The sequence below is a fragment of the Lygodium microphyllum genome, chromosome 7 (assembly GCF_053477565.2).
Source record: "Lygodium microphyllum isolate KBCC chromosome 7, Lygodium_microphyllum_v1.1.10, whole genome shotgun sequence".
Lineage (NCBI taxonomy): Eukaryota > Viridiplantae > Streptophyta > Polypodiopsida > Schizaeales > Lygodiaceae > Lygodium > Lygodium microphyllum.
Genome location: NC_141141.1, coordinates 135,329,937 through 135,618,294, shown reverse-complemented (window position 1 = coordinate 135,618,294; position 288,358 = coordinate 135,329,937). Strand labels below are relative to the sequence as shown.

Genomic DNA, 288,358 nt, shown 5'->3' with positions numbered 1-288,358 from the left:
TTAGTTGTGGGTAAATTTAGGTCATGTACTTTAGTCCACTACCATCGTCAAACTTTCAAGAGCTCCTATTAAGTTTTAGGTCTGCACTTGGGTTATTTTATGATTTTTTTTCTAATATCTTCATTAGCTTCAATTTTCTTGCAACAAGTATATGGCAAGTCATGCAATTAGCTTTTTCTATACTTTTTTTCATCATATATTGTCTTTGTGTGCTTTTCCACATTGCTCACTTTATCAACTACTTGGTTGTAGTCATCCTAGACTTCTAAGAAGGGAAAGTCAATGCTAGCAAGAATATGTGTCCAATCTTGCTCATCATCTAGACAAAGGATGTATTTTGTGAGCAAGCCCTAATTTGGCATTATCTTAGTATCACCCTGTAGTAGAGCAGGCATGGCACCTAGATCGATTGGTGAGGTCTTTCACATATCCATCTCAATTCTACCTCCCTTTGTACAATTACCAAAGAATATTAGGCCATTATTCCAATTGTCAATTGCACATGTGTTTCTCATCCAAGGATTACTAAGCAAGATATCATAGTCTACTCCCTTCATGACAATGAAGTTTACAAGGAATTGGACTCCCATAATCTTGATTGGCCAATCTTTTAGTATCCTCAAAGGCCTAACTTTTGTTCCATTGGCCAATGTTACATTAAAGTACATAGTTTCTACAAGTGGATTACCCCAAGCCTATATAAAATTGTATGGCTAAGAATGCCAGCTCCTACCCCCATGTCAACAATACCTTTTTGGGTTGCGTCACCCAACAAAATGGTAGGAAAAACTATGTGGATTTCCATTCCCTCCCAAAAGGCATTGACTTGTAAAAATATGAAGTGGCTTAGGCATTTGATTTCCTTCTAACCCAATGTAAGTGGGAGAAGTGGGCAGGCTTACACTTGAGAAGTTTTGCAACTCCTCTTTCACTATTGGTTTAGTGTCATTGAGATGCATTTGTGCCTTCCTCACTTAGCTTCTGGCCTTATCTACTATTTCCATGTTTTCTTCAGATAAGGGTATTCTTCCTTTCTCTTTCAACTTGGGAGTGAGCATTTCTCTTATGCATCAGGCAATTGCTTTCCCTTAGTTAGCATTGTAGCACTATCCATCTAAAGTGAAAGTTTCGTATCAACTCTTTTCAACTCTTCTTTCAATCCTTTTTGCATATTAATGATGCATCTATGCTATTAGGCCCAAGCATTAAAATGCTTACGGGATTCACTATATGTATTATATCACGTGTGTTCAAGCTCTATTTATGAATATCCTTATTTGTGAATTTTCTCTGAATAAAATACATTGTAAATAAATATACAAGCTTGAACTCTAGTCATTAAGTTTAAGGGGATTGGGATGGTATCATCATCAAGTGTAATGACATTGAAAAGTCCAAGTGGTATTGATGGCACGATTGCAGTGCTAGTGAAAGGCTTATGTATAGGGAAATTGGCATACTGTGTGACTCCTCTAGACATCTCAAGTCAACTTCATCCTTGTTGGCTTATTCTCTTTTAGGAAAACCCAATTCATCTTTGTCCTTGTTAGTTTGTTCCTTTTCAAGACACCTCAATGACACAATTTATGTCTATCCTAGGAGCTACAAGTCTTTGTTCATTGGGTACTGGAAATGCTAGTGGAGCGCCTTTCTCATAGTCCAGCTATATGTTGATTGGATAGAACAGTTGATACGGTTAGAAATATGGTAGTCTCCTAGGCACTCAAAAGTGGCCTCATGACCAAATTTTCCATAGTTATCCAAGGAACAGGTTATGGATTGGGGCATTCAGACTAGAGTTGATTCCTACCACAATGGTCACACTGAACATGTCATATCATGGGCTATCTTAATGCATCTTGAGGTTTAGTGAGCTCAAGCTTAAGGCTTTCCATCTTCTATATCAAATCCACACCCTTTCCTTTGTCTTAAGTGTTAGAGGTAGGTGGCTCAATGTGGATTGTGGATCTCTCATTGTGAATGGTAATTATGTTTGTTGGTGGCTAAATAGATTTTATGTTCTTCTCCTTCAACAAGTCATCAGCACAAATTGCCTCTTTGTGTCTCCTTGTAAACTCAAATTACTTGCTAGCACTTTATAGAGTTCTCCATTCTTAAATATGTTAATAAACACTATGGAGAAACTAATTTTTTAGTGGGTCATTTGGCTATCAAGATGACCTTAAGATTGACATAGTTTATGGATCTTTGCATTGAAGTATTGCCTTGATGAGGCTTATCAAGTCAAGTAAGGAGACGATGGCTTCCGAGGAAGACATTTCTCTCTTTGTTACTTGGCTATTAGTCATTGCATTGCACACTAGGTTCTTCCAAGAAAGTTATTATTTAGCCCTCATCAACCAGTAAGGTGGCTCATTGACAACTAGGTCTCTATCATGTGTATCTCTACTAGAGTGTCTCTGATGGTTGGCTTTGTCTTTCTACAATGTTTCCTTTTCGCACTGTGGGGTGTGCCTTGGTTCCATTTCTCAACACTTCAAGGTTTCTTCCATTTTATGATTTCTTTTCAAATCTTTCAGTTATGTATTTTGTATTCTTTTTAGCAGCAAACAATATTTCTTACCACTTTGTGCAAATGAGAATGATAGTGCACAACCAAGCTTTTACTTTTTTAATAAGAAATGTGATTTAATGCTATAAAATTTCTATCATGACAATGGTGCTCAAATGGCCTTTTTTACTTAATTACAATGCAATGTATGAACAAGCACCAAGCCTCAAAAGTATAACACATTTCTCCACTCTACAAGAGCATGAAGGCATACCAACAGTCGTTTCCAATGTAAATTAGCAGCATCATTATTTGTGATGGTATATTGAGAAAAAAAATAGAAGTGAAAACTCAAGTGCAATATTTTTAGTGCAAAGAAATGAAAGTGAATGAGTAAGAAAGGGAGAGAGCTCGAAGCTCTCTGTGTGTGTGTGTGTGTGTGTGTGTGTGTGTGTGTGTGTGTGTGTGTGTGTGTGTGTGTGTGTGTGTGTGTGTGTGTGTGTGTGTGTGTGTGTGTGTGTGTGTGTGTGTGTGTGTGTGTGTGTGTGTGTGTGTGTGTGTGTGTGTGTGTGTGTGTGTGTGTGCACGCACGACTGCCACCACCATCCGCAAAGAAAGAGAAGAGGCCCTGTGAAGGAGAAAAGTGAGGGAAGCCTCAAAAGGAAAAGGTTTATTCTTCAAGCTCTTGAGATAGGTGCATTGTTTCTCCTCTCTTTGTTTTTGTATTTTCTTCTATTCTCTTTATCTTCATGTTTGTGAAGAGATGCATTGAGAGAGAGAGAGAGAGAGGGGGGGGGGGGGGGGGAAAGAGACAAAGAAAGAAAGAAGAAGGGGGAGAAGCAAAGAGGGGGGAGAGGGGGGAGAGAAATAGAGAAGGAGGGACGGAAAGAAAGAAACAGGAGAGAGAGAAAGAGAGAGAGAGCGAGAGAGGGAGGGAGGGAGGGAGGCAAGGAGGGAAACAGGAGAGAAAGAAACAGGAGGGAGGGAGGGAGGGAGGGAAACAAGAGAGGGAAAGAAACAGGAGAGAGAGAGAGAGAGAGAGGAAAATAGAGAAAGAAAGAAAGAAGAAGGGAGAGTGTTGGGGGTAAAGGCGCATCTGCCTAGCCGCTCGTGTATTACTACACTGACAGTCACTGCCACTGCACACTTTAGGTGACAAGCGCCCGTCACCGTCACTTTTTTCTTTACAAGAGTATGAAGGCATACCAACAGTCGTTTCCAATGTAAATTAACAGCATCATTATTTGTGACGGTATATTGAGAAAAAAAATAGAAGTGAAAACCCAAGTGCAATATTTTTAGTGCAAAGAAATGAAAGTGAATGAGTAAGAAAGGGAGAGAGCTCGAAGCTCTGTGTGTGTGTGTGTGTGTGTGTGCGTGCGTGTGCGCGCGCGACCACCACCACCATCCGCAAAGAAAGAGAAGAGGCCTTGTGAAGGAGAAAAGTGAGGGAAGCCTCAAAAGGAAAAGGTTTATTCTTCAAGCCCTTGAGATAGGTATATTGTTTCTCCTCTCTTTGTTTTTGTATTTTCTTCTATTCTCTTTATCTTCATGTTTGTGAAGAGATGCATTGAGAGAGAGAGAGAGAGAGAGAGAGAGAGAGAGAGAGAGAGAGAGAGAGAGAGAGAGAGAGAGGGGGGGGGGGGAAGAGACAAAGAAAGAAAGAAGAAGGGGGAGAAGCAAAGAGGGGGGAGAGGGGGGAGAGAAATAGAGGAGGGACGGAAAGAAAGAAACAGGAGAGAGAGAAAGAGAGAGAGAGCGAGAGAGGGAGGGAGGGAGGGAGGCAAGGAGGGAAACAGGAGAGAGAAAGAAACAGGAGGGAGGGAGGGAGGGAAATAGGAGAGAGAAAGAAACAGGAGAGAGAGAGAGAGAGAGAGAGGAAAATAGAGAAAGAAAGAAAGAAGAAGGGAGAGTGTTGGGGGTAAAGGCGCATCTGCCTAGCCGCTCGTATATTACTACACTGACAGTCACTGCCACTGCACACTGCAGGTGGCAAGTGCCCGTTACCGTCACTTTATTCTTTATTCTTTTAGTGACAGTTTGAATAAAGGAAGGCCCGGTCACACGTCGTGGCTGTTGGAGCTCCCATTTCTAGTCTCTCCATTTCTTGCTCTTGCTCTCCCGCCATAGCTCTCGAGTCCAACCTTCGATCCATCGCTCCCTTTCAACTGGTATCAGAGCTTTGCTTTCTGACTCTTGAGCTTGGTTCGTAGCATTCTCAGCATCCCATCGACTCCCTACTTGCATTGGGTCTCCTTCCCGACAGCCATATCTGACTCCTTCAAGCTCCCACCATCACTCCCCGGCTTCCCAAGCACATTCCCGGCATTGTTGGGCACCTTCAAGGCATTACATCAGATGTATTTGTTCATTTTCTTCAGGGTTTACTTCAATTCTCAAGTCTCACAGGCTGTAAACAAAGTTGTGGGCAGCCATAGCTCACACCTCTTGGAGCTTCCTTTACCTGGATCTTGCTTCCAGCCTATCAAGGCTTACTGAGGCTTGGTGTAGGCCTTCTTTGGCCCTCATTTGTGCCTCCTTTCGGCCCCATTGTTGACACATGGGATAGCAAACCCCCCTAGCCAGCTCACGTTTCTTTTGCTCATGTTTCAAAATCTGGCCCAAAAATCACTCTTTTTGTCATATCTCGAGCATTCGAAACGCGATTCAAGCAAGATAAGAGTCTAACTTGGGGTTTTGGCATGCTCCAAATGCGATGGTGATGTCGGATTTGCCAAATTCTGATGACAAAATCTTCTGCAATAGATTTCAGGTCTGAGACAGCATGTATTTGTTTGCCTATGCTTGTTTGGGCATGACTACATAGCCGATTTGATGCCTATTGCATCCCAATTGATTGGGGGATTGAAGCTACATGTAATGCTATGATTTTGGCCTGATTTTGGGGCTGTAAATACACAGTTTATAATAGTAAATACATGTTGAATACTCTTGGGCTGAAGCTATCTTTCATGTTTTGACATATGCTTATTGGTTCTCGATGTATGTCTTGGGTTATGCTATGATGTATTGATCATCGAGGGACAACTTTGAGCTTGTCATTGAATCCAGATGCTTTTGGAAGCTTGAGCTTATTTCAGCCTGCACTTATTGACATTGGTATATGCTTTGACAGTGATGCTTCTTGGGTTTATGCATACCCGTTGCCTATGGCTTGATGTTCATGTCACGGTTGATTACCCTATGCATACGTTGAGCTTGAGTGCTCATCGAGGCTCCACCTTGGATGCATTTTGGATTATCTGGAGTAGTCTTGGATGTTACTTGGCTTGTCAGAGTTTGGATTGGGATGTATTTGATGTCTTACATGCTTACGGATGCTACATACGGATACTCTACTGCCTACATGTTTGGGATGTACTATTGATGTATTGTCTTGGACTTATGTCATTGGCACTGTGTCTTGCCTTGGCTTGACCTCTTGAGTTTTTACATACGGCTTTTGTGCCAGTGGGAGCATTCTTGAATGCTTATCGGACATTGAGCAGGTGCTACTTTTATGCATTGAGCCGTTACATGCTATTGAGCAGTTTACAAACACTTGAGACTTTGGGACTTCTTACCTTTTGGGATGATACATCATATGTCTTGGTTCACTATATGGTTATGAGCTAAGTCTCAGTTTTGGATCTGTATCTTTGTGAATTGACGCCTACTTCTGTCAAGTTTTGGTAGTGGCAGGAACACTTTGCCCCGTTGATTGGGGGGTGTGCCTACTCACTGGGCAGATGTTTGTATGACATACTTGGGTGTTGGATTCATGCTTAACAACCATCATATGCTTATACTATGCCTGCATGATGCCGGCTTTGGTCTTGGCAGTATATGATTGCCTTGGGATCCGATTTTGGCACTGTTAGCTCTCTTTTACTAAAATCTGAAATTTATTACATCAAGAATATATGTATGGACTGACATGGATTTTTCATGCTAAAACACTCTGAAATGATGTACTTTCCACTAGTACTTGGTGGACAGCAGCTTTGGTTCCACTTTCTTCGCTATTTTTCCTCGATTTTGGTGATTTTTCTGTCATTTTCTACAGTAAACAGCAAGCAGTTTTAAACTATCTACAGTCTTCCAGCCTGCATTATGGTGAGTTCATCCAATGATCATGCTATTTTCAACATCACTAAGCTTGATCGTACGAATTACTCTTATTGGAAGAGCCAGATTTGGCAGGTGTTGGTACAGAAATCGTAGATCAAACCTTTGAGGTTAAGCGGACATCCACCTACAACTATGCTAGATAAGGAATGGCTTGAGCTTGATGAGTTATGCAAGTCCACTATTGTATTGTCTCTCATAGAACAGGTTCACTATAATGTCTTTGAGGAAGAACAGAGTGCATGGCAATTGTGGGAAAAGATCAAAAATCTCTATGACAAGAAAATTCCAACGAGTAAGATGTATTGGCTGAAGCAGCTTATGGATCTGCGCACGAAGGAGAATGTGACTATGTCTGCTCACTTGAGCCAGTTCCATGCTATAGTCAAGAACTTGACTTCACAAGACATCACTTTTGCAGAGGATGTCACTCCTCTTTTCTTGCTTGGTACTCTTAATGAGTCATGGGATGTATTCCACACTGCATTATGTGCCTCTATTGCTACCTTGAAATTATCTTATGTTGAGAGTGCTCTTCTCCAGGAAGAGGTTAACCGTAAGAATTTGGATGCCTCTCGTGTGTCGCATGCTATGACAGTTAGAGGCAGGAATGATGGATATGGAAAGCATGGCAATGGCAGTGGCCGTGGATGTGATTCTCAAAAAACTCAGTCCAAGTCTCGTGGGAAGTCACGTAGCAAATCTCGTGGCAGGAATGCAGATGTTACTTGTCACCATTGTGGGAAAAAGGTCCATATTAGGCCATAATGCCATGAATTGCGCAATGAAAGGTGCAAAGATAAGGGGAAAGACAAAGTGTAGGATAAGTCTTCTGATCGCAGAATAGTACCTGCAAAGTCCAGTGTTAAAATTGAAGAGATCAATGTTATGCAACCTGAGAATGTTGATGATGATAATTATATCCTCGCAGCTTCTTCTAGTGCTTCGCAGATGACAGAGATACACTCTATGTATGCACAGTGTTGGCTTTTGGACTCAGGTGTGTCCTTTCATGTGACACCTTGCCGAGAGTGGTTTCATTCATACCGTACTATTTCGGGTTCTGTGCACTTGGGTGATGACAGGTCTCTTGATATTGTGGGCATTGGTGATTTTAGACTGTAGTTTCCTTCTGGCAGCAGTTTTGTTATGCAGGATGTACGTCATGTACCTGCTTTGACACGCAGTCTCATGTCAGCTGGACAGCTTGATGACGCAGGATATCATGTATGTTTTGGAGACTGTGCATGGAAGATCACTCGTGGCAAACTTGTGATTTTGCGAGAGGTGCCAAGGCTGGCAGTCTCTAGCCCTTGATTGTATCAGCTTCTTCCCTTGATCATGTTTTTTCTGTGGGTTCTATCCCACATGTATCTCTTTGGCATGCCCGTTTGGGCCATATGTCTTTGAAGGGAATGAAAATGCTTTCTGGTTTGCAGTACTTACCGCCCCTTGATTATGCATGTTTTGATTCATGTGAGCATTGTCTTTATGGCAGGCAAACCAGGTCTACGCATAAGAAGTCCAGTAGGCCACGCATGACTGAGCCCTTGGCATTGGTACATTCGGATGTCTATGGGCCCATGCCTTGCCAATCTATGGGTGGTGCAAAGTATTTTGTTACGTTCATAGATGATTTTTCATGAAAAGTTTGGGCTTATCCCATTAAGCTGAAATTCGATGTCTTGGCTGTGTTTTAGAGATGGCTTGCATTGGTTGAGAACCAGTCTGGGTATAGGCTAAAATACCTAAGGGTAGATAATGGGGGTGAGTATGTCTCACGTGCTTTTGAGCAGTTATGTGATGAGAGGGGTATTAAGTGTCAGTTGACCGCCCCCTACACCCCCCTCCCAGAATGGTTTGGCTGAGCAGATGAAGAGAACCATCCAAGAGCGTGTACATAGTATGCTTAGCCATGCAGGCCTACCACAGAGCTTTTGGGCTGAGGCAGTTAGTACAGTTGTGCATGTCATAAACAGATCACTGTGGGAGCTTTCGCTCAACTGCCAAGACCCACGGACCGCTTATTGTTTCAAGCGTTCCAAGCCGAGCACTAATGGCTACCTCTCACATAACCGACGCCCCATCCATATCTACGAGTGTAGTGAGCTTACCTCCATGCTGTTCCAGTTACCTTCTGTCCCGTGCACTCCAATAGCTCCACGATCCAAGTGCAAGCTCGATCCTCCCGCTCCAAGCTCCAAGCTCCATTGCCGCGAGCAAGACAAGAGAAGAGAAGAGAAGATAAGAAGAGAGGAGAAGATGGAGAGCTTCTCCTCCTCGGTCCCTCACCCTCACACACTCACTCCCTCACACTCTCACACTCCCTCTCTCAAACACAAGCTCAAGCAAGCAAGAACAAGAAGAAGAAGAAGAAGAGGAGGAGAGCTACTTTTCGCCACACACAAGAATGAGCTTCTCATTCACTTTTCAACTTTATATACAAAACCCTAAATCCCTTTTGGGCGGTCATCCCCTTTTCCCCTTTTTTACATGGCTGGCCATAGCCTACGCCCTTTTTCCCATTGTCCTTCTATCTTCCTACCTTCCTTTCCACCGCCCGTCTACATTTATAAATTGCACGGGTGAGAGCCGGGCGCTCCTTGAATTAAACCATGATGCGCTTGTGCTCTTTTACAAAAGTTTTCACTTGCGCTTTTCCTTGTGCGCCTTTCTCACTTATTTAGGACTCTTCTCCTTGTGCATCTTTGTCTTCCGTTTCTCTTTGCCTTGGCCTTTGTCTTTGTCTTCTACTTTAGCTTTTCCGAATTTTCCACCTTCGTTCCTTTGAGACGCCCCTCCTAGAGGAGTGCCAGTCCTATGGCATTCACCGTCGTAGGTAGCAGGTTGTAGCATGCACCAAAGACGTGGGTGACAAGAACGCTTGTGGTTTCCGTGGAGGAGTGTTCGTGGTGGTGTGGCAGAAGGTCCTAGGGGCCTATTGGTGGCCAAGGTGGCTGGTGGAAGGTTGTTGGAGTTGGTGGTAGGGCTATTCTATCTTGGGGATTGCATTGATGGCCAGTACAAGTGTTGGTTTGTTGGGGATTCTGCATGGGATGATTCTTTTCGGGCTTGTCAAATGGTAAGGGATAAGCATTCAGAGTTGGGTGTTGATGAAGAGCGAACGACTCTTTCGTTGGATTCTTCAACACCTGCAATTGAAAACCTCTCATATTGTCTCTCCCTAAGGGTAGTGCTAGTCTTCTCTATTGAGCACAAGGCATAGTGCAACTAGTTTGGGAGACAGGTCGAACTCTAAGCAAGCTGAGAGTATTGTCTTGCACTTGAGGACCCAAACTGTGCATATACTTTGGTGCATGTACTATGTGAGTGCTTGTGCATACTTAGATATTACTTAATTAGAAGACTATCGGCCTGGTTCCTTGTATAGTAATGGGTCAATGAAGCAAGGGGCTAAGTTGATGGAAAATTTTGTCAATGAAGATGGGGAGTACACTTGAAGATTGGTGTTGAGGCATCATTATGGTCTTGTCCAAGTCATGTAGCATAATTGAGCTCCTTGCTGTCTAGCTCTTGTTAGCTAGTGACTACTTGTAGTGCTTGAAAATTATGGTGTACTTTTCCATTGTCTTTCATGCCTTGCTTACCACTCTTGATTGTAATGGCATTGAGATGGAGTGCAAAAGAAATGGCAAGTGGTTCAGGGTGACAAGTCTAACCATAAGCGAGGTGAGCTCCCTAGGTATGTCCTACCCTTGATGTGCCCTGAACAATTGTGGAGGATGTACAAAGGGCTAGGGAATTAGGGATGGAGCCAGCCGACCAAGGTCACTGGGTGTACCTAATTTGAGGACCCCTAGGTGTGGTGATGTGATCGTGTGCGTTTTTCTTTTTCTTTTTCTTTTTCTTTTTCTTTCTTTCTTTCTCTCTCTTTCTTTTTTCTTTTCTTTTCTTTTTTTTTTCCTTTTTTCCTTTTTTTGTGTGAAAAGTGAATACAATCAATGCCATACATTGAGACTGTTAGCCTTTCATTTGGATTGAGAAATGTTGGGATTCAAAGGCTATGAAGTATTGATATTATAGAGATGATTGTGTCACCAGCCTTGATGCTAGAGGAACTATTATTGAGATGAAGAGATACACTTGAGATTTTGCAAACCTCTTTGTAACACACGAGACATCGAACAGTTGAGGTAGCACTTGAAGTGAGCTGTGCATGGACAAGGACAGAGCATCTTGTGCATTGAATCCTGGATGATGAAGAGACGTTCGTCCTTGTTGAGAGCGTGGCTCCTGCTTGAACATAGAGTTTGGCCAAGAAGGAGGAGGTAATCGATGATTATGCTTTGGCCATGCTCAGTTGAAATATGTGATTTTTTCTGCAGAGGTGTCCTTGGGTTCTCATCTAGTGGTGTTTCCGTCATGGCTTTTGTTTCTTGGTATTCATGTCACTTTCTCCATAATGTTTCTTTGTGGGGTTGGTAGTCTTATGGTGACTTGGATATTAAACGCTTCTAGACATTGACATGTGTCATTCTGCATCCACCTATCACTTCGTGAGAGTATATGCTCGCTTGCGTTAAGTACATCAAACCAACGCAATCATGTTAAGACATAATTTTTCAAAATGCTATGATTCCTATCCCATTACTTGTTAAGGTCGCATACATTAATGGTAGGTGACGAAAGTGTGTACAAGTGGGGAGTCTGCCCCTTTAATCATCAAAAGGAAAAAAGTTATGGCATGATGACTTGTCAAGTTGTTTGTACATCATAGGGGCTACTCGATCTGCATAAGGCGGGGTGAGTCCGAGTGGTCCGGCGAGACTGAGGCTCTGCTAGTGCGGGGCTCCTGCGAGGTTGGGAAGGGAACACGTCGACCGAGACATGAATGGTGTAGTCCTGGGTCGCGACCGTTTCCAAAATGTCTTTAAACAATTCATTAAATTCTTCCCTGTTTCGACCTGCCTTTTCTGCCCTTGAGCATCTGGTCCCCGAGCGTACGTTGGGGGTTTGTGCCACTAGCGTTGCCACATGCTGCGCATTTCTTCGAGTCTGGACTTTCTTGGCCCGGGGGTTCTTTGGCCTTCGTCAGGGACGGTGTTGCTTAGGGCCTCGCTTCTTGGCATACCTCTTGAGGGTGGGCACGTAGCGCACTGGCGGGAGGGGGGAGAGAGTCTTTGCAAGCTAGCTGCCCTAGGATCTCCATATTTTCCTCATGGGGGAACCTGCAAGGTGCGAACCAAGGGTTAGACCTTGATACAGGATACAATTGTTCGCATGGAAGGGATTTTAGTGTGGTTTATCAAGCGCATATGACAAGAAGGGGAGGGGTGAGGCATGCAGTGTTTGTTGTAGAGGGATGGCCCCCATGATGATGTTCGTTTTTCCTCCAGTCATTAGCAGATATTGGCTTATACTAAGTTGTGTGGACTGGTTGTCATGGAGTAGGAGAGGGCACATCCTCGAAAGGATAGACCAAAAAGGGAAGAAGGTGTATAGAAAGGGACTGCACCCCGTCTACGCCATCAGGGTTGTTGGTCAAGGCTTCCTATGGTGGTAATGTGGGTTGGATGCCTCATGTTTTCTTGAATGTTTTGAGCTCTCTATATGTTATGTCACGGTGACACATGTTGGTGAGTCCCTTGCTTATGAGGAGACTATGCACAAAGGTGATAATCACTCTTGGAAGAGGTTATGTAGATGGATCTAGACTTGTTCTAGATGGATGTTAAAATAACTTTCTTACATGGAGACCTACATGAAGACATTTATATGTAGGAGCCCACCAAGCATTTTGAGGAAAAGGACAAGGAACACCAAGTGTGCAAGTTGAGGAAGAGTCTATATGGACTTAAGGATGAACCTAGGGAATTATATCATAAGTTTGATACCTTTACGCATTCACAAGGTTTCGCGTAGTGATATGGATATGTGTCCTTATAGAAGGAAGGCCCGTGATGGTAGCCTTATCATTTTAGTGCTATATGTTGATGACATGGTGATTACTAGGAGTACTCATGATAAGCTAGGTTCTTTGAAGATTCAACTCAAGAAGAGCTTTGAGAAAAAGGCATGGGACACGCCTCTTATATACTTTCTATGAGAATTATGCGCACTTGCTCTAAGGGGTAAGAAAATTATAAGTATCCTTTCTTGCAACCCTTTCCAACATGTGATATGTATATAATAGCCAATAATTATTGCATTGACCTTTTTGTAATTCATGCTCACTCTCATTTTTCCACTTTTTATCAACACCATGATGATAAGAAAACCCGAGGCTATATGCTCAATTTTGCAAATGAATCCTATGTTTAGGAGTTTGTCTATTTTCTCTTTGACCAAGTCTCCATGCATACTTAAGATTCATTGTATAAGAGTTTGGTTTCACTGGTACCACATCTTGCACCATGGGAATACTTGATAATAATGTTGAGACCTATCCCTTTGAGTTATTTTATGCTAGGTGAATGCATCTTAGAATTCCTTTGCAAGTCTCATTTCCTCGTCTTCAATAAGATTGTTAGCTATAAACATGGATTCAAATTTATTGCTCTCTTCAACTAGATTGACTTCCTTTACTTTGGCAGGTACTTCTATTGGCTTGCTAATTTGTCCTTAATGTTTTGCACTTAACAATACCGCTACTCAATCTCCCTTCTTAAACTTCATAAAATATTTAGGGAGATCTCTAGATTTTTTTCTATTGCTCAACATCTAGCTTCTTAGTAGTATTTTTCCTCTCCTCCTTCAACTTGTTACACCATAGACTATAAGATCTCTGCATGGGGTCTTCGGTAGCAAAGGTATTTCTAAGTCATTATTAGAGCAGTTGACTTCTAATTTCAGAGTTAAAGTTACAGCCCTCACTAGACGAGGATGTTTCCCATGACAAGCGTTGTAGATTGGATTCAACCCCAACTTGATATCGTGCCACTAGATCTACTTATCTTACTCCTACTCACTCATAATCTAGCACTTCAAGGTACTCTAACCAAGTTCTATTGCAATCTATTTTGACTATTCCATTAATGCACAATGCATGTCTCTCTTTAAGTTTGGAATCAATAATAATCTACTTCGTGTGTCCATTAGTGTCATGGTCACTTATCTCAAGCTCTATGGCTAATGCTTCTCCCTCAAATTGATAGTCAATATAATTGCTTTCCATGTCTACCACATGGAAAAATTCATCATTAGTCATTGCACCTTCCTTCAAAATAGTGCTTTTTTCTAGGAGGTCTTAGTTGTGGGTAAATTTAGGTCATGTACTTTAGTCCACTACCATCGTCAAACTTTCAAGAGCTCCTATTAAGTTTTAGGTCTGCACTTGGGTTATTTTATGATTTTTTTTCTAATATCTTCATTAGCTTCAATTTTCTTGCAACAAGTATATGGAAAGTCATGCAATTAGCTTTTTCTATACTTTTTTTCATCATATATTGTCTTTGTGTGCTTTTCCACATTGCTCACTTTATCAACTACTTGCTTGTAGTCATCCTAGACTTCTAAGAAGGGAAAGTCAATGCTAGCAAGAATATGTGTCCAATCTTGCTCATCATCTAGACAAAGGATGTATTTTGTGAGCAAGCCCTAATTTGGCATTATCTTAGTATCACCCTGTAGTAGAGCAGGCATGGCACCTAGATCGATTGGTGAGGTCTTTCACATATCCATCTCAATTCTACCTCCCTTTGTACAATTACCAAAGAATATTAGGCCATTATTCCAATTGTCAATTGCACATGTGTTTCTCATCCAAGGATTACTAAGCAAGATATCATAGTCTACTCCCTTCATGACAATGAAGTTTACAAGGAATTGGACTCCCATAATCTTGATTGGCCAATCTTTTAGTATCCTCAAAGGCCTAACTTTTGTTCCATTGGCCAATGTTACATTAAAGTACATAGTTTCTACAAGTGGATTACCCCAAGCCTATATAAAATTGTATGGCTAAGAATGCCAGCTCCTACCCCCATGTCAACAATACCTTTTTGGGTTGTGTCACCCAACAAAATGGTAGGAAAAACTATGTGCATTTCCATTCCCTCCCAAAAGGCATTGACTTGTGAAAATATGAAGTGGCTTAGGCATTTGATTTCCTTCTAACCCAATGTAAGTGGGAGAAGTGGGCAGGCTTACACTTGAGAAGTTTTGCAACTCCTCTTTCACTATTGGTTTAGTGTCATTGAGATGCATTTGTGCCTTCCTCACTTAGCTTCTAACCTTATCTACTATTTCCAAGTTTTCTTCAGATAAGGGTATTCTTCCTTTCTCTTTCAACTTGGGAGTGACCATTTCTCTTATGCATCAGGGACTTGCTTTCCCTTAGTTAGCATTGTAGCACTATCCATCTAAAGTGAAAGTTTCGTATCAACTCTTTTCAACTCTTCTTTCAATCCTTTTTGCATATTAATGATGCATCTATGCTATTAGGCCCAAGCATTAAAATGCTTAGGGGATTCACTATATGTATTATATCACGTGTGTTCAAGGTCTATTTATGAATATCCTTATTTGTGAATTTTCTCTGAATAAAATACATTGTAAATAAATATACAAGCTTGAACTCTAGTCATTAAGTTTAAGGGGATTGGGATGGTATCATCATCAAGTGTAATGACATTGAAAAGTCCAAGTGGTATTGATGGCACGATTGCAGTGCTAGTGAAAGGCTTATGTATAGGGAAATTGGCATATTGTGTGACTCCTCTAAACATCTCAAGTCAACTTCATCCTTGTTGGCTTATTCTCTTTTAGGAAAACCCAATTCATCTTTGTCCTTGTTAGTTTGTTCCTTTTCAAGACACCTCAATGACACAATTTATGTCTATCCTAGGAGCTACAAGTCTTTGTTCATTGGGTACTGGAAATGCTAGTGGAGCGCCTTTCTCATAGTCGAGCTATATGTTGATTGGATAGAACAGTTGATACGGTTAGAAATATGGTAGTCTCCTAGGCACTCAAAAGTGGCCTCATGACCAAATTTTCCATAGTTATCCAAGGAACAGGTTATGGATTGGGGCATTCAGACTAGAGTTGATTCCTACCACAATGGTCACACTGAACATGTCATATCATGGGCTATCTTAATGCATCTTGAGGCTTAGTGAGCTCAAGCTTAAGGCTTTCCATCTTCTATATCAAATCCACACCCTTTCCTTTGTCTTAAGTGTTAGAGGTAGGTGGCTCACTGTGGATTGTGGATCTCTCATTGTGAATGGTAATTATGTTTGTTGGTGGCTAAATAGATTTTATGTTCTTCTCCTTCAACAAGTCATCAGCACAAATTGCCTCTTTGTGTCTCCTTGTAAACTCAAATTACTTGCTAGCACTTTATAGAGTTCTCCATTCTTAAATATGTTAATAAACACTATGGAGAAACTAATTTTTTAGTGGGTCATTTGGCTATCAAGATGACCTTAAGATTGACATAGTTTATGGATCTTTGCATTGAAGTATTGCCTTGATGAGGCTTATCAAGTCAAGTAAGGAGACGATGGCTTCCGAGGAAGACATTTCTCTCTTTGTTACTTGGCTATTAGTCATTGCATTGCACACTAGGTTCTTCCAAGAAAGTTATTATTTAGCCCTCATCAACCAGTAAGGCGGCTCATTGACAACTAGGTCTCTATCATGTGTATCTCTACTAGAGTGTCTCTGATGGTTGGCTTTGTCTTTCTACAATGTTTCCTTTTCGCACTGTGGGGTGTGCCTTGGTTCCATTTCTCAACACTTCAAGGTTTCTTCCATTTTATGATTTCTTTTCAAATCTTTCAGTTATGTATTTTGTATTCTTTTTAGCAGCAAACAATATTTCTTACCACTTTGTGCAAATGAGAATGATAGTGCACAACCAAGCTTTTACTTTTTTAATAAGAAATGTGATTTAATGCTATAAAATTTCTATCATGACAATGGTGCTCAAATGGCCTTTTTTACTTAATTACAATGCAATGTATGAAGAAGCACCAAGCCTCAAAAGTATAACACGTTTCTCCACTCTACAAGAGCATGAAGGCATACCAACAGTCGTTTCCAATGTAAATTAGCAGCATCATTATTTGTGATGGTATATTGAGAAAAAAAATAGAAGTGAAAACTCAAGTGCAATATTTTTAGTGCAAAGAAATGAAAGTGAATGAGTAAGAAAGGGAGAGAGCTCGAAGCTCTGTGTGTGTGTGTGTGTGTGTGTGTGTGTGTGTGTGTGTGTGTGTGTGTGTGTGTGTGTGTGTGTGTGTGTGTGTGTGTGTGTGTGTGTGTGTGTGTGTGTGTGTGTGTGTGTGTGTGTGTGTGTGTGTGTGTGTGTGTGTGTGTGTGTGTGTGTGTGTGTGTGTGTGTGCGTGCTTGGGTGTGCACGCACGATCGCCACCACCATCCGCAAAGAAAGAGAAGAGGCCCTGTGAAGGAGAAAAGTGAGGGAAGCCTCAAAAGGAAAAAGTTTATTCTTCAAGCCCTTGAGATAGGTGCATTGTTTCTCCTCTCTTTGTTTTTGTATTTTCTTCTATTCTCTTTATCTTCATGTTTGTGAAGAGATGCATTGAGAGAGAGAGAGAGAGAGAGAGAGAGAGAGAGAGAGAGAGAGAGAGAGAGAGAGAGAGAGAGAGAGAGAGAGAGAGGGGGGGGGGGGGGAAGAGTCAAAGAAAGAAAGAAGAAGGGGGAGAAGCAAAGAGGGGGGAGAGGGGAGAGAGAAATAGAGAAGGAGGGACGGAAAGAAAGAAACAGGAGAGAGAGAAAGAGAGAGAGAGGGAGAGAGGGAGGGAGGGAGGGAGGCAAGGAGGGAAACAGGAGAGAAAGAAACAGGAGGGAGGGAGGGAGGGAGGGAAACAAGAGAGAGAAAGAAACAGGGAGAGAGAGAGAGAGGAAAATAGAGAAAGAAAGAAAGAAGAAGGGAGAGTGTTGGGGGTAAAGGCGCATCTGCCTAGCCGCTCGTGTATTACTACACTGACAGTCATTGCCACTGCACACTGTAGGTGACAAGCGCCCGTCACCGTCACTTTATTCTTTACAAGAGCATGAAGGCATACCAACAGTCGTTTCCAATGTAAATTAGCAGCATCATTATTTGTGACGGTATATTGAGAAATAAAATAGAAGTGAAAACTCAAGTGCAATATTTTTAGTGCAAAGAAATGAAAGTGAATGAGTAAGAAAGGGAGAGAGCTCGAAGCTCTGTGTGTGTGTGTGTGCGTGCGTGTGCGCGCACGACCACCACCACCATCCGCAAAGAAAGAGAAGAGGCCTTGTGAAGGAGAAAAGTGAGGGAAGCCTCAAAAGGAAAAGGTTTATTCTTCAAGCCCTTGAGATAGGTATATTGTTTCTCCTCTCTTTGTTTTTGTATTTTCTTCTATTCTCTTTATCTTCATGTTTGTGAAGAGATGCATTGAGAGAGAGAGAGAGAGAGAGAGAGAGAGAGAGAGAGAGGGGGGGGAAGAGACAAAGAAAGAAAGAAGAAGGGGGAGAAGCAAAGTGGGGGGAGAGGGGGAGAGAAATAGAGGAGGGACGGAAAGAAAGAAACAGGAGAGAGAGAAAGAGAGAGAGAGCGAGAGAGGAAGGGAGGGAGGGAGGCAAGGAGGGAAACATGAGAGAGAAAGAAACAGGAGGGAGGGAGGGAGGGAGGGAGGGAGGGAGGGAGGGAGGGAGAGAGAAAGAAACAGGAGAGAGAGAGAGAGAGAGAGAGAGGAAAATAGAGAAAGAAAGAAAGAAGAAGGGAGAGTGTTGGGGGTAAAGGCGTATCTGCCTAGCCGCTTGTATATTACTACACTGACAGTCACTGCCACTGCACATTGCAGGTGGCAAGTGCCCGTTACCGCCACTTTATTCTTTATTCTTTTAGTGACAGTTTGAATAAAGGAAGGCCCGGTCACACGTCGTGGCTGTTGGAGCTCCCATTTCTAGTCTCTCCATTTCTTTTTCTTGCTCTCCCGCCATAGCTCTCGAGTCCAACCTTCGATCCGTCGCTCCCTTTCAACTGGTATCAGAGCTTTGCTTTCTGACTCTTGAGCTTGGTTCGTAGCATTCTCAGCATCCCATCGACTCCCTACTTGCATTGGCTCTCCTTCCCGACAGCCATATCTGACTCCTTCAAGCTCCCACCATCACTCCCCGGCTTCCCAAGCACCTTCTCGGCATTGTTGGGCACCTTCAGGGCATTACATCAGATGTATTTGTTCATTTTCTTCAGGGTTTAATTCAATTCTCAAGTCTCACAGGCTATAAACAAAGTTGTGGGCAGCCATAGCTCACACCTCTTGGAGCTTCCTTTACCTGGATCTTGCTTCCAGCCTATCAAGGCTTACTGAGGCTTGGTGTAGGCCTTCTTTGGCCCTCATTTGTGCCTCCTTTTGGCCCCATTGTTGACACATGGGATAGCAAACCCCCCTAGCCAGCTCACGTTTCTTTTGCTCATGTTTCAAAATCTGGCCCAAAAATCACTCTTTTTGTCATATCTCGAGCATTCGAAACGTGATTCAAGCAAGATAAGAGTCTAACTTGGGGTTTTGGCATACTCCAAATGCGACGGTGATGTCGGATTTGCCAAATTATGATGACAAAATCTTCTGCAATAGATTTCAAGTCTGAGACAGCATGTATTTGTATGCCTATGCTTGTTGGGGCATGACTACATAGCCGATTTGATGCCTATTCAATCCCAATTGATTGGGGGATTGAAGCTACATGTAATGCTATGATTTTGGCCTGATTTTGGGGTTGGAAATACACAGTTTATAATAGTAAATACATGTTGAATACTCTTGGGCTGAAGCTATCTTTCATGTTTTGACATATGCTTATTGGTTCTCGATGTATGTCTTGGGTTATGCTATGATGTATTGATCATCGAGGGACAACTTTGAGCTTGTCCTTGAATCCGGATGCTTTTGGAAGCTTGAGCTTATTTCAGCCTACACTTATTGACATTGGTATATGCTTTGACAGTGATGCTTCTTGGGTTTATGCATACCCGTTGCCTATGGCTTGATGTTCATGTCACGGTTGATTACCCTATGCATACGTTGAGCTTGAGTGCTCATCGAGGCTCCACCTTGGATGCATTTTGGATTATCTGGAGTAGTCTTGGATGTTACTTGGCTTGTCAGAGTTTGGATTGGGATGTATTTGATGTCTTACATGCTTACGGATGCTACATACGGATGCTCTACTGCCTACATGTTTGGGATGTACTATTGATGTATTATCTTGGACTTATGTCATTGGCACTGTGTCTTCCCTTGGCTTGAGCTCTTGAGTTTTTACATACGGCTTTTGTGCCAGTGGGAGCATTCTTGAATGCTTATCGGACATTGAGTAGGTGCTACTTTTATGCATTGAGCCGTTACATGCTATTGAGCAGTTTACAAACACTTGAGACTTTGGGACTTCTTACCTTTTGGGATGATACATCATATGTCTTGGTTCACTATATGGTTATGAGCTAAGTCTCAGTTTTGGATTTGTATCTTTGTGAATTGACGCCTACTTCTGTCAAGTTTTGGTAGTGGCAAGAACACTTTGCCCCGTTGACTGGGGGGTGTGCCTACTCACTGGGCAGATGTTTGTATGACATACTTGGGTGTTGGATTCATGCTTAACAACCATCATATGCTTATACTATGCCCGCATGATGCCGGCTTTGGTCTTGGCAGTATATGATTGCCTTGGGATCCGATTTTGGCACTGTTAGCTCTCTTTTACTAAAATCTGAAATTTATTACATCAAGAATATATGTATGGACTGACATGGATTTTTCATGCTAAAACACTCTGAAATGATGTACTTTCCACTAGTACTTGGTGGACAGCAGCTTTGGTTCCACTTTCTTCGCTATTTTTCCTCAATTTTGGTGATTTTTCTGTCATTTTCTACAGTAAACAGCAAGCAGTTTTGAACTGTCTACAGTCTTCCAGCCTACATTATGGTGAGTTCATCCAATGATCATGCTATTTTCAACATCACTAAGCTTGATCGTACGAATTACTCTTATTGGAAGAGCCAGATTTGGCAGGTGTTGGTACAGAAATCATAGATCAAACCTTTGAGGTTAAGCGGACATCCACCTGCAACTATGCTAGATAAGGAATGGCTTGAGCTTGATGAGTTATGCAAGTCCACTATTGTATTGTCTCTCATAGAACAGGTTCACTATAATGTCTTTGAGGAAGAACAGAGTGCATGGCAATTGTGGGAAAAGATCAAAAATCTCTATGACAAGAAAAGTCCAACGAGTAAGATGTATTGGCTGAAGCAGCTTATGGATCTGCACACGAAGGAGAATGTGACTATGTCTGCTCACTTGAGCCAGTTCCATGCTATAGTCAAGAACTTGACTTCACAAGACATCACTTTTGCAGAGGATGTCACTCCTCTTTTCTTGCTTGGTACTCTTAATGAGTCATGGGATGTATTCCACACTGCATTATGTGCCTCTATTGCTACCTTGAAATTACCTTATGTTGAGAGTGCTCTTCTCCAGGAAGAGGTTAACCGTAAGAATTTGGATGCCTCTCGTGTGTCGCATGCTATGACAGTTAGAGGCAGGAATGATGGATATGGAAAGCATGGCAATGGCAGTGGCCGTGGATGTGATTCTCAAAAAACTCAGTCCAAGTCTCGTGGGAAGTCACGTAGCAAATCTCGTGGCAGGAATGCAGATGTTACTTGTCACCATTGTGGAAAAAAGGTCCATATTAGGCCATAATGCCATGAATTGCGCAATGAAAGGTGCAAAGATAAGGGGAAAGACAAAGTGTAGGATAAGTCTTCTGATCGCAGCATAGTACCTGCAAAGTCCAGTGTTAAAATTGAAGAGATCAATGTTATGCAACCTGAGAATGTTGATGATGATAATTATATCCTCGCAGCTTCTTCTAGTGCTTCGCAGATGACAGAGATACACTCTATGTATGCACAGTGTTGGCTTTTGGACTCAGGTGTGTCCTTTCATGTGACACCTTGCCGAGAGTGGTTTCATTCATACCGTACTATTTCGGGTTCTGTGCACTTGGGTGATGACAGGTCTCTTGATATTGTGGGCATTGGTGATTTTAGACTGTAGTTTCCTTCTGGCAGCAGTTTTGTTATGCAGGATGTACGTCATGTACCTGCTTTGACACGCAGTCTCATGTCAGCTGGACAGCTTGATGACGCAGGATATCATGTATGTTTTGGAGACTGTGCATGGAAGATCACTCGTGGCAAACTTGTGATTGCGAGAGGTGCCAAGGCTGGCAGTCTCTAGCCCTTGATTGTATCAGCTTCTTCCCTTGATCATGTTTTTTCTGTGGGTTCTATCCCACATGTATCTCTTTGGCATACCCGTTTGGGCCATATGTCTTTGAAGGGAATGAAAATGCTTTCTGGTTTGCAGTACTTACCGCCCCTTGATTATGCATGTTTTGATTCATGTGAGCATTGTCTTTATGGCAGGCAAACCAGGTCTACGCATAAGAAGTCCAGTAGGCCACGCATGACTGAGCCCTTGGCATTGGTACATTCGGATGTCTATGGGCCCATGCCTTGCCAATCTATGGGTGGTGCAAAGTATTTTGTTACGTTCATAGATGATTTTTCATGAAAAGTTTGGGCTTATCCCATTAAGCTGAAATTCGATGTCTTGGCTGTGTTTTAGAGATGGCTTGCATTGGTTGAGAACCAGTCTAGGTATAGGCTAAAATACCTAAGGGTAGATAATGGGGGTGAGTATGTCTCACGTGCTTTTGAGCAGTTATGTGATGAGAGGGGTATTAAGTGTCAGTTGACCGCCCCCTAAAACCCCCCCCAGAATGGTTTGGCTGAGCGGATGAATAGAACCATCCAAGAGCGTGTACACAGTATGCTTAGCCATGCAGGCCTACCACAGAGCTTTTGGGCTGAGGCAGTTAGTACAGTTGTGCATGTCATAAACAGATCACTGTGGGAGCATTCGCTCAACTGCCAAGACCCATGGACCGCTTATTGTTTCAAGCGTTCCAAGCCGAGCACTAATGGCTACCTCTCACATAACCGACGCGCCATCCATATCTACGAGTGTAGTGAGCTTACCTCCATGCCGTTCGAGTTACCTCCTGTCCCGTACACTCCAATAGCTCCACGATCCAAGTGCAAGCTCGATCCTCCCGCTCCAAGCTCCAGGCTCCATTGCCGCGAGCAAGACAAGAGAAGAGAAGAGAAGATAAGAAGAGAGGAGAAGATGGAGAGCTTCTCCTCCTCGGTCCCTCACCCTCACACACTCACTCCCTCACACTCTCACACTCCCTCTCTCAAACACAAGCTCAAGCAAGCAAGAACAAGAAGAAGAAGAAGAAGAAGAGGAGAGCTACTTTTCGCCACACACAAGAATGAGCTTCTCATTCACTTTTCAACTTTATATACAAAACCCTAAATCCCTTTTGGGCGGTCAGCCCCTTTTCCCCTTTTTTACATGGCCGGCCATATCCTATGCCCTTTTTCCCATTGTCCTTCTATCTTCCTACCTTCCTTTCCACCGCCCGTCTACATTTATAAATTGCACGGGTGAGAGCCCGGCGCTCCTTGAATTAAACCATGATGCGCGTGTGCTCTTTTACAAAAGTTTTCACTTGCGCTTTTCCTTGTGCGCCTTTCTCACTTATTTAGGACTCTTCTCCTTGTGCATCTTTGTCTTCCGTTTCTCTTTGCCTTGGCCTTTGTCTTTGTCTTCTACTTTAGCTTTTCCGGATTTTCCACCTTCGTTCCTTTGAGACGCCCCTCCTAGAGGAGTGCCAGTCCTATGGCACTCACCGTCGTAGGTAGCAGGCTGTAGCATGCACCAAAGACGTGGGTGACAAGAACGCTTGTGGTTTCCGTGTAGGAGTGTTGGTGGTGGTGTGGCAGAAGGTCCTAGGGGCCTATTGGTGGCCAAGGTAGCTGGTGGAAGGTTGTTGGAGTTGGTGGTAGGGCTATTCTATCTTGGGGATTGCATTGATGGCCAGTAAAAGTGTTGGTTTGTTGGGGATTCTGCATGGGACGATTCTTTTCGGGCTTGTCAAATGGTAAGGGATAAGCATTCAGAGTTGGGTGTTGATGAAGAGCGAACGACTCTTTCATTGGATTCTTCAACACCTGCAATTGAAAACCTCTCATATTGTCTCTCCCTAAGGGTAGTGCTAGTCTTCTCTATTGAGCACAAGACATAGTGCAACTAGTTTGGGAGACAGGTCGAACTCTAAGCAAGCTGAGAGTATTGTCCTGCACTTGAGGACCCAAACTGTGCATATACTTTGGTGCATGTATTATGTGAGTGCTTGTGCATACTTAGATATTACTTAATTAGAAGACTATCGGCCTAGTTCCTTGTATAGTAATGGGTCAATGAAGCAAGGGGCTAAGTTGATGGAAAATTTTGTCAATGAAGACAGGGAGTACACTTGAAGATTGCTTGAGGCATCATTATGGTCTTGTCCAAGTCATGTAGCATAATTGAGCTCCTTGCTGTCTAGCTCTTGGTAGCTAGTGACTACTTGTAGTGCTTGAAAATTATGGTGTACTTTTCCATTGTCTTTCATGCCTTGCTTACCACTCTTGATTGTAATGGCATTGAGATGGAGTGCAAAAGAAATGGCAAGTGGTTCAGGGTGACAGGTCTAACCATAAGCGAGGTGAGCTCCCTAGGTATGTCCTACCCTTGATGTGCCCTGAACAATTGTGGAGGATGTACAAAGGGCTAGGGAATTAGGGATGGAGCCAGCCGACCAAGGTCACTGGGTGTACCTAATTTGAGGACCCCTAGGTGTGGTGATGTGATCGTGTGCGTTTTTCTTTTTCTTTTTCTTTTTCTTTTTCTTTCTTTCTTTCTCTCTCTTTCTTTTTTCTTTTCTTTGTTTTTCTTTTTTTCCTTTTTTCCTTTTTTCGTGTGAAAAGTGAATACAATCAATGCCATACATTGAGACTGTTAGCCTTTCATTTGGATTGAGAAATGTTGGGATTCAAAGGCTATGAAGAATTGATATTATAGAGATGATTGTGTCACCAGCCTTGATGCTAGAGGAACTATTGTTGAGATGAAGAGATACACTTGAGATTTTGCAAACCTCTTTGTAACACGCGAGACATCGAATAGTTGAGGTAGCACTTGAAGTGAGCTGTGCATGGACAAGGACAGAGCATCTTGTGCATTGAATCCTGGATGATGAAGAGACGTTCGTCCTTGTTGAGAGCGTGGCTCCTGCTGGAACATAGAGTTTGGCCAAGAAGGAGGAGGTAATCGATGATTATGCTTTGGCCATGCTCAGTTGAAATATGTGATTTTTTCTGCAGAGGTGTCCTTGGGTTCTCATCTAGTGGCGTTTCCATCCTGGCTTTTGTTTCTTGGTATTCATGTCACTTTCTCCATAATGTTTCTTTGTGGGGTTGGTAGTCTTATGGTGACTTGGATATTAAACGCTTCTAGACATTGACATGTGTCATTCTGCATCCACCTATCACTTCGTGAGAGTATATGCTCGCTTGCGTTAAGTACATCAAACCAACGCAATCATGTTAAGACATAATTTTTCGAAATGCTATGATTCCTATCCCATTACTTGTTAAGGTCGCATACATTAATGGTAGGTGACGAAAGTGTGTACAAGTGGGGAGTCTGCCCCTTTAATCATCAAAAGGCAAAAAGTTATGGCATGATGACTTGTCAAGTTGCTTGTACATCATAGGGGCTACTCGATCTGCACAAGGCGGGGTGAGTCCGAGTGGTCCGGCGAGACTGAGGCTCTGCTAGTATGGGGCTCCTGCGAGGTTGGGAAGGGAACACGTCGACCGAGACATGAATGTTGTAGTCCCGGGTCGCGACCGTTTCCAAAATGTCTTTAAACAATTCATTAAATTCTTCCCTGTCCCGACCTGCCTTTTCTGCACTTGAGTATCTGGTCCCCCAGCGTACGTTGGGGGTTTGTGCCACTAGCGTTGCCACATGCTGCGCGTTTCTTCGAGTCTCGACTTTCTTTGCCCGGGGGTTCTTTGGCCTTCATCACGGACGGTGTTGCTTAGGGCCTCGCTTCTTGGCATACCTCTTGAGGGTGGGCACGTAGCGCACTGGCGGGAGGGGGGAGAGAGTCTTTGCAAGCTAGCTGCCCTAGGATCTCCATATTTTCCTCATGGGGGAACCTGCAAGGTGCGAACCAAGGGTTAGACCTTGATACAGGATACAATTGTTCGCCTGGAAGGGATTTTAGTGTGGTTTATCAAGCGCATATGACAAGAAGGGGAGGGGTGAGGCATGCAGTGTTTGTTGTAGAGGGATGGCCCCCATGATGATGTTCCTTTTGCCTCCAGCCATTAGCAGATATTGGCTTATACTAAGTTGTGTGGACTGGCTGTCATGGAGTAGGAGAGGGCACATCCTCGAAAGGATAGACCAAAAAGGGAAGAAGGTGTATAGAAAGGGACTGCACCCCGTCTACGCTATCAGGGTTGTTGTTCAAGGCTTCCTATGGTGGTAATGTGGGTTGGATGCCTCATGTTTTCTTGAATGTTTTGAGCTCTCTATATGTTATGTCACGGTGACACATGTTGGTGAGTCCCTTGCTTATGAGGAGGCTATGCACAAAGGTGATAATCACTCTTGGAAGAGGTTATGTAGATGGATCTAGACTTGTTCTAGATGGATGTTAAAATAACTTTCTTACATGGAGACCTACATGAAGACATTTATATGTAGGAGCCCACCAAGCATTTTGAGGAAAAGGACAAGGAACACCAAGTGTGCAAGTTGAGGAAGAGTCTATATGGACTTAAGGATGAACCTAGGGAATTATATCATAAGTTTGATACCTTTATGCATTCACAAGGTTTCGCGTAGTGATATGGATATGTGTCCTTATAGAAGGAAGGCCCGTGATGGTAGCCTTATCATGTTAGTGCTATATGTTGATGACATGGTGATTACTAGGAGTACTCATGATAAGCTAGGTTCTTTGAAGATTCAACTCAAGAAGAGCTTTGAGAAAAAGGCATGGGACACGCCTCTTATATACTTTCTATGAGAATTATGCGCACTTGCTCTAAGGGGTAAGAAAATTATAAGTATCCTTTCTTGCAACCCTTTCCAACATGTGATATGTATATAATAGCCAATAATTATTGCATTGACCTTTTTGTAATTCATGCTCACTCTCATTTTTCCACTTTTTATCAACACCATGATGATAAGAAAACCCGAGGCTATATGCTCAATTTTGCAAATGAATCCTATGTTTAGGAGTTTGTCTATTTTCTCTTTGACCAAGTCTCCATGCATACTTAAGATTCATTGTATAAGAGTTTGGTTTCACTGGTACCACATCTTGCACCATGGGAATACTTGATAATAATGTTGAGACCTATCCCTTTGAGTTATTTTATGCTAGGTGAATGCATCTTAGAATTCCTTTGCAAGTCTCATTTCCTCGTCTTCAATAAGATTGTTAGCTATAAACATGGATTCAGATTTATTGCTCTCTTCAACTAGATTGACTTCCTTTACTTTGGCAGGTACTTCTATTGGCTTGCTAATTTGTCCTTAATGTTTTGCACTTAACAATACCGCTACTTAATCTCCCTTCTTAAACTTCATAAAATATTTAGGGAGATCTCTAGATTTTTTTCTATTGCTCAACATCTAGCTTCTTAGTAGTATTTTTCCTCTCCTCCTTCAACTTGTTACACCATAGACTATAAGATCTCTGCATTGGGTCTTCGGTAGCAAAGGTATTTCTAAGTCATTATTAGAGCAGTTGACTTCTAATTTCAGAGTTAAAGTTACAGCCCTCACTAGACGAGGATGTTTCCCATGACAAACGTTGTAGATTGGATTCAACCCCAACTTGATATCGTGCCACTAGATCTACTTATCTTACTCCTACTCACTCATAATCTAGCACTTCAAGGTACTCTAACCAAGTTCTATTGCAATCTATTTTGACTATTCCATTAATGCACAATGCATGTCTCTCTTTAAGTTTGGAATCAATAATAATCTACTTCGTGTGTCCTTTAGTGTCGTGGTCACTTATCTCAAGCTCTATGGCTAATGCTTCTCCCTCAAATTGATAGTCAATATAATTGCTTTCCATGTCTACCACATGGAAAAATTCATCATTAGTCATTGCACCTTCCTTCAAAATAGTGCTTTTTTCTAGGAGGTCTTAGTTGTGGGTAAATTTAGGTCATGTACTTTAGTCCACTACCATCGTCAAACTTTCAAGAGCTCCTATTAAGTTTTAGGTCTGCACTTGGGTTATTTTATGATTTTTTTTCTAATATCTTCATTAGCTTCAATTTTCTTGCAACAAGTATATGGCAAGTCATGCAATTAGCTTTTTCTATACTTTTTTTCATCATATATTGTCTTTGTGTGCTTTTCCACATTGCTCACTTTATCAACTACTTGCTTGTAGTCATCCTAGACTTCTAAGAAGGGAAAGTCAATGCTAGCAAGAATATGTGTCCAGTCTTGCTCATCATCTAGACAAAGGATGCATTTTGTGAGCAAGCCCTAATTTGGCATTATCTTAGTATCACCCTGTAGTAGAGCAGGCATGGCACCTAGATCGATTGGTGAGGTCTTTCACATATCCATCTCAATTCTACCTCCCTTTGTACAATTACCAAAGAATATTAGGCCATTATTCCAATTGTCAATTGCACATGTGTTTCTCATCCAAGGATTACTAAGCAAGATATCATAGTCTACTCCCTTCATGACAATGAAGTTTACAAGGAATTGGACTCCCATAATCTTGATTGGCCAATCGTTTAGTATCCTCAAAGGCCTAACTTTTGTTCCATTGGCCAATGTTACATTAAAGTACATAGTTTCTACAAGTGGATTACCCCAAGCCTATATAAAATTGTATGGCTAAGAATGCCAGCTCCTACCCCCATGTCAACAATACCTTTTTGGGTTGTGTCACCCAACAAAATGGTAGGAAAAACTATGTGGATTTCCATTCCCTCCCAAAAGGCATTGACTTGTGAAAATATGAAGTGGCTTAGGCATTTGATTTCCTTCTAACCCAATGTAAGTGGGAGAAGTGGGCAGGCTTACACTTGAGAAGTTTTGCAACTCCTCTTTCACTATTGGTTTAGTGTCATTGAGATGCATTTGTGCCTTCCTCACTTAGCTTCTAACCTTATCTACTATTTCCAAGTTTTCTTCAGATAAGGGTATTCTTCCTTTCTCTTTCAACTTGGGAGTGACCATTTCTCTTATGCATCAGGGACTTGCTTTCCCTTAGTTAGCATTGTAGCACTATCCATCTAAAGTGAAAGTTTCGTATCAACTCTTTTCAACTCTTCTTTCAATCCTTTTTGCATATTAATGATGCATCTATGCTATTAGGCCCAAGCATTAAAATGCTTAGGGGATTCACTATATGTATTATATCACGTGTGTTCAAGGTCTATTTATGAATATCCTTATTTGTGAATTTTCTCTGAATAAAATACATTGTAAATAAATATACAAGCTTGAACTCTAGTCATTAAGTTTAAGGGGATTGGGATGGTATCATCATCAAGTGTAATGACATTGAAAAGTCCAAGTGGTATTGATGGCACGATTGCAGTGCTAGTGAAAGGCTTATGTATAGGGAAATTGGCATATTGTGTGACTCCTCTAAACATCTCAAGTCAACTTCATCCTTGTTGGCTTATTCTCTTTTAGGAAAACCCAATTCATCTTTGTCCTTGTTAGTTTGTTCCTTTTCAAGACACCTCAATGACACAATTTATGTCTATCCTAGGAGCTACAAGTCTTTGTTCATTGGGTACTGGAAATGCTAGTGGAGCGCCTTTCTCATAGTCGAGCTATATGTTGATTGGATAGAACAGTTGATACGGTTAGAAATATGGTAGTCTCCTAGGCACTCAAAAGTGGCCTCATGACCAAATTTTCCATAGTTATCCAAGGAACAGGTTATGGATTGGGGCATTCAGACTAGAGTTGATTCCTACCACAATGGTCACACTGAACATGTCATATCATGGGCTATCTTAATGCATCTTGAGGCTTAGTGAGCTCAAGCTTAAGGCTTTCCATCTTCTATATCAAATCCACACCCTTTCCTTTGTCTTAAGTGTTAGAGGTAGGTGGCTCACTGTGGATTGTGGATCTCTCATTGTGAATGGTAATTATGTTTGTTGGTGGCTAAATAGATTTTATGTTCTTCTCCTTCAACAAGTCATCAGCACAAATTGCCTCTTTGTGTCTCCTTGTAAACTCAAATTACTTGCTAGCACTTTATAGAGTTCTCCATTCTTAAATATGTTAATAAACACTATGGAGAAACTAATTTTTTAGTGGGTCATTTGGCTATCAAGATGACCTTAAGATTGACATAGTTTATGGATCTTTGCATTGAAGTATTGCCTTGATGAGGCTTATCAAGTCAAGTAAGGAGACGATGGCTTCCGAGGAAGACATTTCTCTCTTTGTTACTTGGCTATTAGTCATTGAATTGCACACTAGGTTCTTCCAAGAAAGTTATTATTTAGCCCTCATCAACCAATAAGGCGGCTCATTGACAACTAGGTCTCTATCATGTGTATCTCTACTAGAGTGTCTCTGATGGTTGGCTTTGTCTTTCTACAATGTTTCCTTTTCGCACTGTGGGGTGTGCCTTGGTTCCATTTCTCAACACTTCAAGGTTTCTTCCATTTTATGATTTCTTTTCAAATCTTTCAGTTATGTATTTTGTATTCTTTTTAGCAGCAAACAATATTTCTTACCACTTTGTGCGAATGAGAATGATAGTGCACAACCAAGCTTTTACTTTTTTAATAAGAAATGTGATTTAATGCTATAAAATTTCTATCATGACAATGGTGCTCAAATGGCCTTTTTTACTTAATTACAATGCAATGTATGAAGAAGCACCAAGCCTCAAAAGTATAACACATTTCTCCACTCTACAAGAGCATGAAGGCATACCAACAGTCGTTTCCAATGTAAATTAGCAGCATCATTATTTGTGATGGTATATTGAGAAAAAAAATAGAAGTGAAAACTCAAGTGCAATATTTTTAGTGCAAAGAAATGAAAGTGAATGAGTAAGAAAGGGAGAGAGCTCGAAGCTCTGTGTGTGTGTGTGTGTGTGTGTGTGTGTGTGTGTGTGCTTGGGTGTGCACGCACGACCGCCACCACCATCCGCAAAGAAAGAGAAGAGGCCCTGTGAAGGAGAAAAGTGAGGGAAGCCTCAAAAGGAAAAGGTTTATTCTTCAAGCCCTTGAGATAGGTGCATTGTTTCTCCTCTCTTTGTTTTTGTATTTTCTTCTATTCTCTTTATCTTCATGTTTGTGAAGAGATGCATTGAGAGAGAGAGAGAGAGAGGGGGGGGGGGGGGAAAGAGACAAAGAAAGAAAGAAGAAGGGGGAGAAGCAAAGAGGGGGGAGAGGGGGGAGAGAAATAGAGAAGGAGGGACGGAAAGAAAGAAACAGGAGAGAGAGAAAGAGAGAGAGAGCGAGAGAGGGAGGGAGGGAGGGAGGCAAGGAGGGAAACAGGAGAGAAAGAAACAGGAGGGAGGGAGGGAGGGAGGGAAACAAGAGAGAGAAAGAAACAGGAGAGAGAGAGAGAGAGGAAAATAGAGAAAGAAAGAAAGAAGAAGGGAGAGTGTTGGGGGTAAACGCGCATCTGCCTAGCCGCTCGTGTATTACTACACTGACAGTCACTGCCACTGCACACTGTAGGTGACAAGCACCTGTCACCGTCACTTTTTTCTTTATTCTTTATTCTTTTAGTGCCAGTTTGAATAAAGGGAGGCCCGGTCACACATTGTGGCTGTTGGAGTTCCCATTTCTAGTCTCTCCATTTCTTGCTCTTGCTCTCCTGCCATAGCTGTCGAGTCCAACCTTCAATTCGTCGCTCCCTTTCAACTGGTATCAGAGCTTTGCTTTTCGACTCTTGAGCTATATTCGTAGCATTCTCAGCATCCCATCGACTCCCTACTTGCATTGGGTCTCCTTCCCGACAGCCATATCCGAATCCTTCAAGCTCCCATCACTCCCCGGCTTCCCGAGCACCTTCCCGACATTGTTGGGAACCTTCAGGGCATTACATCAGAGGTATTTGATCATCTTCTTCAAGGTTTACTTCAATTCTCAGGTCTCACAGGCTGTAAACAAAGTTGTGGGCAGCCATAGCTCACACCTCTTGGAGCTTCCTTCACCTGGATCTTGCTTCCAGCCTATCAAGACTTACTCAGGCTTGGTGTAGGCCTTCTTTGGCCCTCATTTGTGCCTCCTTTGGACCCCATTGTTGACACGTGGGATAGCAAACCCCCTAGCCAGCTCACGTTTTTTTTGTGCCTGTTTCAAAATCTGGCCCAAAAATCACTCTTTTTGTCATATCTCGACCATTCGAAACGCGATTCAAGCAAGGTAAGAGTCTAACTTGGGGTTTTGGCAAGCTCCGAACGTGATGGTGATGTCGGATTTGCCAAATTCTGATGAAGAAATCTTCTACAACAGATTTCAGGTCTGAGACCGCATGTATTTGTATGCCTATGCTTGTTTGGGCATGACTACATAGCCGGTTTGATGCCTATTGCATCCCAATTGATTGGGGGATTGAAGCTACATGTAATGCTATGATTTTGGCCTGATTTTGCGGCTGGAAATACACAGTTTATAATAATAAATGCATGCTGAATACTCTTGGGCTGAAGCTATCTTTCATGCTTTGACATATGCCAATTGGTTCTCGATGTATGTCTTGGGTTATGCTATTATGTATTGATCATCGAGGGACAACTTTGAGCTTGTCATTGAATCCGGATGCTTTTGGAAGCTTGAGCTTATTTCAGCCTACACTTATTGACATTGGTATATGCTTTGACAGTGATGCTTCTTGGGTTTCTGCATACCCGTTGCCTACGGCTTGATGTTCATGTCACGATTGATTACCCTATGCATACGTTGAGCTTGAGTGCTCATCGAAGCTCCACCTTGGATGCATTTTGGATTATCTGGAGTAGTCTTGGACGTTACTTGGCTTGTCAGAGTTTGGATTGGGATGTATTTGATGTCTTACATGCTTACAGATGCTACATACGGATGCTCTATCGCCTACATGTTTGGGATGTACTATTGATGTATTGTCTTGGACTTATGTCATTGGCACTGTGTCTTGCCTTGGCTTGAGCTCTTGAGTTTTTACATATGGCTTTTGTGCCAGTGGGAGCATTCTTGAATGCTTATCGGACATTGAGCAGGTGCTACTTTTATGCATTGAGCCGTTACATGCTATTGAGCAGTTTACATACACTTGAGACTTTGGGACTTCTTACCTTTTGGGATGATACATCATATGTCTTGGTTCATTGTATGCTTATGAGCTAAGTCTCAGTTTTGGATCTGTATCTTTGTGAACTGACGCCTACTTCTATCAAGTTTTGGTAGTGGCAGGAACACTTTGCCCCGTTGACTGAGGGGTGTGCCTACTCACTGGGCAGATGTTTGTATGACATACCTGGGTGTTGGATTCATGCTTAACAACTGTCATATGCTTATACTATGCCCGCATGATGCCAGCTTTGGTCTTGGCAGTATATGATTGCCTTGGGATCCGATTTTGGCAGTGTTAGCTCTCTTTTACTAAAATCTGAAATTTATTACAGCAAGAATATATGTATGGACTGACATGGATTTTTCATGCTAAAACACTCTCAAATGATGTACTTTCACTAGTACTTGGTGGGCAGCAGCTTTGGTTCCACTTTCTTCTCCATTTTTCCTCGATTTTGGTGATTTTTTGGTCATTTTCTACAGTAAACAGCAAGCAATTTTGAACTGTCTACAGTCTTCCAGCCTACATTATGGTGAGTTCGTCCAATGATCATGCTATTTTCAACATCACTAAGCTTGATCGTACGAATTACTCTTATTCGAAGAGCCAGATTTGGCAAGTGTTGGTACAGAAATCGCAGATCAAACCTTTGAGGTTAAGCGGACATCCACCTACAACTATGCTAGATGAGGAATGGCTTGAGCTTGATGAGTTATGCAAGTCCACTATTTTATTATCTCTCATAGAACAAGTTCACTATAATGTCTTTGAGGAAGAACAGAGTACATGGCAGTTGTGGGAAAAGATCAAAAATCTCTATGACAAGAAAAGTCCAACAAGTAAGATGTATTGGCTGAAGCAGCTTATGGATCTGCACACGAAGGAGAATGTGACTATGTCTGCTCACTTGAGCCAGTTCCATGATATACTCAAGAACTCGACTTCACAAGACATCACTTTTGCAGAGGATGTCACTCCTCTTTTCCTACTTGGTACTCTTAATGAGTCATGGGATGTATTCCGCACTGCATTATGTGCCTCTATTGCTACCTTGAAATTATCTTATGTTGAGAGTGCTCTTTTGCAAGAAGAGGTTAACCGTAAGAATTTGGATGCCTCTCGTGTGTCCCATGCTATGACAGTTAGAGGCAGGAATGATGGATATGGAAAGCATGGCAATGGCAGTGGCCGTGGATGTGATTCTCAAAAATCTCAGTCCAAGTCTCGTGGGAAGTCACGTAGCAAATCCCGTGGCAGGAATGCAAATGTTACTTGTCACCATTGTGGAAAAAAGGGTCATATTAGGCCACAATGCCATGAATTGCGCAATAAAAGGCGCAAAGATAAGGGGAAAGACAAAGTGTAGGATAAGTCTCCTGATCGCAGCATAGTACCTGCAAAGTCCAGTGTTAAAATTGAAGAGATCAATGTTATGCAGCCTGAGAATGTTGATGATGATGATTATATCCTCGCAGCTTCTTCTAGTGCTTCGCAGATGACAGAGATACACTGTATGTATGCACAGTGTTGACTCTTGGACTCAAGTGTGTCCTTTCATGTGACACCTTGCCGAGAGTGGTTTCATTCATACCGTACTATTTCGGGTTCTGTGCGCTTGGGTGATGACAGCTCTCTTGATATTGTGGGCATTGGTGATTTTAGGCTGTAGTTTTCTTCTGGCAGCAGTTTTGTTATGCAGGATGTACGTCATGTACCTGCTTTGACACGCAGTCTCATGTCAGCTGGACAGCTTGATGACGCAGGATATCATGTATGTTTTGGAGACTCTACATGGAAGATCACTCGTGGCAAACTTGTGATTGCGAGAGGTGCCAAGGCTGGCAGTCTCTACCCCTTGATTGTATCAGCTTCTTCCCTTGATCATGTTTTTTCTGTGGGTTCTATCCCACATGTATCTCTTTGGCATGCCCATTTGGGCCATATGTCTTTGAAGGGAATGAAAATGCTTTCTGGTTTGTAGTACTTACCGCCCCTTGATTATGCATGTTTTGATTCATGTGAGCATTGTCTTTATGGTAGGCAGACCAGGTCTACGCATAAGAAGTCTGGTAAGCCACGCATGAGTGAGCCCTTGGCATTAGTACATTCGAATGTCTATGGGCCCATGCCTTGCCAATCTATGGGTGGTGCAAAGTATTTTGTTACGTTCATAGATGATTTTTCATGAAAAGTTTAGGCTTATCCCATTAAGCTGAAATTCGATGTCTTGGCTGTGCTTTAGAGATGGCTTGCATTGGTTGAGAACCAGTCTGGGTATAGGCTAAAATACCTAAGAGTAGATAATGGGGATGAGTATGTCTCACGTGCTTTTGAGCAGTTATGTGATGAGAGGGGTATTAAGCGTCAGTTGACCGCCCCCTACACCCCCCCCCAAAATGGTTTGGCTGAGCAGATGAATAGAACCATCCAAGAGCGTGTACAGAGTATGCTTAGCCATGCAGGCCTACCACAGAGCTTTTGGGTTGAGGCAGTTAGTACAGTTGTGCATGTCATAAACAGATCACTGTGGGAGCTTTCGCTCAATTGCCAAGACCCACGGACTGCTTATTGTTTCAAGCATTCCAAACCGAGCACTAATGGCTATCTCTCACATAACCGACGCACCATCCATATCTACGGGTGTAGTGAGCTTACCTCCATGCGTTCGAGTTACCTTCTCTCCCGCGCACGCCGGTAGCTCCACGATCCAAGTGCAAGCTCGATCCTCCCACTCCAAGCTCCAAGCTCCATTGCCGCGAGCAAGACAAGAGAAGATAAGATAAGATAAGAACAGAGGAGAAGATGGAGAGTTTCTCCTCCTCAGTCCCTCACCCTCACACACTCACTCCCTCACACTCTCACACTCCCTCTCTCAAACTCAAGCTCAAGCAACCAAGAACAAGAAGAAGAAGAAGAAGAAGAGGAGAGCTACTTTTGGCCACACACAAGAATGAGCTTCTCATTCACTTTTCAACTTTATATACAAAACCCTAAATCCCTTTTGGCGGTCTTCCCCTTTTCCCCTTTTTTACATGGCCGGCCGTAGCCTAAGCCCTTTTTCCCATTGTCCTTCTATCTTCCTAGCTTCCTTTCCACCGCTCGTCTACATTTACAAATTGCACGGGTGAGAGCTCGGCGCTCCTTGAATTAAACCATGATGCGCTTGCGCTCTTTTACAAAAGTTTTCACTTGCGCTTTTCCTTGTGCGCCTTTCTCCCTTATTTAGGACTCTTCTCCTTGTGCGTCTTTGTCTTCCGTTTCTCTTTGCCTTGGCCTTTGTCTTTGTCTTCTGCTTTAGTTTTTCTGGATTTTCCACCTTCATTACTTTGAGGGTTAACACTACGCCCCTCCTAGAGGAGTGCCAGTCCCATGGCACTCATCGTCATAGGTAGCAAGCTGTAGCATGCACCGAAGATGTGGGTGACAAGAACGCTTGTGGTTTCCGTGGAGGAGTGTTGGTGGTGGTGTGGCAGAATGTCCTGGGGACCTATTGGTGGCCAAGGTGGCTAGTGGAAGGTTGTTAGAGTTGGTGGTAGGGCTATTCTGTGTTGGGGATTGCATTGATGGCCAGCACAAGTGTTGGTTTGTTGGGGATTCTACACAGGACGATTCTTTGCGGGCTTGTCGGATGGTAAGGGATAAGCATTCAGAGTTGGATGTTGATGAAGAGCGAACGACACTTTCGTTGGAGTCTTCAACACCTGCAATTGAAAACCTCTCATGTGGTCTCTCCCTAAGGGTAGTGCTAGTCTTCTCTATTGTGCACAAGACATAGTGCAATTAGTTTGGGAGACAAGTCGAACTCTAAGCAAGCTTAGAGTATTGTCCTGCACTTGAGGACCCAAACTATGCATATACTTTGGTGTAGGTAATTATGTGAGTGCTTGTGCATACTTAGATATTACTTAGTTAGAAGACTGTCGACCTGGTTCCTTGTATAGCAATGGGTCAGTGAAGCAAGGGGCTAAGTTGATGGAAAATTTTGTCGATGAAGACGGGGAGTACACTTGAAGATTGCTTGAGACATCATTATGGTCTTGTCCAGGTCATGTAGCATAATTGAGCTCCTTGATGTCTAGCTCTTGGTAGCTAGTGACTACTTGTAGTGCTTGAAAAGTATGGTGTACTTTTCCATTGTCTTTCATGCCTTGCTTACCACTGTTGATTGTAATGGCATTGAGATGGAGTGCAAAAGAAATGGCAAGTGGTTCAAGGTGATAGGTCTAGCCATAGGCGAGGCGAGCTCCCTAGTTATGTCATGCCCTTGATGTGCCCTGAACATTTGTGGAGGATGTACAAAGGGCTAGGGAATTAGAGACGGAGCCAGCCGACCAAGGTCACCCTGAACCATGGCAAGTGGTTCAGGGTGACAGGTCTAACCATAGGCGAGGCGAGCTCCCTAGGTATGTCCTGCCCTTGATGTGCCCTGAACAATTGTGGAGGATGTAGAAAGGGCTAGGGAATTAGGGACGGAGCCAGCCGACCAAGGTCACTGGGCGTACCTAATTTGAGGACCCTAGATGTGGTGCTATGATCGAGTGCGTTTTTCTTTTTCTTTTTCTTTCTTTCTTTCTCTCTCTTTCTTTTTTCTTTTCTTTTCTTTTTTCTTTTCTTTTCTTTTTTTTTTATTTTTTTTCCTTTTTTCCTTTTTTTTGTGGGAAAAGTGAATACAATCAATGCCATACATTAAGACTGTTAGCCTTTCATTTGGATTGAGAAATGTTGGGATTCAAAGGCTATGAAGAATTGATATTACAGAGATGATTGTGTCACCAGCCTTGATGCTAGAGGAACTATTGTTGAGATGAAGAGATACACTTGAGATTTTGCAAACCTCTTTGTAACATGCGAGACATCGAACAGTTGAGGTAGCACTTGGAGTGAGCTGTGCATGGACAAGGACAGAGCATCTTGCGAATTGAATCCTGGATGATGAAGAGACGTTCGTCCTTGTTGAGAGTGTGGCTCCTGCTTGAACATAGAGTTTGGCCAAGAAGGAGGAGGTAATCGATGATTATGCTTTGGCCATGCTCAGTTGCAATATGTGCTTTTTTCTGCAGAGGTGTCCTTGGGTTCTCATCTAGTGGCGTTTCTGTCATGGCTTTTGTTTCTTGGTATTCCTGTCACTTCCTCCATAATGGTTCTTTGTGGGGTTGGTAGTCTTGTGTTGACTTGGATATTAAACGCTTCTAGACATTGACATGTGTCATTTTGCATCCACTTGTCACTTCGTGAGAGTATATGTTCACTTGTATTAAGTACATCAAACCAATGCAATCATGTTAAGACATAATTTTTTAGAATGCTATGATGCCTATCCCATTACTTGTTAAGGTCGCATACATTAACGGTAGGTGAAGGAAGTGTGTACAAGTGGGGAGTCTGCCCCTTTAATCATCAAAAGGCAAAAAGTTATGGCATGATGACTTGTCAAGTTGCTTGTACATCATAGGGGCTACTCGATCTGCACAAGGCGGGGTGAGTCCGAGTGGTCCTGCAAGACTGAGGCTCTACTAGTGCAGGGCTCCTGTGAGGTTGGGCAGGGAAGATGTCGGCCGGGACATGAATGGTGTAGTCGCGGGTCGCGACCGTTTCCAAAATGTCTTTAAACAGTTCATTAAATTCTTCCCTGTCCCGAGCTGCTTTTTCTGCCCTTGAGCATCTGGTTCCCGAGCGTACGTTGGGGGTTTGTGCCACTGGCGTTGCCACATGCTGTACGTTTCTTCGAGTCTCGACTTTCTTGGCCCGGGGGTTCTTTGGCCTTCATCTGGGACGGTGTTGCTTAGGGCCTCACTTCTTGGCATACCTCTTGAGGGTGGGCACGTAGCGCACTGGCAGGAGGGGTGTGTGCTGCATGTTCCCGTCGACAGCGGAGAGCGTTTTTCCAAGCCAGGTGCCCTAGGCTCTCCATGTTTTTCTCATGGGGGAACCTGCAAGGTGCGAACCAAGGGTTAGACCTTGATACAGGATACAACTATTCTCATGGAAGGGATTTTAGTGTGGTTTATCAAGCGCATATGACAAGAAGGGGAGGGGTGAGGCATGTAGTGTTTGTTGTAGAGGGATGGTCCCCATGATGATGTTCATTTTGTATCTAGCCATTAGCAGATATTGGCTTATATTAAGTTGTGTGGACTGGTTGTCATGGAGTAGGACAGGGCACATTCTCGAAAGGATAGACCAAAAAGGGAAGGTGTATAGAAAGGGACTGCACCCTGTCTACACCATCACGGTTGTTGGTCAAGGCTTCCTATGGCGGTAATGTGGGTTGCATGCCCTTCACTTGGAGGTGGGGATGGTCACACGGCTTTTAAATACGTGATGAGAAGAGGACTTGAGGAGCTTACTTTGTCAGACCCAACTCTTCTCCCTGCGCTTGACTATCATTGCTTGTGTGTGTTGACATTGTTTATACACGGTGACACAAAAATCAGTGTTTATTTATATACATATTTATGAATCCATGTCACGTCACGAGGATAAGAACCAAGTGTAGAACTCGGGGTTGTACTAGAGCGTGGCACGCGCATCCAGCACTTGTGGCAGCTTACTTAGTACTGATAGATATTTTGCCACATCGAGCAGCATGGACCCTTGTCCAAGTCTACTGGCAACATGTAACTCCTTCTCAATGAGAACCTTATCGAACAGAGAGTTTTCTTGGCTAGGTTCAGCCAAGTCCGTACCCCAAATGGCAGTCAGCACTCAAAGGGAAGTTGGTGCCACATAAGTTGGGTCCCTTTGGGATCGCCATTTGGCCAATCGCTCCTCAGAGACTATCATGATCTGAGCCCCTAGTTCGGCCATTACAACGCGGTGTTCGCACCAATGCTGCTCAAATTGACTCTGGCCTGCTGACAGTCGCTTTAGTTGCTCTATGACTACGAGATTCGGTCGGCAGAGCACTTCACTGAACGTGACGGTTAAGCACAGTTCGTCGGCTTTCTTTTCAAAAATGAGTCGCATGCATTCATGCAAGATCTTGTTATAGTGCTCTTCAAGATGTTCCTGCTCTTCCGAGGATAAGGGAAATGGCAAGTACTCTTCAAGCTACTCTTTAGGGAATGCGCCCATGTTTGCCAGGACATAGACACGTGCGAACACTGTGAGCTTAGCCTTTAACTCAGTTAAGCATTCTGTGGCACTTGTATGTTCCGCGAGGGCTTGCTCAGTTACCATCTCATGCAAGGTTCTAGGAGTTTGCCTAGGCCTTAGCATAGTTGAGGGCTCAGGCTTAGATGAGCAAGATTGGTCAACGCTAGGATTGCTTATGCTCTCGGGAATTGTGCATTTTTCCTGAGGTTTTGCTATTATTTTGTCAGGGTTATCCTCAGATGTGACTAGTAAAGATTTGTCACCCTGTTGTGACAGCGTTGTATCCACTCTTGAAAATTGATCGATGTGAGTTCTATTGTCGGTGGATTGAGTGTTGAAAACAATTGTTGATGACAACGGCTGCTTTGATTTTTCACAGCACACAAATGTGTTTGAGGATTCACCGTGATTAGAAAAGGCATTAATGGGTTCGTTGGTGGATGGACTCGATGCTTTATTCATCAGCTCTCCAGCACTCTTTGTCCCAATGTTCTTGGGGTCCACAACCACCTGCAACCGTTGTTGTTCTCGATGTTTCCTCCTCTTTTTCTTGGTCAATGAAGGTGCATCTCTCAACGACTCAGGACCCTGGACTAGGTCAACTGTTGATGTGCTTGGTTGGGCCTCAGCATTCTCTTTCTCTAGTGTGTCCTTACGGGACATGGCCGTGGCCTACTGAATAGCCTCCCTAGGTTGTGAGAGCACAACTTCCTCCCTTTTCGGAGAGTCTAGCTCTTCAGCCAACTCCCTTGTGTTTAACTCCTCCAACCTAGGCTTTAGGTACTCTAGAAGTGCTGGAGTTGTCGAGGAAGTTGGTTGTGACACCTCCTCCTCAGGTAAACTACTAAGGACACGTTCCACATGGGGCATTGTCACGGCCAAGGGCTGTGACTGCTGTGATCCCTGATTGGAAGTAGTAGCAGCTAGTTTAGTGGGCTGGCTACCCTTGGTGGATTGCGGTGTCAGTTCCCTAGGGCGATAGGAAGTGATCACATCCCTTGTTGCCCTTTGAGCATTCATCTATGTAGATCGAGTATGAGTTGATCTGGTCACATTGGGTTGCACAGGCATATCCTTGGGCCGAGAGCTACGACTAGTGTCATGTCCTCCCTCTTGGGTATTTGGAAGCCTCGATGGAGATAGAGATTGGGAGTGAGCAGCCGCCATGACGATTGCTATTGTGCTTCCTGTGTCCATTTGGAAAAAGAGAATGTAGGAGATCTAGGAATCTTGGGTGGAATTGGCACTGGCTGAATGATTTGCTCATGGCTGTTAGATGATTTTGCTATTTGCTCTGTTGAGTATTTACCCTTGCCATGAGCAATGTTGTGCCTATGATGCCTACTATCCTCTTGGGGAATCAAACGCTCCTTGGGCACTAGTGGCTTTTGCATATCCTCAACGATTACACCTAATGTCTGCTTGTCAAGCACTCTAGGCTGAGGATCTACCCTCCAATTGGTCCCGTTGGGTTTCTTGATTTCGACCACGAGGGGCTCGGTCACTCCACTGTTTTTGACTTGAGCCTTGGTTTTTCGTTTAGATCTCCTCCTATGCTTCTTTGCTCTTGATACAATCTGGCCTTCAATCGACAGAGGAGGTTTAACAGGGGGTTTTGGTACCCAAATCCATCAGTTATCTGCATAATACCCTTGAGCACGTAGCAACGCTTTGGATATCCATCGCGGCGTCGCATTGACTCTCCATCGATGCCTACGTCTATAAGGCTTGGGCTTCTTTTGGGGTCTTCTACGATATTTGTAAGTCCAAAGCCCGTCCTTGGCATTGTCTCTTGACCTTCTTTTTTCAGGCCTGGTCGCACTCACTGGTTCTCGTTGTTCAACCTATGCTTGTATCAGTTTTTCCAACAAGTCCTTGCTCTCGTTAGTAGGCTTGACTATTACATCAGCACCTTCCTTGCCTTTCCCTTGAGGTTTGATGAGGTCACCCTTGCTAAAGGCTATGACTATCCTCACACCCGGTAGTGTCAGGTGTATCCTCTGTGCTACATAGTCGGCCTCACACTTGGTCGCCCTTTTGAAGGGTCTTCCTAGGAGGTTTTCTTTCCCGCGGCTAGCACTATTTGGAGGAACATGAAATAGGATAGGCAAGCTTTCTGTTTCAATTGTCGCAAGGATTTTGCACTTCCCTATGAGTGCTTGTGGGTGTCCCCCATAAGGGCTAAGAGTTGCACTAGTCGGCGTGAGCTCTGGTTGGCCTAGTAGGGTCCATGATTCATAGGTCAAGATGTTAAAATTTGCTCCTTCATCAATCAGAGCATCGATAGTATGCTCTCTTTTCGCGGTGAGTTTGACCCTAAGATAAGCAGGTGGTACTATGTCTTCATCTTCCGGGTCCTGGCTTGTAAATTTAAGCCTTCTAACAGATGCCCTTGAGTCCCCACTTGCATGACCAGACGTGGATTCTCCACCAATGTCTTGGGTTGTCTGTGCAGTGTTGCTCAAGGTACATCTCTCGTCAAGAGTGTCATGTCTAGTCATCCTCGCATTGATAGCTTGATGATGTTGCATTCTACTTCGACTAGACGCAGTTTGAACACAATGTACATGTGTTCTTGTGGTGTGGCCTTTTTGTCATGGATGGCTAGATTGGCCCGTTGAGGTTCTAGGGTCTCTGTTTCTCTCTGTTTGGGTATGGGCTTTTGGTTGCTCTTTTACAAGTCAGGATCCATGCTCGTGTAGAGCCATTACTACACTAGGGTCTAATTTGGAGGACCTGTCACGATGCATGTTTTCCCTCCAACCTACTTGGGGGAGGTGCGGAGGGGGCCCCCTCTGCGAGGGTCCGGGGGGGCAGTCCCCCCCCCGGCCCATAGGGCCGTTATGGTAAACACCATGCGCAATTTGAAGGACCGTTTATAGCCAAATTTTGAACTACTTGCTCTAAGTTTCAGCCTAGTGATCGATATATGATATGGTTTTGGCGATGTATGGTTTCTCGGTTAATTTCACTGTCTTCAGGTTAAAATTTGAGGAAATCTAAATCCAGCCCAACAGGTCCGAATTACAAGGGCCAAATACCCGATTCGAACCGTCCGAGGGCCGAGTAGAAAGGGCCGAATGTGACTCGTCCAAATGTCAAATTCAGCCGGTCCAAGTTTGGATGTCCAAGAGCCGAGTCGCCCGGGCCGAATGGGTCGCTCGGACAGGCCGAATGAGTTTTTGGGCCGAGTCAAGTGGTCGAGTGGTAGTGGGCCGAGGGCCAATTCTGGGACTCGGCCCAGAATCGCCGTCACTCGGACATGCCGAGCACGGCGCGTTTTTTTGCCAGTGCTATGATAAATCACCCAAATCACATGATTCAAGTCACGGCCTGTCAAAAATATCTCCAGATCAAAGCTATGGATGGAGGCGAACAGTTGTATATACCTGGAATAGCCAATAAACTCCAAAATGCAAATCAACAAGCAAATCAAACCCTCTTCCATGTTTTGACAACAAAAACCCTAATGCTGATTTTCTTTGTTTTTCTTTGTTTTCTCCTACTCTAATGCATCCAAATCACAAAGTAAATGCCTACACTACTCCATCTCACAACATAAACCTCAAACAAAACAAAAAACCTACTTGCCAAGGAGATCAAATACCATCTTCAACCCCCTCACTTCCTACCTATCTCAAGCACCGGTTCGGGAAAACCCTTACTTTGATGCTTGATTTGAAGCATGCAAGCACTCAAGGCTTGAATCCGTTGGTCCCGGCAACGGAACCAAAATGTGGAAGCTTTTGCTCAACCACCAAGACCCACGGACCGCTTATTGTTTCAAGCATTCCAAGCTGAGCACTAATGGCTACCTCTCACATAACCGATGCGCCATCCATATCTACTGGTGTAGTGAGCTTACCTCCGTGCCGTTCGAGTTACCTCCTCTCCCGCGCACTCCGGTAGCTCCACGATCCAAGTGCAAGCTCAATCCTCCCGCTCCAAGCTCCAAGCTCCATTGCCACGAGCAAGACAAGAGAAGAGAAGAGAAGAGAAGAGAAGAAGAGAGGAGAAGATGGAGAGCTTCTCCTCCTCGGTCCCTCACCCTCACACACTCACTCCCTCACACTCTCACACTCCCTCTCTCAAACACAAGCTCAAGCAAGCAAGAACAAGAAGAAGAAGAAGAAGAGGAGAGCTACTTTTGGCCACACACAAGAATGAGCTTCTCATTCACTTTTCAACTTTATATACAAAACCCTAAATCCCTTTTGGGCGGTCATCCCCTTTTCCCCTTTTTTACATGGCCGGCCGTAGCCTAGGCCCTTTTTTCCATTGTCCTTCTATCTTCCTAGCTTCCTTTCCACCACCTGTCTACATTTACAAATTGCACAGGTGAGAGCCCAGCGCTCCTTGAATTAAACCATGATGCGCTTGCGCTCTTTTACAAAAATTTTGACTTGCGCTTTTTCTTGTGCGCCTTTCTCCCTTATTTAGGACTCTTCTCCTTGTGCGTCTTTGTCTTCCGTTTCTCTTTGCCTTGGCCTTTGGCCTTTGTCTTTGTCTTCTACTTTAGCTTTTTTGGATTTTCCACCTTCGTTTGTTTGAGGGTTAACAATCACCTTCTAGTGATTTGGATTTCTAGGTTGCAGAGGAGGTATGGACTGGAAAACCCCCCTCTTATGCGCATCTTCGTGTCTTTGGATGTGAGGCATTTTGCCATGTGCCCAGGGACAAGAGAAGTAAGTTGGATCCCAAGAGTGTCAAATGCATTTTCCTTGGTTATGGGGATGCAGGCGAGATGGGTTACCGTCTCTGGGATCTACAAGCGCAAAAAGTCATCCGTAGTCATGATGTAGTCTTCCATGAAGACAAGATGCATAGGCAGCCTGAGAGAGTTGTTGAGATCCGTAGGGTCATATTTCAGGACGAGCCGAGAGCTCCTGCACAGCCGGTTGAACAGCCTACAGCTGTAGTAGATGCTCATGGTCACGGCGTTGGACAGGCAGCTGGGCAGGCAGCAGAGCCTATTATGAGACGGTCTACTAGAGACAGATGTCCACCTAATAGATTTTAGCCCTCGATGCATTATGTCTTGGTTACATATGCAAGAGAGAATTTCACTTACGATGAGGCTATGCGCAGGGGTGATAGTCACTCCTGGGAGAGGGCTATGCAGCCTGAGATAGACTCCCTGCATAAGAATGACACTTGGGATTTGGTTTCCTTGCCTACGGGCAAGAAGGATTTGCCGTGCAAGTGGGTGTACAAGCTAAAAAGTATCCCTGGACACCCCAAGCCGGCATACAAGGCTAGATTGGTAGAAAAGGGTTTTAAGCAGAAGGATGGTGTGGACTTTGATGAGGTCTTTTCTCCTGTGGTTAAGATGACCACCTTGCGCTGAGTCTTGGCTTTGGTTGCTCAGCTTGACTTGGATTTATACCAAATGGATGTCAAGATGGCTTTCTTGCATGGGGACTTGCATGATGAGATTTATATGGAGCAGTCTAAGGGCTTTGCAGAACCTGGCAGGGAGCACCTAGTGTGTAAATTGAAGAAAAGTCTTTATGGCTTGAAACAGGCACCTAGGGAGTGGTATCATAAGTTTGACAGCCGAAGTGCTATGGATCCGTGTCTTTACACGAAGAAAGCCCATGATGGTTCTTTATTGATTTTGGTACTCTATGTGGATGATATGCTAATAGCAGGGAAAGCTCATGATGAGCTAGATGCTCTTAAGGCTCAGCTCAAGAAGAGCTTTGAGATGAAAGATCTGGGACAGGCCGCTCACATACTTGGTATGCGCATTAGATGCGACAGGCATCAAGGACTCCTCTACTTGTCATAGAGGGAGTACATTCATAAAGTCCTTGAGCGCTTCCACATGCAGGACCTAAAGCCTATTGGCTATCCATTGCCTTCTTATGTGAAGGTATCACAGACTGATTGTCCGCAGATAGAAGAGCAGAAGGCTGAGATGGCCAAGATTCCCTATGCATCCGCAATGGGCAGTCTTATGTATGCCATGATAGCCACTCGTCTAGATATTGCCTTTGCAGTTGGTGTTGTGGCACGCTATTATAAGGCTACACCTGGCAAGAAGCATTGGGATGCCGTGAAGGGTATCATGAGGTACCTGAAGAGCATTGCAGATATGTGCATATGCTATGGCAGCCAGCATACAAGAATCATGGGATATACTAACTCTGATTATGTAGGATATGTAGATAGTAGGAAGTCCACTTCCGGTTATGTATTCACCTATGCTGGAGGTGTTGTTTCTTGGATGTCCAGGGTGCAAAAATACACGGTCCTTTCTACTACAGAGGTCAAGTATGTTGCACCACTGAGGCTTGCAAGGAGGCCATTTGGTTGGGTCGTTTAGTTGCTGACCTTGGTATTGATGCTATCCCTACGTTGCATTCGGATTCTATGAGTGCTATTCAGTTAGCCAAGAATCTGGTCTTCCATGCGAAGATGAAACACATTGAGGTGAGGTATCACTTCATACGTGGGGTCGTTGAGGACAAGTCTGTTGATCTTGTCAAGATTTCGACTAACCAGAATCCTACAGATCTACTCACAAAAAGCCTCTCTACAGAGCGCTTTACCTTCCTCAAGAGGTTGATGGGCATGGGATGAGATGACGTCTTTCCTCATCCTGTTGTACATGTGTACATGTTGTACTGTCTTTTTCTTCTTCTTTTCACTCCTCACTAGGGCAGATTTGCCTTTATGTGGGAGGTTGTTGGGGGTAAAGGCGCCTCTGCCTAGCCACCCGTGTATTACTACACTGACAGTCACCGCCACTGCACACTGCAAGTGGCAGGCGCCCGTCACCCTCACTTTATTCTTTATTCTTTTAGTGACAGTTTGAATAAAGAAAGGCCCGGTCACACATTGTGACTATTGGAGTTCCCATTTCTAGTCTCTCCCTTTCTTGCTCTTACTCTCCCGCCATAGCTCTCGAGTCCAACCTTCAATGCATCGCTCCCTTTCAGAGAGAAGCAAAGAGGGGGTAGAGGGGGGGGAGAAATAGAGGAGGTACGAAAAGAAAGAAACAGGAGAGGGAGGGAGGGAGGGAGAGAAAGAACGTAGGAGAGATGCAAAGAGGGAGAGGAGAAAAAAATATAGAGGGAGAGAGAGAAAGACAGAGAGAGGGAGAGAGAAATGAAGAGGAGAGAGATGGGGGAGAGAGAAACAAAGAGAGGGAGAAGAGAGAATGAGATAAAGGAAGGGGGGAGGGAGACAAAGAGAGAGGAAGGGAGGGAGGGAGGGAGGGAGGGAGACAAAGAGGGGAAGAAATGGAATAGAAAGAGAGAGGGGAGACTGAGAAACAAAGAGAGGGATGGGGAGGTGTAGAAACAAAGAGGGAGAGAAATAAATAAAAACAAAGAGAGGGCGGGGAGAAAAACAAAGATGTGAAGGGAGAGAGGGGGGGAAAAGAAAAATAGAGAGAGTGAAAGAGACAGAGAGAGAGAGAGAGAGAGAAAGAGAGAGAGAGAGAGAGAGAGAGAGAGAGAGAGAGAGAGAGGGAGAGAGACAAAGAAACAGGGGAGAAGAAAGAGGGATGGGGGGAGGAAGAGAAAGAAGTAGAAACACACACAAAGAGAGAGAGAGAGAGAGAGAGAGAGGAGGGGAGAGAGAGGGAGAGAATCAAAGAAAGAGGGAAGAAGAGAGTGTGAGATAAAGGGAGGAAGGGAGAGGGGCAAAGAGGGGGAGAAATGGTATAGAGAAGAGGGACAAAGAAATAGAATAGAAAGAGAGAGGACAAAGGGAGATAAATAAAGAGGGAAGAGAGAGGAAGAGAAAAACAAAAAGGGGGACGGAGAGGTGTAGAAACAGAGAGAGAGAGAGAGAGAGAGAGAGAGAGAGAGAGAGAGAGAGAGAGAGAGAAATAGAAACAAAGAGAGAGGGGAGAGAAATAATGATGCAAAGGGAAAGAGATAAAGATGCAAATGAAGAGAGAAAGAGAGAGAAATAAAGATGCAAAGGGAGAGTGAGGGGGAGAGGGAGAAAAATAGAGAGGGAGGGAGAGAAAGAGACTGAGGAGGGAGAGGGAGAGGAAGAGGGAGAGAAACAAAGAGAGGAAGAAGGACAAAGAGGAAGAGAGACAAAGGAGGGGAGAAGAGAGAGAGAGAATGAGAGAGGGAATGAGAAACAAAGAGAAAAGGATGGGAGAGTAGAAAAACAAAAAGGTAGAGAGAGGGGGGAGAGAAACAAAGATGTGGAGGGGGAGGAGAGAGAGGGAGGGAGGGAGGGAGGGAGGGAGGGAGGGAGGAAAAGAGAGAGTGATGATTTGAGAGAGAGAGAGAGAGAGAGAGAGAGAGAGAGAGAGAGAGAAGTATATTGTTCACCGTGACATTTGACATTGAAAGAGATATCCCAATAAGCATATTCCATGTCCGTACACTCAATAAAAGCTTGCAATTTGATAAAAACATTGCTTGTCTATAGACCACGTGCAACACTTTGATGAGTTTCAATCGAAAATCATCGATCAAGCGGACTTAGAATTTAAGTTAATGTGATGAGTAAAGTGTGTATCAATCATGCTTTGTAATCAAACTCTAGTTGAAACAAAATTCAATAATATTAAATAATCCCTAGAAATATACATAGGGAGGTGCCAATCCATCTCAAGCAATGCACATATTATGGCCCGTAAGAAGAGTTTATAGCCTCAAGCTGATAAACCCATTAGAGAGTACTCCACTAATTGTGTCCCTTACACTAGAAGACATTGGGGACTGCCTTGACTTTCTTCAAATGTTGAAGCCTAAGATGGAGGCTATGATTGATGCATTACTACCCATGGATATGAGGTTATCCAATCCATTAAGAGAGAAGGCATCCATCCATACCATTATATGATGGGTGTTGTGTATCTCACTTAAGGATACTCCTTGCACTCCTAAGTATACATACAAAGTTTGGATGGAGCAATAAAAGTGTGACTGAGTTATTCAAATATATACTACACTCCTTTATCTTGATATATAAATTTAAAAAACTTTTTATTTCTTTAAAAGTTTTTGGATTTTTTTCAAGCTACTAAAATGTCACATATTGCCATGTGAAACTACGATCCGAGTCTCATGATGATGTACGACAAGTATTGTAGAAGCTTAGCATAGATTATAAAAGCATTCATACATGTGTCAATGATTGTGTGCTCTTTCAAGGAGAATGTGAGTCCATGAAAACGTGTCTGAAGTGTGGTACTCATAGGTATTGCCAAGACCTATAGAGGTAAACCATCTCTCAAAAGGTTCCCACATACTTTTCACTTATACCATGCATCTATCACATGTTTTCCATGTCAAGCATGGCATGTTTGATAATGTAGCATGTGTAATATAGGTCCATAGATGGAATCTAGTAAATACTAGTAGACTCGTAAGCATGGGGTCACATTGTCTCCACCTTTCTCAAGACTCAGTCTTGCTATGGATGGCATGAATCCATTTGGACTTCGCTCTTGAATTTTTACAATGTGTGGCCAATAGTCCTTGTGAACTACAATATCTCACCATGGATTTCTATGAAGAAGGGACACATGATCCTTAGCTTGCTCATTCTTGGGTGCTACAAAGTCAAGAATATGGATGTCTATCTCTTTCTATTAGTAGTTGATGAGCTCAAGACTTTGTGGAAGGAGAGGATTACTATGGAAGACATGAGAAAACATATTGAGAGGCAGTCCACTAACATACGAGTCATTTGTGTATGAGCCATGCATGACTTTCTAGGATTCGGGGAGTGCTCAGGTAAGTGAGCTTCCATTTTCATTGTTGGCATCTCACATGGCTCGTTTATGTTTGTGTTGATTAGATATAGATATTGTTATAGGCCAGTCACATCGGATTATCATGTGTATCCATTGTGTCGACTCCTACAGATCATAGTCCATGAAGAACATGGTCTATCAAGGGGATGGCATCTTCTTGCCAGAGATTTGAGAGCAAGATTCCTTGGATGATCTTTCATATGAATGAATGCGCAAAGCTAGTATGAGTGAAAGATGGTCCACAAGGAGTCATTCCCAAGTGGAATGCAATGGTTTTTAATTTTTTATGAGTTGCCATATTGAACCCATTTACAAAAATCCAATGACTGGCACTCAATTGGCACAAAATATGCCAGGTTTGTCCGACCTTAATAGTGAGTACATCAAGTATTTCATTACTTTGTGTCGAACTATAGATTCTAATGCATTAAATTTTTGCCAATTCATACTACCCATCATGATCATGGGATGTCTCACTCTAAAGATATGTTTGATAATTTACATGTTATCGAATTAGTGCAATGGATCTCCCAAAAGGAGATCAAGATACCATCCATTGAATCCACAATGCAAGTAGTGGAGACAATATATCTCTTTGAGAAGTACTTACCACAAATATGCTCACAATATAGAATCACCTCTTAGTACATCTCATGGACAAAGTGGAGATTGTCGAAAACTGGTGTGAAAATTGGCTCATTTAGAGGGCAACATGGCTAAAGGTTTGCTAGTGTCGAAGGCATTGGTGTATATTTTGAAGTGACTACCAATGATGGTGGATTCAGATAATAGGATGGTGTGGATGCTAAAGGGCAATCATAGACTAATAGGAGATGTGGTGGTCGAAAATGGAATAGAGAAGAGGGTGGATGGTGTCATGGAGGAGAAAGTGAATCATTTTTGTATGTTGCACCATGAATCCATGGAAATTTGGATCAGTAGGTATAAGCAAGCCAGAAGCAAATGCAAGACAATGCAATTAGAATTTTGGCATAGTACACTTAGCAACCAGTTCGATATCCTGAGGACATGGAGGAGATGCCACAGTTCATCCCTATGAGATGGTTGCATGATACCTTGACTGTAGCTTCATGTTATCATGCATTTTTGCAAAAACTCAATCTATCTCAAATAGGTTGAAAAGTACATCTAGGTGAAGTGGAGTAAGCACAAACTAGCATGTAGGTTGGACATAAGGATTTCGTTTTTCAAATATTTAGCAAGTTGAGAGTTATGACAGGTTGTATTTCCATGACTCAAAAGCTTTAGTGGCCATGAGATTAATTCCATAATGTTGTGGACTTTACTTGGACAACATAAGAATTTGACCTTCATACAGAATTTGAATATGTGTTTCAGATCAAGACAGGAAACTTAGTGTCTAACTTAGTGGATAGAATTTTGATTCTACAAAACATGAAAGTGTATAACATGCAACATTTCAACTTTGTGTATTTTCTCATGTTTTTGAGAATTATAAAGCTATACAAGTATATGTCATTTACTTATGAAGATACATGAACCCAAATCTTGTACTAGACATTGAATTGTGAATCCTTATGCTATAAGGGTAGAGGACTAAGGTGTTCTTGAAGGGAGATTGGGTGGTGGTATTGGGATAAGTGTAAGTCAATTTCTTTTATCTTTAACAACATGGAGATAATTACTCAGATTCTTCTAGCCAAATGTTAGGTTTTGAGAGTCTATCACTAAGCCACATACCTTAACTGGCACTCCTTTTCTCTTGTGTCTTCGAGTTGTGTGAGAGGTTTATCCTCATGAAACAATGCCAAGGGGTGGAAGTCTATAGGGAGGAGTGAGAGTTCTTGAGGGGATGCAAACTGAAGGTAACTACATGCTTTTTTTATTGTTGTATCTAGCAATCATATATAGTAGCTAACCTAGGCATGTCAATGTATAATGCAAAATCTACAGTGTAGCGTGGTCACATGGGCAACATTTCCAAGTTGAGTGCATTGACAAAATATGCTCTATGACCGACTGTGGTATCATGGCAAAGTTTGAGCAAGAAAGTTAACAACATGCCACATATTCAAACATTATAGCCGATAAGATGGAGTATTTTGGCAACCTACAAAGTATTATTTTAGTATATTACCATAGCTTCTCCATGATCATATTCGATGTACAATGGTTTAAAGTGGTATTGGAAGGATCAAGGCAACCATTCAGTGACATGACCCTTTGGCAAATTCTTGGAGGTAGACTCCAAGAAAAAATGGAACAATTTGAATGACACATTTGTCTTGTGGGTCACTGTGAATAGTTGCATGACCTTTTTTGTTAATTTTTCCACAACAAGAAATAGTCACAAATGTTTTTTCATTATTTGCAACATGCTCTTATTTGATATTATTGAATAGGTAATCTTCTATCCAAACCCACAACAACCTCATTGATGGTATGTTGTACCATCAATACCTCAAAGTTCTTGAGTGTATGATAAAAGCAATGTTCCTAGTCTACACGAGGAGAGTATGTAGATAGAGGAATCACTATTGTGGGGAGTGTGGGATGAGGAATGCTTTCAACATGCAAATGAGACAATCATGTGCAATCTAGACGAAGAGTCTGGAGTACAAGAATACTTCGAGAATGATATAGAATCTTCTTTCTATGGGGACCTATGCATAGGCCTTCCAGTGTATACCGAGATATGCCAAGAGCTTATCATGGAGCCATAGGACCAATCGTATTTGCATTCACTGGTCAAATTCATTGACTATTAACTGTTATTGATATTTTATTACATATTTTTTAACTAACATCCTCTTTTGCAAATATGTATTATCGTGCTTCACCTTCACCCTTATATTGATTATGCTAACATCAATAAATTGATTGTGCAAGTCACTGTAGACAATCCAGAGAGCAGGATAAGCCGAGGGATAACAGATGAGAAATTGTAGGGGATCTTTATGCGTACATCTCTGGATAAGATGGTGTGCTTTGGAGATATGGTAGACTCAATGATTGTCTAGGTACTCAATGCATTCTACCTCGACACACTCTGATCATTGATCTCCAATAGGTGGAGTTAATGCTCTATGATAGTTGTCGAGAGAGGCTCAAGGATACCTCACTTGACCACTAGAGGTGGTGGTTGTGGTGAATGTCTCAGAGAGCCAAAAACTTCCTCTTCTTCTCATTCTAGGGATGATTCTAGGGGGTATTGTGGAGATCGATACTCATTGCTTCTATACCAGTTCTAGAAAGTATGGCTCAAGTGCATGCTATGAAGACACTGATACAATGCCCCCATCATATCAATCAAGTGGATTCTTATTACCTCCAAGATTTGCTACATCTATAGGGACATCTACTCCCCTAAATCTAGGTTTTGCTCAGCCATCTATAGGTGGCACCCCTATGGGTGCTACTTTGAGAGATACCGCCCCTACAAGTATGCCAAATGGACAAGGGTCTCTAGGTATGCCTAGGAGCATGCTTTCACAGATAGGAGAGGGCACATGTTAGACATACCCCACCAAGGTTAGTACATGAGAAAATTGGTGCCATGATCATGAATGCTGAGGGGAGGAGGGTAATGACATGCATAAGGGAGTTGTGCCAATAGGTATTTAGGCACAATGTTCTAGACCACTAGAAAAACATATTGGAGAAAGGCAAGGAGTATGTGGTCATATCATTGCACAAGGAGTTCTCAGTACTTATAGTGATTGATCCATTTTCCATTGGATGAATGATGGATTGTATGCATGTATCTGTGTCAAATAAATGATTTTATGCACACAAGGCAATCAAGAGTGGTGCTCCAAATCTTGAGTGGTTGGACACAAAGGATTGGCATACACTTAAGGAGACACTGCAGACTCTCTAGGAAAATGGTGACAGTAGTAGCAGGAGGTGGCAAGGGCATGGCTAGAGATAGAGGTCATGCATCATCTTGGGGGTGGTGCACATATAACTTATTTAGAGAATTTTTTAAGTTTTCTTTTGGTTATATTCACTTTCTCACTTGCTATACTACTTATACTAATAATCTTATTTCTAACAATGTTATTTTTCTTTCTTGTAGCACTCGATCACAAACCACGATCCCATGAGTTTGGGAACTCGATATCTAGAGAGGCATGGTCTCACTTTTCTCATCGATACATTATATGCGCGTGACGGTCTGATAAGTTATGTATCTTTCATATTTCAATTTCTAGCTTTTTTATAATGCATTATGTTATGTAGATTAATCTTTGGTTGTTTTATATTGCAAAGTCTATTTATTGACGCTCCATTGCATAGAGACAAGCTCTCAAATAGTGAGAAGCTGTAGCAATCCCTTAGATTCGTAGAGCATGCATTCCTTCTTTTTTTGGCCCTATAGTCCATGTAGACTCTTTCTATATATGCTTCCTTTTGTATATTTCTCATATTTCATATGGACTCACATTTTGCGATATGTATTGATACATTTTTAGTTTTGGAATTGATTCCCTATCAATCCATGTAGTTTATGAGATATCATTATCAATATTATACTTATTTGGAAATTGAACCAACAAACCCTTTCCTTCTAGCATCTCATGATGTATGTGTTTCGATAACAAATGTATACTCAACTTATACATGATTTATGGAATGTTGTTCAACACATGTGGTACGAAGGGTGGTAGGGTTGTATGCCTTACCACCCAAAAAATTTTCCTCTACAACCATCACTATTAGCATCACAAATCAAACCTACATGTGTCATTATATGTGTTGCAATATACATCACAATGTGCACGGATGCACATTGTGATACATATAATAACAATTTTGTAGAGATGTATATACCAACAATTTTAGTAATAACAATAGTAATTTTTTGGATGAATAATTTCATCACTTTAAACATCCATATATGGCTCATATCTTATAGTGCTCAAACAATCAACATCCTTCTCAATTATTTAAGAACTTGGAAGTATTTGTGTGGTTCAAGGTTTTAGCTCTCTTGGGTCTACATGGTCAGATTTGCAAGTAAGATTATCACTTTCAACTCATCACATGAGGCAACACAACTTTCATTGTCTAGTTTCTCAACTCAAGATTTTCTCATAAACCCAATTACATGGACTTCCATATGTGAAGTGAGGACTTCAATTTTACACGGCCATATGCATCTCTCTCTCTCTCTCTCTCTCTCTCTCTCTCTCTCTCTCTCTCTCTCTCTCTCTCTCTCTCTCTCTCTCTCTCTCTCTCTCTCTCTCTCTCTCTCTCTCTCTCTCTCTCTCTCTCTCTCTCTCTCTCTCTCTCTCTATGTACAAAGTTAACATAAAGGCCATCCATGTGTGTGTGTGTGTGTGTGTGTGTGTGTGTGTGTGTGTGTGTGTGTGTGTGTGTGTGTGTGTGTGTGTGTGTGTGTGTGTGTGTGTGTGTGTGTGTGTGTGTGTGTGTGTGTGTGTGTGTGTGTGTGTGTGTGTGTGTGTGTGTGTGTGTGTGTGTGTGTGTGTGTGTGTGGGTGATGCATGAAGTTTGCATTGAAGGATCTTTGTGAATGCAATCCAATTGTTTCTCTAGCTCTCATGCATGCTAGCGCATCGTTGAACATCTTCTCCCATTTAGTTCCAACTCTCTTTCAACTACTATCTAAAAATGCAACTGAGCAACCAAGCAACAAAAGAGAGCCTTGTTGGTATGTCATCCTTAATGTTCTTCTCCCTTTGAATGCAACTAGATTAGTGCACATCAACCAATGAGGAGGTGGTACTCTTGATCAATGCAATGTTCCCTAGCAAACCTACTCAAAATCCTCTCCAATATGGGGTTGAGGGCCAATGACATCGAGATACTTTCTTATCAAACACTACAAACTCCCTGGCCATCCATTGTGCTTGCTTTCACATTGTTATTCAAGCTAGTGGGGATGAGTGGATGAAAGCCAAGAATCACTCCACTCCACCCATCCTATATGCCCAACCTGTGAAATACCTCCATCTCTGCCACAACTGCCATGTAGCCCCAATGAGTATAGCTCTCTCTCTCTCTCTCTCTCTCTCTCTCTCTCTCTCTCTCTCTCTCTCTCTCTCTCTCTCTCTCTCTCTCTCTCTCTCTCTCTCTCTCTCTCTCCAACAATGATGCCACAAAGGAGCTTTTCCACCAAGGCCAAGCTTCGCCTTGATGAGATCATGGAGGCCAACAAGCTAGAGGCCATCAGGAATATTTCAACATTCCCTTTTGCTGCAATGTTTGCTCATGGTATCACTTCCCTAATGTCAACATGTATACCTAGGAAATTCACTATACGTATACTCTCTATATCATGTGCGTTCAAGGCTTATTTATAAATATCCTTATATATGAATTTTTTTGTTAATAAAACATAACCCTTTATATAGGACCCTTCTATATGTAAAAAATGTGTAAAAATGGTATTTTAAAAATCCCTTATGTTGAACCCGCATGATACATACATATATTTATGACTAAACTCCCCGGGCATGTGTATCCATGTCTACCTAGTGGCCATAAGAGTCTATTTCGTCTAGCAAATCTTCAACATCGATGCCACCATTTGCTTTAAAAATATACCTCTTAAGTGACATCCTTCTATATGTACAAAAGGGCTTTTAAAATGGAATTGAAACATCCATTTTGTTGAATCCACGTGATAGACTTACATATTTCTAACTAGGCCCTCTAAGACACATATATACATACACATGATACATCTCTCTCTAAAAATACCTACTAACTCTTACACACATATCAACAACATCAAATAGAGCCCATTAACAATGGACCAATGCCCATCTATATAATGTAAGAAATCAGTTATAAGACTTGCCAATCAAACAATGCACAATCTTGCACACCTAGGGCATAAAGAATGACAATAAGACCTTTACCTAAAAGTACGAGAGTTGCTTCATGTAATCTCCTTTTATAGATTAAAACATTCATCTATCTATTTGGAGACCTACACATGTCCATTAGTTTAGCAACTTACATTATGGAGCAACACGAGTTCTTAAGAACACTTTTGATTTGATATATAGTTTCAAGATATCTACGCGAGAACCATAGAATCTTCTCCCACATTCATATATATATATATATATATATATAAACTTTTTTTCCACTAACACTTATAATTCAATGATGTTAGTATGTGTTAAAATTTTCATGCTTCTTTTTCCATTGTAGTGTTTTAGTTTTGATATTCTACTTTGTAATGTTTTAGTTTTCTACTTTGAATGATTTCAATTTGATTATGTTGCCCTCCTTACTTCTTTCACAAATATAAATCATGAATTCTTTGGAATGTGTAATCTTTTAACATTGAAAGAATTTCATTAATGATGATAAAGAATCAATTGGTCATGTTGACAGTATAACTTATTACCTCTTGACATTGGCACATTTTTACATAATATTATGTGGGAAGTGCATTGTTTGTTGCCCATGAAATGTGATGTATGTCCTTTTTTGCATGAAAATGTAAGTAACCATACAAAACATGAAGCATGAAAATGTAACCATATAAAACACAAAGCAAGTGAGGTGCAACCTTGTAAGGTACATAAACGCGCAATCTAAATACATGAGCCAAGCTAACTATTTACATTTTGTATAACCCACACTAGCGTTCCTTGCATGTGAAGTGGGTGGAATGCTATGCCGCTTTGTGGTGTTGCAAGGTAAGCAAACTTACCATGTGTCACTTCCCTCACAAAACTTCTATTTTCTCACTTAGTCATTTTTCCTTCTCTCTCCCCCTCCTCATTTTTCCTTTCTTTTCCTCCTATGTCCCTCTCCTCTTTTTCTTTTCTCCTCTCCTCTCTTTCTCTCTCTCTCTCTCTCTCATTTCTTCTCATTTTTCTTTCACCTCCTCTCTCTCCCTCTCATTCTCTCTTCCCTCTTTTTTCTCTCTCCTCTTCTCCCTTCCCCTATTCTCTCCTCTTTTTTCTTTTCTTCTCCTTTTCTCTCTCTCTTCTCACCTTCTCTCAATTTTTTAATTATCTTCACCTCTCTCTCTCTCCATTGTCATTCATCATCATGTTTGCCCTACCTCACGTCCCTATCCATTTCCTACACATTGCTATCCACTACCAATCGGTGATTCGTCATCTCCACCACTATTCAGTTGTCTATCGCCATCTACCATGAGAGAGAGGAAGAGAGAGAGAATTAGAGAGATGGTGAGAGAGAGGTTATTGCGATGCTGCCCTACCTATGCTCCTCCCTGGTGCGCCCAAACCTGCGGACCCACAACCTTTGCGACCCCATTTGTGCAGGTTGTTAGAGAGACGCAAACAATGATACCTACAAGCATTTGTGTAGGTATTGATGATGATGAGCAAATCATCCACACCGTTGATAGGCAGTAGCTACATCAATTGCCACCCGAAACTAGCGTTGTTGGAGGAGAAGTGCGGCACTTGGATGACAGAGCTCTTCTAGGCCTATGGCCTCTCACCTGTGGAGCTACAATGGCTCCTTGACATCCGCTATGAATGCCTCATTTGCATGATGTACCCCAACTATGCTTTCGAGGCCCACTCTTTCACCCTGGTGAAGCTCATGCGCTCCGTCATATGGCGTGCAACCTCTCTCTCTCTCTCATATATTAATTCAAGCATAATCAAAGCTCATCCATTGCAAACATTTGGAGACATCAAAAGTGACCTGATTTAACAAAATGTTAAATTCATTGAAGAATGTTGCATACAAGTATTTGATCGGACCTTGCTGAGATAAGAAGAGAAAACAAAAAGTAATGGGAGAAACCGATCATGATGATCACTGAGTGAGAAAATACTTAAGGATCCTATGATCACTTTGAACTCTGAAGCAACTGTCATGTAAATAATGGTGTCATTTCTTTATTGCATGCAAGATAGGCAACATCTCTTGGTCATAAACATCCATAGTCATTTCTTTATCTATAAGCTTACGGCTTTTAAAGGCAATCACTCCATGCTCCTATAACAAAACTGTCCCAATGCCTCAGCCACTAGCATCACACTGTATGGTAAACTCCTTCGAAAATCCAGGCATACTAGAATAGGAGCAAAAGTAAGGAGTTCCTTTAACTGGTTGAAGCTACTACCAACAAGAGCATCACAAAAGAAAGTTTCTTTCTTCAACCTATCAGTCAAAGGAGATTCAATAGCCATATAATGTTTGATGAATCACATAAAATAAAGATAAACTAAGAAATCCTCTAAGTGAAGTAGTGATAGTAGATGTTGGCCAATTTTTAACACACCGCACCTTCTTGGGGTTAGCTAGGATCCCTTTTTCAATGACAATATGTCCCAAATATTCCACTTTAGTGTGCATGAAAGAGTATTTCTTCTCCTTAGCAAAGAGTCTATGATGCCTCAATACATAAAAAACCTTCCTCGTGTGTGATAAATGGTCCTGAAGGGTCTTACTACAAATCATAATGTCATCAAAGAAGACCATGACAAATTGAAAGGGGACAAACTACAAAATCTTGTCCATCAAACTTTGGAAGGTACCTGGAGCATTTGTAAGCCCAAATGGCATCACTAGGAAATGGTAGAGCCCCCGACCAATCCTAAAAGTTCTCTTGATTTTATCACCCTCTCGCATACAGATTTGATGATACCCTAACCTCAAGTCAATCTTCGTAAAGAATCTAGCCCCATTGAGCTCATCAATGTTGAGATTAAGCAATCACACTCATAGACAGCCTCTTTCTATGGAGCTTCAAGGCCAAAGACATGCAGGCTTACCTATCCCATATGCACAGTGGTGCCTACTGCACTTTCCTACTTTCCTATAAAGCATTGTACTTGCTTCCTTTTCTTAATGCAATGATAGTACTCTTTTCTTTTCAGTGAAGTGTCAATGTCATTGTCCACATACACAAGATTGTGTTTATGAGTCCAAGTCTCAATCTTGGAACCTAATTCACTTGTGTAACAAACAGTGTCTTTGTCTTCTCCATCATGAGTCCACACTTCTCCTTCCATCCACCATAACTCACTGCCATGTCCTAGATCCCGCATATTTCACATGGTATCAGAGCACAAACGGGCATGGCACTGCTCCTCCAACTCCAGTTCAATCTCATCTAGCTCAATTTGAGCTCAGTCCAGCTCAAGCCAAGTCTAGGACCCCATCTCCTACTCTTTCTTCTCATTTCCCTGCTTGGCAGCCATAGCTACATAGCACATACCCTGCTTTGAACACTTATATCTCCTCATAGAGACCATATCTCTTCACGATTCCTTATGGGGGAATCTTCCCCAACACAAGGTCCTCCTCCCTAGCACCTCACACCTAAGCATTATACACCCTGGAGTTCAGCATTGTCAATCTTCTCTGCTTCTGCTTTGGGTGTCCTCCATAGCCAACAGGACCCAGCTCACTTGGAGCTTCTTGATCTCCCTCCACAGGCAGAATTTCAACACGATTTCTTCTGAAGAAATGTTCCTTGGCTCAGGGCGCTGCCTCCTGTCACTTTAAACACCAACATTGATGATCTACAGCTCCAGCATTGCAGAAATTCGACGTAAGCTTCCTAGACGTAAGTTTTGATAGCCCTTGACATAAGCTTCCTAGACATATAAAAATTTTTGAAAATGATCAACTACAAGTCCTGCAATCTAAAAAAAACCAGGGCCCTGTCCCAGAAACCCTAATTCCACCATAGCCAAAATCTCTCAAGCTCTTTTTTTTTTCCTCTCATTTTCTCACTCCTGACACTTTACCAAGCTAAAGCTCACTCTAATCCATTGTCCCAGCATCAAATCAAGGAGGGGAAGGACCTGAGAAGATTGAAGAACGATCGAACGATCCCGAACAAGAAGAATCAAGCTCAACATCAACACAGACATAGTGTGTTTTCACACTGTCATTACCTGTGTCTCTTGACACATTGTAATCAGCTCTTCCACTGATAAAATCTCAACAATCAAGCAAATCATCAATTCTAGGTATTGGGTACCTATTCTTTACTGTGATCTTGTTAAGATCCATGTAATCAATACACATCCTAAAAGATCCATCTTTCTTTTTAACTAACAAGACTAGAGATGCATAGGGTGAAAAACTAGCTTCAATGAATCCCGTTTCAAGAAGTTCCTTGATTTTCTTGGCTACTTAATCATGCTCACACTTAGAAAATCTGTAAGGTGGCTTATTAATTGACTTTGAGTTGGACCCGAAATCAATGGGATGATCTACTCATGTCTTGGGAGACAATAAAGTAGGCACTTCAAACAAATCCCTGCACTTCTCAAAAAGAGCTTTCGAAGCTGGATGACTTGCTAAATTTGTGGAGGACTGATCTTCAACCTCTTTATTCAGGTGCAAAACAAAGATCTGTGAATGCCTCTTGTGCTCCTTTTTGAGTTGTTGAATGTTGATAAGCTCAAAATCTGATTTACTAGGAATTCCATGTAGATGGATGAGCTGTCCATTAGAGATAAACTCCATATACAGCCATGAGAAATCCATAGTAATTTTGCCCAATGTTATTAACCAATTATAACCAAATACAATATCTATAGGCCCCATTTCCAAGGTTATCAGGTTTACTTTTGCTTCATAATTTTCATTCGAAACTTGTGGGCATATTTGAGTGTTGATTTCTTCTTCACCATTGGCTACCTGAACTCTTATGAGCTGCTATAAGTCAGTGGTGGGAAGACAATTCAACTTGTCCATAATGGACTTATTCACAAAACTGTGTATGCTGCCACTATCTATCAAGATGAACACGTCCTTTCCATGAATATTACCCGTCATACAAACTGTATTAGGGCTCTTAGAACATATACAAGTATCCATGGAAATGGAACAACCATTGGCAGCAAGTGTCTCATTATAAATCCCTCCCAAGTCAAAAGGAAAACTCCCACCTAGATCAAAAGGAAAAGAATCGGTGGGATCATAAAAATATTCTTGCCCAACTTCTTCCTCAAGATCATCATTTTCAAGCAGTAGGTACAAATGCATTGACCTCATCAATGTCACCTTGAGAATCCTCAAAGACTAACATACTGTGAACCTTGGCTTTTGCATTATTGTATACACACTTTCTGGCATGATCAATCGTACACTTTTCCCCACATTTGAAGCATAAGCCTTTTTCCTTTCTTTCTTTGTAGAGGTCCATAGGAATACACTTTGGATTCATATTGGTTGAAATAGATTTAGGCATTGTTGTTCCCTTGTTTGAAATCTACTTTTGGAATGTTTGCCTTCCTGAAATTGTTTTGAGGACTTGAAGCATTGAATGGTGGATAAGTCTCCACTCTTAAGTTGCCACTTGGTGCATGCTTGCTACCATAAACATTGCCAACTTATCCATGTTTTAAAATAGTCCTTGGATATCCAAACTAGGCTGAAATGGAGACTATCTTCTATATTTCCTTCAATAGTGCTCCGCAAGCTCAATAGCTTTGAAAAGAGTAGTAGTGTTTTACACCATAACATTAGCTGATAAAGATGGCTTTGAACCATACATGTACTTGTGGAGTTTAGCTTCATCACTAACGCTCTCTACATACATGGTAAGATTGAGGAATCGGTTGGTATACTCTCGTAAAATTAGGCCTCTTTGCTCTAATCCATACCATCTCCAAGCCAATTTCCCTTTTTCAAGAGGAGAGACAAAGACCTTAGCCATAAGTATCTTGAATGCGTCCCAATTCTCTACAAGTATATCCTCCTTCTGAATGTATCTCCACCAATTATGCACAAATCCCTCCAAATGTAAGGATGCAAAATGAATCTTCATATAATCAGTTGTGGGAATATATCAAAGTAAGATTCCAATTTGGAAATACATTCCTCTAGATTGGATGGTGAAAATGATTGATCATTGTACTTTGCCAAAATGATCTTATCTTTCAGATCTCTTTCATGAGAGGGTTGCTATCCCAAAATAGACTGCTCATGGATATTAGGCATGGAATCCCCAAAATAAGATGGGACTCTCCCAATAGGTGGTTGAGAACTAGTATGAAATCTTCCCATTGGTAGAAGACCTCTAGGAAGTTGGGTATTAAGCCCAAAGGCTTGGGAATTAGCACCATTCAAACTACCCAAATAGTCATCATGCCTTTGTGAAGTCTCACCTACTTCATATTGGCTATTTGGAATACCCTTTGTCCAATGATACCATGACCTTGACCATTTTGGTTAGGTGGCTGAAGTGGGACTGAGGGTTCACTATTTGAATGAGCTTTCTCCTTAGCTTCTTTGGTTTTCATTTGCATTTGCATCCAATGGGAGAATTGAGCTATTATTTAAGAATTAGATTCTACTAACTTGTCAATTGAAGCCTTTGTTTGGGTAGTAAAATCCACCAACTTGTCAATGAAAGACTTTGGTTGACTAGTAGACAATACCATCTGCTCCACTCCAGATAACAACTCCAAATGTCTTTGGGCATGCCTATTCTCATGTTCACACATGGTATTATTGAGTGCACTGATTTTCCCATGCACTTAAGACTCTTCACGACCCTCTTCAGGTGTATTATCCAGCATGGAATCTCTGATTTGCTGTGCATACTCATCCTAGGCCTTATTCTTGCCTTTATTACATCCCATAATAGTGCAGTCCTGTAGTACCCCCTATCGGAAAGTTGGCTATAACTTGAGCTAGTAAACTCTGATTCCCAAACTTTTTGATTCAAATCAAAGCCAACAATGCCCTCTTTAAGATGAGCTATGGTATATCATAACAAGTTTAGGATAGAAAATTTTACAATTCAAACTCTGAGTCTCAAATGTTTAGGTATGCACCCTGTTTCAACCTATAAATACTCTTTTTGCATCTATAAGGGTAAAATGGTGGTCCAAAATGGCTACCAAACCCTGTAGCAGGCTGAATAGGACCCGTGGATACCCTGTAGTACCTACATTTGTACTTTAGTAATAAAGTTGGTACCTGTAATGACATGTATATACCCTACAGTGTCCTATAAATGACCTATTTTGCTCTTGAAGGTACTTGAGTCTTTGAAAGCACTTCAATCTTCAATTATCCACTCATTGTACCTATGTGAGGGATAAAAGAGCAGGATAGGCTCCCTACACGGGCTCAAATCATCGAGAGGTGAGCAAAGTTTCTCTCGGGCCGATTGGTTGCACCCCTTCAAGATCTTTAATAGTGAGGGAGGGTCACCTCTCTTTTATCTCACTATCTCCCCTAGCATCCACCTTTTTTCTTGGTGGAAATATCAACATGGCAGTAGAAAACTACTCTAATCAATCAGCATGAGATGCATTACTAAAATATCCATTTAGCTCTTTTCATGAAATATAAGAGAATTGAAATTTTGAGAAAATGGATGGGAAGAGGGTCTTACCAAGCAGTGATCCACTACTGACTTACCCTTTTACAATGAGGTTATGATATATTTTTCCATAAATGAACAATCATTAGAAATCAATGGATTAGAGTAAGAAATCTTATCAATCAATCAGTGGGCTTAATCACTCAAATTAAATGCAATGCTAGAATTTTCAATTTAAAGCTTCTAATTTACTAATTAGATCCAATAGGCATCAAGCAAACAGTGCATTACATGAATGGACTAATTTAAGCAATGGTTGGCTAAGATTTTATGGAAATTATACAACTCTTTAATATCTCAATCAATTGGATAAAGCTCAGCAAATGGATGAATAAGAGAGATTAAGAATCGAAGAAGAATACCTTTGCTATGGTTTATGAAGACTTGATTAATCCCAAATTGCTTGATGAAGCCTTCGGTGGTCCAATGTTGTTGAAATAATCATCAAGGCTTATGTATTTAATGCTTGAAAGTGATCTTGAAGCTTCAGATGCTTAAGATTGAAGCATTAAACCCATTTTCCTCAAATTTTGACTCCATAGAAGCCGTTAAGCTTCAATCTTTGGCCATTCGTGCTCAATCCTTGCAATTTCTTCAAGAATCCTTATTATTATTGAAATAATTCCACGGGCTGAAATAATGGAGAATCTTCAAGAAATTGAAGAGAAATGAGAGCTTGAGTTGAAGCTTTCATGGCTGTCCATGGAGGACTGCACAATTAGGGTTTTCAATAAAGCTTGAGGATGAAGAATGGAGTGAAATCTTGATGATTACTAAAGGATTCCACTTGTTGAAGATTGAAGCCGCCAAGATTTGATGTAGATCAGTCAAGGAGGAGAGAGATTAAGCCAAAATCAACCTGAAAATTGCGTTGCAATTTTCGGAGCTTTTTTGACTTGTCTGGTGGTGGACAGCTAATCCTTCACAATGGTTATAGACTTGAAGCTTGAAAGTTGAAGCAATTGATTCTCAACTTGGATGAAGTTTGTAGGCTCATATTTGTGTGGTAGGAAGAGATCTTGGCTAGAAACTCCATGGAAGCTTGACCAAAGCTTGAAGAAAGAGGAAAGAGAAGCCTCTCTTGAAAAGTAACCATAACGTATTTCCCTTCTAAGCCCGATTGACCAAGTTACCTCAAAATTGCATGAAAATTTTATGTGGGCTTGCTATTTTTGCCTTCCACCGCCATATCTATCCCCAGACATCTCCAGATATAGTCTTCATCTAATTATAGATGTCCTACGAGCCACTGCTAGTCACTGTCCATGTCTCATACCTGTAGTAGTACTTGTCTGAAATCGGTTTTTATGGTGAAAAATTAGACTAACATAGAAGAAAAATGGATCAAAGACTAATGCTCTGATACCACTTGTCAAGAAGTGAATTGGAGAGAGAGAAAGAGGAGAGAGAAGATTCCATAAGAAACAGACAGAGTGTAGAAGTAAGAGAAAGAGTGACGAGGAAAGAGAAAGACTAGAATAGGAGAGAGAAAGAAAGAAGTAAAAAGCCATTGAAGTTGAGGAGCAACGTAATGAGGAGAAGGATGATAATGTATTAATGTGTTAAAAGATGAAAAAAATTACATGTCCCCTCCTTTTATACCTATGTCAGTGTGACATGCTATTACTATCATTTTCACACTAAATCGTTATTCTTTCCAATTTCTTACATATATTTTTTTAAGGATAGTTTAATTTTTTGACATGCAAGAATGATGATTTTTTTCTTCTTAATAGTAATTTTAATAAAATAAATAAATAAAATCAACAAATAATAACAATACTTCAAAAACTTTTAAAAAACTAAATAAAATGAGAAAATATGCTATATAGCATGCCAAAGAGTTGAAATAAATCTCTTCTTAAATAATTACGAGAGAAGATGCCATTCTTCCATCCATTCAAAATATCCAATTTGTTAAAGTTTTACGTTTTTTGTTTTTTCAGTATGTTTGAAAGTTCATTACGCTTTCGTTTTCGCCATATATTCAAAAGATCGTTTTCTTTCATTTTTATTTCACTACTATTTACTAATCCTAAAAACAATGAGTGACAAAGATTTGAATCTAACCTTAATCAACTAAAAAGATGAAGGACAAAATTGTTTGAACGAATCCTAAAAAGAACGAATGACGAAGATTTGAATCTAACATTTTAGCTTGCAAACGTGATGACCGAGGAACTAATGTACATGTCTCCACACACTTCTATGACCTTTCTCTCTCCTCAAATAAGAGATGAATTTCGTAATGAAGAGAATGGCTCATATTACTTAACTCTCCCCCCTTTATATAGGCTTAAGGCTTCCCAAAGTTCAAAGCTTTCCTTTAACCTTTTAAAAGCTTTTGTAGTTTACAAACTTGAAAAGCCTAAAAGCTTTCAAATGTTTAAACTTTTTTTAAAAATATTTTCTTCAATTTTGGGTGTACGCTTATGTTTTCCTTCTTTAACCCCAAAAAATAACAAAAAATATAATTACAAAACATCACATAGCTGCACCTGTAAAAATTAAGAGCAAGGCTCAAACTAGCTAGTTTTTTAATTCATCACATGGAAAAAATGTTCTATCATTTCTCACAATAAAATAGCCTGCAAGGGAAGCAAATTTGCTACACCATGTGAATTCACTTTCCTTGCCCAAACTACTTGTGTGGGCTATCACAAATTACATTTTAAGTATGCATTATCAAATACAAATTCTATGCTTCACTTTCCTTGCCCAAACTACTTGTGTGGGCTATCACAAATTATTTTTTAATTATACATTATCAAATACAAACTCTATGCTTCCCTAATGCTATTCGCACACTCTTTGATTCCTAGTACCAAAGGTGAAGCGACTTGATCACTTTGAAGAAGCAAGCTCTCATTGCAAGTCTCTCACATCAACCACATTGTGTAGATTATCACAAATTGCACATGCATGTGTGTGTGTGTGTGTGTGTGTGTGTGTGTGTGTGTGTGTGTGTGTGTGTGTGTGTGTGTGTGTGTGTGTGTGTGTGTGTGTGTGTGTGTGTGTGTGTGTGTGTGTGTGTGTGTGTGTGTGTGTGTGTGTGTGTGTGTGTGTGTGTGTCACCACAAAGCAAGCATAGACACACTCTATAGACATGCCTTCATGAGTATATCTATCAACACTTTTATTAGTGTGCTTATAACCACTTCCCCATCCAAAGCATTTTGATACGGATGCAAATGTGGATGTAGACACAAAGTTAATCATCAATATATGGGTAAATCTTGAGTAATATTATCTTGCCAAAGTATGTGCTTGAATTTTAATTCCAATGTTTAAAGCTACAAATAGATCAATATATACACATCATCACCAAAAATATACTACCAATTAATGTACATGTTCACAAATAGACTTGACATGAAGAAGTGCTCATAGCATTTTATTGGTTTTTTTAAATATAATGCCCATTAGGTGTTAACTTTTTTTCCATATATGTTGTCATTTATTTCGATTTTTTTAAGATAGATCTTTCAGCTAATACTTATACTACTGCTTAATGCTTGCTATCTCAAAATTTTGCATAAATATAATGGCATCTTACGAATTGTGTATCTCTTTTTGGTCCTCAGTAGCTCTAAAATCATGTCTACTTATCATAATAAATAGTATTTCTTAACACTAATGTTTTCATTAGATTTGCATAGTCTTCTCTGTTCTCTTATTGTGTAAGATAGTAAAGCTAACTTGATGCTTGTTTTCCTTTCTCACCTATCTAATGGCTCCTAGCATATGTGTTTTGCTAAGTTTAAGCATTAGATCTCTTTGAAAAATTGAGTATGATAGTTTAAGGCATATATACTCATATATATGTAGTGGAGGGTTGAATTGATGCATTTAAATTCATACAAATTCTACACCGATGGCCTTAAGAATGTATAAAGATTTTTGGGCTACAGTGTTTTTCATTACTATGATTTGTTGGTAATGGCTTGGATTTTTAGGGTCATATATTGCATCATTATTTTTTGCAAAAAAAATATAATTTAGAAATTGAAAATTAAGCATTCTAAGTGGAATTAATGTTAGAAATAGGTAGATTTATCTTTTTTCTTTGGGTTTAATTCTATTATCATCTTTGTAAGCATGATAGGGATGACAAAACCGAGTGTTGTGATGACACCTACATATGCATTAGAAGGCATTTGTATTCTTCTTTTGTATGGATGTAAGTAACAACTAGACTCTTCAGTTACTTAGGCCTAGAAATATTGGTCCTTGATACTACCTTTGATAAAATCAACCTACGATTTTTTCATTTTATTTTGTGTATTTCAAGAAATTTAGTTTGTATATGTTCTCAAAGTATATATTGTATTTCACTTTATTATTTTTTAATGTATGTAGAGTAGTAACCAAAAAATGATCCCAACAATCTAGGAAAAAACTCTTACTTACTTGTACTCGGTCACGCCAAATGCTTTCGAGATTCCCATAGTTAATGTTTCTTAATTAAGCGATGCTTCATCTAGGTATTGTTTATGTTGGCTACTTGATTCAGGGGTTTCTTTCTATATACTTATTTTGAGAGAAGAAGATTTCATCATGCTCTTACCAAAGACTTCAATCCCCAAACAATAGTGCAACAAGCCAAAGCCTATCATTTCAAACACAAAGCTCAAATCATTTCGAGTTTAATGGATCATATCTTCATAGTCACCTAAAAAAGAAGGTTGTCCATATATAAAACAATCACTATAGACTTTTTACCATCCTTGTAAATATACAAGTTAATATTTAAGGCACATCTATTGAAGTTTACGTTGTAAAAAAACTTATTTATCTATTGATACCATGCTCTAGGGGCTTGTTCAACCTATATAATGTATTTTTCACCTTAAAAGGTTTACGGACAAAATTAGGTCAGAATGGAGGACCTCAAACCCATTGGCTAAGCCACGTACGTCTCCTACTTGAGATCACCATTCAAGAACACTTATTAAGCACCCATTTGGTAAATTGGTCACTTCTTGTGAGTAGCCACTTCAACTAGTTTGCAAATAGTGGTCATTATGTAGTTAGAGTAAATGATTCTTGAAAATCGAACCCTTCAACCTATGCAACTAGCCCATCTTTGTACTTTTTTAAGCTGCCATCAGCCTTGTACTTTATTTTTCAGACCCACTTAGTGTCAATAACCTTTTCTTTTTCTGGTCAATCCACTAGCTTCCAAGTGTTATTCTTGTTATGTTGTTATACTTAGCTTACATAGATGCTCTCCTCATTAGATCAACAAGTGCTTCTTCCAAGTCTGTTACTCCTCTACCTATCTTATAATCTTGGCTATCAAGGCCATATTAACTATGTGAGAAAGGGTACCTACTTCCATGTTTCATTATCCATAAGCATAGGATTATTGCAACCATAGAGCTATTTTATCCATTGTGGCAATGACTTTTTGAAGACCTAATTATATCATGGCATTAATTATGATCATAGAGTTGCTTCACCCATTGTAGCAATGGCTTTTTTCGTAGCTCCATTATAGGTTGGTGAACTTTCTCCTCATCATTCGTCAAAGAAGATGCTTCCTTCTCCTTAAGGATAGGGATAGCTCTTGGGATAAGCTCATTATAGAGAACACCTTTGCTTGATGATAAAATGGAAGAACTTAATTTTTTATCCCTGTGCCTTGAATTCCACATCACAATCGCTATTATCTTCTTTGTCTCTTGGTCATAAATGTTGTAAGCCTCTTACTCATCATTATAGCCCAAGAAGATTCTTTTGGTGCTTTTTGGCTTAAACTTGTTCCTCTTATCCTTTGAAACATATGTATAACATTCACATCCAAAGGTTTGAAGTGTGAGATAACTAATGGTTTCTTACCAATCTAAACCTCATGAGGAGTTTTTCCTTTGAGAGTCTTTTTATAGCTTCAATTGAGAATATAGACTACATTATTAATAACTTTGTCCCAAAACTAGTTAGGTAATCCCTTATCTATCAATTAATGCTTTATTCATTTTCTCTTGCAAAAGTCTTCAAGATTTGAACTCACCACCACCATCTATTCTAAATTTCTTCATGTTTTTCCGTGTTTTATTCTTAACGAGCTTAGCTATTCTTTGAACTTACCAAAAGTTTAAGCCTTATCACAAAAGAAGTGTACCCACATCTTCCTATTATAGTCCTTGATGAATGATCAATATGGAATAAAAAGATTTCTCCCAAGGCTTATGTTGTTGAGAAACACGGATCCTTGAGCAAGGTTTAGCTACGGAGGACGAAAGTCAATGACAAGATGCATGATGATTAAGACTAGACACATTGACTATTACTCAAGTGAATTAGGTCCCAAGATAAATTAGCTTGGACTCATAAACACAATCTCGAGTAGAGAGAGACAAGACTAAAAGTACAAAGCACAATAGAATTCTCTTCAAATGATTGTCAAGTACATTTCTTTATAGTTGCAGAATGGCACCAAAGGTAGCTTCTCCTAAGCTATTGCATATCACTTGCCCTACTGGTCCATACAAAGAGGTTGTCTTAGGAGTGTGATTGCATAAATCTCAAGATCCCTCCTCAATCACAACCGTAAAAAGCACTGAGTATATAGAGCTTGTCATGAGTAGAACCTTACTAAGTGTAGACATGGAAAAACCAACCATATAAAGCTAGATGCTATCACAAGGCTTCCTCACTAAGTGTGCAAAGGATATAGTGTATAGGCTACATGAGGGTTACAAAGCTTATGATTGGAGCATTAATGCAAGTATATACAAGGCTTTAAAAAGTCAATTTGGATAGTGGGAATAGGTGGACTGATGAGTCTTGTCCTTTTGCTCTTGAGTGTCTTCTTCTTATGTCTCGTTCTTTTGCAGAAGTCATAGACAATGTCTTTCTTCCCTTTGTGCTCATTATTGACATAGAGAACATGTTCTTCCTTTGAAGTGTGTGCTTCTTCTTTTCCTTTGAGCTTTTTCTCTCCTTCGAGGAGTGATGCTCTGATGTCTACCAACTTTGGATTTGGCATATTAATTAGTGTGGTGGAGACATTACCGAATTCTGAAGGAAGACTCTTGAGCAAGACTCTAATGTATATGTCTTCTTCCATTCTTAAGTTAATCCATGCAAGTTGATCTAGCACACTTTCCATATAATTATGGTGAGTACCAAGGAATATATTAGCCTTCATATCCAACCTAAAAAACTCAATCACCAATCCATATTTTGAGGATTTAGATTGGGCACCAAACAATGTATCTAACTATTACCAAGTGGCATGAGATGTATCACATGTGTCTACATGGTGCATATAATTGTCATCAAGATCAAGCTTGATTATGGCTTGGGCATTGTCATCATTCTTTTGCTATACTGTCGCAAGAGCAGTATCTCTAGGTTCTTCTCTTGGCCACTGGTTATTGACCAAAGGCCCTTCAGAATCTTCATCAGGATCAACTTGATCCTTCTCTGCCAAGTGTGGAAGCTCGTTTCTTTGAAGCAGCATGGCGGTGAATCTTTCCCCAAACTAGATGGTAGGAGCAGTAGCAAATCAGCACTAAAAACCTCATATCAAACCAACAAAATTGAGTTACTTGGATGTATCAAGAGACACAAGTGCCAAGACGCACTAATGAGTATCAAAAAATGTTGTGCTTGTTGAGCTTACTGTTGAACTTTGATAGTTAAATCTTCCCCTCCTTGCTCATTTGATGTGGCAATATTGGTAGGCGAATCAGTGATGGCATCTCTGGCAACCTCTCTAGACCTCAAAGATTAAATCGCCCAAATCAGATTGCATCTTTAAAGCTTCTAGATTGTTGATTTGCCAAGATACCCCCCACAAAGAGCTCCTCTTCTAGGCCACAACCCTTCTTCTTCAATTGAACTATAAATACAAGGCATGAGGAGCCATTGAAAGGCGGCCTGAGCAAGAGAGGAGAGGCTCTTCTCAAGAGTATAGAGCAAGAGGGAGTGGGGCAAGAGAAGCACAAGGATGGGAATTCTCATCACAAAGACAAGGAGAACTCATATATGTTGTTCCTTCTTTCTTCCTTGCCAACAATTGTGCCAGCATTGTTAATAATTTGTGCACTTGTCTTGGTGAATGTCACTTTATGGAGACAAGATGTATGGAAGCAACTGATAAAATAAATGTATCTTAATCTCTAGATCATACAACACATTCGAAAGCATGTTGACCTCACCATTTGTAGCAACAAAGAAAATAATGCATGTGCCCTTAGTAGGGCATTTTTCATCATTCTTGACCATCACAATTATGGATTATTGCAAACACTGCATGGAAATATATAGGCATTTCTTATGGGCCACATGGTGGGAGGCACCACTATCCAATGCCCATGAGTAAGTGATAAATACTTATTACACTAAGAAACACTCTTCCTCAATGGTCACCATGAATAACTCCAGCTTTGTTTCAATCATATTAGATGTATCCTTCCCCTTACTTTCTAGGTACCATTCTTTTTATTTGCCTTCTTGACACAACAATCTACACTTGCATGTCCTTTATTCTTATAATAGAAGCAATCTCGTAGAAAATTTTTTTCTAATCACCCTTATTGTTTTTTCATCATTAGCAAAGGAATCACATGTGCCTTTTGCATTAGTAGAGAATGAAGCATCTCCACTTACTACTATTTTTTTCAACTTTAAATCGCCTCTCCTCCATTAGTAGTGCATAAAATTCCTCAAACATCAAAGCTTGGGGTCTCACATAAGTGTTTAACCAATCCAACAAACTTTAGTGAACAAATCTAAAGACATATATGAGCTAGCTCCTCACTAATCTTTTCTATCCCAACACCAACCATCTGGTCATGCAAATTCTTAATCAAAGTGATGAATGCTTCAACCATCTCTGCTTCAACAAAATTCTATGTTTTTTAGTTGATTAATCAAGTTTTGAATCCTAGTTTGGTTTTGGCATTTCATACTGACTCTTGAATGCATTCTAAGCCTCTGATGCCTTGGTCATATGCTAAATTTAAAACACTATTAGAGCAACTTGTAAACTAAGATACATAGTACATCTACATTCATTCATTTCCAATCATGTAGAAGTTTTTCACTTGGAGAAATTATAATACTTTGAATGGGTCAAGGTGAGCTATGGTTATGGGTTATTCCCCTATCACCACCTCTAGGAGCTCATAAGAATCAAGAACAAGTTTAACTTTAAACTTATGGGTTAGTCCCCTATCACCATCTCTAGGAGCTCATAAGAATCAAGAATAAGTTTAACTTCAAACTTGCACAAAGTATAGTTTGTATCATCTAACTTGCCTTTGCTAAAGGTTGGTGAGTGAATCCTTGAAGTTTGAATTACTGACAAAACATCACAATTATATGATGTGCTAGAGCTGCTTGTTGCAAATCTCGATAAGTGTCATTTGTCTTTGCTCTTAAATCCCTTATCTCTTGCACAATCTTCACTCCTTAGAGTGCCCTGGGCTCATGATGTTATGTAAAAACTATACAGAGCCGATTGACCATGGACCTCAATCCAGATCTAGAAAGAGGACAATTCGGAAACAAAGTTTCTGCGATAAAGGACCACTTCAGTCTGGTGAAAGGATCCTAGGAGAATTTGTCTAAAGAAGAAAATCCTACCAAGGACATCCAAGAATTTTGTGACCACAAGCGATAAAGCTCCGCATTGTCTTATTGCAGGGAGTTAGGTCATTTCAAAAGGAAATGCCCAAAGCACCCTAAACACCGATGCTTCGAGTGCCACAACATTGGACATAACTACGACAATTGTCCCAACAAGACTCAAGGAGAACTTGAACTTACAATGAATGAAAGCTCCAATGATCTAGAATATACCAGAAACTTAGGAGAAACCTAGAAGATATCCATGAGATGTAACTATAATAAACTCTTCTCTTGTAATCTAGACTCAGATAGACCTAATACAATAAGTTGTTGTTTCAAAAGACCGCATGCTTATGAGTGATCAGAGTAGCGTAGCGAGGGCATATGGTGGGTCCTACCCCACAGGTTCCATAACAAAATCCCCAGTTCTTTCGAGATGAGGACATGTCGGGTTCTCTAAGGGGGAGAGGATGTAACATTCCGCTGTCGCATAATGAACTCCCCCCCCCCCCCCCCAATTTTAATGAAAGGAGTTTAAATTTTTTTATCCCACTCCCCAACCGCCGTCAAACAGCAAATGGCAAGGGGAGGGAGGTTGATGATGATGCCGAGGCGAAAGGAAGGGAAGCTGGTGAAGACAACGATGTCGATGACAGAGAGGGAGAGGCCACGAGCCTACTATCCCTCCACAGTGCCATGCAGCTGACAGGTGGTGGGTGGGGGAGACCACCACTACTCCCCCCCCCCAATAATAAACCCCCCCTCTTATTATAAACCCCCCCACCATCGCAAGGGAACAAGGAGGGCCTTAGGAAGAGGCTTAACGGCTTGAGCACACTGGAGAGAGAGAGAGAGAGAGAGAGAAAGAGAGAGAGAGAGAGAGGGGGGGAGAAAGATATAGAGAGAGAGAGGGAGAGAGGGGGAGAGAGAGAGAGAGAGAGAGGGAGAGAAAGAAGAGAGGTGAGAAGAGAGAGAAGAAGAAGAAGAAGAAGAAGAGGGAGAGAGAAAGAGAGAAGAAGAAGAGGGAAAGAGAGAGGGAGAGAGACTCTTTCTCTTCCCCACCTAAGAGGGTGGCCACACGCATCTTTTTTTCCCATTGCCATGAACCCATACCCCTTGTTCCACTTGGATTATCCGTAGTGTATTTTGCTCCCCAATTGGTCCCACTGATCGAGCACAAGGTACAAAAGTCTTGCATGACTCACATCTAAAGCAGACGAAGTTCGAGAATGGCCCACAAGTGGAAATTGACGCACCCAGATGGAAACCCCACAACAAGCAATGAAGCCTCAGGCGAGGGCATCACTACCAATACAACTGTGGTATCGGTCGTAAGTAACATATTTCCAAATTAATGAATGATTACTTTGATTCCCACATGGGATGCATTAGACCCATAACATGCCACACGAGAATAGGACATTGAAAAGGATAAGCTACATCGCAAGTATTCGAAGGATTGAATTCCCCAAATGCATGTATCAAGTAAAGTTAATTGTATTTAGATGCTATGCAATGAATTCATAAACAACATATAGGGCTTCAAGCATTGTCAACTTCCCATCCTTGCAATAGAAGGTGTGATTTCATCACTTTGAAGGTATATGTTGCAACTTGCATACCTGAAGGATTGCTTGGCAAGCAACTTAGTCTAGAACAGAATCATTTTCAAAGCTCTAGACCTTTGCACAGGCTCTCGTTAATAGCTCATGTTTGATAGATTGGCAGTCTTGAAGTTGTGCTTTAGCTAGTACAAACAACAATCATTAGGATTAAAACTATGATACCTTGAGATCTGTTCAATAGTGACTATGTTTATCAATCCTATTCAAGGTTGGTGGGCTACATACAACAACAACTCTAGGGCAAGCAAAAAGCTCAAGGATTAGGAAACCCTAAGTCGAAGGAAAGACCGATGCTTTTGTACTTGTTGGGAAGAAGGCTGGGTTATCGAGACCAATGTAAGTGACTACTAGAACTTATGTCTTGTACAGTGTTTGAAACCTTAACATATGCCTTAGCCGAAAGAAGGATGTGTTAAGTAAATTTTACATAAAATCTCTCCTGATCCCAAGAGGGAGAGTAAATACGCGATGGAAAGGTTATCGCGACCATTCCTGCATTGTTTGGAAAAGGATACTATTGTTTTTGTTGATTGATCAAACAACATCCTAAATGCTTTTGCATTAAATTGATTGTTGGGATGTGATTTGGATGATTATTCAAAGTGCTTGTGTTTGATGGTAAATGCATGGTAGGGGGGTAAGTGATGACGAGTTGCCATGGGAAATAAAGAAATATTTTCTTGGAAGATGAGATTAGGCTGATTGTCTTGATTGTGCTTGATTCTTAATTGGATTAATTAAGGAATGATATTTTATGCGGGTGGATCATCTCCAAGGTCATGTCGTGTTTCAACTCGAGAGGGCACTGCTCGATTCACGGGTCAAAGATCGAGTGGTAAAAAGGCCAACCACGAAAATTGTATCTCACTCCTAGGTCGCTTGGGGTCAGTGGAGCTCTAGACACCCCTTGCCTAGTATGGAACAGAGTGGTAGACTGCTGTGAGCCCAATGTCTGGGGCGTTGGAAGATCCTATTCTAGATAATGGATGGAAATTATGGTGCCATGTGATTTGGACTGGGTACTTCTGTTGGACAAAAGGGGATATATAATTTCTCCTGTATGGGCAAGAGACAAAGATTAACGTGAAGATAAGTTAAGGAATTTGTTTGACTTGTTTGTCAAAGGACTGCTTGCTCTGTACTCATGTCTGTGCCATAAGTTACGTGAATGAACCCCGTTCCTTAAAAGGCCTAATTAAGGAAGCTGATTTTCAATGTCACACATAAATGTGATAGGACCTAATTAGAAAACTAAAGCTATCAAGGGAAGTGGGAGGGTGGAACTCCCAACGGGTCCCATCCTATGGCAAGGTGGTCCCAGAGAATTAGGAGGCTTCTCACAAGGTTTTATGGTCATTCGACCTTTAGGTGTTGTTAAGTTAGAACCCGATTCATGCCGTTCTAGGCGGACCGGAATGGGGATTTGCCCTACAGGCAAAGAGATTGAGCAATGCATCCCTCTCGTTGCCCATTCTCTTTAAACCAAGTGCGGCATCGATTTGCTTCAGATTGGGTATCATTGCGTAAAGTAGGATCTCTAGGACCCGATGCTAGAATCTTATCAAGAGACCTTGACCACTAGGAACCCAAATTTCAGGTCGATCCCAGTGGGTTCGGCTACGAACATTCTATTGCGAGGCAGACTCGGGAAACCCTAGGTGACAGACCCCAGAACATTCCATGGGAGTGCCAGGCAGCGACGCTTAGATTCGTTTCTTGATGGACCACTAAAACGTGCTTGGACAGGGCACATTACAGCACTAGAGTTGATATAACATTTGTAGTGGGAGTTGCGCCTCATTACATGGTGACACTTGGCTAGCAACATTAATTACCATGAAGGACATTAGGAGATATATTAAGAGCCAGGACATTAGAGGCATGGGCTACACTACTCAAATTATGTAGGACATACAAATACTAGGAAATCCACCTCTAACTATGTCTTCAGCTTTATTGAAGGTGTTATTCCTTGGATGTCTAGGGTGCAAAATTACATTATCTTGTGTACTACTAAGTATATTACAAACTACTAATGCTTACAAGAAGGCCATATGGTTAGGTCATCTGGTTGTAGACCTTGATATTGCTTTTGTGACTCATACCCTACATTCAAATTCTATGAATGCCACCCAATTGGCATGTAATCATGTCTTTCATGCAAAGTTTAAAGACGTTGAGGTGTGTTATCACTTCATTAGAGAGGTGATTGAGGAAAATTACATAGAACTTGTCAAGATCTCTACAGGTAAGAATCCGATTGATTTACTCACTAAAAGTCTCCTAATGGAGCATTATATCTTCCTTAGGAACATGATGGCCATATGATGAGATGATGTCTTTTCTCATCCAATTGTATTCATATGCACATATTGTGCTTTTCTCCTCATTGTAGGTACATGTGCCTTTAATAAGAGGTTGTTGTGCATTAAAGGTCACTTGTACCTAGCCCTCTTTATTTACCTTATAGTCGATTCCCCACATAGCTATAAACTATAGGTCGTGGCCACCCACCAATGTCATCTTTATTATTTATTCTTTATTGTGATAGAATAATAAAGGAAAGGCAGGTTACACATTGTGATTGTTAGAGTTCTCAACACCGGTTTTACTCTCTTCAATTTAAACCTCAATAAGTCTTGCTCTTGCTTCCGCTTAAGCTCTTCTCTTTCATTCCTAATCACCCCTTTTACCAAGTGTTCAAACTATTTTGGAAAGCATTACTTATTGTATTGCATTACATTAATTTAGGTAATGTAATCTACAATTGTGTAACAATTTTAATTATTTTTCAATTGCATTATTAGTTTATAATATTATGAGCCAAGCTCACTTCCCTGGAAATTGTAATATATCACTAAGTTAGATAGGAAGACCTACAACAACAAATGTGAGGTTGTGGACACAAATCTTCTATTTATCTTTAGTAGAGATTATTTAATTAATATAATGTATATGCATAAATTGAAAAGGACTAGTGAAGAGCCTAAAAAGTGGATAGATTGCCTAACCTACTTGGACAAAATCCTAACCCTAATCTTATGTGTAAAAACCAAAAAGTAAATAGAAGAGCTTATTATTGTGTATGCAACTTTGAGAACAACCCTTCTTCTTGATTCCATCTTATCCTCTTGTGCACCTTCTTGCAAATGAGGGAGAATGAGAGTGTAAAATGAGAATGTAAATGAGGGACTTAGAGATTAAAGCTCTTCTATCTTCTTCACACATGCCATCATAGGCTCAACATGAATAGAAATCTCCATTAAATATGATTCTTTGGAAAAGTTTGAGAAATGATCATGAGGGTTCTTTAGAGATATAGTTTAGCCTTAATCCTATTAATGTTGGTCTTCCATTCCCTATATATTAGTGGGTGCCACATCTCCATGTATTGCATTTGCATGCATTCAATATTGTATTAGTTTAAGTCACCAAAGCTTTCAAAGTTTGGATTGCATTTCATACATCAACCTTCCATAAACTCTCTTGCCATATGAAACATGCTTTTAAATCCCGATGCAAAGCACTAGGAGAACACCATGCAAAGCATCTAGAGAATCTAGATGCAAAGAACCTAATACTCTTTAATTTTCTTATTCACATTCTCTTCATTCACATGCATCTTAACGAAACACTTTCACACTCATGCTCGCTATTCACTTTTCAACTCTCATTTCAAGAGCATTACAACAAATTGTTCTATACATAGACTATCATTGCTCTATCACACCCCTACATTTTTTAACTCTACATTATGTATTGAAAGATCTACCCTATTTGGGTTGGTCTACCCATTTGACCTATCCAAGTGATGCACTTCTAAACAATTTATATATTTGGAAACAATCCCCTTATTCATGGAATCTAACAAGGTAATAATGTGTTGCTACACATGGATAGTAAACTGGAATAAGCCATTGATACTTGCAATGTAAGAATACCATTTCAGTTCTTACTAGTTGGTTTCTTACTTGGTTTTCCAGGTAATACACCTGCCCTTTCTAGCTTCTATATATTTGTCTTGTTAGGATTCTACATACTCTTATTCTTTTTATTGTATTATTTTTTTCACATGACATTGTAATCAACTTCATGTAAAGTTATCTAATGGACTATTTTTTGGTTCATAAAGCATATCTTTCATGTGCCATTCTTGAATCAGTTTTTGTTTTTTATTACTTTTTAGTAACACACACACATGATGGTGAAGTAGAGACTAGAGTGCCACAACCACTATAGGGGTAGCAACATCTCAAAGCATGCAAGGAATGCAGGAGTTGAGAGTTGGAAGAGGCATAGGTCTAAGCATATTTATGTTGTTGTTTTTTTCCCATTGACTCCCATGACTTTTGAGATAGCTAGGCATGGACACAAATTGCACGCATGCACATGTGTGTGCACATACATGTGTGCATGCACACATGTACATGCACACACACACACAAAAAAAAATATCTTTTCTCACACCACTTAGCCTTATAGAGCTACACACATGCACACACGCATCCTCACCCCCCACCCCCCCCCCCCCCCCAAACACACACATATAACTTCTTGTAATACATATTCCCTTGCAAATGACACATAGTTAATTTTTGGAGGGGTCACTCATGAATACATGTACGTATAATGTGAGTTCAAAATAAAAGGTTTTTAAAACACCGTTTTTATAAATTTTTTTACATACAGAAGGGTGTCATGTAAAGGGGTTACTTACAAATTGAATAAAAAATGGTTTTATTCAAGAAAAATTCATAGATTAGGATATTTATAAATAGGCCATTAACAGACATTATATAGAGGATATATATATATATATATATATATATATATATATATATATATATATATATATATATATATATATATATATATATATATAGTGAACCCTCCCCCCTAATGTTATTTTCAATAGTGCTATATAATAGCACACATACATATATGTTGCTAATCAAGGATGCCATTATTATTGCTTGTCGATGGGGCTAATGCTATATAAATATGGCTATGCTCCAATTAGGAAATAAATTAGAAGATTCCTTATTAATTGTAGAGTTCACCAAGGTGGAGCCCCAATTATCCACTTCTTTAAGTTGACACAAGATTAAAAAATTATTGGATCTCCATGGTAGTTTCATTTATGAAGTTGGGCTAAAAATATGGGCTTTGATAAGACTCATGTCTCAAATGGATGTTACTATCACAACATTGCAATACTTAACTCATGTTTTTTATTCCTTTGAAGAACTCCTATAGAGGTGGTTAATACAAAAGCTATTTTTCCCTATACATAAGATATTGATGCAATAATCTTGGTTTGATATGTCTCTAGACAAAACATCAATGTATGTAGATTTATGCATAAACTGTGGCTATTATGATGATAAGAGAATGAAATGCAAAGGGTTGCACAAAAGGCCTATTTAAGTTTCATGTTGATGCCCAAAAGGCTTATTCTAGTCTCCTTTGGGTTTCTTAAATCTTCTTTGACTAAGAATAGCTAATGATGTTGTGACCCACCTGTAAGTATGTTTAAGCCTATCTCACAAGCTAGCTAATAGTACGATTACTACATAAAAGATCGCAACAATGATGTTAGATACTAATAATTTCTTATTGATAGAGCATTCTCTAGCATCCTCAGCATGTAGCCAATAGCCCCACCTTCGATATACAATTATGATATGAGGTATTACAATTAAGAGGGAATGATTTGCATCTTTGGTACTATGGTGTATATGTGTATGCCATTACCTACGCATGGTGTAAGTTTACCCCAGGACTTGTGGTTAAAGTGGGATGAACTTGTGCTTAAGTGTGTCAATTACTTAAGAGTCTTGTGAGTGTGCATAACCCTAATGCTTGTGGGTGATTTTATGAAATAAGGGTTTATGTATACTAGTGTTGCACCAATGGTTAATGCATGTGCAATAGTATGGGGTGGATTTCAAGCCTTATCACACTATCTAAAAAGGTACTATGAAGTGATTAATAGTAAGGTGTTAATTTGATTACAAGTGGTGTGATTGGAATCAAATGAGCCTACTTCTTACAATGTTGCCTATTGTGGCCTTCCTATGATTACTAGTCTCCTCCATATGATTATGATAACCACCTTATTTGACAACGTGGATTTCTTCTTGACATTATGATTGCAATCCGTCTCCTCCTGATGGTGAATCCTCTTTAGCATGATGATGACTCCCTATTTTATGTGATCATGAATGCTACTACATTCCTGCAATCACAACAATCAATATGTTATGGTAATGTAGTTCCACTTTTGGAAACAAGGCTTGTGAAAAAGAATAAAAGAACAAAATTGCTTTTCAATAACGAGGGAAAATTAATATCCTTTCCTTATTTGTTTTTTGCAACACAACATGTTGCATCAATTTGGAGGTAGGGGGCTAGCCGATCAATGTAGCACCCCATGGTGGCTGCTATTATGGGGTCACTCACTACCTTTATGGGGCTTGCTAATAAGTAGAAGGTGGCCCAATAATGATTGCCAGATTGCGAGGGATGATATAGAACTACACTTCCTTCTTGAGAGGCACCAAAAAGAAAGAGTAACCCTAACACAAAAAGCAAAAATGTACTTGACTAGCCCAAGTCAACACTCAATAACAAACTAGTAGCCAAACTCAAATATAGGTTAAATAATCTTATTTTCTCATTTTCTTCTTGCTATTCCCCCCCTTCCCCCCTCCCCCATCTCCCTCCTTGATGGTCCTAACTACCCCCTCTTTCCTATTTGCACCCCTTTGTCTTGGATTCATACAAAGAGTCAAGCAAAAATGAGATAACATAGCTCATTTTTTTCCTCTTCTTGGTTTTTTTTATGCTTTCAAGTTTTGTATTTGGTTTTTTTGTTCTCCTAATCATGTCTTATTCGAATTTATCACCATGACATAATGCATAGAGAGCTCAAAATGATCATAAGGACATGAGGCTCTAATGGAGCATCTTAAGAGCTTTGGGGCATGTAGGGCATGTCCTCTCTTCCCAACATCATGATCTTACATAACAAACTAATCCTAGGCCGCTACATCATCATTAGCTATTGCAAGCCGTCTAACTAAGGCTAGATGTACTGTAATAACAAGAGCCTCTTCCTAAAAGATCACTCTATGTATCTAATATGAGGCAACACATCGTATTACGAAAGTGACGTCATATTCTATACAATATGGTTGTTGGCCAATGTATCCTAGTAAAATATTGTGAAAATTATAAGACTAAAGCAAATCAAAAGTAGATACAATAGTACTTTCCATATGTATTGTGTGAGGTTAAAGGTCTTCTATGACTTGGGATTAATATTGATCAAAGCTTTTTATAAGTATACTCATGATCATGGTTGGTCTAGAGAAGATATAGATACTTTGAGAGAATTTCTTGGTTCATGGAGGGTAAGTTCTAAAGAACTCTTGGGACCAAACACTCTAGTAAAGCATGTTGTATATATAAACCTGACTCTAGTAAAGCATGTTGTATATATAAACTCTTTTCAATTTTTCTTCTATATTTATATCTATCATATTTGCATTTCCCTTTAATAATTCATATTTTTGTATAATACTAACTTTAGATTTTGCTTCTTGGATGATATTCTTCATCATGATTACCATGATACTTTTCAATGCTATATATATGAGTGTATGGTATCAACATATATCAATATCAAAACAAAAAACAAAGATAATGAGACTTCTTATGTAAATTATCAAATATTTAAAAAGAATACATGGATATCCATGCATATCACAAAAGATCAACTTGATAAACTTGTGATGCATCAAAGGATGATAAGACAACAATTCCATAAAGCTCTCTTACCATTTGATGAATACTTACCAGATCATGACACATGTGATGAATATTCAAATCGGTAAGCATTAGATCTTATGCATGTATCATATATTAAGACAAAGCAAAAGAATTGCAAAGTTTTTTTACAAAAGCCAATGATTATGCATACAAAACAACTCCATGGGACCATACCATAGGAAAGAGAGTAAGAGCACGAATGGATTTGCAGGAGATAGAGAAGATGGAGATGCCTTGGCCACAACTAACCTTTGATGGTGATTGTGTGCAATTACCTCATGCTCCTTGGGTCCTATCCACTAAAGAGGAGTGCATGGTGAAGCACATTATCAAATCTATCTACATATCGAACGAGCATGATGTGTTCTCCCATGTCCGCATTTTCTAAAGATGACCAACTAAAAGGAAATGGCTATAGAACGAAATAAATTAAAATACAAGAATGCAACTATTTATAAAAAGAGATAGATTCATTAAACTTTCAACATGGAGGTAGAAAGAGTAACAAAATATAAAAAACTATTTCTCAAAGGAGAAATTTATAAAGTGGGAGATAGAGTGGTAGCATGATGTAATGAAGGTACCACAATGGCTATGGATGTTGGCCATTAGAAAGCATGCATATCATCACTCTTCTTATTCAACTACAATGGTGAAGTGAGACTCTTCTTTAGATCACATTACTATGAACAATGTATTATGGTTGAAGATGGCAATGAAAAATTGATTGTCACTTTCATCGGACTATAGTAAACCAATATAGTCATTGTTGCACAAATTTATTCCACTTCAACATATTAAAAATTCTACTACTACATGTGAGACAAAGGATCTAAAACTAAGGTCATGCTTAATCAACATTGGTTATATTGATTACATTCCTTTTTGGCTAGAGGAGAATGAAACCATCTATATGAAGGCTGATTATCAGTTCGATGTGTGCCAAATGACTTGAAATATGCTATTATAAGGTTAGTTAATTATGAAATAAAGCAAGTTAAAGTGGAATGGTTTACTATGATCCACATAAAAGAAAATACTTGGAAGGTGAGAGTAGAGGATCTTGAATAGAAAGATCAGTGGTTGTGTGTATCCACACAAAAGCAATGGCATGTCATTAAAAAACAAGTATAATTAATTTTTAAAAATAAGGTACATCTAATGTGGTGTTCGCATGAATATAAGACAATAATCTTATAACTATATGTTCATTAATGTTCTTTTCATGTTGCCTAAAATTTTAGCAACAAATGTAGTATAAATTTTATCATTATCACCATATTTGCATAGATTTGAGATGTCAACTTCTACTATAGATATGATGGCTCTTTTGAATAAAATGATCAATGATGATCACAAATTCCTTGGGCTTGTGGACTCCATGATGGTACACTTAGAAGGTACAATTTTTCTAGTGAAATTTTTAATAAACTTTTATGATTAATGCATGTTCTTTGATCTATAATAATAGAATGGGAAAAAACTCTTAATTGAATGCTTCAAAAGTCAACATGCTATGATGCTTGAAATTTATCGATAGTACTAAGAATATGATTCAACTCCTTGAAGCCAAATGGTCTACTCCATAAAGAGGCAAAAAATGAATGCATCAAGGTGATCACCTCTCAAAATCATCATGAAGTTTTACCATTAAAGTTTCATGGATGTGAATATATATGGAGAGAGCAGGAAGATACAAGGCAAGATGAGAGAAAGTATATGAAGAAAAAGAGCCTTCTAAAGAATGTAAGTTAATCAATTGTTTTTGAACTAATTGTTCTCATATTTGAGACATAGAAGTTTAGTTAGTGGATCCATTTATTTTATGGCATATAAAAAAAGTTATCATTATTTTTTATGTGGAAATTTTGTATAAGTTGGACCCAATATCAAAATATGTGAATTCTAATTCAATAATGTCATAAGTAAGAGCACATGTGACATCACATGTAATGGTTTTAAATTAATGTTTAGTCACTTCTTTTATTATATTTTTTAATAATTTTTTACATTCAAAGATTTAGAATAGATTTATGAAAGAATAAGAAAGCTTTCAAAAATTTGAGGATTATATATCCAATCACTACAAGATACAGGCCACATACCAACGTTCAAAGTGATACAAATATTCATAAAAAAATTTACCCCCGTTATCACTAAAAGCATTGGTATAGGCGTCCCTACAAATTTGTTGCAAATAGCATCACTATATGCATCGCTTTTTGCAACCCTAATAGCATTGCAGATAAAGGCTCGCCCTAATAGCAACGCAGATAATGACGCAAATAGCAATGCTTTGCAACACAAATAGCGACAGTTACAAAGGAAAAAATTTGGTAGTGGGGCATCAAACTGCCTACCACCCACAATACCATGTGCTGAATAATATTCTTCAAAGCAATTACATTTTGGATACACAGTCATCATCAAGACGGATGCAAAAACTACTTAAAACCACAAGATTGATAACTCATAAAATAAGTATAAGACTGGTGATGACAACTCATAAAATTACATGGAACCATAGAGAGGAGAGCCAAAACAAACATGAAAATCTATGTGTATATATCGCAAAGTGCGATTTTATACAAAGGATAATAAATATATCTAAGTAATGCTACATGGAAGAGACCTGCACGGATCACAAAACCAAAAATGAAAATGATGTACGCTCCACGAATCCTAGTGTGTGCTACAAATCCTCACCATCTAAAAGCTCATCTCGATGCCAAGGAGCATCAAACGAACTTTGCAAAATGAACAACCAAATATTAGTCCACCATACATAATGCATCACAAAAAAACTAATAACTATAGACAATAAAGAGGATTGACTTATTGGGTGGCCACACGCATATAATCTATCGATAAGTGCAGTGAGACCGTGCGTTTGATCATCTATGTGACATGTATGCACCCATACACTCCATCATCCACCTAGTGAAAAACCTCTCTACCGCTGTAGATACCAAAAACTCCTCATGCAAAGATGCCACTACATAGTCCTTGCTCCCCTCATATATATTCTTCTAATGGTCGAAAAGGTTGTGCATAAATACTTGTTGACACAACTCTCTCATGTGAGATATCACCCTCCTTCCCTCATCATTCATGATCACAACACATGTCTTGTCATCTACGATATTCATACCGTACTAGGGTATGTCTAGGGTGTGGCCTCTCCCACCTATAAATAACCACGCTCTTAGGTATAACTAGGAGACCAATGTACATCTACGATATTCATACCGTACTAGGGTATGTCTAAGGTGTGGCCTCTAAATAACCACGCTCTTAGGTATAACTAGGAAACCAATGTACATCTGGCTTACCTGCAAGCGTAATATCTCTGGGAGTAGTACCCCATAGGAGTGTGCCACCTACGGAGACGGCGGTTGAGTGAAACCGAGAGTCACGAGATTAGATGTCTCTATAGGTGTGATAAATCTTGGAGGTTATAATTTTCCACTAGACCAACAAGATGGAGACATTGCATCGATGCCTCCATGACACCCACCTGAGCCACCCACTCTAAAACTAGTATGAGAGTGAGAAGTAACAACCCTCTCTAGAACCGACTGTGGGCTCACAGCATCTATATCTCTGCAACACCTCTCCTAGAACCACTCCCTCCATCCGAGGCTAGTCTACAGCATCGACCTCGGCTACTGGAGATCGAAGCATTAGAGTGTGCTAAAGTAGACCTCATAGACTGGCCTGACGATGTCCGTGTGACAACTCCTAGTCAGTCATATCTCTAAAGTGGGCCAACTAATCCCTAGAGACATACATGTGAATATCTCCTATAGATCCTCATTGGTCATCCCTCGACTCATCATGCTCTCTGGGTATTGTCAAAGGTAACCTATACAGACATAAAATGATGTTAGCATAATCAATATAAGGATCTAGGTAAAGCATGATAACATAACTCTTCAAAAAAGAATGCTAATTAAAATGCATATAGTAAAGTACCATTAAAAGTAAATCATTAGCAAATTGAGCAAGCAGATACAAATATGACCTAGCCTATGGCTCCATGTCAAGCTCTTGGCATAGCTCAGCATACATTAAAAGGTCTATAGATAGGTCGCCATAGAAAGAGGAGTCCATTTCATTCTCAAAAAATTCCTAGCCTCTTGTCTCTTCATCTATGTTACTCGTGAATGTCTCCTCTGCAAGCTCCAAGCTCTCTTCGCCCTCCACCCTCCGCAACATCAACCCCTCCACCTTCATACTCTCCTCATCCATGCTAGGAACATTGCTTTCATCATACACTCGCCCACTCCAAGCTGTTGACAACACAATATCCCCTTGAGAATTTCCACTCCTTGGTAGAGACCTCTACTCCTTCACAAGAAGCTGCGATCAAAGCTTCATGCAAACACCACATAGACATAAACCATGGTATCTCCTCCATGCCCTCAGGATATCGAACTGGCCAATGTCATGTATTGCGTCAAAGTTCTTATCGTGCTTCCTCCTGCTCTTTTCTGGCCTACGTGTACCTAGTGAGCCACTTCTCCATGGATGCATGATCCAATATACAAAAACAATCCACTTTCTCCTCCAGGGCAGCATCCATCCTTTTTCTACCCCATTTCCAACCACCACATCTCTAGTTAGTCTATCATCGTCCTTCAACGACCATAGCATGCTGTTGTCTAAATCCACGGTTGGTAGCCACTCCAAAATATGCACTGATGCCTCTCTACAACATTTGGCCATGCTATCTTTTGGTTGAGCTCGTTGTTGCACAAAGTCCTTCACGGTTTTCATGAAGTACTCTTCTAAGAAGAACATCCATCGCATATGGACAGGTCTTGCAATCTCCACTTCATCTACAAGATATACTAAGAGGTGAGTTTATATCATGAGCATGCTCATGAGTAGATACTTCTCAAAGAGACAGACCGTCTCCACCGCTCTCCTTGCCTTGCGGATTCAATAGAGGATGTCTTGATCTCCTTCTGTGAGATCCATTGCACTAAATTAGACAAGCTATATATCGCCAAGCATATTTCTAGCATGAGGCACCCCATGATCGTGATCGGTAATATAAACTATCAAACATTTGAAGCATTACGAACATTGAATAGACTAAATAGAGAAATATTGAGGTTACTGGCTATCAAGATCAGGACAAACTTGATATATCTTATACCAATCATGGGATTACGGCCCTGATAGTTGGTTGTCTTTAGAAAAAGCAGACTTGAGAAAATGCATCATGCCCGTCGAGGTGAGAATATACCTGATAATTTACTTCATAATGCGCTATTCTTTAGTGGACAAGACCCAAGGAGCATGAGGTAGTTGCAAGTGACGTCAAGGCTTGATTGTGGCCAATGCGCCTCCATCTTGCCTATCTCCTTCAAATCCATTTATGCGCCTACAATCTCTCTCTTTCTTGTGATATGGTCCCATAATGAGATGCCCACATGCTTGAAAATATGCATGGGATCCAACAAATGGTTGATCTGTAAGTGGGTCCAATACAGTAACTTATAGAAAACTAAGAATTGTCGCATTCTGCTTGGATATGACTCCTTGTGGAGCATTTTCATCTCGTACCAGCTTTGGGCATTCATTCGTACTGGAGTTCATCAAAGAAAACCTTCCCTCAGTTCATTACCCTTCGGCAAGAAAGCGGTGTATCCCTAATATACCATCTTCTTTATAGTCTCTGACCTTCAAGAGTCTAATTGCGGCCTACACAATGGACATACATGATAACCTAAGGTAACCAAACCTATCACAATACCCCTATTTAGTCAACACAAACTTGAACGAGCCATGTTAGACATCAAAAACAAGAATGGAAGCCCACTTACCTGAGCACTCTTTGAATCTCAAAAAGTTATACATGGTCCACATGAGAATGGCTCATATATTAGTGGACCGTCAACCATCATTCTTGCTCATATCTTCCATAATAACCCCCTCCTCCCACAAAATCTTGAGCTCATCAACTAGTGGATAGAGGTAGACATCCATGTTCTTGACTTTGTAGCGCCCAGGAAGAACAAGCAAGCTAAGGACTAGGTGTCCTTTCTTTGTAGAAAGCCGTGGCGGTATGGTCTATATTATGACAAACAATATGTTTTTGCTTCCATCATTGATGATCTCCCTCCATTTCAATCTCTACTTATCTTTCTTGATCTCCATTATTATATTTACCACCATTCATTTTCTCTCTCCCCTCTATTTCTCTCCCCACCCCTCTTTCTCTCTTCCTTTCCCCTTTCTTTGTTTGCCTCATTTCATCTCTTTGTTTCTCTCTCTCCCCCCTCTCTTTCTCTTTCCCTTTTTTAATTTACCTCCCTTCATCTTTCTTTGTTTCTCTCTCCCCCCTCTCCCTCTCATTGTTTTTCTCTCTCCCCCCATCTTCCCTCCCCACTCTCACTTCCTTTACCTCCCTTTTCTCTATTTTTCTCTCTCTTTTTCCCTCCCCACTTTTACTCTTACTCAATGCATCTCGTTACAATCAAAATCAAAGATAGAAAATAAAAAAACTTATAAAGCAAGGACATTGAAAGACCTTCTCTCCCCACCTCTCTTTGTGTCTCTCTTCCCCTCTCCCTTTATTTTTCTATCTTTCTATTCTCTCTAATTCTTTCATTTTTTCCATCTCTCTCTCTCTCTCTCTCTCTCTCTCTCTCTCTCTCTCTCTCTCTCTCTCTCTCTCTCTCTCTCTCTCTCTCTCTCTCTCTCTCTATTTTGTTGTTCTCTCTATCTCTCTTTTTCTCCCCCTCTCTCTCTCTTTTCTTTTCACTCTCCTTCCTCTCTTTACCTCACCCTTCTTTTCTACCTCTTCCTTCTCTCTCCATCTCTCTTTCTCTTCCCCCTCTCTTTCTCTTTCTTTGTTTCATCTCTCTTTGTTTCTCTCCCCGCGTTGTTTCTCTTGCTCATTCTCCTCTCTGTTTTCCTTCATAACTCGTTTGTCTCTTCTTCTATCTCTTTGTTACCTTTCTCTGAAAGTTATACAAGCTTTTCAAAGCTATAGTTTCATGGTGTATCAAAAAAAGTATATTCAATTGAATATAAAGAAAGAAACCATGCAACAAAATTTGATAAACTAAGCAAAGTTAAGGTATATGGTTTACTTTCTTGTAGATATATATGTTTTCTCATTTGATTACTAAAGCTTATTGTTCACTACAAGTTCATACAAACGATGATAATTATTATGAGATCTTACGAAAAAGTCAAAGAAAATGAAATATGTTATTTGTATTTATGAGATAACAATATCTTTATAAATTATAAATCATGATTTGGTATATAATTAATTTATTAATATCTTTATTTTAGCCAAGTCAAAGAATAATGAGTCATTTGAAACAAACAAGTTACAAACGAGGTAACATCAAAGAAAAGAAATCATTGGTATTCTACATGAATTTTATGTTATTATTTCAAGTTTTAGATTAGCAAAAAAATCTTAGTTGCTGATTTATTTGAATTAGGAATATGAGGATCTTCTTAACATAGATATTGGAATTGACATATCCAATCATGTGCAAAGGGTAATCTTCTAATTAACTAATGTTTTCACTTTATATGGTTATTGTTTGAAAGTATATTTATATAATTTAATATGCAAATTTTTATACTATAATTTTTCAATTTAAAATCAAATTACATTAAGTAAATATTTCTTGATTCATTATTTAATGTAGGTTGATATGATGAAAGAGAATATATAGACAATATTGTTAAAATTCATTGGTATGTTTATGATTTGTTAAATGTACTTTCCTTTTAAAAATACTATTGGAGGTAAAGACACCTATATCTAATTGCCCATGTATTCATTACACTAATGTATCCACCCGCCTGTATGCTGCAAGTGGCGAGCGTCCATCACTATTACTTCATTCTTTATTTTTTTAGTGATATTTGAATATTAGAGTTCCCACATATTAGAGTTCCCACATTGTGACTATTAGAGTTCCCACATACAGTGTCTCCCTCTCTCTTGTTCTCTTAATGTGTCTCTACCATAGATCTTACTTTGCTCTTTCTTCCATATGTGTGCTTCCACTTGGGCTCTCCCTTTCAATTAGTATCAAGCCACCATTTGAGGAGCTTTTTCATCCTTTACTTTAGCTCGGATTCAAAGCTTCAACTCAAGGTTTCATGGTAATCATTGTTTCTTCCTCTTGAGGTATGTATTGTCTTTTCTTCTTCTTGCTTATTCTAGCTTGCTTCGCACTTGTTAATGAGCTTCCCAAGGCTTAGTTGGGTCTTATTGAGTGCTTATTGAGCTAAGGAGCAACCATTTTTACCCATTTTGAGTGGATATAGAGCATGTTGTTGTAGAAGTCGTGGATAGTTATGGCAGCTTGACAACACTGTCGTATTTTGGCCATAACTTTTGCATACCGTATCAGATTTAGGCATTCTATAGCTAGAAACAAAGATCCTGAGAAGAGCCATAAATCTAGGTACTCATAGAGTTGATCTGTGTAGTTTTCTATTCTCTATTTCACACAAAATATAAAATTTATGGTTTGATAGCAAACATAAATTGCATAGTGCATGTTGATGCTTTGGGGATGCTATTTTGGTGCCCAGATCATAGGGTTATGCTTATGGGACTAACTTGAGCTTAAAAAAGCTAAGATTTCACTATCATTTTAGTGTTGTAATAATAGGATAGAAAGCATTTATTATCAGTGAAAAGCTTATCCCTAATGCTCATTAATGCTTTATGGGATGCTCAATGGATATTCCACTACTTTAGTTGTTATGAATACTTATTGATATGCTATAGTATGCTTTTGAGTTGAGATTTTGGCTCCCTTATATTGATCTTGGCTATGGTTACATGCCTTGGTTACTTCAGTGGCTTATGTAGTTATAGGCTTGAAGAACCTATTGGGTTTTATGCTCTCGACTTATGCTTCATGCATCTTGTATACTTGGATGTCACGTATTTGATGTTTTGAGCTTGCATTGCTCACTTGGTATTCGATTTTGTTCCAATGAGATTTTCTTGAACTACTATGGATGTTACATAGAGCTTTGGATTTGTGCAATTGAGCTTGGGCTTACTTTCACCAAGACCATGGGATACTTACTTCATGTATATATTCCCTTGATATGTATTGGATGCAGCTACCCTATGATGGTCTAATCTTATGACTTACTTTGGACTTTTCACTTATGTCTATCAATGTGTTGTCAGTGATATTTATATACTTTTGGGTTATGCATTGAGCTTTGCTCAGTGGGTTATGCATTTGGAAGCTCTCCTCTCCTTACCATGAGATCTCTTAGGTGCATGATGTCTATGCATACTCCATGTATGATTATTGATATACTACAATTGTGATAACCTTTTGTGCCAATAGTTCCTGGTATTTTCTTCTTAGTTGCTCACACCTAGTTGTTGGCATATTGCTACAATTTATTATACCAACTTATCATTTCTATTTTATGCATTCTATCTGAGGACAGTCACTTGGATTTGATAGTTAGATTTTATGCAGCCTGTTTGTCTTAGATTGTGATTTTATCTCTTGCATTGTGTGGTTGGTGGATCAAATGACAGTGCTATCTTTAACATTGAGAAGTTGGATGGCACAAATTAATGGTATTAAAAGACACAAATCTAGTATAATCTAGTGCAAAAATTGCTTATTAAGTCATTGAGACATGAGGGTGTGAAGCTCGAACACTTTGAGGATTGGGTTAAGCTGGATGCGTTATATAAATCTACAATCATTTTATCACTCTCTAAGTAGGTCTACTATAATTTTGTCTCTAATGGACAAATCGTCTTGCAGTTATGGAATGAGATTCATAATGTCTCTGATAAGCATATTGGCTGAAGCAACTCATGGATATTCATATGAAAGAGGGGACCTTCATGTATATCCACTTAAATGAATTTTGTTCTATTTTTAGCTACTTGTCCTCACAAGGACTTGAATTTAAGGATAAATTTCCTCCCTTGTTCTTGCTGGTTATATTGCCTGAGTCGTGGGATACATTCCAACTGCTATGTATGTAAATATGCTTGTTGATGGACTGAAATTATAGGATGCAAAGGGTGCTCTCTTGAATGAAGAGATTAATAAAAAGAATGTAGATGCTTACTGCACCTCTTATGCTTTGATAGTTAGAGGCAATAATCGTAGAAGAGGTAATGACTACTGTGGGTGAGACTCTCAGAAGTCTCATTCTCAATCATGTGGACAGCCTCATAGTAAGTCATGTGGCCATAAGTCCACATTCACTTATCACTATTGTGGAAAGAAAGATCATATTCAATCATGGTGCCATAAAATGCATGATGATGACAAGTCCAAAGCAAAGAGAAAGGATAAAGTGTAGGAAAAGAATGATGATCGCAACATTGTTCCTATAGCGAGTCCAGTGTTAAGATTAAAGAGATTAATGTCATGCTAGATTGATTCTTATGATGACTACATACTTGCAGCTTCTTTTCTTGATGCTTTGCAGTTGACTAATGCCTCATCTACTTATGCTCAATGTTGGCCACTTAATTTAGGGGCTTGATTTCATATCACCCCTCATCAAGAGTGGTTCAACTCCTATCATATTGTGATAGGATCTGTTAGATTGAGTAATGACCTAGCCTTGGATATTGTTGGTATTGGAGATTTCCAACTGCAATTTCCTTCAAGCAATATGTTTACTTGACATGATGTACACCACATTTCGGCTTTGATCAAAAGCCTACTACTTTTGACTAGACAGTTCGATGATGCAAGTTATGTTATCTCCTTTGGTAATTCCTAATGGAAACTTACCCATGGGAGTCTTGTCTTAGCATGAGGTGCCGTCTGGCACTCTTTACCCCTTACTTGTATTTAGGTCTATTGACCATGTTTTGACAGTGGCTATAGTACCACATGTATCATTATAGCATTGCTGCGTTGGGCATATGTCATTAGAGGGAATGAAAATGCTTACATGTTTACAATATCTTCCATCCCTTGACAATAAGTGTTTTGATTCTTGTGATCATTGTCTTTATGGCAGGCACACTCGTAATTCGCATAAAAGTCTAGAATTAAGCACATGGGTGAGCCTTTGGATTTTGCTCATTCTGATATTTGTAGACATATGCCTTACAAGTATTTAGGTGGCACAAAGCATTATGTTACTTTCATTAACGATTACTCGCATAAGGTCTGGCATATCCCATAAAGCAAAAATCAAAAGTCTTAGCTACATTTCAGTGTTTGCTTGCTTTTATTGAAAATTAGTGTGGGTATAGGTTGAAATTCCTACATTCTAACAATGGGGAAGAGTATATCTCTAAAACGTTTGAGCAATTTTGTGATAAAAGGGGAATCAAGCATCAATGGACCACCTTGTACACCCCACCCAAAAATGATATGGTTGAGTGCATAAATAAGACGATTTCGAAGTGAGTTCGTAGTATGCTTAGCCAGGTAGGCTTACCGCAACACTTTTGGACTAAGGTAGTTGCCATAGATTTGATTAATCAATCCCCATGCATAGCTCTTGACTATTAGGTTACAAAGGAGGTATGGTCTAGAAGACCTCCATTATATGCTCATTTGTGTGTCTTTGGTTGTGAGGCTTTCTACCATATTTCCAAGGACAATTGTAAAAGTTGAATCCTAAATCTGTGGAATGCATCTTTCTTGGTAATGGGAATGTATGTGAGATGGGCTATCACCTTTGGGATCGGCAAGCTCAGAAGGTCATCCATAGCCATGATATTGTTTTCCATGAGAAGAAAATATATAAGCAGCCTAAGCAAGTCGTTGAGATATGCAATGTGATATTTTAGGAGGAGCCTCCTGTTATTATACAGCTACCTAAATAGCCAACAACAGCAACTAATGCTCCACTGGCCTAGGACCCTTCTGTTAGATAGAAAGTATACACCCCATAGCCTATTTTATGGGGTTCTACTAGAGATAGACGTCAACCTGATTGGTTTGTGCTCTCTATAGACTATCTTAAGGTGATAGATATTGGTGAGCCTCTTACCTGTGATGAGGCCATGTGGAGAGGTGACAGTCACTCTTGGGAGAGAGCCTAGTCAGATTATGCCTCACTGCAAAAAAATTGTGCATGGGATTTGGTTACTTTGCCTAGTGGAAAACATGCATTGCCATGCAAATGAGTGTATAACTGGAAGAGTATCCCTAGATGCCTCAAGCTAGCCTATGAGGCTAGATTAGTTGCTGAGCATTTTAAGCAAGAGCATGGTATTGACTTAGATGAAGTCTTCTCTCTTGTCATCAAGATGACTACCCTATGCTTGGTTTTGCCTTTGGTTCCACAGATCGATTTGGACCTCTATCAAATGGATGCCAAGATAGCTTTCTTACTAGATCTAGATCTTTGTCATATGGATGTAAAGATGGTTTTTTTACATGGAGACTTGCATGATGAGATTTATATGCAACAACCTACAGGCTTTGAGGAAAAAGGTAAGGAATACCTGGTGTACAAGTTGAGAAAAAGCATTTATGGCCTTAAGCAAGCACCTAGGGAATGGTACCACAAGTTTGATGCTTTCATGCATTCCTAGGGATATATCTATAGTGATACGGATCCATATTTATACACAAAGAAGGTTTGTGATGCTAGCCTTATGATTTTGGTACTTTATGTTGACGATATATTGATTATTGGGAGTGCTCATGATAAGTAGGATTCCTTGAAAAATCAGCTTAAGAAGAGCTTTGAGATGAAGGACATGGGACATGCCTCACATATTCTTGGGATGTGCATCACATGTGATCTCTCTAAGGGTCTCCTTTACTAACATAGAAGGAGTACATCTAAAAGGTTCTTAAGGGGTTTCATATGTATGATGTTAAGATTATTGGCTATCCTTTACCTTCTTATGTGAAGGTTGGTTAGGTCAACTGTCCACAATCTGATGAGTAGGAGGCTAAGAAGGCCAATATTCTTTGTACATCTGTAGTGGGTAGTTTGATGTATGCTATGATAGCCACTCGTCCTAATATAGCATTTGCAATGGGAGTTGTGACACACTATATGGCTACGCTTGGCAGGTGGCATTGGGATGTAGTGAAGGGTATCATGAGATACCTTAAGGGCACTACAAATATATATATATATGTTATGCTGGCTAGGCTATAGGAGTCATGGGATACATAACTTTGATTATGCAAGACATGCAAATAGTAGGAAGTTCACCTCTAGCTATGTCTTCATCTTTGGTGAAGGTGATGTTTCTTAGATGTCCAAGGTGTAGAAATATATGGCCCTTTCCACTACTAGAGACAAAGTATGTTGCAACCACCATTAAGGCTTACAAGGAGGCTCTCTCGCTAGATCATCTAGTGGGGCAGACCTTGGTATTACTGATGTGGTCTCTACATTGCATTTGGATTCTATGAGGGCCATCCAATTGGCCAAGAATCCAATCTTCCATACAAAGATAGATCATATTGAGGTGTGTTACCACTTTATGAGAGAGGTCATTGAGGACAAGTCCATTGAGCTTGTCAAGATCTCAACTAATTCAAATCCTACATATCTACTTACTAAAAGTTTTTCAATGGAGCATTTTGCCTTCCTTAGGAAGTTGCTAGGCATTGGATGAGATGGCGTCTTTCCTCATCCTATTATACTTTATGTACAATTGTCCTTTGTCGCTTTTATCTTGTTCTCTCCTCTCACTAGGGACACATTCTCCTTTAAGTAAGAGGTTATTGGGGGAAAAGGCGCAGTGCCTTATCGCACATGTATTCATTACACTAAGAGTACCCACACACTTGTGCACTATAGGTGGTGGATGCCCATCATTGCCGCTTCATTCTTTATTCTTTTGGTGACATTTGAATAAGGTGTGACCATTGGAGTATCTGTATACAATGTCTCTCTCTCTTGATCTCTTGCTCCATCCACCATAACTCTTGCTTTGCTCTTGCTTCCATGTATGTGCTTCCACTGAGGCTCTCCCTTTCAAACACATATATGAATTTTAAAAAGAATGATAAAGTTTTCAAGTCTCTTATAAAGATGCTAAAAAGCCAACAAGTGATACTATGATTAAGAAGATTGTTTATTGGCTTTTAGAGATTAGAAAGGTTGTGGTAGGCATAATCAACAATGTACTTTGCTTAGATTATGTAGAGGTAATAGCATAATGCTTGTCATAAAATCCTCATTTAAAAACTCATTATTACTTTGAAGTTATTTTTTGTTTTTATTATTAACATTATGCATTGATATCTTTATTTGTTGAATCTATTTTAATCAATCAAATTTGTATTATGTTCTACCTTAAATGCCCTATACAATTTTCTAGTTCAAATTTTATTATGTAAATTTCTACTTAATTGGAATTCACTACATATTTTCTTATTAGGAAAATAGAAACACTTTTTAATTAGAGTCACTAGGGAGTAACAAGAATTTTCCAATGTAGGGAAAGTCTCCTAGGAAATATTCCCTAATCAGTAGGAAAATTTCCTCCTTGAATAGGAAATCTTCCATAGTGAAATTCCATAGTTAGGAAAAATAAGAAATTCCCTATGAATTTCTTAGTCACCTAAGTTGTGAAAGTAAAAACAAGGAAAAATAGAATATTTCCTACTTAAAGTAACTAATGAATCACATAGGAAATTTTTTACATAGGGAAATCTCCTTATGATACATAGAAAAGTTTCCCTATGTAGGAAATTTCCTATGTGATTCTTTTTTTATCCCTACATAAGGAATGATTGTTTGTTGGGATAGTAGTTTGAATTAAATATGAATCAAATTGTGGGCAGAATCTTCTTTGTACCAAGACTTATCACTAGTCATCCTGCAAGGGTTATGAATTCAATTGAGATAAACCATAGTGTTCCTTGGTCTTGTGTGGCTTAGCAAGTTTGTAGGGGGGAAATCAAGTCGAGACAATGCCAAGGATCTGGGTCTCTTACTTGAAAAACTTGTATAAGTGGTGATAGTCCCTCTTGAATTTGTCATAGGGATACCCCTCATCCATGTATTTCAAAGATCTCCCTATTGTCTTAGTTAGTGAACCTAGGCCTTATTATATGGCCAAGAGATGAAAAGTTATTGGGTTATGAGAGAATATGCTCCAGAATATGCTCCATCCACCATATAAAAAGAAGTCAATTGGCTACCAATGAGTACACAAGGTGAAATGATACTTGGGATTTATTGAAGTACCACATATAAAGAAGGCAATTAGCTACAAAAAAGAGTACACAAAGTGAAGTGAAAAACTAATGATATACTTGAGCACTACAAAGTTAGATTGGTTACTAAGGGATATACACAAACTCATGGACTAGGTTATGATAAGACATTCATCCAATGGCTAAATGAGGGTTGTTAGAATGGTGATTGCATCAATAGCTATCTATGGATGAGAAGTATGGTAGATGGATTTGAAGAGCACGTTCTTGTATGGAAATTTGGATGAAGAGATATACACATTAGGTTTTGCAACCCATTCCATGAAAGTTTTGCAAGTAAATAATCTTGAAAATCTTCTATGAAATACTATTTCTTCAAAGCTTTCTTTAACTCATCTCATGTAGCACCTTTTGCACGAATTTGGTTTATATGCAGCTTCAACTCATGGACAGTGAGTCGCACAAAATATCGATTCATTATGTCAACAAGTATTTTAAGGAAATACCTCTTGTTTGCATACACTTCAAACATTTGCAAACATTTCAACCATAAAAATAATTGGTGTTGCTTCCAATTGCCTACAATTCTTTAGTCGTGATGGACTCATGCTTCACAAAAAATTGTTGCAACTGCTATTGTTATTATTGTTGTAAATATATGGTACATGTCTATAATAATTACCTAACTTCATTATATAAACTTGAACTTGATTTTTGTAAACTTACAATTGTAAACATTGAGTACTGAGAGTCTTAAGGGAGAGACAAAAGTTGCTACTTGCGAAAGGTATATCTAACCATGCAAGTTTTTAATCCCACGATATCTACCTTCTATGCCTATGCTCGTCCCAACTAAAGTGCAAGAGAATAAATTCGCTATAAAGAAAATCAAGCCACTTGAGTTTAATGACAAAGGAAGGATGTTGAATCTGAAGCAAAAATTTGGATTGAGTCCATGGAGGATTACTGTGCTACTGCATGAACTGCTCCTTCTAATTAAACTATGATAGCTAAGTTAAAGCTAACAGGTGAAGCTTGGCTTTGGTGGAAACAATCCTGTAAGAACCAAGAGGTTTATGAAGCAACTATCACCTGGGAGAAGCTAAAGGAGGCTATACACAGGTGATACCTCTCGCCAGCGTATCGCACTTGAAAGATGAATGAATTCTTTAACTTGAAGTAGTTAGGGCTAAGCTTAGAAGCCTGATATGCCCCGCCCATGGACACATCCCAGCAAGTGTCAAAGTTGATACATATACCCCAAGCATCCACAATATGTGTGCAAAGTTGAAGAAAGCCTTGTATGGATTGCAACAAGTATCGAGACCATGGTGTGAGAGGACTAACAAGAGTATAAATTCATGCAAAGAAAGGCTAATGAATCACTTATGTCAAGCACATAGAGGAAGGAACAGTTATGATACAAATTTATGTTGTTGCCCAATCATAATAGGAAGCCTTGACAAAGAAATTGCAACCATAAAAGATGGTCTCCACAAGAAATTTGACTTCAAAGATTTGGGACAACTAAGGACTTTTTAGCATTGGAGTGATTGACACTCCTAACAATATATGGGTTTTTCAAATGTACTATACATTGTAGATGTTGGAAAAGTATGGTAGAACATTTTATAAACCAATTGATACATCACTAAATCAAAATCACCTAGCTCATGCATGATGGTAGCTACATTGAGGATGTTATCATGTATTGAAAAAGATTGTTGGAATTATATCCAATTGATGATAACTTGACCAAAATTAAGCTCTACAATTGCGATGATAAGCCAATCAATGCAAAAGCTATGCAAAGCTCATTTGGATCCAATTGGAAGGATTATGCACTAAATGAAAGTCATTATCGGATTTGGTCTTCACCATTGAAAGGGGACTAATTTGGATATAAAAATGTAGATTGGGCTAGCAACATTATGGATAGGAGATCTACAAGCAGTTACGCTTTCTCTTTAGGTACAACCATGATAAATTGGAGTGGTAAGAAGCAATTTATTGTAGCATTGTCAAATATAGAGGCAAAATAATGTGTGATAGCAATAACAACATGTGGATACACATGGTTGAGACTACTACTCTCTATGATTTAAGGATTCGAGATTGATGGGAATGTGACACTCTACTATGATGATATAAGGACTAATAGGTTGGCCAACAATATAGTAGAGTGTGATACTCTACAAAAACAATATGAGCACAAATAATTTGGTCAAGATCTAGTCTATCATATATAAGGATAAAGTATAGTGAATTTCATTATCACTTCATCTTGAGTTAAGGTGTTTGGAGAAAAAATAGACTTAGTCCACATCAAAATCAATGGCCAAGTACCACATATCTTTATCGAGACATTAAGTAAATATAACTTTGCCTACTTGCTTTTAGAGTTCAATATGTACAAGATTATAGGGGTACTTCAAATCACCTCGAGGCTTACAACTACTCTTACCATCCCCACCACCACCATTGCCACTACAATTATAAGCATAGAATTAAAATAAAGAGAGGGGAGTATGAGCCACTACTACTATTGTTCCTACCACCACCATTGCCACTACTACTTGGGATGCCATTGTTGCTATTGTTGTTGTTGTTACTATTGCTACTACTACTTCTACTCCTAATAAGAGTTTGGAATTAAAATGAAGAGAGGGTATGTAAATGTAGTTTAGGAGAAAAGTCAACTACATATACTTATTCCCTTTGTATATTTATTGCGTGAAATAGAAAAAAACATGTAGAGAAAATGAACGAAGAAGAAGAAGAAGATTATCAACCTTTCATCTTTCCCATCTCTCTTTATCTTTTTTCCTTTCAATCATCCACTCTCTCCATCCCCAAGGCCATAAGTGTAGTACTCTACTTTGAAGTTGCACTACAACCTTTGCCAACTAGGTTAGCACTTTGAAGTTAGCACTACAACCTTTGCCAACTAGGTTAGCACTTTATAGGCATAGCCCCATCATCAAGCTAGCCCTTGACTCAAAACTCTATTTCCTCTACCATGATAAGATAGAACCACCTCCTCTCCTTATAGGTATCCTGAAAGGTGAGAATGAATGAAGCTTGCTTGGAAGTGAGCTATGGAGAAGAGCAAGAGCAAGAAGAGAGAGAGACACAAATGGGAACTCCAACAGTCACAATGTGTGACCGGGCCTTCCTTTATTCAAACTGTCACCAAAAGAATAAAGAATAAAGTGATGGTGACGGGCGCCCGCCACCTGCAGTAGTGTGCAGTGGCTTTGCGCCTGTTTCAAAATCTGGCCCAAAAATCACTCTTTTTGTCATATCTTGGGCATTCGAAACCCGATTCAGGCAAGGTAAGAGTCTAAGTTGGATTTTGGCATGCTCCTAACGCAATGGTGATGTAGGATTTGCCAAATTCTGATGACAAAATCTTCTACAATAGATTTCAGGTATGAGACAGCATGTATTTGTATGCCTATGCTTGTTTGGGCATGACTACATAACCGGTTTGATGCCTATTGCATCCTAATTGATTGGGGAATTGAAGCTACATGTAATGCTATGATTTTGGCCTAATTTTGGGGCTGGAAATACACAATTTATAACAATAAATGCATGCTGAATACTCTTGGGCTGAAGCTATCTTTCATGCTTTGACATATGCCTATTGGTTCCGAATGTATGTCTTGGGTTATGTATGATGTATTGATCATCGAGGGACGACTTTGAGCTTGTCATTGAATCCGGATGCTTTTGAAGCTTGAGCTTATTTCAGCCCGCACTTATTGACATTGGTATATGCTGTGACAGTGATGCTTCTTGGGTTTATGCATACCCGTTGCCTACGGCTTGATGCTCATATCACGGTTGATTACCCTATGCATACATTGAGCTTGAGTGCTCATTGAAACTCCACCTTGGATGCATTTTGGATTATCTGGAGTATTCTTGGATGTTACTTGGCTTGTCAAAGTTTGGATTGGGATGTATTTGATGTCTTACATGCTTATGGATTCTACATACGGATGCTCTACTGCCTACATGTTCGGGATGTACTATTGATGTATTGTCTTGGACTTATGTCATTGGCACTATGTCTTGCCTTGGCTTGAGCTCTTGAGCTCATTTATACGACTTTTGTGCCAGTGGGAGCATTCTTGAATGCTTATCAGACATTGAGCAAGCGGCACTTTTATGCATTGAGCCGTTACATGCTATTGAGCAGTTACAGACACTTGAGACTTTGGGATTTCTTACCCTTTGGGATGATACGTCATATGTCTTGGTTCACTGTATGCTTATGAGTTGAGTCTCAGTTTTGGATCCGTATCTTTGTGAACTGACACCTACTTGTGTCAAGTTTTGGTAGTGGCAGGAACACTTATTCCCGCATGATGTCAGCTTTGGTATTGGCAATATTTGATTGCCTTTGGATCCGATTTTGGCACTGTTAGCTCTCTTTTACTGAAATCTAAAATTTATTACAGCAAGCATATATGTATGGACTAACATGGATTTTTTCATTCTGAAACACTCTGAAATCATGTACTTTCACTAATACTTGGTGGGCAACAGCTTTGGTTCCACTTTCCTCGCCATTTTCCCTTGATTTTGGTGATTTTTTGGTCATTTTCTGCAGTAAACAGCAAGCAATTTTGAACTGTCTACAGTCTTCCAACCTGCATTATGGCGAGTTCGTCCACTGATCATGCTATTTTCAACATCACTAAGCTTGATGGTATGAATTACTCTTATTGGAAGACCCATATTTGGCAGGTATTGGTGCAGAAATCGCAGATCAAACCTTTGAGGTTAAGTGGGCATCCGCTTGCAACTATGCCAGATGAGGAATGGCTTAAGCTTGATGAGTTATGCAAGTCCACCATTGTATTGTCTCTCACAGAACAGGTTCAATACAATGTATTTGAGGAAGAACAGAGTGCATAGCAGTTGTGGGATAAAATTAAGAATCTCTATGACAAGAAAAGTCCAGCGAGTCAAATGTATTGGCTGAAGCTGCTTATGGATCTGCGCATGAAGGAGAATGTGACTATGTCTACTCACTTGAGCCAGTTCCATGCTATACTCAAGAACTTGACTTTACAGGACATCACTTTTGCAGAGGATGTCACTCCTCTTTTCTTGCTTGGTACTCTTAATGAGTCATGGGATGTATTCCACATTGCATTATGTGCCTCTACTGCTACCTTGAAATTATGTGATGTTGAGAGTGCTCTTCTACAGGAAGAGGTTAATCATAAGAATTTGGATGCCTCTCGTGTGTCTCATGCTATGACAATTAGAGGCAGGAATGATGGATATGGAAAGCATGGCAGTGGTAGTGGCTGTGGATGGGATTCTCAAAAATCTCGGTCCAAGTCCCATGGAAGTCACGTAGCAAATCCTGTTGCAGGAATGCAAATGTTACTTGTCACCATTGCCAAAAAAAGGGCCATATTAGGACACAATGCCATGAATTACGCAATGAAAGGTGCAAAGATAAAGGGAAAGACAAAGTGCAGGATAAGTCTTCTGATTGCAGCATAGTACCTGCAAAGTCCAATGTTAAAATTGAAGAGATCAATGTTATGCAGCCTGAGAATGTTGATGATGATGATTATATCCTAGCAGCTTCTTCTAGTGCTTCGCAAATGATAGAGATACACTCTATGTATGCACAGTGTTGGCTCTTGGACTTAGGTGCATCCTTTCATGTGACACCTTGCCGAGAGTGGTTTCATTCATACCGTATTGTTTCGAGTTCTGTGCGCTTGGGTGATGACAGCTCTCTTGATATTGTGGGCATTGGTGATTAGGCTGTAGTTTCCTTCTGGCAGCAGTTTTGTTATGCAGGATGTACGTCATGTACTTGCTTTGACACACAGTCTCATGTCAGCTGGACAGCTTGATGACGCAGGATATCATGTATGTTTTGGAGACTCTGCATGGAAGATCACTTGTGGCAGACTTGTGATTGTGTGAGGTGCCAAGGCTGGCAGTCTCTACCCCTTGATTGTATCAGCTTTTTCCCTTGATCATGTTTTGTCTGTGGGTTCTATCCCACATGTATCTCTTTGGCACGCCCATTTGGGCCATATGTCTTTGAAGGGAATGAAAATGCTTTCTGGTTTGCAATACTTATCGCCCCTTGATTATGCATGTTTTGATTCATGTGAGCATTGTCTTTATGGCAGGCAGACTACGTCTATGCATAAGAAGTCTGGTAGGCCACGCATGAGTGAGCCCTTGGCATTGGTACATTCGGATGTCTGTGGGCCCATGCCTTGTCAGGCCTTGTCAGTCTATGGGTGGTGCAAAGTATTTTGTTACGTTCATAGATGATTTTTCACGGAAAGTTTGGGCTTATCCCATTAAGCTGAAATCCGATGTCTTGGCTGTGTTTCAGAGATGGCTTGCATTGGTTGAGAACCAGTCTGGGTATAGGCTAAAATGCCAAAGGACAGATAATGGGGGTGAGTATGTCTCATGCGCTTTTGAGCAGTTATGTGATGAGAGGGGTATTAAGCATCAGTTGACTGCCCCCTACGCCCCCCCTAGAATGGTTTGGCTGAGCGGATGAATAGAACCATTCAGGAGCGTGTACGCAGTATGCTTAGTCATGCAGGCCTACTACAGAGCTTTTGGGCTGAGGCAGTTAGTACAGCTGTGCATGTCATAAACAGATCACCTTCCAGTGGTTTGGATTTCCAGGTTGCAAAGGAGGTATGGACTGGAAAACCCCCCTCTTATGCGCATCTCCGTGTCTTTGGATGTGAGGCATTTTGCCATGTGCCTAAGGACAAGAGAAGTAAGCTGGATCCCAAGAGTGTCAAATGCATTTTCCTTGTTATGGGGATGCAGGCGAGATGGGTTACCGTCTTTGGGATCCGCAGGCGCGAAAAGTTATCCGCAGTCATGATGTAGTCTTCCATGAAGACAAGATACATAGGCAGTCTGAGAGAGTTATTGAGATCCGCAGGGTCATATTTCAGGAGAAGCCGAGAGCTCCCGCACAGCTAGTTGGACAGCCTACAACTGCAGTAGATGCTCATGGTCAGGGCATTGCACAAGTAGCTAGGCAGGCAACAGAGCCTACCGTGAGATTGGTTTCCTTGCCTACGGGCAAGAAGGCTTTGCCATGCAAGTGGGTGTACAAGCTAAAAAGTACCCCTGGACACCCCAGGCTGGCATACAAGGCTAGATTGGTAGCAAAGGGTTTTAAGCAGAAGCATGGTGTGGACTTTGATGAGGTCTTTTCTCCTGTGGTTAAGATGACCACCCTGCACTTAGTCTTGGCTTCGATTGCTCAGCTTGACTTGAATTTATACCAGATGGATGTCAAGATGGCTTTCTTACATGGGGACTTGCATGATGAGATTCATATGGAGCAGCCTAAGGGCTTTGCAGAACCTGGCAGGGAGCACCTAGTGTGCAAATTGAAGAAAAGTCTTTATGGCTTGAAACATGCACCTAGGGAGTGGTATCATAAGTTTGATGCCTTTATGCAGTCACAGGGCTACAGCCGGAGTGCTATGGATCCGTGTCTTTACACGAAGAAAGCTCGTGATGGTTCTTTATTGATTTTGGTACTCTATGTGGATGATATGCTGCTAATAGCAAGGAAAGCTCATGATGAGCTAGATGCTCTTCAGGCTTAGCTCAAGAAGAGCTTTGAGATGAAAGATCTGGGACAGGCCGCTCACATACTTGGTATGCACATTAGACGCAACAGGCATCAGGGACTCCTCTACTTGTCACAGAGGGAGTACATTCATAAAGTCCTTGAGCGCTTCCGCATGCGGGATGTAAAGCCTATTGGTTGTCCATTGCCTTCTTATGTGAAGGTATCACAGGCTGATTGTCCCAGACAGATGAGCAGAGGGCTGAGATGGCCAAGATTCCCTATGCATCTGTAGTGGGCAGTCTTATGTATGCCATGATAACCACTCGTCCAAATATTGCCTTTGCAGTTGGTGTTGTGGCACGCTATATGGCTACACCTGGCAAGAAGCATTGGGATGCCGTGAAGGATATCATGAGGTACTTGAAGGGCACTGCAGATATGTGCATATGCTATGGCAGCTAGGATACAGCAGTCGTGGGATACACTGACTCTGATTATGCAGGACATGCAGATAGTAGGAAGTCCACTTCCGGCTATCTATTCACCTATGTTGGAGGTGCTGTTTCTTGGATGTCTAGGGTGCAGAAATGCACAACCCTTTCTACTACAGAGGCCGAGTATGTTGCAACCACTGAGGCTTGCAAGGAGGCCATTTGGTTGGGTCATTTAGTTGCTGACCTTGGTATTGATGCTATCCCTACACTGCGTTCGGATTCTATGAGTGCTATTCAGGTAGCCAAGAATCCGGTCTTCCATGCGAAGACGAAACACATTGAGGTGAGGTATCACTTCATACGTGGGGTCATTGAGGACAAGTCTGTTGATCTTGTCAAGATCTCGACTGACCAGAATCCTGTAGATCTGCTCATGAAAAGCCTCTCTATAGAGCGCTTTGCCTTCCTCAGGAGGTTGATGGGCGTGGGATGAGATGACGTCTTTCCTCATCCTGTTGTACATGTGTACATGTTGTACTGTCTTTTTTTTCTTTTTCTTTTCACTCCTCACTGGGGTAGATTTGCCTTTAAGTGGGAGGTTGTTGGGGGTAAAGGCGCCTCTGCCTAGCCGCCTGTGTAGTACTACACTGACAATCACTGCCACTGCACACTGCAGGTGGCGGGCGCCCGTCACCATCACTTTATTCTTTATTCTTTTAGTGACAGTTTGAATAAAGGAAGGCCCGGTCACACATTGTGACTGTTGGAGTTCCCATTTCTATTCTCTCCCTTTCTTGCTCTTGCTCTCCCGCCATAGCTCTCGAGTCCAACCTTCGATCCGTCGCTCCCTTTCAAAGCTCAAATGAAGATCCAGAACCAAAGACAAGCTCGATGTTGTACCTCGAAGGTCAATACTTCATTGCATATCCCAAAGACATAGCCTGAAACCAATAGGCATAACCAAAATGGAGGCAAAATAACTTGTCAACCAAGGTAGCATAAATCCCAACCAACAACGAAGTGTCAACATCCAAATCAAGGCTCAATAGCTCTCAAATAGCATATCCGAGCATAAATCATGATGACCAAGCATCAATACATCCAACAAGACACCCGAATGCCAATAAAGAGCATTATGCATAAGCTATCCCTAATAAAACCTTACTACCCAAACAATGTTCAACAATAAATCCTTGCATAAATCGAGCTGTGGAAGCTCAAACCAAGTCCCAAAGCATTTGGGCATCAAATACCAAGCCTCGGGAGCATCACATAAGCTAAGAGCATGACATTTTCTTGCTGTAAATCAACTCAGATCTATTGCAGAAAATATTGTGATCAGAATTTGGCAAATTTGACATTGCCATTGCGTTCGAAGCTAGCCAAAACCCCAAGTTAGACTCTTATCTTGCCTAAATCGGGTTTTGGATGCCCGAGATATGAGAAAATATGGGATTTTAGAGCCAAATTTTGAAACAGGCGCAAAAAAAACATGAATTGCTAATGTGGGGCCTGCTGGTTATGCTAAGGGGGGCATACAAGGTGCCCAATGAGGCCAAGGAACACCTGCAAAGAGCCTACGAGGGCCGGGGAGAGGCGGGAGATGAAATATTACCTTGGGGGGAAGAAGCCATGGTGGCTGGCATTGAAGCTCCAAGCTCTAGGTCTTCAATCCAGACTGAAGTAATGCCGACCCAAGCTGCATGATCAAGCTCTGATGCCAGTTGAAATGTGAGAAGGATCAAAGCTTGCTTGGAAGTGAGCTATGGCGGAGAGCAAGAGCAAGAAGAGAGAGAGACACAAATGGAAATTCCAGCAGTCACAATGTGTGACTGAGCCTTCCTTTATTCAAACTGTCACTAAAAGAATAAAGAATAAAGTGACGGTGATGGATGTCTGCCACTTGTAGTGTGCAGTGGAGGGTACTGTCAGTGTAGTAATACATGGGTGGCTAGGCAGAGGCGCCTTTACCCCCAACATATCCTTGCAACCAAAAGATGTATGTGTGTGTGTGTGTGTGTGCGCGCGCGCGCACGCGCGTGTGCGAGAGAGAGAGAGAGAGAGAGAGAGAGAGAGAGAGAGAGAGAGAGAGAGAGAGAGAGAGAGAGAGGGGGGGGGGGGAGGGAAGGGGGGGACAGAGATCATCCTCTAGAGCACCTCACATGGACCATGAGCTTCTCAACCCTCATGTATAAACCTCATTGAATGCTCCAATATCCCATGGTCTTTTCAAATTTCATCATTTTTTACAAGCACCTAGATGGGGCAAACATATTTGACAATAAGAAGATATACTTGCCAATATGTTAAATATGTACATTGAATGTACATCAATGTGGGGGTTTAGCTATAAACTAGCATATGCTATGCGACCTTTAATTATTATACCTAATGTCACAATGTTGATTTTCAAATTTAGCAATATATTTTAAACTCTAATTATGGGTATATCTCAATCATTTGAGAAGTTTATATGTGATATAACTCAACATACAAAATTCATCATAATGCTTTGTACATCTATTGTGAAAGGGTGACTAAACTTTATATTAAAGCATCCTCAAAACAATACTCCTCTCCTCCTTTTTAATCTCATGATTACATTGGGCTTTTTTGTTGATTCAAGGAGAGGACCTTTGTTTTCTATATCGGATACATTTGTCTAATGCAAAGATTACAAAAATACACGATGATCCTTAACTTCATCTCATGAGTACTTCATTAAATTAAGTAAATCCTAAATAAATTGATTCAACATGTCAATGTATAAGTCAATCTATATATTCCATTCAAGTAGTTTCTATATATTTGCATGATGTCCATTCATATATTCAATGATACATATGTTAGATGTTTGTTTGGATATACATATGATGATGTCCATTTATATAAGCAAATAAAACAATAACTTTAGAGCACAATGCAAGGGCAATAATTGATTAATAATTATTTAAGCAAAGCAAGCTAATAGTCATGAATTTGGTGCTATAGAGAGCAACATTGATTTGGAAAGATGGTTTGTTGACTATTGGGGGACACATACATATATACATACATACACATGCATGCACACGCATGTGTGCGTGCGCGCGCATGTGTGAGAGCTTAGTTGAGACTTCCTCTCCTACACTATTGTATACATTTTCCTTATCTTCCAGTTTTCTCAATTTTTGGGAGGAGCTTGAGAGAGAGAGAGAGAGAGAGAGAGAGAGAGAGAGAGAGAGAGAGAGAGAGAGAGAGAGAGAGAGAGAGAGAGAGAGAGAGAGAGAGAGAGAGAGAGAGAGAGAGAGAGAGAGAGAGAGAGAGAGAGAGAGAGAGAAAATTCATGGTATCAAGGCAACCTCATCCAAGTGCAAATTAAAAATTCATTTGTTGCCCTCTACTTTCATTTGCATAAGTTTGCCAAAGTTACACAAAATGGCCACACACAAAAATATTGCTCCAAACACAATCTATACAAGTTATTACTACATTTGTACATAAAAGGCAAACATACATATACTCAACCACAATCTTATGTAATGCTACTAATGCTTTGCACACAACATATTCTCTATATTACATTTGTATAGCCTAGAATAGCTAGACTACCCTATGCATTTGTATAATCTCTGTCTAGACTATCCCTATGCTAGGCATAGGTATAGCTTTTATGTACACCTTGCATAAGCCTAGGCCTATGCTTGGTTTCACTCGAGAGTAGCCTACCCTAAGCACTACCTTATGTGCTAGCCCCCTAGCCAAGCCTAACCATTCTTATACACTAGGCTAGGCATTGGCATAAGGAATGCATACATTAGGCCTATGCTTACCATTTGCCTAGCCCATGCATGGTCCATCCTACATGTAACCTATGCATACCCAATGCCTAACTTGGACTAGACTATGCATATGTTTAGCCTAGACTAGCCCACGTGTTTATGTAGGCTATATTTAGCCTGTCTACACTAGGCATAGGTGTAGCTTTCACATGTACCTTGCATAAGCCTAGCCTAGGTTTAACTTAACCTAAGGCTAGACTTAAGCTCCAACTTATTCACTAGACCCAAGCCTAGACCTAAGCTCCTCACCTTAGGTTTAGTTTAACCTAAGCCTAGACCCACGCTTAAACTTATTCACTAGCCTAGCCTAATGCTAAGCTCTAGCTTATTTATAACCTGGCCTAGCCTAGCCTAGCCTAACTGTAACCCTAGCCTAGGATAAGTCCACCCTATCCTAAGCATAGCATATGCTTAGTCTAACTTAGCCTAAGCCTAGCCTAAGCCCTCTTTTAAGCCTAAACATGTAGAGTTTAGGCTAATAACATATAGATTATGCTAGGCTAGGCTAGGGGTTACATTGGGGCTTATTGCTACTCCTTACACTTGTCCCTAAGATGCCTTGGCAAGCTTGTTTCACTCTATTTTGTAAAGTTACCTCAAGGAAAGGAGAAATATGAGCCCTATGAAAGCTTATCTAAGAATCAAAACAAGCACTACTAGAGTAGTCCTTTTATATGTAAGGAAAAGAAAACAAAATAGAATACAAAACATGCAAAACTATAAATGGTCATAGAGAAAGAAGAGCAAACATCTACATTATTTAAGAGAGTTGAGAAACAAGATGTAGAGAAGTAAGAAGAAGAAGAATAAGAAGTGAAGGGAAAAAATACATGGTTTTTTATGTGAAAGAGAACATCTACCTCTTTCTTATCAACATGGACAACCCTTGTTTACTTAGAGATGTAAGAAACAAGTCACACTCAAGTGTTTTAGGGCCATGATATGTGCAAGTTCACCTGACTTGTGCATGCCATGGTAGTTGTCTTAAGTAGTGTGTGTATGGCCAACTTAATAAACTCTATTATTTAGAGGCAAATGCTAGTAAGTAGAGTACTTGTCAAAATGAGGATACTCCATTTCCTTGTGGAAGCAAATAATAGGCATTGTGATACAATTGGTGGTGTGGCTCCCTCAGCTCCATCTTGCCTTTTCTTTTATCCTAATGTGTTTTTGTAGTGGGGAGTATTAACGACGAAACTTGTGTGTGGACAAGACAATCCTTAAAGTTGTGCCGCACTACATGCCAATGGGGTGGAGGGTTGGTCAAACCCCACTAGCAAATGGTCTCATGGGCAGCAGTAGGACTAGCAAGGTTTGCACGACCTTGGGCGATTCTAGCTAGCACCCTAAAAAACAAGGGTGCTGATGGAGCTTCAACAGCTGTAACCAATGAGCTTGTGAGCCAAATCTTGATTGGCAACTATCGACCCACTAGAATGGATTTGTATATGCCATTGAAAGCATTGAAATCTCCTATGTAACAAGTCCAGGATGACCCTTGCGCGAGCACAATTATAATGTACAAGACATGAAGGCAATTGAAAACCCAAGTAATCCTTGAGTGGACATGTCCCCAACGACCCTTGCATGAGCTAATTATGGTTGAGAGGGTGTGAAGGCAATGGAGAGGCTCGAGTCACTTAGTCCATTAGTGGACATAAGGCTAGTCCATCAAACGGAAGCGGCCCGAGCACGCTCTCTTAGAGCGTTTTCATCAAAGAGCATGCGACGATCTCAAGTAATTATCGTGTAATCATAAAGAGCTAGTTGTATGGTCGTGCACTCGGAGAGAGAGATGGCGGATCTGCATCCACCGTTGTCGTCCTCCCCGTCGCCATTGCTGCCTGTGTCTCAAGGTCCAAAGTCCGTGATGTCTTTGTTCGGAGAGGATGGAGACACCATGCCCCTGTGGTTCGACAAGAACACCTTCATGGCTTCCGATTTCAGCAGCGAGGCCTACATCGCGGATCTGCGGAAGTATGTGCCCCTCGAGACTCTGCGGTCGGAGCTGCGTAGCCATCTCCGCCTTCTCAAAGGCGAGCTTGTGGAGCTCATCAACAGGGATTATGCTGATTTCGTGAACCTCTCGACAAAGCTCGTGGACGTGGATGGTGCCGTCCTGCGCATGCGAATGCCCCTTACTGATCTCAAAAGCAAGCTTGTTGTTGCCAAAGAAGGCGTCAGCTCGTCCCTCCTCGCACTTCAAGATGGCCTCAAGCGCCGCGCCGAAGCATCGGAGGCACGGGAGATCCTCGAGCTCCTTCTAGACACTTCTCATGTGGTATCCAAGGTACGTCAACGACACTCCCTCTGAGATTTTTCAAGTGGCTCTTGAAATTGCTATTAGTGTATACTCCATGTCCATTGCTCGGGGTCTCCTTACCAAGTACTTTCACTTCTGCAAATGTGGCTTGTGCCAGCCATACTTCACAATCAGATGATTACAAATGCTGAAGCCCTGTTACAAAATGAACAACTTTCAGTTTACTGAAAGCTTAGCATATGATACAAATTAAGTACGAGAAGTCCATGTCTTGATTATCATGTTAACAAAAAAAAAAGAAAAAAGGCTAAGTCTATTGAAGTATATCCTGTATCTAGTCCTTATCTAACATGCCATAAGAGCATAGTCATCATGAGTAATGATGAATCTACCACTAATTTCCATGAGTGGGTATGATAGGGTGTAACATATCATATATACGTGGTAGGGGGCAAGGAGGGTTCTCATATCTACTCCGCCATGCTGTAATTTGTTGAGATGTTTGCAATCACACCTGCTTCAGTCTCTTTGGATGGAGTAGTGAGGGCTCAGGACAAGAATCCCATAAGCACAGTAGGAGGATGTGCTGCCTAGACTTTCCTATAAAGCATTGCACTTGCCTTCTTTTTTCAATGCAATGATAGTACTCTTTTCTTTCCAGTAAAGTGTCTGTGTTATTGTCCACACATAAGATTGTGTTTATGATTCCAAGTCTCAATCTCGGAACCTAATTCACTTGTGTGATAGTTGGTCTTGTCTGTGTCTATGTCTTCATGAGTTTGGTCTTGATCTTTCAACCTCCATAGCTTCTGCATTGCCATGTCCTAAGATCCATATTTTAACATGGTATCAGAGCCCGGTCAGGCATGGCCTTGGCTCCCTTCTTTGCTCTTTTAGCTTCCCTCCACCTTTGCCCAGCTCCAGCTAATGAGCTCATTTTTCACCTCCATCCTCATTTTTTCCTTCATGACTATCATAGCCTATAGGACCTAACTGGCTTGGAGGGCTGAGATCTCTTCAACCAAGGCACGTCTCCCTGAGCTTTCTTCTATGGATATCTTCTCCAAGTCAGGGCGCTCTCTCCTGTCCTAAAAATTGACCAGATTCATGCGCGCTGTAATCAGCATTGGAGTTTTTCTTAGATCTGGCGCAAATTTCATCGACAGCCTGTTGTAGGATTAATGCTGCGCCTATGCTCAACGGTTCTTTCCACAACCATGGGGCAATGGAAGGGCACTACCTAAGCCACTCTTAGCTCAAATATTTTGCCAAATGGCTCACTATATGAGCCGCTGTAAGCAAAAAAAAACAGGCTCTGTCCAAACCCTAACTATGACAGTCATAGCCACTTCATTTCAAGCTCTCTTTTTCACTTAAGTTTCTCATTGTTCCAGTCAACTTAAGTTCCGGTCTACTAAATTTGAAGTTCTCAACATGAAATCAAGGAGGGGAAGATTTGGATTTTGAAGATCTTGAAGTTTTTGGAAGACCCAAGAAGATACAAGCATAGTGTCTATTGACACTCATTTAGTGACTTTTGTCACTTGTGTCCTTTGACACAATCAGCTCATTTGCTGATCTGATCTGAGAATTTTGGTGCTGATTTGTTGCTACTCCAGCCATCCAACATGGAAAAGGACTCTCCAACAGCTCGCTTCAAAGGAGTCGGGTTTCACACCTGGCAAACCTCCATTAGACTCATCCTGATGAAGAAGGGCCTATGGGCCATTACCAATGGACAAGAAAAGAAGCCTCGGGATGCAACTCTTGCAGTTACTTGGCAGAAGAATGATGGCAAAGCACATGCCATCATCAAATTGGAGTTGGATGACACCTACATCCATCATGTAGATGCTTGTGACATGTCCCATGACACTTGGGATAGATTAGATACGTTGTTTGGTGCACAGTCCAAGTCCTCAAAGTATGGTTTATTGATTGAATTCTTTCGATTTAATATGAAGCCTAATACATCCCTGGCATCTCATCTGAACTATATGGAAAGTCTCCTAACACAACTTGCAGGGATAAATCTCAAAATGAATGAAGATATTTGTATTGGTGTTTTGTTAAAAATTTTACTCTTTTGATTATGATAATGTTTCTTTGACGCAATCATCTCATTTGCTGATCTAATCTGAGAATTTGGGTGCTGATTTGTTGCTGCTCCATCCATCTAACATGGGAAAAGACTCTCCAACAGCTCATTGTTGCTGCTCCAGCCATCTAACATGGAAAAAGACTCTCCAATAGCTCACTTCAAAGGAGTTGGGTTTCACACCTAGCAAACCTGCATCAAACTAATCCTGATGAAGAAGGGCCTATGGACCATTACCAATGGATAAGCAAAGAAGCCTCGAGATGCAACTCTTGTAGTTACTTGGCAGAAGAATGATGACAAAGCATAGGCCATCATCAAATTGGAGTTGAATGATAGCTACATCCATCATGTAGATGCTTGTGACATGTTCCATGACACTTGGGATAGATTAAATACCTTGTTTGATACACAGTCCGAAGTCCTTAGAATATGGTTTACTGATTGAACTCTTTCGACTTGATATGAAGCCTAATACATCCTTGGTATCTCATCTGAACTACATGGAAAGTCTCCCAACACAACTTACAGGGATAAATCTCAAAATGAATGAAGATATTTGTATTGGTGTTTTACTAAAAAGTTTGCATTCTGATTATGATAATGTTTCAACCACCTTAATCAACATGCCAAACCCCAAATTGGTTGACATTAAAGCTTCTTTGTTAGAGGAGGAAAAGAAGATAAAGTCAAAGGAAGAACCAAGCACCTCTAAAGATGAACAAATGCTGTATGTCAGTAATAGGAACAAAGGAAGAAAGAACCAACTATTTTGTGACTTTTGTAAAAGGACCGGACACATTAAGAAGTTTTATCATGCTTGGAAGAGGTCCCAAAAGGCCTATCTAGTTGTTGTTAAAGAAGAAGAAGACCATGGAGCAAAAGAAGAAGAAGACTACCAGGAGAAGGACAAACCTCATCAGTCCTTCTATTCTGATAGACTTTTTTAGCTTTGTATTGCCTAGCCCTAATGCTTCTGACATAAGCTTGTAAACTCCTCATGTAACCTTGTACTACAGCCTCTGTACACTTTGTGAGGCCCTTGTTATAGCCTTTGGATGCCCACCATGTCTTTGGTACCCACACTTAGCCTTTTCCGCGATAGTCTCTGGTGTTTATCAAGTTTGTGGTGTGCCCACACTTTTCAGGTGGTTGCTCACTAAAGCATCTACACACTTTGTACTTCTGGTTGTGATTGAGGAGGGGTGTTGAGATGTTTGCAATCACATCTACTTCAGTCTCTTTGGATGGAGCAGTGAGGGCTCAGGACAAGAATCCCATAAGCACAGTAGGAGGATGTGCTGCCTAGACTTTCCTATAAAGCATTATGCTTGCTTTCTTTTTTCAATGCAATGATAGTACTCTTTTCTTTCCAGTAAAGTGTCTGTGTCATTGTTCACACACAAGATTGTGTTTATGAGTCCAAGCCTCAATCTTGGAACCTAATTCACTTGTGTGACAGTTGGTCTTGTCTGTGTTTATGTCTTCATGAGTTTGTTCTTTATCTTTCAACCTCCATAGCTTCCGCATTGCCATATCCTAGATCCATGTTTTAACATAATCTTTGTAATCTCTCCTTGACAACTATATATGTTATGCTTACATCTATGATAACAGTGCTTGATTTGAGCATGGTAGTCTCGGTCACTTGTTTGCGCGAATATTTGAGGCCTTTTGTTTTGTGAGCCCCTTTTATGAAGTGGACCATATGTTTTTTGGGGGGGGGGGGGGCGCAGGGGGTTATGATATGCTGGTGGGTGTGAACAAGTTGGTGATATATGACTAGAATTTTTCGCTTGATCTTTGCCAACCATGAACATGCTAGTTTGTGTTGCTTCAATCATTCATTCACACTCATGCCTTCCCACACTCGCAATCTCATTGATGACTTGCTAGGAGAAGATCACAATCAGCCTCAATTACGGTCTTGGTGAGGAGAATAAAAGACAATTTTGACGTGATCACGATCCTCTTGGTCTTGCACTCTAGTCATGACCACAATCTGAAGATTACCACGATGCAACCGACAACCATGTCTTTAATAAGTATTGTCTTTTTTCTGTGACACCTTTGAAAGTTTTGTCACATTGGAAACAATTTGACTGATAATGTTTCTATCCAAACATTAGATTACTTGGCAAAACAATAATGGCTTGTCTAAAAAAATTGCCGGGCATCAAAAGAGTTGCATGACCAACAAAGTGGTCACAATCCTTCACTATTGTCACTGTGTCAAGAGCTAGGGACATGAGGATTAAAGTTCATTTTAGTTTGAAAACTTGGCAAGGTTTAATTAAATCATTAAGTTCATTTCTCATTATGGTGACTTATCTCCTCTTGAAAATTATAGGTGAAAGCAATTGCATGTAGCTAAGATTCAACCTCACACATGGAATGACTAATGCATATTTTCCAAGTAACCATGTGTACCACCCTTACTCCATGTATTACCAATGTACAATTATTTGTACATGTTTTCAAGTAACCAAGCATACTACTATAACTCCATGTATTGCCAACATACAGTTATCCATACATTTCTCTAAATAACCAAGAACATGGCTGTTACTCCCATGTATTAGTAATGTACATATTCCTAGGTGGTATTCATTGTACCGTTATATAACTAGTCACAAGTTACAACTATATTGTTCTGTAGTTATCAAAATGGTATAGAGTGCACTAGTGGAAACCAAGCATAATTGTAGATATACAAGTGTCTAATAGGCTGATCATAGAAATATCTACATGAAATTTGAAAGATCTCCAAACCACCTCTAAATACGTGAGCATATTTGTACCAAGGAAGCAGAAACCACCTCTAGATATGTGAGCAGCACCCGCCTCTTGAGCATCAAAGCAAACCCCCAAATTTGCACTTTGTTGAGCTTGGTTGAGCTTTGTGTGAAGTTGGCTCCAACTAAAAAGTATCAAGATAAAGTTTACAAATGAGGTCATTCGATGAAATCATCCTCCTTCCATCCATTTCACATCAAGTGGTTTATAGTTTTGAAACTTGCTAACTTCTAAGTGGTGACATGGAACTTACAAATTTATCCTTGGCCTTCCTTTCTTTATGTGTGAATATCTATTTAGGAACCAAGATTTCATCAAACCTTAGGTAAATCACCATGGAAAAGCTTAAGAAGATTTAAATGTGAAGTGTTGTGAATCTTCCAATGATTAGGTTGCTTTTGTGAGAGCGCACAACAGAAAGAAGAGCAAATGTGGAGTGAATAGAGAAGGAGATTGAATGAAACATAGGAGAAAGAAAGAACAAATTAACTAATTGTTGAAAGATACAAGGCTGCAATGGTTATTGCCAACACGTAGTACTAAGCGTCAGTGTGTGTGATGCTAGACAAAAACAAAGGGAATGACACAAAAATGAGGAGGGCTGGCTGAATGAAGATTGAATGGAGTAAGGGGGTGAGCTGTCTATAAATAGGCAAACCAAGGCTACAACTAGTACACAAACTAGGGCAAGGCCCAAAATGTGAGTGTTCAAGTCAGTGTACCTAACTGACCAAAAATGATCACAATACCAAAAAATGAAATATGACATATTTTGCCAATCATTCTGTTTTCCCCACGTACATTTGGAATATTTCAGGTGGAGTAAAAATATTTCAATATGGTTTCTTATCAAATGGACGATCCCAATCTAGAATAAGCCCCATAAAAGGATACTCCATTAAACCAATTACGAGTATACTAGCTGCAGTACCTACTAGCCACAAGGGAATCCTTCTAGTGAAATTGGTAGGTTCTCCTATCCTCCCCTAGCCATATTCTCAGTCTCATGACTTGGTCACAACTCGAGACATGAACAATCATAATTGGCTGGTGTGTCAGTAATTCCCAATCAATGTTGATGAGCCATCTCAATATTTAATTGAAAAAATAATTAGGAATTGAAATGCACTAATGTACCCTTCATTTGAAGTGTCTAAAACACATAAAATTACGGATACTCACAATGCCAACACTCTAACATCCTTGTTTAAAGTCGGATTGAGGCTTATAGGTAGGAGATGGTTGTACATGACACACAATATTGCTAATACCCCCTCTCAGATCTTGGATGTGGTGGAAGGCCAAAGGAGATGGAGACTTGAGGGTAGCAAGAGGTGAAACCAGCCTTCCTCCTTGGATAGGGTGGTAAATAACCCGATTAAGCACTATTTATAGCAATTAACAAATTCACAAAATTGAAATGCACACTTTACCATATAATCTTGGACATTGGACACTTGGTATTTATTTAACTTAATTGAAGAAGAAGTTGATGTACAGTGGGATTCTCCCAATCCCTTTCGGTATTCCAACTCCTGTTGCTGTCCAAAATGACCAGCAAGTCTTCAATTTGATTTGCCCCTTGATTCGGGCTGTCAATTGGCTTTCACTGCTCTGATGGAGATGGAAAATGCCCCAAATTCATTGATTTGCTGGTCCCTCCACCTGAATTTGACTGAAAACAGCTTCAACCCTATTGAATCCAAGTATTGGAGCTTTCAATTTTCGACACGTTTCTCGAGGTTGTTGCTAAATTCTAATTTCTGTTGCAGATTAGGGTTAACAGTAGAGAAATCTGAAATTTCTTAGCCTCTGGTGATCTCAATGTTGTAATCTTCGGAGTAAGGCTGTAGAAAGCCTGGGAGATGTGAGAGAATGCTGAGGAGAGAGAAAATTCAGACTTTCTTTGCAAAGAATTGAAGAAAATCAGTCATTTACTGTTGTTGCCCTATCTCAATAGCTTGTAGAAGGAAAGAACTGAAGAAAATCAGTCATTTACTGTTGCTGCCCTGTCTCAACAGCTTGTAGATGCTGTCACCTGTTGTTAATTGATCTTCTCTTGCCCTTGGCTACCTCTTAGAAGGTCCTTCAATGGTTGCAAATTAGACCAGCAGCATCTATTTCCTCTCTCTTGTAGGCTGAATACACTAAAATGCCTCTCTTTAGTCTTTAAAGACGTTTTTTAGTCTTACACGGGCATTTTTGACAAATGACAACCTTCCCAAATGGTTTTTCTAGCATTATCCATAATTAAATATTAATTTTCAGTCTTTAAATATTAAAAATTAATCTAATAATTATTTCAGTGCCCAGAAAAATAATATGACAGGCCAATAATTAAATTACCTTGGCAACTTTCATTCTCGAGTGTCTCTGCGCTATCTTTAACCATCAAATTGGCGTTAAGTACTATTAAACGCTACTTCTCTAGTGTTACCAAACTGACACTTATGGCCAAATGAATGACGTAGGCCAACAATTGATACCAGATACCACCAAGTACCTGTGTGGCATAACTTATTGTAACTTTTGCCTTTGACATCCCGTGATTTCCTCGGATCCTGGGCTCGTAAATTTACTCTAACCCCGGTTACACCTCATATGTGCAACATTCACTTAACCATGTGATTAATAATTAATCCACACGTTTAGTTAAGTTTAAAAAATACATGTTCTCATGACAGGCCTTTCCCTAAAATCCTTGCAATCGTCCTCGATTGCACTGCCAGATGCATCAAAAGCAAAATAGTGGAGTGGAATTTCCACAAGGCATCATAGTTAACACAACATTGCGTACTATTGCTCAACCATTCCATATGCCTAACACATGTTGAAAATTACCAACCAATTATAACATAACATAAGACTCACAAAGAATCTTAAAAAACATTGCCAAATTATCATGTGACATGTCTATTTTTCATGAGCTCAACTCATCTAGCAAAACCAAACCATATCATAGCATAACCAAAGCATAAACCATGGCTAAAATATCAATGGTAACATAACATATGTTGTTGTCCATGGAACCCAGATATAAACAATTGAAAACTGAGCATAATCTAATCATAAATTGATCACTTGCTGATCTAAAAATTGATAGTAATCAATGCAAAAACTAACGCAAAATTGATCTCAAAAGTGACCATAAACGGTTCTCAAGCTGATAAAAACTGAGCTGAAACTGATCAGAGTTTTTGTCTCAAAATTGAGGCAAAACTCATGCCAAATTAATCATAAGCTGATGCAAAAGTATAGTTCCAGTGCTCGGGTGGAACTCATATGCATCTGCATACATCTCACAGTGACTAGTACACTAAGTAGTGACCTCATGGCAAACAACTGTCAGCGCAGTACCTTGGATGCATGCTGAATACATTCGAGATCCACTACATACGAGAGTTGTCCATAACTGAAGGAGTGGAAGTGCTACCTCCTCCTTGGGCATCAGGCAATACTCCGAACCCTTGCTCTATTGAACCTTACGGAGCCCGAACTAAAGTCGGCTCTAATTGAAAGGCATCTAGGTAAAGTTGCAACAATTGAGGATGGTCTGCCAAGTCATTCTCTTCCATCCATTTGGTATCCATTGGCGAATAATTCTAAAATTTCACCAAGTATCTCCTGGAAACTTTACCTTTGACCTTTCTTTCCTTGTGTGCCAAAATCTACTCGGGTACTAAAATCTCATCAAACTCCTCAACCTTAGGCTGAATTTCACTAGACATATCCTTTGGCACATCACCATGAAAAGACATCGACAAATTGACATGAGAAGCATTGTGTATCTGCCAATGTGGAAGTAATTTCAGCTGATATGCCACATTGCTGATCTTCTCCAATACCTAGAAGGGCCCATAGTATCTCATACTCAACTTCAGATACAATCTTTCTTTTCCTTTCATCTTTTTCAACCTTGCCTTTTCAAAATGTAGCAATACATAATCACCCTCTGCAAACCGCAAAGCACGTGTATGGCGATCAACTGTCCTCTTTTGCTTTTCTTACGATCTCTGAAGTGCATATTTTATCTTTGCATAGGCTACATCCAAGTTTTCCACATAACAATTAGCGTCAAAGATCTTATCTTTAGTTTCAAGAATAGGTGGTACGTTCTTGCCACCCTCAACCACCTCAAATGGAGCTTTGCAAGAAGAGCTATGCACTGTGTTGTTGTAAGCAAACTCAACCAAGGGCAAATATTACTCCCACTGTGTCTTGTGGCCTGAAACGTGGCACCTCAAAAGATCTAACACTGTGGAAATTTGCTTCCTCAGATTGACCATTTGTTTACGGATGGAAGGAGGATGAGAATTTCAGCGTGGTACCCATATTCTCAAACAACCCCTTTCATAATAAACTGGTCATCCGGGGGTCTCAATCACTAATGATCGACTTTGGCATACCATGATACTTAAAGATGTGCTGCAAAAATAATCGTGCCAGCTAGGGCCTTTCTGGAATAGACAAGGCCTGCAACAAACCTGTCATCTTTTGGCTATCATGTTTTACCTTCTAGCATACGATGCATGTCTTAACAAAGTGTTCTACATCATGCCTCAAAGTTGGCCAATAAAAGAAATGCTCCACTGCCTTGACTGTGGCATCAATACCTCTGTGTCTTGCATATGGAGAAGCATGACTTTCAGTGATAACTCTAGGCCTTAACTGCTTTGTGACACAGTCGTTCATGCATAATCAGAAATCCATCTCTTAGCACAAAGTATTCATACTTTTGGCCATTGCATAGCTGATCATAAACATTAGCAAAGTCCGAATCAGCAACATATTGCTCTTTCATGGCATCCAACTCAATGTGATAAACCATGCTGATGGCTGAAATTTGTGGCTTATGTGACAGCGCATCAGCCACAACATTCTTTTTACCATCAATATGTACAATCTGAAAATGAAACATAGAGAGAAAATTTGCCCATCTCATATGCTTCTCTGACAACTTTGTCTACGTCAGAAAGTACCTCAAAGTTTGATGGTTTGTCTTCACTGTAAAATCAACCCCCAACAAATAATGTTTTCATGTAGACAGTGCATGAATTACAACTAAGAGCTCTTTCTCATAGACCTGCAAATTCTTTTGTGCACTATGGAGAATTCGGCTCTCATAAGCCACAACTCGGCCGTCCTGCGTAAGAATAGTCCCAATGCTGTTACCACATGCATTTACGCATAAGATGCACTTGATTCACAGGAGTTGTATTTTCATAAGTGTCCTTAAGCTTTTTCCATATAGCAGAACTTGTATCAAGACGCAAGTACATCATCAGACACTGCCATCTTAATGTATGCAATGGCTTTCTTGTTAAGTCTATCCCAATCCACATCTGTCATTGCTGCAGGCTTAGTCTCCAAGAGAGCATCTTCATAGTCCTTGAGAAACAAAATGCCTTGCATCCTATCCTTCCATAAGTCAAAGCCAATGCCATGAAACCTCTTGATTTCAAAGAGGGATTTAGTGTCATTGCTGCTAAAAGCATTTGTAGCCATTTTTCAACAATACACCAGAAATTCAATGCTGCAATTTATGACAACAAAAATGAGCTGAATATTCAGCTGATTTCAGCCCAAATTTTCAGCAAATAATAGCAAGATTCAGTCCAAGTACATGTACAGAAGTAGAATGAATGACTTTCAACAGTATGACTGCGCTTTCAACATCCATTAAATGCATACATCACTGCCAAGTAACTCCCACTTCAGCTATATCACCAAAAAAATACACATGCAACAATCCCAGATCTGCAAATGATCACTAAGACTGCTGCAGCATGAATAATCAGCAATACATCAACTCAATGGGAGCTGTGCAACATGTGTACTGCATACATATGTGCTTGTATAAACTTCTGATACACAAAACACCAAGAAATTTCTGCAATTTCTTCAAAATTGCACAAGCAGGAGATAAAAATGCTCAAATCACTCTACTTATGGCAACAAGATTGCTTCAGCAATATTCCCAAAGTACATTTCACGCATCAACTTTGCCAAAATCTATAGATTTCAGCAAATGCCCCAAAATTTCACTATCAAATCTGCCCCATCTGCCCCAATTGCATTAATACATGTTCCCGAGAGCATAAAACAGGTAAATTTAGCTAAATTTCACAAAATTTTGCAAAAGCCCCAAAATTTCCATGTCCAAGTGTGCACGATTGTCAGCCAATTTGACTCAGTTGAACAAAATTTCACCAATACAACAAAAGCCCCAAATTTTATGGGTCCAATGTTGAGAAATTTCACTCCAATGAGTAAAATTTCAATAAATTTGTCGAAATCCCCAATTCAAACATGCACAATGTCTACAATTTCTAATACAGATGCCTCAATTATGCATGAACAACACTCAATCTGAAAAGCCCCAATTTTCTAGGCCTAAATTTGCACAAATCTGCACACTGTGCTTGCACGCACGAACCCCAATCAAGCCAAGGGGAAATTCAAAGATGGTTTTGAAGAAAAAAAATGGATTTTTGACTTTAAAAAAGAAGAAGTGACAAGGTCCATTGATCTACCCATCTGACGGCAGTCACGTCACGTGACTTGGAACCCTGCCGGCCTTTCGCCTGGCCTTTCGCCCAACGCGTCACGCAGGTCACAACGACTCCCTGCAGCTTTCACTTGCACGTTGCTACGTTGGTTCCCCCGTCGGACGTCGCTTGTCGCGCAAGAGTTGCCAGTTGTTGCGTTAGACACGGAGTCCACTGCCATCATGCCTGCTACTGCCCACTCGTCCACGTTGGACCCGCCGCCTGGTCCTGACTATCACATGTGAGCTGCCAACTACTCATCTCCTTTTAGTGGTCTCGGGAAGCGCGTGAAGCCTTAAGCTTTGATACCAGTTTAAAGGGGAGAGAGTGCGCAATGGAGTGCGAGATCGAGACGTAAGACGCGAGCTGTAGAGCTAAGAGTTAGAGAGAGTGAACGTAGAGATAGGTGTACTAGATCGTGACTGTACACAAAGAATAAAAGAATGTATTTATATGTTAGGGTACAATAAGGGTGTGTTGACACATGTAAGACTATTTACACGGAGACGAAGGGACTTTACACCCAACACCTGCCACTTTTAATCGGATGATGGATTGTATCTTCAAGCCACATAGGATTCTTGCAATCTCTGCATATGCGTGTATGAGGCATTGTATCAAAATCTTTGCAAAAGTCTACAAAGCAACAATAGATCCTCTTGTCTCGGGCTCAACTCTCCTCAATAATGGCTCTAAGTGTGAGAATATGGTCCAGCGTGGTATATCCTCGTCTGAAACATGCTTGTCCTTGTGCTCTCTTGCCTTGCATTTCAGCCCACTCACTGAGTTCATACTCCAATATAGATCCATATATCTTGGCCAAAGTATGACCGATCATGATAGTCCTGTAGTTGCTAGGAATCAGGGGATCACCACTTTTAAATAGCGGAATTATAGTATTGTCTGACCAACTCATAGGAAAACCTTCACATATTGCTCTATTGAACATATGTGCTAATATGGGTGCAAATATGTCACAAGCATGTAAGAAATGTTTTGCTACTAGTCCATTCTCATCGTGTGTCCTTCCATTTTGTAATCTATAAATTGCATCCCTAACCATTTTCCATGTGAAGAAAGACCACTGTGTTGGCCTACAAGCTTGTGGGGGCTGCATAGATGGCTGTCCTGGTAGGTCATACAACTGCCTCCCATAGTCAAGCCAAGCATCTGGTGATGTAATCTGTATGGGGCGTTGTCCTTCATGAAACATCTTCCATGTGCTCTCGCTATCCCGCCCCAAAAATAGTTGATATATCTCTGCTTCTGCTTTTGGTAAGTAGTCTTGTTTCTTCTTCCCCACAAGGCGTTTGAAGAACGCCTTTACTTGGCGATGTGTCTGAGTGCCTAGCTCCACTTCTCTCTGTAAGTGAGCTCGGGTGACTACACTCATCATCATACCAGCTATTTTGGGGAGTAGTAGATTGTGTGCGTCTACATTGGGGCAAGGTGTGTGGGAATGCATACATCACTGATCCATGTATGGCCTCTGCTAAATCCCTTGTACATTTCTTCCAACGATCTACTCAAGTCCAATGTATGTAAACTGGTATGTAGAGAACCATAGTAGATGTGTGAGGTGTCTCCTGTAAAGTAGTATTTGGGATGTTTAGAGAGGCATGGTGTTTCATGTTTCATATGTACACAAGAGAGCATGAATGTCAAAATAGCATGATCTGCTGCTATGCCAATCGGTCTCTTAGATATCTTAAAGTTTTGGATGTCTGGTATCAATGCTGGTGAGCCTATCAAGTAGTCCACAGCACTTGCCCCTCCTTTGTGATTCCAACATGCCAAATTGTGAGATCCTGGCCATTGTGGTAGACCATTAAAGATGGCTAGTCTATGTGCACTTCCCAAAGTCAATAGGTGTGTCCCATAGTTACTCACTTCTTTATCCTGGGCTCTCTTGCGTAGGCCTATTTCATCTATGTCGATCTCTTTAAACATGGCATTATCATGCATATAAAAGTCACTCTGTGTATCTCGAGTGCATGCATTGAAATTTCCTACTAATAATATGTCCCCAATGCTAGCATATCTCATGACATCCTCATAAAGTACATCAAAGGGAGATCCATCTGGTGTGGCTTAGGTAGAATTTGTAGGAGGTAAGTAGCATATTGTGATGAATATATCCCATGGTCTTCGTGCATGTATCCTAATCCATAAATATCATGCATCATCATCTCTTTTCATTACTTGCACTATCCCTTTGAGGTCTTCCCGGTATAGTATGGCCACACCTCCAGAACCCCTAGTGCTTCTTGGTTTTCTAGCTACTAGACAAAATGCACTTTCCCACCTGTATCCCTGCACGTCTAGTAGTCGGCTACCTTTACATTGGTGTGTTTCTGTGTACATTGCTATATCTATGTTTCGGAAGTTATCTTCAAAGTAACCAGCATCCAAGCGTAGGGCTCCATTACAATTCCATATTGACATTCGAAGTGTCTCATAGGCCTTGTACCATCATGAAGTCCTTTTGTCAGTGATAATGACTCGTCCATCGCTATAAACAACTCACTTTCCCTCTTTGTGAGCCTCTAATACCTTGGGCATGTGTTCTCTGCGATATGCTGTTTGTGCTAGGGTAAGGTCCTCATCCAAATAAATCTTCTCACCCTTGAGGGCTCTCTTGGAGAGGAAAGCCTTTTTTTTCTTTATGTCCCCAAAGCGAAGAATTAGAGCCTTGGACTTAGAGTCCTCTTTCCCCACCCTCCAAGCATTGATGATAGGTACGTCTGAAGCCCCAATTTTGTTAGCAAGTGTCTTAGCATCTTCTTGTGGGCTGCTCGTCTCCTCCCATCCTACTACCCGTATATATAAAACCCTAGCTTGTGTCTCCTAGCCTCTTCTTCCAAGGTAGCATTCATTACTTCAGTCTTGTTCACTGATGTTCCCTTATTCTTTTTTACTACCTCAATACATGGGCTGGCTTCTTCTATCTGCTTCCGTGTTGTCTTTGCCACTTCTACCCATGAGTGAATCTCCTTTTCACATGCCTTCAAAGCCTCTTTCTCTTTTTGTAATTCTTCTTGCACGTTCATTTCTTTTTTCTTAAATGTATTCAATTCTTCCTCCAATTCTAAGATTTCAGATTTGTAGGGATCTATCACTCTCAGCATTTTAGTTTTCAGTGTGTGCATTTTGGATAGCATTTGTGCCTGTAAGTCATTCTTAATCTTTATCTGCATGTCTTGCATTTTTGCCCTTTGATTTACTATCAGTTTGGCTTTGACCCGCTCTCGTATTTCTTTCTCCAATTCTCTTCTTATAATTTGTAGTTCAGAGCAAAGCATGAGATGAATTTCTTTGTATTTCTTTTCATTCATGGTACGCGAGGTCTTGCCAGATGCTGGGAAGACTGTCCAATCACGGACCCTACGGCCATACGTCTTGTACCGTGTGTTCTTAGAAGGGGTGTTGAACATTGCTTCCATGAACGGTTGTGTTAGTTCTTGATTAGATTTGTCTCTGAGATATTCATTTTCCACGGTTTGATGCTTGCATTTGTCTACATTATCCATCTCTCACACATTGTGTGCAAAGCCACTCAGCTTGTACTTTGTACTGTCAAATCAGAGCAATTTTTGTGATTCTTGCAAATTTCCAGGGTTTCCCTAAATCCTCACCCCCTTTTTTTTTTTGGTTGCAAGCCTAGTAATTTTTTACGAGTCTAAATGCCTTCACATTGTTTATAGTCACTGCACAAATACAAATTGCAGCCCCAGTCAGTGCATTACTGCATACTCTAGGACATAATCAAAATCAAAGTCAATGCATCATTGTCTAGTCCACAAGCCAGTGCATCAATACATTCAACCAGGTCTGCATTCATGTCATTCTGAGTACATTCGTGTCATATCAATCTGATTACGTTTGCAATCTCAGTACATTGGCATCTGGGTTTGTGTCAGTACATTGCTGTGTTAGTACATTATTGCATAAAGTACGCCTACGTCAATGCATTCAGTACATCTCTGCATCACTATAGTGCTAACAATAGGTCTGTCTCACGCCAGGTACATTCCTGCTCATGACAAGTCTGCCTTATGAGAGAGAGAGAGAGAATGTGTGTGTGTGTGTGTGTGTGTGTGTGTGAAGACAAGACAATGAGCAAGAGTGGGCATCAGTTCCACACTCAAAAGAGAGAGAGAGAGAGAGAGAGAGAGAGAGAGAGAGAGAGAGATGGTATAAAATTTTTATTTGCACAGATTGAAAAACTTTTGGTGGAGCTGAAAGGGATGCCTGAAGATGGGTCAATTGTCTCCCATAGTGAAAATAGCATGCCTCTAAGTAATGGCGTGCTAGGAGAAACAACCGATATTGTTGTCAGTGTAGAAGAATCACGAAGTAGGCTGTTGGAGCGTATAGCAAGTGAGATGAATCGGGTCAAGTTCAATGTAGCTCGAGTCCAGGTACTTTCTCAATGTTAGTGTTTAAACTTTCTGACATTTTTGCTGCATATGGTTGGAAAGATGTTTTGCACCTGCATGTGTTATGTATGTAATAGTTGCTCTCTCTTTTCTATTTGCTTTGATATACATGAACTTTATAATACTTTTTAGGTATATATCGAACACAAAATGCAGGTGTATTTTCATGGTTGGGAATGTCTTTACGAATATGTTTAACACAAAATGTGTGTAATTTCATGGTTGGGAATGCTTACTTTTCTCTTGCAACTGCTTGATTAAGAAATGTACATTAGATATTCTAGTTATGTAATTGAATTAAAAGTAGTAGCATAATCCAATATCAGCATTGTTCAATTAATTTGCAAATATGACTTCAAACTATATTTTGCATATTTGTCACATTTGCGTATGGGATATTACTAGTAGTATGCTTGTATGTATTGGGTTCCTCAAGGAAAAGAGAAATGTGCACATAGAGGTTTTTATAAAATAGAGTATGTAAAATATGTATACACCAATTCTTTTTGGGTAAAAGATGCAATGCATTCACTATAGTGGAGATCACCTCCCTTTTGAGTGCTCGAGGCCAAGATGCACATCCACTAGTTGTGGACACTTTGGGCATGAAGCTACTTTCAGAGCTCCATGAATCTCGCTTCCAAGACTAACCCTAACTTTTGCTACCTCCAATATAACCAAGGATTCAACTTTCCAAGATAGTTATAGCTTCTAGCCCTATCAGCTCACCAAGAGTAAAGACAAATAACATGAAGAGCTGGACTTAAAAAAAAAAAAGGGCTTTTTAGGTATGAGGAAGTTAACATTTAAGTGAGGGTTTCACATAAGTTTTCGTCCTACTCAGTATCCGTGCCCTTGGCGGAAGAGTAAAAAAAAGGGATGGTAAAATCCAAGACCTTCACAAAGCAAGCATACTATCCCTACCATCACTGGATGTCGATGATGAAGGAAAATATGATGAGGGAGTATGGTGGTGTGGTTTCAACAGCCACTAGTGGAAACAACTTAGGATCTGCTCAAGTGGTGCTTTGCACAATGAGATGCAAAGTATGCTACATGCTAAAGAATGGCCATGCAACAAGTGTCACTTGGACAATGTACCTCGTGGGAAAATTGTTCACTTGCCTAAGCACCCTAGTACAAAGATGATGAAATCATGCAATGCAAAGGGGAAGGTACAATAGGGGGGAGAAGCCGATGTCGAAGACAAAGTGTTGAAGCCTATAGAATACCAAGAAGGGTAGGAACCCCCCTCAACCTAGATGTAGATGCCGAAGAAGGAAGAGGAGCTTGATGTCGGCCTTCATGTGGTGCCAAGAACCATAAGGAATGGAAGAAGATGATAAAGATGAAGTGGATGAAGCACCCCCCTTGAAGAGCAATGTAGAAGTCACTGCCATGATAGCATCGAGAGAGATGCTGCATGATCCATTTCGGAAGGGAAAACTCCATGTTGGAAGAAGAGTAAGCACTCCTAGGATGATGAAACCATGAAAGGAACTGTGCGCCTCCCCACGTCTCTAGCCCAGGTAGGACCAAAGCAATTTGCAAGTTAGCCCTACATTGAAAGACAAAACCCTACAAAAGAGATAAGAAACTGCAAACACAAAGGTTAGTGGTGAGATGCTCCAAAGCAAAACATAACATAGAGAAAATCTAACTCAAAAGGCAATGCAATGAATGTGTATGTGTGTGACTAAATGTAGCGGAAGACTTAGCAAACACAAAGGTTAGTGGTGAGATGCTCCAAAGCAAAACATAACATAGAGAAAATCTAACTCAAAAGGCAATGCAATGAATGTGTATGTGTGTGACTAAATGTAGCGGAAGACTTAGGAATGGAAAAGCTAAGCACAATGAATCCTATGTGCCCGACTCTAAGAGTGCGAAAAATGGATGCTAGACTAACCTAGGGTATTCTAAAGGACCTAGAGACATGCTAGTCTAAGAAGGTGTCCACTATCGTGTACGTCTAGTAGTAGGGTTTTGCTAAGGGAATGCTTGACGAGGTGGAGAGGAAGGTGAGATGGATGCATGAAGTGCAACGAGATCGGGACCTGCAGACCAATCAGCCAGTCCCTCAGGGGTAGTGAAAGACTGTCTGTTGAGGCTATGCTCGGGCCACATGTTTAGTAGCAACAATGGGTGTTGAAGGAGCAGATGAAGCAGGAGTGGAAGGCGTAGCCCCATTGGACTGTGCAGTCGCAACAGTCTGCTGAGGATTTGTAGGTGGAAGACTTTGGACCTTGAAGCGACATTCCTTGTCCACATGGCTAGCTCTCTGGTAGTGTGTGCAAAACCAGTTTTTCTTAGGGAGTTGCTGTCAAATAGGTCTAGATTCTATGGTTCCATTTGAGGAAGAGGAGTCATCCTTTGATTGGCTTGCCTTCGTATCTTGCGAGTTCTTGCCACTGTTGGTTTTACCTCCTGAAGAAGAGGCAACCAACCCCCTTTGCTCTGAATAAGGCTATGATGAGGATTTATTGTGGACTTGATCATGTAGCCTCGCGTAATGCAAAAACTGGCACTCAAACTCGTAGAAGGTTGGTAATCGAGGCGTGAGATGATGTGCTGAATGAAATTGAAGTATTTTTCAGGCAACTTATTCAAGAAGAACGTATCTTGATCGTCGTCTGGCTTTGGAGAGCCAGTAGTGGCAAACTCTGCAAGTAATCGCCTATATTCAGCCAACTTGACTTTTAGATCATCTCCTTCCTTAATAGAGAACTCTTGAAGCTCAAAGCAAGATTTATGCGCCGAGTACAATCTTGAGCCGCATAGTGGTCGAGAAGGTGACTCCAATGCTCTGACGCGAGCCGGAAGTGTTGTAACTTAGAGTGAAACTCAGGAAGCAATCCCTGTATCAGCTCAACATTGGTTGTGGCATTGTGGGCTCTCCATTGATGGATGTAGTCATGGTGAGCTAGTCGAGGGTCCGGCATAGGCTCTAGACTAATGACGAGGTCCCAAAGATGTAGTTAGAGTGAGCTAGTCGAGGGTCCCGGCATAGGCTCTAGACCAATGACGAGGTCCTAAAGACCCCGAGACTTGAGCACTTGTTGCATGAAATTCGACCAAATGGTGAAATTCGACCCTTTAAAATGAGTCTTATCCGTGAAGGCATTCTTGGCCGTTGCAATAGGAGTGGTAGTGCTGGGAGATGGGTAGTGTGAAAAAGTGTAATGGGGGTAAGATGGGGGAATGGAGTGCACTTGGGAAAGGGCCCCAGAGTGCCCACCAAGCATGCGGGTAGTGTGGAAGGTGGATCCATAGGTAGGAATGGGCTAACTAGGCATGGGTATGGTAGCCGTCTGAGTAGCCCAAGGTAAAGGTGAGATGGGAACACGTGGAGCAGAAGATGGAAATCCCTGTATAGGTGCAACCCAATGTAAGTGGGATGACACACCATAAGCCAAGGAATCCCCTGTGTTTGAGTGGTCATGTGAGAGGTGAATCTGGGTATAGTGAGGGGGATGCCCATCACAGCCGTCCTAGGTGTTATGGGTGTGCTCATTTGCGGAAAGGTGAGAGGCACTGTGTTAAAGGGTGGCATTCCCCCTAACGAAGTACCATGGGGCAAAGAGGTAGAGAATGGGATAGAGAAGGAGAAGGTGCTAGGAGCAGAGTTGGAAGATCCAACCCCTAGTGTGTGTGAAGCGGATGTGGAGTGTAATTTGAGATTTTGAAAGGATGAAGAGAGATGATCAAGGGTGGAGGTAGAAGAGGGTGGAATGGGAGGGAAGTGAGTCAAAGTTCACATGCGCAAAGCCATCCGGATCCTGCATCTCAAAAGAAGAAACATTGGAGGGTTTTGATTCATTCAACTCAAAAGGTTTGTACGAACTTGACACTGGACCTGGCTGAAATGATGAAGATGGATCGCTAGACGCTCCAAATGCTGTATGTCCTCCAGGATTGCAGCCTCACCAACTGGTCCGAATGTGGTAGCAAAGCTTGTAGGAGGGGTGTAAACATTACCGTACTTGTTGCGATAGTACTCCTCAAAGTCCTCCTCTGTCATGTTAGTGAAATCTGGAATAGGAGTAGAAAAAAAAGGTGAAGGTGAAAGTGGAGTGTCGTCTTGCTCACTGAGTCCATAATGCTGTCTTAGGGCCTCCAGTGATGGAGAAGCCTAATAGGACATCATAGGAACTGGGGAAGAAAAAAATACAATTTCTCAGCCTCCGAGGATTAGAATGCTTAGATCTTCGGAGCAAGGCTGGGAAATGGCTAGAGAATGAGAGCGAATGGTGAATAGAAGAAAATTCAGACTTCCATTGCAAGAAAATGGAAGAAATCAGCTGCTGCCCTCTCTAGACAGCCATGAAAGCTGTCTCCATTGATGGAACTCTTTGAATATGATGTTTGTTTGGCTGAAATTGTTGTCACCTATTGCTATATTCTCTTTAGGGCATATCACCAGCTCACAGAGGGTCTCTTGTCGGCTGAAAATGGCTTGTCAACTATTGTAGCAATTATTGAAACCTTCTCTCTCTCTCTCTCTCTCTCTCTCTCTCTCTCTCTCTCTCTCTCTCTCTCAGCTTACATAAGGCTAGAATGACTCTCTTTCTCTTTTTTCTAGCCTAGAAAACATCTTTCTCACTTGCATGGGTAAGTTTTTCCAAGTGTAGCCTTCTCATTCCATTTTCCAACATTATCTAAAATATTAAATTAATTTTTAGCTTTAAATTTTTGAAAATTAATTCAATAATTATTTTAGTTCTTCGTGAGTCCCCTGATTGGCATTAAGTATTAAATGCCAAATCCTTAGTATCACCAGCTGACACTTATGGCTTATAAATATCTTTGGTCAATTTCTGGTACCAGATACCACCTAGTATGTGCAACATTACTTAAGACAACTTTTAGAGATCTTTTTCATTAGCAACTTGTCATCATTTAGGTAGCGGGTGTTCTTTCTAGGGCTGATTTGCTTTCTTGGCATAGTACGGTTTTCTCAATCCCCTCATTAGCCATACAGTTCATTTGTAACTAATGTCATATTGGCCACTTGTATGTTTTGTTTCTAGTAAGTAATACAATTATGGGCCGAGAGAGAGAGAGAGAGAGAGAGAGAGAGAGAGAGAGAGAGAGAGAGAGAGAGAGAGAGAGAGAGAGATGATGAAATGAAATGATATGATATCTTAATGTCTACAGAAGGCCAAAATAACCTATGAGACCATGAGTTACAATCATATGTATGATGGTATAACTGTCTGGGCAAAATATGTAGCACAAAACAAAATGAGAAAAGAAACTAACTATGACTATGTGTAAAACATAGAGCTCTATCTAGTAACAATGCGCTTGAGATGGTACAAACTCATGTGGGTATGGAGAGCCTAGCTCTAGCCCGAGCAATAATCCCTTGTATTTGCCTATGAAGGTGTCGTCGGTATTTTTGTCGAGGGCCGAGGCCCAGGACGTCTAGACCGGCTAGGTTGAACAGGCTGATCAATCAGTACTCCTTGTTTTTGTGTGGACTGTGGCGGTGAGAGAGTCTTGTGTGGACTAGGGTTGTAACTGTACGGAGGTCTCTCGAGTCTCCTTTGCAAAGAAGTCTATGAGTTGCCTCTATAAAGGGCCCCGGTGTTGTGGAGTGGTGGTACTCTTGAGGCGCATGTCACGAAGTTGTCATATCTCAAGGAGAAAGAGGCCAAGGCATTGCTGATCGGTAAAATCCATGACTTTGGATAGTGGTTCAATTCCTTCTCTAAAGAGAGAGAGTGAAAACTACCATAAATCTCATAATACGTTCGGCAACGGTCGGCAGATATGATGCTTCTTTGTCTCTAGCTCTAACTGACATATTTGGCATATGTGCTATCTGCTAGTCTTAATCTCTAGCTGATGTGAGGAGGTGCGCAACTGGCCAATAGTACATTTGATCCCATGGGAAAGGTGGGTGTCCACATATATCGGGCAAACAATAAATCCATCATCTCCAGTATGAAGGAAATGCTCGTAGTAGAAAGCCATCTTTGTCCCTAGCTCCTACCCTGGTATCAACTTGTTAGCAGAGTATTTGTCAGCTCATGTGTGAGTCTGAGCTTGATCTGGGTTGGGCATTTTTATTAGGTATTTTTCTGGTGTGGCATTTTATGTCAGTGGAGCATTTTATGCACCAGTCGGCCAGCTTTAATGCTGTCCGACCAGCATTATTGCTCCCCACTTTTTCAGCCTATTTATACTCAGTGGCTCCTCCTCAGTCAGACACTTCATCTTCACCATCTGCAGACTCTGTGGAGAGAGGAGCCAGTGCCAGTGCCCACGCAGCCAGTGACTCACTGTTGTATGCGAGTGTCTCGTGTTCAGATATATGGATTCCATTTCCCGTGCATACATCTGAGTTCTCATCTGTATCGTGTTCTTTTCTCTTTTTGTCTCGTGTTTCAGCAGTTTATTTCAGCACATGTTTATGCTTCCACCGTTGCTCCACTTCTGACATGGTATCAGTTTTCAGGATTTGTGTTTTTGCTGTGTTTTCTTGCTGATTTCAGGACTGTTTTGTACCCCTGCTGATTAGACGACTGCTGTCGCAGCCAGGCAACCTGTTTTAGGGCTGTTTTCAGCCTGCGTTTTTTGCAGTTTTGCCATCGCCTGCTGCCTACGCACCCTCTGCTGCCTGCGTTTTTCATCTACAGCTGTTGGCGACAGTTTTCTACCTGTTTTTCTCCAGTTTACAGCCTGCGTTTTGCTGATTCAGCGTCTCTCGTGGCTGGATGACTGTTACTTCAGGCCGTTTTTGCTGTTTTTGGCAGTTTTTGACTGATTTTTTGACTTTCTGCAGCAGCTTTTGTCTTCTATTGATCAGATTTTGGGTTATATTGCATGTGAACTCTCATTTTCTGCCGTCTGTGCTTGTGTTTTGGCTGTGTTTCCTCTCTAAATTCCATCTCTTCTCTACTTCTCTTCTTATCCTCTCCATATGGCTCCTCCGTGCACTTCCACTGATGATAAGTTACATGGACCTGATTATCTCACATGGAGTGCTGTCATGAAAGCTTGGTTTGTGCAGAAGCCGTTATGGTACATCATCTGTGGAGCTATTCCTCAACCTCTCCGTCCTTTTCCTCTTCCTGAAGACTTTGATGAGGACAACCCTGACGAAGCGGTGCTCACATGGGACTCGGATGATGCCCGTGCTTACTTGGCGTTGCTTCGGTGTATTTCTAAAGCGGTCTTACCGGCGGTTACCTCCTGTAGGACATCTCCTGAAGTATGGCAGAAGTTGCAGCAGATGTACGAGGCACCTTTCACCATGCGGGCCGTCACACTTTATGGCCAGCTCCAACAGATGAAGTTTGAGCCGAAAGATACTATTCAGTCTTTTCTTCTTCGTGTTACGCAAGTACAGGACCAGCTTCGGCACATGCAATCTGCTCTTCTCGAGGTGCATCTCGTCGGGACGGTCCTCTACAAGCTCCCCCCGGAGTTTGATGGAGTGGCCAATGCTTTGCGAGCGCAGACATCATCGACTCCTGTCAGTTTTACACATATGACCTCGATGCTTCTTGAGCATGAGGCATCCTTGAGATTACAGGGGCGGCTTCCGGCACATTATGGAGGTGAGGCTTATGTAGCTTCAGAGAGGGGTGACGGGAAGAAGAAGTCGAAGGCCCAGTGTTACCACTGTGGCAAGAAGGGACATTTGCGGAAGGACTACAAGAAGTTAGCAGCTTCCAGGAAGAAGGAGCAGAAGACGAAGCGGGATGCTGACTCTACCGATGAGTCCTCTCCTTCATCGGACTCCGACTCCGATCCTCCGACCAAGGTGAAGTCCAAGGCGCGGAAGGGATCCTCTTCTTCGGATCGCGGGAAGGGCTTGGTGGCCCCTCCCTCGCCTGCTTTCTAGTGGTGGTGATGAGGTCATCCCTCACGACTCTCTTGTGCCAGAGAGGGAGTGTGAGCGGGTGTTCAGATGGGGCAGCCGCGCCTCATCTATACTTTTATACAGGTGCACAGGTTCCAGAGAGGGACGTCCCTAACGCATCGACTTCAGTCTGGCGGAATCAAGTCCTGGAGCTGGGATTGACATCCAGGTTCATGATGAGCTGGTTATCTGACAGAGAGCGGGAGGCTTTTGTCTGGAGCTCACATGAGGGCACACTTTGGCAGTCTGGCCAAAGGCGGGGAATCCATGGTCACCTATGTTCAGGGGCATTTTTGCCAGGATGGTCTTGTATGCTACTGCGAGACATTGGTGATGGACACAGAGACATGCTATGATCTTCTCTATTTTCAAGTGTTTGGTACGATCGACATCGACATTAGGTTCTCTCCAAGGCACCTTGGTAGTGGCTTGATCACCCACTGCTTGGGTATCCATGGTTCTACTTGGTGGTTCTATGTTGTATAGTTTCTGATCCCTTTTCATTGTACTATTGTATTGTATCAGATCACTCATGATTTGAGAGAGGGTGTTAGCAGAGTATTTGTCAGCTCATGTGTGAGTCTGAGCTTGATCTGGGTTGGGCATTTTTATTAGGTATTTTAGGTATTTTTCTGGTGTGGCATTTTATGCCAGTGGAGCATTTTATGCACCAGTCGGCCAGCTTTAATGCTGTCCGACCAGCATTATTGCTCCCCACTTTTTCAACCTATTTATACTCAGTGGCTCCTCCTCAGTCAGACACTTCATCTTCACCATCTGCAGACTCTGTGGAGAGAGGAGCGAGTGCCAGTGCCCACGCAGCCAGTGACTCACTGTTGTATGCGAGTGTCTCGTGTTCAGATATATGGATTCCATTTCCCGTGCATACATCTGAGTTCTCATCTGTATCGTGTTCTTTTCTCTTTTTGTCTCGTGTTTCAGCAGTTTATTTCAGCACATGTTTATGCTTCCACCGCTGCTCCACTTCTGACACAACTATGTTCACTTGATATCCAACTAGGTAAGATGCATCTTGATGATCCTGTGAATCTTTAGCCTGCTCAAATCAAGAGATGGTGCATCGAGGGACTACTAGGGGGTAACCTGTTCATGCTAAAGCCATGTAGCTCAAACGAGGCTGACATCTGTGCATGTCAACATGAAGTATCACCCTCTTTGGCAAATTGCCTAGAGGACTCAAGAGCCAACTATGCATATCTTTGTCTAGGTAAGTCCCATAGGCTATGTATGCATGCGACCAATCGGATGAGGGCCTCTACCACAATCAGTGTTGCTACTAGCTCAGCTCAGATGATCTCATGCGGAACTGAGGCCTTACACCTGATCATCTTGGATATCATGGATACTAGGGGTTTCTCCATCAACCTCCGTCATAAGTGCGCCTTGATGTGCTACGGTGATCAAGACTGGCCTCCATATCTGTACTCCATAGAGTAGTGTGAATGTGACTAGTGTATCAAAGAGCCATAGCTTGGTGCGGGGTCCCCAAAACTACATTTGTGAGCACATCCTCTCCAAACCACCTAGTGCTATGTGTCCACGAGTCAATCTAGTGTCTGTTGTTTCTCGCATAGAAAAGGTGGGCCTTGAGAATAAGTCTGCCAGGTATGTAAAAGAGTCCACATACTCTAGCTCCTCAGGTTCATATGTGAATTTAGGTGCTAATCTCCTAACCCACTGTGGTGTAGTATTAAATACCATCACCTTGGTTTTACCAAGGTTTATTGAAAGCCCATTGTCCAAAGTGTAGGAGTGTAATGCATCCAAGTGTCTCTATAGACCCTCTGGGGAGTCAGCTATCAATACAATGTCATCTGTATACAATAGGAGAAATATCTAGGTGCCAGCTAGTGGTTGGAGAGAGGGGGTATCCGTGCTTTACCCCAACGGTGGAGTAAATAGGTGTCGAAAGGTCCTCAGGTGTCCATGCTCTACCCACAACCCTCTCATATAGTGCCAAAATATCCCAAGTGAGATCTTTCGGTACTCCCATGCCTTGCAATTTGTGTATCAGCTTGACTCTCGGTATTGTGTCAAAGGCTTTGCGGAAGTCCAAAAAGCAGTAGTAGGTCCGTAGGCCATGGGTCCTTCCCTTCTCAATGATTGTTGTGGGTGTGAGGATGTGATCCAATGTGGAGAAGCCTTTCTTAAAGCCAGCTTGTCCCTGTGCTCTAAGACCCCACATCTCTGCCTACCTACTTAACTCGTGCTCAAGGATGGAAGCATATAACTTAGCCAATGTATGCCCAACCATGTTAGTCTGATAGTTCGTGGGTAAAGTAGGGTCCCCTAACTTGAGGATGTGCACAACAGTGTTTGTGCTCCAGGTCTATGGTAGGCCTTCACACATGTTGTTAAATATGTAAGCTAGGAATCCTACCACCAAATCTCTAGCATGGATTAGGTGCTCGGCTACTAATCCATCATGATCTTGTGCCTTTCCTCTGCTAAGTTTGTCAATGGCCTCTCAAACCCTACTTTCTGTAAAGAAGGTGGTGGTCTTTGGACAAGGCTCAAGTGGGTCAGGAAGAGATGGTTGACCCTCCACAGTATAAAGACTAGCTGCATACTCCTCCCATGTAGCAATGGACGTAATAGGTGTCTTCGGGCAATGCTCTCAGAAAAGCCTCCAAGCCTCTCTAGAATCTTGGCTCAAGAATATCTGATATAGGTCTCACTCTAGGTGGGCTAAGAATGTTCTCTTCTTCTGCCATGCGAGGCATCTAAAGAGTATCTATGCTTGTTTGTGGGTGGTGGACCCGAGTGCTATCTCTCTCTGTAGCTGTGCTCTGGTCTCATGGCACTCACATTCCAGTTGTTCTGAGGTGTCACCCTGGTGGAGACTCTCTGTGTGGGTCATGAGTGTGGGAAGGCTACATCTGCAACAATGTGTAGGGCCTCTCTGAACTGTTGAGTTAGCTCTTGTGATGGAATGTCGAGGTCTGCATCATGTAATAATCTAAGGATCTCTGCCTCATAAATATCCTCTCTCTAGAAAAGAGTTATCTCGATTGTGAGTGAGCTGCATGATGGGCCTGTGTATTAGGGATTTGGAGGTCGATGGTTAATGATAGATAGGCATGATCCACTGCAACTCCGAGAACGTGTGGTAATATTGAGAGGTCCTAGATGTGAGATATCAGCATCGGTGGAACAAATATATAGTCTATTGTACTGGCACTGTGTCGGTGAGGATAGCATGTGAGGTGTTGGATAGGGGGTATCTAGCCAGGCCATTGAGAATGGCCAACTTGTGTGCTGTGCCCATCTCCACAAGGTATCTCCCATATTGGGTGACTTCCCCCATATTCTGAGATGTCCTCTCCAGCTGTACCTTTGACACATCCTGCATCTCCTTAGATGCATCTAAGAAAGACACCTGATGGGAGGTTGTCCTGGCATTATAGTCTCCTAGCAAGATAACATCTCCCTCCTTCCAGAACTCCCAAATATCTTCATCGAAAGCCACATATGGTGATTGCCCCTTTGGTAACATGTATCGGGACGTCATAGGTGGGAAATAGCATATGGCAACATAGAAAGTGCATTCCTTACCACACACTCTCACGTGGATCATCTGCTGTGGCTCATCCTGTTAGTGGGTCAGAGACTGGTCAGACTGCAGCCAGTCGGACTGCAGTCTGACCAGTTGGACTGCCATGTGGCAGTCCGACCTGCTTCAGTACAGTTGGCTGCATTTAATGCAGCTGACTTGCCTGTTTATTGCGCCCAGTTTTTGGCTATTTATAGCCTGGATTTCCAGCAGTCTCCTAAACACACTTCTGTACGCAGATTACAGGCTGGAGGCTCGTGCAGATTCCGTCTCTGTTCGCAGATTTCAGACAGGAGATCCTGCAGACTGCAGCGGACTTCGAGGTGAACAGCAGGTTGCATCGTCGAGGTGGAGACACGCAGTCCAGCACACTGCTCCCATGTATATATCTGCATATCTTTGTATACAACACACTTTATACAGCAGATCTTCGTCTTCCACTGTCTCTTTCTCTCTCCTCTCTCTGCGTTCTCTCTCTTTCAGTCTTACGCTTCCGCACCGCTGCACTCTGACATGGTATTAGAGCAGTGTAGAAGGGCTGACTGAGTGAAGAACCAACCTGAAGAGGAGTTTCCATTGTGACACAAGGCTGCGTTTCCGGTGTTCGAGGGCGAGCAGGAGGGCTGCGCCTCGGAACAAGGCTGAAGCAAGCGTGGGCGCGCGGGAAAGGAGTCCAGGTGGTGGATTTGCTGCTGTTTACTGCTGTTTGACGAGGAGGAAGTTTGAGTTTTCAGCTTTCAAGTGCAGGTTTTGTTTTTTCATCGCCTTCGGCGGGTGAAGAAGTTTCGGGACGCTGAAGAGCCCTAGCAAGTTGCGTTTTCACAGTCAGAGGGGGCTGCTTTTGCGTTTGTAAAGGCGTTATAAGTGAAGATGTCTACAGAGATTAACTTGGAGTTCCAGACGATCATGGACCGGAAGGTGCCTGTCTTACCAGCTTTTCCCGCAGATCAGAAGCTCGATGGTGATAATTACCGCATTTGGCATGTGATGATGTTGGCCATCCTTGAGTCCTACGATTTGGCGGAGCTTGTACAGGAGGAGATCGACCGGCCCTCGGTGAGAGATGAGTCCAAACTCTCTTCCGATGCTCGTGCGAAGTTGGCCAAGGCACAGTCTCACTGGGACAAACTGAATGCCAGGATTCATTCCTTTCTATTTCTATCTTGTACTATAGCCGTGATAGCCCACATCGAGCACTTGACGGTGGCTCGGGAGATATGGCTGGAGCTTGATCAGATGTATAACCAGATGACCCTTATGAAGCGGGTTTCTTTGGAGGTATAGATGCGGACCTTGTCCGTGAACAAGTCTTCTTCGTTGTGGGAGCACATCAACAAGCTTAGACAGCTTCAAATGCAGGTTCAGAATGCGGGAAGCCGATTTCCTCCGAAGACATGGCGATCACACTCTTGTCCTAGTTGCCGCCATGCTTCGGTACTTTCTACTCCGCTCTTATTGCTTCGGGGCGAGAGTCCACTCTTCGGTGGAAAGAGTTGGTTTCTATGGTCTTGGACCAAAAGGAACAACTGAAGGGACATAATGCTTCCAAGTCGGAGGCACTGACAGGTCAAGCCTCTCAGAAGAAGGGGAAGGACCAAAAGAAAAAAAAGGGGGATAACAAGTCAAAGAAGGACAAGGACAAGGACAAAGAATCCACATGCCATATTTGTGGAAAGACCGGCCATTGGAAGAAGGATTGCCCTGACAAAGACAAGGACACCAACAAGAAGGACACGAAGGATTCTGGAGTGGTGGCTGCACCCTCATCAGCTGCGTTTCTTCATCTAGCTGTCATTGAGGACTCTACACCGAATGCTTCTGATGCTGCGATGATAGCTCCCCAGGCTCGAGAGTGGATCGTTGACAGTGGTGCCTCCCGGCACATGACTCCTTCATCAGATGGTGTTGCCCAGTTGCGACCTTCGTGTGGGTAGATTCTCATTGGAGATAGCTCTTCGGTGTCTATTGCAGGACGGGGTGAGATGCAGCTTATTCCAGATGGACGTGGTGGTACCCATACCTCAGAGGTCTTGCATGTACTAGGTTTAGGGTATCATCTACTGTCAGTTCATAAGATTTGTTCCCTTGGACTTATGGTGGAGTTTGACAGTGATTCGGTGCGAGTTCTTGATTGTGAGTCACGGAAGGTTCTCTCATCAAGATATGAGGAGAACGGCATCTACAAATTGAAGTCTTCTACCGCCCTCTCTACTCTTCTTCTTACCTCTCAGACACAGTCAGAGCTATGGCATGCTCGATTTGGTCACCTCAACTATGATCATCTTCGGAGGGCGTCACGTGGACAGCTTGTTCGAGGGTTGCCGAACATAGTGGTGAGCCAGCAGCCATGCGTCTCCTGCATTTGTGGGAAACAGCATAGGGATGCGATTCCCAACAAAGCTTCGCGGCGATCTACTTCACCGATGGAGCTTGTATCTACGGATCTTTGTGGCCCTATGAGGAACGAGTCCTTGAGAGGGAGCTCGTACTTCATGTTGATCGTAGATGACTATAGCAGGATGACATGGGCCTATTTCTTGGCATTGAAGTCAGAAGCTTTCTCCCACTTCAAGGATTGGCTTCTCTTTCAGGAGAACCGATCAGGCCGAAGATTGAAGACCTTGTGATTTGACAAGGGTGGTGAATTTGTTTCTAATGAGTTTTCTCGTTTTTGTGCAGATAAAGGTATTCACGAGGAGTTTGCTAATACCAACACTCCTCAAGAAAATGGCATTCCTGAACGGAAGAACCGAAGTGTGATCGAGATGGCGTGCACCATGATGGAGCACCGACAGACACCTTAGTTTCTGTGGGCCGATCCTTAACCGATCCCCCACTTCGGCCGTTGATGGGATGACACCTTTTGAGGCTTACTTTGGGACTAAGCCCGATGTTTCTTATTTTAGGGTTTTTGGGTGTGATGCCTATATTCACATTCCCAAGACTCATCGTGATAAATTTGAAGCAGCTTCCGGAAGACAGGTGTTTGTTGGCTACAGCTCTCAATCCCAAGGCTATCGTTTGTATGATCCCGTCAAGCGGGATGTGTACACTAGTCGAGATGTGCGGTTCATGGAGGTTCCGGCCATAGCAGCGGGTGAGGAGCATTCCGTTCTTGGAGATCCAGGGGAGAGTTGGGCTCCCGCGACAGTTCCTTTGGAGCCCGCGCCTTTTGATATTGATTCTGTTTCTGATACAGAGTCTACTGTTCCACCGGTCACCCCCGAGGAGTTACCACCGGTGGATATTCTAGAATCTTCCGCTGATGGAGAGAGACGAGAGGAGAGGTTCGGCCTCCTCCTCGTTGGGTCTGTGACACACTCCGTGATTGAGGGATCGAGGGGGTCCCTGAGGAGTGGGGACCGCAGGATGGTCCGCGGTGGTCACGGAGGCACCAGGCACATTCTACAGAGCTTGTTTGCTCTAACTATTGTTTGATGACTCGTGTTATGCAGGATCGAGAGCCCACCTCCGTGAAGAAGGCTTTACAGTCCGCACCATGGAAGAAAGCTATGGAAGCCGAGTTGGAGGCTATTGAGAGGAATGGCACTTGGTATCTCGTGCCTCGCCCCCCGAATAAGAAGGTGATTGGCGTCAAGTGGGTCTTCAAGACCAAGTACCTTAGCGATGGTTCTTTGGACAACCACAAGGCTCGCCTTATTGCTAAAGGTTTTGCGCAGCACCCAGGGATTGATTGTCATGACACTTTTGCCCCCACTGCTCGTATGGCGACTATTCGAGCTGTTCTTGCCTTGGCTGGCCATAGGAGATGGCCTGTCTACCAGTTGGATGTGAAGTCGGCCTTCCTCAATGGTGATTTGAAGGAGGAGATCTATGTAGAACAGCCTCCTGGCTTTGGATCTTCAGATGGGCAAGTCTACAGGTTGAAGAAGGCCTTGTATGGCCTCAAGCAAGCTCCGCGTGCATGGAACGAGAAGATTGATTCGTTCCTTAAGTCACAGTTGGGATATTGGCGTTCCAAGGCCGATCCGCAGCTATAAATGTACACACTTCCGAGGCTGGTTGTGTGCTTTTTGTGTTGTATGTTGATGATTTGATTGTCACAGGTGATCATGCATAGAAGGTCAAAGAGATGAAGGCAGCTTTACATCAGACGTTCGAGATGACGGATTTGGGTCTACTCCATTTTTTCTTGGGCCATGAGATTTATCAGTCTCAGAGGGGAATCTTCATCTCTCAGCAGAGATATGTACAGGAGCTCTTGGTTTCTTTTGCGATGGAGGATTGTCGGACCATTTCTACTCCTATGGATCCGAACTGGAAGGCCACTTCCCATTCAGCTTCTCCCATGGCGGATGCTTCCCGCTTTCGTCAGTTGATTGGGTCATTGATTTGGCTCCTCAACACTCGTGTTGATCTTTGTTTTGCTGTTGGGCTCTTGGCGGGGTTCATGAGTAAACCTCAGATGGTGCATTGGCAGGCTGCCCAGAGGATACTTCGGTATTTGAGGGGGACATCTGATTTAGGGATTGATTATCCAGCAGGCACAGGTGGTTCAGATCTTGTACTTGCAGGTTGGAGCGACTCGGATTGGGTTGGTGATGTGGACCACAGGCGGTCTACTACAGGTTACTGTTTTACCTTGGGTGTAGGTGTTATCTCATGGAGTAGCAAGAAGCAGCCCATGGTAGCCCTTTCGTCTACTGAGGTGGAGTATCGGGCCGTGTCTTCCACCACATGTGAGGCTGTGTGGCTTCGGAGATTGTTGGAGGAGCTTGGCTGCCCCCAGACTCGTCCTACTTTGCTGCAATGTGACAATGAGAGTTGCATTGCCTTGGCACGGAATCCTGTTTTCCATGCCCGGACGAAGCACACAGAGATCCAGTACCATTTTATCAGAGAGAAGCTTCTGGATGAGACCATCACTTGTGGAGTACTGCAAGACGGAGGACAATCTTGCGGATTTGTTTACGAAGGCACTTCCCCAGGCTCTACTTCGGAGACATTCCAGATCCCGCACGCTTCTGCCCCGCCCAGGCTCTGAGAGGGGGTGTTAGCGGATCAGAGACTGGTCGGACTGGTCGGACTGCAGCCAGTCGGACTGGTCGGACCAGAGACTGATCGGACTGCAGCCAGTCGGACTGCAGTCCAGTCGGACTGCCACGTGGCAGTCTGACTTTCTTCAGTACAGTCGGCTGCATTTAATGCAGCCGACCTGCCTGTTTATTGCGCCCAGTTTTTGGCTATTTATAGCCGGGATTTCCAGCAGTCTCCTGCACACACTTCTGTACGCAGATTACAGGCTGGAGGCTCGTGCAGATTCTCTCTCTGTTCGCAGATTTCAGACAGGAGATTGTGCAGACTGCAGCGGACTTCGAGGTGAACAGCAGGTTGCATCTAAGAAAGACACTTGATGGGAGGTTGTCTTGGCATTATAGTCTCCTAGCAAGATAACATCTCCCTCCTTCGAGAACTCCCAAATATCTTCATCGAAAGCCACATATATGATTGCCCCTTTGGTAGCATGTATCGGGACGTCATAGGTGGGAAATAGCATATGGCAACGTAGAAAGTGCATTCCTTACCACACACTCTCACCCACATGTATCTGGCGTGCTCATCTTTGCGAACTACGTGGATCATTTGCTGTGGCTCATCCCGGAATAACACTACCACTCCTCTTGACCCGTGATTACTGTGGTCTATGCGTGTCTCCTTCCTGCAAGCTGACTCCTATCTATAGCGTGTCACCCATGGAAGTGTAGTATGTGGTCCCTGATGTGTCTTTGAGTAGAACACTATATCTCTCCCTTTGAATGTCTCCTCAAAAGCTCCCACATCCAGTCAGAGGGCTCCGTTACAATTCCAAACTGCCACTGCAAGGCTGGTTCCACAGAGAGAGAGAGAGAGAGAGAGGTCATTGGATTAACTCTTCCAAGTGGAGGTAAACTTTTGGGGTAGTCTCTAGCCAATGATTCATTTATGTTTCTTAAGGCTAAGGAGTCCAATATGGATAGGGCAATGACTATTTGGAGCTTCTTACTTCAGGCTTGTATAGTAATGCACAGAAATCCACTCTGATTAGTTGTACAGAGAGTGATCTGCATGCTTTGGGTTGGCAAAGAGGGGTTGTTCCTCTAGGAGAGAGATCACTTAACAACGGATTGGGGTGGATGCGGTTCCTTGTGCTTTGCTTGATTGGATGTCTTCATGTATTGACAATAATTTTATGTATTGGAAATCCAAGGTTTGGCCTCTACATGTGCGACTAAAAGTTTCAAAATCAATCATGATCAATACGATCTCTTATTTCTTGCCTTTACTTCTTTGGAGGCAAAAGTCATTGCAAGAATTGGTGCAGCCCGTTCCCTTTATGCTATGGTAAAGAAAAGAAAAATCATCCAGGTCAAATGTGCTTATCATGGTAACATGTTACTATGGTGAAACATTTGGGAGGTGTTGCCTTGTTGGATATCAAGATGCATATGACAGACTTGCCATTTGTCCTCTTGCAATCTTTATTTATATAGCGTCATTCTTGGACAGACATTGCTTGATCTTTTATTTAGGAGATGGGCATCTTGCATGAGCGCATTACTATCTAGGTCTCATGGTGGAATGTTTTGAATTCGACACAACAATTCAAATCTTCACCAGCTTTTCTTCTTTCCCACATGATTGCCTAATGGGAAGAGATTCTTTGCTTTACTGCTTGGCACCTCCCTGATTCTAGAAAGGAGATAATTCCTTGCAAGTGGAGGGTTTGGCCACATCTCGGTTTCTTGATTGGACTAAGAAGCACATGGAGAGGGATAAATTCAATCTAATGGCAAGATTGGGCTTGAAGACTATGTAGGATGCTGTCATTTTGAGTCAAGCTCAGGCTTATTCTTTCCACTATATTCGCCAATGCTTCCAGGTGCCTCGAGGTTATAGGTTGATTTAGTTGACCTTGGAGGACCAACTTCGGCAGCATTCCCTTTGCTTGCTTCTTAGTCTTCATCCTTATGGTTGGATTGGAATTTTGTGAAACTAGAGGAGTTTTTGAAATAGTCAGCCAATCAGATTTACATAAGTGTTTGAGGATAAGAGATGGGTCACAGAGAAAGCAAATAAAGTTTGGTCTATTTTTTTATAATAGAGCTAAGTGGCATGATTGGTTGCTTCAACTGTGGAAGTCTAATCTTCCCTACTATCAAGGGAAAGTTTTCATATGAAGGCTTCTTATGGGGGGGGGTCTTCTGGCAGGAGATGTGCTGCGTGGTCACAATATCTTTGTGGTAGATGTGACTTGAGTATTAGATGTGATGAACCTTTTCTTATCTTTTCATCTCTTTCCCCGTCGCGAGACAGATTTGGAAATTCATTCCTCAGGTATGGACCTCAATGACACGTCAGTGGATGGCCACCCATTCTCGGATTTTGGGCAAGATGCTGTCCATGGCCACGTTATAACTCCATCATTCTTGTCTCTTTCATTTCATGTGATGGACTAGTCTTTGGCATATCTAGCAAACTTGCAATGCTTGTATATTTGATAGGGCCTTGGGCATCCATGATCCGTGGTCATGTAGATTGTGTGCAAGGATTGCTTTTACGGCAAATTACTTCCATGGTTTTAGCTGGCCTAATACTTGGAGAGGTGGTTGCTTCATGCATGGATATTGTTCGCTCCACCCCTGTTGCGCCCAGTTCATGATCCCCTTCTTTTCTTCCTGTAACATTGTGTTTTCATAGCCTTGTGCCTTTAGGAGTTCTTGCTGCCTGTCCTTCATAGTGCTCGGCTGGCCAGAAGGCGTGATGTTTATAAATACTTCGATACATTGATTCAAACTTCTTTTGAGAGAGAGAGAGAGAGAGAGAGAGAGAGATCTACACCATTAGTATTGAGGCTTCTTCAAGAGTTATGCTTAATGGTGGGGTCACAGAGCCATTTCTCCTTGCACGCTCGCTCAGACAAGGCTGCCCTTTGAGTCCTCTCTTCTTTGCCTTGGCGACTCACCCGGTCCTTTCAATGTTATCCTCCATGGCGGCTTCTGCCCAGCTGGCAGGGTTATCTCTTCCTTTGGGGCAGCACTTCATTAGCCAATCCTTGGCTGATGACTCCTTTATGATTTTGCAGGCAGACAGGGATAACATTCGCAAGGCATTAGATGTTTGGACGCTCTTTGGTCAAGCTTCTGGTCTTCGCATCAATGCCTTCAAGTCAGCCATTCTCAGTTGCACGGAGCCTGATTTAGAGTCATTAGGCTGGCAGGGCCAGGTGGTTTCTCGTGGCGCGATTGTCAGGCATCTTGGATACCCATTGGGGGTGGATGTACGGCCAAAGGCCCTGTTGGAGTGGATTTCACACAAACTGGCCGTGAAGTTTATGTATTGGAAATCGCAAGCCTGGCCGTTCCATGTCCGTCTCAAAGTGGCTCAGACAATTATGCTACCAATGCTGACGTATTTCCTGCCATTACTGCCATGGACGCCCAGTACTTTGAAGGCTCTTACTCATCCCATTCGTTTCATGCTATGGAAAAAAGATTCACTGCAGGCAGGCATTTCCTGGATTTCATGGTCACATGCATGTACCCCTAAGCGCATGGGTGGTGGAGCTATTTTGGATGCAGAAACTCATATGCTGGCTCTTCGTTGGTCTCTGTTTCGTGCCATGTGTGTGGATCATCACCCGTGGACCATCATAGCCCGTTATTTTCTTGAGGACAGCGGCCTCCGCCAGGGTAACACACGGCTTCGAGCCTCATGGTGGCATGTCCTTAATGCTGACGCTCGTTTCTCCAGTCCCTCTTCCTCTTTGTTAGTGCATTTGGTCGGCTCTTGGAAAGTGGTGCTCCAAAAGGCCCGTTGGCATCCTGTAGGGGACCGCGTGCAGACAAATTCTTTTCAGCTGGAATTGTTGGCGGTATCCACATTACTTTCATGGGAAGATAAACATCAGCTCAGACCAAGATTTAACCGCATGGCCCGTTTGGGTGTGACTTCGATTGCGGATGCTACCCTTGCCACTCCCAATGTCCTTGCATCATTTCGGACTGTTAGGAGACTTTTCAGGATCCCGCGCGGATACCGTGATTTATGGGGGAAGCTTTCCTCGGAGCTTCAGGGTAGGCAACCCTTTCCTGCCCTGGCTATGGATCGCCCTTGGCAGGACTGGGACCTTGCAAGCCGGTTGAGTCTGGAAAAGGCCTCTACTAATCAGGTGTATCATCTTCTCATTAAAGACCACCAATGGTTGGGCGTGAAAGTTAATGCTGTTTGGGGCCTGCGGAAATCACTGTCATGGTGGCAGGCAACGCTGATGGAGGGATGGCAGAACAAGACACCTTTCAAATGCAAGGTCTTTCTGTGGCGGGTAATGATTGGTGGTCTTCCCCTTGCCTCGGCCCTTTCCAAGCGTCGAATCTCGAATGGCACTTGCTTCTTCTGCACCACTTCGGCGGAATCGGCCCGACATCGTTTTCTTTCTTGCCCGCTCGCCAAGAATATCTGGTCACTCTTGTCACGAATCTGGCACGCGGTGGTGGGGTCTTCACTGACTCCCTTCGATTGGGTTTTTGTGCGCCCGAAGTATCCCACACCACCACCGTTACATATGAAGATCTTATTCCATTTTTTCAGATACTGGGGATGCTGGCACATTTGGACCACCCGAAATGCTTTTCTCTTTGATTCGGCTTCTAATGTACCGCGACATATTGCAAGGCTTAAAGGGCTCTTGCATTGGCAGCTAGATCTCATCAGGCACTCTGACTTGCTCCCTCGGGAGGATTTGTATTCCTGGCATTTGGCAATTGCCTCTGGGTCCTTGCCATGATTGGTGTAACTTTTTAGTACCCTAGTCCGGGGATTTCCCACACGTTGGCCTATGGCCCTCGTGCCTCTTATACTCGTGTAATCATGTAATCTTGTACTTTCTTCGTAATTAATACAATTACCTTTTACGAAAAAGAGAGAGAGAGAGAGAGAGAGAGAGAGAGAGAGAGATAACGAAAAAAAAGAGAGAGAGAGATAAACAATTGATTAATACAATTACCTTTTACGGAAAAAAAAAACAATTGATTGCAGGATTTACCGTTTATCATCAATATGGAGAAAAGGATTCAAAGTGCAAGCATGTCTCTCGATGCTAGCTTGTGTCAATGCTTTGAAGTAGGCTTGGAGCGTCGAGATGAAGCAGTTATTTACCATTGTCTCCGTGCTTATGCAGCTATTGACAACACATCTGGTGCTCATGAAGCATTCAGACTGTTTGTGGTAGCTCCAATCATGGAGCGGGTTCTATCTTCCAGAGAGGTTGATGCAGGTGTCGTGGATGTTCTAGTTGATGATTTGATGAGGTTGAGGAAAAACATAGACAATGACTGCAAGTTTCTTCTCGACATTGCTGTGGCTGGTAATGACATACACTTATGTTTCAAGGAGTCCTTCATGCCTGTATTGAGTTTTTGAGCTTTTCTGTTCTGCTAATATGTTTCGTTAATGGATTGTCAGCAAATTCTGGTGTGCATGCTTTTGACTTTCTCAGCAACTCTATTCTAAAAGAGTTACACAGTGCCGTCCAAAAATGGAAGCCTGGAGCATTTTCACCTGGCAAACCTTCTATATTTATCACAAACTACAAGGCGACTTTGGAATTTTTGGATTATCTTGAAGGTACAGATGAGGTGTAACTTTAACCATTGCTTGGCATATCTTTTGATGAACTACATGCAGGGTTCAAGGCTTTTCATTGTAGAGATTTGCACCTGTTGATAAAAATTTGAAAAACTAGTTCACTTATGATATTCCTATTTGTAGGTCTTTGCCCATCAAGATCTGCAATTACAACTCTCCGAACTCAGCCTGCATATATTGACTTTCTAAAGCAATGGAACTTGGGAGTTTATTTCACTCTAAGGTGATTGATCTCAAACTTTGATGAGGTGCAACTGAACAAAATCAATCATTTTTATAAGCTGTTATGTAATCTGACTGCACAGGCTTAATATGCCAAGGGGTTGCAATCTGTAACTTTTCCATGAGAATATGTGTGAATATTTGCTGAAGAATTTTCAAAAGAGTTCATAAAACATCAGTAAAGAAACGTTGGTCACTCTGTTGCTCAATATACAGTAGTAGTGGAGTTTCAAAACATCCTTTGAATATGCATAATATGACCAATATGGAGGAAGCATGAGCAAACAATTTTGGTGCTTTTTGCTAAATGAATAAATGCTGTGTGGATTCTTGCGCTTTAGTCTTGAATATTTAAAAGGCAGCTGTTGTCTTTTATTTTGCCCATTTTACATATTTACACCCACCCACTCAAACACCCCCCAAGAGTTGTGAAAACCCAGAAGTTACATCACAACAAAAAGAAATGCAATTTACTTTAATGTCAACAGATAAGGATAAGGATAGGCATCTGGATGGAAAAGTGGGTGGATGAGTTGGCACCAAAGGGTGGCCACATGCAATATACTACGTTTAACCATTTGCCCATATAAAGAGGCATCAAGTAATGCCATGTATCTTCCTTTTGCTCATATTTATGGCTTTCCTTGTATATAACCCTCCATAGAGTTCTTCATGTGGTATCTAGAGTATAGGTGGAGATCCTCACACTAATCAACTCATGTGCCATTAATAAGTGGATCAACACCTAATCGTCTCTCTTTGCATGAAAGTAAGAACCAATGCAAAGTTGCCATGTTAGTTCTTAATTGAAATACCAAAACCAACATGTAAGGATAAAAAAAGATCAAAATCTACAGACTAGTGCCTCACATTGAGATGCTTTAATACTGAGCAAAGAACAAAGCAGAGCTAAGTAAAAATAAGATGTAGTGGAAGGTTAGAAATGAATGAGTTAACTAAGTATATGGATGTATACAATAGAAGATTAATGAAAGGCCAAAAGGTAAGAAGCCTAAAAGACAGTGAGCATGTGTGCCTAACTAAATTAGCCTAAGAAGCTAAGAGTAACAGTGAATGCTAGAGTATCCTAGTGTACGCTCAAGGACCTAGAAGGTGCTAGCTAAGGATGTGGTCACCATTGCACACATTTGCCAATAGGTCTCATCCAAGAAATTGTGGGGAGAGGGAGTAACTATGGTTGCATCAAGAGCCCTTGTAAGAGTGGCTAGATGAGCTTGCAAGGCGAAGTCTAATGAACTTGGTGTGCACTGTGGTAGACCAATCACCCAAATGTTTAGGCATCATGAAAAGTGCGGATGGAGGGGCTTGTTTATATGCCACATGTCCAATGATACACCACTGAGGTGGGTGGGTGCCAGAATTGATAGGAGTAGTAGGTGCATGTGCTGTTAGAGAACCCCTCTCGATTGCCCGAGGGGTGTATCGCATGTGGATCTAGTCACGGTCTACTATGAAGTGGATCGTGGTGGAAAACCTTGGGCCTTGTTACACTCCTCATCTGCATGATGTGAGTGCTAGTAGTAAGTGTAAGAGCTATTCATTCTTAGGGAGTTGTTACTAGGTAAGTCTACATTCTTTTGTTCCATTTGAAGAAGGGGTGTCATGCTTGCTAGGACTTGCCTTCCTTTCTTGAGAGTTCTTGCCGCCTCTAGGATTTTTCCCCATTGAAAATGAGGATACCAATCCCTTTGAAGCAGACAATATGAGGAATGTGTGGGTGCACAATTTTCATACTTTTCCAACCAGGAGATAGGTTGAAGTTGAGTCTCCCTCCTCTAGCTGCTCACCCTCACACTCATCTCGCCAAAGAGGTTGTGAGACATGGGCCATTGCATGAATTGGTCTACGAAACCAATTCCATCTCCTTTTCCACACATCTATAATTTGAGTAATCCTAAAGAATCGAGATGTCAACATTGAACAAGCATATGAAGTGTCAATTCAAGAATGGTTATTCAAATATAAGATCAATTTGCAAAATAAAGAGTTACTTGTCCGACTTGTTTGAGGGCAAAAAGTTGTTCTTTTTGAGAGCCTCTTCTATCTTTTTTCCATATACTCATAAGGAAGGCCCATGATACTACTCTCCATATCAATGATGCATAGCATTGTATAGATAGGATTGAGAGTTATCACCATAGCCTCCACCTCTTTCCACGAAGTATCATTCATGACATTGCATCAAAATGTTGTGGTCTTTGGATAATCATACTCATCCCACTGCATGAACTCATCATACCTTACAGTGCGTACCAACTCCTTGTAAATACGTATCAACGTCTCAAGCACAATGTAGTGGTAGAGGGTTTTAAGAGCTCAAGGTGGCTAAATGAGCGAAATATGTTGACTTTGGGCCTACTTCTCACAAAATTGACTATACTTGTAGCAGTGATGAAAATGGCCTGAACCTATTGAATTTTGCCTATATTCTTAATCAAAAGATCAATACAATGAGAAGCACATGGCATCCATACAATGACTAGAAATGCCTCCTCTAACATGCTGCCCATAGACACTCAATTGCTTTCATTATGAGTCATAACTTGCACAATATATTTGGGTTGAATTTGCAAGATGAAATCTAGCAAGTGTTGCCATATAAATGCACTTGTCGCAAAGAGACATCAATGGCCTTCACAAACACAGTGCCCTTATAGCATGAGACCATGAGATTATACACATTTCTCTTATGGATATCAAACCATTCATCACACAAGATGGTGTACCCACGCTTCTTTTATGCATCTTTTAATGGCTCCAACTGAACGTCAATGTATGCCTTCTCTTTCTTAGGCTCCCAGGTGCATAGTGCCTTTGAGGATGGGCCCTTCCGTTCACATCTAATGCGGTTGATGGCTCTTATGGTTAGCTTCCATTGCTTTGTTTTAGCCATGTGGAAGGGAATGGCACACCTAATAAACAATCTCATCAACTCTCGAGTTGGCTTAGCCATGGCTTGCTTTTGCATAGCAATTTGTATGCTAGCCCTCTGTAATGAACCTCTAGAAGCACTTGAAACATCAAACTTAGGCAAAGGAGTCCTTGTTGCATGTGGGTCAAAGATTGAAGCTGAGATTGAGACACTTGTAGCAGGAGTTGATGCAACCCTACTTTTCTGTGATGGCCCAGCTATACCCTCCTGTTGAGTTGTGGCTAAGTCTTAGTCTTGTTGTGCATCAACCATTGAAAGGCCAAGCCATTGCCTACTCCATAGATCAAGAGAAAGCTTCACATCTCTTGGCACATTTGTGCATGGACCTATGTCCTTTCTCGGCACATGAGCAAGATGATCTTTGACCCTTGTGACACTCCTTGTTTTCACCATGCCACAATAAATGCATTTCTATTTTTTAGATCCACCTGACCCCTCATAGGATTTCAAAAGAGTAACATAGTGCCAATTAGGATCAGGGACCACGGTTATTTGTTGTTTGCAAGCTGCCCAAACATCAAACAAACAATAGATAAGCCTAAAATAGTGTGCAAATGGCTGGCAAGATTAAACATTTATTTTATCTGGGCTGAAAATTGCAGAAATTCAGACCTGAAATCGGCAGCAAAACAGGCTGAATGATCACAAACAAATGGCACACAAGGCTGAAATAGTGTGCACACAATTGGCAACACAAAATATTTCATTTAACTTGGCTGAAAATTGCAGAAATTCAGGTCTGAAGTCTGCAGGAAAACAAGCCGAATGTTCACAGTTGAAGCTTACGTTTCGAGAAGAGAGCTTTCAGCGTTGCCGAGGTGACTATGGGCTGGTGTGCAGCAGTTGGGGGTGCTGGGACGAGTTTGCAGCAGTTCATGCAGGTGCAACAAGCGAAAACGATCAGTTAGGAGGCAGACTGAGCAGGCAAAAATGAAAGCACAGCTTGGAAAGAGGGTTTTCTCTTGCCCATCCCCAAACCTGCCCAAAACGGTGTTCTAGGAAATGGAAATGGCTAGAGTACCCCCTTCCTTAATGAAAACCTTTTGCAGCTCATGATAGGTCAAGTTTGATTTTTTACCACATAGTACTAAATGGGATGGCTCCATTTGATTGGATGCTAGGGTAAATTCTTGTAATTGCAAATGAAACTTAGGAAGTAATCTTGCATCAACTTGACACTTTGTATAGTTTTGCGGCCTTCCATTGACGAATATGATCAAGGTAGGCCAATTGAGGGCTTGGCATAGCCTTTAGACCATAGTAACAGGGAACGGCTGTCCCAAGGCCATGGAACGCAGGAATGCCGTCCCGAACGGATGGGCCGAATGGGGACACCAAAATGGGATGGGGACGTCCCTTGTCCCATCCCCAACAGCTGTCCCCCCGTCCCGGGCGTCCCCTACCCCATCCCCTTGTCACGTCCCTTGTAAAGGGGACCTTTTTTTTCAATTTTTTTTTTTGGAAAGTGGGTGCTTTTTAAGGGCTGGTTTTTTTGTATGTTCTTTGGTAGTATACATTCACCCACACACACAATAACATGGGACCGGTTTTGGGGATAGGGACGGGCCCACGGGAACAAGAATAATAAATCACCATCCCTTGTTACCGTGAGAGGGGGCTCTAACATGGGGATGAGACTGGGACGGGAAGCTACAAAATGGGCATCCCCTATTACTATGCCCACACATCCATCCACCACATCACATGCATACATTTTCAAATGCTATTTATGTATGCCATTCCCTCCTGCGTCCCACCCCCCGTCCCCGTTCCTTGCTTTTAGCCGTCCCCGACCCCGTTTCCGTTCCCGTTCCTCGTTCCATGTTATTATGCTTTAGACCAACTACTAGGTTCCAAAGACCCTAGACTCGAGCACTTCTTGCATGAGCTTGGATCAAGTCGTGGAATGATCTTTTAAAATGAGTATTGTCGCTAAAAATATTCTTAGCCATAAAAACAAGAGTATTAGTATTGAATGATGTGTAGGTTGGTATGGTGGGTGATTTGAGGACACACGGAGGGTGACTAGCTATAGCATGGTAATTGTATGTATAACCCAAGGTGGATGGGTAGACACATAATAAGCAATGGATTCTTGCAGCTAAGTGGCTCATAGGATGTGTGAAAATGCACCATAAATAGAAGATGGATATCACTATATTTGAGTAATCGTGGATATATGTTAGGGGGATTGAGAGAGATATCCAATACAACCATTCTAGGATAGGCAAGTGTTCTCACTTGTAGGTAAATGTAAGGTATAGTGTGTATAAGTGGTATTCTCGATAACGGAGTAATAGGGTGCAACATGGCATTATGCACTTAACATGGAAGTAATCGAACCTAATGTAGATGATGCAAGTGTTGGATCTAATCCTAAGCTATTGAAAGCAAATTAAATAGGATCATTACCTTTTGCTTCATTTGAGCATGTCCTACTTTATTTGAGAATTTCATCAGTGCTAATCAATCGCAATTCCCTGGCTTCCCTCCCACTTCTCATGATAGTTTAGAGTGCTCAAATGAAGTAGAAGGTATGCAACAGGTATACTTGACGCCGTACATCTGCCCCTAGAGCCTCCTCTATGGACATTGATATATTGATAGTGTTCATAGTCTCCATGGTAACTTACAATTGGATCATGCACAATAGAAAGAGCAACAAAGAAGTGTTTCAGGTCCTATGAATAAAATTGATTATACAAACTTGGCACTTAGCTTGGCGATGATGAAGACGAGTCACCCTAAATGCGGTAAATTCTCATTGAGTGAAGAGGTGACCAGCTTGACAATTAGACTTTGAGTGATGCACAACCCCTAACTTAGTCCTATTGAATCGGATTGAAGACAAATAAGTATAATTGGGATATTTGCCATGTATGAATTCTCTGGACTTTGTGTTTATCATCTGCTTGACATCTATTAAGGTGGATGAAGATGAGGGAGAGGATGCATTGTCCTCCTCATTGAGAGCATAATTTTGTCTCAGGGCCCCCAGTGAAGGAGAAGCCTAAGAAGAATTGATGGCTTCCCAAGAGTAAGATGTCTCAACCATTGTGAGTTGGTTACCTGTCACTCATGTATCTTACACAAAGCAAGCCTCCACTATAGTTGAAGGATATTCTTTACTAGAGCATCGGCTTTGATATCACATGAAGCATGTTAGGCATTTGTATTGAGAAAACACAAAGTGTGTGAACACGACTAAAGCACGATAACTTAGACAAAAATGCAAAATACGCAAGATGAGTAGAAGAGAATATGTTCTCTTTTCACACCTCAAGCGCCTTGTAGACATGGGATGGGGACATTGTGTACAAAGAGTTTCTTTTGGTGCACCAGCCACACACTTTAGGGAACTAGATTTGCAACCTTCGTGATCATTATGGAAGTGTTCGATCATCTCTTGAGGAGGTGATGGGACTATCCACCGACTTCTACAAAAAACTTTTAGAGCAAGAGACAAGATTTTGCTTGGTGGTGTAGGGAGTAGGTGTGGGATTGCATCCCATTGCCCATAACAATTGAGATGGGACATACCTCCTTTCCTCATTTAGTGGAGAAGAAGTTTTTCTAGCCTTTCAAGCCACATGATGGGTAGAAGTGCCCTAAATATTAATTCTTGCATTTAAAAAAATTTAATTATTGATTCTTGCTTAGAAAAATAATTGTGCTAGAGCTTAACAAACAATTAAATTGGCTATAGTTCCTAATGTCAGCACTGACATCAATGGCTAATAAGATATTCTAGGCAAAATTTTGACGCTAGGCACCACCCAGTACCTGTCCACCATAACTTGTTATAACTTTTTCCTTTGGTACCCACTAACTTATTGGGGTCGTTGGCCCGTAATTGCGAATTAATTATCTTGCACAATACGTGCATCTCACATTTGCATACTTGAGTAATAACTATATTAAATGCTAAGCAAAGCATAAAAATATCACGTCCTGGTGATAGTTGCTATTTGCTATCCCTTGGAGAAGGATCTGCATCATTGGCCTTCAAGGGAAGACCTAGTAGTTGGACTCATATATATATTGGTATGAGATCAAAGAGTGGTGCCTCTAGATGTGGGAGAGTTATCCTTTAGACAATGAGTTGGAGTGGATGTAGGAGAGTTGTTTTGGTGGGCAATGATATTTGCCAAGGAACGTGCCAAGGAGTTGCAATGCTTCTTGGCCTACACACCACTGAGTGGCATACATGTTCTCATGCAGTCAAAACCCTAATTTGGGAGGATTCTTTTGCATCTATGAATAGACAAGCTGCCCACCATTTAGTCCATCCTTATTTGTGGGTTTCTACCATCAACTCCTCCTCCACTAGGCCAATCGCCCCTTGATTTTCACCCAGGATTTGCACAAATGGAATCCCTAACTAGCCAAATGCTGCCCCAATTTGTAATGGATGAATTGGCATATGAAATCCCTGGCGATTCCTTAAATTTCAGGTGTTGATTTTAGTATGCAATGCCCTTGACTGATGGCAAAGTTGCCAAGGTGGCTGCTAAACTCTAAATTGTGCAGAAATTTAGGGTTTACAGCAGAAATTCTCCTGCTGTCCACCAAATCTCGCTAAGATCTGCTCCAAAAGGTTGAGAGATGTTGAGAATGATTGAGCACAAGCTAGAGAAGGTGACAGAATACTGGGATGATCAGCCATGCAATTGCCAACCCTTGGAGAGAGTCTCTTTGCTATTGCTTGCCTCCTAGGGCCCTCCAATGGTTGTCGCATGTGACAGGAGCTGATTTCTACAAAGGAAAATGGACCAGTAGCCTTCTCTCTCTCTCTCTCTCTCTATCCATGAGCAGTTCCACACCATACTTGAAACACATATGAATTGTACCCAGCCTATATATCACCTTGTACCTACTCAATTAGTTTATCATAGCATTAGATGGTAGCTAACTGGGACTTGGAAAGTTTCCCAAACATTTTGTATGTAACATTTTGGTCTCATAGGCCACTTTGGCCTTTCGTAGACATTAATATAACTTTTCTTTCCCTCTCTCTCTCTCTCTTTTTCGTGAAGGTAATTGAATTAAGTAAATATTTTATATCAGACCATTAGGTCGACTTAGAACCTTAGGCCCTATTGGGTAGAGGTGGTTGACTTCCCTGCGCATCTTTGGAGACTCCTTCCTTTGGTCTTGAGAACCTTAGGCGAGGTGTTGGTAGAGCCTCGGTTGGCTTCCCACAATTGGAACAAGGCATGTATGCTTTGGGACATAGGAAAACCTCACCGGACCAAAATCCTTTTTCAGGTCCTAGGATTACAAACCTTGGTTTATGAGTTAAAATGGGGTACTTTTGTAGGACACTGTTTCAAATGTGGCCAATTGGGCCATTTCATTTCAGAATGTGACAAAAATCCAAAGGTTTTGCAGCAAATTGTAGATTCAGACATGGATATATATAAGCATCATCCTCCCCACTCATTTTAGCAGCCTCAAGTTGATTCAGAGATGCTTCCCCAACATGGTCAGGATGAAGGTAAGAAGGGGATTTCTCAAGTGGGTCTTGAGCGTACATCCATTCCGGTTGACCGGAATGTGTCTTCTCAGGAAGATTCTTGGGTTTTAGTGGTTAGACGTAATGCAAGACAAGCTTCTCATTCGGCTCCTGCCCACCCATCGCCACACCCCATCACTCAAACCTTTCAATGCAGAGGTAAGGGGTTTTACATGAACCCTCAATCTTCATGTGCTCTAGCAGGGGATGATAAAAGGAATTCCAATTTTGCTTTGCGCTCTGATGCACAGGGGAGGCTTTTGCCTCTTAGGGATGTTTTTCGGTCGCAACAACAGCAATTCCCTTCTCGTGCTCTGATTGCTAGTTTGCAAAGGGCAGACCTTGTCGATGTAATCCGAAGCGAGATGGAAAGGTTCCAAGTGGCTAAGCTATAGATGTAAAAGGGAAAGGAAAAGCGGTGGTTCATTAGTTTTCTCTTTTCCGATTTATTATGAGAATTGCTTTGTGGAATGTGAAAGGTATCTCTTCAGGCAGCAAGCTATATCGGTTGTGGAAAGTTTTGTTTGCTGGAAAGTGGAATGTATTTTGTGCGGTGGAGCATAAACAACATGCTTTGGCCGGATCCTCTTATGTTTATAAGGATTACGTTGTGTTCTTCAGTGGTCGAGCTCCGTATAAATCTGGTGTTATGTTGGCCGTCAAATCCTGCTTGCAACCATCGCTGGTTTCTCAAGACCCTCGAGGCCGATTTGTGATTCTGGAGATTCTCTATGAGGGAGAGGTTTTGTGGTTGGTGGGCGTGTATGCTCCTTCTACGGCAAGGGAACGTTGTCAACTTTGGGATGACCTGCGTTGCCTTTTCCTGGCTCGTCAAGGTTTTGTTATGGGCGACTTTAATGCATGTCTATTTGGGGATCAGACTACTTCTCTGCATTCAGTTATGGATGGTTCTGAGAGTGACAGGCTTGGGATGCCCTTGCAGCTGGATCTTTGAAGCAGGACATGTGGTCTTGGATGTATCCATCACAATTTGGTTATACCTATCGATCTTTGCAGCATCCTAACACCTGGGCCAGACCGGATCGGATACATATTTGTCAGAGTGATTCCTTTCTTCCGGCAGTTATTGACATGTGGGTGAAACGACAGCATGTCTTATCAGATCACTACCTTTTGGTCTTGGAAATGACCCATAGACCTGTTCGTGTATTTAAGGCCCTTCTTACTCAGTTGCCACTTCGTTTTAATCAATCTTTTCTGTAGCAAAATCAGTTTTTGGAATATGTTCAGTAATTGATCGCTTCTTTTAGCTTGAAGGTCCTATCTGGAGGGAGGGACGCATGGGCCGTTTTTAGGGATAATGCCAGACAGTTATCTCGTTAGTATGGTATTCAAAAAGCTTTCTCCTTACGAGCTGAATTGCAGAATGCTCAAGCTTTATTGGCCCACTCCTCATCTCTAAGTCAATCAGGGGATTCTAATGATGATCTGCTTACATGCATTGAATGGTTGAAAGGCAGGGTTCATTCTCTTCAAGAACATGAATATGCAAAATGCAAAATGCTGGCCAGAGTTGAAGCTTTATATGATAATAACTGTCAATCCCATCAATTCTTTGCTCGCCTGCACCAAAAAAATGTCCGGGAGAATATTGTGCGCTTAATGGATGAATAGGGTGTTATGGTGACTGACCCGGCCTCCATCATTAGTATGTGTGTCGACTTTTTTAAGTCCTTGTTGGGTCCGCAAGAGAATTTTTCTGATGCTGTACTCGCCGCTCGCCGATATATTTGCGAGTTGTTAAGCAACCAAGTCAAACCAGAATGGGTGGACTTAATGGAGGCGGATATTTTTGAAGATGAAGTGGAAGAAGTGCTATCTCACCTACCCCGAAGGAAAAGTCCTGGCTGGGATGGGCTTCCTAATGAGCTCTTTCAACTAATGTGCAACAACTTAAAGACCCATTGACTCGCCTATGTCAACAAGTGTGAAATTCTGGTATTATGCCATTAGATTGGAAGATTGTTGTCATTCGGTTGTTGCCCAAGGTTTCCTCCCCAACCTCTTTGAAACAATGGAGACCTATTTCCGTTATGGGTTCATTATACAAAATTTTCTCCAAAATCATTGCCAACAGATTGTAGAAAGTTTTTCTGCACTTGGTTCATCCACGCCAATATGGTTTCATTAAAGGCCGCAATATAATGCATAACATCTTGAAGTTTCAACTGGGTATTGACTATGCTAAAGCTTCAGGACAACAAGTAATTATGTTGCAGCTCGATATTGAGAAGGCATTTGATCATGTTAGCTAGTCTTTTTTGCGGCAATTATTGTCTACTATGGGATTTGGCCCTCGCATGGTTTCTCTTATTGACACTATTGGTCAGGGAGCTATGGCTCGTAGTGCTATTAATGGAGGGATCACGGAAGAAATTGCCTTATCTCGGTTCCTTAGGCAAGGCTGCCCTCTCAGGCCTTTGTTGTTTGCCTTGGTCACTCACCCGATGCTCTCCTTGCTAGATAAGCTGGCTGATCAAGGTGAGATAGTTGGCTTGTCTCTTCCCAGTGGCTCTCAACTTGTGGGTCAATCTTTGGCAGACGATTCTTTCATGTTCCTTAAGGCTGATCGCACTAATGTTAATCGGACAATGGTGGCGTGGAATCTTTTTGCTTTGGCATTTGGTCTTCATATTAATACTCAAAAATCTACACTTCTATCCTGTACGGAGACTAATCTGCAGGCCTTGGGTTGGCATGGAATTGTGATCTCAAAGGGAAATATCACCAGACACTTGGGATACCCTATTGGTGTGGAGGTAGCACCCCGGGCCTTATTGGATTGGATGGGCTCTCGGATTCATGACAGGTTCATGTACTGGAAATCTCAAGGTTGGCCTTTACATATCAGACTGAAAGTTGCGCAAAGTATTATGATCAGTATGATATCATTCTTTTTGCCTCTGCTTCCTTGGGCTAAGAAGTTCCTTTTGGAACTTGTTCAGCCTATCAGGTTCATGTTGTGGAAAAAGAATGGGAACCGTTTGGGACGTGTCTGGATTTCGTGGCAGCATGTGACTACACCTAAACGAATGGGGGGAGCAGCTTTGCTGGATGTTAATTTGCATATGAAAGCCTTGAGGTTGGCCCTTTTGCAGGCATTATGTGTACAGAGTCATCCTTGGTCAGACATTGCAAAATTTTTCATTGAAAAGATTGGCATCTCCCATGGTAACACGGTCATTCATGCCTCCTGGTGGCATGTGCTTAATTCCTCAAGGCCTCTTAAGATCACCCAATCTTTTCTCCTTTCTCATTTGATTGCATCCTAGCAGGAGATCTTACGTTTTTCAGTTTGGCGCCCTCCTGAGATTTGTAAGGACGCGAATTTGCTGCAAGGAGAAGTCTTGGCCTTCTCCAGATTGTTAGATTGGCCGGACAAAGATTTACACAGACTCAAGTTTAATCGGATGGCTTGTCTGGGGTTGCAAACAATTTTGGACGGTGTTATTCTTGGGCAGTCACGGCTTTACTCTTTTCGGCATATTTGTCAACATTTTCGGGTACCCCGAGGATATGGTGATATCTAGGCATCCATATAGGTCAAACTTCAAAGGTTCTCTCCATTACCAGTGCTATAGCCTTTGTCTCCATGGCATGACCGGAAGTTTGTGATATCGGATGATTTTAAGAAGAGGTCTACTAATCGGATTTACCATCAGATGGTGGAGGCCAAGAGATGGGTTGCTACAAAGGTGAATAAATTATGGCATATTAGGGATGGCAAAAAGAAGTGGCAGGAAAGATTCCTTCAGCTATGGAAGTCCAAGGTTCCCTATCAGGGGAAAGTCTTCTTGTGGAGATTGCTGATTGGTGATCTTCCAACTGGAGAGGTGCTGTGTGCTTAGAAGATTTTTGCTGGACGTGTATTCCGCACTACATGTGATGAAACATTGCTTCATCTTTTTGCCTCTTGTCCAGTTGCGCGACAGATCTGCTGTTTTATTTGTCTCTCTCTCTCTCTCTCAGCTTGCATACATTGAATGGCTTTCCTCCAGTCCCAAAAACGTTTTTCTCAGTTGCATGGGTATTTTTGCCAAGTGGCAGCCTTCTAATCCTATTTTCTAGCAATTTCTAGCCATTAAATTAAATTTCAGAATTAATTACTTCTGAATATTAATTTCAGCCTTTCTAACCCTACCCAAAATTAATTTCAGCCCTTCTAATCTTGCCCAAAATTAAATGTATTCATTCATAATTAAATTGGCTAGGCCATTCACAACCTGGAGTGGTCCCCAAGCTCAATTGATCCTTAGACTGGCATCACTTAATTAATTAATGCCTAGTCTTTAGTATCACCACTGGCACTTAATGGTCAAATGACTATCCTAGGATTAAAACTGACACCAACTAATAACCGAAGTCCAACTAGCATAACTTGTCATAACTTTTGCCTTTGACTCCCACTAACTCCTCGGGGTCCTTGGCTTGTTACACTGAAATAACTGCCATGTGTATCAAATGTGCCTTACAATCTTCAAACCTTGCACATTTGATTATTAAATGAATCAATATAAACTGTTGTATATCATGCCTCAAAGTTTGCCAATAAAAGAAATGCTTCACTATCTTGACTATGGCATCAATATATTTCTCTTGCATACAGAGAAGCATGACTTTGAATGATCACTCTTGGCCTCAATTGCTTTGTGACACACAATCGTCCATGCATCATAAAAAATGCATCTCTAAGCACAAAGTGCTCATGCTTCTGGCCATTGCAAAGCTGATCACAAACATTAGCAAAGTCCAAATCAATAGTATGTTGCTCCTTTATGGCATCCAACTCAATGTGATAAACCGTGTTGATAGCTGAAATTTGTGGCTTAGGTGACAATGCATCAACCATAACATTCTTTGTACCATCAATGTTAACAATTTGAAAATGAAACATAAAGAGAAAATTTTCCCATCTCGTATGCTTCTCTGACAACTTTATGTGTATCAAAAAGTACCTCAATGTTTGATGATTTGTTTGCACTTTGAAATCGGTCCCTAACAAGTAATGTTTCCACGTAGAGAGTGCATGAATATGGGGCCAAGAGCTATTTTTTAAAGACCTGCAAATTTCTCTTTGGACCATGGAAAAGATGGCTCTCATGGGCCACAACTCGGCCGTTCTACTTTAACACATCCCCAATTGTATTTCCACATGCATCATACTAAACCACAAATGACTTCCTTAGATCGGGCAACACAAGTACATGATTTAAAGTCATCTTTTATTTTAACTTTTCAAGTGCTTAAATTTCCATTGCTATTCATTTAAATGGCACGTTCTCTTTTGCAAAGCATTCAATGGAGATGCAATTCAGCAAACTCGTGTACATACTTTCTGTAGAAGAAACATAAACTCAAGAAGCTATAGATCTCATACACATTCTTCAATGGTGGCCATGACCCTATTGCCTTAACCTTTGTAGGGTCCATACGAATACCATCAACCAATGCAATATGCCCCAAAAAATGAATTTCATGCAAAAAGAATTTACTTTTCTTGTCATTAATGACCAGCCTATACTTATGCAGCTCATTGAACACAATGTCCAAATGATTTCTATGCTCTACCTCATTCTTTGAATAAACAATCGTGTCATCAAGGAAAGTACCCACAAATCGTCTCTATGGCCTGGAGATGCGATCCATCATATGATGAAAAGTAGCAAGAGTATTCATAAGTCCAAAATACATAACAAGAAACTCATATAACCCAAAGATGTCCTAAAAGCTATCTTAGGTGCATCCTTGCGTGCATAAAGTGACACCATGGCATATACCAAGCAGCACATCATACCCTCGAGTGGAGCAATAAAAAACACTTCATTGTCCATATATCCTTGAATATGCAACCAAAGCTTTTCAATGAGTGGTGTGTGAGGCTCTGTATGGCCTTTGCATGCTATTCCAACTTCCCCCATGGGTCCCATCTCATCCTTTCTGATGCCTAGGCGGACTGCCATGTGTGTAGAGATGAAGTTGACTTGTGCACCATTATCAAAGACTATCAATGCATGCTGATCTCTCATTTTGCCCCATGCACTACATAACTGAGTGACATCATCATTAGACTAATCACTAATAACATCGGGCACCAATCCCATTGATGTTTCGAGCTTCCTTCCTTAGGATCTTCCTGATTTTCTAATTTTCTAGCCTGCTGCCTATTGGGACAATTTTTTGCAATATGGCCCTCCTGTTTACAAATAAAGCATTTATTGGCAACCATTAATTCCCTACGCTGTACCAATGATTTCCAGCCCTTTCTTTGCTGTTTTGGCCTCTTCTTAAGCTGATTTTCAGATCTGTTTGTTTTCTCTGCCTTAGATAACTTTTTATTCAGCTTCTTCCCACTCTCTTGGAAGCCCAAATCCTTCCCATGCACCAAAGCATCAGCTCTAGCGGTAGTCTCTATGAGCTGAGACATGCCAGACACGGTTGATTTTATATAAAAATATTCTGATTTCTTTGGGAAGCCCACATACATATTTTTCCATTGGCTCATCAAGGGGTACTGGACGACAATAACAAGTGATGGGGAGCAATGCATCCCAAAACTTCTTATTGTATTGCTCTAAAATATTGCATTCCTTTGCATCAAGCTTGTTCCAAGCTGTCATGATGTCCACCTCAAAGGTACTTGTCAACCAATTCAATGCAAACTTTGCTTGCATTGTACCCATGTTGACAGTGGTCTACATTGCATCAAGAGCGCGGACCACCACTGCAATGCATTTTCCTTCAAGAAAGTGGCTACCTTTTGAATCTTAGAGGACTTTGTGAAGTTTTCCCCTAAATAGGTTGCATCAAAGTGCTAAATGAAAGTCAAAGCTTTCAACTTTTATCTTGTGTACCACAAAAGGACTCTAACTTTACTCCATTTCCACCCTCATCATAGTCTTTTGGTGCCTCATTGTGAGTCAAGTTGTCATACACTGGCTGCTGCAAAATGGTGCATTTGCTGTATTTACATCATGACCAAGCCCAAACAAAGCATTTGCATGACAAGCGCCCATTCCTTGAGCCCCATACACATTCGGGGGTGCAAATGCGTTACTAAACATGCCACTTTGTGTTGGGGATTGGAACCAATGCTGCCATACATAGAATTATGCACATTTCCAGCCATACCTGAATACATTGGGCCTTGCACACCATGCATTGGCTGTTGCATATCATAGGGAGTTATGCCATACATTCCCGTATGCGGTCCTTGTCCAACCATTGCATGAAAAATCGTGCTACTACCCAAATATTCTCTATGCCCCATTATTGTATGCATGCACAGTTCCCCAAAATCCATTGGATTGGCACTTTCATGATGCCTTGCATTTGCACTTCTTGCCTCGTAGTAGGTACCGAATGTTTCTCTTCATTGGCTTCTTTGGGTGCTTTAACTAAAGGCTTTGGCACTACCTTTAGTGCACATTACTCTCTTGAAGGTGTAGAAGATGACTTCTTCTTCTTGCCCTTGCTGTTCTTATTAGGAGCATTCAAAAATCGAACAAAATGAGGATCATTTTTCAATTCAGCAAAGAGATTTGCCGCTATCCTCATCCAATTCTTGATCTGGTCATCAAATTCCTCTTCCTCTCGTTGGTCATCAACCTCATTTTGCCTTGAAGGCCCTGCATCTTGTCTTACAACAATATTTTCAGCTTAATGTCCATCATGTGAGCTTGGTCCAAAATCAAGCAATGCATTTTCTTCTTCACCATGTGAATGTCTATGCTAAGAGGAATCATCATTGCTTGATTCCATGTCATTGTGTGATGACATCTTGCTGTAATCACTCAACTAAGCACAAAAATCATTGGCTTGCAATCAAGTGCTTGGGGCCCACCAAATCAAAGGATTGAGTGGTATTCTAGCAATGGAACCATGAAACCAGTCTTCCTTCTCAAATAGGATGGCAAAACTTGATCAAGCACTTAATTATGGCAATTAATAAAAGAGCATAAACTCAAATGCACACTTTACCTTAACAATCTTGGACATTGGATACCCTACTAGCTCCAAAATTGGCACCCCTTGTGGTATTTCTTTAACTTGAATTGCTAGTGGATTGAATACAAGTCGAGATTCCACAATCTCCTTTGCTGATCCAAAAGTCCCTTGCACTTTGAGCCAATTGTGCTTTGATTTTCACTCTCTACTTGCACAAACGGAACCCCCAACTCGCCACATGCTACCCCAATTCACAATGGATGAGATGGCATGTGAAACCCTTGACAATTCCTTAATTTCAAGTTCTGATTTTGGTGTATGATGCCCTTGATTGATGGCACAGGTCCCAAGGCAGTTGCTAGACCCTAATTTTTATAGAAATTTAGGATATACAACAGATATTCTCTTGCTGTCCACCAAATCTGGTTGAGATCTACTCCAAAAGGTTAAGAGATATTGAGAATGATTGAGCACAAATTGGAGAAGGTGAGACAATGATGAAATGAGAGAGAAATCTAGAATTCTTCACAAGAAATGCCTTCAATCTGATTGCAGCCCTGATGAGACTGCATTAAATGCAGTCACCTACTACTGCTCCAAGCCTCATACATACTATTTCCTGATCAGCCATGTAGTTACCAGCTCTTGAAGAGGGTCTCTCTACTGTCACTTGCCCCTTGTGGCCCTTCAATGGCTGTTGCTTGTAGCAAGAGCTGAATTTTGTAGAGGAAATGGATCAAAAGCCTTCTTTTTTTCGTGAAGATAATTGAATTAAGAACTAAATATTTACATGAGGCCATGAGGTTAGCAAAGAAAAAAGAGACACAAATGAAAGTCTACCAAGACTCTAACACAAAAATATCACACAGAAAGGACAACTAATGTGGATTGAACAATATCTAACCGAGGAGTAGCAATGTCAAGGAGAACCAGATCAGATGACACCATAGAGGAGATCTGCCATAACTCTAAACCACGAACATGGGCCACATGACCATGGATGCCGGATGCTGAATCAAAAATAAAGGCATTCCAAGTACGCCAAATATGCCACAGGGCTATCCATCTAAGGAAATGGAAGAGGTAGGAATAATCGAAATGCAAAGTAGACATAGAGATTGTCTTTCCCATAATCCAGAAACCAGCTGATATCCGGTGCTAAGTTGCCGAGGATCACACATGGGAAACAAAACTCCAAATCTATCAAGCAACAAGGCAAGAGACAAAGAGATGAAGCAATGTCTCATCACATATAGTGCAAAATATACAACGACTAGCAGAGATCTCGTGAGCACCCAACACATCCCCAGTTGGAAGACCCCCAATAAGCAACCTCCACATGAACACTTTACCATGACAAGGAACCTTAAGACTTCCAGAGTTGGATGAATCTTTCTTGCCGCTTCTTTTTGCTATCCCGAATATGCCATAATTTATTAGCCATTCCAGTGACCCATCTCTTGGCCTCCACCATATGATGATATATTTAATTAGTTGACCTTTTCTCGAAATCGTGACGAAGCACAAACATCCAATCTCTCTAGGGAGACGATGGTTGTAACGCAGGCAAAGGAGAGAACCTTAGAAGCGTGTCATGTATGGACGATCCAATGTCATGATATCCTCGAGACACCCGAAAGTGTTGACGAATACGTAGGAAAGAATAAAGACAGGGCTGCCGAGGAATGACATCATCAAGGACTGTCTACAACCCCAAACAAGCCATCCGATTAAACTTGTCTCATTGCAAATCTTTATCAAGTCAATGCAACAACGTGGAGGTAGCTAGTACTTCTCCTTGCAGTGAATCCTCCTTCTTATGAAAATCAAGGGAGCGCCAAACTGCAAAACGTAACATCTCCTGCCAAGATGCAATCAAATGAGAAAGGAGAAAATACTGGGAGACCTTAATAGGCCTTGTGGAATTAAGCACATGCCACCAAGAAGCGTGAATAACTGTACTACCATGAGAGATGCGAGTCCTTTCTATAGAAAATTTTGCAATATCTGACCAGGGATGACTCTCTACACATAATACCTGTAAGAGAGCTAGTCTCAAGGCAGCCATATGCAAATTAACATCCAATAAAGCTGCTCCCCCCATCCTTTTAGGAGTAATCACATGCTGCCACAAAATCCACACTTGGCCCAAATGATTCCCTTTCTTTTTCCACAATATGAATTGGATAAACTGAACCAATTCCAAAAGAGACTTCTTAGTCCAAGGAAGCAATGGTAGAAAAAATGAAATCATATCAATCATGATGCATTGAGCAACTTTAAGTCTCACATGAAGAAGCCAGCCTTGAGATTTCCAATACATTAACCGATCATGAATACGGGATGACATCCAATCAAGCAAGGCATGGGGAGCTACATCCATACCAACAAGATAACCCAAGTGTCTGGTTATTTCTCCTGTAGAAATCACAACTCCATGCCAATCCAAGGCTTGTAAATCATTCTCCGTACAAGAAAGCAATGTAGAATTGATAGCATTAATATGAAGTCTCGATGCCAAAGCAAAAAGATTTCACACAACCATTGCCTGATTAACATTAGTGCGATCAGTCTCAAGGAACATAAAGAAATCATCAGGCAAAGATTGACCCAAAAGTTGGACACCACTGGGAAGAGACAAACCAACAATCTCACCTTGATCGGCCAACTTATCCAACATTGAGAGCATTGGGCGAGTGACTAAAGAAAATAGCAAAGGGTTGAGAGGGAAGCCTTGCCGAAGAGACTGAGACAAGGCAATTTCATCTATGATCCCTCCATTAAGTGCAATACGAGCCACAACACCCTAACTAATGGTATCAACAAGAGAAATCATGCGAGGACCAAATCCCATGGTGGATATTAGCTGCCGCAAAAAAACGAGCTAGCATAATCAAATGCCTTTTTGAGATCAAACTGAAGCATAACAACCTGGTAGCCTGAAGCTTTGGCATAATCAATTCCCAGTTGAACATTCAAAATATTTTGCACTATATTCAAACCCTTAATAAAACCATATTGACAAGGATGAACCAAGTGTGGAAACACTTTTTGCAATGTGTTGGCAATGATTTTAGAGAAGATTTTATATAAAGAACCCATAACTGAAATGGGTCTCCATTGTTTCAAAGAGGTCTGAGAGGGAACCTTAGGCAGTAACCGAATGACAACAATCTTCTAGTCTGAAGACATCATACTAGAATTCCACACTTGCTGACTCAGGCGAGTTAATGGGTCCTTAAGTTGCTCAACATGGACTGAAAACAGCTCATTAGGAAGCCCATCCCAGCCAGGGCTTTTCCTTTGAGGCAAATGGGACAACACATCTTCCACTTCATCCTCGAAATATCAGCCTACATCAAATCAACCCATTCTAGCTTAACCTGGTTACTAACCAAATCGCAAATGTATCGGCAAGGAGAGTGGACTTCATTAGAAAGAATCTCCTGTGGACCCAACAAAGATTTATAAAAGTCTACGCACATTGAATGATGGAAGCAAGATCAGTCGTCACCATAACACCTTGCTCGTCCATCAAACACACAATATTTTTCCAAGCATATTTCTGGCATAAAGGAGCAAAAAACTGATGAGATTGACCGTTATTATCATGTAAAGCTTCCGCTCTGGCCAGCAATTTGTATTTAGCATATTCCTCTTTTTGAAGAGATTGAACTCTACATTTCAACCATTCAATGCATGTGAGCAAGTCATCAGTGGTATCCCGTGACTGATACAGAGACAACGAGTGGGCCAACAAAGATTACGCATGCTGCGATTCAGCTCGCAAAGAGGAAGTATGCTGAATACCATACTGTCAAGACAATGCTCGTGCATTATCCCTAAAAACAACTCGTGCTTCTATCCCTCCAGATAGGACCCTCCAGCTAAAAGAAGCAATGAATTGCTGAATACATTTCAAAAGCTGATTTTGCAGCAGAAAAGATTGGTTGAAACAAAGAGGCAAACGAGCAAGGAGAGCCTTAAAGGCATGAATAGGTCAGTGGGTCAATTCCAAAACCAAAGGATAGTGATTTGATAAAACATGTTGTCACTTCACCCACATATCAATGATTGTAGAAAGAAAAGATTCACATTGACAAATGTAGATCCTATCAAGTTTGGCCTAGGTGTTTGGATGCTGAAAAGAATGATAAGTATATCTAGACTGTGAAGGATGCATCCAAGACCACATGTCCTGTTTCAAAGACACAATTGCTAGAGTATCCCAAGTGTGTCACTGAGGACCATCCATGACCGATTGTGGTGAAGTCGCATGATCCATAGATATGCATGCATTAAAATCATCCATAACAAAGCCATGGCAAGGCAATGCAAGTCATCCCAAAGTTAATGACGTTCCTGAGCAGTAGAAGGAGCATACACACCCACCAGTGGTGACAAAACCTCTCCCTCGTATAGGATTTCCAGTACCAAAAATCTATCGCGAGGGTCCTGAGAAACCAAGGATGGTTGTAGGGAAGATCTAACGGCCAACATAACTCCAAATTTATGTGGAACCTGACAAATAAAAAAATTGTTTAGTCCTTATATACTTAAGAAGAACCTGCCAAAGCATGTTGTTTGTGCTCTACAGCACAAAAAACATCCCAATTTCCAACTAACACAACTTTCCACAACCTATATTGCTTATTGCCCGAAGAAATGCCTTCAACGTTCTATAAAGCAAGTCTCATGATAATTTACAGAAAAGAAAACTATTGAATTGCCACTTTCCCTTTCCCTTTAACATCAATAGCTTTAGCTGCCTGAAACCTCTCCACCTCACTTCAAATCACAGCTACAAGATCTGCCCTCTGCAAACTAGCAATCGAAGCACGAAAAGGAAACTATTGTTGCTGAGAACGGAAAACATCCCAAGGAGGCACAAGCCTCCCACGCGTATCAAAGTGCAAAGCAAAATCAGAAGCCCTTTTATCATCTGCACCAACTGCTAGAACACGTGAAGATTGAGGTTTCATATAAAACCCCTTACCTCTACGTTGAAAAGTTTGAGTGATAGGGTGTGGAGGTGGGTGGGCAGAATTCAGAACGAGAATCATGTCTAGCATTACGTCTAACCACAGTGACCCAAGAATCATCCTACATTGAAAAGTCTGAGTGATAGGGTGTGGGGGTGGGTGGGTAGGAGTCAAAATGAGAATCATGTCTAGCATTACGTCTAACCACAGTGACCCAAGAATCATCCTAAGGAGGCAAATTCCGACCAACCGAAAGTGATGCACGCTCAATACTAGCTTGGGAAGCATCCTTTTTTCCATCATCATGTCCATATTGGACAAGAGGGACAGGATCAGCTTCTAGCTGTTGAACCATCTGCTAGGAATGATACTCTTGCATATCCATGTTAGGATCCAAAGAACAATGCAATACCTCAAGGCTTCTATCACATTTTGAAATGAAATGGCCCAATTGGCCATATCTAAAACAATGTCCAGCAAATGTGCCCCATTTAAGCTCATAAATCAACGTTTGCAACCCAGGAACCTCAAAACGAATTTTGGTTCGGCAAGGTTTCCCTGTATCCCAAAGAATACAGGCCCTGTTCCTATTGTAGGAGGCCAATTGAGGCTCCATCAACACCTCACCAAGGGTTCTCAAAACCAAAGTAATAAGTTGCCAAAGATGTGTAGGAAAATCAACCACCTCCATCCAAATTGGGCATGCCTGCCTAACTACCTCCTAAAACTCAGCCATAGGCCTCCATGGGACCATATGTACTAGCTGACCATCCATGAACAAAGGAATACATTACATAATGTGAGCACACACTTCCAGGGAATGAAAAAGGACCTCACAAAGCCCCATTGGTCCATCATAGTATCTCTTTAACAAGAGGGGCCTGCACTTGCCTTGAAGCATCATCTTGACACACCTCAACACTGACAAGCATGGAGTGCAGCCAAGAACAAATCCTAGTAATCAAAGGAGTCCTTCCCGTAAAGTAAAAGATGGCTGCCCTCTCATGGAAAGCAAAAATTGGCTATAAGACCAAGTCAGTTCCCATGACAGCAACCACATGATCCCCTTATGGTAAAGAGCTTGCTTTATCCTCATTGGCATGAACATAATTTGACATAAGCATAGTGATAGGAAACGGTTGGAACGGCCCCCCAACACGTGGAATCGCCATCCTCGGCACGTATCCATCGTGGACTGCGTTTTGAATTGATGAAACGTTCCCTGTCTCGTTTTAGACAGGGAACGCAGCAGGGAACACATTCCTTGCTACATTCCCTGTCTGAAACGGGATAGGGAATGCCACGTGGCACAACTTACCTACGGCCGACCACCCGCTGATCCCGCCTGGAGGATCTGCAACTGCGTCTTGCTCCCGCTTCAGTTCGCCTGCGCCCAGTGCCGCTACTCCCGCCTGCGCCTAGTTCGCCTGCATCTTGCTCCCAGCCGCCTTCTTTCTCTTCCTTCTTCTTGTTTCTTTTCTTCCTTCTCTTCCTTGTTGTTCTTTCTCCTCCCATCTCCAACCTCTTCCTTCTTTTTCTTCTTCTTCTTTCTCTTCTTTCTTTTCCTTCTCTTCCTTCTACCTTCTCTTCACTTCTCCCTTCTCTTTTTCCTTCTTCCTTGAACCTTCTCCCTTCTCTTCCTTCTTCTCCTCTTCTCTTGAGTCTTCCTTCTAAGTTCTTCTCCAAGTTCCAAGTTCTCCTCTTTTCTTCTTCTTCTCCCTTCTCTCCTTTTCCCTTCTCTCTTGACTCTTGAGTAAGTCTTGACTCTTGAGTCTTCACCCTTCTCTCGAGCCTTCAATTTTTCCTTCTCTCGACTCTTGAGCCTTCAATTTTCAGCTTGAAATCATAAATAGCTTCATCTTCCTGCCCCGCTCGTCGGGTTGGTAGTCAAGGAAGAAGGTCCGATGATTGGTCATGATGGGAAGAAGTAAATGTTGACTGCCCTTTGAGTGGTAGAGGATCTTGACCATGGACTTGCAAGCTTTGCCCATACAAGCGAACTAGTGGAGCAAACAAGGTAATCCATTGAGCTGAGCATTTGTATTTCAAATTTTTATTGATTTTAATTTTTTAAAATTACTTAAATATTAAAATATGGAATACCAATTGCCACTTGTTCCATTTTAATATTTATGCATAATCAGGTCTGAGCTCATCTTCTACATGAGCCAAATTCAGAGGTACAGTTTTGTCTCAATGTGACCTTGGAGAAGCAAAGGGAGCTTCGTGACCGTATAGCAGGTTAACAAACTTATCTTGCATCTAGACCACGACATGTTGCAGTTGACCCTGCAACTTTTGTGACACCATCCCCATCAGATGTATCTAGAGCAGGGTCAATATTAGGAAGTGCTACCTCCACCCCTACTGTAGGCATTGCATCGGCCATGGCATCAACAGCACCACATGTTGCACATAGACAAAGCACACTTGATGCTAGTTGGGATCCCAAGAAGGAAGAGGTGGATATATCAATGGCACGCTTTTTTTATCATGACCACATTCAATTTCGTGCAGCCAGGTCAGAGTATTTTAAATTGATGTGCAAGAAGATTGGTAAGTATGGCCCTTCATATGTACCTCCATCATCAAAGACCTTACGCACCACTTTGCTCGACAAGGAAAAGCGCCTTGTTGAGCAAGCAACAGTGACTAGAAAGAGCATGTGGGCTAAAAATGGAGTTTCCTTGATTGTTGATGGTTGGAGTGATACACGCAAGCAATCCATTCATGGTATGGTTGCTTATTCTCATGGGGAAATGTATTTCATATCTTCATATGATGCATCGGGGACAGGAAAGTCAGCACATGTACTTGTAGCAGAGTAGATTACAGGTGTTGAGCTTATTGGCCCAAGCATGTTGTGGGATTTGTTGCAGATGGAGAGCCCGCAAATAAGGCAGCAGGTGCTATTATTCAGGGATATTATCCACATATCACAGTTTCATATTATATGGCTCATTGCTTGATCAATCTACTAAAGGATATTGGTAACTTGTCATGGATTGCACCTGTCATAGAGGAAGGAGCTCAAATGGTTAGCTTTGTTTTGAATCACCAGTTTCTTCGCCATCACTTCTCTTTACGGTCGAAGAAGACACTTTTAAAATACTCTAGCATTTTGTGCAATGCCGACCCGTTCAGCATCAAGTTCACCTTCCTCTATTGTCGCCTTGTTGATTCCAACCTCCAATGATCAGCTGCCATGACATTCGGATGGTTACATTGCTGAGTATACCAGTTCCAACTGTAGAGACTGCTGTGTTTTGGTTTCTAGCTACTTGCCCTTTCATTTTCTGCATCATCTCAGGTATGATGGGTGGTTACAGCACACAAGTTCTATCATTGGTGGACTCCAGCTACTCTCTCAACATGCTTTTACAAGAGCCACCGACTATTGAACAGCTCTACTCTTGAGCATCTTGTACATTCTTTCCTTCATTTACAACATTGATTCATTCACTTTCCTTCTCTTTTTGTGTTTTTATTTTGCATTTTGTGCTTATTGTGTTCCTCTATTTCGATTGTGTTCATACATTTTGTGTTTTCTCTATGCAAACCCTAGCATATCTTCACATGGTGTCAATGTTGGTACTCTTCTAAAGAGTATCTTGTGGGTATCATGGAGGCTTAGTTTGTATGAGATACATGAACAACATGTAATTGATTCACAATGACTCAAATGACTCCATCTTTGGATCTTCTCATGCTTTATGAAGGTACTGCTTTAACAGAGGCTCTATTGAGGTATCATGGTCTTGATTTGAAGGGCAATGCTCCATCTACTAACCTTTCTTTTAGGGATCATTCACAAAGGCCACTTCTTCGTCTCGTACTTCTTCACAACGTACATCTTGCTTGGAGCACTTCACTGATGAGACTAATCACCTCTCAATTGACGAAAGGCTATCCACTTGGGAAACATTCAAAAGTTCAAATTCTTTACTAATCAAGCTCATTGTTGGGTTTGTAGGAGATTGATCACCTCTTAGTTGAGGAAAGACTATCCACTCAGGAATCATGCTAAAGTTCAAATTCTTTATAATCAAGCCTAATGTCAATTTCATACAATCCATTTTTGTGTGAGTCTAATTTTGTTTATACCGCTCCTTCAGTCATCTAGGAACCGATGGTAAGTCACCATAGAGACCCAAATTGATACCGATATGGATCTGAAGAAACTCTATGTTCGCATATATTCTACAAGGTAATCCTTCATTTTCTGATTCATTTGAGTATGAGTTTGGTGCTCCCATTCATCTTCACATTTCTTGCCCTTACCTCCCACTTTCACTTCACATTTTTCCTCTTCTTTCAATCTAAGGCCTTACTTTAGACCTACAATAGGTTATCCAGTCTTAGTGCACATTTTCTTAGATGCACATCAAGATTTTAGGCCATCACTAGACACTCAAAGATGTACCACTCTACACCTTGATACATAGCTAGCAAGAATGCTACCCTTTAACACTGTGCCTTCACACCCACAAGTGTGTCACTCTCTGTTCTTTGGTCCTACTATGTAGGAAATCCCTCTCCTGCATATTATACCACCCTCCTTGGTTTCTCAAACATACAAATCCCCATCTTGTTTTGATGAGTTACCTCCTTCTTTGAGGAAAACAAGGGGTGAAAAGAAATCACCTCCACATTTAGACCTAGTTGCATCTTCCCTAATTGACCCTAAACATGGACCACATTCTGATATTGATGGTCAATCTCTTTCTTTGGAGGAAAAAGGGAGAGATACACTTATGCTGGCCATGTAGATAACAATTCCCATTCCTAGACCAACCTCAGCCTTTTCTAATAGTGGTGGTGCCACTCCAAGGAGATTGAGAGGGGGTCTTCCCCAAGGAGGTAGCATAGTTTGTCCACCCCTTCGTATCCATGTACACCAATGGCAAACCACCGGTGTCGTGGATCTTGGATCTTCCCCGCAATGGCAACCCACATGTGTGGTGGATCTTGGATCTCCCCCACATGGGGTGGATACCCTTGTGTGTAGGTCTCATTAATGCTTGGTTTAGGTGTGGAACTCCCACCGTTATTGCACTGAAACCATCCGGTTGAAGGATAGGAATTTGACGTATGGGATATGCGTGCAATGGAAGGATTTTGTGAGATGGGTGGGAATTGAACTTGTGTAGTGATATTTTGAGTTTGTGATGATGAAGCACCAAAGGCAAATTCATAGAGTAAGCACGACACATTGAGGTGTTACCAACCTCTTTTTATAATCGGTCTTCTTACATTCACATACTAGTATGGTTTGGGATCTTTGTGATATGTTCTCAACCATTACTTACATTCTAGAATGAGAAAGAAAAAAGAAACTTGCAAAATTTGAACCATACATACCTTACACCATGTTTGGTGAAATGGATGACATAGGATAGCTCATGTTTTCCAACTTTGTTTGTCTTCTTCAAATTGGGGGCTTGTGATCTTCACCAACATGGATCTTTGAGTGTTGCAGGTTGTAGACTTGGTTGGTAGACTTGTATGCCAGAGGTGTTATGTGGGTGGATTAAGAGCATCCAAGCTCATTCCAACTTGATCTTTCCCATATCTGATCCTCATAGGCAGCTCAATTCCTGACAAGGGCATTTACATTTGGTCATGGGCTATGAGGGAGATAGCTGAGAATACCAATCCTTTTGAGCTGTTGTCATAAGATGTGAGGGAGAATGCTTTAGTTATGACATGGAAGACATTTCTTTAGGTATCTTTGCATTCTCAAAAGCCAAACTTTGTTCTTCATGAGGGGAGAGGATCTTTAGCTCTTGGAGCACCTCGGCTCTGATACCATGAAAAATTATAGTATGGCAAACGCTGAAATGCAAAAGTGTACAATAACACAGAGAAGATAATCTGTAGGATGCTGTGCTAATGAATGAATAATCAATATGAAGATGATTCAATCCATGGGCCTCGAATGTAGGTGTCTTTAGGACCAAGGCAGAGGTGACTAAAGGACTGGGTGTCAGAATGTACCGTACTCGAACAGATCTGAGCAATCTGGAATTTGTCTGATGAAGAAGGCAGCAGCAGTGAAATCCACCTGGATGGCTGAAAATGCAGATCAGGCTGGAATTTGGGGATATGGGCTGTCCAAATCAGCTCTGAATGATTGGGCAGCAACAGGATGGCCTGCTTGGCAGCAAAATGGAGTCAGCTCGGAGATAACCTTCATTAGTGAAAGTGCAGATCTAAAGAGTAGGCCACAACAGAGGCAGCCTCTGGAGGGCCTGGTGGCCTGCTGATGCAGCAGACACAGCCGTCTAGAGTGCAGAAACTGGTTGCCAGGCAGTAGAAGGTATCAGACAGGTGAGAGAAGTCCCAACAAGCAGGGTGGCAGCTGTAGACTGAAAACACAGTAGTAGACTAGCTGGAAATTAGGTTGCCCAGCTGTGTAGGGGATGTGATTAGCAGGGGCAGCACTTGAATAGGCTCCACGAACTGGTGATGTCCTCTGGAAGGGGGGTGGGCAGCCATGGATGATGAGAGATTAAGGTATTACTGGCTGGAATGAGGGACAATGATGCACAAACACGATACTCCTTTTTATAGAGGATTGGGGGTGCATCTATTCTACTGTCCAAAATAAAGCCATGTTTTTTGGTAATTTTGCATTAATCGCTTTTTGGGTCTGCTTCAAGGAGACTAAGTTAGGGATTGATGCTCCACAGTTATGTCTTAATGCAAATTGCTAATATTAGTGGCTCAACAGAGGCAGCTGCTAGACTAACATCTGTCTTGCCATAAGACATGCATTTCTTCACATGTTATTTTTAACAATTATTACACCTTGAAAGGCATATTCTAAACACACATGTTGGATAGGAGCTTCCTTTGCATCTCTATACACACTTACTTATAGCTAAGTTTTCAGAGAATTTCACACTGATGGGAGATTCAAAAGAGCATTACAGAAAGCCTAAAACATCAATGGTTGCTTCATATATTCCATATGAAGCTCCCACTCCCTGCACAGTCGTCTCATCCTCATCCTTATTCTTGGCTGCAGCCTCAACCAAAGATCGGAATCTGCACAAAAATATCTCATGGTGAGGACTTTTACTACTGCTTTCTCACTGGAAGGATATTGCAAACTCTCCCTTCGCCTCAGTGCTTTCCTTTGGATGCTAACTCATACTGTTATGTCATGAACGAGCTCTGAAAATACAAGATACCACAAAGGCTAGGTAAGAGTCCGAGACCTGTAGGCCTTGTAGCTTGCTTCCATGAAGCAACATTCAGGAAGCATGATTTGTTAACAAACTTCCTACCCTGTGTCTATGAAGTATCTTGGTGAAAGTTGGTCCTGCGAGTCTCCAACTTAGTGTGAACTTGACTTGCAATAGGGCTGACTTGGGCACAAATTGAAGGTTGCAATGCAAACAGCATTCCAAAATGTTTTTAATTGCAGAGTACCCAAGAACCAATTTCTAATTTTCTATCAGTTTTGTATCAGTCCTGTCACTAAGATGTCTACCTTTATACATGTTTGTCCTTGCATTTCTGTAACATGCCTTTTGAGCTAATGTAAATTGTGAAATGAAGTGGCATGGCCCTCACGATATCACATCACTGACATTCTGTAATGTGTTACTTAATAGTCATGATCATCTTTTCTGTTAGGACGACTCTCTCTTTTCCCAAAACTGAGGAAGGCCTTTGGTGCAGATTCCAAGAAATTGCTGGTGCCTTAGATGCTTCCTTGAATGTGACAAGTTTGATTCGGATTCGTGACGCACAGACACTGATGGCAGACACTTCGGCCGGCTTGATGCTTGTACCCAGCGGAGCTCTTCTTGGCTGCTTAAACCGATGCTGGCAGAATGATGTGTTTGTGCTTTCATTGTCTGATAAGTTTCTTGGGTTGTCATTACAACTTCTCTCAAGGTTAGCCTTCTGTAAGGAAGACAAATGAAAGTGGTTTGAGTCTGTGAAGTGTTACAACATGGATGAATCATGTCAACTTTGTGTTATTTGAAGCAGATACTCCACATGGCTATTGACAGGGTTGGCTGCACGTAAGTCTGGAAACAGTACCACTGGAACAGAATGGGCATCAGTTGCTACTCCCGAAGATCTGTTACTGGTAACCATCAACTAACTTGTGACATTAGGCACGTTTGGATGCTCAATGAGGTCGGAAAGCTAAAGCTGTGTGCATGCGTATGCTTTATGAAGCTTGGGTTGAGGAGTTAATACTACTGTCTTATATTTTTAACGCATGATATAGTGCTATAAGAACGAGTGGATCCTTTAGGATCACAGGCTACCTTTTGCAAGATCTTATGTGGACAATCTACAGATACTACGAGGTCCCAGTGGATGAAGATGGGAGCTTATTGGAAAATGTTTGGGATCGCAGGCTACCTTTTGCAAGATCTTATATGGACAACCTACAGATACTACAAGGTCCCAGTGGATGAAGATGGGAGCTTACCGGAAAATGTTTGTGATGAAAGATATGCATTTCTGTCCTAAGATAGTGAGAAACGTTTTGATTGGACCTGTGTAGTTGTAAGAATTGCTGATGACATCTGAAGAACCGAACATATCTCTGTCGTGAATATCTGGTGTCTTAAGAGTACCATCCAACACAACCCCCCCCCCCCCCCCCCCCAAAAAAAATCCGTATCCAACATCAGATGGTCTGAGAGGACCACAGAGTTTCTGCATACAGATTTATCTAGCATTGTTTAAGGTGCAAAAATTGAGCTAGAATACTCAAGTCTCATGAAGTGGAGGACAGAGGACCAAGGACCAATGAAAACTCTTGAAGATTGGGGAAGACGCATACAGCCATTGAGTCTAAAACTTAGATGTCATTCGCATGGTCCACATATTGGAAATATCTCCAGAGTTAGGACCGATGGGGTATCTCATGGAAAACAAGTCTGGAGATATGCTAGGCTTTGCAGAGAAAATACCATGGGGGTATGGACACAACTAACACGCAGTGAACTCAGACAAGAATGCAAAAGAGGAAGAAGAAGAAACGGAAAATGAATGAATGATGAAGGGAAGAGATACAACTTTGGGTGCTCAAGGATCAGAGGCTGTCCAATAGGCGCTCTCACTTATGGGAGTAGACTGAGGAAGAGTGCTGGAGAGTGTTTTCCTCTGAGAATGGATCCCACTAATGTTGATTAAGAAATCTGATGCAGAGGGCTGAAGACAGCAGGCACCCGGCTGGAGTTTGAAATGAAGTAGTGTCTAGGGCTGGAAATGACGAAAACACTGCAATGTACAGTGCCTAATCATAGCCTCTGGGAGATAAAGATGACAGCTGATGTCAAAACACAACTTGGAAGAGCTGAGGATCTGGGCAACAACTCCAGCCTGATCATCAATACACAGCTCCTAGGGGTTCCCCAAGGTCAAGGCAGGAGCTGCATGAAGGGCTAGACAGGCAAAACGCAGGCTGGCAGCACCTCCATGGGTAGATGCCAGCCTCCAGCATAGTTGCTGGAAACAGTGTGTCAGACCTTCGAAATGGAAAGCTGAAATAGCAAAACCATTCCCGAACCAAAACATATTATCGGATCACCTTTTTTGGGGAGGTTTTTGAAATAAAAGTTCTGTTAACTTAGATCGAAATGCATGGTAACTTTTCTATAGTTAAGGCCTTTAATTTTACTTCCTCAATACCCCCGGTTAGGCCAATCAAGCTGCCCAAGGGAAGAGAAAGAGAGTATAACTCTGCTCTCATGTTCCTTAAAGGTCCTAACCCAAAGTGACCAAGGCATTGGGCCAAGGGTGTCACATGGGACTGCCCAAGCCCTACTGGGATCGTAGAGGCGAGGATATCTTCTTTTGGATAGCCCTGGAAAATCGCTCTTGGGAGAGTTCTTTTTCCCTTTTTGGGGGGATAAATTACTAATGATAGGATCCTCCATAAAGGACAATCATGTGGCAAGGGTGCTATAGTAGTAGTACGAAGAAATAGATGAGAGAAACCTCCACAAGGAGTATAGATTGTGTAACGTGCTTGATAAGCAATGGATGCTCAAGATGCTCCACTTGATGAGGCAAAAGGGGATTGTGCTACACAATGTGTGGGTTTTCATTTGGAGGAATGCTTGTAATCATAGGTTTTCAGCCATTCCAAATTCTCAACATGTACACAAATGCTTAACATGTACACGCAATGCAAATACAAAGCGGTAGTTCATAAGGAACATGCTCATGCAACAAGGTGCCACTTACATTGGGAATTGCTCATTTGCCAAGGCGTCTGCAAAAACACAAATACATTCATACAACAAAGCACAAATTGATAATATAGCATAGTTAGGGTTAGGGTAACTCAGAGCAATAAATACAGTGAATAATTTAGAATGAATGAGTCTAAATAATACAATATTCATGCAGTAAACACACTATGTAGTGAAGAATATTGACCCCGGAACTCGTGTCTCAAGGACTGGGGCAGAGAGTATGAATTGGAGAGTGGGTCGTACTCCAAGCAATCCGTCGCAGCAAGGCAGGCTCAAAAGATGTTTTGGCAATAGCAAATGCAGCAGTGTGAATGTCGGATTTGTGTCAAATAGGTAGAGGAGAGAGAGTCTGCAATACAGAAGGCTGGTGATGACTTGGCAAGCGACGGCTACAAAAATGCAAATCTAATGGTGTGGCAATCTGTACAGTAACTAGTAGATCAAAACGCAGCCAAAGAGATGATTGCCCCAATGGTAGACAATGCAATAGATGCAGTAAATGCAATCCCAAATAGGCTGCTAGGTTGTAAAAGCACAGCCCTCTGGATGTAGACAATAGCTGGCAGCAATAGTGGATGGTGAGGACACCAAAGAGAAGGTTGGAAATAGACACTAGAATGTGGTAGACAATGATGGGTAGCTTCGCCTGAGATGCCCTTTGCGAATAGGGTATGGGCAACAAAGCTCTAGCACTTGCAAATTGTGAAAACGAGATCGAATTGAGTAGGATGGCAAGTTGTCTATTTATAGAAAGTTTGGGGCCTCCCAAATTAGCGTTTACATGTGGAACACTAAAACTCTCTTGAACCACTCCCATTTAAAGAAATGGTTAAAATTCATTAACTCGAGTTTTGACATTGTTTAATGAAAGCTAATGATAATTTAGCTCAACACCCCTCTCATGTCGAAAATTGGAATCAAAAAGGGGCTGCAAACCCCAAAGTAGCTAAGGCATTGGGCAAAGAATGCATGCTGACTACCCAATGACCTACTAAGACTACACAAGCGATGGCTATCTTACCAAGGGAGCCCAAGTGTCCACCCCAAAGAGTATAAAGCACTCGACAAATGGTGCTCATCGGCTGGCCAATGGCCTACTAAGTCTTGCAAAGGTAGATGAAAACACAATGGACTTTTGCTTTCTTCTTTTTTTTTTTTGGCTTTTGTTTTGTGTTTCAAAAGGTTTAGCATTGAGGGTTTTCAAAAAGTTTTTGGTGATTAAGTAATAGTATCCCAAACAAGAAAAAGGGGTGGGCAGTCCCAAGACCTTCACAAAACAAAACAAGCAACACTATCCCTTCTACTATTGAATATTGATGAGGAAGAAAATAGGCTAAGCATGAGAAGTAAATAGACTAAGCATGAGAAGTAAATATGGTGGATATATAGAGATGCAAAAAAAACTTATGAAAAGCAAGCTAAACAATCTAAGCAAGGAAGTGAGATGGCCTTAAAGATTGCCATGTGCAATGCCACGAACATAATGGATCTAGAGTCGGCCACTTGGCAATGTAAGTGTAATCATACTTATGCAAATGCGATGTAATGGTATACAAAGTATAATATACATAATGTCTCAAAGATTTGTAAACAGCACCCTATCACTATAAAGAGAAGAAAGCCATCCTCTCTTAAACTAGAAGGGAAAGCTAGAGGGAAGCACTCTCTCACCATCAATTTGATGAAGTGGAGAAGGGTGTATCCAAGTTGATCCTGGGTAGTAAGTACTGAAGCACCAATGCTTACAAAGTTATTCGATGACGATACAAACTCTAGTCAAATAGTGCTTAGCTCAACTTGCTCTCTGGTGAAGTGAGCATATATGTCAACATGTTGCATGCCAAGTGTCATGATCGGGTTACCAACTAGTGCAATTGCACTTTGGTTGTCACAGTAGATGACAATTGGTGCAACACATGGGAACTAAAGTGCCACTAGTAAGCTCCTCAAGTAGATGGCCTCAATGGTATTGCCAAAGAGAGTCCTAAACTTGCCCTCGACTATCGATGCTGCCACCATCTCCTGCTTATTACTAGACCAAGAAATTGGAGCTGTGCTCAAGTTAAAGAGATAGCTGCTATGGGAACACTAGGTGCTTGGATCTCCTATCCAATTAGAATTAGTCTACTCACGCAAACATAAACCAAAACTATAAGTCAATCCATAATATATGTATACCTCAAAAATCTCAAAACATAAAGATATACAATCCAATGTGGACATCCTAGATGCTATGAAATACTAATTGAGCAAACTAACTGAGTATGCTAAATGTGACCTGGTATGAATCAATCAAAGTTCAAATAAGTTTTCCCATCACAGATCTATAGCTATACTCATCCAAGGGATAACCTAGAGTATCCTTATAAGTGGATAGTTGAATCGAGAGACGTGGCCAAAAGTATATCCCCCAAATCGAACAACCTTCACTCCTAAAAAATATGACAACAAACTGAGGTCTAGCATCTCAAATGTAGCACAGAGCTTGGCCTTTATTTCCGCCATGATAGCTGAATTTGAGTCAATGATGAGTAGATTGTCTATACAGCAAGATATAGCTAACCCCCTCTAAAGTGATACGGACGTACAAGTTTGGGTCATAAGGGGTAGAATGCTTGAGTTCGAAGGAACTCACACGTCCTTTGCAACCAAGACCGTGGTGCTTGCTTTAGCCCATAAAGAGCTTTTCGCAAGAAAAATAGCTTATTTTCCCAATTAATAGAAGAGAATCCGAACGGCTTCTCCACATAGACTTCTTGCTCCAAGTAACCGTTCAGAAAGACACTTTTAATATTCATTTGATAGATCGTCCATTTGTGGTGAGCAATTAGCGCAATCAATAGACGAAAAGATGTCAACCGTATAGTAGGAGCAAAGATCTTTTTATAATCATTGTTGTTCTTCTGTCAAAACCCTTACACAATAAGGCAAGTCTTTTACTTTAGCTTGGTCTTAAATATCCACTTTGTCTTAATGACTTATAACTCAAACAATCCACCAAGGTCCAAGTCTCATTTCGATTTTTACTCTCGAGTTCTTGTTCCATGGCCTCATGCCATCGTGGGTGTTAAAAAGTCTCCTGTGAATTGTCCAACTCAAACTGCACTATATAATCAGCTATAAACAATGATGCAAATAAAGCATAAGATGCAAGTTGGAGGGGACTTGGGAGTTAAAGAATATGCAAAAACGTTAGGAGTAGGCAATAAATCCGGCTCAAAGGGCATTATCTCTGATGGAATGTGCTAAGGAGTTGGCTCAAAGTTTGATACAATAGATTGTACAACATCTCTCTTATCAAGAACTACATCTCTTTTAACGATCACCTTGTTTATCTAAGGATCGAACAAACGATAGGACTTCACTTCGAAGGAGTATTCTACAAAAATAAGGAGATCAACTTGATGAGTGAGCTTTCCTATCTTATCATCGGGTGTGTGCGTATACGCATACGCACAACTCCCAAAGACTCTAAAGTGGGATATAATAGTTCAAGAGCCAAAGAATGCCTCGTACAGAGCCCTCTAAGGGACAGTTGCAATTGGGCATTGATTGAGAATGTACATCAAAGTGTTAACAGCCTCAATTCAAAGACACTTAGAGAGCTCTATTGTGAATAGCATAGATAGTGCATTGTTTATGATGGTCTGGCTGCTACACTCTACGACTCCATTTTGAGAGGTGGAGTTGATAGAGATAAGCTAGCGAGAGATGCCATGCTCTTACAAAGACTTAGAAAACTCGTGAGAAGTAAACTCACCACCACTATCACTCCTCATACATAATACACGACGACCAGTTTGGTTGTAAACCAATAGCATCCATGTAGAGAAATTTGGTTGTAAACCAATAGCATCCATGTAGAGAAATATGTAAATGTGTCAAACTTATACTTAAGAAAGTACACCCACATGTATCTAGAATGATTATCCACTATTAAAAAGAAGTACAATGCACTATTCAAGGCACCAATGGATATCGATACTCCCACATGTATCTAGAATGATTATCCACTATTAAAAAGAAGTACAATGCACTATTCAAGGCGGCAATGGATATCGATCCATAAAGATGAATATGAATCAATCTAAGAGGTGTCAGAGCTCTATGTGTGGACTACTGAGGGAATGGAGCATAGTTTCGGGACATCCGTTGAACCTATCTATATTTAATGATAACTGGACCTAAGATCAATTTTGGTGAGCTATTGTATACCACAAAGTTGATCTATAAGGTCATCTATCCTAGGTAACAAATATATATTCTTGAAGGTTACCTTATTGAGAACTTTATAATTGACATAGAAGCCCATCGTACCATTCTTCTTTTTAGTGAGAAGGATTGGTAGGACCAAAAACTCATTCGTCATCTACTAGAAAGGTGCTAGAGCATTAGTCAATCCAAAAGGTAGAACCAAAAATTGACAATATCATATTGCATTCGAAACGTAGTTTTCAGAACATATTGTGAAGCTATCCATATATGATGGTAACTGGACCTAAGACCAATTTTGGTGAATTTTTGTGCACCACAAAGTCGATCTATAAGGTCATCTATCCTAGGTAATGGATATCTATTATTGATTGTCACCTTATTGAGATCTTTGTAATTGACATAGAAACCCATCGTGCCATCCTTCCTTTTAGCAAGAAGGTGTGTCCCATGGGGATTTACTCGACTTAATAAAACCCTTAGCTAGGTAGTCTCAAAGTTACATAGCTATCTTGTTCTTCTTTTTTGGCCTAAATCTATAATATTGCAGAGGGAGAGAGTGGCTATCGGGCAACATTTTGATCCTATCGTCTAAGGTTCCGCTAAAAGATGGAAGTTCATCAGGTAGTTGTGACAGAAAGACATCAGCGTAATCATGTGATATCAAATCCAAATACTTCCTTATACTTGAATTCATATTAAGATTATTATTAAAGAAAATTGATTTACGTTGTAAATCTAATTATTGAACTTTTTTAATAAAATAAATATATTAGAAATAATACTTGGATTAGAAAAACATTCACTATATTCAAATGTTACAATCATATGTATATTATTTTTTGTGATTCTAGAGAGTAAACAACTCTCAATCACATGGAAATGACAATTAAGCTCAAAAGAAAGTACATGATTTTACAGTTAATATACAAAGAGGAATATTTACGAAAGAACCATGGCATAGAATGACATCAACATGTAAGTCAAAAGTCCATGAGTTGATGGTACTATTGGATCGAAAGATCCAAACCTTGTACCCTTTGATCCCAACAATCCACAGTAGAGTCCTCCGTATATCAACAACTGACTGCTCCTAGTCACAGCCAAAGTATTATCAAAACTCTTTGTATACTTATAGACATCCTTAAGCGAGTGTAGTGGATTATAGAGCATCTCATTTTGGTAGTCCAATGGTAATCTGAAAAGGTATCACAAAGACAGAGTGAAGTTTATTCTAGACATCATACCAAAGGAGCATGGTATATACACCATGCTCTATAAGAAGATGATAGCTCCGAGCCATACCATGAGTAGTAGGACAAAGAGCCATACATGGAGCTAGCACTTCAATTGTTCTAGGAGATTCAGTAACTTTTGATGCTTCTAGCTCATCAGCTGATGTGGACAGCGATGAGCTAGAGAAGAATTGGGATGACAGTACCTCCATTGATGTAGATAATACTTCTGTGGATGCTTGATTTCACTTTGTTAATGTTTTTTCCATGGCTGGTCATTGGCCCCTTATCATTTTGACATTTAGTCTTGACTCTTGAGTCTTTAGATTGCTCTTTCTTAATATATCATGTATCTACTATGATCTATCACCACTCACATTATCATGAGACTCGTGTACTTGACTTTTAAGTTTTGAGTCATGATTCTTTGGTAACATATGTTATGGTTTCAGGTTTTATGAGATATGTCACATGTGGATTGTTTTGTTTCAAAATATTGTAAGTTATTTTGAGTTACAACTTGTAAAATTTATAACGTTGTGAAATTGCACCATGCATATCATGGATCTTAGACTCTTGTGTTAAAAGTTAAGATTGTTTAGTGATTCTAGTCTTTAGTATGCTTAGTATGTGTATATATATGTTTATTTATATGCATAAATCCATATATTATTGTTTCTTGGTATTTTTTGAAATGTCATTTACACAAATATTTCAAATGACCGAAACTCCATTTCTTTTAGTTTCCAAAATCCCGTTTTTGAAACACATGGAAACTATGTTGAATACCTTCATATTTCCTCTTGTTTTGCTATTGTTTTATAGGATAGCAAACATATAAATTCATTTCAACCCTCCTTTTTGAGCTCTTCTTCCACTCCAAGAGCAATTTTTTTAAGTGGATAGTCTTTTCTCAGCTGAGAGGTAATCAATCTCATTAGTAGAGTGCTCCAACTAAGATGTGTCTTGTGAAGGAATATGAGATGAAGAAGAGTTGGGTCTCAATGAATGATCCCCAGAGGAAAAGTTAGTAGATGGAGTGTTGTCCTCCAAATCAAGATAATAATGCATCAATACCTTCATTAAAGAAGTAACATGAGAGAACATCAAAGAACTCTCGAGACGTAGTTTGAGCCATTGTGAATTTGCGCCTGACGTTTAGTGTAATCAAGAACAAATCAAACAATCCACGATAGCCTCGGTAACTCTTTAGAGAAGCATCAGCTTTGATACCGTGTGGAGGTTTGCTAGGTTTGCAAAAGAAAACACTAAGTGTATAACCAAGATTGAAACATAGAGAACTAAAATACAAATGTAAATTGTAAAACATAAAATCACAAGTAGAGAAGAAGGAGAACTCTAAAGCGATAAATGAATGTTATAAATGAAGAAAAGAGTGGGATAAGATGCTCAAGGAGAGTGGTCCAATAGCTTGTGGCTCTTGTAGGAGCAGGTTGATGGAGATGTTGATGTGTGTCATCCATCGGGAGACGGACCTCCAAGTGCAATAACCACCATTCGGAGTAGAGGTTTATGAAGAAAAGTGCTGAAAATGCAAAAAACGACATGTTATAAATTATGATATCAACAAGTTAGGGCAAAACACAACTTATAGGGGTGGTGAGGCTGAAGGGCTATACCTGGAGAGGACCACGGCAACAAGTTGAAGGAGGCGCCTAATGGATGGAGGTTGGGAAGAATTAGGGTAAGTTGCAAAACAAGGAATGAATTGAGTGGCTAGGATGCCTCCTATTTATAGATTTGGATCCTCCGTTGTTTGGGTGTTTGCTTATGGGACATAGAAACTTTGGTAAAATTTGAGGTTTGGGGTTATTTGAATGAGCTAATGAATATGTAATAGATAATGTATCTTTTTTAGCTTAACAAATGTTTGGTAGGTGGCATGTATGATGATGATGTTAATGGATGGCAAGGCTCAATGACAGGGGAAACTAATGACAAGGATGATGGTGTGGGGATGAGATCTAAGTGGTGGTGCTACAATCATTCTAGTAGTAGAGAGATTTTGCCCGTCGGATAGTGAGAAGATGGAGGTTGGCACCATTGTGGAAGGTGATAGAATAATGGAGGCATATACAAGATCCATTGTTTGCACAAAGCCTAGCAAGAATGTAGTGGTGGTGGTAGTGAGATGAGGTGGGGCTTATTAGAGCATCACAAATGGTAAGTAGAGAATTGAGTAAGAATGAAATATTTCATTCACATTTGTAGCTTTGCACTCTCATTGACTTGGAAGTTTGCTTGCATTGTGTTGGTAGTTGGCATGCTACTAGAAGAGCATCCTTGCCTTTCTTCAATCTAGTTCATAAGATGACTAGAAACATGGCCAGAAAATTAGTACTACTAAGGTTAAGTTTTGCAAGAACCAATGTATTTTGATGACTTGTGTGCGTGTTATTGATGATGTAAAGATTGTTCAAACTACTATTTGAAGGCATGCCAAAGGAATAGTATTTTCCTAGAAGCTAGTGCTCTAAGGTTGCAAAGAGGGCTAAGGCATGCTGCACTAGGAGATAACATTGGTCATGGTCAATCCACTGGGAAAAACAGTAGCGCACAACTATTAGATGTATTTTTTGAGTGACAAATATGTTCTCGTATATGGTTTTAGGGGTTAGAACTGTGGTAGTACATATGCCTTTCTTGGGGGTTGTAAAACTTTTCTCATTTAGTGAACATCTTTCTGAAGATTTGTGTTTTCTTTTATTGGAGTAGGTTTGTTCATTATTTACCTTTTGTCCTTTAGTCCTATATATCAATTGCCATCAAAGGGATTAATAATTTGTTTTGCAAAAGGAGTTGTTAGAAATTAGAACCCCACTTATAAATTGCAAGTACAAGCCCACTTATAAATTGCAAGTTTCATAAGATGGATTGTGCTTTTGCTTGTTTCATGACGGTTTGACTAGAATGTAGGTGGCAAAAACAAACCAACCAATGTCCCTTGTAGATTTCATTAATCAACAAATTTCTATTAGCTCTTTAACTACTAGTTAGCGCGACATGACATGTCACATCACAACAATTTATCTCACTAACATGTGACTAGCATTTGTCATTACATGCATATTCATATGAGATAAAAGCAAGATCATCATCATAAGTCTCATATAGAAACCTCTTGTAGGAGTCTATGACACATCATTATAATTGACTGCTTGTCTCATGATCTTTTATTCAGATCAAAAAAGATTTATTGTATGATTATGTCATACACTGTCACTGCACTACTCAATGTTTTGTTCATAGTGGAATTGGGGTTCTTGATTAGCATACAACATGCAAGGAAAACCCTAGTCTATATACAATAAGCCCTAGCACACATTGCATACACAATGTATTCAAATTACCCTCTACTTGAGAAGTAAGAATAGGGACTTGCAACCAAAACAACTTAGCTTCAATATATAGTAGCATTTCTTTGCATAACACATAGCCAAATTATCTATTATTGTCCAAGAATGAGCAAACAAAAAGAAGAAAGTAGCTAGGGTTTTGTTCTTTGTTCCACCCTATTTTAAGCTTTTTTTAGCGAGCTTCATAAATAGACTTTAAATAGAATGTTACAACTTGCAAGTTGCTAGGGTTTGCAACCCCTCACTTTTTAGGGATCTAGGCACTTAATCACACAATTATCATATATATACACTACACCTATACCTAAGCATGTCCCCTGGGTTCACTACGATTCAACATGTTTGTATCAATTGCAATCTCCACCATCTCTCTATGATTTATGGTATATGAAATGGTGCAGGTTGTAGAAATATAGTAATACACCCAATCTATCAAAGTGCAATTCAGTCTTTACATCACAAACCTTCTAGTTAGCAAAGTATGAATGTTATCTAGAACCAAGATTACTACATTTAACCTACGATGTAGGGGCACTTGCAAAATCTCATTTTAGTACAAATCACATCATACATGCACCAAAATACTTATCAGCTGCTCATGATGCACACTGTCTATATTAATGCATCACACTCCATGCATATGAATGCAAACTGGGTGATGTCTCCATAGAGACAAGTGTTCTGTTATGTTCCTGATCACCTTTCTTGCTTTTCCACATGGTTGGCATAACCAACTGTCCGGAACACATTTGGTCATGTTTCATGAGCATATTAACAATAGCAAACGTGCAATGAGTTGTGCTACTAGTAAGGTATCATGTGACATTTCATGTCACATACTTATTTCGGCAAATGTCATTACACTCCAATGTGATGTGAGAGGCATGTCATCATTATGGATTCCACAACTTATCATGCATCACATCATAGTGCATGATCTCTCATACAGCACATCATACTTTACGTTACTATACAGCTAGGATTAGGGTTTTGATCTCCTAGTAGGATTAGTGTTTTCGATTTACGTATGACAGGTATAGCAAACCTAATCTGTACATGGAAAACCCTAATGCATAGACCTAGTTCACAAACTCACTCTTTAGTGGCACAGTAAAATTAATAGGATGAAACAAGAGCAGCAACACTCATAAGCATTAACCTGTTAGTTACAAGTAAACTTATGATTGCTTTTATTTTTGACAACTGTGGTATTTATGTCCATTGGTTAACAACTGTATTTGTGTCCATTGCTTTCTTAATATTTTGCAGTTATTGAATATATATTTTTTATGTTCGCTGATGACATTCATGGAGAGAATGGATTTCTGATTGTCATTGTGACAGGTGAAACATGATGTTGAGCTACTGGTCAGACTGCTGAAGAGCTCATATGTGGAAGGTGTTGCCAAGGTCTTCGAGTCAGTCCATCCAGAAATCGTTGGTGTAGTTGACCGCAGCATAGTGCAAGGAGCAGAAGTTTTAACAAATGTTGTACCTGCTGTTACGGATGCTTTATCAGATCTTTTTGTCAAAAAATGTGTTGAGGTTTGTGAGCAACAGCATCATTATGAGTGTAACTACTTTTAAAGTTATGTTGATGGTCACATGGTTTCAATGCATCTAGAATATATGGCATTGCTTAGTTCTTCCATTCTGTTCAGTAAAGGGGAAAATGTCCATAGATAATTTCATGCAATGCAATACATACTTATGATTTTTCACATGTAGATAACAAGTGGATATATCTGTCTTCAAAAGTTGGAGCTGATTTTTCAATTCTGTGGTGATGCCATTTTCCACAATCTATAAGATCACCTTGTATGTGAAGAGAATATTGGTACCAGACTATGCCAATAGGTTCATATGCACTAGTTTTGCAAGTTGTAGCATCCTGCATCATGTTTGAAAGAAATGATAAGTAAGGTATCTGTCATTCACCAGAAGGAGCCTCATCTTGGAATTTGAATCTCCTGCAGATTAAAATCTATACAGACAAATGCTGTTCCTTAAAAGCTTTTCCCAAAAATTTTCATGCTACCAGCCAAAAGTGATATCTCATGTGTTTTGAAGCAGAATGACTGGAATCTAATCACTTCTAGTGTTCTTTTCATCACCTGCTCAAGGACTGTTCTTAGTCAAACTCTCTTGTTACTGAGATAATGGATGCCCATATTCAAATGAAGTTGAAGCCCCTTCAACATCACATTATATGACTGGAGCAATTAGATCTTTTGCAGAAGGGAAATCACCAGCTTGACTCTCTTCTACAATTTTGGGAGGGTTACTCTTTGTTAGGGCAAACCCATCATGGCTACGAGGCACACACTGAAAAGAATCTGTCAGCCATAAATGCTGACTTCAATGGCTACAAACTGCTGGAACAAGTACAGCTATCTAGGACTGTTTGGGTGGAAATGCAGCTGTTTTGGGAAAAACAAGCTGCTTTGAGGGATTCTTAACTGCCTTTATAAGGTGCTATAGGTGAAAATATAGCTGAAAACCAGCTGCCCTGGAGGCAGGAACATGGCAGTTGATGACTGGTGCTTCCTCCAGCTGCTTACTAGAAGTACAAAACAGATGTTTTGCAAGGTATTACTATCAAGACAAGGGTCCTAAGCGGACACGGTCCGTAGGATAGCTCAACCATAGTGCTAATAGTAGGTAATAGACCATTATGCTAAGGCATTGACTAGGTTAAGGGGTCAACATATAGTATACATTAGGGCACAAGGGTATCTGGACCAAAGGGTCAAAGGATAGGCAATTGGTGTGAATGGACTTACTAAAAGTTGAGTCCATGGATCTACCTAAAGATACCCCATTCACTATAGTCATAGACACTTCATCGATCCATGTGGAATTTAACCACAAAGCCAACACATGTAATGGTTGAGACTAAAAGCAAGTTCTTCTTATGTCAAGCATATATATGTGAGATGAAGAGAGGATCAAAGCTCAGCTTAGAGTGTAGTAGACAGCGTGAGAGTGAAGCACAATACCCAATGCAATAGACTGAAAGAGTGTAATTTGAAGGTACAAGGTACAACCCTTAAACCTTAGGGTTGTAGGGGGTGTTCACACGTGAATACGGTAAGTGCCCGTAAGTGTGTGACATAAGCACATACGAAATAAGACAATAAGTCTGGGGGAAAAAACCTCTCGTACCGAAAGTAAAAAGTGCCCCAGCGTCCTACTAATCACCGACACTCTTGTGAGCGTAGGCGTGAGTGGAAACCCAACAAACCCCCCTAGAGTGAAGAGTGATCAAAAGTACAAGGATCATCCGCCACCAAAGGAGATCAAATTTAAAGCATTGCGAAATGCTTCAAATTTGTCACGAGGAAGAGCTTTGGTGAAGATGTCTGCGACATTACTGGTGGTAGGACAATAGACAAGGCTGATATCACCTACATGTAGCCTCTCTCTGACAAAGTGATAATATATCTCAATGTGTTTCGTGCGTACATGAAACACTGGGTTCTGTGCCATTGCAATGGCACTCTGACTGTCAGTGAACAAAGGGTAGGCTCTGTAACAGATACATCCAGATCAACGAGCAAGCATCTAATCCATACGCATTCAATTGTGGTAGTGAAAGCTGCCTTGTATTCAGCTTCACATGACGATGTGGCAACAGTGGATTGTTTCTTGCTAAGCCAAGATATACAAGATGAGCCAAGAAAGAAACAATTGCCACTAGTGGAGTGATGTAAATCATAATCACTAGCCCAATCAGAATCACTGTAAGCATGTAACTGCAGTGGTCCCCCCTTGGCATAAAGCAATCTAAGAGATCTAGTACGTTGCAAGTAACAAAAGACACGCTTCACAGCTTGCCAATGTGACATGCGTGGCTGATGCATATATTTGCTCAAGGCTGAAACTGCAAATTGTATGTCCGGCCTAGTGTTGCATAGGTAAATAAGACATCCAATTGCTGGAGCATATGTGTGTATATCAAACAAATCACTGTCATCACGTAATGATAGCTTTAGTCCAAGTTCCATTGGTGTATAGACTGGGTTGCAATCCTGTAAGCCAAACTTCTCAAGAAGTTTACCAATGTACCTTGATTGTGATAAACCAATACCTCTAGCATCATGTATGAACTGAATGCCCAAGTAATAATGCAAAGACCCCAAGTCTGACATTTCAAAAGTTTGCTGGAAAATTTGGCAAGCACACATAACGGCTTTCATCCAAAACCTGCGTAGCAAGCTCTTTGCTTTTAGCATACATCCGGCCATCTCCATGAGTGACCGATTCTTCCTCTCTGCAACCCCATTTTGCTGTGGAGTATAAGCAGTAGTGAACTGATGAACAATGCCCTTTTGCTTCAAAAAAAATTTCAGCATAGAGGACATATATTCTCCCCATCAAGGAGAACGGAAAGCTAAATGCTCGATCAGCCAAGAAGTGTCATAACCGCATGTGTAAAAGCAATAGTTCCTATCTGCAACAAAGGACGTAGACTCAGTAGCAGTGGAAGGAGCATCAAAAACAGATATTCCTGACTCCTCCTTCTTGGCGATGCGCTTTCTACACTCAGTGATGTAGTGGCCTGGCTTCTTGCAATAATGGCATTTGCCCTTTTTGGCTTGCGTGTCCCCTTGTTTTTTACTTCCTTGTGAGGTGCCTGAAGGCCCAAAGCTCTGCGGAGCATTCTTACTTGGTTATCTTTGCTCTTCTGTCTAGCCATAAAAGCTTGCTCAGAGGCTATGACATCCACACCACTATTTCTTCTTGTTTGCTCCTCCTCTAGAAGCAAACTGACTAACTGAAGAAAGGAAATAGGCTGTGGGGCTATCCTCATTGTGAGGTTTAGGGTAGTATGGAAAGCCAAGTACAAAGGAGGTAATGAGTTCAATGTGGTAGATATCAGTTGTGCATTTGAATAGTACTCATCAACATTCATAAGTTGCTCACGCAAGTCCTAAATTTTGTTTAAGTGATCCTGCATAGAATCACCCTCATCCATCTTCAATATCTCTAGCTCTTTCTTTAAGAAAGAGATGCAAGTCTCATTCTTACCAGCAAACATCTGCTCCAAAGTTAGCCAAGCTTCTCGTGAAGAAGCTACAGAACGAATGTAAGGGATGATGGACCGCTAAACTACCAATGCAATCAACGACAAAGCTTGTGCATCCCGTGTATCCCATGCTTTTTGAGTTGCTAATCTTTGGGGAAGTGGCTGAAGTGGAGCAGGTTGAACAAGCTGAGGTGCCCATTGTCCATGTCCTTCTGGAGGAGGAGTAGCTGGAGCCACAACTTCGGGCCTCACTTCTTCTCCACTGATATATTGTCCATGTCCTTTTGGAGAAGGAGTAGCTGGAGCCACAACTTCAGGCCTAACTTCTTCTCCACTAACATAATCCCAAAGATTTTTCGCCACAAGTACATTCTTCATCACGAAGGACCAAAGTGAGTAGTTATTACCATCCAATCTGTCCTCCTTGGATACATAGGTAAAGGCATCACCTCCCTAATTTGTCATGATAATCAATACCAAAAGAAGCAAAAGAGCAATGTCCAAGCTGGACCAACCTAGAAATCTCAAAATTTCCAGAAATTATAGCAAATAGCTTGCTGCAATTAGTATACTCAACTACACTCTATCAAAACTGTCTGTAATGCACGCAGTCCAAGGTGCATTCAGTGTTAAGCAACACTGTATGAGCAACAACCCCAAAATTGTCCAAAACAGTCTATCACTGGACTGAGGCTGCAATACATGTGCCAATGTCTTCAAAAACCTTAAAAGCCCCAAAATTTTACAAAATCTCTGCTGAAATGTGTCCCAAACACTTGCAAGTGCAAAGATGTGCTGCCTAGGCACAATGCTTTCCTACAAATAATATTTGAAATAAAAGATTGATTTTAAAAAATGTCTTTTTACCCTGAACTTGATAGTCGGGAGCTGTCACAATTGTTGGTGGCAGGCGTGTCGAACTATTGCATTGTCAGTGGGTACAAATGGCGGCTTCCAAGTTGCAAGGGGTACTGAGGTCACAGCAGACAAGGGCAGGGTGTTGGCATTGGGGTAGTGCAGCGCCACAGGGGTGTTGGAAGACAGGCGAGCGGGTACAAGTGGCTGGAACGGCGCAGCAAACCGGCAAGGGCGCAAGATAGTCAAGCAAGCTCCTAGGCAGAAAGGCGGCGCAGGACCACTGCACATACGGGCAGGCTGGCGAGTGGGCTCCCTGTCTAATTGGCGGCGCAAGCAGTCTAAGCGAGCGGAGTGGGCAAGATTGCTGGTGTTGGTTAGGAGGCTCCAGAAAATAACACCACAGGGCGGCACTCTACAAGTGTTGAGAGCAGAGCAGGTGGAGCTGCAAACCTCTGGAGCTCGCGGGCACTCCTGAAGGTTGAACAGAGTCGAACCGAGTAGAGCTGAGCTGAGTTGAACTCAACTCTGATACCAAATGTGAGATGGAGAGAGGATCAAAGCTCAGCTTAAAGTGCAGTAGACAGTGTGAGAGTGAAGCACGGCACCCAATGCAATAGATTGAAAGAGTGTAATCTGAAAGTACAAGGTACAACCCCTAAACCTTAGGGTTATAGGGGGTATTAACACGCGAACACGATAAGTGCCCATAAGTGTGTGACATAAGCACATACGAAATAAGACTAAGTCTGGGGGAAAAAACTGTTAGCAGTCATGTTTGTCCTTGTCATCTCCTGCCTGTGAGCCTCAGTCTGAGTCAGACGAGGACATTAGGAGCTCTGACATGTCTGTCATGTGTTATGATAGGGGAGGCTAGTCACTCTCAACTGGCTGTCTTAGGATGTGTATTTCTTTTTTGCCTCTTTTAGTGGGCAGCCACTGGATGTCCGGCCACTTTTTGGTCACTGTTGTGGGGCGCCCATTTTAGGGCATTTTTAGGGTTGCGCCCATTTTAGGGTTAGGGTTAGGGTTTGTCCTTTTGCCTATTTATTGGCAGCCCCCCTCCCCACTTGGTCACTTGTCTTCTTGCAGATTCCGACACTCCTTCTCCCCCATGGTGGTGTTGCCATCATCATCAGCCTGATCTAGTGCCCTCACTGACGCTTCGGGCTGCGTGCAGGGACTGATCAGTCCATTCAGTGTATTCAGCATTCATTTCAGTCAGGGCAGATTTCTCTTCCTTATTTTCTGCTTTCTCTCTCTCTCTCTCCCTCTGTGTTTGTATTCCCTCTTCCGCAGCGCACTCTCACATGGTATCAGAGCTGAAGGAGAGTACACGGAGCTGAGTTTTACGCGGGAGAACACCCACAACTTTGCGTTTGCTGGTCAAGACGTCTCCAACAGCTGAGGTGTCACCTTCTGCACCGTCTTCTTGATCAAGGCGGCCTGTTTTGGTGTCACATCTTTGCGTTTGTTGCTGGCGTCATCCCCAACAGCCAAGGCAGCCCTTCCAGGAGGTCCTAAATATTTGCGTTTGCTGCTGGCGCCTTCTCCAGTGGCTGCCACGTCATCAACAACCTCTTCCTGCTTGCGTTTTCAGCCAGGCGGCCTCCCCAACAGCTGGGCGACATCTTCTTTACTGGCGTTTTGAGGCAGGAGGCTGTTTTTCTGTGGTGATTGCATCGTTAGCATTTGCGTTTGACATCATCCTTGCGTTCTGTGCAAGGCGGCCAGCTCAGGAGCTTGTGGTGTTTGTGTTTCGGCACCGGCAACCTTCTCTTGTTGTGTTTTGGTGTTTGCAGATATCGAAGATGTCTTCTCATCAGTTTACGGACTTTGATGACTCAGATGACGAGCTTTTGTCTCGACACTCATCTGAACGGAGGCGTGATTTCTATCACGAGGACCGTCGTCCGGAGTCTATTCCTCTTTCCCGTCCCCCTTCTATTCATGTATCTCGGCGAGCCCCTTCCAGTGGGCCGAAGATGCAGCCTTTGGTACCCCCTGTACAGGTACCCGTACTTCCTCAGCTGCCCAAAGAGGACCGGTTGGATGGCTCCAACTTTTCTCTATGGTCCTGCAAGGTGGAGTGTATCTTGGACTCCTTCAATCTTTGGGAGCTTGTTTCTGTTCCTCTTCCCCGGCCTCAGGTGGATTCCGTAGATGGGACATCTATGGATCGTGCAACCTTATGGGATCGGCTCAATTCTAGAGCCAGATCTTTCCTCTTTCTGAGTTTGCAGGATTCTGTCCTTGTTCATGTTCACAGGTTGAAGATTGTAGCAGATGTGTGGAGAAAGCTCGCGTCTCTCTACTACCATCAGAAGACGTTTGCCCACCGAATATCTCTCGAAAAGAAGCTGTGGATGCTCGCTATTGATGATAGTCCTTTCATGCAGGACCACATCAACAGATTACAGGATATGAGGGATGAACTTGCATCCCTCGGTCGGATGATATCTTCTGAAGGCATGGCTATGATTCTCTTGACTCAGCTGCCATCGCCTCGATTTGATGTCTTCTACACCAGCCTTCTTACTTCGAGGACCCGTGCCCAGCTTCTATGGGAGGAGCTATCCTCGCTTGTCTTAGAGCATGACGAGCGACTCAGAGAGGTCAGTGCTAGTGGATCCGACTCCACTAGAGCCTTTGTTACAGGTTCGGGAGGACAGCAAAAGAAGAAGAAGTCAAAGGCTAAGAAGAAGGACAGTTCTTCAAGCTCAGACTCAGATTCAGAGAGACTGAAGTGCCCACACTGTGGGAAAGGGACACATCCTGAGGACAAATGCTGGACGAAGTACCCTCACCTTCGTCCGGGAGCAAAGGGTGGATCTACATCAGAGCCTTCTTCTACCTCTACACTAGCTGTTACCCATGAGTCAGTGTTCCTTCATATCCATGCTTTGGAGGAGGATCCTTCTTCTTCCATGGCTGCAGTGTCTTCTGCGCAGCCTTGGTTAGTGGACAGTGGTGCTTCGCGTCATATGACTCCCCGAGGTGATTTGTTACAGGATCTCCGTCCATCAGAGGGTTCAGTCACTGTTGGTGACATTTTATCGGTGCCTATTAGTGGTGTTGGCACATTGCCTTTGTTTACCGACCGACCTTCGAGCTCCTTTTCACAGGCCCTACATGTTCCGGATTTGGGCCTTCCCCTCCTCTCAGTTTATGGCCTTACGAGGCTTGGCACACGAGTGATCTTCACTGAGCATGCCGTTGTTATTGAGGATTCTTTTAAGGGAGCTGTCTTATCTACAGGTTGGCAGGAGCGCGGGCTTTACAGGCTCCATTCCCCTTCTTTGATGCAGGGTCCTCCGAGGCAGTCTATTGCTACACCCGTTCCCACTTATGCACCTTCTATTCCACAGGTTCCTTTCCATCCCCCACCTTCTCCTCTGGTGGTTCCCTCGTACCCCCCATCCCTTTTAGCGGGGGACGATCTCGGTGATGCGGCTGTGGATTCCCTGGCCCCTAGTGTTTTAGAGGGGGATTCCCAGGATCGTGAGGAGCTCCTTCCGTGGCAGTCTACATCGACGGACTTCATCGACCTTGGCATTCCTCTTGCCACCCCAAGATCCGTTTCTCCCTTGGCCTTCAGCCACATCCAGGATCTGAGAGGGGGTGTTAGCAGTCATGCCTTGTCATCTCCTGCCTGTAAGCCTCAGTCTGAGTCAGACGAGGACATTAGGAGCTCTGACATGTCTGTCATGTGTTATGATGGGGGAGGCTAGTCACTCTCGACTGGCTGTCTTAGGATGTGTATTTCTTTTTGGCCTCTTTTAGTGGGCAGCCACTGGATGTCCGGCCACTTTTTGGTCACTGTTGTGGGGCGCCCATTTTAGGGCATTTTTAGGGTTTGCCCCCATTTTAGGGTTAGGGTTAGGGTTTGTCCTTTTGCCTATTTATTGGTAGCCCCCCTCCCCACTTGGTCACTTGTCTTCTTGCAGATTCCGACACTCCTTCTCCCCCGTGGTGGTGCTACCATCATCATCAGCCTGATCTGGTGCCCTCACTGACGCTTCGAGCTGCGTGCAGGGACTGATCAGTCCATTTCAGTGTATTCAGCATTCATTTCAGTCAGTGCAGATTTCTCTTCCTTATTTTCTGCTTTCTCTCTCTCTCTCTCTCCCTCCGTGTTCGTATTCCCTCTTCCGCAGCGCACTCTCACAAAAACCTCTCGTACCGAGAGTAAAAAGTGCCCCAACGTCCTACTGATCACCAACACTCCTCTATGAGCGTAGGCGTGAGTGGAAACCCAACAATATAAAACCTTTTCAACCATGATAATTTTCCCATCTATTGCCACAACGAGAATCTGTCCAATGCCTTGGATTGCATATGAAGCATTATTTGTACATATAACTAATTCCCCTTACCATGTATTGTTGTTTTCAACCATTGATAAGCCATGTGCATGAGAAAACGGATCATATGAACAACACACAAAAAAAGCATAAGATTGACCAATGTTCAAACTTCCTAAATGTGTTGTTGCATCCTTCGCACTCAGTAAATTTTCAACAACAATCATGCTCGATTGCTTCTTTTTTCACTTGCAATCCTCTTTCTGCATTCTTCAATAACATACCCCTTTCTCCTACAATAGTTACTTTTTTTTTTCTTAGCACCCTCATCTTTGGTGCTTGAAGGGTCCTTTTGAGTTTAATGGCTCCCATGACTTCCCTCTATACCTATAGCTCACTCCAAATGCTTGATTTTTCATACTTAAGTTAGAGCAATTCACCCATGATTGCTCATCTTGCAATAACAATGACATCAATGCAACAAATGTGTATGCATCAATATCTCCTTTTGCAAGCAAACAAAGTGTAGTGGCGAAACTCTGATAAGACTCGGGTAGCCCAGCCACCAAGACTATAGAAACAAGAGACGAATCATGAATAATTTCATCAATATTTGCAATTTGCTTCGTTATATCCTTTATACGTGTAATGTAGACATCCACCAAATTACCCTTAATCATGTGCTCCATCTTAAGTTGTTTTCGCAAATAGGCCACAAGAGCCTTAGTACGCACTTGATACAGAGAAGCAAGTTTATCCCAAGCATCCTCGGTCATTGTACATGACCAAATGTGCAGAATAACCTGTCTATTTACATTTTGTTTGAGTTTATTGTGTTATTCCTATTCGTTCTCTCTGCAAACCATAGTGTACCCTCACATGGTATTGAAGCTAAAATGGGTGCATTAACATTAAACCTCTCATTAAGCTCATTACAAAACCCCAAAACTCAAATGCATAAGTGTGCTTCAACGTCCCATAAGCAAAAGCCCTAAACTTTGGTTGGTTCCATTCTCTATGAATAGAGAGTGTGCTTGGTAACTTGCTTCCCTTTTGCTATCCTTTTGCATCCCCAATCTCTCCAATCTGCCCATCATCTCCACCTGCTGTTGTGGCTGCCCACACCTTTGTTTGGTTCTCATTGTTGTCACCATCATCTCAGTCCCCTTGTGCAACTACTCCAGCCCCTTTTAGTGAGATTCCAGCAGCCACCCTAATCATCACAACCCAATTGACTGTTGAAGTTTTGTCTCCGTGTTGCTATTCATATTCTCAGACATCCACATTGTTTTTGTCACCTTTCACAGCTATGTTTCACTATTTACAGCACTCCCTTATCATTCCTAGTTTGCAGGTCCACTCCTAGTGACTATTGATCGGAGCGTCGTGATTGCCATGTCATCATCCATACAGTCAGCTACTTTGTTTTGAGTTTCAGCACTTTTCTGCATTAGCTTGATCTTCATTTGCATCTACAGCAGGCCCTTTTTGAGTTTTCAGTACTTTTCTACACCATCCTCTACTCCAACCAGTGGTTATTGCACTCAGTATCCATCTCCAATGGACGATACACTAATACCTCCCTTAGCCCAATCCCATGAGAGTTATCAGTTGTCGGACTGCTTTGCCCTTGAGCATTGTGTACATTCACTCATTCATTCAGCATACCTTCCAAATTCAGATTCATCTTCATTCTTCCCTATTTTGAGTTTGGTGTTTTTGTCTGAGTGATTGTGTTTTAAGTCATGTTCGTACACATTATATTTGCATTTCTTTTACACAAAAGCTTCCTGTGTAAGAGGCATATATCTCAATGAATAATATACATAATATTTGTAATTTTTATCTCAGCTCTACATCCTTTTAGATTCATTTTTAGTCTCATCATAGTTATTTTAATTATATAATTTCATGATGCTTAATGAGTCATTAAAGCCATCATCATACTTCCACTATGCCATATCTCATCTTATAATATCTTAATCAAATAGAATGTGCTATTAGAGCATAAATAGCTTAATTTTTTAGTGCATTTCACTCATTTGCATCAAGCATGTCCAGCTTTTTTTTTCATTTCAAATTAAAATTTTCTATTAAAAAACGAGCAAGAAAGCACAGGGAATAAACATTTCCATTGTTGGCCACTTTCCAAGGAGAATGTTTAATAGAGGGATTGCAAAAATAACTAGTTTGTGGTCTACAAAGCCAAATCATAGTTCCTAGATGGAAAATATGCTTGAATGCCAAATAGCAAGAAAGCCATCTCACTTTTTCTGCATGCACTTTAAGCCATAGTGTTATTGTCCCTTCTGTCCCTAATAGTATGTATAATTTTGTCCAAATATAAGTAGGCTTCTCAAAGGTCATGATATGCTACTCTTTTATGGGTATCAACCAGTGATACTAGGAAATTAGCCTCCACATGTCCAGTGTGTTGCTTCCCAATTATGTTTGAGTGAAGTCTAGAGTGTCTATGATGCTAATATGCTGGCATGTGAAAGAATGTCTAAATGAAGTTTGGAGTGCCCATGATGCTTATATGCTGGCATGTGATGTGAAAAGATATGCTTCCATGAAGATCCTTGTATTTGCAAGCTGGTCCTATATGTGTAACTGAGGCTAGTGCTCCCCACATTACAATCATCTCTCCGAAGGAGCACCCTCTCCTTCAACCTCTTGGCTCAGCCATGTCCATAACTGCTAATACTAGTTATCAATAGAATGCTTACAAGTTTTTCAATTTCTCACCTATTATTTATTAATGGTTGAGGTTTCAACATTTTAGAGCCTTCATTTGCCAAGGCACACCTACTATGATCCATTCCAAAAGCATTATATACTAAAAAATTGTTGAGCCTTTGTCTGCAACCCTATATGTACTTGCTTGCTTCTTTCTTTTGTGCAACATGTAAAGAGATTTTGTAGCAGCATGCTGACAAAATGCATAAACTAAGACCTCTCTTGCACTTTAGATTGTTTCCAGAATTTTAAGGTCTATTGGAACTGGCCTTCAAATTCTGGAAACAATCTAAAGTGCAATGAACATAAACTAATTTGCACACATGAAATATTCAGCAAATAAAAAAAGATGTACTAAACAGAAGTATAACGATTTTGCACATAGATAACACACGGTAGGCCACAAAGGTTGGTGCACTTTATGATATTTCTTTATCATTATTCAAAGCTTGAACTAATCACAAGTAACTTGTTGACACAAACCAGCACTCTCTCAATGCCAATGATTCCCATGCACCATGCTCTTGGATCATCCCAAGCCTCTCTCCAGTGTGGTGTCCTCAATTGCTCTCAACAACCTTCACCAAATGTGCAACAAATCTATCCCCAACCACACTCTAACGAGTGTATACATACAAATTTGAGCTTCAAATTGATCTGATTTGCTATATGAAGCCTCAATTGTGTTCATATATCAATCCATTGCTTTGCCCTAATCTTTGTTCTCCCAATTCATTGTCAAACTAAGTAAATGCAAGCCTACACATCAGACTTGCATTGCTGCCACAGCAAACCAGCATTCAGTTCATGCCCAAGACCAAAGGGCAATTGCATTGATCCCTACCATATGCATTCCATTAGGTCTTGCCTTACATTCCCCTAATTTTCCCATGCATTTACCACAAGGGAGGAGTAATAATTTCACTTTTCGTATGCTCCAAATTAGTCACAAACGGTTGTATTGTAAGCTATTTCACCCAACACAACCAATCCATAAGTTCTTAACAGCAACACATGACTAGTTCAGCCTATCAAATCCTAAAAATGATAACCACTAAGCCAAACTTGTGGCTAAGAGTTACACATATAAAGAGGGGATTGACTTTCAGGAAGTCTTTTCACCTATTGTCAAAATGACCACTCTTCGGGTATTGTTTGCTATTGTAGCATCTATGAATCTCGAGTTTAATTAGATGGATGTTAGAACTGCATTCCTACATGGTGATTTAGAAGAAGAGTTGTACATGAAACAACCAGAGGGCTTTGTTATGCCAGGAAAGGAGAATTTGGTTTGCAGGCTTAAGAAAAACTTATATAGTTTAACGCAGGCTCCTAGACAATGGTATAAGAAATTTGATGCCTTTACGCTCTCACATGGGTTTAAAAGAAGCAATGCAGATCTGAGTTTATATACAAAGAAGACTAATGATGGAAGCCTTGTTATCCTTGTGCTTTATGTGGATGATATGCTTATTGCTAGTAAGCATAAGAGCCAAGTTAATGCACTAAAAAGACAGCTGAATTCTGCCTTTTCCATGAAGGACTTGGGTGCAACGGAACACATTTTGAGCATGCGTGTGATGAGAGATAGAGAGCAACAACTCTTATTTCTCTCACAAGAAAAGTACATCAGCAAAGTACTTAATCTTTTTTCTTTGGCAGATGCTAAGTCACTTGGTGTTCCATTACCACCATACCTTATGCTTAGCAAAGCAGATTGCCCAAAAGATGATAAGACAACCAGCTCTATGAAGGGTGTTCCTTATGCTTCAACTTGTGGGTCACTCATGTATACTATGGTTGCCACTAGACCTGACATTGCTCATGTAGTGGGAGTTGTGAATAGATTTACGTCAAATCCTGGCAAAGCACATTGGGAGGCAATGAAATGCATCTTATGATACCTTAAGGGCACACAAAGAAAATGTATTTGCTTTGAAAAGGGTACATTAGATGTGCAGAGATATTGTGATGCAGACATGGTAGGTTACTTGGGTACTCGTAAGTCCACTAGTAGGTACATATTTATCTTGATTGGTAAGGCAGTTTCTTGGTGCTCTAGATTGCAAAAGACAGTAGCACTTTCTACCACAGAGGCTGAATATATTTCAACCACTCAAGCTTTGAAAGAAGCTGTTTGGCTTGGTCGTTTGGTCATTTGGTCAAGGATTTTGAGCTTTCCACCAAAACACCTATACTTGGATGTGATAGCCAAAGTGCTATATGCTTGGCTAAGAATGCCATGTTTCATGCACATACCAAACATATTAATGTGAGATATCACTTTATTAGACAGGTTTTGGATGATGGCCTAGTCACACTGACTAAGATTAAAACACAAGATAACCCTGCAGATGTTTTCACTAAAATTCTTGCAAAGGCTCAACATGAGCATTGCATTCAACTATTGGGAGTTGATTAAAGATTCGCTCAAGACCTTTAAGTGAGGTTGTTGGGTGTAAAGGCCTTTCACTACACTTTCCGTGTATATATTTACTTGTACAACCTTTTAAATGTGAGTATACCGTACCCTAAGTATATATACATCCTTTTATTCTATGTGTGTACCACACTGGTACACACCCAACTCAAGTCTCCACTCTCTCTGCACTCTCTATTGTTGAATACACTCCATTCTCGCTACGCACGCCACCTGGGCACTTTCGTTCCCCTTCAGTATTGACAATGTCTCTTGAATCCTAGAAAAAGTCTTTGTTGTGAAAACATCATAAAGATCAATAGCATGACTACACCTTGTAGTCCAAATGAAACAAGAAATGATACTATCTATGACAAGGAGTCCACTATGCCTACGAGTAATTTGTGGTGGAATCCTACTAAAATATTGGCAAGTGATGGAGAGTGTCTACCCTAAAAATCTTCATATCTACATGTTGGGCATCTTTGTCTATAAACCAAGCTACTGTCCCCCGAGTCACTACCATAATCTCTATCGGGAAAGACCATTTTGAGGGCTCTTCTCCTTACCTTTTGAACTCTAGGACAATCCCATAGATAGTGCCATTGAGTTTCTGCTAACACTCCGCATCTTGCATATGTCACTAGGGCCTTTCCATAACCTCCAATCTCCTCCGGAAGTTTGCCAGTAAGGGCTCTAAGATACCCTATTTGTGCCTATGATGAGTGGCTGCTATCTTTGCTCTAATTCTACTCATTTGTATCCTCCACCCTACCCTAATGGTGTAGCTAAAGAAGGCCATATCGTATGGTCTGTCAAGGAATGGGGTTCTCCACACCCATGCTCTTGGTCCCACTATAATCTTTATAGGGCCCTCCTCAAATGGGCTCAATATCTCCATCCATCAATCAAACAAGTAACTAAGTTCACAAGATCATTCCTCTTACATTGCCTCACTACTTTGATCCTCTATCTAAAGTAGCCTGCGAACTCTACTTGATCCAAGTCTTCTTTGTGAAGCTGACCTTCATCCTCCACCGTGAAAGTGAAAATCCTATCTCTACTAGTTGCAATAACCCCAAGTGGGAAGTCCTCTTTGGAGAATAGATTTATCCATGTGTAAGAGATGGATGCATTTGTTCTTCACTCGAGAGATGGACATATACCAGGATTTTGTTCTCAGATTTGTAATATGAACTTCTCCCACACAATCTACTCTCCTCCTCTAATGATCTCTGTGTATGTCTCTCCTATCCTCCAAGGTCTGCACCATATCGAAGTCCTCTGCTCTGATCCAATGGTCAACCTAGGGTAGGGACTAAGAGAAGATAGTCCAAAACTATCTCCTATCACACTTGCCATTTAGGGCATAAATGACCAATCGACCAATAAGTGCAGCATCCACTCTCACAAAGACCCACATGGCTTTCCTTGTAACTCGAATGCCCCAACCTTGTACTACTTGAGTTCAATGCTCTCCAACAAAAACAACAACTCCTTGGATCTCCAAGGGTTCCACAACTATCGTCTAATAAGTGTAGCTCTACCCTAGCACAAGCTTCCTACAACATCAAGATATCCTCTCTATTGCAAGGTTTAGCTCTTGTACCATGAGGAATTCCATTGATCCTTAACTGCTTGAAAAATGGTCCACTAAAGCCTAATACAATCCATGAGACGATTCTCATGGGTAGCGTTTGAGTCTTTGGGACTAGTGTGCCGGCAGTCCATGCCTATTTCTACTATCTCCTAGAGTATATCCTATCAAAACTCTTCTCTGCTAATTCTACTACCTCAAGCAGCAGAGAAACTAAAGCCTCATACAATCCATGAGAGGATTCTCATGGGTAGCATTTGAGTCTTTGTGACCAGTGTGGCTTTGCAGTCCTATCAAAACTCTTCTCTGCTAATTCTACTACCTCAAGCAGCAGAGAAACTAAAGCCTCATACAATCCATGAGAGGATTCTCATGGGTAGCGTTTGAGTCTTTGGGACCAGTGTGCCTTTGCAGTCCATGTCTATCTCTACTATCTCCTAGAGTACATCCTATCAAAACTCTTCTTTGCTAATTCTGCTACCTCAAGAAGCGAAGAAAAGTGCTTGGATTCTCATGAGGTATTTGAATCATTGATCTCATGCTCTTCGAGTACAATCCCTCTCCCTTGCAATACAACTTCTCCCACCTATTGAGTGGCAGGGACATGAACTATCAATTGTAGAGCCTTTGAGTCTTTGGGATCGTGCCTTTGCAGCCCATGCCTATCTCTGCTATCTCCTAGATTACATCCTATCAAAACTCCTCTCTACTAATTCTACTACCTCAAGTAGCGGAGAAAGTCCTTGGAGTCTAATGAGGTATTTGAATCATTGATCTCATACTCTCCAAGTATAATCCCTCTCCCTTGCAATACAACAGCTTCTCCCACCTATTGAGTGGCAGGGATGTGAAACTATCATCTGTAGAGCCTCGGCCATATGGCATGTAGAAACTAGAGTCGTAGGTGTGTCAACATCTCATTGAGGGATCTCTAAAGCATGGGTAGTGGCATCTCTAGCTCCTAGAGGGGCCTTGGTAAGGGCTAGGGAAACTTAGAAACAAGGGGTTGTGGCACCTCTAGCTCCTAAGGGGTGGCTGGTAATGGCTGGGTTGGTGCTGCTTGGACACACTTAACTACTCTCCTTGTCCCGACTGGCTGGTAATGGCTGGGTTGGTGCTGCTTGGACACACTTAACTACTCTCCTTGTCCCGACTCCTTTAGCCTATCTCTATTTCTCAGAGCCTCTTTGCCCGAGTGTTGTAAGTTTCGACTATCTATCATCAACACCGCTTCCTCCTTTGCCTAGCAGTGCACAATCTCTTACACTCTATCTCACTTTTGTGAGGTTGGGGCCTGCTACCCCCCTCTTCCCAAAAAGAAATATCTCATTGATGTGCCCTAGGACAGCTTGCTGCAAGATGACCCATCCATCCTACAAAGCAAATCACTCCCTAGGGAGGTCCAATAAGAGATTGTTGAACTAGGCATCCTCCCTGATGATCTAAGGAAGGGCATCTAACATCCAGTGAGCTGGTGGCAAGTGTTGCCTTCAATTACTTTGGTGAAATTTGATACCGAAACTCCCCTTTTCCAAGGTGTCCACAAGCCAAAGATGACGTCTTGAGGACCACCACTCTATCCCTAAGGGTAAGCTCTATAAACACTATGACAAGAGGGTGTGCAGGGGTCTATACTTCAGTCCCATGGTAATGGCAGTGGTCTGTGGCTGCAATCTCGTGAGTCTCACTTACTCCTAATTATGGTGCATGAATATCTTGAGCATTGTGTGTATCTAGCACCTGTTGCACTAATTTCATGCCTAGGGAGAAGGAGAATGCAAGAAGGGAAGAGGGAGATGGCTTGGGCAAGGAGCTGGAAGAAGGTACAAGGGTGGAAGAAGAGGCTGAAAACCTACCATGAGGGAAGAAAAGTAGTGTGGCCTTAACTTGGACAGAAGGAAGCACCTAGCAGCTCAAGGCCAGTGGCATTGCAATTGGTGGTGAGAGTGCAGCAAGGCAGGTGCATGTAAGAGGGAGGGATGGCAAAGGGGTGCAAGAGGAAGATATTTCCAATGCAAAGACTCTTTTTAACATTTGGACAAAGGTCACCCATGCTCTCCATGGGAGATGGGAGAGGCTGTAGGGTGGTTCTAAGCAGATGAGGAAGAGGAGAGATGCTTTCATGTGGACATGGGATTTTGGCACCTTTCACCTATCCCATCCATTGGTTTGGCACTACAACCCACCAGATTGGTTGCTTATGCAACCTTGTATCTATTATGTACTTAATTGCTCTTTACAAGGCCGCCTTTGTACTATCTATTTTTACCTCTGGAAAATTTCCAGTGTCATTAATAGAATTTTCTTTTCTTTGACAAAATAGAAGGCAAAAGTTCGGGTAGGGCAGGTGTAGGTGGTGGACCAGGCTGAAGGGGTGGTGGCGGCTGATCATGCTTAGCTGCATGTCATAGTCTCAGTTCAATACCTTTGAGCAAGACCTAAAGTGAAATGATGGCAGCCTGTGGCAATTTTTGCTGCAGCAGTCATGGTCTGCTCAAGAGCCCACTCACATGGTGGTCCCCATGAACTGCTGTAATGGCATGCTTTCACTCTGATAGCCCAAATTGGAATTTGTATCGCAGTAATGCCCCTGGGTATAAATAGGCACATCCTAACAAATGACTGAAACAAAATATGTGTGTTGTGGCAAACAAATCTTGCTGCTCTTGCAAGACAATAGGGTTCTATTTATTTCCCTTGAAGTCTCATAGGTGGCCTCATTATGTTTGAGGAGACCAATGAAAGATGGAATACTTCAAGATGGGGAAGGATGGGATGAAAGAGATCCAGTCTTCAAAAGCCATCATTTGAGGCTTCTGCTTAACAAATTGCTTTGGGTTTAATGATTGGGACAAAGAGAGACATCTTTTGGTAGATCAAATTTTCTTTGTTTGCAACGTGCTCTGCGTCTTGTTTTCGTTAACATCTTATGCTTAGCTTCAGCCTTCATAATGCTGAATTTGGCTAGGTTGATCCAAGACTTTCAATGTCTAACCCTCCCTAACACCCCCCTGGGTGCGTACCGTAAACAGGGGGGATAAAAGAGGTAGAAAGGCTGCCTGATATGTGGGAGGGGAAAGGGAGTGGGAGGAAGAGTGAGGAGGCAGATTGTTCTGAAGCAATCACATGAGCTAGTGGGATTGTCATGAGGTGGTCTAGGATGGAGGAATGAATGAGAGACCTTTTTCACTTGGCTGTTCAGCCCAAGAACTTGGTTGTGTTGGACATTTTAATTTAAATCTTGGAACCTTGAGTCGTTTCTGTTCTCATTGGTCTGGATCAGCAGTCCCATGTTTGAGTTGGATTCTCCAGTAAGGGGAGGCCTTTTGTCATGAGGGAGTCTAGGATTGAGGAATGTCTGAGGGACCTCTTTTGCTTGGCTGTCCAGTCAAAGGAGTTGAGTTGTGTGGGATGTTTTAATTTAGATCTTGGAATCTTGAGTCATCTACATTCTCTCATTGATCTGAATCAGTCCCTCACTTGTCTAGTATTCCAGATGTGGAGGTAGCAATGGTGGTTAGATAAGAGTCCCAGAGGTTTTCTATAAATTCATTTGGAAAGTTGACTGAAGATTGTTGAATTGAATTTGAATGTAGCATCTGATCATGGCTGTTGTTTTTACTGTGGTCAGGTTTTGACACAGCTAAAAGGTATAACTACAACATATCGTATGACAAACAAGCCTCTCCCTGTCAGGCATTCTTCATATGTTTCAGGCATACTTCACTCTGTAAAGGTAGGCTGCTTCTTCTGTTGAGATTTTCTGAACCTCTCATTGATGTATCTGAATAAGCAGAGTGTTCAAAGAGTTGCAATACTCAACAGCATCTTCAACTTTAACTGACATGAATTCTACCAATTTTTGTATGTATAGATAAGCTATTTAATAACCTGAGCAAGTCTGAGGCTACCTTCTGGAGATAACTACTTGTTTAGTTTGAAGAGCGAAATGTTTCAAAAGGAAAAACAAACTTAGATTCATCAAACTAAGACAATTTGCAGTGTTCTGGAATATCTGAGTTCATGGTGTGTCACTTTTATGTTTGATCTAAATAAAGCCCTGGTTTTTGGAGATTTTAGTCATCTTTCTATTTTGTGATTACTTTCTTGAAGTGACTTTGTTCAGTTTTATAATATGAAACTATCATTGAGGATGTTGTTAAATGTGCACTTTGTGGCATGCGGTGACATTGTGAAGCAAGTGCTGTGAATATTTGCAGTTCATGCTCTCATCAAAAGGCTCTTTAAACATCTGTCAGTTTTCTCCCTTTGCAAAAGGCATACCGTGTCCTCATGGGGTTTATATACAATACAGCTGCATAAATGGAGAACCAAGTTTGATGGTATATGTGACCTTTTGCACTTATCAAGATGTGCTTATTTTTATCATGTAGAGCTTCTGCATGCTTGCTCAAGTCCTGAAAGGAATTTTTTGTTTCAAAAGGAAAACGAACTAAAAGTTGTTAATCTTTATTTTCAGTCCGCTTGAACAACTAATTGCTTAACGTGCTACTTTTGTATTCAATGTAAACAAAGCTCTATTTTTGAAAGTTTTATTTGTCTTTCATCTTGTAGAGTGCTTGTGATGCACTAGAGGTTTGCACAACAAGCTTTTTTTTTTTGTTTTATATGTAGAAACATGATTAACAATGTTGGCAAATGTGCAATTTTTAACATACTGTGACATTGTGAAGTGAGATTTGTGATTTTTTGCAGTTCATGCTTTGATTGAAAAGCTTTTAAACCTGGCTTACTGTGTCCTTAAGAGTTGATTTTCATGATACTTTGAGAAGAGAGGAGAAAATTTTTTATAAACCCATCAGACAAAAGTGATTTTTATGATTATATGATGGTTGCACAAATGGACAGCCCGATTGGATTATTGCACTCATCAAGACGTGCCCGTTTTTATCTTGTAGAACCTGTGTATGCTTGCTAAAGTCCTCAGGATCTGTGTTAGAGCAACGTGTTATCAAGGTTTAAACCTGCAGTTTCCTTCACTGAACTTGCTGTGGGCTTCTGGATCCCATGCACAGATATTTCGTGTTTTCTTGCTGTGATGCTACATGATCAATATTAAGCTCTTAATGCCATTGTATATTGTGCTCAGACTTTCTTGGAAGGGGACTATGCTTCATACATGTCTGAAGAAAATAAAAGGCAGCTATTAACAACAATCGTGGAAAGAGTCACGTATCGTTTTGATGAGCTTGCAAGGGAACTTATCACTGTGGTATGTGTAATGTATCCTCATTTGATTCCATAATAAAGGGAAAGTTACTGAAATGCCCGTGAATTTTGTGGGAAGTCCCCAAATGCCCCTTAAAATTCCCAAAATTATCAGAATAGCCTTGTATTTTTTATGGTCAGATTGCTCTAAAGTTTTCCTGCTGCGTTCTTCTGTATAACAAAAGTCTACCCTTTAGTGTTGTCAACCCCAAATGAGCTTGTGAAATAGTGACTCTTTTGTCCATGGATCACAAGATATGTCATATGCTTGATGTACAGGAACATCATCATGTATTGAGAAATTTTTGTGAACAACATGAGGGGTATTTGCAAATTTAGGCAAAATTTGATGGGCGTTTTGGGAATGTAGGCTTAAATGGAGTGGTATGATGAAGGGTATTTTAGGAATTTCTAAAAAAGATAGGGGTATTATGCCAATTTTCCCTACACGAATGATATGGAGCTTTGCGCTTAGTCTAAACTAAAGAAGTTCGAAAGTGTTTACATTTACCTTGTGCAAAGATATCACATGTCTGGTTGCGGTTAATTCATTGCAGGCAAGAAAGACAGAATCATCCTTGCAGCGCTTTAGACAAGGTGTTCAAAAGAAAGGCTCAACTGGTACAGATACCGGTGAATCTAACATCTCTGATACAGACAAAATATGCAGGCAATTATATCTTGATGTTCAGGTAATTTTTTATTTTAGCCTTTTTATAGTCTTCAGACTGACCTGGATTGGCTGAGAATAGTTTCAATAAATCATTTGGCATAACTCCTCGCAATCCTGGGGTACTGGCTGTTAACTCTCATGGGGAAGAACAGGCATAAAAGAATAATCCATACTATTAGGCATCTTCAGGCCATTTTCCATGGTCTAACTGGACATTGATCTCATATTGGAACACAGGTGGTTTAACACATAACTGTAACAAACATTCATCGAATTGCATAACCACCCAATATTTTTAGAAAGCATCTTTCCCGATGTAATATCTATATTCGTGAATCCAAGGCAGAGATTAACGAATTTTTTCAACCTGTCAAGAGCACTGTCATCATATCAACTCCCTACTATTGTATAGCGAGACAATGCTGGCACTATCATCTGGTAGGCTGCATAATAACATCCCAGGCTACTTAAGCTCTCTTGGACTTCCATCTTCACATGACCAAATGAAATTCCTGATGAAACGCTTCACCTGGCCAATGCATTGACCTAGAGAGGGCCAACAAGAGGTGATGTACCACACGGTAGCAAGTAGAACCTACTTAGCCACTACCACACTCCCTGCTAGTGATAATATTGCTATGCTCCAATACATTAACTTTTGCCTTATGCATAAGAGCTGCCAGCTGCTTCTTTGAGGTGACATTAATGTCAGCATGACAACCAAGGTACCCGAAGTACCAGGAGGAACCAAGTGAAATTCTCTTGTGGTTTCCAATCTGGCTGTTGAGTGTCATAAACCCAAACTCCATAGAATTTATGCCAATTGATAAGACCCCTTGAGGCTCTACAAAATACCTCCATCACAGCTACAAAAACCCTGATGTTCTCCTCATCCCCATCCAGGTAAACAGTTATCATTTGCAAACTCTATATCCACCAACTCCTCGAACTTCGGGATGGGCAGTCTGATGCCACAGATATTGTAGATCTATCCCTCAAAAAAGAGGTCATGGCCTCTGCTACAAATAGTAGAAGAGAGGCAAGGGGGCAAGCTGGGAATTTAAAACTTCTTTCTTGATTTATTTTCATAGTGCTTTTAACCTCGTGGGTTGAGATTGGAGTATGTACAAGTTGATACGAAGGAGCCAAATCAAAATCTCAGCAACAAGGAGAGGAGGTAAGTTTTCATAGCTCTAAAACTTGCACACCATGGGGACAAGGGAACCACAGGTGTGTCTTTGCACTTGATATTCCATGCACTACACTAGGGGCCCCTTTTTCTCAGTTACTTTCATGCTGGGGGTACAAAGTATATATTTCACGATCTTTATGCATTTCATGGCATGAGGCCCATTGTGGCTATGCACAACAAAATCTAGAAGCCCAGCTCACTGACCTCTAAAAGGTTATCATCTCAACGGCCCTCTTATTCTTATGTCCCAAGAATAACTGATAAATCTCTTTCTCAAGCTCTGCTGAGTAATTGTATGTTTTCCTCCACACCAGGTGTCCAAAGAGCAACTTTGCCAATTTGTGTGTGCAAATCCTGAGCAAGATCTCTTGCTGTGATTGGGCTCTTGTATCCCTGCATTCCTTATCGTACCATTTGTTTTGAGGGGCTGTATTATATGGACGTAATCCATTGGGGGCACTATTGTGGGAAAGCATATGCTACTAAATTGTGTAATGCGTCTGCCAAGTCTCTTGTAGGCTCTTGTAGATAGTGGTACAAGTCCATAATCCTCAGTTCTTTATAGGCTGCACTGCTATATATGTTGCCTGTGTCTCACGTGAACTGATTTCTGTCAGATATCTTAACCCTAGTGTCAACCACATGTTCTACATCCATTAACTCACTCTTGGAATAATACAGCTACTTTCTTTAGATCCTGCAATCTGTGGTTGTGACTGGAAGGTAGATTCCCATTTATAGCCATGTATTATCGAGTGATGATGCCACACGCATTGATGTGTCTCTGCATAAAAAGTGATACTTTGCTCATATATGTGTCCTCAAAATAGCTTGCCTTACAGCATATTATCAGTCTTCTATCCTTATAGATTGCCCATTTCCCTTCCTTGCCTGATTCAAGCACTCTAGGCATATGCTCAATGCAGTACACCACTCGTGCAGTTGTGAGATCCTCAGCTAGGTATATCTGAAGGCCTTCAAGTTCTCCCCTCTTGGAAATAAACATTTTCTTTTTTTCTATATCAGCAAATTTCAAGATTAGTGCTCTTGTTTTGGTCATGTCTTTCCCTACACTTCAAATGCCTTTGCCTCCTCTTATGGGCTCCCTTTTTCTTCCCAACTTCTGACCTGCACATGAATGGCCCTTGCACATCTCCTAGCGTCCTCTTCTAGAGTTTCATTCATAACCTCTTTATTGTTTCTAGGAGTGGTTTTTCCTTTTTGCCCATCTCTATCTAAAATCAGCCTTCAAAGAACCAAAAGGAATGAACTTAAACTTGCAAGCACTTAATTTTTAAAACAGAAATTCAACAATAGAAAAACAAATCAAATAGTAGAGCTAGAATGTTCATGTGCATGGACACAAATAAATATTCGCCTCAAAGCTGAGTGCCCCTTACATTCTTTATAATTACTAAATTTCTAATACAATTATTACTGCTCAGAAATCCCAATCACTAGCTTCCCAAACTCAGCCATCAGCAATCTAGTACAACTGCTCATGGATCTGCAGTGCTGGAGTACTTGTCTCTAGCTGCTCTCACCAGCCAAGACCAAGAGTACCAGCCTCCAGGTCTAAGAAGAACAGCTGTAAATTCCAAGGCACAAGAAGACCAATCTGCACGACACTATATCTTGACAAAACACCCACTTTGACAAACTTTGTCCCAACCAATCTCTCTTAAATGGGCACCATTGAGAGAGGTGCACGTGCACACACTCATGATTTTTGTCATTTTCAGGAGTACGGACGCCGTCTTCATTCTGTGGGAATTACTGCAGAAGAGTTACCAGCATATATTTCATTATGGCAGTGTGTGGCTCCTCCAGAGAAGCAAGAGCAGATTATCCTATGATGCTACTGCAGGAGTTCATTATTCAGTTGTACAGATTTGTTGGAGTACAGATGAAACAGAAAAGAAGCTTGTAGCTTTAAAGAGGTTGAATTTCTGGCGAACATCTAGGGCAGGGTCTCTTTTCATTGTTTGTCAAGCCTCCACAGATGAAAATGAACTTGAGGTTTTTGCTTGGGAAGGCAGATCCAAAGTAGGTGTGTAGGGAACAAGCCTCGATGGCTCAAAATACATGGTGAGGTTTTAGCTTGGGAAGGCAGAGCCAGACTGGGAGCATGAAGGTCAGCCAAATGTTTAGAGAAAATCGGTATTACAAATATGCTGGTAAAAGCAGGTGCAGCATGGAAGTCTTGGTTAACTCCGGTCCAACCAAAAAGAATAGAACCCCAATCCATGAGCACCCCAAGTGACTTTTACAGGGCATACACATTTTCCTGAATTGTATCCCGAAGTGGCGTATACATTTTCCTGAATTGTATCAAAGCCACTTCGTGCTTCTTTCATCTCACATGCCCACATACTTGTTCAAATATGTGTTTGTAAATTGTAGAATGTTCCTTGTTTGTTTTTCCATGATGACATCATTATGGCATAAGAGTTAGTGGATGCACATGGGCATGCTTACTATCTACAGAAAATTCTCCTCGTCTCCCCTTAAACAGGAGTTGAAAGTCTTTTTGCCATTTATCCAGACATCTGTCTTGCTGACACAAGATGAAAATCTCCCCTGCCTTTGTCACCCTTACATTTTTACTCTCATCACAGATCTGTCATTGTCATTCACTCCAAGCTATACATGTGCTTGAGACAAAAAGGTGATGTTATCGCTTAAAAGCAATAAAGATTTCAGATTATTCAATGTTTATGCATTGGGGTGGAAGAAAAAGGAAGTCATTGCACCCTTGAGGGTGTAGGATGGTGTGAGGGATAATCTAGTAATGGTATGTTTGGCATTATGGGCCATCCAGGAATTTGTGTGTAAACTCGCTTTCTGAGGCAGTAAGACTATGTGTTAAGTGAAACTTTTCATGTTATTGGGAGTGTTCCTCCTTTCTAAGAATGCTTTGTAAATCCTATGGGCTACATGCTTTTCATGGTGCTTGATTTCAAAGATCTTGAAGTCGATGAAGTTGTTTGTACAAGGAGCCTCTAAGTTGACATAGAAACTGAAATGTGAAGTACATTCATGTTTCCACAATGTTTGCTTCTTGTTTATGAGGTTACATCTTTTTCAAGCCGCTCATAGAATCATATGTTTTCCTTAATCAAGTGTGACCCCTCCTCAAGTATTTTATGTGTATGTGCATGTACACATGCTAATGTGTTTGTGTGTGCATATGGAACATCACCTTCTTTATACATTGATATAGTATAATTTTTATCATCTAAACAAATGTGTGTGCATGCATGCGTCAATACAAAAGATTGGAAAAAGGGAGTATTGATCTTGATTATTAGTGTTTGAGGTGAGTAATATCATCAATAGGAAGCTATTAGAGACCATATGATTTGACATCTCCAAACGGTTTAGAAAGTGCAAAATTTGACCCAAGTATAAAAGTGAGAAGAGCTACTCAAAAATAGAATTAAGATTTGACCATTTTAGAAATTTTTGCCAAATTTGTGGGAAGGAAAATAATCCCTCAAATAAGTTGACAATCTATCTAGAAAGCCACATGTGGAAGGGAAAAATCCCAAAATGTGAGGGATTGTTGTTACATGTGCATTACAACATTAACAAACTAAACTAACTATGCCTTCTTGCAAGAAGCACCCCAAAAGGTAACACATTAATTGGACAGTTCTAGGGGAAATGTCTCAATGTAAGAGGAAGTTGATTTTTCCACAAGCTTTGTCGAACTTTTGTCCACCAATATAGGGATTGACAAATGCTAAAGAACATTGACATTATGTTTTACCCATAACAAAAAAGTTATGAACTATGAATCAAGTGGAAGTACTAGTTGAAATGACCTTGAAACATATTTGATCTTGTGCCATGTTGGTTATCAATGCATGGCCAAGCCATACCTAGCAAAAGCGACCACAAGGAAAGCACAAAGTATTGTTATCGACCATTGGTTTGGATTACATCACTATTAATTGATTATATGTGGTATATTTGCACAAATGAGCATATAATACTTTAGGTTTCATTATGCTGTTTGGCATGATAATTTTATGCAATATGAGAGTATAATTGATGTTTTGGGATCAACTGAGCCATGGACCACAATGCAAATGTGTAGGCTTAAATAGTTTACTATATAGAGACAAGATTTCTTCCTTTGTGGATGTTTTAATAATACCCCCCTCACAAATGGAGAAATGTTTCATTAGTTCTCATATCTTGGCATTTGAAAGGGAAAGTGAACAACATCCAATGCAAAGATGTGGGGGATTCCAAACCAAATGTTGGTTTTTCATGCAAGCTTTGGATTGACAACAATATTATCTTGTCATATATTGTGCCTTTATGATTGGGCCTTTATTTATGTGTGAGTACTTAACAAAGTTTGATTTTCTATATGTAACACATCATACATGATTATGCCCAATAGAACATGTGTCAAGGTGGGCAACACATTTAAAAAGTAGAATTAGGCCTATAAGTATCAAACAAGTAAATTTAGAGCATTTTAGTTGTTACAAATGGATAATATGGCTCTTACAGAAGCGTTGATTGAAAGTATTATTACCTTTGAGAGCTAGATGTTAAACTTATGGAAGTCAAGGCCTGCTTATTTGAAGGTTCTTTTCTTTAAGATAGTGTAAGTTCATGTATCAATATTTCATTGAAAGGGCTCCAAAGTATGATGGTTGGTAAGTTAGGTGCTTTTTATTATAGTAATTTGCAAATGTATTTGTAGCTCTTGCTCCTTTGACAAATGTTGTAAATTCTAAAAGTATGTGTTTGAGCCATCTTCACATGACCTTTGATGAATTGGATGCTTTTTTACTTGGGGATTCTTTTATTGAAGAACTACTTCATCCTATTGAAACTATTGGTAAGCGAAAGTCATTTTGAATGGGAGGGACTTACAATTGAATCCTACCAATTTTTTTTGGATACACTACAAGGTAGTGATGATTAGAGTTAATAACGATCGGTAGTCAAGATAGTTACTATGCTCTTGAAAAGAAGAATCACAAAGTTGTTTCACAAAAAACACTTGGGTAACCACTTGCTAACAAGAGACTTATTACTTGGATATTGGTGGCTTGCAAACCTTACCAATTCAATTATCAATAGGTCAAAGGAAGGCTTTTATTCTTGCTTACATTTGGCAATACAATTTTATTTCTAAAGATCATTAATAGCTTGGCTAATGTCCATTTGGCAATAGAATATACTAAGCATACAAACAAGATGTTATCTTGTCAGAAATCCATGTGGAAAGGGCTTTTGATCCTATGCATTTAGATTTTCTCATGGACAATGGCAAAATTAGGCTTTGGAACAAAAGTGCAAAATTTTATTTGGTGACTTCAACTATGTTGCTTCTTGCATTTTTGGATCGTATATCATCAAGTCTTAGGTGAATTCCTAATGAAAAGTAGCCCTTTGACCTCTCTGTTTACTAGCCTAGCTTGATCACCTTTCATGAGCCATTCACCTACATCATGTGCAACTTCTAAATGGACCTATTTTTGTTGCTTAGAATGTGTTTTTGACTATGTAGAGGCGATCAACTGCCAAGACCAACAAACCGCTTATTGTTTCAAGTGTTCCAAACCGAGCACTAATGGCTATCTCTCACATAGCCGATGCGCTATCGATCTCCGAGTGTAGTGAGCTTACCTCCACGCCCAATCAAGTTGCCTCCTCTCCCAAGCACTCTGGTAGCTCCATGATCCAAGTGCAAGCTTCAAGCAAGCTTGATCCTCAAGCTCCACTCTCCAAGCTCCATTGCCGTGAGCAAGAGAAGAGAAGAGAAGAGAAGAGAAGAAGAGAGGAGAAGATGGAGAGCTTCTCCACCACGGTCCCTCACCCTTACGCACTCACTCCCTCACACTCTCACACTCCCTCTCTCAACCACAAGCTCAAGCAAGCAAGAACAAGAAGAAAAAGAAGAAGAAGAAGAGAGCTACTTTTGGCCACACACAAGAATGAGCTCTCATTCATCTTTTGAACTTTATATACAAAGCCCTAAATCCCATTTGGGCGGTCATTCCTTTTTTACATGGATGGCCATAGCCTAGGTTCTTTTTTCCATTGTTCTCCTATCTTCCTAGTTTCCTTCCAACCGTCCATCTACCTTTACAATTTGCATGGGTGAGAGCCCAGTACTCTCAAAATAAATCGTGGTGCACCTTGTGTTCTTTTACAAAAGCATTGACTTGCGCTTTTTCTTGTGCACCTTTCTCCTTGATTCAGGACTTTTCCACACTTCTTGTGTTTCTATATTTCTCCTGGCGCGCCTTCATCTCCCATTTCACTTTTTCCTTGACCTTATCTTTTGCTTTAGATTTTTCCAATTTTCCAACCTTGTTTGTTTGAGGGTTAACATTACTCCCCTCCTACATGAGTGCCAATCCCATTGCACTTGCTGGTGGTGAGGAGGACGGTGGTGCTAGGATGCTAGGGGTTTCTTGAGGTTGTGGACATACCGTGGTGGAGGTGTGTTGGAGGGATTTCTTGACCTGTTAGAGGGATTTATGGAATTGAAAGGCCCTTGGGCTAGGTAAGGGCCCTAGTGTTGGAGGGATTTTTGAAACTGAGAGGCCCCGGCATTGGATATGAGCCCTAAAGTTGGAGGGATGTTGGGGGGCGGGTCCATCTTTGAAATTCAAAAGGGTGTTAGATGGATCCGTCATTTAACTCTCTGTGGTGGCTGAGTTTTCCTGCGCTGTTCCACATGAGCTTCTTCATTCGCTTTCTTATTGTGGGTATTGTGTTCGCCCCTTGGTTGGTTGTGCTCTATCTGATGGCACATGGCGTAGGATGGGAAGGGCACTGCATGGATTATGGGGTCTCTGAAGCTGGTGGTGGGGCCTTCTGTGGTACCTGGAAAGAAAAGAATGTGCACTACCTGGGGTGTGTCTGCCTGATCGTAGAGTGTATGGTGCTGATGTGGTGGAACTGGGAGATGGGTTCGGCAAGCCCTTGGTGGTGTCCCACACTTGAGGACCCAGTTGGTGTAGACGGAGGGTGAGGTGCATGGAGCTTAGGGTGATAAGTCTAACCATAGGTGAGTGGTACCTCCCTAGGTGTGTCCTGCCCTTGTTGTGCCCTGAGCATGTGTCGTGTGGGGGATGGGACTAGGTATGAAAACACTTGGTGCAGTGATTTGTGGCGTGCAAAGTTTTTTTTTTTTGGGTCACGAGGGGTGTTCTCAGACTCTACCCTAATCTTCCTCGAACGAGTCGCAAGGTGGTCTTAGGGATTTAGTCAAGAAGGCACAGCTCTGCAGGTATTCCTTGATGTTAGCCCTCACATTGAGAGGTGTAGTTGACAAAAAAGGGTGGCTGCACCTCATAAAGTGGTTATCATTCATGTCTTCAAGGATCCTCATGCAAAATGAGGGAAACAAGGTTGCCCTCATCATGAGCTTAGTCGTAGCACAGCTATCTATTCTTAGGTTAATGTCAAAAAAGAGTGGGGGGAAGTGGGCTTCCTCAACTATGCTAGCTTTTGTTTAAGCATAAACCTAATGATCCTCAGGTAATTACAAGTGGTTATGAAGGCTGGGTCTGGGCAAGAAGAGAAATCCTCGAGAAAGCGATTCATAGAAGGGTGCAAGTCCCCTACTCTAAAGGTCATGCATTCCCTGGGAGTTGATGCATTGACATTGTAGATCTTCGGAAAGTCATACCTTCCATGCACCCCCTATCATAATCCACTCCGTGTCTGCGAGGGTAGGGCATGTAGGCAGGATCATTCCGTTCTTCCTGTAGCATACTGCAAAAAGTAATCCATGCATCAAAATTGGTGTCCCAGATCCTCCTCCGCCACTTAGGCTGCGCCTCATAGCCTTGGACAGTTTTGGGAATCTAATAGACCTTGTCCTACCAGTAGTCCGTAGGCTCCTGCCTCCATTGGGTAATGATGATGCTCCGCTCGACCCATTGGTCCACTAGGATATTGCCCAAACGAATGATTCCTTACACTACCTCCAGGGGTAAGACTCGGTTTAAGGTCCATGGGAAGAGGAAGGAGAACTCGAAGGGTCAGGATTGGAGCTCTTGTTGTTGCCAGATAGTCGGCTTCTGCGGCCAGTTAATGGGGTGGTGATCCTCGTGTAGTGGCATGGGCTCGTCAGGAAGCTGTTGTGGCCGTGCATGTGCCCTCTGCTGGGCTTGCTCCACAAGTTCCCGTCTTCTTCTTCTTGGAGCTACAACGCGCTCAGAAACCTGGGTACCCTCCAGCTCTTCTAAGGGTAGATTAGGTAAGGGCGGACTAGCCTCTCGGATTTGCGGTTCTTCTTCAAATGCTTGTTTGAGGTCATGCCCTTCCTCGATGTCGTGTTCCACAGGGAGTTGGATTGGAGGTAGGTAGAGATACTCTTGTTCTCCTCAAATCCAAGTTCCCTAAGCTCATCGGTGGAGAGGCCGGCTTGTCACAAGTAGCTACATTGCTGCTCCTTGGTTATGCCTATGTTGTTTGGAAGTGTGCGCCCGTGCAAGCCATATCTTAAAGCTCTGGTTGTCAGTTCAAGCTTCCTCCTCATTCTCTCCATTGAATCCTCACCTTCAACTTGTGTGACATGAAGCACAATGCTCAAAAAGGCTTGCCTCTGCGTGTTGGAGCACGCTTCAACGGCCTCAGCTCTAGACTCTGCAAGCACCCTCTCACATTCTGATAGTGCCATGCGCTCTGTCTCAGTCCCCGCACTCTTTCAAGGTTGCATTCCTTTCACTCCTATGCCTTTTCTTCCATGTTTTCCTTACCCCTCTCCATCTCCTGAGACAACATCATTACCACATGTTACTGCTCACTTCATATCTCCACCATCTAGGTCTTCTCCTTATCTCAGTGGTTCAGCTGCTTCAAGGCCATCCTCCTACCTTGCACATCCACAGAGTACTATTGGTAGGCTTCTGCGATCCGTTATAATAGATCTTCAGTAGTTTGCGCACAACTTTCAAGCTCTGCCTGATGCAGCTTCCTTTCGGTCATGGCCATGGCCATTAGTGCCTCCACCTCCTCCCGAGCATTCTTTAGGTCATCTTGTAGGCTTGTTGTGGCTTTTTCAATGGCCTCGTCCCTCATTTCCGACATGGCTTCTATTTCTCTCTCCAGCCTTCCTTGCTCTTCCCTTGCCATCCACAGCTGGAATCCCAAGGCGTCCTCCTATTCTTGGCATTGTTCTTTTGGTGCCTTGTCTCCTTCTTGCGAGCTTCCCTATAGTTCTACATGCATAGCTTCAACCCGTGCCATTCGTTGCTGGAGCTCAGCATATTGCTAGATGAGCCACTTGTGGCCTTGCTGCTCCACCACCGAGTCTTGGGCTTCATCCTCTAGTCTTTGCCTTAGGCGATCTTCATTTTCTTTAGCCTTCTTTTCTTGGGCACTGACTTGCTCTTTCAAGCTCCGAATTTCTTTCTAATGCTCAAAGGTTCATTGTGTCATCTCTAGTTGTAGGGCTGCCACAACCTTTCTTTTGGCCTCCAACTCCTTAACAACGGCCTTCTTCCCTTCCTTGGCCCTCTCTAGTTGGCCTAGGAGTTCAGCCACATAGGCATCATAGTTCGCGATCGGGGGCATCGTTGGCAGTGCTGTGATGGACACTTCCAGCTTTTCTCGCTTTGCGTCCTACCTAGACTCAGTGTCCGCCGCAGAGACAACCTTTTGGCTCCTGTCCCTAGCGCCATCTCTAGTACTTTTGTGAGCAGGAGTTGCATCATGGACATGAGCTGAGTGATGTCCATGGCAAACATTGGCTCCTGTGTGGTGGAGGTGGTGGTGGCGGTTTGAGGCGTGAGAGTCAAAGGGAGGGGGTGCAACGGGGCCTTGCCCTTTCCCACGACAACTGGGGCTACTTCAGCACTGCCGCTTGGTTCGCCTTCGTGCCATGGGCTCAAGGTGGGCATTCCTCTAGAACCGTAGGCCTCCTCTACAGACTCTTTTTGGGCCTTTATAGTCCTTTCACTTGACTGCACTTGTTCATGGTGAGGCAGTCGGTCTGGGGTTTCCCCTACTCCCTCTCCACCTTCCTTTGTGTCCTTCAAGGCCTCCTAGATGATGGCCACTGCCAAGATTCCACCGAACCTGATGGTGGATGCTTTGGAGGAGGACTTCTTTCAAACTGATCTTGCTGTGGAGGTCGGGGATTCTCCTCCTACTACCGTTCTACCAATGGTTAAAGCTTTTGCTGAGCTTTCAATAGTTTTGCACACGAAGGCATTCCAATCTATTTAGTCCAAGGATCTTGCTGCGATGCTCTCCAACAATGGTTGGCATGCCAATTCTGTTCATAAGGGCATTGTACCTTTGGCTGGAGAAGAGAGTATGGACCATCTTTGCCTGCAACTTGATCTCGGGATTTGGAATATCCGCTAAACTTACCCCATCCACTGTGCATACGGTAGCCTTGTTCATTCCTAGCATGTTGTAAACATCCCTTTTTGGGTGTCACTCTCGGTCCTGCTAGTAAGGCCTAGGGCCTTCTCCACCACCTCACGGCTCAATTCCACCTCTACTTGTTGGTGGGCTTCTTCCCCTTTCCTAATTGTCACCATGCCACAGTTCCTTTCGGCATTGAAGCTCCTCAGAAACTCTGCACATTTTTCATAGTTGACCGCCTGCCCAACCTTTTCTACGTACTTCTGCAAGCTGCACAACTCTCCACGAGTCGTTTTATGGGTGGCTCTTCCATGATGACGTCCTCTAGGTTTACGGCATGCTTGAATGTGAACTGGCTGTAGCCCCTCGTTTCTACCGTCAAGGCCATACTTAGCTTACTCTTCCTCCGTAAATGGAAGCTTGATGCCTTTATCTTGCCTTGCCATTTTAGGTTCCTGTCATATATCATGGTTCACCATTAGTATTCCTAATACATTTTCTTACTGGAAAATAAACAGGAATTGATCATGCTTTTATGGCAAGAAGAACATGCGTTAAGCAACAAAAACAATTTCTCCTTGAGCAGTTCTATTCATTTCCAAGATCTTATGACACTTTTTCTTGATTTCACCTTCCTTCACCTTTACCCCCCCTCTCCCCTTGGGAATGAGAAGAATCCTTCCTAGGATTGGGGGCATGGGGGAGGCAAGACATTTGAGCACTATAGGGTGCTATTTACTTGGGTATCAACCAATTATAAAAATCAAGGTTGTATTCCAATTGGGCATGACAATCGACATTACGAGGGCTAATGCACACTTGGGTAATATAAGTTAGGACATCGGTTAGAATGTCACCCAAGTTGATGTGGCTAGCCACATGTAGCTCTTCTTCCATAAGGATACGATCAATGTAAGGATGGGCTAAGACCTAGTCGTCTAGGTGTTTGGAGGAAGTGGTGGCCAAGACCCTAAATGAGGTTGGTGATACGTAAGTCGGGTCATACTCAGTTGTCTTGATGGCGCGTCGCCGCTCAACATTAGTCATTATTTAGCAACCCCGCTTCTCCCATTGGAGATGTAGGAAGCCCCATTTTTGTAGGAACAAGGAGTTAGAGTCAGCGAGGCAAGTAAGTTCCTCAATCTCAACGGTTGACGCAGGCCTTTGGGGCTTGTGGTAGGATGTTATTAATAGTATGTTGAATGCGTGCTCTTTTGAGATTTCACCATTATTGATCAACTCTTTTGAGACTTTGGGGGATGTTACAGTTATAAACTTGTATTCTTCCCAAGTGCAGGATAAGGAACGAACCTCAAAGGCAAGGGGTTCATCAAGTAAGCCGAGGTCAAGTCTTTTGTAGCTCCTAGCGAACGTGGTAAAGGTGTTATCCAAGAGCTTGATGCAAGTCACCAAGTCATCCCCCGTATTCTTAGCAAGGTCCTTGGCGACCAATAGAAATGAACGTCGCTCATAGGAAGGTCTAAGACCTGTTGGTGGTTGGGGTGGAATTGAGCTAGACAGTAATGGTTCGAGGGGTGGCGGACTAGGCAGTGCTGGATCTAAGGATAACTCCGTAGCCCAATCCACATGTCCAGCACTGCTTCAGGGTACTGAGAGTGGCTCTAGTGGCATGGATGGTGCATTGATTCCCTCTTGCACCGCCAATAGGGTGCCAAGTTCTTTGGACTTAGATGATTCCGGGATATTGAGCTGTTGTTTCAGTCGATATATTGGTTGGGGTTTTTTTACCGCAATCGTCATAGGTTTTGTGGGCTTTGCAGCTCAGGTTTCTTGGGTGTTCCTTGCCTTAGCAGGAGTGGGGCTTCCTGGATGTGGGGTGGCAGTCAATGGTCGTGGTTGGACTATGCTTCGAGGATCTCTCGTCGTGGGCACCCATATCCAGGTGTTGCCTTGGTAGTATCCTTGGGCTCGCATCAAATCTTTAGGAATTCATTGCAGCTTGATTGTTGTGCATCTATGTTGATAGCGTCGAATCAGTCACTTAGGTTTCGAATGATAGCTGTTAGCCTTACGGGGCCGTGTTTGCTTGCTGTCCGTAGGTCATTTTTGGTGCCTTGGCACCCATTTAAGAGTGGACTCTGCGGCCTTGGAAATGGCCTTAGTTGGCGGTGGTTTTGTGGTCTAGGTGGGTTGTGATAACTCACGACCCCCTTTCTTAGGCTTGGTCCTAGGTGGCTCTATCAGTGGCATAGCAGGATTTGGTAGAGCCTTGTTGCCCTTGCTGGAAGCTGTCACGATTCAAACGTTGCCAGTAGAAAGGCGAATCTGCTACAGATCGTAGTCCACATTGTAATGTACTTGCTTCTTAAAAGTGCATCCCAATAGTGTTTCTTGACCTGCATCCTTCGTATTTGGCAATACATAAAAGATGATTGGTAGGCTCTCAAACTCGATAGAGACTACGATCTTGCACTTCCCTAGGAGTGCACATGACTTGCCCCCAAATGGGCTCAGTTTAACTTTGGTGGGCTGTAACTGTGGCTGACCAATGAGGGTCCAATGAGCATAGGTCAAGACATTAAATTCATCTCCCTCATCAATAAAGACATCAAAAGCATGTGTGTGCCGAGCAGTGGCCGTGATGCATAGGTATGCTGGTACTACTACCTCTTCATCCTCGTCCTTTAGTTCGATGATGGTGGCTACAAATACATTGACAAGGGCTTCCAGCACATGGGGTTCATGTAGTGGGTGTGTAGGAGGATAGTACTTCTTTATGTGATTGCCATTAAAGAAGCCTATGCCCTCACCTTCAGTGTCGTATTCTACAATGTCTACCTCCTCCCTGATCTCCTCACTATTGGAGTAGCAGTCCTTGTACTCATCATTAGAATTGGCTTCTCATGTTTGCTCGTTATCCCTCAAACTCTCGTCTCTGGCATGTCCTTTGTCGATAACTAAGGCCCAATCGTACATTAAGTTCAAGTCATGCACCTTAGTCCATCTCCACTTAGGAGCGTTCAAGAGGTCTTTGAGGGGCTTGAGATTAGCAGTGGGATTGCCAGTCAACTTGCCCGTCAGATACTCAAGGGTCTCATGCAGTTCTAGCTTGTTGCTAGGAACGTGGGAAGGGATAGGTCTAGGTCAGTTGCTTGAGCTCCTGGCCATCGTACAAAGGATCACTACGGGCTCCCTCCTTAAGACACTTGTGGTTTTTGCAACCTGTTTGTACATCTCCTCCTCATTTGGGAATGGGAGATCGATGGTTGCTAGTACGTGCATCCAATCTCGCTCATCGTTAGGGCAAGGAATGTATTTGGTCTGTGAGACTTTCTTATTGGTGTATCACCACCTTGAGCATGGCAGAGACGGCATCCAAGTTGATAGGGGTTGTCTTCCAAGTGTCCATCTCAACCTTTATCGCTTCCATTCAGTTCCCTAGGAACATTAGACCATTGCCCCAATCTTCAATGACTCGAGCGTTCCTCATCCAGGGTCGTCCTAGCAGAATGTCGTTGTCCACTCCCTTCATGACAATGAAGTTCACATAGAAATAGACACCCACGATCTTCACTGGCAATTTTTTTAAGACTCCAAATCGCCTTACTTTCATTCTGTTAGCTAGAGTGACATTGAACCTAGTGGTTTCCATGGGCGGGTTTCCCCAAGCCTAAAGCATAGTATGGCTCAACACACTCACTCCTGCCTCGGTATCTGTGATTCCTTTCCGTGTGGTGTCTCCTAGGGTTAGGATAGGCAAAATTGCGTGCGTCCCAGTGCCTTCCCAAAAGGCATTAACATGTAGTGACTTTGGTATTGAGTGTAGTGTCAAGCTGGGTATTTGCGTGACTGTATCATGATCTTGCAAGTCAACGACAGCATGCTCCATCGGTTCTTCTATCCAGTGTTTCAATTCTTGCCATAGCATGGGGTGCTATCTGAGCATGTCTCCTAAACTCAGGGTCACTGGGGTGGTCACTAAGGTCACGAGGAGGTTGCTAGTTGTTTGTCTCTCTCTTAGGTTTATGCTCCTTGGCCATTGGTTTTGACTGACCGGTTGGCCCATGGCATCTAGACGTGGCCTAGGTGGCACCGCTTGTGGCATGGGTGCGTCTCTCAACCTTGGTCATGTAGGTGAGACTGGTGTGCTTACACTAGAGAGATCCTCGATCTCGTCCTCTAAGATGGGCTCAGCATCATTGAGGTGCTCCTGTGCTTCTTTTACCCACTCCTTGACCTTGGCTATTGCCTCAAGTTAGCGCCTAGGGTGGGAATACTCCCATACCTTAGCACTCCCTTTCTCTATCGTCTTTGGAGCAGTAGTTTCTACTTCTGCATACGTGACCTTCTGACCGGTCACTAGCGTTGTCGCACCCTCAGTCTTAAGAGTGACCCTTGCATCAATCTTTTTCCTCCTCCTCCGTCGGCTCTTTTTTCCTATTGAGGCTGCATCTACATTGCTAGGCCCTGGCAGTGATATTCCCACCTGCCTTGTCTGTGCTCTGGTCATGATATGCAGCAGGATGGGTGTGTCCTCGATGTCGAATGTCTCTACTCCGAACAGCCCCAAGGGCACTAAGGGCACGTTTGTTGGGCCCAGGGATGGCCTCCATCTAGGAAAGTCAGCAAAGAGGTGAGTGATGCCACACTCGACACATCTGAGGTCGGCTTTTTCCTTATTTAATTGTTCTCTCTCTAGACAGCGTGATGATATGTGGCCTGAGTGACCATAAGTCCAACACGAAATTGGATATTGGGTCAGCCCTGTGAATCCTCTTCCCCTACCTCTACCTAATGCCATCACCGGCACCGGTCAATAGTCCATCAAGAATGGGTTGCCCTCTTTGTCGTATGAGATATAAGGGTTTATGTAGGCTTCGTCTTCATTAGGCTCCTCCACGTAATGGACTGGAGCATCACTCAGTGGATGGGTCACGTAGGGTCCTAGTGGCCAGGGTATGCCTATCGGGTTGATCTCCACTTTAGGGATGACGAGCTTTACATCATTTGGTGCTAGAAGTGCCAGTTGGGCTCCTCTTCCAAGGAAATTTGGTGGCTTGTTCCCCAAGTATGGTGGGTTGTACTGCTGGACATAGGGGAATCTCCTAGGCAACCTACATTGCATGGCATCGTGACCGAATCTACCACAATTCACGTAACCTAGGATCCTGGCACTCGACTGAGAGGTGGTTGCCGCCACAATGCACATATTGGACATGCAATCGCGTTGGTTCCCTCACCAATTCCTGTAGCTGTGCTAACTCCATTCTCACCTCGATGAGCTCCTAGTCCTGATCTACAATCTTCCCCATGTCCTGCGTGCTAGGGGTTGATCCCTCACCCGAGGTTGTGGTCCTCTAACTGGAGCTGTCGTGATTCAAGATTCAAGAGCTTCTCTCTCTCAGTTGGTCATCCACCCTAATTGCTTCATCAAAGACCCTAACTAACACATCTCATTGCAAACTAGAGTTGCTTGCCAAAGCCTTGTACAACTCCTCATTGCAAATTTCGTTCATGAACACAGTGGAGACTGCTCTTTCATTTGGTCGCTCATTTGTGGGGATTCTCTTGAAGAAGCTACGCACATGAGTGATGTAGTCTCTTATATCCTCCTTGTCCTTTTGACTGACGTTCATCAGTCATACTATGAGGTTGTCAGAGTATCCTGCTTTCGAGAATCTCTTAATGAAGAGATCTTTTAGTCAAGAAAAGTTTGCCCACTCTACCACATCCAAGCTAGAGTACCATGTCCTACCTTTATCACCTAAGCAGAGCCAAAATGCTTGGGAGCATTGTGCTAGGTCCGTGAGACCATTGGCCTCGCAAACTTGCTCAAACTACTCCACAAAACTGTACAGGTCGCTACTAGGCCGGTACTTGTCCAACTACTTAGCTACTACAGGGATTTTTTATTGGCTCTTCGCCCCCTGAGTAATTCCTAGGCCTGAGAGTAGTGTGGTCGCTAATGCTACCGCACTCTGTTCATCCGTGTTGTCGATGAGGCACTTGATCACAAGCTCGCTCAGCATGGTCTGCCTCTAGTGCTTTCTCTTCCTCCATGGTTGGTCCTGCCTTGTTTTTGCCGGCTAAGGCTAGCATGCGTCGAGCCTTATGCACATCTATGTCTTTTGCAATTTCCTAGTTCTCTACTCGTAGTTGTAGGCTGCTATGCCCTGCAGTGCTCTCCTAACCGCCTTCCTCTCTTCCTCCAGGCTTGCCACTACCTCCTCTACTAGCCTACCATGGATTAATGTCCTGGTTAGCATGTCGTACTTGTTGACCATGTCTTGGACCTCAACCGGGAATTCACCCAAGTCTAGCTGTCTGGTCTGTGTTTGCTCCTTACATCGTTCCTGCTTCCCACTCCACGAGGTTGTCAATTAGTCCTTGTAGCTCTGGTAGTGCTTTGCCCTCAATTTTGTTGTCCTTTTGGTCCCACTGCCATTTTCGAGGGTCCTATTGATGGGGCTCCAAAGCATCCAACTATGTTATGAGGTCCCCTCCTATTGGTGTGTTCCTTGAGTTATTAAGTCTGGCTGCATTCCTTGTTATTGAAAATAGTCCTCAACTTATATACACTCAGTGTTGGGTGTTCCATTATGCATGGTGCAAAATCAAGCTTTCTGTCCTTTTTCGGTGCACTTTTGTGGAAGAAATCATTGTGTGGGGTGCATCTATAACATGATTATGCAATTCTAGTTGTCCCCCTTTCGTGTCTACGACCTAATATGGCTTTGCGCACAGTCTCTGGTCCCCTTGAGGGTCGTATGGGTCTATGCTACTCCCTCTATGCTCTATCAAGGCTGGGTTATAGTCTAGAGGTCAATCCTTGGGCTACAAGCCTAGTCAATAATGCGACCAGGCTCCTAGAGTCCACCTCTAAGAGGCATAGTCACGGTTTCCTCTAGTTCCTGGCTTTGGCGAGCCACCCCGGGTTGGGTTTCCTGAGGTGTTTGGGAATGTGTCCCAATAGGTCCTGCTATGGGGGTGGTCCTACTCCTAGTTCTTCTATCTTCTGCCCAACTGGTCCAATTCCTAGAATCAGGCAGTCCGATCCTAGGTGGTCCGACTCTCAGAGTCAGACAGTCCCGACTGGTATGGTCTAACCCCAAGCTAGCAGTAGAAGCCTCCTTTGACACCCTAGTAGCATGTTAAAAGAGAGAGACAAAGAGAGAAGGGTTGGAGCAACAAAGAGGAGCCATATGCTCTCTTCTCGTTTTCTTCATATTCCATAACCCGTATATCTAAAGTGAATACAACACTCTAAGGTCTGTATAAGACCATTCACACCAAGTCGATTAATTCACATTCTCACCCATATAAATTGGAGATGTGTTTGTTTGCCAAAAAAAATCAAATAAGGTGGTCCGACTGTTCGTGTGGTCCGATTGCAGTTTTTGGTCTGATTTTTGTGCATTCTAGGAATCCAATTCTAGGAATCAGACGTCCGATTCGATAGGTGTTCGATTTTTTAGTGTCAGATTCTGGATGATCTAATTATGGAATGTCCAATTTTCAAAATCGGACAGGGCCTGTCCGATCAAAAAAGATGGGTTAGCCGACTCTGTGGTGTCCGAGTGTCGCGATATCGGATGGATTGAGCATCCGATTGGACGGGTTGTGTGTCCGATTATGGGTTGGTCCGAATTTGCAAAATCGAATAGGGTGTCCAATCAGACGAGGTAGATTTGTCTGAGTGGTCCGACTTTGAGTTGGTTCGACTGTCCGACTGCGAACTCGATGGTGCAATGTGATGATTTTTGGCTGATTTCTCCTAGCGCTTATCATGGCCCCCTGTCATACCTTCCAGATCACATCAACAGAATATAAAGGGATCCTTATATACCTAGACCGATCGAAAACACCAAAATCAAAGCGTGTGATCTCCTTTATGATTAGCAGCTCTCTCTCTCTCTCTCTCTCTCTCTCTCTCTCTCTCTCTCTCTCTCTCTCTCTCTCTCTCTCTCTCTCTCTCTCTCTCTCTCTCTCTCTCTCTCTCTCTCTCTCTCTCTCTCTCTCTCTCTCTCTCTCTCTCTCTCTCTCTCTCTCTCTCTCTCTCTCTCTCTCTCTCATGTGAAATGAGATCTTCCTTGCCATTCCTGGCCTCTTATTGCCTTGCCCAGATCTGCATTCACCTTAATATTGCTCCTCTTGCCAACATTTAACCTAGGGTTTCGTTTTTTGCCCTTCTTTTCCCTGTTTTAGCCTGTTATACAACAGCAAAACCCTACTATGTGCTCACACTGTTTTAATCCTATCCTACCTAATGCAATCAAAAAATCACCATATAGCATTCATGCTTCTTTAACCTACTCATCCACACATCCAAACCCAAAAATGCTTACTTGTTTCCGACGATTAACACACATAAATCTCTTATCTACCTTAAGCACCAGTTCGGGGAAAACCCTACTTCAATGCTCGATTCGAAGCGCATGAGCGCTCAAGGCTTAAATCCGTTGGTCTCGACAATGGAACCAAAATGTAAAGGCGATCAACCACCAAGTCCCACTAACCGCTTATTGTTTCAAGCGTTCCAAATCGAGCATTAATGGCTACCTCTCACATAGCCAATGCGCTATCTATCTCTGAGTGTAGTGAGCTTACCTCCATGCCCGATCAAGTTGCCTTCTCTCTAAAGCACTTCGGTAGCTCCACAATCCAAGGGCAAGCTCGATCCTCAAGCTCCACTCTCTAAGCTCCATTTCCGCGAGTAAGAGAAGAGAAGAGAAGAGAAGAAGAGAGGAGAAGATGGAGAGCTTCTCCACCATAGTCCCTCACGCACTCACACTCTCACATTCCCTCTCTTAACCACAAGCTCAAGCAAGCAAGAAAAAGAAGAAGAAGAAGAAGAAGAAGAGAGCTACTTTTGGCCACACACAAGAATGAGTTCTCATTCATCTTTTGAACTTTATATACAAAGCCCTAAATCCTATTTGGGCGGTCATTCCCTTTTTACATGGCTGGCCATAGCCTATGCCCTTTTTTCCATTGTCCTCCTATCTTCCTACCTTCCTTCCAACCGTCCATCTACCTTTACAATTTGCACCAAGTGAGAGACATTTACTTAAGTAGAAACATATCTTCGACATATTCTGAGCCCACATTGTAGGTTTTTTACACTTTTGTGTACCATGGAGCCTTTACTAAAGAACAAATATGCTTAGAAAGAAATATTCTCTTATACTCTCTTTCAAAGAATTAAGTAGGCATGTAAGGTGTAAATAATGTGTACAAGACAATGTATAAGACCTTGACCGTGAAACAAATGTCATGTTTCACAAAGAGCACAATGAGTTGGTCCCAGCATAAATTATGTCAATTTGAAATTGGTCTAGATGTTTTATGTTCAATGAGGTTGACTTCAAGCATGCCCAATGATCAACAGTCTCTACAATCCACTTGATTAGATCCTTTAGTCGCATAATTTGGCTATTGTTGAATCCATCATTTTAGTTAAGCCTTTGTACTAGTCGAGGAGGGGTTTGTTTGGGAAAAGTCATGCCACCCACTTGTGTGCTTAACTCCAACGTGACACCTTATAGAGCAAGATTCAATTCTTCCCTAACAAACTTGACTATCTCTCTACTTTTATTATTGAAATTTTGGAACTTTGGAGCTAAAAATTTGACAATCTTTCCAATGAGAAGCTACATGTACAAAATTTTAGCAAAGAAAACTGGCAATCCAACTTATGTAGAGGATGCCTAAACACTTCTAATAAGTATTTAATAGAGATATTGTGTGTGTGTGTGTGTGTGTGTGCGCACACGCACGCATGTGGGTGTGCATGACTATGCACACACACACACACACACACACACACACACACACACACAGAGAGAGAGAGAGAGAGGATAACAAAAACATACATATTTAGACATATGGAATGACATCTCTTGTTGAATAAACAAGCAAGTACCAAATCTCTAAATTTTATACAATGACCCACACAATTGAAGGAATGACCAATGGTTGAAAATCTATGTATCATAAACCCTAATGTTGGAAAAAACCATGCAATTGAATGAACAAATAATTGTTGAGCTTTCCAATATATAAGATCAGGAACAACACCATAACCACATGAACGTCAAGCACACATACAAGGGGAAGAGAAGGTGTCATGTTGCAATAACACATGTAGTTGAATCATTAGATGTTGAGGTGCATCACAAATCCATGCAATGATCTATGTTGCTAAGTCTAACGATAAAGGGTTGAGACATGGACCCCACACAATGTATGGCCTTAACTATATTATTTTTAATTCCAAGTGGAGTAAGTGACCCATTATGCAAATTAACAACATTCAACAAAACACAAAACCTTGATGTATGAAATTAATTATAATTTCAACTTAAAATATGTTGATGAATGACTCATTATGTCAAATTAACAAAGCGAATCCAAATTTGTCTTTCTAAAACCCAAAATTAAATTATACTAAAAGGCATAGTATACAACACCATCCTAGCACTAATCCTTAATCCTACCCGACGCTAAGCCCTTAAACCATTTATTGGTAAATGTGCCACATGTGCATGTGTATGTGTGAATATGCACGTGCGTGCGTGCGTGCGTGCGTGCGTGCGTGCGTGCGTGCGTGCGTGCGTGTGTGTGTGTGTGTGTGTGTGTGTGTGTGTGTGTGTGTGTGTGATAGCTCACTAGGATTTGTAGTAACCTCATTGAACCCATCGAGCCTGCTTTTTCCTTTGTGAGCCCTAGCAAGCTATTGTGAAAGCCAAGTAGGCTTTTCTAAGTTACTATTGATATTAAGTCCTTGTGATCAAGGCCATGGTAATATTATCACACAGAAATGTTATTAACATGAGTCACATATATGGTTTCATTGCCAAGGCATAGATGGAATCCATCCCTTTGAGGTTGCTTGTACTCTCACCGTGTGGAAAAATAGGAGGTATTGAGGTGCTTAACAAGGATGGAATTGCAAGAAATTACTCTTTTGCTTGCCTGATTTGCATACTTTGAAGCATATATGGTTGGAAAAATGAAAAGGCAACCAATGCGGGGAAATAGATAGTGTAGAGTAGAGAGTAGATTAGGATAGATTCATTTCTTTTGCAAAAAATATTGGAAAATCGTTAAATTTTTTATTACCTTCAATCTTTTTGCATGTATTGATTCGTCATTCCTATCAAGGTTTTTTTACATTCTCAAGAATGAGTAGTGATATAGCCACTTGAGGGCATAAGGTTGAGCTTCTCACTATTTCCTTGATCAATCGATTTTTGAGACTATGCACATGCAAGTTACTTGACATCTTCATGCATATAGCCTTCATCATATCCATGATTGATGTGTCAAGATACCCATGATTGCTACATTGATGATTATCATATATGCACTCTCTCAAGGTGTCTACAATTGCTACTCAAATGATGCCCACAACATCTCTATTATTTCTCCACTTAAAGATCTTCATGAATTCTCCACCTTCAATTAGGCATTGACATTGACTCCCACATGACATATCTACTACTATAATTCTCAAGGTAAGCTTTGATACCTTCTCTTTATTTCAATTGGTCATGAATGTTGTATTGCTAGGATGCATGCATTAAGAATAAGATATCCTATATTAAGATAAAATTGGCATGGCATCTTTGCGATTCTCAATTGATTGCTTGATTGCATTGAATTGACAAAAGTTGCATTGTTTTAGCAAGGCAATTACATGCATTCAAGGTGAAACATAAGAAGTGAACCTAACTAGATTATAAGAAGTGAGTACTTTGTTTGTTGTTTGCAATCCCAAGCTATGAAGCCAATTTCTTTCTTTGAAGTCGTGAGACTAAGTCAAAAATTTGTCCAATAGGAATCTACAAATGTCACCTAGAGTTGTTGTAACGTGCCCACCTATCGATTGTCCAAGCACGTTTTAGCGGTCCATCGAGAAACGAATCTAACCGTCGCTGCTCGGCACTCCCATGGAATGTTCCAGGTTTTATCACCTAGGGTTTCCCGAGTCCGCCTCGCAACGGAACATTCACTTCCGAACCCACTAGGATCGACCCAAAATCTGGGTTCCTAGTTGTCAAGGTCTCCTGACAGCATTCTAGCGTCGGATTTTGGTCATCCTACTTTACGCAAAGATACCCAATCCGAAGCAGATCCATACCGCACTTGGTTCAAAGAGAATAGGAAATGAGAGGAATGCGCGCTCAACCTCTTTGCCCGTAGGGCATAGTCCCATTCTGGTCCCCTAAAACGGCATGAATCAGGTTCTAACTTAACAACACCTAAAGTTGAACAGTGATAAATCCTTGTGAGAAGCCTCCCAATTCTCTGGGACCACCCAGCCGTAGGATGGACCCGTCGGGGATTCCGTCCACCCACTTCCCTTGATAGCTTTAGTTTTTTAATTAGGTCCTACCACATTTATGTGTGATATTTAAAATCAACTTCATTAATTAAGCCTTTTAGGAAACATGGTTTGTTCACGTAATTTAAGCACATACACGAAAATAAAACAAGCAGTCCTTTTGACAAACAAGTTCCTTAACTTATCTTCAAGTTAATCTTTGTCTCCTGCCCATACAGGAGAATTATATATCCCTTCTGTCCAACGGAAGTACTTGGTCCAAATCACATGGCACCATAATTTCTATCCTTTATCTAGAATAGGATCTTCTAACGCCCTAGACGTTGGGCTCATGGTAGTCTACAACTCTGTTCCGGACTCGGCAAGGGGTGTCCAAAGCTCCACTGACCCCAAGGGACCTAGGAGTGAGACACACTTTCCATGGTTGGCCTTTTCACCACTTGACCTTCGGCCCGTGAATTGAGCAGTGCCCTCTTGAGGTAATCCGCGGTGTAATCTTAGAGATGATCCACCCACGCAAAATATCCTTCCTTAATTAATCCATTTAGGAATCAAGCACAATCAAGGTAATCAGCCTAATATCATCTTCCAGTGAAACATTCCTTTATTTCCCATGGCTACTTGCCATTTCTTACCCTTGCCATGCTTTTGCCATCAAACACAAGCACTTGGAATATTTATCCAAATCACAATACAACAATCAGTTGATTGTAAAAAACATTTAGGGTGTTGTTCAATCAATCCAACAAAACTAATTGTATTTTTCCCAAACAATACAAGAATAGATGCGATAATAATTCCATTGCATTTTTGCTCTCCCCCTTGGGATCAAAGAGCGATTCTATGCAAAATTTACTTAATACTTGTATGCACAATTCTTAATGTCATTCTTTTTATGATTATACTATTCATAATCCCTGACCGACTGCTCTATCAAACAACGAATAAGCCATACACAACTAAGTGCAGTTAACTTCCCTTAATACATGCATTTTGCAAATTTCATCTTTTGAATATGTGAGAAAAGGCTTATCCCTTCCCATGACCTATTCTCGTACATCATAGCATGGGCCTAATGTATCTCATGCGAGAATCAAAGTAAGCATCTATCAATTTAGAAATACTTTACTTACGATCGGTACCGCAGTTGGATTGACAGTGATGCATTCGCCCGGAGCTTTGTTGTTGGTTGTAGGATTTCCATCCACACGCGACTTTCTTCTCTTGGAGGTCATCATCCGCAATTAGACTCAAGAGATTAAGAATGCAAAAATAGATTTGAGATGGGAGAGTGTAAGAGAAGATGGTTAAGTCGAGGATCGAGATAGAGGGAATTGTGCAGCCTCTCAGGGTAATCTCTCTCTCTCTCTCTCTCTCTCTCTCTCTCTCTCTCTCTCTCTCTCTCTCTCTCTCTCTCTCTCTCTCTCTCTCTCTCTCTCTCTCTCTCTCTCGGAGGGGTATCCTTCTCTCTACCTCTCTCTCGTAGCCTCTCAAGGTCTTCTTATGCTCCTTTGTGCCTCCCCATGCTTCATATTTATAATGAATTAGAAAGGAGGGGATGAGATTGAGAACAAGAGTGGAGGGGCTCTTGGAAGAATCAGTGATCTGATGCTCAAATCATAAATCTGATGGTTCCATTGGCTCCAAAAGGGGGGTAAAACCCCAAGACACTTCGAGACACTTGGTTGGAAAGCTCTCAGTTCACTCCTTCTTTTCTTTGTTCGAAGTGATGTCTACAGCCTATAGACTGTGATCGCGGCGCATGTGATTTTGCCAATCACATTCTTTATTATTTTCTTTTTATAAAATCTCCAAAACTTAACTAAAAATCACTTGTCTTTTCTTTTAAATGACATCCAGTTCTATATTTTTAGGATAATATCTAAAATATACTTTTTTTAAAACCATCCAAACTATACACATTAATACTAGTGATTAATATGGCTCATAAGTCTCGTTCATGTTGTAACTTCCATGAAGGGTGGCTACGGTCCTTGTCAATCTGAGAAAAATATCGGATTTACGATTCTCGGTAGTTTTTTTGAAAAAACATATATTTTCAGTTAAATAAAAATTGTTAGCTATTAACGTTAGTTAGTTTTTTACCTTAGTTAGTCTTTTGTTAGTAATCTTACTAACTTATTAATTGACTTACTAACTTTTGAACAAACCAACTAACTTTTATTGCGTGGAAATATTACAGTTGTACTATAGAGTGACTACAACATAGAAGTAGGGTTGAATTCCACCTAGGATTATCATGATAAAGGACCTCCTAGAGATATTGTGTCTAGGACTTCTTGGGTAGAATCTAATCCATAGAGACCACAGATGAGATTGTGAGATTTTCCCAAGAGGAATGTGCAAATATCACCTACAATTGTACTATAGAGTGATTGCAACATGTTAAATCCCACCTAGGATTATCATGACAAAAGACATCCTAGAACTGTTGTGTCTAGGACTTCTTGAATAGAATCTAATCCATAGAGACCATAGAGAAGATTGTGAGATTTGACCCACACACTCTAGGATCCACAAGAGTACCCCTGCAAACTCTTGTAATCAAGGAGCTTTTGGGATATTGTTATAGGATTGAAATAAGGAAGAGATTAAAACTAAAATGACGGATGTGGGAGACCAAAGTACCCTAGAATAACAACTAAGTCCAACACCCTTACTCTCAAAGAAGGTAAAGAACCTACTAGAAAAGAAAAAAAGAAGGCATGAGGAAGGTACTTAGAGCCTAAGGTCTATTTATGTTCCTGTGAATTGAAAATGAGATCAAAACCCTGGTGACAATTAGATCTCCTAGTCCTAAGTGATAGGTAAGAAAACCAAAGTTTGAAGATATCCCCATCCCACAATTGATAGATCATATCATTGAGCTAGTGAACCAAGAAAACCTAGGAGAAACTAGTAAGATCATGGTAAAAAGGGATTTTAGAAAGGTTCCCTAGGACATTAGGGAGTCCTTGGAAAAGTTTGAGGTGTCAAAATACCTTGACATAACACAAATGGAAAAAGCAACAATCCACCACAAGCTGTGGACCTAAAAGACTAAGGGCTAAACACCCTTAGCACACACTATAAGACCTAACCACCATAGCAATACAGAAGGAGAGAACCAAAATATGGAAGGAAATAAATTACATCAAGAAGCTAAACTAAATTCAGGTCTTACAAGATCCTCCAATTATTCCTTGTTAGACCCAATTCACATATGGCTTCTAGATAACTCAAATGCCATCCAACTGGGTGCACAAATGGCTAATGCCTTGTTGATGGGACTGGACATAACACCTCATACTAAGTAGACAAAGAGCAATTTAAAATACTCTTGATTGGAAAATAAGTAGACAAGTATAGATTGGGGATGATCAATATGGCTTTATTAACAATTTAAGCAAGCGGGCAATTCCAGCAACCTTAAATTGGACACCCAAAAGGCTCAAGAATTTAAACCCTAATTAGGTGAGAAGGGGCACATGTAGCTTACCAATTGGATGCAAGAGAGAAAGTTGTGTTCTATACTCTCAACAATCTCTTTATCATGCACTTTGCAAAGGTTGGATGTGAGGACAATTCATCAGCTGATGATGTGTGGAGCAATGAGAGGGAGAGACCATGATAGACTATGTAAAAGGTGTAGTCTATCAACTAATAGAAAGACCCAACACCAAAGCCATGACCAAAGCATTTATCAAGGGAGTTAGAGATGAGAAGGTTTACAAGGCTACAACTAACAAGTATGCTTTAGAAGATCTAACACTAATGGCATCCTTGAGGAGGCCATGCAGACAATCCCTATATTGAGAGAAACATGGACAAGAGAGGCTTGAGACCACAAGATCTCCTACCAAACAAGAATGGCTTGGAGTCTAGCATGATGCAAGAAATCATAGCTATCTTCAAACAACAACAACAACAACAAAATCTTTCAAAGCTTATGTATTCCCTCAAGTAATGTAAACCTTGTCAACCAAACATCTACTACACACACTATAAAACATCTATTGTATATATTGTGGAGGGGTTCATCTACCATTAGAATGCTCTAAACGCACTAGAGGTTTAGTATATGCAAACCCTTACTATCATTTGCCTTCAAGGCCTAACTTAAAAACTTCTTAGTTGTCGATTTTCATGGATAAAACATATTGTATTGTTTTTTTATTCTTGTGAATATGCCTATTATAAGATGCCCTTCTATGTGTAAAATTTGACTACAAACAAGATTTAAAATATCCCTTATGTTGAACACACATGATGCACTTACATATTTGTGAGTGACCTTCCTAAGTCTAGACCTTACTATGCTTACACTTAGGCAAGGTGCTACTCTTTGTAGAAACCCTAGACAGCTCTTGTATCTATGGTAAGGGTAAGAAGAAAGTTTTCTAAGAAAGCTTTTGATTTTATTTTATTTTTTGCAACCCCCTATTTTTGTTCCACATAGTTCACTTCTTACACCCTTAGTTGTATCCACCTCCACTTTCACTTCCACCACCACCTTCTCTCTCTCTCTCTCTCTCTCTCTCTCTCTATCTCTCTCTCCCTCTCCCTCTCCCTCTCCCTCTCCCTCTCCCTCTCCCTCTCCCTCTCCCTCTCCCTCTCCCTCTCCCTCTCCCTCTCCCTCTCCCTCTCCCTCTCCCTCTCCCTCTCCCTCTCCCTCTCCCTCTCCCTCTCCCTCTCCCTCTCCCTCTCCCTCTCCCTCTCCCTCTCCCTCTCTCTCTCTCTCTCTCTCTCTCTCTCTCTCTCTCTCTCTCTCTCTCTCTCTCTCTCTCTCTCTCTCTCTCTCTCTCTCTCTCTCTCTCTCTCTCTCTCTCTCTCTCTCTCTCTCTCTCTCTCTCTCTCTCTCTCTATGTATCCTCTTACCCTCTCTCACCTTATCTTCTTCTTCTTCTTCTTTTCACAAAACTTTTGATATTAGCTTAATAAGAATTTCCTACCTCGATCAATAAAATCACCTAATTCAATCCTTAGGAATAATGCTTGAGTTACATTGAGAGCCTAGGATTAACATTATGCCATCAAGGTTAAATGGTAGTGGACCACATAAACATTAGAGTTCTCCTCAAGCCCTTGATTGGACATACCTCAAGGAAAAAACATATGTTTTACTTGAAGCCTTGCATTAGACTGCCCCTTTGAATGCGTAGTTTATCCAAGGCCTCCCATGACTAGACACTTATACATTATGGAGTCTTTAATATATCATAGGAGGCTTAATCCATTGGACATTTCTAGGACCCATGCACTTTATACTCAAGGAAAATAAACTCTTCCTTTTCACATTTCTTGCCCTTGAATTCTTGAAGTGACACTCTATTAAGCCTTGATCACTTGGACTCCAAAAGACTAGACATGCTACATTAAGAAAAAGACTTGGGAGTTGCATTGCTTGACATTGGAGTCGTTGAAGTCACAAATGCAAGGTAAAAATCAAACTTGACCATCACTCTTGCAAACTTTTAAAGCCTTGGAAAGACTAGGAATGTGCTTAATGCTCCCTTGACATAGTCATTGGGTAGAAGCGTGAAACCAAGTTCCATGGCATTAACAAAGCAACATTAGGCTTGACCATTTAGAACACCTTGAAATGCACTAGAACAACCCAAATCCTAAAACTTGAATAGACAATTATGTGTATATCTTACAAGAGCTAGCAATTCCAACTTATATAGTTGCTTGAACTCTCATACTTAGTTGGCTTCCAAACCCTCACAAAGGAAGGACCCTTGAAATCATCATCCTATATCAATAACTTTGACATCCCTAAGAGAAAATGGTTAGATCTTGTAAGTATCTTGTGCCAAGTACAAGATACTTACAAACCCTCGCAAAGGAAGGACCCTTGAAATCATCCTATATCAATATCTTGCACATCTCTAAGAGAAAATGGTTAGATCTTGTAAGTATCTTGTGCCAAGTATACAAGGATTGGATCAAGAATGAGAGCTAGAGGAAAGTCTTATCTAATGATAAGCACTTCACTATATATATGTATGTATTGCATTCATATATGTCTATAAATATTTATAACAGGTTTATATATATAACATTATATTATAATATTATATACTATATAATAAATGTTATTCTATTATACGTAAAAGAAGTTTAATGATATTTAGCTTAGTTGATATGAAACACGATGCTCCGAACTAATTCTTGTGTGTATACTTAGCTAGCTTTTGGGAGGTACTCAAATTCCAACTCTAGGCATGTTTATTCATTCACACAAATAAATGACAATCATCCCCCTCATAATCTTCCTATATTTTCTTACCTAAACTCCTGACATTTTATAACTTGAACTTTCCTACCATCAGTTATAGTGCTTTGCTAGTCATCTGGGCAAGAGTAGAGGCTTCTTTCTCTACATTTATGTTGCAAGTTGGCCATTTCCAAATAATGATATGAATTGGTCTAAGCTACTTTGAAATCCTTACTTCAAGCTCCTCTTTAAACAAAGATGAGAAATTATTTTGACTAATTCTAATCTATTCGGATCCACTACAAATGGTCACATAATGCTATTTGTTATATATCATTCTTGTTTTTCCTAGTTTGACTTGTATGATTCACTATTACAAATTTTTCAAATTGGGTAGATTTGGCTAAGGGCTTGAATCTAGATTGCGTTGTGATTGCTTGAGTCAAAACTTCTCTTATGACTCAAAACAAGATTCCTAGTAAGTTTAAATCAACTAGCTTGGGCTATGGGAGCTTCAATACAAGCAAGCTACATATAGGTGGACATTTCTAGATCTTACACAAGCTACGCTTAAGTTTTTAGTGTTTGAAATAATTTTCAACTTCCTTGGCATAGCCTATGCATCTAGGCCCATTAATATGAGGAAATTAAAATTTTAATGATTACCTCGATAGTTGAAAGCACCCTAAGGCTTCTTCTCTATTCAATTTTACCTCATCTAATTGTGTGTGTGTGTGTGTGTGTGTGTGTGTGTGTGTGTGTGTGTGTGTGTGTGTGTGTGTGTGTGTGTGTGTGTGTGTGTGTGTGTGTGTGTGTGTGTGTGTGTGTGTGTGTGTGTGTGTGTGTGTGTGTGTGTGTGTGTGTGTGTGTGTGTGTGTGTGTGTGTGTGTGTGTGTGTGTGTGTGTGTGTGTGTGTGTGTGTGTGTGTGTGTGTGTGTGTGTGTGTGTGTGTGTGTGTGTGTGTGTGTGTGTGTGATATGATTGTGTACAAGAAGTGCCACATGAAGGGCCCACAAAAAGAGCTAACTAAGATGGAGCACTGGGATGTCATTATAGGATCGAACTCAAATGTTTTTATGTCAAGAGTGCCCCCCTCTCAACACAAAAAAAATTGGAGGGGAAGCTAACTTAAACACACACATTATTGATGTTTCTATATAATAGAATTTATCTTTATATATTAATGCAATGTATTTATGTTTAAATTTATTATGTATGGTGTATGTGTGATATTTAGGTTGATAATAGTATATATAAAGACTACTACACATAAAACAAGCATGAGAGAGAGAGAGATTTCATGATAGTAATATCTATATTATGCAATTATAAACATACGTTAATTTGATTAATATATGTGTCATATAATTATAATTATATATATTAATGCGAAGTGGGTACACACACACACACACACACACACATTATTGATGTTTCTATATAATAGAATTTATCTTTATATATTAATGCAATGTATTTATGTTTAAATTTATTTATGTGTGGTGTATGTGTGATATTTAGGTTGATAATAGTATATATAAAGACTATTACACATAAAACAAGCATGAGAGAGAGATTTCATGATAGTAATATCTATATTATGCAACTATAAACATACGTTAATGTGATTAATATATGTGTCATATAATTATAATTATATATATTAATGCGAAGTGGGTATATATATATATATATATATATATATGCATGCATGTACACACACACACACACAAAAGTGCACACACATAGAGAAAGAGAGAGAGAATCATGGAGAGAGAGGTTTGGAATTTTTTTGCTAGGGGGTTATCCCTTTCAACAAAAGAAAATTTCAAAATCCCCCTCATTGAAGGGTTTGAAAAAAAAAATCACTTATTGCCTTCTTTTTAAATCCCCACCTCATTACGAGAGAGAGAGAAATATTTTCTTTATAATCACATTTATAATCTCTATTGTGTAATTTGTATATGTGTAATTGCATACTATGTATGAATGTATATGTCACATAAAAATGCATTCAATACCTGCAAGTCATAGTATCATGCCAATAGGTCTTTTATATCCTAGTCTTTCAATGTTAAAAGAGCTCTTTTTGTATAACTCTTAAGATGTATGTATGTGCATGTGTTTGTGTGTGTGTGTGTGTGTGTATATGTGTATATGAGTGTGTATGTGTGAATGCCAGTCTAATTATCCAATTATAAATACCCAAAGTAAAGAATAGGAATAGCATGATCATGAAGCTATATGTCAAAATACTTGGCTAAAGACATGTGTATACATGTATACATGTACACATACACACACACACACACACACACTCTCTCTCTCTCTCTCTCTCTCTCTCTCTCTCTCTCTCTCTCTCTCTCTCTCTCTCTCTCTCTCTCTCTCTCTCTCTCTCTCTCTCTCTCTGTTTTTTTATGCATATGGGTTCTAGACCTATATTTGAAATAGACATTTGAGGGTATTAACTTGTTGAAGAGCATTATGAAAGAAGAGATAGAAAAGGAAGAGGAAGGAGAAGATGATTCATTTGTTAATAGGTGATGTACTCTAGATATGCATGGCATGGGCACGGCCAAGGGGGATCTAGAAGGTACCAATAGAATGAGATAAAAGATAAGAAGCCAAGCAAAGAGGAGCTATATGGTGAGACTCCCACATTGTGACGTGCAAAAAACATATCCAAGCCTAGATCAAAGATCAATTAGAACACATAGATAGAGAGAGGGGGGGTTAGGTGGATACAAAGGAAAAATTGAAAGAAACGTGTATATAAACATATAAAGTTGACAAAGAATGTATGTAGGAGAGAGCAAGTTAAGAATCAATAATGAGAGAGAGAGAGAGAGGAATTAAAGTAGTTTTACACACACAAAGAAGCATGAAAATTCACACACACACACACACACACACAAAAGAAGGTAGGGGTGGTGAAGGAGGAGAAGGATGAGGATGATGATGACGAGGAGATAGTGGTGGTGGTGGTGGTGGTGGTGATGGTGATGGTGATGGTGATGGTGATGGTGATGGTGATGGTGATGGTGGTGGTAATGACAAAGGATGGAACAAATGGACTTTGTGGAGTAAATTCAAGTGTCTTGCAAGAAACAACTTGCTCAAAGAGCTCACTTCTTGCCCTTCTCCACCCACGCACACACACACACAATGCACTTCAAAATGAATTTTGAATTAAATGCACACTTAAAATGTCACACTATGGAAAGTGTAGAAACAAAAAAAGATTTTGGATTCGTTATATGAGAGAGAGAGAGAGAGAGAGAGAGAGAGAGAGAGATCTAATAGATGCAAAACGAGTTTTGAATCAAATGCGTAGGGACAGATGTCTTATTATTGAGAGAGAGAGAGAGAGGAATTGGAGAGAGAAGGTTGGGAGAGAGAAAGAGACAGTATGGGAGTTTGGATCACCAATATGTGTGTGCGTGTGTAGAGCAACATGTGTATAGAAGGGAAGCATCAAGGGGAGAGAGAGATAGAGAGAGAGAGAGAGAGAGAGAGAGAGAGGAATTGGAGAGAGAAGGTTGGGAGAGAGAAAGAGATAGTATGGGAGTTTGGATCGCCAATATGTGTGTGTGCATGTGTGTAGCAACATGTGTATAGAGGGGAAGCATCAAGGGGAGAGAGAGAGAGAGAGAGAGAGAGAGAGAGAGAGAGAGAGAGAGAGAGAGAGAGAGAGAGAGAGAGAGAGAGAGAGAGAGAGAGAGAGGAATCGGGGATACAAGTTTGGGGGAGAAAAATAGATACTATATGAGAGTTTAAATCCTTGACATGATAGAGACGTGAGAGAGAGGGGGAGGGAGGGAGAGAAGGGGAGGGACACAAATTGGGGAGAGAAGGTTGCAACAAAGAAAGAGAAAAAATGAAAGTGTGGATCCCCAAAATGAGAGAGAGAGGGAGAGAGAGAGAGAGAGTACAAGGAGCAAGGAGAATTGGTGAATGAGAGAATTGGGGGGGGAGGAAGAGACAGGTGGATAGTGGTCACATTGAGGAGGGGGAGGAGGACATAAGGTTGTTGCAAGAAAAAAGATACAAAATGAGAGTGTGGATCTAGAATGTGTGTGTGTGTGTGTGTGTGTGAGAGAGAGAGAGAGAGAGAGAGAGGGGGAGAATTAGTGAATGAGAGGGTTTGGTGGTGGTGGATTGGTAGTAATGGTATTGAGGAAGAGGAGGAGGAGATGTTGGTGGTGATGGTGGTGCTAATAGTGGTGCAAGTGAAGGTTGTTGTAAAGGGGGCAGTTGCAACAAAAAGTGGAACAAGTGAATTGGGTGGAGCAAAAATTGGGGGGTTACCATAAATTCGGGGGTTACCTTCTCATGTAGACTCTTGTATGAGGCCACTCCCTTATGCTAATGTTGGCCATCAACAAATACAGAACCTTTCTATTGAGACCATAACAACTAGCTCTTTCGACTCTGTTGACCAAAGACCAACTATGCCTAAACCAAACATCAATTCATCAAGGATTTCTAGACCCCATTCCTAATTGTAACTCATCCCCCAAGAAGCCAAGCAACACTCTTATACATTACATTGCAAAACCATTAGAAGATGATGAATTTGCAAGTCCTTATGTCTTTTGTGATTATTAAGAGGGGAATTCTTATGGACTATAGGCCAATTCTAATGATGATGTTAGAATGTGACCAAGGGCAAGAATTACCTTAGCCTTGGAAAGTAATCAAACACTAGCATTGTGATCAACCAAAGCACTTCTCTTATAAATACCCTCAAAAGTAGGAACCAATCCAACAAAATAAGACTAATTAAAGATGCAACAAGTGTGGCATCACTCATATATGTATCGTCACTACCCCCTATAAATAAGACATCCTTTGTATAAATATAAGGCCTTATGTTTCCATAAGGAAGGTCAAGGCCATTGAAATTGACCCGGCTCCATGAACATGTTGTGAAAGAACTCATGCTTGGAAGAACTTTCAAGCAGAAAGCTAAGTGTAACATCGACTTTGATACACAATACATACATCTTGGTCTTCTCAAAGTCAAGCTCATTACAATATTTAATAAAGGTGACCTTGCTTATCCCCAAAAGACAAGAAAGGAAATTACATCAAAATTAGACATTAGCTTTTACAAGGGGAGTAAGGACTTGTTATAAAAACTCATCAAAGTTCAAGATAAAAAGTAACGACCAATTAGCAAGTCCCCAATGAGCCAAACTAACCAAAAAGAGCACCCAAAATAAGTGGATTCCAAAGACCAATATAAAGATAGTAACGAAAATTAATAGCCATCCTCCCAAGGTTGTATATCTCAAGCACCAAATGTAGATCAATAGGAACCACATACAATGGCACACTCACCTAGATAGGTACTCAAAGTACTTCTACCTACAGATACAAGGATACTACCAAGAAAAGCATAGATCGTGACTTCCTAAACTTATCCAAAGACCATAAAAACCATGCACCCAGAGACAAAGACTAAAAACACTCTTCATGAACAACCTACAAAATCGGTGACAAACCCAAGGAATAACGAAAAGCTACACCTTCAAACAAGGTTGATCCCAAGAAACCCACATCTATATACAAGCATGAAGGCTTGCCAACTGAGAGTCATACCAATAGCAACCCTGTATGCTAAGAACATGTAGTGCTGCCAAACTGTAATGAAAACCATTGACGCTACAAATCCTATAGCCTAGGATCCACAACAATAATAGTAGTCCCCCTTCTACTATAAGTGTTCTCAAGTGCAACTCAAGCTCCTAAATTCAAAGTTATTGCATCTTCTTTAACAATGAATCTTGAATAATAATAGCCCTCGAGTTCTATAAAACATATGGCCAAACAACTCCAACGAAAAGGAGGGAAAGGTAGTATAGCCAAACACATCACCAAGTGAACCCCTCCAAACCCAAACCCCTTGTTGGCCAAAAGCCCAATTATACTCAAATAACCATCTGCAAAATGGTTAAAGACTTTGCAATAAAGTTGGAGCTAACTATAGTACCCAACTTGACACAACTTCTAATGTTGTAGTAAGAGCATATGAGATGATAGACATGGGTATCAAAGAAGAGAATGTTATTGTGGTTATGTCTCTATGGTCTATGACCTAGGAGGATCACGAAGATATCTATCTCAAAAGTGTTATAATTCAAGATGAGCTCTTAAAGACTATCGTTGAAAAGGAAGCTAGATCCCTTTGTCTCATTTCTCTTTGCACTATTATTACAAAACTCTCCAATGAGGGAGAAATCAAGGAACTTGAAAGTCCAATAAACCCTTCTTGAGATAGCAACATTAACACAAGGGAGAAATCACATGTATAGGTGAACAACATTTAGTAACATAGGGCAGTAAACATACACCAATATAACCTTGTGCATTGTACCCCTACATCTCTTAGAGTCATCATTCTTACATGAGAACTAGATTCTCCACCAAAACTACAATACCATCCTACATGGGATACAATAAAACTTCCCAAGTCCATCAAGGAAACACCATACCCCTTTTGTGTTAGGAAGCACTGCACGTGTTGTGAGGCAGGTAGTGCAATGTGAGGTGAGGTGAAGGTGGTAATGGTAAAGGCAAAGCAAACTTTATACCAACTATCTCTAATGTCAGATCATTACCCAAACAGACAGACCTAGTCAAATTGCGATAGGAGTGGAACCACTCTCTATGAGGGGTCACATGAAAGGAAGCCCCTGAATCTATTAGCCAACATTGAGTATACACTGACAAAGTATCAATCAGTTTGTGAAGTATCAAGAGAAGAAGCTGCAAGTGTAAAATCATCATCAAAATTACTCTCCTATGACTCCTCTTCCCTATGGAGGGTGTGTCAAGGTTGCTAGGTCTAGGTAATGAGATACTGGCTTGCCTAGTCTTCTGCACCTTTGTCATGACATTCAACGAGATCGGAGTGGCCTCGCCATCAAGCGTCTCGACTCCAAATAGCCCCAAAGGTACATATGGCACGATAGCTGAACTAGTGGATGGTTTCCATCTAGGGCACTCGGCATACAAATGAGTGATTCCACACTCAGGGCATCTCAATAAGTTGATCTTTCTCGATTAGCTTACTCTCATTTAGGGCAACGAGATCAGATGTGTCTTGAGTGGCCGCAAGTCTAGCATGTGATTGGCTCTTGGTTTTTACCTCCTAGGCCTCTACCCTTTCCCGACACCTAATGCCATCACTGATATTGGTCTAAAATCCATTAGAATGGGATTACCCTCTTTGTCGTAGGAGACGTAAGAGTTTACATATGCCTTTTCCTTGTTTGACTCCTTAACATAATGCACTGGAGCGTCACTCGATGGATGGGTCACAAATGGTCCAAGTGGTGTAGGTATGCCCGTGGGGTTGATGCCCATTCTAGGGACAGCTAGATTGGCATCATTAGGCGCTAAAAGAGCTAATGGATCTCCCCTTTTGAATTTTGGCATTTTATTCCCTAGGTACGAAGGTTGATTGTATGATTGTGGATATGGCAACTGCCTTGGCAATCAGCAATGCATTGCATCATGGCCAAACCTATCGCAATTGACACAAGGCTTGGATCTAGGATCCATGCATTCGATTGGAAGGTGGTTCCCTCCACAATGCACGTATTGCATGTGAGGTTGGTTAGGTCTCCTTATCATCTCTTGGAGCTTGGCCAGCTCTAGCTTTACATCCACCAATTCCTGGCTCGAGTTAACACTCTTTCCTTTCCCTTGGGCACTATGGCTCAATCTCTTGCTAGCGGTTGTGGCTCTCTCTGAGGTTCTAGAGGTTGCTTTATCTCGGCTTGTGGTCCTTGAGCTTCTCTCTTTGGGCAAGTCATCCACTCGTATGGCTTCTTCAAAGACCCTAGCTAGCACATCCCTTTACAGGTTCAAGTTGCCCACTAAGGCCTTGTAAAGCTCTTCACTCCTAATTCCACTTATGAATACGGTAGAGATCGCTCGCTCGCTAGGTTGTTCTGTGGCGGCTAGGATTCTCTTGAAGAGACTCCACACATGGGTGACGTAGTTTCAAATATCCTCTTTGTCCTTTTGACTAATGTTCATCAGTCAAACAATAAGGTTATCTGAGTACCCTACCTTAGATAATCTCTTGATGAAGAGACTCTTAAGCTTGTTGAAATTATTCCATTCGGCATTGTCTAGACTAGTGTACCACATATGTCCCTTATCCCCAAGGCAAATACCAAAAGCTTGTGTGCATTGAGCACGGTCCGTTAGGCCGTTCGCCCTGCATACCTGCAATGGACAAGTGGTCTAAGTGTCCAAGTCTGGTGACTCGAACAAGGGAAGGGTGTCCAAATGGACCAAAATCGAATGGTCCAATTAGGGCAATCGAACCCTATGGTGTGCATCCGATTATGGCGGCGGGTTAGAGAATGACAAAAAATCTTACAAATCCTACACATGCCCTACTAATGATTACAACTAGGGTGTTGACATTGATCAACAAGCATCAAACAACATCTAAAAAAACAAAACAAGAACAAAAAAAAAAACAAGGAAAAAAAACAAAAAAAAAATCCCCCCTCTCTCTCTCTCTCTCTCTCTCTCTCTCTCTCTCTCTCTCTCTCTCTCTCTCTCTCTCTTTTACTCTCAAATGAGCAAATGAGCTCTCCCACATGTTCCTGGCCTATTAAAGCCCTCCTCTACTCGGTTCCGATCTTCCCCCTTTCTTCATTTTGATGCATTACACATTAAAGCTCTTTTTCTCTCCCTTTAACCCTATTTGGTCTGTTTACAACAACAGGAACCCTATTGTGTATAACCTTCTTTTTTCTTGTTTTTTCTTTATCCTAATACATTTAAATCACAACCAAATTCCTATACTAATCCAATCTACTCGTCTAGATCAAAAAACACATAAAACTTACTTGCTAAGGAGATCGAATACCTCTTCAAACTCCATCGCTTCCTACTTATCTACCTCAAGCACCGGTTTGGGAAACACATACTCAATTTGGAGCATGTAAGCACTCAAAGCTTGAATCCATTGGTCCCGGCAATGGAACCAAAATGTGGGAGCTTCTTAGTTGACCTTCGAGACCCACAAATTGCTTATTGTTTCAAGCATTTCAAGCCAAGTGTAATGGCTACCTCTCACATAGCCGTTCGCACTCTCACACCTATGAGTGTAGTGAGCTTACCTCCATGCTCGATCAAGTTGCCTCCTCCCTCAAGCACTGCAGTAGCTCCACGATCCAAGGTGCAAGCTCAAGCAAGCTCGATCCTCAAGCTCCAAGCTCCAAGCTCCATTGCCGTGCGTGAGACAAGAGAAGAGAATAGAAGAAGAAGAAGAAGAAGAGAGGAGAACATGGAGAGCTTCTCCACCATGGTCCCTCGCCCTCACACTCTCACTACCTCACCCCCTCACACTTCCTCTCTCAAGCACAAGCTCAACAAGCAAGAACAAGAACAAGAAGAGAAGAGGAGAGCTAATTTTGGCCACACATAAGAATGAGCTTCTCTGTTCACTTCTTGGCTTTTATACATGCCCTAATCCCTTCTGGGCACCCACCCCTTTTTTACATGACTGGCCATTTTAGCCTAGGTTCTCTTTTCCTATTCCCTTCTACTTACATTGTGGCTTCATCCATGCCCATCTACTCTTTACAAATTGCATAGGAGGGAGCCTTGCACTCTTTTACAATGATTTAGGGGTGCATTTGCATTTTAAAATGTGCCTCTTACATTTTTGCCCTCGCCTTGGGTTTTTAAGGTGTCTTTGTGCTTTTGGCATTTTTTTCTCTTATTTCTACTCTATCGGGCTGCCCTTTCTTTTGCATCCGTTTTTTTTTTTAAATGCATTTCTTGCATTGGGGTTAACGCTTTACATGTGCACTTCAACCAAATTTATAACCCCTACACCCAACCAACAAAAGTGAAATCTACTTGGCCCACGTGCAAAAAAAAGGGGCAAAGTTATTGGATTCTTAAAGCATTACATAGACACATCAAATTTCTCACACACATAAACTATAATGTTATAGGAGCTTAGACAATACATTAAATAGTTTGAAGAGAACTAGTATCCCCTATAGGATAAGGTGTAGGAATTACATAAATTAGTTGTGTGACCATCCATCAAGGGTTTAGACTATGGTGGTAAACAAATTTCATTAACAAGATATCACCATCGGGTTTAGACTATGGTGGTAAACAAATTTCATTAACAAGATATCACCATCTCAGGTATCAAAGAAGTAGAAATACTAAAATGGTTGATAAGCATCAAATTTCAATAAAACAATACGAAACTAGAACTAGCAAGTAAACTTTGATGGTGAGTAGGGACCACCTCATTGAAATAGGTACATGCATTCAAATAGGCATATGGATTAGCACATTACCCACCAATAAACTGCAAGGGAAATTTAGGCCACTTTGTATTTTTGAAACACATCCAATCTACTTAGCAAAATTGTTTACAAATAAGGTAAAAGCAAATAAATAGAAAAAACAATAGCCTTTTTTTGCAATTTCAATACTACTCTTCAGTTTCCCCATAAAAGTACAAACTAGCCAAAGAAAGTCTCCATAACATTACTACATTTGTGACATTGGAAATGCAATTGGGCTACTAGGTGCAACAAGGTCTAAATGGGCTATAGATTACTAGATTACCACAAGATAATGTGGCTACTTCGAGTCCCTCTTCGGGGTGGGGGAAGGTGTTAACTAGTACATTGCACCTACCTTCTTTCCCCACCTCAATTGCAAATCACATGTTAGTAGAATGTCTAAATCAATTGTTAGATGAATATTGCATGATAACATAGAGAACACAAATTGATTATAGATAAACTGTACATATTAAACAGATTCTTTTGAGTTTAGAAATTACATTGTGAATAATTCAAAGATTGACAAACAAAACTTTGGAAATAAGAGTAATCCAAATATGAGTATGTTGTGGCCAACATCACTTATGTTGTAACCATGATCACATATACATCCAATTCACTCTTTTCCTCCAAAGCATCAATCAAGGTCTTCATCATCATGTCAATCCTCATTCTGTTCTTCTAGCATGCGGTTGAGATACCAATTGAGGAACTCCCATTACATGGACCTTGCTACATTATCTCTTCTCTCCGACCCTGCTATCATAGTTTGATTTTGAACAACTTCATCCATAGGAGCATCTTTTGTAGCTTACTCTCTTTGTACTATGTCACCCACATCTTGCACTGTCATATCATACACTTCCCTCAATGGTCAATGTAGCTTGCATTTGAGCCTCACTATGGATGCAAGAGTTATGTAAATCTGATGCCGTTTCTTGTACCCAATCAGTTACTAGTGAATCTCCATGCACTATACACATATGATGAAGCAATAAACATGTGTCAACCATTTGAGGGACATTCCTAAGATCCATACCACACCTATTGAGCTAAATTATGAACTTGCATTCCAACGTGCAAAATGCCTTCTCCATTGGCATACAAGAACTAGATTGTATGAAGTTCCAATGACTTTTTAGTCTATTCAATTCATTCTTGGAGCTCTTGTAAGGAGGTAGCATGTAGCAAGTTGCAAGGTATGCACAATCACCAAGTAGACAATATCCCCCTAATCCACTTGACTTAGATGTTTGCCCAAGTTTGCTTTGAGAGAACAAAATCGAGTCATGTATAGCACCTACCCAACCCACATCATAATCTGAAAAGTGGCAATCAACCATTACGATGAAATCCCTTTCCATTGAAGTAGGCATCATGGAAATTTGTCAAGGTAATGATAGGGATGTGTGTGCCATCCATTGCCCCCACTACAAGAGGTATCCCACTAATTGCCTCAAAACCTTTAGCAATCCTTGCCATTACTTACTCTTCTGGCAATTTTATGTATAGGTTATGTGAACCAAACTTATTTATTGCCATGCAAAACTCATTCACAATTGTACAAGCCATACTTGTAGCACGTGTTTCTCTAGTGGTATCGATGATAAAAACTTGTGCTCTTGCAAGTCATTACTATAGCCACTTTCCTGCATATGAATTGAAATGTCCCTTTGCTAACTTGCATGCGATGCTTAAATAAATTGTTTGAGGAAGAGCCAAAAAGACATCTCTCCATGAAATTTTGAGGCTGAGATCATAGGCCCAACAAGCGCACAACTTATTTCGTTGACCAGAATGTAAAAAGTTATATAGTTGTATAACTGTTTGTGATAAAAATTGGTGCAAGACATATGCTGATTGCATGTCTTCCGAATGTCATCTCTGCATTTTCTTTCGTGGGCTTTGAGAACGACTCCAATAAGAATCCAAGCAATAGTACACAAATGGATGCGCAAACCAATGCCACATCTCCAGTAAGAGTCATTGTGAGTGTTGAACCTTCCGAACAAGAGTTGTATAAGGTTCAGGATGTAAGATGATCTCATTATTTGAATTGCAACCGCATTATCTAAAATGAAGTACACAATCGACAATGAAGCTATGGTTTACAAAAACCCACATTATGAATGGAGACTTCAACCCCAAAATATATGAATTCGAGCACATCCACATTAGAAGAACACAATTACACAATTTTGCATGAAAATATGGTGCAAACAAGATAAAGTATCAACTATGTCACCAAGAGAATTGAAATAAGCATGGGAATGTGAACATGGTCCAACTACTATAAATGAGAAATGAGCAAAGGTGCGATGTAACAAGATGTTCATGGTTCTTTTGCTTCATCCAAGAAGTCGACGAGTGCAAAGCCTTGAGTTTCCAAAATTGCCAACTTCTTCTCCTCATTTGCCTCCCTTTGTGCATTAATAGCTTCCCTACAATCATCCATAGCCTCTCTCCTTTTAGCACAACATGTTGAAGATGGGTCAAGACTATGCACCTTGTTTCAGTTGCTTGTGCAATAAGGCTTTCTAGTAAAGCATCATGCTTGTTGGCATGCAAATGACTTCTATTAGCAATGGATGATGAAGAGTTGCCTTATGGCATATTTGATCTAGTTTTTGTGCCGCTTTCTCATTCAATACTTTTGGGATTTGTCTTGTTGTTTTGCAGATGCATGATTGTACACATGTATATGTGCTCAATCATGCATACTCTCATCAACTACAACATACCATTTGTAAGACTGTTGAAAATTATTGCCAAAAATAGAGTTATCTAGTCTATGAGCTTTGTAGGCATCATAAACACATCCCCACTTCTTGTGACAAGCTTCATTATCCTTCTCAAAGTTTGGGATTTTGGAGGCCAACGTATTTGCAATCTTGGACCATGAGTCAGTGCTCTATTTTTGCAGCTTCTTGTATTCGTCATTCAAAGCTCCACACTTGTGGGAGAGACTAACAAAAAAATCCTTCCATTGTTGTTGCTTGCCAGTCTCTTCCGTAGTTTCTTGCTTTGTTTCTTTGTCCTGCGATTTCTTCTTGCCCTTCGATGTTTTTTAATTAAAAACAAGTGTAGGTGCTTGTGGATTAACACCCTCTACTGATTTTCTGCCTCTCTTGGACCCTTTCTTAGGTGTAGGTATTGCAAGATCAGCTTGCTTAGTGCAATCTGCACTCTGCCCTTGCTTGGTGGGAGAGAGGAACCTAATTGCAAGTCAATTGGCATGTGAACAATCGAAGATTGGATGGAGAGTGTGCTTGCAAGAATAGGGGTTCCTTGAACTCCATAAAACATAGGTGCTCCTGCAGAATAAACATGATTAAAATGTCAATGTTCAATAGGGGCATATTGACTTTAAAAATGTGGGGATGGTTGTGAGCATGGGAATTGTGACATTTGAAGGTCAATAGACTCATCTTCCATGCAAGGGTTAGTCAATGCCTCCATTTCTTGCATCTCCTCATTTGAAGGTCAAATGCCTCATCTTCCATGCGAGGGTTAGTCTTAAGAAAGAGTAAGTCAATGCCTCCATTTCTTCAAGGGTCAAATGCCCCATCTTCCATATGAACACAGATAATCCACATTGAATCGTGAAAACAACACAGATAATTACGAAGGCAATAAAGCACAAGGTTAGATAATTATGAAGATAAGAAAACACATATACAACTACATAGACGAGATGAAGAATGCGAGATGAACATCGAGCATGGAGGACCATGTTGCCAACATGAGTTTTTAATAGTGCTTTGTACGGTATAACACTCATCACCATGGCATGAAAGACAGAAGCATGAACTTAGGAAGGAGCTCCCCTCCTATTGGATGAAGGTTGATGAAGCTATGCTTGGGCGAGGGTTTCTTGATCGGTCAAGAAACCATCAATCTTGATCGTGACTTGGCATGACACATAGGAAAGCGAGGAAGACATGTTTGCCTTGGTATGAAAGGAAGAAGGTGATGTGGAGCTTGCTCATTTGATGGCCCCTATTCTATATTTGGGCATCTTCCCTTATGTGAAATAGGCCTAAGATAAAGTTTTGAAATTTAAATTTTAGAGGTTTAAGAAGAAGTTGTAGGTTCGGGACCTCCCAAACCTACAACTAAATAATACATAGCATAGAGCGCAAAGTATGGATGATGACTTCATAGAATATGAAAAGATTTTTAAATCGTTTTTGATTTTATAACTTGGTCAAAAAATTAGATCCTCTACAATGTTAATGCCTAAGAAGCATGCTAAAGATTGAGCCATTGAAGCGTTTGACAGTTTACCACACATATACACAAACCTCTATTGTAAATAATAGCTAGGTGAGGGGTAGGGTTAAGATATAAGTAAGCTTACAATTCAATGATACAACTAAGGGCAAGCAGTTATAGAGGAGACTTTGGATTGATTGGAATATTTATCATAATATGATCTAGTGTGAATGTGAGTTATTTGATACAATTGTTGATTTGGAGTACTTGTCCAAAAGGTTTATTCAAAAGGTAGGTAAACTCAAACTTTGTGAGAAATGTCTACTTCAAAGTCACCTAATGTTATATAGCTTTCACCTTCTTTAGCCATTTCATTGAGAATGACATCAAAGTTATGCATACTTCCATTGATATTTTCCACACTAGGTGGTTGGTTTTCATATTCTTTGGCTACTTCATGGAGAAGGGTATCAAGATAATGTTGACTTCATAGGATCTTTTCATTGGGTTGTTGGTATACATAAGATGCATGTGAATGCTTTATTGATGGATAAACTTGGAATTGTGAAGTCAAAAAATGGCCTGTTCTTTAGTTTATGTTTGGAAGGCTTTATGAACAATTGCAACTTACGGGAGAGTGCAAAAGGTAGGAGTCTAAATGGCGAAAACCGAGTAAAAATAGCAAACATATTGAGAATTGATAATAATTTGCAAAGGGTTATTTCTAACGAAGATAAAGTGTAGTTTATGTGATGGTTTCATAAGTTCATGGTACGATAAAGGGGTTAATTGCAGAACACTTGCTAGCGATGAAACACGAAACACATTGAGAGCACTACTGATGGGGCTAATTTAGAAGCAATGGTCCTTAATTTAAAAAATGTCTATGTGGTTTGATGATTATGTGGAGTATATATGCAAATAGAGACAATGGTTCAATATGTTCAATGTCTAGCCCCTATGCATTTTCTCGAAAAGGCCCTTGCTTGTGCCACTCTATAAGGCTTGATTTTTATTAAAGGATTACTTCCCTGGTTGGTCGATGGTGAAATTGTTCATCATGAACCTTCATATTCGGGTTTTGCTCGTGGTGCCAATGCTGCTCCACATTTTGGCAAGGGTAAACTAGAGATTGATCCAACCAAGGTAAGGTGTTCAACAATTGGCCCACTGGGAAGAAGAGGAAGAGAAAGAGGAAATTTCATTTCATTTTAATAAAAGTTTTAATTTTCAAAGTACCTTAACCACAAAAGCCAAGTTAAAATATCACCATGGCTTGCTAATAAAAGGGAAGAAACATACCACACATGGTAGTAATTTAGACATTTGTAGATTTTTCCTTGTGGTCATACGAATGATAATACGCAGCTTTGGTATCTGGGGAGCAGCATCACCATCATGAAGTGTTTTATGGGAGTAGGAGAAACAAAGCTGTATCGTGATGTTGCGCCGGCACAGTGTGTGAACAAGTGCGTCTGTCCCTTTCCTCCATAGCCTCCCTCCGCATGCTCCAGCTTCGGCTTCGTCCAGACGCTTCGCCACCGAGGACCTGCTCAAGAACTCATAACAGGTGCATTTTCCTTTGCTTTTTTTTTTTTTTTCTTTCTTTCTTCTCCTGCTTGGGAAAATAGGGTTCGGTCCATGAAGTGATGAGTGCGGATGTATCGCTGCTCATCGTGCATTCTTTTTCTGAGATCGAGAGCAGGTCGCTTACCGCTAGAGCTAGATCATCGGGGTTTTATTTGATAGACACGCTCTTTAGGTGAAAGACATGACGCCTGTTTTGAAGGGGCATAGCCTTACCCCCTGCGCTGTCAATGTAGATACCTGGTGGTTTCTGATGGCGAATGTGAGATAGCCATTAGGATCTAGCACTCTTTACAGAATTCGTGCTGTTTGTGCAGTTATTTCACACAACTGCTATACAGTAAGGTGTTGACCAGAGCTGGAGTTAAAATAAGGCCAGAAGTCGAAGCAATGCTGAAGGAAAATCCCAGCTCTTGTCACGCTTTCACTGTTTTTGTGAAATGCAGGCTTTGTCTTGATCTTTAATGTCACATGTAGTTTGGCCTTACAGTCAGCCTAGGAGAAAAGCTCAACTATCAGGATCATATCTAGCGATTCAGCGACACATAGCACTTCAATAGACCTTAATGTGGTTGTTAGGAAAGGGAAGGCTAACATTTGCAAGCAGCACCTTTGACAAAACCCAACCAGATTTTTATCTTGCAAATTGCAGGTTTCTGATACAATCAAAGCCTTCCATAGCCCTTTCTTTTTTGGCTGTTTGAGTTGTATTGCTTTGCCTCGTGAGGGTTCAAACTTATGATCACAGCACAAGGGCCCTTTAGATTATAGGCTGCTTTCTGTGGAAGTAGGCCATTTAGCATCTTATATCTGCTCTAGGTTGCCCTTCTGCAAGTTCAAAACTGACTGGGTCATAAGCCAAAACTTTTCCCTTCATTTGCAGCTCATACCTTTGGGAAGGGTTAAAATTGGTGAACTAAAAAGTTGCTGCACAAAAGCTTCTCAGCCTGAGCTAAGATATACCTCCAGAGACCAGATGTAAGGTTTAAAAACTTGGTGTCTTAGGAGCTATAGTAATACCTAGCTGTAGGACAGAAGAATGCAATTGGTTCTAACTGTGAGTCTCCATTTATCTGTAAGCTGTTCAGTAATTTGTCCTCTTAATATTTCTTGTGGTAATGTGCGGCTGGTTTGGTACCTACACAGGTATTTTGCTAAAATGTTTGAAAGCTACCCGGGGGTGCTTGCTTTAAAAAAAATGTTGTGAGGAGGCAGTGTTATATAAGAAACTTACTGCATATAAGAAACTTACTGCTTAAAACAGGCAAAATCTGTTTCTGTTTGGCCAAAGTAAGCCATTGTGATGGTATTGTCTTACAATTACATCTTTATTGATCTACCTGTTGGCTGCTCTATATGTAAGTGTTGTAACAATTGACTTGTTCTTCTTTTGGCAGACAAATTTCATGGATTGACTTCATGCATGTATATGCAAAATGGGCCTTGATACATGGATGTATGGTCTTATTGGAGCTGGCACAGTAGTTGCAGTGAGCGGGATCATTCTTCTTATAGTGCAACTGGTTTTTCTTCTTCGCAAGAGGATATGTGCACCAGTTCTTCCATGCACTTGGACAAAGACTTTTAATCCAGTTCCACCTAAAGAATTTTCGCAAAGTTATTAGACCAAACCTACTCTAGAAATATGAGTATATGTGCATTAAGTTAGTAGCATAAGTTAAATCTGAAAACTAGCACACGTATTGCCTTTGTACTTAGAACCTTTGTTACCAATTGTTTCCTTTTCAAGATTTAGCTACTTATATGTTGGGTGAGATATTTTTAGTCAATATTTTATTTAAATTGTTGGAAACTAGGGTATCTATGACATCTTCAGAGGTAAGAAATTAGGCATGCATCTCAATTTCTTAACCTTTTGTTGGATACATGGACCTTTTCTAGAGTGGTCCTTTATCGTTTTGGTGCTTGGGTAGCGTCTTAACACTCTTGAGTTTTGTCATTGGTTGTCAATCATAACTTTGATACTGTTGGGGTTGTCATTGATTTTCAATCAATACTTTGATGCACCCCTCGCAGTTTACTTAGTGCAATCTGCTCTATTGCTTATTTGTTCTCTCATGTGCAAGTATGCCCCTCATTTTTGCATTTGTTTTAGTGAGCTGGTCTTCATTTTCTTGGAAGAGGTTTTGCATTCATGTATCAAAGTATTGACATGAGATTGAAATATTTAGGGCTTCTAGAACAAAATTGAGAGAACATTTTGGGAAGTTGATTTTTCAAAGTTGAGGATTGTGAATGGAGAGGATTGTGAATGGAGAATGGTTCCATGCAGGTTTAGGGATTGTGCCCTGATTGTTTGATGTTATATTGGGGATTTTGAAAAAATGCTATCACCAAGGCTATTGGGCTTACTAACAAAAGGAGATGCAATCCTATGTAATATTTATTACGAAGAATTATCAAGATACTCATGAGGTTGTGTGTTCAAGTTTTGTTGGGTGCATCACATGGTAGGACGCCCATGTTCACATGGTGTGTCTGAGCAAGTCCAAAGCTCTTGCCCCCTCAAATAGTAGGTTGGTTCTCCTTCTTGGTAGGGTCAATAAGAAGGAAGATCCTAGGACTTAGCATGACCAAGCTATGTTTATCTGGTTTGTGAGCTACCCTATTTGCATAGAGGAAATTGTTAGTGTGGCTTTTGCCCTCCTTTGGCTTATATTTTGAAGGTAGGCATCTTCTGCTGTGGGTGTTTGGGTGCATATCTTATCTAGGTAAAAATCCTATGATGTTGGATTATGAGAATGTGTCACAGAAGAGCATCAAAAGTGTTGGATCAAGATGGTGAAATGCCACACTTTCTAAGTGTATTGGGTGAGTGATAGAAACGAGTGGAGTGGTTATCCACGGTGGAAGAGGTGCCGATTGCCCTTCAATTAGAGGGGTGTTTCCATGAGTTTGTTGGAGCAATTAGGGCGTAGTAACTAGAGTGCCGTTGAAGGAAGGCACCTTACTAGAGCAAGGATTGAAATTTGAGGGCATTGAACAAAGGGGCCATGTATACACAAAATCATGTTCAGTATAGTAGCTGGACATAATCTTGTGTAATATGCGTCTTGTGACAAAATGAGTTATCAAACCCCACCTTTGCCCACCTTTCTAATTATTTCTTAAAAAGCATACAATTGAAAAAATCTCTTATACTTCAAAAAATTGTTACTTTTTTATCCTTATTTTTAAGATCTCTTGAAGCTTTTCATTCTGATTTAATACATGATTACATTTTAGAAATGTGGTTTAAGCCATTTTGATAGCGCCTCATGTGGATTGATAAACCAATGGCTCCATTGATCATACCGTAGTTTACTTGACTTGAAAGCATGCATGCACAACATGGCTGCAGGGCATGATGGCTAGTAAAATAAGTATTTTCCGTTGTCATTCATATGAAGAGTCTCAGGAGGCCTTGAAGGAGGTATGGCAGTTTAAATGCAAGCCCACACTACAGCAATAAATATAGCAATTGATATTACAAACACTATTTTGGAGCTTGTGTGAGATCTTTCCGATAATACAAAAATGTTGCAAAAGAGTATATTGTATCACCAAGAGTAGTGGATCATTGTATTGAGAATTTACAATTCTTTAACGATTATGCTTGTTTTTTGGGAAAAAGCATTGCACATTCACAATCATGTGAGTGATGCAGGGAATAATGAGTTGCTGTGAATTGTGATACCTTCACTATATCAGTTAGCATGAATATGCCCAATGTAGTGATCATGATTGTATCAGTTAGCCAGATCTCTGATAAGCATGAACATGAATAGGTAGTGGGCTATGGTTTCATTCATTTGCTAACACCGTTACAAGGCTAATATCATCAGAAGGGTTTTTCAATTGAATTTTCTTTCTTTTGAAAGGAAAACAGTTGCAAGGTTGCATAACAATAAGCGTGATAAGTCCCAATCACTTGATTTTAACTTCTACTTCCCTTAGTAAAGGAAAAATGAGGTTAGTGTGAGATGAATTAAGGTGCCCATTATCACATCTAGTTGTCACATGTGCTTATTATTACATTTTTCATCTATGAAATCTTGCGGATTGATTTCTGCTAAGCGTTGGTTTAAGCCATAGTAATTGTTTCTGACCATAATCATAGGAAACAGTTGTTTTTAGTCTTATGTTCTTGGTCACTATGGCAGTGGTATGCACTTGTAACAGGAAACTTACCTTCTACAAGGCAAATTTGAGCCTTTGATATTCTAAGTAGTGTCACAATCTTAGCTGGTGTCTCTCATAGGACTGTAAGCAACCAGGAGGTTCCTGGTAGCAGTTGGCAAGTGGACAGGCAAGGCACTTATTCACTCGAGAAATGCAGCTGTTAATGCATAGATGCCAGCAATGATGAATCTAGATAGATCCCGAGGCATTCTAACTCTTGCTAGATTTATGATTTGTGTAGCGAATTAATTGCATAATTACCAGGGCAGTAAACACTATTCAACTGGGCCTATGGATGATGTGTTTCATTATGATTTGTCATACTGTGACCAATACAGTTCTAGAAACTCAAAACCATTTGGTGAACTCAAGATTTGACAAAGCACTTGTTGCGGTAACCCTTTTCTTGGAATGGTCACACTTGTACCTCATTTGCAAGCTCCTTGTTACCATACGTGAAGGCGCATTTAAGTATGTAGGCATGTTATGTAATATGTGTTATTGGATATATACTAAGTAAAGGATTACATTGCTGTCTGTGTAGATTCTGGCAGGGTATTTACTTTCAAGGAAGTGGAAGAATTTTGCGAAGGATTTATCAACCTTGTGGGTGAGAGCCCTTGCCACTATGTCTATAAGGGAATACTGCCTGATGGCACTGAGATTGCAGTCAAAAGGACAAAAAAGTGTGCTGCAAACAATATTGAAATGGAGAGGAATTTCCGTTTTCAGGTACAGACTTGCTTACTGAAAGATATTTAAATGCAGATTCTTTTTTGGTTTCATTTGTGCAAAGCTGCCAAGGGCACAATGTGATTTTTTACATGTAGCTGTGGGTTTGCTGTAGGATATACCAAAAAAATGTTTGTATGTATTACATGCACATTTGTTGTGTGTCTTTGTTATGTATTAATGTTTGTTCAGATTAATCATGGTTGAGTGTTAGAATCCTTGATGATGTAGCATTTCCTTCATATTTACAATGGACAGGGTTAACTTTAAACCTTGCCAACATTCTTATATTGAAAACTTTAGGAAGTCTTCACCTTGTGCGTGGATGTTGATTAGATTTGGGTCCAATCTTTTGAGTTGAGAAGCTGTATACCTGAGCTCTTAGTAAGATGTTTACATCCTCATGTTATGAAATTGTGTTTACATCCTATCTCTGTAAGAGAGCTTTTCAGGGACACCATGTCAACTCTAATATCATATGAGATCTTATGGCAGGCTGTCTACAGTAGCAGCAGCACATCTGCAGTCTAGACCCTTCAAAATTGGGCCAGTAGCCTTCATGAAAGTTGAGACTCACAGAGTACAGTCTACACCTTCTGTAAGTTTAAGATCATCACAATCATGGATTCCTATGATCCCCTTGAGATAGTCCCTAACGATGAGATGCATCCCATGTCCTCTAATTCATGATCTGAACTAGGGTCAGGCTGATCTAGTACCACTTCATACTGGGACCACTGTAGCCCCCTACCACCATCCAAACAGCATGAAGCTAGATCAAGAGTGAAATGTCACACGACACGATGGACTGATCTTTATATTGATGGACAAGGGGAATATACAAAGCAACAGGAATATTAGGGCAGTGAAATAATGAACTAAGAGATCAGTAGTGAGCAAAGTGGACAACCTGCCATGTGGCAAATGCGATCGGTCTTTAGACCTGCTTCGTACCCACCACCTTGGAACAATGTAATCTGGAACGGAGAAGGAAGTGGCATGTAGCAGCCAAACTATTTGCATGGAAGGGTGGATGCTTGTATGCCACGTTACACATCATTTGAAAAGTTGTGGGTTGTTGGAGCCAAGCATATACAAAGTCTTAATGTGCTTACTAAGCACAATGTGTGCAAACGATCTCTTAGAATGTACGAGATAATCAAATGTGACCTGTAAATAAGTGCTCAATTTGATGTACTTGGCTTATTGCAAATCTATCAAGTTCATTTTGTCCTTGTTCTTTGTGCTCTCTCTCTCTCTCTCTCTCTCTCTCTCTCTGTGACCCCGGTCAAAAGTCGATGTAGTGATGGAAGCGTGGAAAATTGTGGTAATAGACTCCTGATACAAATGACAAAGGAAAAGAGAGACACCCCAAAGGAAAAGAACACTGCACAAAGAACTTAGAAGCAAAGAGATGCTCGGGAAATGGAATCCATTTACCGAGATATGAGACAATATAGATTCAACGTGAGTCATTGGGAGTCATTGGTTGTAAAGGCACGAGCATTGGCTCTTGTAGGAGGTGAATGATAGATGATACAATGTGGAGGAGGGAGTGGATTGTGGCTCGAATATATAGGCCAAATCTAAGCCATAAACGATGTTAGATCGGTCAGCAATAAATGCCCTAAAGGCCATGAAAATGACAAATATAAAATGCCAAAAATATCTAGAATGTGCCTAGCTCTCTCTAGCATGCATAAACTCACACATGAAGTGACATATCTGCTAATACCTCCCCCCTCCCCCTAACCCAACGGCCCTTTTCTCACTTTTTTGAGATCAAGGAAGATTCATTTAAGGCAGATGGCATTGCTAGGGGAGGTTCTCAGCCATTACGAAGAGGGAAAACAATAGGTGGTAGATGGCCACCATTAGGGCTGTTCTTGCCTTAGCTAGCCATAGAAGATGGCTAGTTTATTAGCTAGATGTGAAGTCTACCTTTCTTAACTTAACTAGACTCCGCTTACTTGGGATGAGAAGATAGACTCATTCCTCTAAGGGAAGTTAGGGTATCGGTGTTCCATGCGGATCCCTAGTCGTACGACCACATATTAGCTGTTGGTGGGCATGCTTTGTCGGTGCTTTATGTGGAATTCTGACAGGTGACCATGCCAAGATGATCAAGTAAGCAAAGGAAGCACTACATGATAAGATCAAGATGATGGACATGGAGCTTCTCCACTTATTTTTAGGTCATGGGACTTGGTAGACTTTGAGGGGGATTTTCATATCTTACCCGTGATATGTGCAGGAGCTTTTGACCACCTTTGAGATGGAGGGTTGTTTGCCTATTTCTACTTCCATGGATCCGAATTGGAAGGTTACAACCCATGCAAATTTGCTGACGGAAGATGCTATCGGCTATAGGCAGCTGATTGAGTCTTTGATATGACTTGTAAATACTTGGATTAGTTTGTGATTTGCTGTTGGTTTGCTTGTAGGGTTCATGAGTGAAACCAGACTGGTTTATTACCAGGCTGTTCCTTAGGGGGATTCTTGTCCAAGGCCTTTATTATCCAATAGGTGCAGGAGATATAGCCTTTGTTCTATGAGATTGGATAGGTTCAATTTGAGTCGGAGATGGTGACCATAGGAGGTCAATGATAGGCTATTGCTTTACTTTGGGTGCACGTGCTATCTCTTGGAGTAGTAAGAAGCAACCCATAGTTGCCTTATTTATCTACAGAGACAGAAGTTAGAGCAACGTCTTCTACCACGTGAGACAGTGTAGCTTCAGAGATTACTAGGAGAGCTTTGCTGCCTGCAGATAGATCCTTCTACACTTCAATGCGACAATGAGAGTTGCGTTGCTTTGGCATGGAATCCTATATTTTATGCTAGGATGAAGCCCATTGAGATAAAATACCGTTTCATTTGGGAGAAGCTCTTGGATGAGACTATTGATTTGGTGTATTGTAAGATAGAGGATAACTTGATAGACTTGTTTATGAAGGCTCTTGCTTAGGTCGTTATTTGATAGCACTCTAGATCCCTAAGCCTCATGTTGCCTCCAGGATTCGAGAGGGTGTTAGAGATTTAGTTATCCCTTGGATAGGTACATGCATTGTACAGTCATTTAAGGGCAGATCTATGCATTTCCTTAGGTCGGGCAGCATACAGGCAGTTGCCAGCGTGATCCTAGTGACTTGGGCAGGTCAGACAATGCTGGGCTGATGCCATGTGGCAGGCAGACTGCAGTCGGAGCATGTGCAGAATTTTTTGGCATTTTTTTATGCAGTTGGACCAGCTTGATGGCAGTCAAGCAGTTTCAGGCTGGCCATCCTGTTATTTGTATGTATTTATTTTGGCTACTCAGGCCTAGCCTTTCCTCTGGTCGCAGTCTTTCAACTTTTTTGCATGTAGGTTGAGAGACTCATTCTCTCACAGCCCCTTATACATATTTGCCTCCTTATATTCAGCATTCATTCACTGTAGTCTTCTGTGTTCCTCTCTCTTTTTGTGTGTTCATTCTTTCTTTCAGTTTGGTCATGTTTTTTTGCATTTGTTGCACTCTGACAATATGAAAGAGAAGAGGGCAAGTAGATGGTGAGTCAGAAGGGTCGAAATTAATTATCAGGATTATTTAATTTTGAAAATTAATTAAATGTCTGTATAATGCTGAAAAATGGGTTTAGAAGGTTGGCACTTGGTAAAAATGCCCATGCAAACTGAGAAAACGTTTTTGGGGCTGAGTCTCAACTATTCAATCAATTTTATAGCTTGGGAGAGGGAGAGAGAGAGCTATTGGCCCTTTCTTTGATCATAGAACAACAATTTGCTGTAGAAGACAGCCATTTGGGGGCCTTAGTAGGCAAGGGACAGCAAGGAGTCATCTTCCAGGGGTTGGCAGCAACATTGTTGATCAGGTGATAGCATTTTGGAGGTGTCTGGCAGTATGTGATTGTATTATATGCAGGTTGGAGTAGGCAGCAGGTAGAATTTAGGGTTTTCTCGCAAAGAAAATTAGATTTCTCTCTCATTTTGGCTTTCTCTTACGTTCTTCGACCCATTCTCAGGAGATCTCAGCATTTCTCAGTTGTTTTGAGTAGATCTCAGCCAAATTTAGTGGACATCAGAGAGATCTTTGCTGTAAACCCTAAATTTTGGCAGAAATTAAGGTTTAGCAGCCTCCTTGGGACCCGTGCCAACAAGAGAAGGCATTGTACATTGAAATCAACACCTGGAATTCGTTGAATTGACTAAGATTTCAAATGTTAGGCCATCCGATTTGAATTGGGGAAACATTTGGCTAGTAGGTGGTTCCATCTGTGCAGTTCCTAGGTGAAAATCGTTTGCTTGCTGATTATATGCATAGTTGGCTTTTGGATCAGCAAAGGAGATTGTGGAATCTTAACTTGTACTCAATCCATTAGCAATTAAAGTTAAAGAAATACCGAGAAGGGTGCTAGTTTTGCGGCCAATTGGGTGTTTACTGTCCAAGATTATTAAGGTAAATTGTGCATTTCAATTTATATTTATTTATTGGTTGTTGTAGTTAAGTGTTTAATTAGGGAATTACCATCCTCTCCAAGAAGGCTGGCCGGTTTCATGGTTCCATTGTTAGGACACCACTCAATCCCTTGATTTAGTGGGCCTTAGGCACCTAATTGCAAGCCAAAGCTTTGTGCTAGTGCTGATTTTTGCGCTTAGTTGAGAAATTACAGCAATATGTTTTCATACAGTGAGGTGCAATCAAGTAGTAATGATGCCTCTCAGTATGAACATTCATATGGGAATGAAGAAAATGCAATGCTTGATCTCGGACAAGGCTTGGACCATGGACAACAAGCTGAAAGTGTTGATGTTGGGCAAGATGCTGGGTCTTCAAGGCATGATGAAGCTGATGACTAGCAAAGTAAAGAGGAATTTGATGCCGATTGAAGAATCGGGTGAGGATAGTAGCAAATCTCTTTGTTGAATTGGCAAAGGATCCTCAATTTACTTGATTTTTGAAAGCTTTGAAGGACAACAAAGGCAAGAAGAAGAAGAATTCGTCTTTTGCACCTTCGAGATAGCAAGGTGCACCAAAGATAATGCCAAAGCCTTCATTTGAAGCTCCCAAAGATGCTAATGAAGCGAAACAATTGGTACGTGCAGGGCGAGGAATGCAAATGCAAGGTCATTGTGGAAGTGCCAATCGAATGGATTTTGAATAGTTGGGCATGCATGCTATGATGAGGCAGCGAGGATACTTTAGTGAAAGCACGATTATTCATGCTATGGTTGGATAGGGATTGTATATGGGAATGTATGGCACAAATCCCATGGTATGCAATAGCCAATGCATAGTGTGCAAGGCCCAATGTATCTGGGTATGACTGGAAATGTGCAAAACTCTATGTATGGCAGCATTGGTTTGATGCTTGAGGCACAAAGTAGCATGTTTGGTAATGTATTTGCACTATCAAATGCTTCTAGGGTTGAAGGAATGAGTGCTAGTCATGTAAATGCTCCGTTTGGTGTTGGTTTTGATGTAAATTCAGCAAATACATCCTTTTTGCAGCAGCCAGTGTATGATAGCTTGACACCCAAAGGTGCAGCAAAAGACTATGATGAGGGTGGAAAAGCAGTGAAGTTTGAGTCCTTTAGTGGTGCACAAAATAGATTGAAAGCTTTGACTTTCATTTTGCAGTTTGATGTAGCCTATTCAGGGGAAAACTTTACCAAGTCCTTGAAGGCAGCCACTTTCTTGAAAGGGCATTGCAGTGGCGGTCCACTCTTTTTATGCAAGGTAGAGTACCGTCAACATGGGTACAATTCAAGCAAATGTTTGTATCAAATTGGTTTACAAGTACCTTTGAGGTGGACATCTTGACAGCTTGGAATAAGTTGGATGCTAAAGAATGTAAAAAATTGGAGTAATATAATAAGAAGTTTTGGGATGCATTTGTGGGCTGCCTAAAGGAATGAGGGATTTTTGCATTAAATCCATCCTATCTAGCATGTCTCAACTCATAGAGACTGTAGTTACAACCAATGCTTTGCTGCATGGGAAGGATTCAGGCTTTCTAGAGAGTGGAAAGAAGCCAAATAAAATGTTGTTTAAGGTTCAGAAAAGGGGCAACTCTGAAAATCAGCTTGTAAAAGAGGCCAAAACAGTAAAGAAAGAGTTCAAAAACATTGGCTCAACGTAGAGAATTGATAGATGCAAATAAATGTTAATAAATGTTTTATTTTTTAATAGGAGGGTCACATTGCAAGGGATTGTCCCAATAGGCAGCAAATTGGAAAATTAAGAAATTAGGGAGATTCCAAAGGAAAGAAGTCCAAAACATCAGTGGGATTGGTGCCTGATGTTGTTAGTGATAAGCCCAATGATGATGCTACTGAGTTGTGTAGAGCATGGGGCAAAATTAGGGATCTGCATGGATTGAGTTTCTTTGGTAATGGTGCACATATCAATATCATCTCTGTTGACATCGCAGCCTGTCTAGGCATCATCAGAGAGGATGAGATGGGATCCATCGGGGAAGTTGGAATGGCATGTAAAGGCCATGTAGAGCATGTCACACTACTCATTGGAAAGCTTCGATTGCATGTACATGGATATGTGGATAGCTAAGAGATTTTCATTGCTCCATTTGAGGGTTGTGATGTATTGCTTGGTATGCCATAGTGTCACCATATGGATACAATGATTGCTTCTCGTGCAAAAAAGATCACTATTCAACATAAGGAAAAGGAACTCACACTTGATGTAAAGTTGAATGGTGAATTTATCCTTGTTATATCTGTAGTTGCTATTTCTAAAGTAATGAAAAATCATCTTTCAGCGTACTTAGTTTTTACTAAGGGTAAAGAAGATTGTGAGAATGTTGGGAACATGCCTAAGTTAGAGAAGGATCGCACGCCATTTTTGAAAATTATGTTGATTGCTTCTCTCAGTGACTTCCAGGATAGCTACCACTTGAAAGGCTAGAAGATCATGGCATAGATCTTATCCTTGAAAGTAGCCCACCTAATAAGCCACCCTACGGAGTCCGTGCAGTCCAAGAGAAGGGGATTATGAGTTAGGTGAACGAGCTGTTAGAAAAAGGGCTGATTCAAACCAGCTCATCTCTTTTTGTTCTCCAATGCTTTTGGTGTAGAAAAAGGACGATTCATGGCATATGTGCATTGATTATTGTGCTTTGAACAAGATCACGAGAAAAAATGCTTTTCGATTCCTCGAATTGATGATTTTATGGATAGATTGCAAGGGGCAGCCATATTCGGTCGTATAGATTTAAAAAGTAGATATCATCAGATATGCCATAGACTGGAGGGTGTGTCTAAGACGGCTTTCAGAATATCTTTTAGGCTATATGAGTTCCTTGTCATGTCTTTTGGGCTTACGAATGCTCCTGCCACTTTCAATTGGATGATGGATCGCATCTTCAGTCACATAGAGGATTTGTGGGCACTTTCTTTGATGACATGATTGCCCATTTGAAGAATAGGCAGAGCATAGAATACACTTGAACATTGTGTTTAATGAACTATGTGAGTATAGGTTGGTTATCAATGACAAGAAAAGTGAATTCTTTTTGCTAAAAATTCACTTTTTAGGATATATTGTATTTGCCAATGATTTTCTATGGATCTTGTAAAGGTTGAGACAATACGATCGTGGTCACCTTTGAGAAATGTGCATGAGATCTGAGCTTCTTAGGCTTATGTTCTTACTCTAGGAAGTATATACGCGGGATTGTTAGAATTGCATCTCCATTGCATGCTTTGTAGAAGAAGGATGTTCCATGTAGATGGATAGTTGTGGAAATTTCAGCATTTAAAAAGTTGAAGAAAAAGACGACTTCAAATCTTGTGCTCTATGTGGTCCGATCTAAGGAAGTCATTCTTGTTTAGTGTGATGAATGTGGTAAGAGAATTGAGGCTGTTCTTATGCATGATGGGTATGTTGTGGCTTATGAGAGCCGAAATCTCTGTGGTGTAGAGAAGAATTTGCAGGGCTATGAGAAAGAGCTCTTGGCTGTTATTCATGCAGTGTCTACGCGGAAACATTATTTGTTGGGGGAGTGATTTTATGGTGCAAACAGACCATTAGACTTTGAGGTACGTTTAGACGCAGACAAAGTTGTGAGAGAAGCATATGAGATGGATAAGTTCTTTCTCCATGTTTCATTTTTAGAGTGTACATTTTGATGGTAAAAAGAATGTTGTGGCTGATGCATTGTCACATAAGCCATAAATTGCAGCTGTCAGCATGGTTTATCACACTAAGTTGTGTTGGAAAATGACAGTAGGCTATGGAGGGGAGAAAAGAGAGACCATGAGAGTGTGTTGAAGCAAAAGAGTAGAGTGTACTTTTTGAACTGGAAGAATGAGATTGAAAGGTACAAGATAGATCTAAGATAAACCTAGCTCTAACTCAACTAGAGGTAAGTGACTCTAACTCTTAACTCTAAGAGTGATGACACAACCTATAACTTTAGTTGTGTTCACACTAAGGACTGAAAAAGAACTAAAGACTAAAACATTGGGCATTGCCCATAGAGTTAGCAAATTCTAGTACCCCCTTGCAATGCCAATGTGGTAAAGTGTGGGAATGATCAATCACCAAAGGGTAGCAAGTTTAAGGACTAGCGAAAAGCCTCAAACTTCTCATGAGGTAGTGCCTTGGTGAAAATTTTTTTCCTGTGTAGGAACATACATCAAGCTGATCTCTCTTGTATAGCATCTCTCTCTAACATAATGATAATGCACCTCAATATATTTTGTGTGAGCATGAAACACAGGATCTCATGCCATTGCAATAGCACTCAGATTGTCAGAAAGAATGGGTGTTGAATCCTCCAATGGTAAATGTAGATCAACCAACAATCTGTGCAACTATACACTTTTCACTGTTGTTGTGAAGGTTGCCTTCTACTCAGCCTCACAGGACAAGATAGCCATTGCAAGTTGTTTCTTGCTTAGCCATGAAATGCATGAACAACCAAGTAAGAAACAATGTCCACTAGTAGATTGCTTAGTGTTTGCATCACGAGTCCAATTTGAATCATTGTAAGCCTGTAATTGCAAGTCTTCCCCTTGGGAAATAATAATTCATGTGATTGAGCACCTTGCAAGTATCTGAAGATCTGCTTAACAACATGCTAATGCATAGTTTGTGGGCTATGTATATACCTGCTCACTTGAGATACTGCAATTGAATGTCAAGGTGTGTGTTGCAAAGATAAATAAGACAATCAACAGCTTGGCTGTAAATTGCAACATCAGACATCTTTTCATCATCATGCATAGACAACTTTAAGCTTGGCTCCATAGGAGTGCACATAGGTTTGCAATCTTTTATATTGAACCTATGTAATAGCTTATCCACATACAGTGATAGTGACATGATAATACCATATTGATTTTGGGTGAACTGAATACCAAAATAATACTGTAGATAGCCCATATCTAACATAGCAAATGCATGTTTTAATTTAACCTTGAAATCTGCAATTTTTGCTTTTGAAGATCCAGTGAGCAGCATGTCATCTACATAAAGAATGATAATTAGCAAGTCTCCCCCTTCATTCTTAGTGTATAGAGTGGGAGTAGTTGGATTGTTTTTGAACCCTTTGCTCGACAAATATGTATAAATTTTAGAGTACCATGCACGAGGAGCCTGTTTGAGACTATAAGGAGCTTTGTTTAGCTTGCATATCATGTGCCCTTTCCCCTTAACCACAAATCCTAAAGGTTGTGACACATGAACATCCTCATGCAAATTTCCATTCAAGAATGTTGTCTTAATGTCCTACTAATGTACCTTCCAAGCATAATTTGCAGCCATAGCAATTACACATCTCATTGTACTCATGCGGGATGTAGGAGCAAAAGTCTCTTCATAATCTATGCTACTAATTGTGCTTTATACCTACCATCAGCCTTGCTTTTGAGTTTAAAAACCCATTTTGTGCCAATGGCCTTCTTGCCAAGTGGTAAATCCACAAAATCCCATGTAGAGTTAGAGACAATAGAGTTTAACTCATCCTACATGGCATGCATCCAATGTACATCTTGCTGAGCTTCGTCCAAGGAAGTAGGCTCATCATCATCCAACAACTAGCTCATAAATACGTGCTCATAACAATTATCTACTTTTGTAAAATCAGCCAAATGGGCTCCCCTTGCATCATGTGTTGCATGTCTAGCAGCCCTTAAGTGCATTGAGCTAAAGGAGCATTCATTTTACTCTCTTGGAGAGTTGGTAACAACCATTTGAGGACTGTTTTTGCTGCATTTGCAATAGCCCTTTCATGCTATACTGTATCTTCCATTGCATGTGGCAAACCATCATCAATACCTTGCTGTTCAAGTGCATATGGTGCAGCAACAACTTGCTGTATTATGTCTGTCCAGCCATAGGTGGCTGGCATTTGAAATTGATAATGTGAAAATGCAGGATTTTCAACAAATGTGGCATCCCTATTGACAAAAACTTTCTTTATGTGCAGGTCATACAAGCAATAGCCCTTGCTTTCCGAACTGTAGCTCGTAAATATGCATTTTACAGTCTTGTCACTAAGCTTCCCATGAAGCTCCTTTGGAACATGTAAATAGGCTATGTAACCAAACACTGAAAGTAGTCAACCTTGGGTTCCTTGCCATGCCAAGCTTTAAACGGGGTGAGCGTCTTTAGTGCTTTAGTGGGTGCACGATTCAATACATGATTTGCACATTGAAGGCCTTCTAATCGAAATTTATGAGGCAGTCGCTTGCTTTTGAGCATACAACGAGTCATCTCAATAAGAGAGTGATTTTTCCTTTCAGCAACACCATTCTGATGAGGAGTCGTTCTAACAGTGGCTTGATGCGTAATGCCATCATCAAGCAAATATGTCTCAAAAGCACGAGACATGAACTCTCCCCCTCTATCCATGCAAATTATCTTTACTTTCAGGCTAGTTTCAGCCTTAAGCTTTACCCTTGTATACGAGAGTAGTCATCAATAAATGTAACAAAGTAAAGATGACCTACAAGTCCAGGTGTCGTCATGGGACCACAAACATCAGAGTAAAAAAGCTGCATTTTTTGGACAACACGTTTTGCACCATGCTTTTTGAAGGTAGAATTTGTGCATCTTGCCCAAAATACATCCCTTGCATGTATGAGGAGGTGGAGTCTCCATTGGAGGCAATGCATCTATTATATAACACCTCTGAAGGGTCATCAAACTCCCAAAACCCATATGTCCATAGTGGGCATGCCATAGCTTCGCATTCTGCATAATGAGCGATAGAGTAGTGACTGCCAGAGCATCATGAGTCTGTGCATCATAGGTGTCCAACAAAAGCAAACCCTTATATGGGGTCCCAGACAATCTAAGTGCATAATTCATCTTTTTGTCTATGACAGCGCATTTGTCATTCTCAAAGATGACCTAAAAGCCATGCTTGTTAAAAGCAGAGATAGACAACAAGCTCTTTGTAATGCCAGGCACAAACAAGACATCTAGAAGCATGAAGGCTAAACCATATGCAATAGTAATAGTGAGTGTCCCAATGCCACGAATATCATAATTACTGCTGTTTGTACATGTAACACGCTTCCTAGCAGGGGCAGAAACCAAAGAGGAAAACAAATACTTCTTAGAAGTGATGTGCTTTAAAGCTCCACTGTCAAAATACCATGTTTGTTGCGTTTCAATAGCATTAAATGCTGAGTCAGCCATTGAAGAATCATAATTGCAAGTCAGAAATGCATAGTTCTCCTCCACAAAGTTGGCTGAAGCATCACCGTTAGTAGATTTACTAGCTGTTGTCTCTTGGACAGCCAAACTGGAGTTTTTTTTTTCTTTGTGGCTAATTTCTTATGACATTCATGAATATAGTGACCTGGCGTATTGTAATAATGACATTTCCCCTTCTTTTTAGACTTTTCTATGTCTTGGATAGTCTTATTTGATGGCTGTCCAACATCACCCTTTTGTGGATTTTTTGCATTTTGCTTGACTTTTCCTTTGCCTTTGAACTTAGAAAGCATAGCCACATCTCTTGAAAGCAATGCAACATTCTTTCGAGTCTGTTCCTCTTGCAACAAGAGGCCTTTTAACTCCACAAATGCAAGGGGCTGTTGCTCTCTCTCAAAGACAACATTAAAGAGGTGTGGAAACCAAGGTACAACTTTGGAAGAAGAGAGTTTAGTGTGATGTTTATCAATTTAGCATCTTGAATGATTTCATCCACATTGACCAGCTGCTCGTGCAAATCCTGTATGTGAGTAAGATGATCTGTCAGGCTATCACCCTCATTCATGTTCACGTTGGCTAACTCTCTATGGAGATAAGATATTCTGATCTTGTTACATGCTGCAAACATACGCTCAAGTACATCCCATGTTGATTTTGAGGTCTTACAAGACTGGATGTGTGGAATGATCGATCTTTTCATTGACAAGGCAATCAAAGAAAGTGCCTATGCATCTTTTGAGTTCCATCTCCTCTGATCCTTGGTAGGAGAGGTAGCAGCACTAGTAGCTTGTTCTCTAGTGTTACGCTGAGGTGTTTGAGGTGCAAGACCTCTTGGTTGCTGCAAATCACTTGTAACATAGTCTCACAAGTCCTTCGTTACAAGTAGGTTGCGGACCATAAAACTCCACAATGGTAGTTTGATCCATCAAGTTTGTTCTCTTGAGTGAGGATACCAAGGATGTTACTCTAATCATTAGTCCCTTGATATGTCATGCTGTCAGCAATGGAAAAAAAATTGCAGCTAAATACTTCTATGTTGATGTATACATTGTACCTCTCAGAGTATCAAAAATCCCCCCGGGATTATGCAACAAGTACCAAACTGTCACACAAATGTCAAAGTGTATCCAATTTGACCCAAATCAGCACTCAGCTAAGAAATAACAGCAATGTATTGCTGTACCACACCTGCCTTGTAATGCGCGTCCTCAAAAGAACAAATTACAACAACTCAATATTGATTCTTACCAACATTTTTTAATTTTTTTTGCTCAATCTGATTGTAATAGAATTAAATGCTGCTTATTGCTTGTTTGTTGCCTTGGAATGCGTGTTGAGCAAAAGCCTTAAATTTCTTCCTAAATTTCAATGAAATCGAAGAAATTCGTATCTTACAGCTTGAATTTATGCAGTAATGTCACCTTAGGGTGCGTGCCACCAGCAAATAGCAGTTGGAATCTGCCTCATGATGTATATCAGAGCTTTTGGGACAAAACGCCTAAATTTCTTTTACAAATGTCGATGGAATTGTGCAATGTTGGTGTTTTCAATGAAAATTCGTAGATGGGATTGCAAATTGGGCAAAAGCCCCAAAATTTTAGGAGGGAATGTCAAAGAAATTGTGAAATTTCTTCGAATTTGTTTGTCAATTTAAACTCCGTGAGCGAAAATTGACAAGAACCCCAAATTTAGGGTAGCATGAGTTGAGATTTAGAAAGAGATGGCCAAAATGGATGGGAAATTGCAGAAATTTCAAAAAAACCCCATGTCTGAAAATTAGGGCTTTTGCACTTTTTAGGGTTTGCAAAAAATCATTGGCAGAGTTGAAAATATGACACGTAGAGGTGAGAAAATAAGGGGTAGAGCTGAAAACAGCAACAACTCCTCCAAAACAATAGCTTCTTGGGTTATATATAGAACTACGCGTAGGGCTGTGATGGGCTGAAAACATGAGTAGCTCATCCTTCTCTTCCTCTGGCAGAGAGCCGACTGATAGCAACAAGATCTTAGGCGAGGAGGCATCGGCTAACAGTGGCTGATCTAAATCATCGTGTAGAACCTTGCTCTGATACCATATGTTGAAAAATGACAGCTTGCTATGGAAAGGAGAGGAGAGACAATGAGCGTGTGTTGAAGCAAAATAGTAGAGTGAATTTGTTGAACAAAAAGAATGAGAATGAAAAGTACAAGATAGATCTAAGATAGACCTAGCTCTAATTTAACTAGAGTTATCGAACTCAACTCTCACTCACTTTAAGAGTGGCGACACAACTTATAACTTTAGTTGTGTTCACACTAAGGATTGAAAAAGAACTAAAGACTAAAACATTGGGCACTACCCATAGAATTGGCAAATTCTAATAAGTTAGACGCCATGAAAGAGCAATATGTTGTTGATTTCGATTTCGCTAATGTTTATGATCAGTTGTGTAAGGGCCAATGGCATGAGCACTTTGTGCTAAGAGATGCATTTTTGATGATGTTTGGATGACCGTGTCACAAAGCAGTTATGGCTCAAAGTTATTACTTAAAGTTATGTTGCTCCGTATGTAGGACATTAAAGGTATCGATTCCATGGTCAAAGTAGTGGAGTATTTCTTTTCTTGGCCAGCTTTGAGGCATGATGTAGAATAGTTTGTTAGGACATGTACCGTATGCCAGAAGGTAAAGCATGATAGGCAAAAGATGCCAGGTTTATTATAGCCTTTACCTATTCCAGATCGGCCTTGGCAAAGCATTGCAAGGAACTTTATTTTTGAACTTTCTAGGATACCTATAGGGAATAATGGAATATGGACTATCATTTGCAGGTTTAGTAAACGAGTCCATTTCATTATGGTGAGGAAGATTGTTTTTGTAGCACATCTTTAAGTATCATGGCATGGTAGAGTTGATTGTTAATAATTGAGACCCTCAGATGACTAGTTTATTTTGGAAGGGGTTGTTTGAGAATATGGGTACCACATTGAAATTCTCATCATCCTTTCATCCGCAAAGAGATGATTTTGTATAAGGAAGCGAATTCCAAAGTATTAGATCTTTTGTGTTGCTATGTTTCAGATCCCACCAGACATAGTGGGAGCGGTATTTGCCCTTGGTTGAGTTTGCTTACAACTACACTGTGCATAGTTTCACTGGCAAAGGTCTATTTGAGGTGGATGAGGATGGCAAGAAGATACCATCTATCTTGCAAACTAAGGATAAGATCTTTGAGGTTGATCATTATGTGGAAAACTTGGATGCAATCTATGCAAAGATAAAGTATGCACTTCAGAGATCATAGGAAAAGCAAAAGAGGACAATTGATCGTCATAGACGTGCTTTGGAGTTTGTAGAGGGTGATTATGTATTGCTGTGTTTTGAAAAGGTAAGTTGAAAAAGATGAAAAAAAGAAAAAGACTATATCGGAAGTTGAGTATGAGATACTATGGGCCCTTCTAGGTCTTGGAGAAGATCAACGATGTGGCATATCAGTTGAAACTGCCTCCACATTGACGGATACACAATGTCTTTCATGTCATTTTGTTGAGATATTTTCATGATGATGTGCTAGAGGATATGTTTAGTAAAATTTAGCTCGAGATTGAGGAGTTGGATGAGATTTTGGTACTCGATTAGATTTTGGTATATAAGGAAAGAAAGGCCAAAGATAAAGTTTCTAGGAGATACTTGGTGAAAATTTTGAATTATTCACCAATGGATGCAAATAGATGGAAGAGGATGACTTGGTAGATTATCTGCAGTTGTTGCAACTTTATCTAGATGTCTTTCAGTTAGAGTTGACTTTAGTTCAGGCTTAGTCAAGTTTAGCAGAGTATGGTCCGGAGTATTGCTTGATGCTCAAGGGGGAGGTAGCACTTTCATTCCACCAGTTGTGGATAGGTCTTGTATGTATTGGATCTTTGATGTATTTAGTATGTATCCAAGGTATTGTGCTTATAGTATATTTTCCATGAGGTCACTACTTGGTGTATTAGTCATAGTAGCCAAAAACGTTTAAAAACGAAACGTTAGCAATGTGTTTGTAAGTTTCTTTCAAGAGGGAGTAAAATAAGAAACACGGGTTTTTTTTTGTATGGATTTTTAATAGTTTTGACTAGGGAAAGAGGCTATAAACATTTATGGAACTCTCTTTTAAACAAAGAATGGCCAATTGAGCTAGAGTGATAATAGAGTCAATTGAGAATAATATGTTAGAGTCAATTGAGAATACGTTACATTGACTTGTCACTTATGTCAAAGTTAGTATTTGGACAAGCTGTACTATGGTTTAAAACTAAAACATTATGATTTATATATATCATATAAAAAAATTAAAATAAACATGTAAATAGCCTATCTACAATATGAATTGAGTCTAGTTGCAACGTCATGATTCTCATTTCAAAACACGCTGTCAAAATGTCAAAATCGAGAATGAATCATAATATATCATAAATAACTCATAAATATGACTAAAGTCATATAATAATCAACTCTCTAGATAAGAATAGATACTAGATTAACAAAGTTCAATAACTAAACAAAATAATAAAAAAATTAGTCTCTCATTCAAAATCTTGAGTCCTCACAAGTCATTACACATCATCGTCATCACATTTAACATTGCCCAACAATTTTTATCAAAAAACCATATTTTGGATTCCAACTCTCAAGAAAAAATCCACGTTTTTTACTCTCCGAAACGTCTCTTAAAGTTTCAAATTGAAAGAAACACGTTCTTAGCTGCTATGGTACTAGTCAGTGGTCACTGTGTGATGTATGCAGATGGGTATGAGTTTCATCTGGGCACTGAAACTATACTTTTGCATTAGCTTATAATCACTTTGAGAATAATTTATGGTTACTTTTGGAATCAATTTTATATTGATTGCTGGTCAGCTTTTGCAATGAGTTTGTGATCAGTTTGAGGTTGCATTTGCAGTAGTTTGTGATCAGTTCTCAGATCAACAAGGGATTAGTTTATGATCAGGTTATGCTTAGTTTTCAATGGTTTACAGTTGTTCCATGGACAACAATATGTTAGTAAACGCCATTGATAGTTTTAACCATGGTTTATATTGAATTGATACTTTTCTATGGTTAATAGTCAGAACAATTGAGAAACATGAGTTGTGGACTCATTCAATGAGTTTCTAGATACAGTTCTGGACAGATTTTCAGTTTTATGTTATGTATATGTTGGTTGGAAATTTTCAATAGGTTTGGGATATGTAGCATGGCTGAACAACAGTGTGTAATGTTGTGATTGTGATGCCTTATGGAAATTCTAGTGTAGTATGCTTTCCTTTGGCACAATGCAATGCAATCGAGGACCATTACAAGGATTTCAAGGGAGAGGTTTGCCACATAGATACATGAGTTGTGGACTCATCCAATGAGTTTCTAGCAATAGTTCTGGATGGATTTTTAGTTTTATGTTATGTATATGTTGGTTGGAAATTTTCAATAGGTTTGGGACATGTAGCATGGTTGAACAACAGTGCATAATGTTGTGATTGTGATGTCTTATGGAAATTGTAGTACAATACGCTTTCCTTTGGCACAATGCAATGCAATCAAGGACCATTGCAAGGATTTCAAGGGGGAGGTTTGTTACGGAGATCTGAAATTTCGAGAGGCTTCTTGGTAACATTTGATTAAGTTATTAATCAAATGTGCAAGGTTGTTTAGCACATGTGATACACATGGTAGTTATTTTTTGGTAGCAGGCCAAGGACCCCAAGGATGGAGTGGGTGTCAAAGGCAAAAGTTATGATAAGTTATGCCAGTTGGGCTTTGGGGTTCAATTGGTGTCAGTTTTGACATTGGGATAGTTATTTGGTCAATAAGTATCGGTGGTGACGCTAGGGACTAGCATTAATTAATTAATTAATGTCAGTCTAAGGGTCAATAGAGGTCAGGGACCACTCCATGTTGCAAATGGCCTAGCTAATTTAATTATGGATGAGCACATTTAATTTTGGGCAAGGTCAGAAGGGTTGAAATTAATTTTCACGATTATTTAATCCTAAAAATTTATTAAATGGTTGGATAATGTTGAAAAATGGGCTTAGAAGGCTATCACTTGGAAAAAGTGCCCATGCAAATTGAGAAAACGTTTTTGCGGATCGCGTCTCAGTCATGCAGTCAATTTTACAGCTTGAGAGAGAGAGAGAGAGAGAGAGAGAGAGAGAGAGAGAGAGAGTATTTTTTGATCAAAGAACAACAATTTGCTATAGAGGACAGCCATTGTGGATCCTCAGCAGCAAGCAAGGGATAGCAAGGAGACATCTTCCAAGGGTTGACAACAACATTATTGATTAAGTGATAGCATTTTGGAGGTGTCTGGCAGTAGGAGGTGATTGCATTAAATACAGGTTGGAGCAAGTAGCAGGTGACACTAGGGAGTAGCATTAATTAATTAATTAATGTCAATCTAAGGGTCAATAGAGATCAGGGACCACTCCATGTTGCAAATGGCCTAGCCAATTTTATTATGTATGAGTACATTTAATTTTGGGCAAGGTCAAAAGGATTGAAATTAATTTTCATGATTATTTAATCATGAAAATTTATTAAATGATTGGATAATGTTGAAAAATGGGCTTAGAAGGCTGCCACTTGAAAAAAGTGCCCATGCAAATTGAGAAAACGTTTTTGGGGGTTAGGTCTCAGTCATTCAGTCAATTTTACAGCTTGAGAGAGAGAGAGAGAGAGAGAGAGAGAGAGTATTTTTTGATCAAAGAACAACAATTTGCCGTAGAAGACAGCCATTGGGGGCCCTCAGCAACAAGCAGGGGACATCAAGGAGTCATCTTCCAAGGGCTGACAACATCATTGCTGATCAAGTGATAACATTTTGGAGGTGCCTGGCAGTAGGAGGTGACTGCATTTAATACAGGTTGAAGCAAGTAGCAGGCAGAATTTAGAGTTTTCTCACAAAGAAAATCAGATTTCTCTCTCATCTTGGCTTTCTCTTACCTCCAACCCATTCTCAGGAGATCTTAGCGTTTCTCAGTCATTTTGAGCAGATCTCAGTTGCATTTGGTGGACAGCAGAGAGATCTTTGTTGTAAACCCTAAATTTTTGCAAAAATTAGGGTTTCATAGCCACCTTGGGACTTGTGCTAGTAGGAGAAGCATTGTACACAATGAAATCAACACTTGAAATTTGTAGAGTTGATAGGGATTTTAGATGTGAGGCCATCCGTTGTGAATTGGGGCAACATTTGGCTAGTTGGTGATTCCCTTTGTGCAATTCTTGGGTGAAAATGAAGGGGCAATTGGCCCAGATTGCTTGTTGATTATATGTACAACAAGTTGCTTTTGTATTAGTAAAGGAGATTGTGGAATCTCAACTTGTACTCAATCCATTAGTAATTAGAGTTAAAGAAATATTGAAAGGGGTGTAAGTTTTGGGGCCAACCGAGAGTCTATTGTCCAAGATTATTAAGGTAAATTATGCATTTCGAATTATATTTATTTGTTGATTGCTGTAATTAAGTGATTAATCAGGGAATTACCACCCTTTCCAAGGAAGGCTGGTTTCACTAAGCTCTCTAATTGAGTAATGGTAAGCTTATTTCTTTTCTTTGTATGAAAAAGGGTCCAAGTACTTCAATTTCTCTCACAAGGGCTTGAGGTACAACTTGTGAGAGCACTCGGATAGCCATGCACTTTTATAAATCATCATTCAAATAGAACTACAAATGGAGCCATAAGAATCAAACCATGGAATGTTAATAAATTATATAAATGAAATTATGTATAATAAAGGATGATTGGGGTTGCAAATTACCAGTGTGGTTGCGCAGTTTTCATACTTTATCCACCTTGAGACAGAGTCTCTCTCTCCCTTAACTTTGCAGTCTCTCTACCAAAATGCAAGCTCTCATTACAGAATGTTAATAGATGATCCTCAATCCTTTGAAGTATGGACACATTACCACGTGTCACATTTGTCATATACTCCATGAATCCCTCCTCTAGCTCCTTACTCTCACACTGCTCATCATCTCACCAAAGAGGATGCAAGATATGGGCCATTGCATGAATTGGTCTATGAAACCAATTCTGTCTCCTCTCCCACAGAGTTATAATTTGAGTAATCCTAAAGAATCAAGAGGTCAACATTGAACAAGCATGTGAAATGTCAATTCAAGAATGGTTATTCAAATATAATATCAATTTACAAAATAAAGAGCTAATTACTTGTCCAAGGGCAAAAAGTTGTTGTTCTTGAGAGCTGCTCCTATCTTATCTATATGGTTGTGAAGGAGATCCATGGTGCTACCCTCCATATCGGTGATGTGTGGTGTGTAGCATTGTGTAGATAGGATTGAGAGTTCTCACCATAGCCTTCATCTCTTTTCACCAAGTATCATTCATGACATTGCATTGGAAGGCCATGGTCTTTGGATAAGCATACTCATCCCATTGCATGAACTCATTAGAACATAAAGTGCACACCGGCTTCTTATGTACGCACACCAACCTCTCAAGCACAATGAAGATGTAGGCAAATCTGGTGGCAAAGGGTTTTAAGAGTTGAAGGTGGCTAAATGAGCAAAGATGGTAAGGACTTTGGGCCTTCTTCTGACAAAATCGACTATACTTCTGGCAATGCTGAAAATGGCCTCAACCCATTGAATTTTGCCTATATCCTCAATCAAAAGATCAATAGGCAATGGAAATGGCCAGAAACGGCTGTCGTGTTTCGGCAGCCCAAAACGCCGTTTCTGGAAACTAGGTGAGTCCTTTGTAGGTGTCATTGCTTACATAATGCTAATCAAAGTCACCATACGTACTCTAGAAACATTGGTGGGAGCAACTTGCTTATAGTATAGGGTCCAAAGGCTACTTCCAAAGGAAGCTCAAGAGATTAGAAACCAACGTGAAAATAAGTGGCATTAATGAGTTGCAAGTTGTTGATCTATAATCATTCAGAAGAAAGGAAGTCTGCAATCTACATTGATAAAATGTTTTGCACTTGCAAAAAAATCCTTCTAACTCAGCTTATTCTCGGACTATGCTAGGTACATCTTCTATCTCAATTGTGTCATCAACACTTAACAAACCTGCTTGGATTCTGTGATGAAAAGGATCACAGGTAAAATCCATAAGGATGGAGTCCAGCTGAAACATTTGGTATGCTTTTTAGTAATTTGACAGTTTCCACCATTTTGCAGGATGCTTGTGTTTCAGTATGCCCCCAATGGCAGTCTTTTTAACAACCTTCATAATGGTATTAATAGTGTTCTTTTTATTGCCCTTTATCATGAGCAATCATATGCTTGTTTAAAAATCGGTGTGTTTGGAAATTGGTGAAGACGACGACCATCTTTCATGGAAGCAAAGGTTGCGTGTGGCTGTTGGTACAGCATCTGCAATTGCTTATTTACATCACTCGTGTGGCCCTTCCATTGTCCATGGAGACTTGACATCTCATAATGTGTTGCTATCAGAAGATTACAATGCTAAGGTGTGGTTCCATTTGTTCTTCCGATTTTTGTTTGGTATTGTACACTCATTTCTACACCTTCCAAGGATTCTGAAACCTTTTTCTTAGGCTAACAGAGGAGCACGAACTGTACCCCTAGTCACTAGGTTAGCGGGAGACTGTGATGTGCTTGTGACAATTTTCAAAGCTGGTTTCTTTACCACCTCCCGTTGTGTGATTTTTAGCCTTGATAAGGATTTCACTTTTGTTGGCAGGTTTGTGGAGTTGGCACTCTTCCTCATTGTTCACGCTCAATCTCATTGCAGAAGGAGATGGGGTTCACAGATCCTTGTTTCAACTCAAAGGGAATCAGCAGTCCCTCCGAGGATGTTTATGCATTTGGTGTGTTACTGCTAGAACTTATTTCTGGGAAGTCGGTTTTCAGCAAGGAGTCTGGCATGATTGTAGAATGGGTAAGTCATAAACAGCAGTGAAGTAATTGTATTTTGAGACACATCCTCCTTTTCACGTGTGTTGAACTTTTCCATGGAAGCACAAGCTTATATAGGTATGTTTGTTGATTCTTTTCTAGGCGGGGCAGTTTCTTCAAAGCAGAGATCAAATGACAATATTGACTGATCCCAATCTAAAGAATGTGGTTCCTCTAGAGTTGTATTCTGTATGTGAAATAGCACGTTTATGTATATCGAAAGATGCCTCAAGCAGACCCAGCATGGATGATGTTCTTTACATGCTTGTTCAGTCTCTGGGCATTGTCCCAGAGTCAGGGCCTCCAGGCAGTCCCATTGCACTGAGGGGTCACTAAAGGATTTTTGATATTACTGTACAAAAAAAGGGGGGACTGGGTTTACAGTTTTCATTTTCTCTTTTGGTACATAATTACCAGGTGTACATTAAGCAGAGGCGAATTTCTTAGAGTCCATGAAAATGATTTCTATTAGGATTAGTAGTTAGATGGATACAATGTATTCTACCTTAAATGTAATCAAAGGCCATCAGTTTATCTTTGAGTATCATTCCACTAGTAAGGATGAGGTTGACAAGCAGAGGGAGAGAGAGAGAGAGAGAGAGAGAGAGAGAGAGAGAGAGAGAGAGAGAGATCGTACGACCTTTTACGAAAAAAAAAAAGAGAGATTGTATGATTTCCCATATGGAATGTCTAAAATATATGATCACATTTGATGCACATTTGATAGCCATGGCATCACATACCTAGCCTTGCAACAAAAGCCTAAAAGAGACCCAATGAGATCTTACAAATTATAATTTAGAATAAAGTTCTATATATAATTGCGCAGTTATGTCAGTGTTACATAAATCCTGTTTCTCTATGGAGTGTTGCGAAACTGTGAAGAACAGCTATTGAATGATGGGTGTGATGTAGATGTACTTTATAGTTATATGCCGGGAGCAAGGCAATGCTCAAAAGTCCAGTAATCCCAATCAAGCTTTGAAGGCAGCAAGACAGTTTCATTTTGTTTGCACATGCGATAGTATTGAGTCAGTCTTTGTATGCTAATTTGTTGGATTTCTGGTTGCTTATGCCATGCACACTTACATGATGGGTGGATTACTCATCAGATTAAGCTTGTGGCATTTTCATGTCTTGTAGAAGTTAGTGGGTCTAGAATCAAACAATAGGAGGAAACATGTTAGTAATTGCCCAATACTTTTATGACATGATTCAATTCAGTCCAAAGTAAAGGCTCTTAGTTCCCAGCTTGATTAGAATCAAAATTAAAGGAAGTATGTACAAATTGCAATTGGGCATCAGTAATTTTGGATGATGAGACAGTGGCTGAGAGAACATTTGCAAAATGTTGAGCACACTGATATACTAGCTGCAATTTAGACTGTCCATGAGCCATTATTTTGCTGTAGTGTGAAGGAAGATTGTCTTAGTCGGTTAGCATGCAGGCCTTTTTAAAATTGTCTTGAAGCGCAATCCTTTTCAAGAAACCATCTTTCTTGTGCTACCATTTTTGGAACTTTTTGTTGATTTGCTTAATTACACTTTAGATCTATCTTGACGTAACCTGCTCTAGATCTAATTGGGTGATTTGACCAGTTCTTTTTTCATAATCTCGAATGGTACTTTATAGTTAAGAGTACGAAATTATGCTAGTAATTAATGTCATCATTGTTATGAGGGGAAGTTAAAATCTCCTTTATAAATGCATTGGCACACTTGGTTAAACTCTTAGAATTCCACATTTATGCATGGTGTTTGAAAATTTAAAAAGCATACACTACAATGCATTGGA

At 41.1% G+C, this 288,358-nt stretch overlaps 2 protein-coding genes across 4 annotated transcripts; both read left to right on the top strand.

Annotated features, from left to right (window-relative positions):
• Positions 1-111,703: 111,703 nt before the first annotated feature.
• Positions 111,704-218,004, top strand: LOC148033998 (oligomeric golgi complex subunit-like protein). Of its 2 annotated transcripts, XM_087682006.1 has the most exons (12): positions 111,705-112,344; positions 127,977-128,180; positions 149,681-150,008; positions 150,107-150,268; positions 150,413-150,512; positions 179,616-179,834; positions 179,931-180,033; positions 192,330-192,530; positions 211,560-211,664; positions 213,039-213,161; positions 213,715-213,849; positions 216,765-218,002. In XM_087682006.1, exons 1-12 carry the CDS (start codon positions 111,826-111,828, stop codon positions 216,876-216,878), a joined length of 2,313 nt encoding a protein of 770 aa, XP_087538132.1. In that variant the 5' UTR covers positions 111,705-111,825; the 3' UTR covers positions 216,879-218,002. The 2 variants fall into 2 exon arrangements, with proteins under 2 accessions (XP_087538133.1, XP_087538132.1); XM_087682007.1 differs by lacking the exon at positions 127,977-128,180 and having other exon boundaries at positions 111,704-112,344; positions 216,765-218,004.
• Positions 218,005-259,785: 41,781 nt separating this feature from the next.
• Positions 259,786-287,104, top strand: LOC148033997 (protein MALE DISCOVERER 1-like). Of its 2 annotated transcripts, none has more exons than XM_087682004.1 (8): positions 259,786-260,039; positions 261,454-261,673; positions 264,783-264,970; positions 285,670-285,743; positions 285,823-285,878; positions 285,964-286,115; positions 286,349-286,546; positions 286,666-287,104. In XM_087682004.1, the coding sequence occupies exons 2-8, from the start codon at positions 261,493-261,495 to the stop codon at positions 286,897-286,899; spliced, it is 1,083 nt and encodes a 360-aa protein (XP_087538130.1). In that variant the 5' UTR covers positions 259,786-260,039; positions 261,454-261,492; the 3' UTR covers positions 286,900-287,104. The 2 variants fall into 2 exon arrangements, with proteins under 2 accessions (XP_087538130.1, XP_087538131.1); XM_087682005.1 differs by lacking the exon at positions 259,786-260,039 and adding an exon at positions 261,244-261,346.
• Positions 287,105-288,358: the final 1,254 nt, after the last annotated feature.

Coding starts and splice junctions, on each gene's coding strand:
- LOC148033998 (XM_087682006.1), top strand. CDS start 111,826: ATGGTCGTGCACTCGGAGAGAGAGATGGCGGATCTGCATCCACCGTTG. Junction 150,269..150,412: donor ATTTTTGGATTATCTTGAAG/GTACAGATGAGG, acceptor TCCTATTTGTAG/GTCTTTGCCCATCAAGATCT. Junction 213,850..216,764: donor AATTATATCTTGATGTTCAG/GTAATTTTTTAT, acceptor TGTCATTTTCAG/GAGTACGGACGCCGTCTTCA.
- LOC148033997 (XM_087682004.1), top strand. CDS start 261,493: ATGGGCCTTGATACATGGATGTATGGTCTTATTGGAGCTGGCACAGTA. Junction 286,116..286,348: donor CAGAAGATTACAATGCTAAG/GTGTGGTTCCAT, acceptor TTTTGTTGGCAG/GTTTGTGGAGTTGGCACTCT. Junction 286,547..286,665: donor CTGGCATGATTGTAGAATGG/GTAAGTCATAAA, acceptor ATTCTTTTCTAG/GCGGGGCAGTTTCTTCAAAG.